Source organism: Podarcis melisellensis, assembly GCF_964234715.1.
Source record: "Podarcis melisellensis genome assembly, chromosome: 11".
NCBI classification, from domain to species: Eukaryota; Metazoa; Chordata; class Lepidosauria; order Squamata; family Lacertidae; genus Podarcis; species Podarcis melisellensis.
The window spans coordinates 42869372-43157729 of record NC_138543.1 but is presented as its reverse complement, the minus strand read 5'-3'; the positions used below and the strand labels follow the sequence as shown (position 1 = coordinate 43157729).

General features: G+C 43.3%; 2 protein-coding genes across 9 annotated transcripts; one reads left to right on the top strand and one right to left on the bottom strand.

Moving 5' to 3' along the window:
• Positions 1-21345: 21345 nt before the first annotated feature.
• On the bottom strand, positions 21346-51959 carry EMB (embigin). 3 transcript variants are annotated; one of them, XM_081929956.1, is made up of 10 exons: positions 51761-51959; positions 39730-39810; positions 35819-35881; positions 33744-33939; positions 32581-32672; positions 27318-27457; positions 25955-26237; positions 25096-25132; positions 23966-24038; positions 21346-23244 (listed from the first exon to the last, which is right to left on the bottom strand). In XM_081929956.1, the coding sequence occupies exons 1-9, from the start codon at positions 51858-51860 to the stop codon at positions 23984-23986; spliced, it is 1047 nt and encodes a 348-aa protein (XP_081786082.1). In that variant the 5' UTR covers positions 51861-51959; the 3' UTR covers positions 21346-23244; positions 23966-23983. The 3 variants fall into 3 exon arrangements, with proteins under 3 accessions (XP_081786082.1, XP_081786083.1, XP_081786084.1); XM_081929957.1 differs by having other exon boundaries at positions 25096-25129; XM_081929958.1 differs by lacking the exon at positions 39730-39810.
• A 48225-nt stretch (positions 51960-100184) lies between these two features.
• Positions 100185-273563, top strand: PARP8 (poly(ADP-ribose) polymerase family member 8). Of its 6 annotated transcripts, XM_081929646.1 has the most exons (27): positions 100185-100279; positions 101078-101179; positions 102154-102214; positions 186633-186670; positions 188766-188855; positions 192803-192873; positions 196963-197043; positions 212246-212340; positions 218017-218077; positions 220448-220538; positions 224330-224396; positions 225158-225283; positions 227792-228377; positions 231108-231161; positions 231264-231359; positions 247897-247989; positions 251906-252031; positions 253189-253254; positions 255297-255364; positions 256393-256441; positions 259742-259854; positions 260165-260237; positions 261038-261107; positions 264390-264466; positions 265599-265668; positions 267113-267197; positions 273112-273563. In XM_081929646.1, the coding sequence occupies exons 2-27, from the start codon at positions 101089-101091 to the stop codon at positions 273212-273214; spliced, it is 2601 nt and encodes an 866-aa protein (XP_081785772.1). In that variant the 5' UTR covers positions 100185-100279; positions 101078-101088; the 3' UTR covers positions 273215-273563. The 6 variants fall into 6 exon arrangements, with proteins under 6 accessions (XP_081785772.1, XP_081785774.1, XP_081785773.1 ...); XM_081929648.1 differs by lacking the exon at positions 100185-100279 and having other exon boundaries at positions 100354-101179; positions 102154-102208; XM_081929647.1 differs by lacking the exon at positions 100185-100279 and having other exon boundaries at positions 100354-101179; positions 196966-197043.
• Positions 273564-288358: the final 14795 nt, after the last annotated feature.

Genomic DNA, 288358 nt, shown 5'->3' with positions numbered 1-288358 from the left:
AGAATATTTACAGCAGCGCTTATCAATCTGACACCCATGGGTGTCATGGCGCATGCAAAAGCTTGGTTGTCAGTAACTCCGCCCCCGTCAATCAGCATGCTCAGCCTTCATGAGGCATTTTTGCGGGGGGTTTCGCCTTTAAGCTATTGTACTTCTGCAAACCTTGGCATTACAGAAGCTCTTATGCATGCCTGATGCCATTTGGCTACATTTTGACTGGCAATCACAGTCTGCACGCAGGAAACAGAGAGCATGATGCTTGCTCATTACTCACATTCCAGCCTAATTTTGTTTCTTACAATCTGAGTGTGATCTGAAAGAAACCATTTTCAGACTGGGATCCAGTGCTAAAAAAACTAACAGCAGTCAGCAAGATCGTACAATGAGTGCATTTCCATGTAAGTGGGGCTCATGAATAATTTCAGCTGGCTTCTGTGTGATTCATCAGTGATTCTTATCCAATACGTAGCGAGAGATAGCATCTTTAAGCAAGCAAAATGCTATCTATCCCCAAAGTCCAGATCCCAAAGCAAGGGCAGCTAAAAATAAACTCAGTAGAAGTCAGAACCATTCCCACTATTGTATTTGAATTACACAATCTGTCTGGGTGAGGAGCTGTTTCAGTGTGTATTGTGTACTTTATGATTGGAGTAAGTGTGTAGCAGTTGTGAGACTCCTGGGGAATTGGCTCAAAGCCACTACTAGTTTTGCTATTAAAGAAATGGATGCAGTAGCTAATCCAGACACTGGTAAAATCTTACAGCTCAGCCATTGTATACACAGGTGCACAGACTACACTTGTTGAGCACTATACAAGGATAAGTGTACAAGCATACAACTCAACTATTTGTCTACATGCGTGGACAGATTGCACACCTTGAATGTAACATGTGAACCCCCTCAGATAAATTATGCTTTTTGATGATCTGCTTTATGGATAGTTTTATGATTATCCCAATTATGGTTATTTTTTTCAGGTCCTACACATTTCTTCATTTCCACAACATCCTACATTTCTACACAATTGGAGACTGACTCTCTCTACTCCACAGTCCAGTTAACTTAGTTCTGATCAGAGCGCTTCAGTTCACTGTAGGTATGTCTTACCCTAATGAGATGGGAGACTTCGCTCCCTAGACTGCTGCAAAGACTGCTGATTAAGCCCAGCAGTCACTTTCCCCAGTTTGTACAAAAAGAAGTGCACTTTTCCCCTGGTATCAGCAACTTCTTTAACACAGCTGTGTGGATGTGGTCAGCTGAACTCCTTTTTATTTAACTACTTCCTGCCTGACAACAGGGATGATGTATGCCTTGTTAGATACAAAGAGAAGTGAATTGTCAACGTGTCCAACTCCCGCTTGCCAGTTTTGCTGCACTGCCTTTAAGAACACAAGTACCTGTTTATTAAACTGATTTAGGCTTCAGTCCTATACACCTTGATTGTAATATACAGTTACTGACTCACACTTGCGTGCATGAAAGGATTAACTGGAGCGCTGGGCTCAAGTTGCCAGTGGATGTGGCTTAGCCCCCCTTCTTTTCTCTTCAGGCTTTCTGAAACAAGCAAGAAGCCATGTAGCAATGGGTCACTGCAAGTGACCTGAATCTCTCTAAAAGGTAGTTTTTTAGTCTGCATCTTTGCTAACCCAAATATTGCATGGTCCTTTTTGTAAAGAAACCACATTATTTCTTTTAAGTCATTTGGAAACTTTTTTCATCTTTATTTTACTGCCAGCAAATGGAGATTTGTTTGGTGTAACTTCTGGAAACTTTGTGAGTAATATCTTCACTTTTTTGTAAAACTCAGTGTCTGTGATTTATTCTAGCCTACGTTTTTTTAAATGAAATGTTTGTTTAAAGGTGGATGTGGGCAGATGACAATCTATCCAAGTTTGAATGTGTTTGGAGCAATCACTGCTGTGCTTAATTCTGCTACGAAAGAGTAAGGATCTGTCTCTTAAACCTCTTTCTCCAAAATACTTTTCTGAGAGCAAACCCCCATTGGACTAAGTGGTGGTGCTTCCAGACTGCCATTATATTGTAGGTGGGATTCTATTGCACACTGGTGCAGTTTGCACAAATAACACTGTTTGCGAGGTCTTGCACACCAAACCTGGCTCCCCTCAAAAGATCAGGCCCTTTGAGATAAGGAAACTGGCATGGCAATGTACTGTATAGTGTAGGCTAGCATTTGCCTTGATACAACATCACCTAGCCTCCCCATGATCAAATCATAGTGAATACTGACATTATTATGTATCTGGCATCATCTGACCTCCTTGCAAACAAATCAGAATGAATGCTCAACAAACAGGCCATCTGGAAGCACCATGGGACTCCCCGCTCCCCTCTTGAGTAGGCATATATTGGATTGTGCTGTTAGTCATCCAGTTTCATCTTAGTGTCGTATGTGTTGGTTTGGCACACTTACACTGCAAATAATGTTGTTATGTAACTCCATTTCCTGCATCATTTTCTCTTCTTTCATTTTTCAAGAACGCAGACAGTGCAGTGAAGAGAAAGGAAGCTTTAGGACCGAGTTCTTCTGCATCAAGCAATTACGGTGGCAGGAATGTTCAATCTATCAAGAATAACGTGCCACTTTGTCACTATTAAGCTTGCTCATGTTTAGGTGTACACCAGGTGGTGCACCATAAGATAGGTGGTGATTTAAAGTGTTTCAATTGATGCTCAGACCCTTAATGGTAGGAGTGGCTAATCTGTGACCTTCTAGACACTGTTGGACCATGACTCCCCTCTTCCCTGTCCATTTGTCATGCTGCCTGGGGCTGGGGAGCTATAGGTTCCTCCTAGATTTACACCTTCACCTTCCCTCCTCTCCTCCTACCCCAGTGAAGGATCCCTCTCCTGCAGGTGTGCTATGTCTGCACATATGGGTGTCCAGATTATTTGGAGACCCTACTTATCCACAGGTGCTCTCAAGCAGTTCCAGACATTTGCGCTCAGTGTAGAGACCATGGGCATGGACATAGCCCCCTGACTCTTGCTCCCACTCATGATTGCCCTGCATGTGAGTAATGCATAAACAGGGTAATTGTTATGGCAGGGTAATTTGTGGGAATGGTGCAACGGTAACACAGCAGATTCAACAGTGCAAATATTTGGCATTCATTACTACTGCAACCTGTTGGCTGGCTCTGATGTTACCTGTTGATCCACCAGTTCCCTGCAGCAGATGGGCAGATGATTTAATTTATGTTGGTTTTTTAAAAGTTACTGTCACCTTGGTGGAAGCTCAGTAGTTTTAAAAGGAATTCTGAGCCTCACGCTGGTCTGAGCACCTGCTCAGAAGCAGACTGTGCTACGACACCAACTGGGAAATAGCGTCTGTGCAACAGCCTCGGTAAACATTGCTGCAACAGTGGGACCACAGATGTGTGACCCAGTCATTTTATGGAAGAATAATTCTATAAAATCACAGACATGTGCTGGTTGTTTTTTGTTTGTTTGTTTGTTTGTTTACTGAATTTGTCATCTGTTGCATTTTACCTTAGTTTATTTTCCTATGCAGTTTGGTAATTTGGCTTGTAAAGCAGTACAGTCGTACCTTGGTTCTCGAAAGACTTGTGACTTGAACATTTTGGCTCCTGAACTAAAGTGAGTGTTCCGGTTTGTGAACTTTTTTTGGAAGCCGCATGTCTGACACAGCTTCTGTGGCTTCTGATTGAGTGCAGGAAGCTCCTGCAGCCAATCAGAAGCCGTGCTTGGTTTTTGAAGGTTTTCGGAACTTAGGTGGACTTCCAGAATGGATTCTGTTTGATAACCAAGGTACGATTGTATGTTGTAATGGATAGAAGACTAAGACTAGGACCTGGAAGATCAGGGTTCAAATCCTCACTCAGTTGTGATATTCACTGGGTGGCCCTGGGCCAGTCAATGTCTCTCAGCCTAACCTACCTCACAGGGTTGTCGTGAGGATAAAATGGAGAGACAAGGGCCGTAGCTCAGAGGAAGGACATCTGCTTTGCATGCTGAAGGTCCTGATATCTCCAGTTAGGGCTGGATGAAACCCTGGAGATTAGCTGCTAGTCAGGATAGACAATACTGAGCAAGATGGATCAATGGTCTGAAGAAGAAGAAGAGTTTGGATTTGATTTCCCGCTTTATCACTACCCGAAGGAGTCTCAAAGCGGCTAACGTTCTCCTTTCCCTTCCTCACTCTGTGAGGTGAGTGAGGCTGAGAGACTTCAGAGAAGTGTGACTGGCTCAAGGTCACCCAGCAGCTGCATGTGGAGGAGCGGAGACGCGAACCCGGTTCCCCAGATTACGAGTCCACCGCTCTTAACCACTACACCACACTGGCTCTCTGACTCAGTATAAGGCAACTTCATATGCTCCAGGGAAAAGGTGGCATATAAATGTTTTAAATAAATAAATCTGCAAATAAGTAAGTAAATTATCCTCCCCCTCCCCCCTGAAAAGGCTGTTTCCTTCAGTGCTTTATAAATGCTGAAGTAGGTTCACGTAAATCAGTGTGCCAGCATTTTTTAAAACAACAACTGGCAACCTTACTTACCAGAGTTCAGTGCATAGATCAGTTTTATCGCACGGTTGATGTAGGCCAGAGCAGATTGCCAACTACAGTGTATATGGCTGAATCAGTGGGCAATATAAATCTCACTTGTAACGTAATACAAATAGGCAGCGGAGTGGAGACTGATCACCCTCCTGGGGCAGAAACAACGCTGTTTCTGAAGCAGATGCTGTGGGAGAATTTCTCTTTGGAAATCCATGCCCAAAGGCTACACCCTGCATGCCTCAAACTAAGATCCTCACTCTATCTAAACACATGTAAATGAGAGAGACCTGTTCTTTGGCAAGTTCCAAGTGTAGACACATTTGCTTGACTGCGGTGGGATTTGTGAGAGAAAGTCCGGCCACTTTGACATAATCCTTTAACGTGGAATTAAGAAAAATGTGCTGCCTTAAAGCTTTCGCAGCTCAGAGCTGTCACACAGTCCTAACACAGACCTAAGAATTTCCTCCCTCTGACCACATTTCAAGGTAGGAATAACAAATAGATAATGGTATTGAATGTAGGCTGTGTTACATGAAATGGTTAAGATGCCCAGGGTTTGGGGTGACTTCTTGTTTACCTTGTGACAATGGACATGCCAGGTTCTCAAATTTGTGGGCTTGTTACCGCTGAGCCAAAGCAGAGAGCAACACAACTAGGGCTGAGCAGAATTGGGGTGGGGGTGATTACTTTTTTCAAGCATGTTTGGTGGGATTGAAAAGCACCCTCTCCTTTGAGGGCTCACACACAATAATCATTGTCAAAATAATCATTGGATCTTAAATTAATATATATGTATATTAATTACATCACTCCCCAAGCAAAAGCATTTTCTTAAACTTGAAAAATCTGCTCACAAAGTCGTCTTTTTTATCATGTGACTGCCAGCTGGCTAGTATTGCATAGTATTGCATAGAAGATGCACATGTAGTAGCCTGGAGGAAGGGGGAAAATGCTGCCAAAGCAGGAACTGAGTGGGGAAACACTGATAGCATACAGAAACATCATTGCAATATAAGGGCTCCAAAAGAAGTATATCAACCCCCGCTCCCTGCACTTGGCTTAGATCAGAGAGACCCAGGTTCCAATCCCTTAATATAAGAAGAGCCTGTTGGATCAGGCCGATCTATAGTCCAGCATCTGGTTCTCACAGTGGCCAACCAGATAGGAAGCCTGAAAGCAGGACCTACTCCTGCTGTTTCAGGCAATTGGTACTCAGAAAGACACTGTCTCCGGCCAGGGAGGCAAGAGATAGTCATTGCTGCACAGTGACCAAGCTTACTGGGTGATCTTGACCCAGCCACTATCTCTCAGCATAACATACCTTGAAGGGTATGTGCACCAAATTGTGCATCCTGATTTAAAATAAATGTAAGATATATTAGTAGATTTCTTAAAATGAGTATTCAGGAGGTTTTTGTTGTGTGTGGACTTCTTTCTTTCTTTCTTTCTTTCTTTCTTTCTTTCTTTCTTTCTTTCTTTCTTTCTTTCTTTCTTTTTCTTTCTTTCTTAACACAACCTCCATGATGCGCATGGTATCTGATGCCAATTTTTACATTTGTGCCCAAGCATAGTGAAACAAGAATCAGCAGAGGTCCAAAAGGGCATGCCAGAATGTTTATTTAAAATGTTCACTGCAAAGCCAAAAAACACATAAATTGTACCACTTTCCGAGCTCATAAGGAAAACATTGCAAACGTCAAATATCAACAGCAAGGGGGGGACGGACTTCATCTAGCTTCAGATTCAGCTTTGCTGAAGAAGTTAGAATATATTTGCTTCAAAATATGTTTTCATTGAATTTCTGCATAGCATTATAAAAACACACGCAGAAGTATTTAAGGTACAAGTTTCAAAAGCGAGGAAAGAGAGAAAACAAACAACATTTGTTCTTCGGTTACTTTTAATAGATATGCTGTGTTGATGAAAATTCTGTTTACCAGAAGGCAAACACAATATGTTTTAGCCAGTGCTGGATTTACGTATAAGCTAAACAAGCTATATCTTAGGGCCCCATTCTCTTGGGAGCCCAAAATAATTTAAAGGGGGGAAAAACTGGATGTACATTTCCAAAATATAAGATAAAAAACAAATAAAATAAAACCTACATACAGCAACAGTGTTTTGTGTTGTGTAGGCTCCTATGATGTAAGTAATGAGCCGCCAATCATTTTAAGTTAGAGCTTAATAATTATTTCACTGTTAATAAACCAGTGTGGTGTAGTGGTTAAGAGCGGTAGTCTTGTAATCTGGTGAACCGGGTTCGCGTCTCCGCTCCTCCACATGCAGCTGCTGGGTGACCTTGGGCCAGTCACACTTCTCTGAAGTCTCTCAGCCCCACTCACCTCACAGAGTGTTTGTTGTGAGGGAGGAAGGGAAAGGAGAATGTTAGCCACTTTGAGACTCCTTAGGGTAGTGATAAAGCGGGATATGAAATCCAAACTCTTCTTCTTCTTCTTAATTGTATTTCAGCTCAACAATTACTTGGATAAAAGACATATTTTGTTATGTGCAAATGGCTTTTGATACCTGTTAGGTCCATAAATTACCATATACCATATTCACCACAAAAAAGCGACAGTTTGTTGTTGACAAAGGACAGCTGGACAAATAAAGGGCCCCATTATCTTCAGTAGCTTAGGGCCTCATCAAACCTAAATCCGGCCCTGCTTTTAGCCCATGTTAGAAGTGAAACATTAAAATGAGAGGGATAAATTTTCTGACCTTTAAGTGGTCTGCCAAGAACCTCCACAGTTTTGAATTCCTCGATGGCAGGTGGGAAACTAGGGAACCACTGTCCTACACCACACTGGTTCATCAAAGAAAGGGAGCCCTCCAGCTCTTGCTGGATTACTACTCCCTGATCTTTGGGCCATGGTGGCTGGGGCTGCTAGGAGTTGCAGTCCAACAAGATCTGATGGCCCACAGATTCCAGATCCCTCACTTAACAGATTAATTTCTGCCTCCCCACCCCCTCACCAATGGCAAAATGTGACATGGATTACACCTAAGGAGCCTTTCTGCACACCTAAATATGGTAAATGGCAGCAGAGACATGGTCTCTAATGTGATAACATGCCCTAAAACTACTCATCCTAAAGTTCCCTTCCATTTTATTAATATCGGCGCTGGTGCATTTCACAGAGCATAAAAGCTCCTTCATGCTATGTATGAGAAATGGGGGATAATAACAAAATGTCATCTTGCTTTTGAAGGGCCCATATATTTCTTTCAAACAGAATGAGAGACATAAGCTGCAACTGAAGATAATAAAAGTCTGCCGCCCTTGGGTGTTTGCAGAAGAATTTATTATCAGAGGGAAATTGGTACCTTGTCAGCTGATGGTGATGGCAGCCAAGCTGTTGTGGAATGTGAGTTTGTTTGGAAGCAATCAAATTCCATCAGGATTTTCCCTCTTAACTAATTAAAGACTTTGTTTTGGTTCCTGTTAACTGTAAGAAGACTGATTTGATGACCCAGTTGCTCTTAAGGGTAGAAGAGAGATAGTTGGAGAACAGCCTTTATCAAAGGTGTCGTGGCCTTGGAGAAACGTGCTAATAGGAAAGAACATTTGGCAAACCCTCACCATGATCAACTCCCACCTGGAAACCTATGTCCCCACTGTGGAAGAACATGTGGATCCAGAATTGGCCTCCACAGTCCCCTATAGACACATCGTTAAGACCGTGTTCATGGAAGACAATCTTACTCGACCATGAGTGATCACCAAAGAAGATAATGAAACATGTGGCCCACTTTTACATGTCTATTAACTGAAGAGGGCTATAAACAGGTAACGGACTCCTGACAGTTAAGTCCAGTCGCAAACGACTCTGGGGTTGCGGCTCTCATCTCGCTTTACTGGCCGAGGGAGCCGGCGTTTGTCCGCAGACAGTTTTTCTGAGTCATGTGGCCAGAATGACAAAGCCGCTTCTGGTGAAACCAGAGCAGCGCACAGAAATGCCGTTTACCTTCCCGCCGGAGTGGTACCTATGTATCTACTTGCACTTTGATGTGCTTTCGAACTGATAGGTTGGCAGTCTGGGACTGAGCAACGGGAGCTCACCCCATAGTGGGAATTCAAACTGCTGACCTTCTGATCAGCAAGCCTTAGGCTCCGTGGTTTAGGTCACAGCGCCAGCTGCGTCCCAGAAGAGGGCTATACAATATGTTAACCATGGGGTATGTGTGGAATAGATTCTACCACATATATCTAACCACAGAAATGGGTGACTGAGGTATCAGAGAGCAGGTAATCAAGAACAGGTTTTGTTTTGTTTTTAAATCAAACTTTCCTCCCCACAGTCCCCTCCTCTCCAGAGTTTTCTCCCAAGCAATTGGTGACTGTGTCAGCACATCACCAATCTTTCCTCCTCCCTTTTTATGCCTCTTCTGGTTCTGAGAGGCAATGGGGGAATTGGAGCATGTCACAGCAGGAGGGGGAGATACCTGTGACTCTTCACTAGCCTGGCTCATCTCTGCCTCTAGGCCTTTCTCCTCCCACCCTTCTGCTTCTGCCTCTGATTCTGGACTACTCTCTGCCACAGACTCTCCCTGCACACTAAGCCCTGCTACTTCCTCAGCTTCTGATACCTTCTCCTCACAGTCTTCTCCTTCTGACCAGTCATTGTTGTCCCACCACCACTGCCTGGGTTCTGAACCTTCTTCCATTGGTGGTTCCCTAGCTGGTTCCTCCCACTATTCCTTTGTGTCCAACCAGTCCATGACACATGCACATGATTCCACTTGACTGAGAATCTTGAGCCAATGGGGGTTCTCATTTGTAAGGAAGGGTTGAGCATCTGACCACCAGACTCCATGCCAAGGGGGGACATCAGATTTTTGGAGAGTGGCCTTTAGGAGTGATTCATATGGTATTCATATGCATTTGGTATCCATATAGAGAAGGGGAAAGCTGGGACAATTTCTGAGTCACGAAAGGTACCACGTTGTCCTGTGAGCCTTGTTCAATTGAATTCCATTTATTCAACTGATGCGGCACTTAACAGTCCCAAAGCAATTTACAAGGACAGCAGCATACAAAATATACCATCAAAATCCACTAAAAAGAAACAAATATACTAAAAGCATTCATCCACAAAAATCACCCAACAACAACATAGCTTCAAGTCTAAACAATGTGCAGGCCTGCCACAGAATGATGACTTTGCCCCACATCATTCTAATGTGCAGAATAACTTCAGTTCTTATGAAATTCCTGTTCTTTTAGCATTCTAAATACAGCCCAAACCCTCCAAACACTTTCTGTAAAAAAGAATTCCCACCTACTACATAAATGTGACGCATTTATGTAAATACCAAATACAAATGGCAAATAATGGGGCCATTGGGCCTAATTTAGCAATGTTTTGAAACCCTGCGGTGCTTTATCCTCAAGCAAAAATAATTTCTTATTATGTTCCTTGTACTGTTCCAATAACTGTCTCTGCTTGGAGAGTTGAAGCAGCAGGAATTAGACTTGCAGAATGTGAAGATTTACTGCCCCCAGGCGTCCATGCAGGGATTTATTAGATTAAAAGAGACAATTTCCTTTTTGGTTGCCCAAGGGGAAAACAAAACAAAACAAAATATCCCCTTAAAAAAGTGTTCCTTTGCCATCCTTTGCTTTTATTTGAGGCATCTAAATCTATTTAACTTTGTTTTTAAATGTGTGGCACAGATGGCATAATTAAGAATCACGTTGCTACTCTGTTCTTTGACATTTAGAAAAGGCACCTTCTCTATTGTTTTGGCACTGGCAAGTCTTCTGAATAGAGATCTTTATCCCAGCTGGTATAGACATATTACCAAGCCTTGTGGTCAGTGCACACATAAAGCTGTTGTCTTGCTGCTTCATCCTACCCGAGAGGAGATTCCTTCTTTGCCAAATGATTAAACAACTTCATTGGAAGCAGCATTAACCATGGTTTAAATCATGTGGCCACCCAGATGATGCTTGACTACTTGCCTATCATATTTGGCCATTGGCTATGCTTGCTGGGGCTGATGGGAGTTGGAGTTCAACAATGTTTGGAGTGCCAAGGGCCGAGGTTCTCCAACCCTGGTTTAAACAAACCAGGGTTTCCTTTTCACATAGTTGGAAATTCATTTCAAACCACGGCTTTCGTGGTTTCGTTCGTTTCAAATCAAGGCTTAATGTGGGGAACTCTCCAGCTGATGGGTGCTGAATTGAAACCTGCTTTCTATAAGGAAATCATCTGCACAGCCAATCCAGCTGTTTCTCTGCCAGCCCCACACTTGATGTGGCATATGATGTCAAGTGTGGGGCAGGTGGGCCTGGTTTGGTGAAAAATGACCTTGGATGAAACAGAAGGAAAACGCCGCCCTTGTTTCAACGCCACATGCTTTTCTTCTCCACCCCACTTTCGTTTTCCATTTCACACACACACCCCTTGCTTCACCACACCATTTCTTCTCCCGATTTCATGGCATCTTCCTTTCCTTGCCTCTATTAAACCACAAACACACAAGAGTCCTGTTCAGCTACCACACTGTGCGTGCATCTGCCTTCTGATAGGCAGGCTCCCAGCTTTGCAAGAGAGCAGCTTCAGTTTCCAGCCATGGTGCAAGGGTGATAGAGAGCTCTGTCAGAAATAGGAGTCTTGTTTGTGGGGTGGTGAAGAAGAGGAGTGAGATGAGCCCTCTCCCACCACCATAGTACCTCTTTTCCATTCAAAGGCACATTTCAGTCCTTCAAACATACTCAAAGAGGGTGCAAGGCAGAAGTGCAAAGCCTTGGCTGAGAGGCCTGGAGACTGCATTTGGTCCCTAAGAATGATATTCCCTATCCAAGCACAAACTACAATTCCCATGACTCCCAACAGAGGGACATCATTTTCTGGTTCACCTCAGGCAGCAAAATCCCTTGGGCTGGCCCTGCACTGAACCATCGTTCAGTGTTCAAGGGCATCCCAAGTACAGATGAATGTGATGTCTGGCCAGCTCAGATACTACTTTCTGTCAGTGTGTGGAAGGAGAGAACTTGCTTACTCCCTCACCCTTGTAATCCAGTCACCACTTTTGAACCAACATTATGATACGCAGCAGAGGCCTTTTGAGGTATAAGTCACCGGAGCTCATTATAATCAATGAAAGTGGTATGTACCATGATAAGGTCACCAGAAGGCCTTTAATCATCGTCCAAATTCTTTTTCCTTGGGAACCAAACAATGACCCAAAGTCAATGAAAATGATCTAAGCAGGCAAGTAACTCCAGATTCCTTTCAATAAATCCCCCTCCTGTAATTGCCAGTGAGAGTGACAAAATATTAATTGGCTTATCAGGGTGGGCAGACACAGAAGAGCCATCCAAAACATTTGCATGCAAGATTCTAGGCTGCTTTGCAAAGGGACATTGTTCAGAGCTTCTGGGCAAATGGGATAAGACAGCAGAAATTAAAGTGATTTCTTTAGTTAAGTCAGCTGAAAGAGGTGGCTTACAGGATGAGCATAAATTCCTATCCTGCCTTCAGGTCTGTCAGCTAAAATTAATGGCTCACTTGAAAATGACAAAGGCCTGTTGTGGGTCGCTTGCCATCAGACAGAAGAAAAGTCTTATAAGTTTACGGAGAATGTTTGTGTGTGCAGTGTATACTTCATAAATCTGTGGCTAGACTATTGAAAAGGACTGTGCAAAGGTTGATCATAGACACTCAGCAAAGACAAAGCAGGATTTGATCTTTTTAAAAAAGATAACAGAAAAGTTTTCATTTATGCAACCAAATTTTTGCCCTCTAAAACAGTCAGCATCTTTTAAACGCAAAAGAACTAGGTTCTCTTCAGTGCTGGTTGAAAACCCTTTAAAAGGTAAAGGGACCCCTGACCATTAGGGTTGCAGCGCTCATCTCGCTTTATTGGCCGAGGGACGGAGACAATTGGAAATTGCAGAGTATGGAGAAAATGAAGGATAAAGTGCGAGACTGGTTACACTACGCTCAGATTAAGGAAGTTTTTAAAAGTGACAAAAAGTTAGGATTCCAGGTGGAGAAATCGAAGTTGGAAACAGAGCTGCTAGAACCTAAGACTAAGGTACTTTCAAGAATGTATAACTTGCTGTTGAAATGGAATACACAAGATGAAATGGTTAAGTCGGCTATGATAAAATGGGCACAGGACATTGGGCATAACATTATGTTTGAGGACTGGGAAAGGTTGTGGACCACTGGGTTGAATTTTACTGCATGTAATGCTTTGAAAGAAAATGTAATGAAAATGATATACAGATGGTACATGACCCCAGTTAAACTTGCCAAAATATACCATTCGTCAGATAACAAATGCTGGAAATGTAAGGAAAATGAAGGAACATTTTACCACCTCTGGTGGACCTGCCCTAAGGTGAAGGCCTTCTGGGAAATGATATATAATGAGCTGAAAAAGGTATTTAAGTATACCTTCACTAAGAAACCAGAGGCCTTCCTCCTGGGCATTGTCGACCAGAAGGTGTTAAAGAAAGACAGAACATTTTTCATGTATGCGACAACAGCAGCAAGGATATTACTCGCCAAGAACTGGAAAACGCAAGATCTACCCACACTGGAAGAATGGCAGATGCAACTGATGGACTATATGCAGCTGGCGGAGATGACCGGCAGAATCCGAGACCTGGGAGAAGAAAGGATGGAAGAGGACTGGAAGGAATTTAAGACTTATTTACAAAAATATTGTGATTTAATGGAATGTTAAGAAAGATGCTTGGTTATAAACAATTGGCCATCACTAAAATAGATCAGGAAATGATGACAAGAGAGATTAAGAGAAACAAAGTTGAAGGACAATCATTTTAATGTATTTTATTGGTATACAAGTTGGAAATAAGATGATAATTTGCTTGACAAAAATTTATTAATGACGTAAATGGGAGCGGGAGGCGTGAGGAAGTTCAAAGATGACAGGAAACTTTGTTAAAGCAAAATAATACTGTTTATTATTAATGTACTTTTTTCTTTTTTCTTTAAAAATCTTAATAAATATTTATAAAAAAAATATTGGCCGAGGGAGCTGGCGTTTGTCTGCAGACAGCTTCCGGGTCATGTGGCCAGCATGACTAAGCCGCTTCTGGCGAACCAGAGCAGCACACAAAAACGCCGTTTACCTTCCCGCAGGAGTGGTACCTATTTATCTCCTTGCACTTTGTCGTGCTTTCAAACTGCTAGGTTGGCAGGAGCTGGGACAGAGCAACGGGAGCTCACCCCGTCGTGGGGATTCAAACCGCCGACCTTCTGATCGGCATTGCTAGGCTCTGTGGTTTAACCCACAGTGCCACCTGTGTCCCATTATATATATGCTAAATGCCTGGTGTGATGTCTACAGAAATCTGAATTAGTTTTCAGAGAGAAAATGCCCATCTATTTTTTTTGTAAAGGAAAATCCCCACCCCCGCCACCTCCATCAGCCTAAAACACTAATTAGCAGTAATATGTTAATAACAAGGCTGCAGTGCTCAGTAGATCAAGGCTATAGCTAGCACAATCACTTGGGAGCAGGGGTGACTTGGTGGAGCAACAAGAGATTTTGGGTGCTCCCTGAAAATGTTTGCTGCTATTTTTAACCAAGGCTGAAAGTTAAGTTGCAGTTGATCCCAACCTAATCTGCTGTGATCTTTTCCTAGGACAAGGGTGGGGAAGTTCAAGACTTCTGTGCCTGGCCATTGGGATTCTCCCCATACCACTCCTTTTCTCCCCAAACTATATCCCTCGCTGTCTTTGTGTCACATACTTCTTCACTGTTTTGGGGATATATTCATTATATTTCTGTGGAATAGTGGGTAAACATGGCAGACGACACAGCAATTTCTCCAAAGCAGTTCTTTATTTTGTAAGCTGGAACAGAAAACTGAACAGCAAACAGCTCAGCCGGCCTGCTTTTATAGGCAGCCGGCTATCAACATTGTAGCAACAACAACCCAGGGTTTCCGGCCTAAAATAACTGACGTGGACCTGAGTGAAAACTATCTACAATATCCCCCTGCTGGCCCAGGGTGAGAACTTCAGTACATAACAATTTCCTTTGGCAATTTATATGCTGCTTAATCGCAGTCACCTCTAAGCAGTGTACAAGTAAGTCAACACAAAAGTTAAAAACCAGGTAGAACTATAAAATCAGAATAAAGTCATGCTGGAATAATAAAACAAAATTCCCCCCATAGGCAGTGAGAGGGGACCATGCTAGTAGCTTATTTTCAATGCATCCTGATTCAATGATGTCCCTATTTCTGTGCCTTAAAAACAAATCAACAAAACCCAAAAGAGATGGGGTAGCTGCTGCCTAGCATGTAGAGTCCATTGTTTCCACTACATCCAGTATCCTTTTCCCATGATCACAAATCAACAACACTGGTAAGGCAGTAAGGCTTCACCCTTAGGAGAGCAAACACCCCAAAAAGTCAACTCGTTTGCGCTTTGAGACCCCAAGCCCTTCCCCTCTAAATAACTTCACACTGACACATAATTTTTGTTTAAGTTACTGGGCAAAATTTAGGCCACAACTTTATTAATTACAGCAAAGTGAGCGGTATTGGTTTAGGCATTGGCAACAGACTATAACTGACTCCTGCCTCTCTGGCTGGTAGTTTGAAAGGGTAAACACCAAATGAGGGAGCAACATCGATGAAGATCAACTGAAGCTTACCCTGGGGTTCCTGTGGTCCTGGCATGGTCCTCAAGATCCACGACCCCCAGACGAGGGGTCTGGACGAGATCCACGACCCCCAGATTCTATAGGCCCCGGGAATCATGCCACTTGCCCTGATTGGCCAAAACAGCCTTGCGTGATCCCAGGGCCTTGTGGTTAAGGCTTGGGCCACACCTAGTAATAACCCACCCCGCGGGGCCAAGCGCAACCAGGACCCTCATTAAGGAGGATCCCATTTGAGTAATCCTACACTTTGCCCATTCCACTTTTGGATGTGACACAGACATGAATGAGAACACACAGAGTCATTTATTTACAGACCAGCTCAATTGAAGTGACTTTAAAGCCTGATTTATTTATTTTTAAATTAAAAATCCAGCCAGCATGCATGTTCACCTCTGGTTATAATATTTATAGACATTCATTGCAGTTATCTATTTTTGATACTTCTTGATTTTTTATAGTGTGGCAGCATTCCCTGCCTGTTGATATCAGGCAGCTGCTTTCACTGTACTCTTTTCTCCAAATATTACAGTGGTACCTCAGGTTAAGAACTTAATTTGTTCTGGAAGTCTGTTCTTAACCTGAAACTGTTCTTAACCTGAGGCACCACTTTAGCTAATCGGGCCTCCTATGCCGCCGCTGTGCGATTTCTGTTCTCATCCTGAAGCAAAGTTCTTAACCTGAGGTACTATTTCTGGGTTAGCGGAGTCTGTAACCTGAAGCGTCTGTAACCCGAGGTACCACTGTATTGTTTAGACAAGTCTACCCAGATGTTTAGAATGCTGGTGTGAGTTTTAATCTGTTCTTAGTCTATTCTTACGTTAGCTTTTTGAAACTCTTAAATTATTTGTTGTTAATTTTTCTTAATAATTGATTATTTTCTTGAAAAATTTATCCTTTTATCTTTTTGTAAACTGCTTTGAGCTTTTCTTTTTCAAAAAACCAACCAACCAACCAACCAACCAACAAATCAAGCAGTGTATAAATGTTATGAAATATAGAAACATACTTACTTCCCTTTCTTTTAAAAGGAAACCATTCAAGCCTGAGAAAGAGGGAGCACTCCAAATCATGGTAGGAGACCGACATCTTCTGGTCAATGAGGAAATTGCACAGCATTTTGAAATCTCTATACCTGCGTCATAATATACAGTACCAGACATAAACAGTAGAGGCTGAATTCAACTACCTGATTCTGACAGGTTTACAATTGTTAGCTGCGATCAATGGAAATAAATGCACGCAATTCTCTTCCTATGAATGCTCTTTAAAATATTGAACATTCAAAAGCTCCAAAGGTGTCACAGCTCACAAACAAACAGCAATTCCCCAAACCTATGGGTTGGGAGGATTAGCAGACATCAGCTGAACCAGTAATAAACCATCAACACGCAGATGGTTCAATGCTAATTGTATTCTTTCTAGCTAGTAAATAAAGTGCCCAAACACATTTATTGCACAGCCTTTCCTACAAGGGAAATAGAATTAAGCACTTACAAGATTGCTAGCAAAGTAGAACAGATGACTCCTATGGCTGTTTCAGAAGTGGCTGGGAACCAGATCTCCATGTGCTTTTTTTTTTTTTTACCTTTTATACCCTCAGTATTGCACAAATTATTATTATTAATTTTATGCCAAAACCTGGCAAAACCATTGGCTAGTAACATTATTACCCTTGTCCCAAATGACAACAGATTGTTTCAGGAGGTTTTCAGCACTACATCCTGTTTTTGCTGTCTTGTCTTAACCACAAAGCCACCTGGAACTTGTTGACATCACCTTTGTAATTGCAGGATGCTCCCTCACTCTTTGAACCTGTCCTGTTTTCTGTTCCATTAACTTGACAGTTACTGTTAAAATGTTCCTGAAAGCCTCTCTTATGTCAAGCATCCTGAATTAGCATATACAGAGGTTTAATACTCTAGAATAGCCCCTATATTCGTGTAGCAAAAAGGGACACCCTGCCGCTGCTGCTTTGCCACCCCATTGCCACCACAGCCTCCCTTACCTGATTGCAGCAGCAGTGACAACACTGGCTTTGTCTCAGGGCCAGCACAACACATGGTGCCATGTGAGGAAGGCAGACCACCTCACCTCTTCTTACTCCAGCTGTTAATGGTAGCAGCCCTGGCAGGCTCAGCACCATGTTTTGAGGAAAGAGTCAGGATAGGATAGAGCGAGGGAAGCAGTGGCAGTATTGCAAGAAGGAGCAACCATAGCAGTGGGAGGGGTGGCAGCACTGGGGTCTGTAGAAAGGGAAATGCAACCCCCCCCCCTTTCTCAATTTGCCACCTGATCCACATGGCTCAAGGTGATTCATGGTTGGGACAACTCCCTACTCCACCCAATCCTGGATAGTTCCATTGGGAAGAAAAACAAATAAATTTCCTTTCTCCCAAATTTCCAGCTAATGTGTGTGTTACTTTAAACCACATGAGGGCACTATTTGTCTAGTAACCTAGTCAGCTCTTGCTTGGTAACCATTGTCTGCAGCCCTAAAACCTGGCCCATTTTGTTGTTCTCTCCCAACTTGTTGAGATAAGCTGTCTACTATTTTCTCTTTCATCTCCAGTCATCCTGTAAATGGCTCCTGCCAAGATAGTGAAACAGACTCCCATGACAGGTGATGGACTATCCTTCACTGAAGGTTTTTAAGCAGAGGTTGGATGGCCATCTGTCAAGTATGATATAGTTGAGATTGCTGCATTGAAGGGGGTTGGACTAAATGACCTTCAAGGTGCCTTCCAACCAGTCTGATTCTATGCTCTTGCATGAATAAAGCCTCTGAACTCTAGAAATTGTAATTGATCATTTCAATCTCACTCACCCAAGCTGCAAGCTCTCCTAACAGGTATTGCCCTTACTGTGAAGTAATTTTGGAAAGCCGTAACAGTTTGTAAGACAGTGCTTTATAAAGTACAACTGGGGCCTTAGATTGGTTTCATGTTGATGCCAGTGGCATGCCGATGGAGGCAGATGTATGAACAGCCCAAGTGAAAAACCATGGTGAATTGTAATGGCCAGTTTTTATTTTGAAAAATTCAGACACTATTTCACAGTGTTTCCTGCCTTTCACTTGGCACACTTGTTGTAGCCATTTCATTAGGCTCGTCCAGTTTCTTTGTCTTTTATCACACTCAAGGGAAAACAGAGGTTTATGTAACTCCAGACCTGCCAATCTGGAAAAATGCCCAGTGGTATTCCTTTCCTAGTAGCTAAAGTTTCCAACAAAGAAAAAAGAAAGGGAACTCAAGGTTGTAAAAAGGTAGGATTTCACTTCAGAATCCAGTTCCTAAATCTGCAGGAGAATAAGGTTTCTTTTGTAGTTTTATATTCCATCCTTTATTATAGATTATCTTTCACATTTTTGGATTAGATTTTATACAATGAGACCTGCAGCAAGATTTAACAACATGGGAGTCCTTCTGTTCACTTTGTCATCCATTAATGGCAAAGTGAACATATACAGGCAGAAAATTGGGGTATAGATGTTAAAATCCTTATATACATTTTGGTCAACATAACCAATAAGATGATTTTTTCTTCTATTATAACTGCCCCGCAGATAGTTAACCTAAGAGAAGAAGAGGAGGTTGTAGCAACAATAATTTTGACCAAAGACATTTGTATCAATCAATGTTTAGGGATCTATCCATCTGTTTGGTTCACCTTTTCAGTTGTAGAGTGTTTTACTTAAGTTTTAAACTGCTGTAGATTAACCCCAAAATCCTTAAACTCATTTCCTTGTTTGTTTGTTTTAAAAAACTTCATCCGATGAGGATATCAATTTTCTCCTGCTGACAACACAATCAGCTGTTTGCTTGTCCAGCATGACTTGTAAATGAAATATTATTCTTTTCCTGTTTGCTTTTTCTTTCACACTTCAGATTCCTCTCAAAGGTCAAAACAGCCATTTCTACTTCGTTGTTCTCTGTTCAGCTTCTACAAAAGTTTCTCTCAAGATCCATGGAATGGGGAATATAAATCAAATGATGTTTCTCCACTTATAGCTAGATTACATAATTTATTTGAAATGTCACCAACATTTGCCAATTGTTTTAACTATTATTTCACTTTACAGTGGTACCTCGGGTTACATACACTTCAGGCTACAGACTCCACTAACCGAAAAATAGTACCTTGGGTTAAGAACTTTGCTTCAGGATGAGAACAGAAATCATGCGGCAGCAGCGCGGCGGCGGCAGGAGGTCCCATTAGCTAAAGTGGTGCTTCAGGTTAAGACAGTTTCAGGTTAAGAATGGACCTTTGGAATGAAGTAAGTTCTTAACCCGAGGTACCACTCTATTTGGAATCTACATCAATTTGATAAAGAGAAGAAACTGGGGTGTGGGGTCTTTTGGAACCTATACATGTATTAAACCCAGAAAAGTTTGTTCTTGATGCCAATGGGCTCAAGTAGCCTTTTGTGGCAGCATTGATTGGGGAGGAAAGAGAGAGAGATATCAAAGTTTTCTTTAAGGATTTCCTACCAAGGCTTTGGGTGCACATCAACCCTGGCATATGGATGAAGCTCTGTAAGTCATTCTCCTTCATGTACATGGTCCCTTTGCAAGAAACGGGTATTACAAGTACCTACACAACAAGGGGCTTACAATCTAAAGCCAGCAGAAGACATGGCCAGGTGTAGTAGACAGGGGAAGTATAAGTGTTTACTATTTAAATTACACATACTTTAACTTAACTACAATGGGAGGAACTCAACACAGCTTTGCGCAGATCACTGCAACAGCACAAACATTGTTGCTTGCCTGATAGAACCAACTGCCCTCTCCTCCACCCCCATCCATTATTCCTCTTACCCCCCTACCCTGAACCAACTGGGTGGATGCAAGGGGGCACATGCGGTGGAGAGAGGGGAAAGATGATGGGAGAGAGACCCAATGCATTAGCAGGAGTCCCTCTGTGGGATTCCGCTGGCAGGACCTGAATAAGATACAATGGTCCCTCTGGTTACAAACTTAATTGGCTCTGGAGGACCGTTCGTAACCGGAAACTGCTCATGAGGTGCGTTTTCGCTAATGGTGCCTCCCGCTGCTGCCATGCCGCCAGAGCTCGACTTCCACTCGCATCCAAGGGCAAAGTTTGCAACAAGGGGCATCTACTTCCAGGTTAGCGGAGCGTGTAACCCGAAGCATTCATAAGGGGGACGGTACATTACACAAGGTGCCACTGTATAGGGTGCCTGGGGGCATCAGGGGACACACTCTGCATGTTGCCACCTTTCCTTGTACATTTCCTGCACATATTCTGCACATGCACTCATTGCACTTCTAATCCCTTGCTGGATTGTTTTTACAGAGTTTTGTGGGATTTCTGACAGTTTAAGAGTTAACGTCATTTTTACAAGTTTTACTTATTTTATTAAGAAATTATCAGAGCAACCTTGTACATGACTAGCCAAAAGTAAACCCATCAAGTTAAATGAGCCTACTCAGTAAGCCAGTATACAATTACAAAATTTAATCTTCTACACTAAAAGTGCCGTTCTTTGGCTTCCGGTTCCGGTTCTCCTTAATGGAGGCAGCTCCCATGACAGCAGGAGATCATTGCCGAAGGAAAAACAAGGATGACTGAGGGTAATTATCCTTGAAAATTCCTCATGGGGGGGCGGCCTTCACTCGCAGTTTGTCTAGGTACCTGGCTCTTGCTCCAGCATGGAATGCGGGAGGCAGGGAGGGCTGAGTGCAAAAGCGCTTTGCCTTATGAAAACCCTCCAACGTTGCCATTAAGCAGCAGAGGTTCTCCTGTTATTTAGAGCTTTATTTGGACTGAAGTACAGGCGTGTGCTAGAAGAGATGAGATCATAAACTGTGGAACTGAACCAGCTGCAAGGTTGTTAAGGTTTGAACTTGAGAGAAGACTTCATTCGGTGCAAAAGCCTGTGTGGGGGAGGGGAGCCTACCGTTTCTTAAAGTTTTCTTCTCTACATTTATGATTTGGCAACCCTCCTTTGAATGTTAGTTTAAATCATATATGTACAAGTGAGAAGGGATGAATCTGGATTATAGATATGGAATATAACAATAAACGGAACTGTGTGTAAAAATATCGTTCTGTTGTCAAAATATTTTTGTTTCTAGCATATCTGCATGAGATAATTTCTCTTTCACACACACATACCCACAGAGATGTACAGAAATCACAGGTCTTTAATAATCCTTGTATCATGAGTTTTAAGGCATCAAATAAATATCCTGGAACTCTCCAGAGACCATTACCCATTTTGCTCCTTAATGCTCATCAAAACCAGTGATTTTACATTTTGTAGTACAGGTAGACTTTAAAGACATTTATGAATCCTTTAGAATATTGTCTGCTTCCACTTTGGTCCTTAATGAAATAAAAGTTCCATTCACATTATACCTACAGAATACAGAAAGAGAAAACACTGTCCCGACTTAACTTCTGAAGGAGCTTGAAGAAATGAAGTTGCACACATATTGCAATTGTACAGGTTTAGATAATCAGCCTCTTATTTCCCTTCCCATAATGCTCAATATATACACAGATTTCTGACAAGCCTGGAACAATTATACTACACTGGACAACATGATGGAAGGTTCTGGATTGTTTGAATGTTCCATGATGACACAGCTACTGGGCTCAGGGCCATGTTGGTGGTCCCACCTGCAGGTGTCCATCATTGGCAAAGGGTCTACCTCAAGAATGCCTCTGCTCCTTATGCATAGCCTCCTTCAAGAAAGGCAGTCCATGCAAACTGGATGGTGGAGTCTGGCGTTGGAGTCAGAAGCATGCCTAATGCTGAAGGGGGCAGGCTCTACACAGTCCTAATTCTGGTACTCAGGTGAAGGATGCTGTTGTCACTTAAGAAATCTCAACTATGGCTTGATTGTGTCAGTGTCCATGTGAGTTTGAACACCCTGAAGATTTGATGGAGGCTGATAACCTTACTTGTTCAGGTTTAGTGATAATTTTCTTACTACAAAATCCTTGGGAACATCAAAAGACAGACAAAATGTAACCAGTATCAGCCCAATTTTCAGAGTGGGCATTTGTGCAACAGGTTAAAAGATTAATTTCAGGATTCAGAAATATGTAGCTACACATCCAAGAAATGGGAGATAATTGCCTTAAAAAAATTTTTTAGAAATGTCTCGGTTCTTTTGTTTTTCTTAATACAGAGATTTGTGGTAATTTTACAATTCTTTGGTGAGGTCATAAATCAGTAACATAACCATAATTACCAGAACTTATTGCCTTGGCTGTCTAGCACTTATGTAAAGCATACCTCTATTGCCAGACAGACGAACTCAGGACCCTGGAATTACTACATGAAAATATTTGAAAACAATACTATTGGTTAAAATATCACAACTAAAAAAATCTAAAGGCAGGGGCTGTCATTTGATGTCTAGTTTCCAAGCCCTTCAATTATTATCTGAACATATAAAATGATTTCTCCAAGCATTTTTTCTCTAAAAAGAAAAGGGCGATTCTTGAGATTCTAAGAGCAGCATTTGGGTCTACACAAAATTTTCTGAGCGGCTAAAATGTTGCCATCTTGACTCAATTTGTGCAAACCTGCTCTGGGTTAAAGGGGGTGAAGAGATAACATACTATCAGTAGAATTCTAAATACAAACAATATACCTGCTAAATCTTTTCTTCATGGCTGGTATGGATTAGGTCTGTTGCTGCACTGCTTTCCTAACACAACAATCAGTTGAAGCCTTGAGTAACTTCTACAGTGAGTACTGAGCCTCATATACAAAAAAGCATCTCATATATACTTAAGACTCACAGCTGAAAGTTAAGGTCAGGTTACTGTAGCCAAGAGGCCCAAACTGGTAAAACTGATTATAACTGCATACAGCAACATGGGTTCAGACTGTACTTGTATGACATCAACATCATTTCATACATTCATTACTAAAAAGGCATTTTAAAGCACTATTTTTACATATACAGTATCTAGAAAGACCATAATCAGAAGCCAAGTAGTTATGATTCCATTGTCTGCATCTTCCTGAAGTTTTCCAGTGTGTCAGATTTCCAATAGGTTTCTTTCATCTAAACAGAACAGAACACATATAACTATATACAGAAGTACTAAACGATCTAAGATGGGGTTATGTTATTAATTATAATATTATTCTGTATTTTGTGCTGTTATCTTGTATTTTTATCACTCTGAAATCTACAGGTGAAGGACAGCATACAAATTTAAATACTGGTTAATGCTCATCACTTTTTAAATCTGTAGTATCGCCAGCCAAGATTATGCAGTCATGGTATTCCTGCCCAGAATTTTGGTGTGATACACTAAGATGAGTGGTCTATCACCATCTACGCCCCTTGTTCCTGCAGTCTTAAGCAAGCGCCAGAGCCAGGAGCATTATAGAACTTTGGTTGGCCACAATGCATGGCTGGTGAACTGTGTCAGTTTGATAGGTCTGAAGCTGTGTAGGCCTCCAGTAAGGGGACAATTCACCAGCCCCACAGCAGCAGTGCTCTTGCACAGCCCCCATTCATTTCTTTGGTAGCTACCTGAGCCTCATGGTGACTTCTCTTTAAACTTCCCGTTTCTAGGACATACTGTAAACAATCTTTTGCAATAATATAGTATCAATCCTTTCCCTCCCCTTCTTTGAAAGCATTTTCTACTCATTTCAGTGAAGGTGGGCGAAGTTGTACATTTGGGAATTGCAAGGCTGCCCTGAAACAAGACAGCAGTACTTATTACTCAAATTCGTGATAGTGCCCAAAGCTTTGAAGTGGACTTTGAACTTACCGTCCTTCCACAAAGAACTTAAACCTTTCTTTGCCTGGTACTATTTTCCACACCATTGCTGTCTTCCGTTTTCCTGTACAAAAGAAGTGACATTAATGTAAGCCTGTAAACATCACAAATCATTGTTCTACCTATGTTTCGAGCTGCCCTTTTCTCGGGATAAACTTTTCTGTTGTCACCTTTCACGTGGGTAACCTTCACTACCAACCAGAGAAGAGCACGCTGTCCAGGAAGAATACCATAACAAGGGGAAGTCCAACCTGGTTCCACCCATTAGCCAGTGAATGTACAGCTCCCATATTTGTTTTCCTCTTCCCCTCTCTATTTGTTCATTAGTTTTTTGAAACACATCTATTAGGGAGCATGAGCTTGCAGTCAATTCTATATACCAATTGTGCTGTATGAAGAAGTTCTTGTCAGGAAAAAAAGACTAGCTTAGTAGCATGTAGGGAACCTCTGGCCTTCCAGAGGTTGCCAAGCTACAACTTCTAACCTCCTTGGCCATTGGCTATGCTTGCCAGTACTGATGGGAGTTATAGTACCATCTAGGAGGAAACACACCCAATGTAGGTATCTTCCCCTGGTATCTCCAACTAAAAATATCAGCTAGGAAATGATGGTATGCTGTACTGGAGACTCTGGGAAGCCACTAGATGAACAAATAATCTGAGCAGATATAAGTCACCTTCCTATGTTCTGTCTCCACTGTTGCAGGCACTCTGCCTTTGAATGTTGGTTGTTGAGAATTACAGGTGGGGAGAATTCTGCTGCACTTAAGTTCTGCTTTGTGGGCTTCCTATGGACATCTAGAGACAACTATGAGAGCAGAGTGCAACTATGAGAGCAGACCTTTGGCATGATCCAGGAGAGCCCTTCTTATGTACAGACTTTTTGCATGGAAATTTGAGAGTGACTGTCATGGTGGGGTGGGGTGGACTAAATAATTTGGAATTCCTACATTTAATTACAAACTGGCATCAATTAAGAACAGAACTTTTCTCTTCTTGAAAATGCCACTATTAATGGGTGCAATCCAACACCTACTGAGCTCAATAGCCAAGGCTGCTTAAATTTTCACCACACACTATTTAAGCATTCATATAAAAACGCAGAATAAAATTGCTACTTACAGGGTCTCTGTCTGTTCAAATTCTTTTTCAACTTCTTCTGTGAGACAAAGAAAATAAAGTGATTATTTCACATATCCATCATTGCATTAACAGGAGCATAAGAACAGGTGTGCTAGGTTAAATCAGCAGGCCAGCGCATTAAGGTCTAAGTGGTTCTCACTGGCACAATGTAAACATACTGGGAGTCACAGCCACAGCTGAGGCAGAGCAAAACTTACTGATCATTCAGCAATTACCGAATGCTAATTATTTTGTCCACTTTGGAAAATGCCCAGATATGCACAAGGCGAATCCTACAAATAGAGGAAGATAATATTTGCCTACATAATGCCGTGACTTATCTAAAGTGGGAAAACATGTCCTCTAATAGGGATCCCCACCTGAATAAAATATTGAGAGGGCATGTAAGCCCTGCTCCACATAATTGATCACATGACATGACACTCACACACCATTTGAATGGCAATGCCCAGCAAATGGGAGAGGGGACGAGCGAAAGGACCTTGGCTCCTATGTCCTCTAAGCACTAGAAAATACCATCCAATTTGATTTATGTCATTTCTTTCTTCTAGGGCAAGCTTGGCTAACCTGCAGCCCCTTTTCAGATAATCTTACATTGCAGATTACTGGTTAATCCAGCCTTTCCTAATGTGGTGTCTTCCAGAGGTTTTATACTACAAGTCCCATTATCTCCAGTCAGCACGGCCTATTATCAGCGATGATGGAAGCTGTAGTCCAGTAACATCTGGCACCATGTTGGGGTATATTGGGTTTTGCTGAAGAATTATAGCGAACCCTGGAAATCCAATTTGTGTAGTGTAGGCGTGTGTGGCAAAAGTGTGCTCCTCCTATATCTTACCAACTTGAAATTCTTTCTTTTTGGTGCACGCTTCATAGGCAAAAATAACAGCAACAAAAAGGACAACTTCAGCAGCTATTGCAAGAAATGGCTTGAGGGGTGTCATATAGGTGAGAACTTTGAGAGACACTTCGCCTTTTCTTGCGCCTAGAGAAAACACAGCTTCACACGAGTAAACCCCAGTATCTTCCTCAGAGAGACCCATGATCTTCAGTTTTGTCATGTTGGCATGCTCTTGGGTAATGGTGTACTTTTCTGGCATCAGAGTAGTATTAATAGCCACCTGGTACAAAAACAAGTTCACAAGCGTTAGCAGGGTGACACAAAATGGACTCATGTTAGCACTAGAAGTTCAGAATGCAGGAATTTAAATATGGTAATGGAATACTCTCCTAACAGGGAAACTAAATATGCAATGGAAAAGCAGAAATGGAAAAGGAAATGCCGCAATTCACAAGTACTTGATTGACAGCCTAGTTTGGGCCAGGGGTTTGAATGCAAGCTTATGTTTTCCTTGGGCAAATGTTCTTCTACCCAGGACACAGTCTACTACTTAGTCCATAAACTTAAACCTTGGGGACTAGATTCTAGTAAAGGTGTTAAGCAGTGCTTTTTTCTGGGTACTCAAGGGTTTGGAGAACCAACACCTTTTTTCCCCTAGAAGAAAAGCACTGGTGGCAGGAATCTGTTAAGGTACCTCAATAAACCTACAATGGCCAAAGTTCTTTAGGGCAGGGTTCTCAGAAATTTCCTATCCCCAGGACCCAGCACTGAAATATAGGGCAGCCCACCAGTCCCACAAAATGGCAGCATAAACAGTTTCCCATTACCAGCATCACATGATTTCTATTCACCAATCAAAGGATCACAGCAATCTTAATAGATGGAATCCAATGACATTATCCTGAACCAATCAAAATCTTTTCGCTCTTCAGATCATGCAATATCATGTGAGTACGTATAATCATTTTTCAGTGTCTTTCTTTACTAAGACTTTGACTCATTTCCCTATGCATTAAATGCCTCCCAATATCCTCTTTCATCTGTCTACAAAACAATTCAAGATTAATCACAATTGCCATGCCTAGTCGGCTCTCTTTTCATGCATACATTGGTCACGATAGATTTTATTCTTTTCAGTGCTCCGTACAGTAAAAGGTAAGCAGCCATAGGCATTTTCAGTTAAGCTAGGTCATAGGCTCAAAGGAAAATGAAATCCTCAAAATGATAGAGTTTTATGAAAGTACTTTCTGCATCATGAGTATCCCTGTGTCCAACGTTTATTTCTAGACTGCATTTGAAGAGAGCTTTCCATAAAAGTACTGAATGACATGTGTTTGTCCTTTATCAAGCAGAACTTCACCTGTTCACTTCCATTCTTTGTATACCAAACCCAGGAAGATGGGTTGTATTGGTGGGTTTCACTGCCAACCAAACACGCCAGGACCACAAAATCGCCTACGTAACTGATTATGCGCTCCGATTTTCCATGCGGTTCAGGCACTAAGGAAAAAACAAAACACACTTGTGATACTTCAGGCAGCTTTTTTTAAGACCACTTGTGAAAGGATCTACAACACATATGAATAACTCCATACCCTCCAACATTTCTCTGATGAAAATAGGGATGTCCTAAGATAAGGCGGGACATTCTGGGATCAAATCAGAAACTGGGATGTCTTCTGTAAATCCAGAACTGTCCCTGGAAAATAGGGGCACTTGGAGGGTCTGCTACTTCCTTATCTTTACTATTGTTACAGAAGGGGCCTCTGTCAATCCTAGACATTGCTAATTTCTCCCAGATGGATGTATGAACCAGAGCAAGGAAAAGATAACCGGCCTCAAAAGAGCCAAATACAAGCAATCCATTCAACGTCCTTCCTGCATTTCCTTTCTTCGTGTAAATAGGGGTTCAGCCAACTGAGAAGCAGAGAGCTGTTAAAACATATTGCTTTAATCTCTCCGATAAATTAGAGCTCAGCATATAAAGCAGGAAACCAAATGTATCTGATTAGCATCACTGCTTCTCAGTCTGATTAATGTTCGTCAGCAGAGCGTGATCTCTTTTGTCATGCTTCTCTGTTTTAATGAAAGTTTTCCTTCTTAGATAGCACGCACTGTTTCGCTGCTCAGAATAAGCGATGACGACTGGGTCTGCGGAGGCGTCAGACAAAAGGGGTGGGGTGGGGAGGAGAGTGAACATCACATGGGCACAGCCATCCCATTGTGTTTTAAAATGGTGCCTTACTGGGGCAGCACAAAGCTTTCAACAGCCGTATGCATTACTTCAACTATGAGGCTCAAAATTAACTTTTCTTCGGTCTCTGCCCCCTCTGCCCCCATTCCATGCTTTAAAACAGCATCTACATTCCCGATATGTTCAAGGTTGTTTTTTAAAGAAGTTTGCCTCCACTGATTTTAAAATAAGAAATGAAATACACAGAGCATGTATCCTCCACATTTTAAACTCACTAAAATCAAAGCACCATCTTGACTACAGAATACATACATTCCAAGAGTTTAAAGCCAAAATCTGGGATGCCATCTTCCCATTTTTTTATCATGACAGCATGGCAGCCATTTTGGTTGTCATAATTTCACTGCACAATTCCCCGCCCTATTTTTCAAGTACAGTGGCACCAAATGCATGTTTTTTGACCCCACACAAGATCACGCCCCCCCAAGCACTTTTGTGCTGCAAAATTGGACAAGATCCCAGCAACCAAAATGGCTGCCGGTCTCTCGCAATAAAAAATGGGATGTCCCAGTTTATCTGGAACACTTGTAGGCTATGCAGAATATGGTACCATTTGTATCTGCTGCCCAGATTCAACACACACTTGAGAACAAGTACAGTTTTGTTGCAAAAAAGGGCAATATATTTTTAAAGTAAAATTAATTAAGCTCAACATCTGCAACTGTGTACATGTCTGGCTGGCTGCCACATTACTATAAAATGGTTTTATCTTGGTTTTTTTTTTTTTTAAGGAAGCTTGTTTGCCATTCTCTGGACAATCATTTGGAAGGGAAATCAGGCTGTAGAGTTCTCAACTTGGGCCCTGAGCTCCAGGCCTAGCTGCACCATTGTATTTTGCAAATTAGTTGAAGCTAAATGGGAGACCACTGGAAACCATATAAAAAGCCAGTTTCAATTCACTTGATAATAAAAGACTCACCAGCAGAATCCTATACATATCTACTCAAAAGATACATTGAATACAATGGAACCTACCTCCCAAGGAGGCATGTCTAAAATTGCAGCCTAAGGCTGCAGTTGACTACAGTAGACCTCTGAGGAAGTATGCCTAGGATAGGGAAATACATTTCATACTCATGATACAAACAAAGCTTCCACAATAAGAATGATGAACAAAGATTGGGCTTTCTAATCTCTTCCCTGATGGGAAGAGTGTAGGTGGGTTCCCATGAAGCAAGACACAGTGATAACAGCAAGAACCTTTATTGAACTAACAGAACTGGACAATAGGGGCAAAGCAACTGCTTAAAGACATTTCTGGAGGCCTGGGCCACTCCCACTCTCACCGTGATTGGCTCTCTAAACTCCCAAGCTGCGAATCGTAACTCAGAGTTTAAGGGTCGATGGCCCAAATCCTGAAATGTTCTGTGATTGGATATCATGTATCAAATCAGAACACAGGGGCTCAGAATCCTTAGTCCAGACTCAAGCTCAGGCACACACAGACTAATGAATACACAACAGTCTCCATGACTCACAGGTAGTCAAAATGGTGCCCTCCAGAGTTTTTGGACTACAACTCCTTCAACCACAGCTAGCATGACCAGGAATTATGAAAACTGTAGCCCAGCAGATCTGAAGCACACCATGATAGGTACCCCAGTTCCACATGAAGTGGCCATATCTGCCAGCACCCTGTAAACTGGTTTCTTCTGGGAATGACCAGAGACTTGCTACATTCGTCACAATACATTTTGAATGCATTATAAACATCCACACCAATTGGTGCCAGAGAGCAAAAAGGAGTTTATATGGATTGTTACATAGGCTTTTTCTTCTTCTTTTGTTGTAACAATTTAACTTCCGACTTATTTATTGCTTTTGAACCAGTGTCTAGATCCACCCCAGCAAATGAAGGATAAAAAGGTAAAGGTAAAGGTACCCCTGCCCGTACGGGCCAGTCTTGACAGACTCTGGGGTTGTGCGCCCATCTCACTTAAGAGGCCAGGGGCCAGCGCTGTCCGGAGACTCTTCCGGGTCACGTGGCCAGCGTGACATCGCTGCTCTGGCGAGCCAGAGCTGCACACGGAAATGCCGTTTACCTTCCCGCTGGTAAGCGGTCCCTATTTATCTACTTGCACCCGGAGGTGCTTTCGAACTGCTAGGTTGGCAGGCGCTGGGACCGAGCAGCGGGAGCGCACCCCGCAGCAGGGATTCGAACCGCCGACCTTTAGATCGGCAAGTCCTAGGCGCTGAGGCTTTAACCCACAGCGCCACCTGTGTCCCTAAATGAAGGATACATTATTGGATATTATCTAGCTCAGAAATTTCAAAAAACAGTATTACTCAAACCCAATGAACGGGTGTCCTTTCGTCACAAGTTAAATGCAAAACTTGACTCTGCAATAATGAAATTCTAATCCTGTGAAACAGCTGCCTTTTAAGATGGTTTGGCTGCTGCTTTTCCACAAGTATCCACGCAACTAGCAAATTGAAGGTTAATTTATTAAGAGTCCAAGTGAAAGTTCTTCAAAACATACTTGCTCTCAACTCTGAAATAGTTACAGCATAGACAAAGGCAGCACATCATTAATATTTAAATGGCATCCATCACTGTGTCCCATCCATTCTATATTTAGCCCCATCTTAATAATTCAGCAACTTGTATCTTCAGTAAAATATCATCTTACATCAAGGCACCTTTCTTACAATCCCATTTCAGTAAAAAGGGAAAGCATCAGTAAAAACTGTTGCAAATCCTGGGCAGGTTTGAAGGAGAGGGCAGGGGAAACAAAGTGAAAAACAAAAGCAAAACAAAAACTCAGGACAATAGGTAGAACTTCAACTCCAGGAACAAATATATAAATTTAAAAACACAAAGCTATGTCCAACCCCCCCCCAAAAAAAAAACCCCACACAAACCACACAATAAAAAAGTTGAAAATATTACATTCAGTGCTGCACTCACTTATGCATCTTAAAGATAAAATGTTGCTTGCTCCAAGTGGTATGCTTACTTATAGAACTTGCTATTGTTATTGTTTGATTGCATATTTTAATTACGTGTGTTCATATTTTAGTGTTTTTGAGTCATTGGTTTTTATACAGTGGTACCTCGGGTTACAGACGCTTCAGGTTACAGACACTTCTGGTTACAGACTCCGCTAACCCAGAAATAGTACCTTGGGTTAAGAACTTTGCTTCAGGATGAGAACAGAAATCGTGCTCCGGCGGTGCGGCAGCAGCGGGAGGCCCCATTAGCTAAAGTGGTGCTTCAGGTTAAGAACAGTTTCAGGTTAAGAACGGACCTCCAGAACGAATTAAGTTCTAAACCTGAGGTACCACTGTACTTTCTATATGTCACTGGTGTGAAGAGCCAATGTCACATAATGGGTAATGCAGATGTGGCCAGTCACTGTCTCTCAGCCTAATCTATTTCATAGGTTTGCAAGGATAGAAAGTGTGGAAGGGCTTTATGCATCCTGAGACCCTTGGCAGAAAGATGGGGTACCTATTACAGAAAGAATAAATGCCCGCTGCAATGCACAATGAATGAAGCCCATTTCTGCTTTCCTTTACAGTAGTTCTGCATGCAGATAGTTTCTGGTGCAACTTTTTTTGCATGTAAGACTCATGCTCTTCCCATTTCAACTAGTTTACATCACTACAATCTGCTTTCACCTTGGGAGAGAGGGCCTAAGTATTGAATACATTTATTTCCTCCATGAAATCAAACCAATATTTTTGGTTTGGGGGCAAAAAAATGTGGCTAACCCTGAATATAAGTACAGTGGTACCTCAGGTTACAAACACCTCAGGTTACAAACTCCACTAACCTGGAAGTAGTATCTCGGGTTACAAACTTTGCCTCAGGATGAGAACGGAAATAGAGTGCCAGCAGAAGGTCCCATTAGTGAAAGCGCGCCTCAGGTTAAGAATGGACCTCCGGAACATATTAAGTTCGTAACCCGAGGTACCACTGTAAATCAACATACCATACCCTCAGATTGTTGAGGATTCTTCTCATGTTCTGCCTCCACCATCTTTTCCCTTCAATTATGGTCCTAGTGCTCTTCAATGCTCAGCCCACAATGTACCAAAGCCCACTTCCACAGACATTCACATTTGCTTTATAAGTCCAGTTACAAGAAAGGGTTGGACAGGAAGGCAATGGAACCTTTCCATGAGATCTCTCTATTGCTAACTCTATATCAGCAAAGCATCATAAACAGGGATGGGTGAAACCCAACAAGTATTTTGGAGGGAAGAAAACGATGAACTCCCTCCCCCAATTTGGCTCCATGGGATTTTATTGCTATTAGCACAAATGCTCATTGAAACAGATAGCTGGGCAATAAAACCCTGTGGTTAGGTTATGTCACTATGAATAAATAGGATCACAAAAGAAGCAACCATTTCATGATCTTACCTTGCAAATGAAATGTAGAATTAACTTCTTCAGGTTTGGTTTTATAAACACAAGTATAGCTTCCAAGTTGGTCTCTTGTTGTGACATTTACCCTTAACAGAAGAAGCATTATATAATTGATGTTATACGACTATTTTTTAAAATAAATAAATAAATAAAAAGGAGTGATAAGAAGCTGGAATTAACTTCACAAAGCAAAAACTAAAAGTAGAATTAGAGAGTGAAGGCAAAATTGCTAAAACAAGGATATTCCAGATTCATGGAAGACTGCAAACTGTAGCACATGAAACAGATCAATTGATGGGCAGTGCATCTTGTGTGAACAAACCACCACAGATAAAATACTACAGATGGAACTTCCAGTGAATATTTACCCATTAGGTGAAACTTAAGTTACCCATTATGTGGCCACCAACAAAAATGACATGTGTTGAGATCTCCACCTCTCAAATTAAAAATCAGGGATGGGTTCTGAAGATGTTAAAGGTAAAGGTTAAGGGACCCCTGACCATTAGGTCCAGTTGTGACCGACCGGGGTTGCGGCGCTCATCTCACTTTATTGGCCGAGGGAGCTGGCGTTTGTCTGCAGACAGCTTCCGGGTCATGTGGCCAACATGACTAAGCCGCTTCTGGTGAACCAGAGCAGCACACGGAAGCGCCGTTTACCTTCCCACTGGAGCAGTACCTATTTATCTATTTGCACTTTGACATGCTTTCGAACTGCTAGGTTGGCAGGAGCAGGGACCAAGCAACGCTCACCCCATCGCGGGGATTCGAACCGCTGACCTTCTGATCAGCAAGTCCTAGGCTCTGTGGTTTAACCCACAGCGCCACCCTTCTGAAGATGTTACTAGACCACAAATCTCTTCATCCCCAACGACTGGCCATGCCAAATCAGTGATAGGAGTTGAACTCCAACATCACCTGGTAGATCACATGCCTCCCACCTGGGGCACGTCTGTCTTTATGACACCATGTAAATGCCGCTACACATTGTGAATGGAAAGGAAAAAACTTGACACAAGGATGCCCTTTGCAGTAGCCATCCTGTGGCTCTCATAGTTAAGCTCTCCTCTTCATTGCAAATGCAATGCTTTATATCAGAATCATTTTTCATACCCTGCAGAAGATCATCAACTGGGCAAATCAGAAAGGCCACTCACTCATGTCGACTGCACCAGCTGTTCTTGCTTTCATTCTTGAAGATTCTGTCATTTTTTATTGTTTCGTTCTCCTTCTTCCAAACAACCTCAATTTCTTCCACATCCACAGAAGGCTTAAGAACCAAACTACACAACAGTTCAAGCTCAGCTGGACTCTGTAAAATGATGTTCTTAAGCACTGAATCTTTGGGGGAATCTATGGGAAATAAAAAGAAAGTTATGTGCTTAATAGAAAGCACTTTAATATGAAATTACATAACTTTTTTAAAAACAACAACAGACTATTGGTTGCACATACACTAGTTTAAATCCAGATTAATTTTGAAATGAGGACATTAGAAAAGCCCTACCACTCTGCAATTCTACCACACTTAAAACTGCCATTTCCATCAATTTCAGGGACTTTCTTAGAAATAAATACTCCCAGTGCATTGATAAGTCAGGCATTTGCATCATCAAGTGTCACAGGTGAGTGCTAGTCAGTAATCAAAAGTCCAAATTTGAAATTAACACTTTATTGGCAAAAACACGATCTTAACAGACTTGATTAATGAACAAAGCAGCTTATTCCTGGTGGTCTTACGCCATGAAAACCAGTTGCCGCAACTGAAAGTCCCCACCCTCTTCACTGCCATCTAAGTCCCCTCCTCCCCAGGAATTTTTTTCCAAGCAATCTAAGACTGTGCCTTTGTGCATCCAACCTCTCCTCTGTCCTGTTCATGCCTTTTCTGGTTCTGGGAGTCAAGAGGGGAGGGCAGCTTGTCACAGCAGGAGGGAGAGACAACCATGCCTCTTTGCCAGCCTGACTCATCTCTGCCTCTTGGTTTCCCTCCTTCCACTCTCCTGCTTCACCTTCTGCCTCCAATTATGGACTTCTCTGTGCTACAGACTCTCCCAACTCACTAAGCCCTGTTAAGTCTTCAGCTTCCAACACTTCCTCTTCCCAGTCTTCTCCCTCTAACCACTCATTGTTGTCCCACCACTACTCCTTGGGCTCTAAGCCTTCTTCCCTTGGTTCCCCCTGCTGGTTCCTTCCACCATTCCTCAGCATCCAACCAGTCCATGACAAGTAGACAGAGAAGCTTTTTGGTGTGAAGTCCACAAAGCAGTATGCCTCTAAATATCAGTTTCTGGGAATCACAGGTGGGCAAAGCACTGCGGCAATCATGACCAGCTTGCAGGCTTCCCACAGGTGTCTGGTTGGCCACTGTGAGAACAGGATTCTGGACTAGATGGGCTTTTGCACTCATCCAGCAGGCTCTTATTGTTCTTAATGAATCACAGTTCCACTGGGTTAAGTTCAACTAATTTTCCTCCATATAAATTCTGTGAAATACCTCCGTAATAACTCAGTATTTTTTTTATGTGAAGCAATTTATCCCTGACTGCTCAGCCTAAAAAAAAGGTTACTCAAGCAGCTTAAATATCATTGGTAAGTGGGTCCATGCCCAGCATGACCAAAAAGGAGCGCTAAAATAACTGTCTCTTTTTTGACAGAAAGGGAGACACTTGACAAACTGGTTTAAGAATGTATCCCTATGGAGCAACTCAGAAAAGGGTAGCAGCAAAACCATAGGGCTTGGTCCGATATAAAAATGAAATACTCTGTGGGTAACCTCAGACACATATGGTTCACTGTAGTTTCCTGCACAGCGACCTATAAGCTGTACTTTGTATTCTGGACTTAAATAGTCAGACATGTTTGGTTTCTATCCGCATACTTTTTGACATAAAATTATTTAATGGCAAAATTCAAATAATAATATTTATTAGCTGTGTAGCCCACACAGCCCAAAGGAGCCCATAAAGTCCATAAGGCATCATCATCGAGACTGTCCATCTCAGCCCAGCCTTAAATGCAAGCAGTTTCCTCCCATCCCCATCCCCCTCAATTTGTTCTCTAGTTTTTAGCTACTCTAGAAAATTTGATCTGATGTTTTGAAATTTATCTCCATGGCCATGATAGCTGGAATCTTACTTGTGGTTCCCTGCCCCCACTCCCACGCAAAAGAAACCAAATTAGCATGACTTCACTACTACCAATCAGTGTTCAAGATTAAGAGGAGAAAACATACCCTTCATGGTTAAATTATACTTCTTGAAAGGCAGGATCGGCGCTTGTGTAACGGAACGTGGAGCTGCCAAAAAGAAAAGTTGAGACTATGTTTATTTTCATATCGAGCAGAACAAGATACAGGAGAAGGTTAATTTGCTCTTTTAACATTCTTTAATTGAATAAAAAAAATAAGGACCACAGGAGCAGAAGTACATTTCATAAAGAACATTGGGCTGCCACTAAAAACAGCCTTGTGCTCAAAGCTTCTCCTTATCCTCCTAGTTCATTTTCTGATACCCTTATGCTCTATATATTTTCCTCCACACATTGGCTATTGACCATGACTGTGCTGGCTGCAGATATAATCCAAAACATCTGGAGGATGCCAGGTTGGGGCAAGCTGAGTTATGCAGAGTTGGAGTAAGACCAAGAAGACTCAGTGGACGGTAGATCTTTTATGCCACTCCGTGATGCTTAGATGAAGGGTAGGACAGACATGCACTTTGTAATGAACGTAGGAAGCTGCCTTATTCTGAGCAGACCACTGGTCCCAATTGGTCTACTCTGCCTGCAGCTCTCCAGGATCTCAGTTTGAGGCCTTTGCAATCAGCAACTCCTGTAAACTAGAGTTGCTGTGTCTTGGAATTGACTTTTAAGAAGTCTTCATCTGAAGTGAACAGTGCCCTAAAAGCACATTTTTAATCACAAAATCGTTTACAAGCTGTCACTGCAGATTTGACTTCTCTTCTACAGATCATGGGCCACACTAAACTACAGACTATGAGCCAAACTCAATGTAAGGTCACATGCATTACAGTAAGGTGAAATGCATTGCCACATTTAGCAGGCAATTAAAAAACACAACCAAAATGCACACCTAAGTAGTTGCCATGAGGAAGAGGAAAAGTAATATTGAAACTATGGCAAGACAAAGGGGGAGATCTTAATGCAGACATGCACACAGACATAAACACACAATGCTGGGGGGGGGGGGAATCCCTCTCTCCAGCACTTATTCCCAGTGTAGCCCAAGGATTGTTCCTCCCAATGCAAATAGCATGGGGGGGTGACTCTTGGATATCAGGAAAGGGTTAAGTGCCCCCTGCCTGCCTGCCATTGTCTTGACCCTTGCAGAAGAATGGGCACATTAAGCGCAGGAATACTTTTAAAGTAATGTTTTCCTTGGCCCTGTGTAGCTGTGATCGTGGTCTGAGATATTTAGGAAGAATACATTCCAGAGACCAAGCCTAGGTTGCTGAAAATCAGAACCACCCTAATATTCTTTCAAAACATTTTGGAGCATGAAAATGTCTTCCGACACTGCAGGGGTCTGGCTCCTTTTAATTTTTATATAATATGCAAGTTGCTGGGGGGAGGTGTGTGTGTGTGTGTGTGTGTGTGTGTTTTAAAGCTCCTCCCTTCCTGTGGATGAGAGAAAATGTTTTGGAGCAAGGGCTGTGTTTTATTTTAAGGAGTTGTTTCAAAGGCAGCTGTTTGTTGGGACGCCTTGGCTGATGGTTCTGGAGGGGAAGATTGCTGAATGGAGCTTCAGAGCATCAAAAGAAGAGACCTGCTGGGTCAGAGGCAAGGGACCACTTCAGCCCAGCATCCTGTTTCCGCCATTGGCCAATCAGATGCTTCCCAGAAGCCCACAAAACAGTGCAAGAGGGCAGCAGCCCACCAAACACCCACTACAGGAAACCTGTACAGGAAGTTGAGAAATAAACAGCGGAACTTCCCTAAATGTAACCGTGGGCTAGGTGACACAATGAGCACAAATCAGATCGTCTAGCATTTCCTGGGCTGGGCCCCTTTGGCCTGAAAAGCAACTGAAACAGCTTGATATCTGACATGCAACCAAATGGCAGCGGCTGGTGTCCATTGGGACTGGAAGGGTGAAAGACAGGGAGCCCAATGTCAGGTAGGACCAGCAACAGGTGGAGCAAACTAGTTCTAGTTGTGCTCCTATCCTCCTAACTCAGCTGCGTTCAAGAAACGGCAATGCTGATATTAAAATGAGAGACAGTTCCACCCTCTGAAATACTTGTAAGTAAGGCAGGCAGGCAGGCATGGGCTCAGGTAGGAGTAGCCTCCAGTTCAACCAGACCACTTTTGTTTTGTTTTTTTAAATATACTGTTTCCTGTAGCCCATACTGCCAAGACTTAGGCTGCACACACTGTATACTCAATGATTTTTTTCTTCTTCTTCTGGGGGTTCTCAACAGTACAGGCATACCTCGGGTTGAAGTTGCTTCAGGTTGAGCGCTTTCAGGTTGCGCTCCGCGGCGACCCGGAAGTAATGGAATGGGTTACTTCCGGGTTTTGCCTCTCGCGCATGCGCAGTCAAAATGACTTCATGTGCATGTGTGAAAGCAGCGAATCGTGACCCACGCACGTGCAGACGCGGGTTGCGTTTGCTTCAGGATGCGAACGGGGCTCCGGAACGGATCCCGTTCGTATCCAGAGGTACACTGTACACAGTGTTGTTGTTGTTGTTTAGTCATTTAGTCGTGTCCGACTTTTCGTGACCCCATGGACCAGAGCACGCCAGGCACTCCTGTCTTCCACTGCCTCCCACAGTTTGGGCAAACTCATGCTGGTAGCTTCGAGAACACTGTCCAACCATCTCGTCCTCTGTCATCCACTTCTCCTTGTGCCCTCCATCTTTCCCAACATCAGGGTCTTTTCCAGGGAGTCTTTTCTTCTCATGAGGTGGCCAAAGTATTGGAGTCTCAGCTTCACGATCTGTCCTTCCAGTGAGCACTCAGGGCTGATTTCCTTCAGAATGGATAGGTTTGATATTCTTGCAGCCCATGGGACTCTCAAGAGTCTCCTCCAGCACCATAATTCAAAAGCATCAATTCTTCAGCAATCAGCCTTCTTTATGGTCCAGCTCTCACTTCCATACATCACTACTGGGAAAACCATAGCTTTAACTATATGGACCTTTGTTGGCAAGGTGATGTCTCTGCTTTTTAAGATGCTGTCTAGGTACTGTACACAGTACCGACACCTTTTTTCCTAGAAAAAAAGCACTGCATGTATTTACAGCACATTACTTCCCCCAAAGAATCCTGGGAACTGTAGTTTACCCCTTGCAGAGCCATCATTCTCAGCACCCTTAAACTATGCTTCCTGAATTTTTTTTGGGGGGGGCATCATGTACTTTAACTGTATGGTGCATATCGCAGATCTGCACCATATTTCCAAGTACAACCAACACATGGATAAAGCACATGAGTCCCCTCAAAGAATTGTGGGAACTGTAGTTTGTTAAGGACACTGGGATTGGCAGACCTGTGTGGGTAAATTGCAATCTCCATGACTTTTGTGGGGAAGTCATGTGCTTTATATGTGTGGTGCATATATGCCCATAGGTGTCTGAGGCTGCTGAAACTGCCCCCTGGGTTCTCTAGTAGGGGGTAAGAGGTGCAAAAGCTTGCGTCTAATTTATGTCCATGCCGGCAAGAATCCAGGTAATAAATCTAGTTTTTCTGCATTTATTAAGAGAAGAGGAGGAGAGGGTGGGAATGTGCCTAGCCCCAGCTTAAAGGATGCGTGAATTGCAGCCTTGAGAATTTTGCTACGTGCCTCTTTTTAAGTTACAAGGGGCTGCAACACTTGTTTCTGTTTTGCCTACACAATCTTATCAGTGGAGCTCCCAAATAGACTTGCCCGGGCTGAAGAATGCAACTCAATCAATACATGACAAGGTACAGGCTTCTCCTGGAATGAGTGACAAGAAGACTCCTACAGGGCAAAAGTAAAACACAAGGTGTTCCTCAGCTTTATCTTCCTCCTCTCAATAACTGGAATATTTTAGAGTGCAAACTCCCTCAGCACAAGATTAATCTTGTGCTGTCATCACTATTGGTAGAAACAGCAGACATGAGAAAATAGCCCTACTGGAAAATAATAATAGGTTGTTACCTGAAGTGGAAGCTCCCTGAGAGAAAATTCCATTGCTGGAAGTTGTTTCCTGGTTGGGATTTTGTGCTGTCGAAGTATCAGCTACATATAATAAAAAAGAAGAGGAAAATAATATTTATTCTTTTTATGGTACGCTTTTGAGATTCTTGTTTTAATTGTATTTATTTTAAAAAATGTTTCTGGATCCTGAGAATGGAGCGGACCCTTCATCCAGACACAGTGAGGAAACGTCTGAATCCTTTGACAACAAGTTATGAACAGGGCACCTGCCTTTCATTCCGTGTACAGGGAAAAGCAAACCAGACTGGAAACAAAAGCTTACAGAGACAGGAGAGCATCTCATCTGTGGGCAGCAGGCTAGCTTAGGGACACAGACTAGGCCATGTGGACCACACAGGTCAGCCTTCCCCATACCCTTGACCTCCATCATCTCCTTCATGCAACAAAGCCTCATGGAAAATGCAACTCAAGTCATTCCAAAAGAAGATATTGAAGTACTCCAAATCATTTGCCCGGGAACGTGGACTTCCACTACACTACTGGCCACACACTGTCTAATGGTAGGGCAGGGGCTCTGGTAATGAATACTGGATATTATTTTTTACGCGGGTGGCGCTGTGGTCTAAACCACTGAGCCTTGGGCTTGACGATCAGGTGGTTGGCAGTTCAAATCCCTGTGGTGGGGTGAGCTCCCGTTGCTCAGTCCCAGCTCCTGCCAACATAGCAGTTCGAAAGCACGCCAAAAAAGTGCAAATAGATAAATAGGTACCGCTCCGACGGGAAGGTAAAAGGCATTTCTGTGCGCTGCTCTGGTTTTGATGTTCCGTTGCGCCAGAAGTGGCTTAATCATGCTGGCCACATGACCCAGAAAACTGTCTAAGGACAAACGCCGGCTCCCTTGGCTCATCTGTGAAGCGAGATGAGCGCTGCAACCAGAGTTGTCTGCGACTGGACTCAACTGTCAGGGATCCTTTACCTTTTTAAATACCTGTTTAGGGATGCATTTCCTGACCCACTTTGTTTGATAAACTTTTTTGTTTAATAAAACTTTTCTCATTTGTTGATCACTTCCTGCCTGGGACTCTAAATCATTACATTTTCCCCTCACACAAGTCCCCCACTAGATAATCTGTGGTAAATTGTAGAAATTCGTGTAATTGGTATACCGTGAGGTGGGTTCACTATATTTAATTGGGGACATTTAGTGGGAGTGGATCCACTGCATTATTAATTTCTAGTATTAAGTGGTGGGTCTGCTATATTTTAATGGCTTTTTTAGGGGGGGCTGGTGCTTTTCCTGGGAAACCTGTGTTTAACCATTGAATTGGAGCAAACAGCAATTGGGTTTTCCAGAGAAAAGTGCCACACTCTGACACAGAACTTTTAAAGTGCAAACCTGTGCCTGAAAGTGTGGTATAAAGATAATCTGGATGAGCCCCAAGTCCTTCAAGGAAGTGTAGAGGAAATAAACTCACTGTAGTTTTACAAAATTCTAACAAAGAACCTGGTGGTCCATATATATTATTGTAATTTTGCCGGGTAAATCTGAAAGAAGCTTAGGCTGAATGTACAATGCACAAAATTAAGGAAGTGGCTTCAAAAGCAGATATAAGTCATATCAAGTCCTGACTGATTCAGACCACATCCTGGGTTCTGGACAGGCCAGTCTCCTGCTATTCTCTCTAGCGGCTGGCTTTTTCTGACAACTTCATTCCAGAGAATTTGAAAGCCGCTTTGCAAGAGCTAAAGCACTTTAAGTGAATGATTAATGGTTATGACTAGCAATTATGGCTGAAAATGATAAAGGAGGACTTCCTCCCTGTTAAATCAAGTCTATAGCATAAAAAGATGTTACTTTCTTGGGCTCCATGATCACTGCAGATGGTGACAGCAGTCACAAAATTAAAAGACGCCTGCTTCTTGGGAGAAAAGCAATGACAAACCTAGACAGCATCTTAAAAAGCAGAGACATCACCTTGCCAAACAAAGATCCGTATAGTTAAAGCCATGGTTTTCCCAGTAGTGATGTATGGAAGTGAGAGCTGGACCATAAAGAAGGCTGATCGCTGAAGAATTGATGCTTTTGAATTATGGTGCTGGAGGAGACTCTTGAGGGTCCCATGGACTGCAAGAAGATCAAACTGATCCATTCTTAAGGAAATCAGCCCTGAGTACTCACTGGAATGACAGATCCTGAAGCTGAGGCTCCAATACTTTGGCCACCTCCTGAGAAGAGAAGACTCCCTGGAAAAGACTCCCTGATGTTGGGAAAGATTGAGGGCACAAGGAGAAGGGGACGACAAGGGATAGGATGGTTGGACAGTGTTCTCGAACATGAGTTTGACCAAACTGTGGGAGGCAGTGGAAGACAGGAGTGCCTGGCGTGCTCTGGTCCACGGAGTCACGAAGAGTCGGACACGACTAAACAACAACATGGCATAAAAACAAACAAACAGAAAACCCAGAACTGAAAGACTATTTCTGGGCAGTTCTACATTTCCTGAGGACTGTACAAAAAGGAGACAACTGTCACAATTGCCTTGCTTTAGAGAGATGAGAGTACGGGTAACTTCTTAGGCTTCTTTCTTTCTATGCAGCACATGCCCTGTTACCACTAACAACACTTTGTCCATGAAGAAATGAGTATCAACCCTTAAGTCAAAAATTGGTATCTCTGAATAGACAGCATCAAGTTCACAAGCTACTTCCTGGGACTACTACGCATGAGTGCCATCATTTTACACCCTTCATGAGCACCCACCCTTGACTAAGTTTTCTGTTTCTACAGGCAAGTAGAAGGCTCAATAGCTAAAGGACACCCTAATATGTTGTTGTTGTTTATTAAATTTATTGGTCTCTGGATCATGGTGCCCTCCAGATGTTGGAACTTCCATAATTCCTGACCACGGGCAGTGTGTGGCTGGGTCTGATGAGCACTGCAGTCCAACAGCTTCTCAAGAGCACCAGATTCACTACCCCAACATAGAGTATACAGGTCAGCCTAGGATTGGAAAGATGCAAATTCAAATCCCAGTTAATACCATAGATACCCTCTTGGATGCTTTTATATTCATGCACACCTGTCCACCCCAGAACTGTTTCAATACATTTTGCTGTCAGTAGAGAAGATGACCAACTAACAGCCGTACTTCAACACTGTCAGCAAAACCGTGTCTTCCTACAACATCCAAGGGTAACAGGCTAGCTCAGGGGTCAGCAAACTTTTTCAGCAGGGAGCCGGTCCACTGTCCCTAAGACCTTGTGGGGGGCTGGACTATATTTTGGAAAAAAAGAAGAATGAATTCCTATGCCCCACAAATAACCCAGAGATGCATTTTAAATAAAAGGGCACATTCTACTCATGTAAAAACCGCTGATTCCTGGACTGCCGGCGGGCCAGATTTAGAAGGCAATTGGGCTGGATTTGGCCCCCAGGCCTTAGTTTGCCTACCCATGGGCTAGTTGATGGAGAAGAAGGTAAGACAAGGTGCACAGGGCTTAGTCCTCCAAAACCTAACAGGTGTTCCACACTCCCATCCCTGTTCTACCTCTCTTCATACTCCTCTTCCATCTCATTTCAGGTCATTTTCTGACATGCTGTTAAAATATATTTCATACAAGACAGGTCTGGTTAAAATGTATGAGTATAATGTAAAGGGTAAATGTGTGTTGTTTCTAAATGACATTGGTTGCTAAATGACTAACAAACCATTGTACAGTGGTACCTCTGGTTAAGAACTTAATTCGTTCCGGAGGTCCGTTCTTAACCTGAAACTGTTCTTAACCTGAGGTACCACTTTAGCTAATGGGGCCTCCCACTGCTACTGCACAATTTCTGTTCTCATCCTGAAGCAAAGTTCTTAACCCGAGGTACTACTTCCAGGTTAGCAGAGTCTGTAACCTGAAGCATCTGTAACCCAAGGTACCACTGTACTGGTTTTTGGAAGGGGGAATCTGTGTACTAACAGGGTTTAGACATCAACCTTGCAAAGTCACACAGTAGATGAAACAATTCACCTCTTGCCATTTGGATGGAGGTTCTTCTCCCTCTAATGTCTCCTGCCTCTGTTGTTGTCCTAAGCAACCTGCAAAGAACAATTTGTGCCCGCGCCAGACCAATGAGATCATTTCAGTTATGTCCCCCAAGTGGAAGGAAGACAGTGTCTTATCTGAGATCATCATAGCCAATAATGCCTTTGTCAATAATGGACTGAGAAATTAATCAGCCTGGTGCTCTTTGCTGCAATGATTCATGCCTGCTTGCTTCTAAGGAAACAGGCTGCCTCTGCTAGCTGTAGATCAATTGGGGACTGGATTCTTTTTTCAGAGGAAGCTCCCTTAAAATGAGTCTATTCTTTTTTAAAAAAGTAATTTGCTTTTGTGACAAGAACAAGATAATGTATAACATCCAGAACATGAGGGTAACACATAGTTCAGACCATTGGATGCATCTGTTTTACTGTAAAGCATTTGTTGTTCTTATGACCAGAATTCTCCTTTTGGGTTGACAGTACAGTCATGCCACAGGAAGCCATGCGTTGCTGGTGGTTGCCAGTTCTGTTCCTTCCACATTATGTATTTTATTTAAAAATGCCATGTCACTTGAAACTTCCCTTTTGCCTTTTAAAAATCACCACTGTCTTTCACCTTGTGTCTCACTTTTTCCCCATCAAAGCTGGTGCCATTCGGATAGCAAGTTGACTCAAATCTTTCCACCTTCTAGGTACTGTCAAGCCTGCAAATAATATAAAACTATTGCTCTATCTGGTTCAGTATTGTCTATACACAGAATGGCAGCATCTCTCCAGGGGTTCAGGCAGTACTTTCTTTCTAAAAAAAATGTTTAGGGGTACTCTCATTTCCTACTCATATTGAAATACTGCCCCACAATGAGGCCAAACTTAGATTCACAAAATGTTTAGGGGTATGCGTACCCCTGTGCCCCCCCCCCCAAAATGCACTGTTTCAGGCAAGGATATTCCCAGGGATACCACAGATATGTACTACATATCTCTGTATATGTATGCTGTAGATCAGGGGTAGGCAACCTAAGGCCCAGGGGCCAGATGTGACCCAACTGCCTTCTAAATCTGGCCCGCAGACGGTCCGGGAATCAGCGTGTTTTTACATGAGCAGAATGTGTCCTTTTATTTAAAATGCATCTCTGGGTTATTTGTGGGGCATAGGAATTCATTCATTTTTTCCTTCAAAATATAGTCCGGCCCCCCATATGGTCTGAAGGATGGTGGACCGGTCCATGGCTGAAAAAGGTTGCTGACTCCTGCTATAGATCAAACCTATCTTAACTAGTCCTCATGTCCCCTTTTCTTCATAACCACATCCCCTTTCTTGATGATAGTACGTTATGAAGGGAAATGGCTGAGGGGTGTATGTGTGCCACAGTTGCACACATCTGCACACAGCCACCCACTGTGTTCCATTAAAAGTATACCTAAAATACTGAAGTTCTATAAGCTATGGAACTACTTCAGTTGAAAATATACAAGGCCTCAGGTCTGACTTTATTCTCTGCAACAGTACTGTAGTAATATTTGTGGGAACAGAGTACCTCACAGAACAGTGTCTGAAGTTGCAATTCTAGACCCTTGCCTGGGAGTAAGCCATATGTAGGATTGCACTGCGCAAGACAGTTAGGATTGGTGCAACATAAAGCAGAGATGAAGAGTGAAGAACCTGAGCATAGGAGCCACTCTTAGGGGTCGTGGGGGCCTCCCGCAAAGTTGATGAGCATTGCCATACAATGGTGTGCATGCACCACATTATGTGATCAATTACGCAGGCATGCCCTCCAACGTTTCTCGGGTGAAAATAGGGATGTCCCATTCCATAACGATCATTTCACTAATTATACCCCATGCATCTTACCTGGTTGGCCCAGCCACTCTGGGCAGCTTCCAACATATATAAAAACATAATAAAACATTAAACTTTTTATAAAAAAACAACAACTCCCCTATACAGGATTGCTTCAGATGCCTCGGGAGTTGGCTAACTCCATACCCTCCAGCATTTCTCCAATGTAAATAGGGACATCCTAAGGAAAAGTGGGTCATTCCAGGATCAAATCAGAAACCAGGACATCTTCTCTAAATCAGGGATGTCCCTGGAAAATAGGGACACTTGGAGGATGGGGCTTACCTGGGCCTTGAAATATTTTATTCAAGTTGGCAGCCCTATACCTGAGTTGTATATTCTCTCTTTTTAGTCCTCCTTTCCATATCACTGCTGCTTTGCAGTCATCCCAACAGCCATGTGAGAGAAATCCATTAATCATCCCAGAGCTATGTACAACATTTTAAATGCCTGAGCCTAAAATTTAACTGCTGCTGCTCTCCCCCATTCTTGATTCTGACCTCCTCCTTTGAGGATATGCTTCAAGTTCAAATAGTTCCAGGTTTAATTCCACAGTATTATCTCTAGGTAGGCCCAGGAGAGATCCATTGTCTACAACCCTGGTGACATGGGTTGCCATCCAATTTGCACAATACTGGGCCAGATGGAGGTCAATGGTCTGACTGAGTACTGTATACAGCAACTTCCTATATTGCCCATCTTCTGACTGACCTCATCAAGCAGAGAAGTTACTCCAAAAAGGAACTAAGCACATAAATTTCAGGCAATCTTTCTGTAGGGTGGCATCACTTTGCCCAAAACAGCTCTGTTCTAGAACTCCACCAGACAGTCTAGCCAAAGTTCACACTGTGGAAGAGATACTTGCTTGCTCCACCACTGCAGGGTATTGGACAGAAATGAAGTATTCACGGAGTCAATTTTATATCGGTGAAGCTATGATATACAGCTGATAAGCAGACTGACAAAATCCAGAAAAGGCCAAGTGAGGCCCACCATTTCCATGAGGGATGATGCTCCATCTAAGCAAATTCTGGTCAATCTTTGACCTTCCAGATGTTACTGAGCTACAACTTCCATCATCCCTGGACACTGGTTATGTTTGCTGGGTTTGGTGGGAGTTGCAGTTCATCAAAAACTAGAAGGCCAAAGGTTCACCACACCTGATTGCCTGGTGTGCTGCTGTTGCTCACTGAGAGGGAGAGGTGGTGTGGATGTCAGCATGGTGCAAACCCACTGGCAGAGCCAACCCAACATTTCTGCCAGTGCATGTGCACTGTGCCAATCGCCTTCCACCTCACCCCCTCTACTTTCAAGTAAGCAACTAACTCACTTGCCAGGAAGCCTAGTGGCTTCGCCCCACCTGGTGACCTACTTCTGCATCTGCAAAACTCCAAAACATCAAACCTGGAATTTCCACACAGCCATCGTGACTCATAACCAACGAGAGACCACTCATTCATTAGTCTCCTTTTTACAGCTACTCTGCATACTAACTGATAAATCTTTCTCCACACATGGACAATTTAGGTAGCCAAAACTGCAACATCCATGTACAAGAGGGTCAGCAGGCTTGGTTTGAAGGAGGCACAGGAGTGAGGAGAACTCTAAGGAGAGGAATCCAAACAGTCCACTAAGGATTGAGGATACAAAATGCTGACTGCCTTTCACAGGAGCAGAAAACAAAAGATGAAATGGAACTATCCTCAAGGATGTTGCTGGCTGGTTGGATAGCTGGAACCCTAAACAGGCACATTCCACACTACACCATTTTGTTACAGGACCCTGTCTAAGTTAGCGGCCACCCCCACTGTGTGGCAGTAAATTCCATACATTAAATTACCGTATTTTTCGTCCCATAGGACGCTCCGTCCCATAGGATGCACCTACTTTTTTGGGGGGGGGGAAATAAAGGAATTTTTTTTCCCTTTATTTCCCCCCCCCAAAACCAGGTCGGGGAACAGTGGGATGGCGGTGCTGCGCCTCCCCGCTGTCCCCCGAGCTTGTGGGGCTGGCCGATGTCTGCCTGGCGCGAGGGGCGCTCTGCTTCAGGGCGCCCCACGCGTTGGGCAGCAGGCTACTGTCCGCAGCATGGGGAGCCCTCTGTTTCAGGGTGCCCCACGCGCCCCCCGTGCGCAAGGCTTGCCGACACCAGCGCGGAGAACGGGGCGGCCTCCGAAGGGCGCCCTGTGCTCCGCGCTGCGGGCTGCCGCCCGCAAGCCATGCGCGCCCAGGGGAGATCCCCCGGGTGCGCAAGGCTTGCCAACACCAGCACGGAGCACGGGGCGGCCTCCAAAGGCCGCCCCGTGCTCCGCGCTGCCGGCTGCTGCCCGCAAGCCTTCAGCTCCCGGGGGGAGATCCCCCAGGTGCGCAAGGCTTGCCGACACCAGCGCGGAGCACGGGGCGGCCTCCGAAGGGCGCCCCGTGCACCGCGCTGCCGGCTGCCGCCCGCAAGCCATGCGCGCCCAGGGGGAGATCCCCCGGGTGCGCAAGGCTTGACGACACCAGCGCGGAGAACGGGGCGGCCTCCGAAGGGCGCCCCGTGCTCCGCGCTGCCAGCTGCCGCCCGCAAGCCTTCGGCTCCCGGGGGGAGATCCCCCGGGTGCGCAAGGCTTGCCGACACCAGCGCGGAGAACGGGGCGGCCTCCGAAGGGCGCCCCGTGCTCCGCGCTGCCAGCTGCCGCCCGCAAGCCTTGCAATCCCGGGGGGAGATCCCCCAGGTTTGCAAGGCTTGCCAACACCAGCGCTTCTGGGTGCCGGCAAGGTCTCCGCTAGCCGCCTCTCCCAAGGCTAGCGGAGCGCTGCGCTAATCCCGAAGCTTGGGGCGTGCGGAGCTTAGCGCGCCCCAAACTTCTGGGTGCCGGCAAGGTCTCCGCTAGCCGTGGGAGAGCCGCGCGGCTCTCCCAGGGCTAGCGGAGTGCTACGCTAATCCCAAAGCTTGGGGCGAGCGGAGCTCAGCGCGCCCCAAGCTTCTGGGTGCCGGCAAGGTCTCCGCTAGCCTTGGGAGAGCTGGGTCTCCCACGGCTAGTGGATAGCTTCCTGTAGCCTGGAGAGCGAGAGGGGTCGGTCCGCACCGACCCCCCTCGCTCTCCAGGCTTCAGGGAAAGCCTGCATTTGCCCCATAGGATGCACACACATTTCCCCTTCATTTTTGGAGGGGAAAAAGTGCGTCTTATAGGGCGAAAAATACGGTATACTCCATGGCATGAAGTAATTTGTCTCTCCTAAATTGGAAGCCAAGTGGTTTTACTTGATGACTCCAAGTTCACTATGCTTAAAAATCATTTTCTCATAGTGAAGAGCCATTTCTGCTCCCCATTTAAAATTGTCCCTTTGTTTCTCTGTTTAAGATAAAATGTAGATCGTGGATGAGCTTCTGAACAGCTTTGATACTACAAAGTACAAAGGTACTTGCTTAATTTTGGGCTAGACTTAACAGCAACCACTCAGTGCTGTTGGAGAGGAAGCAACTCTGTGGCGATCAAGAATTCTGAAGCTGAAACCAGGTCCATTTGGGGTGGCAACATTGTTACAACTTCAAAAAGTAACAAATGTCAGATAAAACTACTCAATATCTTTCTAACCCTTCTGATCCCAGCAGTACAGTGATACAACCTGTTGGCCTCTTCAGCAGTAAATAGATCAGAGGCACGTGTGATCCCACCCCATCTCAGAAATCCTGAATATGACTGGTTGGATCCAGACTAAGTGAGTGGCACTTAGCTGTCACTCAAATCAACTTAAGGCTGCATTCAAACATTCTCCCTCCCTCAAATAATTATGAGCACTGTAGTTTTTTTAAGGGTTGTTAACATATCTCTTAGGGGTGATCTATACTACCCAGAATTCTCTGAGCAAAAGAAACTGCTTTGAATGCTTTAATGTTCATGGATTGTATACAGCCAGAGTCTCAATGATTGTAACAGGACTTTGGTGTAATGTGTGTGAGTCTGGACTCTGGAGGATCCAGCCCTACACCTAACAATTCAAAATCTGGTTGTTTTCTAGTTGGAAACTGCTATCAGTTGGAGATTATACTACAATTTTTAAGAAAAGGAACAGGGGGTAAGGATATTTTTCAATAATGACTTTATAAACCCCATGAATTCGAATGGAATTCAGTCTATGAAAGAGGTCTGCTGGTTTATTTCATATCCTCACTGTGAGATTTGGTAAAACTGTCTCAAACTTTCAAACAGGAAGCACAGACACCATTTCCTCTGCATTTACTGTGGCGCAAACTGCGGGGAAGGGAGAATCGTCAGATATTGTGCCAAACAGGGTTTTAATGCAGCGTGCACAAAACAGGACTTCAAAGTGCTAAAATAGTTTGAAATGTGTAGTGAGGTTGGGGACCTGGAGCCGGAGACTAGAGTCCTACCTGCACATTTAAAACAGAGTTGTTAAGGAGAGCCTATTCCACTCACAGATCTTCAATTCTCAGTTCCCTGGGAAGACGGGCCTACTTTTAAACCACCCTGAGAACTGCAACTCTGCAAGGGGAATAAGGGTCTCCTAACAGCACTGTGGGTTAAACCACAGAGCCTAGGACTTGTCGATCAGAAGGTCGGTGGTTCAAATCCCCACGATGGGGTGAACTCCTGTTGCTCGGTCCCTGCTCCTGCCCACCTAGCAGTTTGAAAGCACGGCAAAGTGCAAGTAGATAAATAGGTTCCGCTCTGGCAGGAAGGTAAACGGCGTTTCCGTGCGCTGCTCTGATTTGCCAGAAGAGGCTTCGTCATGCTGGCCACATTACCCGGAAGCTGTACGCCGGCTCCCTCGGCCAATAAAGCGAGATGAGCGGCACAACCCCAGAGTCGGTCACGACTGGACCTAATGGTCAGGGGTCCCTTTACCTTTTAACAACAGCACCCCTAACCTCCCAGGATTCTTTGGGGGAAAGCCATGGCTGTTTATAGTAGTACGATACCACTTGAATTGTATGGTGCAGATGGGTAGGCAATGTCAGCAGGATATAGGAACCCACTTCTGTTGTGAGACTTGCACAAATCTGAATTTGTTGGGTCTTGGGTGAGAGCCAGCACTGATGACACTGAGAGACAGGATGCTGAGAGCTGTTTGCGGGGTGGGGGAGGAGGGGGCAGTTTGAGATGGAAGTTCCATCTCTGTGTATTCACATTCCTGGCTTAATTGTGCATTTTTGTAACCGTTGTTTCAGTTCACTGCAGACTGCTTAGGGACAGTTTAATATCTGGAATGGTATAGGAATGGTCTAAATAAATAAATATTTGAGGCAACAAGTGGGGGGGGAGTGCTGTTGCGCTCATGTCCTGCTGGGGGGGGGGCGCCTTCCTACAGGCATCTGGTTGGCCACTGGGAGAACAGGATGGGCCTGATCCAGCAAGGCTCTTCTTATGTCCTTGTGCCTTTACACCTGTGTGTGTGCGCATGGTGGTGGTTATAGTGGAGCAAAGAGCAACGACATGCAAGTAGCACATCATTCACAGAGCAGCAAACAGACACAAAACAAAGCACAGTGATCGTTCACAGCTGAAACAATGGGCCATCATCCTGGCATTATTAAGTTAATTCCACGGGTAATGTTGCTCCAACAACAGGGATCTCCAGTCCTAGGGACTATTGTCTGCCTCCACTTTACCACCTGCTGGAATCTTAACTTCTCTGTCCCCTGCTTATTTCCCCCCCCTCCTCCTTTTATTAAACTAGGAAGGCAATGGCTTTCACAAAAGAGGACACGAAGGATTCTACAACCAGGGGAATGCAGAGTTCGGAAACGCCTTAGACGCGTGTCTTTTTGATCTTAATAGTCATAAGGTAGGAATTAACCTTTCAGGGGGCGGGGGAGCCTGTTTAGTATGACGCAAAGTGAAGATTCGGGCAGAACATCACTTCACCAAAGCAACCCCCTCCTGCCAAATAAACTCGGGCTGCGGTAAATGAATAAAATGTTTAAAATTAAAATGCCTTGAACCATCTAACCCCTCCCCCTCGGTTCGGAGAAAATAACAGTCGTCGTTTTGTTTATTTTTTTGCCTTGAAGCAAACCTTCTCAAGGTGACTGCTCACCTTGGGATGAGAAACGCAGCAACGACCATCCTTTTTTCTGGACGTTTGCCTAGGTTGCCAGCCGACCGGAGAAAACACGGCGGAAATTCATAGCGATTATTAATATCCTTACCTGCGGGAGTGCTGCTGCTGCTGCTCCCGACGTCCAAGACACCCCAAACAACCAGCAGGAGAAGGAGGCGAACGGAGTGCAACGCCACGAAGGCGCTCATGCTTGCTTGCAGCCGGCAGAAGCTTCTGCAATAGCACTGCAGTGAGGTCTGGCCGCTTGCTCCGTTGCGCCCCGCCCGGCCGCTCCAGCAAGCAGCGCCTCGTTCTTTGAGAAGGGTGTTGCCCTGGAGCTGTACTAATAACGGGAGACTGACGTCAAGAGGAGCAACCAACCAGCGAATAGTCGGGCAGGTGCGAAAGGAAAAGTGTGGCCATCGCGCAGCTGTTTAAAACCGCCGAATCTTTCTGTGAATGAATGAATGACTAGGGAGTGGTTAGACTCCCTGTGTTCCAATCCTATGCATCCTTACTCAAAAGTAAGCACAACAGCACAACAACAATTCCAGGTGCATTTAATAAATAAATAAATAAATCTAGGTTCACTAAGACAGATCTGGCTGCCACTAGGATACCTGTCTTTTATTATAATTTTTAAGCTGCTCTTTTAGCACTTGGCTTTCTCAAAAGTCTTAATTTGTATGTGATGATAAAAGACTGGATCGGCAATGTTGCCACTGTATTGCGTTTTTTTTGCAGCCATTTTGAAAGGACCTTGGTTCAAAAAAAAATCAGGTTTTTTTTAATAAACCAAACCAAAATCACTTAAATCTGTTCAAAAAGGCTACCAGCAACTTCTTTCTGTTTTCTCTTTACAGTCATAAAGTTGGAAGGAACCTCTATGTCTAGTCTGACTTTTGTTTGTTTCTAGATTCAGGTATAATAATAATAATAATAATAATAATAATAATAATAATAATAATTTTTTATTTATACCCCGCCCATCTGGCTGGGTTTCCCCAGCCGCTCTGGGTGGCTTCCAACAAAAAATCTGCATGCACACAAAAGCTTATACCCAGAACAAACTTAGTTGGTCTATAAGGTGCTACTGGACATTTTTATTATTATTATTATTGTTGTTTGTTACTTTCTGAGTTTCATTTAGGCAGGAGAGGCAAAGTAACTAATAAATAGAAGAAGTAATAATAACCTGCATCTGCATTGCAGGGCACAATCAGTGTAGAATTACTGATCAATGGCCAACTACTTAAATAAATCCAGTGAAGGTTTTGTTATAGGACTGGGGGTTGGTTAAGCATCCCTTATCCATGACTTAAGAGTTGGCTGTATTGCCATAGACACAACTAACCAGTGATGCATTTAGAGGGAGATGGCAGGCATTGCCACCTTCTCACCTGGCTGGAGGCCACATCATCTGAGGTGTAGGAGAACAATAGACCAGGGACTATTTTTTGGCTAGTCCCATTGAAAGCTGGGAAGACACAATGGCTTGACTTCTCGCTCTTTGCTGAACTCGCCAAGAACTCCAATGGGAGAGGCAAGATCTGATGCTCTGGTGCTCAGCTTGAATATATGTGTAAATAAAACCATATTTAATAAAGACACCATAGCCATAGTGACTTTCATTCCAAGGAAATGAAAACAAAGGTATAAGCTGGTATCCCTGAAGTCTCTCACCACTCAGAGAAGTGCATGTATCAGTATTTTTCCATGTATGGTTGAGGCACCACAGAACTATCCTCATAAGGTTATGAAGAAGAGCCCCTCTGGATTAAACAAACAGAAATCTTTTTCCCAGAATGCTCAGCCATATAAGCAGGGGATGAAACAGGACAGCAATACAAACACACACACCCCTTCACTGGCACTGTTTGTTTCCCATCAACAGGTATTTAGTGGCTCAGCAGTCTCTGCAGATAGCGATCCTGGCCATTGATTGACCAAGTCCCTTTGTCTTTGAATTAGCCTAATCCCCTGCTGATGCCTATTACATCTCCTGAAAGTGGAATTCCAGGCATTTATGTGGCTTTTGTGAAGATGTACTTCCTTTTGTCCTAAACCGCCAATCTAGTGTAGTGGAAGAGGGAGATAAATATTTTTCTAAACGTCCATCACAGAACCTCTTACAGCACAATCCTATGCAGTGGTACCTCGGGTTACAGATGCTTCAGGTTACAGACACTTCAAGTTACAGACTCTGCTAACCCAGAAATAGTACCTCAGGTTAAGAACTTTGCTTCAGGATGAGAACAGAAATCATGCGGCGGCAGCGGGAGGCCCCATTAGCTGAAGTGGTACCTCAGGTTAAGAACAGTTTCAGGTTAAGAACGGACCTCCAGGATGAATTAAGTTCTTCACCCGAGGTACCACTGTATATGTTTACTCAGAAGTAAGGCCCACTGAATTCAATTCCCATGAAAATGGGCAATTGTACCCTGTGCCATTTCTACTCCAAAAACTGGTGTCCCAAAATGCTTTCGCCTTTCCCTGCTTTGTGATGGAGTCTCTTATCTTGATCCACACTTTGATAATTTTGCTTGCTCTTTCCTGCATCTTTTGCAGCTCTAAAATATTCTTTTTTTGGGGGGGGGATGCACAACTTATTCCCAAAGCCACTCCATTATATATTTCTATAAAGCCATTGCAGTATTATTCCCTGCTATAATTTCAGCCTTATATATTTTTTTATTTTTTCCTATCACTAAAGTTTTCATTGAGCTGTCCACCATGGTCTAAAAATTTTAAAGACTTGATTTGATTTAGTTAATTAGTTGGTTATGAATGACATTTTGTATGCTGCTCCAAAAATGAGGCAGCTGGTGTGTCATGACTGCTATTGGCCTGCAGCCTAATCTAAGGTGGGTCACAATAGCAGCACTCTGCCATATGATTATATGCTATTTTTAAAAGAAAAGAAATGGGCTCTGAAATGTGTGCTTCAGTTAAACATTGGTCTCAGGTCTGAAAAGACTGAAGAATACTGATGTAAAGTACTCTGCGCAGCTAATTCCAGGGACTCAGCAGGACTAACCTTTGATGCTTTCTTTAAATGTCAGAGCTCAGCTGCAAGCATTCTAATGTTAATAAAATAAGAATACCTCAGAGCATGTGCAGAATGATTTTACCCTTCCTAATGAGATACTCTTGTCTCACCCAGTTCATCTAGATCAGGCATCCCCAAACTAGGCCCTCCAGCTGTTTTGGGACTACAATTCCCATCACCCCTGACCACTGCTACTGTTAGCTAGGGATGATGGGAGTTGTAGTCCCAAAATACCTGGAGGGCCGAGTTTGGGGGTGCCTGATCTAGGTCAATGGTTTCCTAACTTTTCATTCCATTGCCCTCTTGCTTGCATAAACTCATGGAGGGGGGAAGGCAGCAGGTTTCAGCAAGAGTAAGAAGAAGCAGCAGAGCTAGCCCTTTGATGGGAAGGAGGCAGTTGAGGATTTCACTGGGTGATTTACAGAGTTTCTGTCTCCCAGTTGTTTCAAAGCAACAGCAACAAAATAGCCTTTCTCGCTAAAAGTAGGCTGCTGAACAGGCTTAGCAGGAGTGGACTTTACATGAAAGCTTTGTGAACTAGGTACAGAACTGATAGCCTCTTCCCAGGCTCAGGGACATTCTGTTTAATTTCCAGCTCTGGTTATAGAGTTGGAAGGGAACTTGAGGGTCATCTAGCCCAACCCCCTGCAATGCAGAATTCATAATAATAATAATAATAATAATAATAATAATAATAATAATAATAATAATTTTATTATTTATACCCCACCCACCTGACTGGGCTTCCCCAGCCACTCTGGGCGGCTTCCAACAAAATATTAAAATACAGTAATCAGCAACTAATCACAGGTTAGTAGACCTTGGAGGTCCTACTGCTAAATGTGCATTCTCTTCAGCTGTCTTGTCTTTCTTTAGCTGTGAAGCCAATCACACCAAATGATGCTGAGGTCTGCCCAGGCCTGCTCAACCTGGACCCGGCTGGAAGTAGGCAACTTGGTCTGACTCTGGAACTCAGCAAGGAATGAGCACAACCTGCCTCTCTCCTCCTCCTGCCATATGCACAGCCGGTGATGCACAGCTCGGTTTCATGTGGTGTAGAGGTTAGAGTGTTGGACTAGGACCTGGGAGAGCAGGGTTCAAATCCCACTCATCCATGAGGCCCACTGAGTGACCTTGGAGTAGTCACTATCTTTCAGTCTGAGCTACCTTGCAGGGTTCTCGTGTGGATAAAATGGAGAGGGGAGAAGCTTGTGCATCACCTTAAAAAAGGTGGTTGTAAGTGTAATAAGTATGCAAGCACACATTCACAATAAAGTCTGGCAAGTACAGTGGACGCTCGGGTTGAGAACGTGATCCATGCAGGATACATGTTCGTAACCCACAGTGTTCGCAACCCGTGTCTGTGCATGCATGGGTTGTGGTTCGGCGCATGCACAAAGTGCAATCCCCCCCCCCAAAAAAAACCCAGTAGCAATTAATGGCAGATTTATTCAAAATCCAATAAAAAGAACTTGGTCTAGTGATACCAGCTTTTCATAGTTATTGACATTTCCTTTTTTAAAAAAGTTTTTATTGTTAAAATAATTCAGCATTAATACACACATATTGCGAATATACAAGCATACAAACATACATTTCATACAATCCTTAAAAATATTCAAGCATACCTACACTCAGTCCCACAGATAATTCCTTTTCCCATCACCCTCCACCACAATTTAGCACTTCTGCGCATGCACGACCTCCAAAACCCGGAGGTAACCCGTTCCAGTACTTCCGGGTTTCGGCGGTCTGTAACCCAAAAAAATGCAACCTGAAGCGGCTGTAACCCGAGGTATGACTGTATTCCAAGCACTAAATACATTGTAACATAAAAGCAGAATAATGTTTCCACCCATTCTTTTTGACCCCTTACTATACCAGTGCATACCCTCCAAAGTGATGGACTTTAAAGTTTAAAGTGTTAAAGTTTTGCCTTTGCAATCAATGGGTCATGAGTTTGCACAAAAATACCTTCAAGCAAGCGCTTAAGGTTCTTTCAGACCATTTTTGTTTTGAAATTCCAAGGCAACGTGGAACCATTCAGACTTTTATTTATAAGCATAATCCATTAAACCCCACATTTTGGCATCCAGTGGTGTCAGCCTCTTGTGGCATCGAATATGCAAGGAGAGAAGCAGTGACTAAAGAACAAAGCAAACCTAAAAGGAAAGGATTATATAGAAAAGAGAAGCAATTAAAAACATCTAAACCAGGGATTAAAAATGGCTGAGGACCAAATTCAAAGGCCCATTAAAGGTCCTGGAAGCCTTCCCATGCAGTCCTAGGGGTATAAAACATCGACAAGCCTTTGAAAGGAAGTTGAATTGCAATCCCTATAAACAGTGATATTTTTCAGCTGGCGGATGTCAGAGTGCAGTTCCAGCACCTCTCAGGCGTGCACCATTGTAGGCCACCACTCTTCTTGCCCGCTTCCTGCCTTTATGTGCTTCTGAGAAGCCCAAAATGAACATTTCAAGTCAAAACAGAAGCTGGCCAGTATGTCGAAATATATATATAAATAATTGTCCAGTAGTACCTGGTCTCTAAGGTGCTAATGGACAATTTTTTTATTTTATATACAGTGGTACCTCGGGTTAAGTGCTTAATTCATTCCAGAGGTACGTTCTTAACCTGAAACTGTTCTTAACCTGAAGCACCACTGTAGCTAATTGGGCCTCCTGCTGCCGCCGCTCCGCCGGAGCATGATTTCTGTTCTCATCCTGAAGCAAAGTTCTTAACCCGAGGTACTATTTCTGGGTTAGCGGAGTCTGTAACCTAAAGTGTATGTAACCTGAAGTGTATGTAACAGGTACCACTGTATATATTTTGACTGCGTCAGACTGTGTCACCCTCCCTGAAATTAACAATTTCTTGCCTCCATAATTTCATCCTAGGTCAGCGATCTTCAAGTTATTAATTCTTTCCTTACAGGCTAATATTTTGCATTCCAGGTCAGCGGGCACTGCTGCGGTCGTAAGATGGTTGCTGTATTCAGAACCGGGAAGGAATTTCCCCTGTATTTGCAGGTTTTGCCTTCCCCGTAGCATTTCGTCACAAATTTGACAAAAGCAAATACATTATTGTCCTGAAGCTATCTTGTTTAAGCCACCTAGTGGTGAAAAGGCAGAACAATTATTTAGCCACTCACCTACGAGGAAAGGTTGCCGTGTTTGGGACTTGAGCCATGATAGACATTTATAAAATCCTGCATGAATAGAGAAAAGTCTCTAGAACTCACAGGAATACAATGAAGCTGAACGTTGGAAGATTCATGACAGATGAAAAAAAGAAAGTACAGTGTTACCTCGGGTTAAGTACTTAATTCGTTCTGGAGGTCCGTTCTTAACCTGAAACTGTTCTTAACCTGAAGCACCACTTTAGCTAATGTGGCCTCCTGCTGCCGCTGTGCCGCTGGAGCACAATTTGTGTTATCATCCTGAAGCAAAGTTCTTAACCTGAAGCACAATTTCTGGGTTAGCAGAGTCTGTAACCTGAAGCGTATGTAACCCGAGGTACCACTGTACTTCATACAACACTTTGTGAAACCACAGATCTCACTCCCACGCGAGGCAGTGATAGCTACCAACTTGGGTGGCATTAAAAGAGAATTAGACAAATTCATGGATGATAAGTATGGCTAGCCTCATGGTCAGCCACAGAGTGCTTCTGAATAGCAGAAGAAGAAGAGTTTGGATTTGATATCCCGCCTTTCACTCCCTTTCAGGAGTCTCAAAGCAGCTAACATTCTCCTTTCCCTTCCTCGCCCACAACAAACACTCTGTGAGGTGAGTGGGGCTGAGAGACTTCAAAGAAGTGTGACTGGCCCAAGGTCACCCAGCAGCTGCATGTGGAGGAGCGGAGACGGGAACCCGGTTCCCCAGATTACGAGACTACCGCTCTTAACCACTACACCACACTGGCAGCTGCTGGAAACTGCAGGAAAGGGGTTTGCTGAGCTTGCCTGCTAGGATGATATGAATATTCAATCCAGACCGACTGAAGCTGATTGGAATTTATCGGAAATCCCTCGGGTAGGAGTGGGCCACATCATCCACCCTTCCAAGGGCCAGCATGGTCAGTGTATATGCAAACAAACACACTGCATACACATCCCTCATCCACAGGTATGCAAACACAAACCATTTTCTCCCTCTCTGTCCCTTCTTCCTCTCACACTCAGGTTAGCCACTCCTGCCTCAGGGCACCATCAAAGTGAAGTCCCATTATCTCCATGGAAGAGTTAAGTACTGCTTACATTTATCTTGCTGAAATGAATGGGACTTAAGGGAAGGAGGAAAGATGCCTTGAGAGCCTTATCTTCCACTAAATGGTGGGATATAAATTAAGTAGGTAAATTAGTAACTAAGAGACCAGGTTGCTGGCCTAATGAGGCTTTGGCTTGATCCAGCAGGACTCATCTTAAATTAAAAGTTCAGAATTCACTTTGGGCAGATTGCACCCCTGGAGTATCAATTTATACCCACATTGGACAAAACTGATTAATTTGTGGAGATCAGCAGACCCAGGCTGTGCAAGATGAGTCTTACCCTGGGTAAACCCCTTTCATGATCACACATGGGCAGAATTGATTGCCTGAGTCCTCAGTCACGTCCACACGCTCCTCTTCACCAGGCTCCCCCCCAGGAGCTGCATTTTGTTAATGGTACTGAGAGTTCTTAGGATGATATGAAAGAAAGTACTGAAGACCAGTACTTTTTTTCTGGGGGTACACAGGGGTACGCATATCCCACGTTTTGTGAAGCTTAGTACTTTTGTCCATTTACTGTATTTATTTTTCCTGATTTGAACTATAAAATGGTGATTTTCTTGAGTCAATATGAGATTACGGTGGTACCTTCGTTGTCAAACTTAATCCATTCCAGGAGTCTGTTCGACTCCGGGAACCATTAAAAAACCAAGGCGTAGCTTCCAGTTGGCTGCAGGAGCTTCCTGCACTTGACTGGAAGCCGCGTTGGATGTTCAACTTCCAAAAAGCGTTCACAACTTATTTCTGGGTTTGCGGCGTTTGGGAGCCATTTTGTTCAGGAGGCAAGTGGTTCAAGAACCAAGGTACCACTGTACCCCTAAACACTCTCTCTCTCTCTCTCTCTCTCTCTCTCTCTCTCTCTCTCTCTCTCTCTCTCTCTCTCTATCTCTCTCTCTATCTCTCTCTCTATCTCTCTCTCTATCTCTCTCTCTATCTCTCTCTCTCTCTCAGCACTGCTGGAGACTCCCCATGCCTAAGTGAGTCCTCCTTGGGGTAACACTGGGACATGTTACTTAACTTCATTTATTTATTATTCATAACAATATTTGCGGGCGGCAATTTCATAAAAGACCAAAGCAGTTTACAGCAATTATATAAAGCCAACTGGGGAACCTTGTGCCAGTCAATGCCTAACCTACCTCACAAGGTTATTGTAGGAATAACAGAGGGAGGAAAACCCCAAGGATTGTGGTCCTTGGAGGAAAAGGTAAGATATAAATTTAATAATAAATAAATAGTACAATAAAAACTACACAATTTTTTTAAAAAAACAGTATACCAGCTGACTACTAGAGAAAATGGTGTGTGTGTTTTTAACCGTTTAAGCATCTAATAGTTTATTGCTAAACAAGTCAATAACATACGAAAGTCTCTACTAAGAATAGAAATGTTTCTTGATTGTTTGCATAACCCTGTTGGCAAAGAAGAGTTTTCAGCAAAAGTTTGAAAGTTAGGAGAGAGGGTTCATTCCACAGGACTGGGGTGATAAAAACTAAAGGCTTGGTTCCATGTCAATGTCAAATGAACCTCAGAAACTTTGAAACACCAGTAATATTGGTGTTGTGGGGATGAAGGACTCACACACACAAACACAAAGGTTCCACCCATCTTGGTGAGGCTGAACCCTCGAGTGAGGAACTAGGGCATGGGTGCCCAAACTTTTTTCAAAGAGGGCCAGATTTGCTGAAGTGAATGTGCGTGAGGGCCGACCAAAGTTGTTGAGCTATTCTTAGGATTGAAGTTGTGAGGTTGGGTTTTTTTTTTACAATTTTATCCCTGCCACGGGGGCTGGATTGAATTGACCAGCGGGCCAGATTAGGCCCCCGAAATGGACTTTGGACATGCCTGAACTAGGGTGAGGCCAGCAGGTTCAGAGGATCCTCTTTGTTTGGGCCCTGCCTGGGTGGAGTCCTGGGTGAGAACAAGGAGGCTTTCATACAGCAGCCCATAAACAACTGACTTTCATGGCAATGTTGACTCTTCCAGTAGCTCAGGAAAGGTTTAGATATCTGGGAGTACAAATTACCCATAATTTGAACAAGTTGTATCAGTCTAACTTAAAGATATTTTGTACATCAAGCAGTATAGAAAAGTTACTTGGCTAGAAACATATTTTTTCGAAGGAGAAGCTTGAACAATGGTTTTTCTCTTCCTCTCTAGCAGCTTTACATATTAGCTCCAGGAGGGCTTCCAACTCTTTAATTAGCTGCAAGAATCCTTTCAGGGGACTCCTCCCATCTTGCTGCTGCCATTCCCTAAATATTCCTTTGATCAATGCTTGACCTGAAGAAGTCTTGGCTCCTGCACAACAGTGGCACATCTTAAGAAAAAGGAGAAGAAACCAAAACAATCTTTCTTCAGCAGAGAGTACCCTCTGGCAAAGTAAATGCCGATTAGAGAGCAGACAACAGACCTTGTGTGGCTGGCAGCCTCCACACCCTATAATGAGCCATTTGGTGATAAGGCAGACTAGGGAAGTTTGGCTTTGGGTCAGACTGGAGTCAGGCAGCCAAATGCACTATTTCCTTGAACAATGTGGGGATGGCAATGATTAGACAGTCTCCTTAATTTTACTGTTTTCAATACCTGCTAAAAACTCTTCTGGTTTTTTGTTTTGTTTTAATTTATCCATGTATAATCATGTACTGTATATTCGTTTTTTAAAACTGTTTATTTTCATCTGCCTTTGGATCATTTTATTAGGCCTTATTAGTGTTTTTAGAGTCTGTAGATTTTATAGTACTTATGAATATTTTCTGTAATTTTATGTAAATGGCCCAGAGAGTTATTTTTATTGTTATTAAGCAATATCTAGAGCATAGGAAGGACAGATCCTGAAGCTGAGACTTTGGCCACCTCATGAGAAGAGAAGACTCCCTGGAAAAGACCCTGATGTTGGGAAAGATGGAGGGCACAAGGAGAAGGGGACGACAGAGGATGAGATGGTTGGATAGTGTTCTCAAAGCTACCAGCATGAGTTTGACCAAACTGCGGGAGGCAGTGGAAGACAGGAGTGCCTGGTGTGCTCTGGTCTATGGGGTCATGAAGAGTCGGACACGACTAAACGACTAAGCAACAACAACAAGAGCATAGGAAGATACTGAATCAGACCATGGGTCCATTTAGTTCGGTCCTTTTCAGGGTCTCCAGCCCAATCTGGAGAATGAACCTGGGAATTTCACTATGCAAGGCAAGGCTGGAAAAAGAAACTGGAAGGGAGAGGAGATGTGATGGACCCCCTGCAAGGCTGGCTCAAGACATTTTGGCACCTGAGGCAAATCACAAAATGGCGGCCTCCTCCCCACCAGGGAAGAAGGGATGAATGAAGATCTACATCAGTAACAAGGGGGAAAATACAAGATCTGCACTGTGAATTTGTTCCTTCTTTGCTTTGTTACCGTCATAGCTGTCAACTTTTCCCTTTTCTTGCAAGGAATCCTATTCGGAACAAGGGAATTTCCCTTAAAAAAGGGAAAGGTTGACATCTATAGTTACCGTTAGACCTACACCTTTCTTCCACCATGAAACCCCAAATGGCTTACATTTGGGCATTCACCCATCCAGACCCTAGACCCAAACCTGCTTCACTTCAGCAAGTATATTTTTAATATATAACAAAAGTAATAAACAAGTGAGCTCTTATGAGGAAGAAGGGTTAGTCAGAGTGTTGCCTCTGCCTCCCAAGCACTACGGAATTAACTAGGGTATTCAATAAATAATGATTTGCACTTTGCACTTGCCCTTCATCTTGAAACTCTTGTGTTAGTTTGACAGCCCAGGAACCTCTTTGCAAGAAGTGAGTATTGCTAAAAGCTCTCTTCTCCCTACTGCTGGTTGAATCTCTGCATATTTTCATTGGCAACTACATCACGAAAATCACCCACCCCCAGCCTTCTGCCATGCACCCACCTTCTCAATCAAGCTTTCCTCTTTGTGTGGTTTATAGGCTGCATGCCCCATTAGCCCAAGGATGCTGCAGGCCCTTATAAGCTGTGTTAATGGGGTAGGAGATGTCTATGGCGGCGTGTGTGTGTTATTCAAATAGCATTGTAAGTTTATGGTGAAATGAGGGGATGGCATAGTCTGAGTTTATTTGATTGGATGTTATCCATTTGATCAGGTGTTTTATTATTATTTAATAAATTATTTAATAAATTATTTAATAAATTATTTAATAAATTATTTAATAAATTATTTAATAAATTAGAGTTTTGACCAAACGTGATCCACCTGGAGCAGGAACCGGCAAGCCACTCCAGTATCCCTGCCAAGAAAACTCTATGGACAAAGACAACAGGCATATAAAAGTTATGATGCTGGAAGATGAGCCCTCAGGTCGGAAGGCGTCCAACATGCTACTGAGGAAGAGCGGAGGACAAGTATAAGTAGATTCAGAGCTGATGAAGCGGCTGGGCCAAAGCCGAAAGGACGCTCAGTTGCAGAAATGCCTGGAAGCGAAAGGAAAGTCCAATACTGTAAAGAAAAATATTGCATAGGAACCTGGAATGTAAGAACCATGAACCTGGGTAAGTTGGAGGTGGTCAAAAATGAGATGGCAAGAATAAATATTGGCATCCTGGGCATCAGTGAAATAAAATGGACGGGAATGGGAGAATGCAGTTCGGATGACCATCATATCTACTACTGTGGGCAAGAATCCCATAAAAGAAATGGAGTGGCCCTCATAGTCAACAAAAGAGTGGCAAAAGCTGTACTGAGATGCAATCTCAAAAATGATAGAATGATCTCGATACGTATCCAAGGCAGACCTTTAAACATCACAGTAATCCAAGTTTATGCACCAACCACTGGTGCTGAAGAAACTGAAATTGACCAATTCTATGAAGACTTACAACACCTTATAGAAATGACACCAAAGAAGGATGTTCTCATTATAGGGGATTGGAATGCTAAAGTAGGGAATCAAGAGATAAAAGGAACAACTGGCAAGTTTGGCCTTGGAGTTCAAAACGAAGCAGGGCAAAGGCTAATAGAGTTCTGCCAAGAGAACAACCTGGTCATCACAAACACTCTTTTCCAACAATACAAGAGACGACTCTACACATGGACATCACCAGATGGGCAGCATCGAAATCAGAGTGATTATATTCTCTGCAGCCAAAGATGGAGAAGCTCTATACAGTCAGCAAAAACAAGACCTGGAGCTGACTGTGGCTCAGATCATCAGCTTCTTATAGCAAAATTCAAGCTTAAACTGAAGAAAATAGGAAAAACCACTGGGCCGGTAAGATACAATCTAAATCAAATCCCTTATGAATACACAGTGGAAGTGAGGAACAGGTTTAAGGATTTAGATTTGCTGGACAGAGTGCCTGAAAAACTATGGATGGAGGCTCGCAACATTATACAGGAGGCAGCAATGAAAACCATCCCAATGAAAAGGAAATGCAAGAAAGCAAAGTGGCTGTCCAATGAGGCCTTACAAATAGCGGGGGAGAGAAGGCAAGCAAAATGTGAGGGAGATAGTGAAAGATACAGGAAATTGAATGCAGATTTCCAAAAAATAGCAAGGAGAGACAAGAAGGCCTTCTTAAACGAGCAATGCAAAGAAATAGAGGAAAACAATAGAATGGGAAAAACCAGAGATCTGTTCAAGAAAATTGGAGATGTGAAAGGAACATTTCGTACAAAGATTTCCATAATAAAAGACAAAAGTGGAAAGGACCTAACAGAAGCAGAAGACATCAAGAAGAGGTGGCAAGAATACACAGAGGAACTATACCAGAAAGAAATGGATGTCTCGTATACCCCAGGTAGTGTGGTTGCTGACCTTGAGCCAGACATCCTGGAAAGTGAAGTCAAATGGGCCTTAGAAAGCACTACTAATAACAAGGCCAGTGGAAGTGATGATATTCCAGCTGAAGTATTAAAAATTTTAAAAGATGATGCTGTTAAGGTGCTACACTCAATATGCCAGCAAATTTGGAAAACTCAGCAGTGGCCAGAGGATTGGAGAAGATCAGTCTACATCCCAATCCCAAAGAAGGGAAGTGCCAGAGAATGCTCCAACTACCACACAATTGCACTAATTTCACACAATAGCAAGGTTATGCTTAAAATTCTACAAGGCAGGCTTAAGCAGTATGTGGATCGAGAACTCCCAGAAGTGCAAGCTGGATTTCAAAGGGGCAGAGGAACCAGAGACCAAATTGCAAACATGCGCTGGATTATGGAGAAAGCTAGAGAGTTCCAGAAAGACATCTACTTCTGCTTCATTGACTATGCAAAAGCCGTTGACTGTGTCGACCACAGCAAACTATTGCAAGTTCTTAAAGAAATGGGAGTGCCTGATCACCTCATCTGTCTCCTTAGAAATCTATATGTGGGACAAGAAGCTACAGTTAGAACTGGATATGGAACAACTGATTGGTTCAAAATTGGGAAAGGAGTACGGCAAGGCTGTATGTTGTCTCCCTGCTTATTTAACTTATATGCAGAATTCATCATGCGAAAGGCTGGGCTGGATGAATCCGAAGCCGGAATTAAGATTGCTGGAAGAAATATCAACAACCTCAGATATGCAGATGACACAACCTTGATGGCAGAAAGTGAGGAGGAATTAAAGAACCTTTTAATGAGGGTGAAAGAGGAGAGCGCAAAATATGGTCTGAAGCTCAACATCAAAAAAAATGAAGATCATGGCCACTGGTCCCATCACCTCCTGGCAAATAGAAGGGGAAGAAATGGAGGCAGTGAGAGATTTTACTTTCTTGGGCTCCATGATCACTGCAGATGGTGACAGCAGTCACGAAATTAAAAGACGCCTGCTCCTTGGGAGAAAGGTGATGGCAAACCTAGACAGTATCTTAAAAAGCAGAGACATCACCTTACCAACAAAGGTCCGTATAGTTAAAGCCATGGTTTTCCCAGTAGTGATGTATGGAAGTGAGAGCTGGACCATCAAGAAGGCTGATCGCTGAAGAATTGATGCTTTTGAATTATGGTGCTGGAGGAGACTCTTGAGAGTCCCATGGACTGCAAGAAGATCAAACGTATCCATTCTTAAGGAGATCAGCCCTGAGTGCTCACTGGAAGGACAGATCGTGAAGCTGAGGCTCCAATACTTTGGCCACCTCATGAGAAGAGAAGACTCCCTGGAAAAGACCCTGATGTTGGGAAAGATGGAGGGCACAAGGAGAAGGGGATGACAGAGGACGAGATGGTTGGACGGTGTTCTCGAAGCTACCAGCATGAGTCTGACCAAACTGCGGGAGGCAGTGGAAGACAGGAGTGTCTGGCGTGCTGTGGTCCATTGGGTCACGAAGAGTCGGACACGACTAAACGACTAAACAACAACAATAAATTATTACTTTTGGTTTTTTGGGGGTACTAGTACAGATGGCTGATGAGTTCATGACGTACAAAACAATAGCATGTTTGGTACCATAAAAAGAAAACAACAACAACAACAAGCTATGTATATGTCCTGTTCAATCAGGCCGTGTGTTTTAAGACAACTTCTCCAAATAAATGACTTTATCCGCTTCCTGTAGCCAAACCAAAATTAAAGATGAGTCTCAGCTATGCACAGAATTCCCCCAATAAAGGCATAATGCGATATTTATTACTGCAATACTTAATGGAATTGGGTAATCCATCAGTAGGCAGATTAAAACAAAGATCAGTTGCTTGACTATACATTTGAACTGGGCTCCCTTGCTAACAAACGAGAGTTAAATATATTGCATAAGCTGAATTTAACCCATTAAGAGAGGGGATGGAAGGAAATAATGTAGTGCAGGAGGGATGTTGAAAGTGAGTTGAAGACATATTGCCACTACCCCAATCACTAATTATGTTTTATCGTTTATTGGAAGTATTTTTTTAAAAACCATGCCTTCCCATTTTTACAACAAATCCCATCAGCCCAAGCCACCACGGCTATATCGGATGTGTCTGATGGGAATTGCAGTCCAAAAGATCTGGAGGACACAGTGTTTGAGAAGGCTAGTATATGGAATATAAGCTGTGAATAAATATATATATATTCAAGCAACTATGGGCCCCTTCAGATGTGCAGCATGCGTGAATGACACAAGCACACCACACAACATGTGCACATGTCACTATGGAATATTGAAGGGGCTTGACCCCCTCCTTGAAAATTTCAGGGGGTCCTCTACCCCCCTAGATGGCACCCCCGATATAGGTCTAGGTTATGGGGAAAATATGTGGACATGGAATGAGGGGGGCTTCTGTTGTGCATGGCAGGCAGAAATCAACAGATCAGGTTGTTATTTTAATGATCCTATATTAGCATTGTAGATTTCCGACCAAAATATAGCTTGCTAGAGTCACCATGATTCTATGCATTCTTATTATTTAATATACTGCTTAGATCCCAAATAGAATTCTTATTAGTTTACATAGAGTATAAAAGCCACTTGCAGAAACATTAAAATACAAACATCCATATTTAAAATAGACAATAAAGCCATCGCATTATAACAACACAATGGCAGAAACAGGAAGCTCAGGTCAAAAAGATCAAGGGAATGCCTGTGTAAGCAAGCTCATCTTCAAAAGGTTCATTTAAAAGGTTGCATGACCTGGAAAGGCCTTTCCCCCTTCACCTAAAATGACTAGCACATGAGTGAATCACCACATGGTGGCAGTGAAGGGGTATCCTCTACTCAGGTTTGGGGGAAGTCCAGGTTACATGAAGCTGGCTGCAAGCCATGAAGCGCCTTCTCTGTTCCAGCAGAAAGATGTTGTGACCAGGCAGGGTGAATTGAGGGAACAGAATTGCCTTAAAGACAACCCAGATTCCAGGCTCCTTTTGCTTCCCCTTAGATTCGGACCTTTACTGCAGGAGTGCTGAAGACTGGAAACTGCCTGAATGGTCTGACTAGCTCAGAATTGCAGGCACACGCGCTAAACCCTGTCTGTGGTGCCTACCCTTTACCCCCAAAAAATGAAAAAAGAGACCAGAGTATGGGTTCAAATTGGCCACAACTTTATTGAGCTTCAGAAGTGGGAAACTTGGCACAGGCCTTGGCAGGTAACGCTCTCAGCCTGCCTGGGTGAGGATATGCAGGGAGATGAGATCCAGTGTGAGGGGACTGCAAAGCACAAACTTACACAGCATGCCCTTCCATTCAACCTCCTCCCAGGAGTTTGACCTACATGCCGCCGCTCTAGGGCCAGAGACTCCCAGTTTTTGCCCTTTAACGGGCCCTGCAAGCACCGCCGCATGGGAAGGGAGCATGAATGCACTGGCCTGACTTGATGTTAGACTAAAAGATACCTTTCCAAGGCCTAAAACTGCCACCCAAGGCCCTAAGGGCCTCGCCGCCAAGTCCCACAACTGAGGACCAATCACCCATCCTCTGCCATCAAACCCTGTTGTCCACCCAGTCCCTAAGGACTTGTCACAAGTCGTGCAGCCATAGGTCATTACCAAGTAGGGTCAGGTACACTCCATCCACCCAGAATAGGTCAGCCTTATCTGCCAATGCAGACAGGGCAGGAGATTGGACCAGCCGATGGTCATGTTGGGTACAAGCCATGCAGGCTTTCTATATCTGCCCTTGCAGCAAGGATCAGGGCAATGCCTTTCTGTCCCACTAGATCGTTCTCACCCAAATGTAAAATCAAGACCCTCGGAGGGCCATGCGCTGCTGCGGCACTATGCAACATGGGCTATTCTGTATGGCAAAAGGTCTCTGGGTGGAGATGCCAGGGATCAAAGTTGAGACCTTCTGCATGCAAGGCAGATGCTCTACCACTAAGCTGTGGTCTGTCTCTACAGAACTGTAGAGTTGGAAGGGACCACAAGAATAATCTTGTCCAACCTCCTGCAATGCAGGAATCTTTTGCCCGGTGTGGGGCTCTAACCTCTGACCCTGAGACTAAGAGTCTCATGATCTACCAGCTGAGCTGTGTTGGACCCCAACTCCTGTCTGACCCAGCCAACATGACCAATGGTGGGGATTGCAGTCAGACAATAGATGGAGGAACACAGGTCCCTCACTCATTCTCTATCCCATTTGTGCTATTCATGCAGTTAACAATTGTATGAAGGGCTTTTTTCAAAGTAAATTGCAAGCATAGGGGTCCTGATCTGTACTGGGGCTCTAGCATGCAGGCAGTTGGAGAGGGGCTTTCACCCTTTGCTCATAGCTGTCAACTTTCAGATTTGAAAATTAGGGATCAGCAGCCTCACCTGTCCCGGGGACAGTCTATGGGTTATCTAACAATCTGGGATAGCAGCAGGAAGCAGCGGGAAACTGTGCTGAAATAAGGGAATTTCCCACAAAAAAGGGAAAGTTGACAGCTATACCTTTGCTCCCCTCTGTGGTCCTGCTCCAGATCACCCCTGACATGCCTGCTACAGTATCTGCAGGGTGTATGTGTGTGCATGCGAGGGCGAATCTCTACTGCAGGGGTCAGCAAACTTTTTCAGCAGGGGGCCACTGTCCCTCAGACCTTGTGGGGGGCAGGACTATATTTGAGGGGGGGGATGAATGAATTCCTATGCCCACAAATAACCCAGAGATGCATTTTAAATAAAAGGACACATTCTACTCATGTAAAAACATGCCAATTCCCAGACCGTCCGTGGGCCGGATTGAGAAGGCGATTGGGCCAGATCCAGCCCCCGGGCCTTAATTTGCCTATCCATGTTCTACTTCCCTCCATACCAGAGTACTGATCTTGAGCAAGCCAGTGGCTAATTGCACAAACAGGTTTTTCATCTAGTTCAGCCTCTAGTCTACATATGAACAAGAATGAGATGGGGTGGAGGAAGAACCACATGTTTGAATGCTTTCCTTTCGCCTGAGGTAGAAAGCTAACTCATTAGGGAATGAACTCTTCTGGAAATTTTCTCCCTTGGGCCTTTGGTCAGCCACTGTGGGAAACTAGCCTTTGATCTGGTCCAGCAAGGATTTTCTTATACTCTCTCTCTCTCTCTCTCTCTCTCTCTCTCTCTCTCTCTCTCTCTCTCTCTCTCTCTCTCACACACACACACACACACACACACACACACACACTTAATTAGTATATGGTAATTTTAAGTAAATTTATATGCTTTTCTTGCCTTGGGGATTAATGCACTTCCTCTTTTTCAGTGAGTCATAAATGGCCTGGAGCTGGCCCTCAACCAAATCAACAGAATTATTCTCTGTTGTTTCAGCAGGCTTTGGGTCAGGCCGTGGCAGAAATCACAGTCCCTGCTGACATCCACAATGAATAGGTCATACAGAGACTGTAAACAAAATGATCAATAGTCATTAGCAAAAAATTTGTTTCACTTTCTTTCCCTCGGTTGCTCTTGCCTGGGTATGTGCCAACCAATGTCCCAGGTTACTATTCTTGACAGATAATTGCTTGGTCTAGAGAGCCCTGCCAATCTTTCTCTTTCCCAGCCCATCTCTCCATGGGCAGTTGCTTCCAAACTGCATATCAAAGTGCCTTTTGGAGAACTTTCACTACGCATAGTGAAAGGCAGGTGTGGGAAACCTTTGGCCTGCTAGATCTTGCCAGCATCCCCGGGCATTGGCCATGCTTTTTGGACATGGTGCAAGTCATGGTTCAGCTACAATTGGAAGCCCAAAGTTTCCCCACACCTGACTCAAGGGATTTAATCATTTGTAGGGAGGTGGTGCAGGATTGTGCCCCTGGTCCCAAAGACTACTTCCACACGTCCATCAGAAATTCAGAACAGAGCCGCCTGCACCTGTACAAATGTATGTGCACATTTATACCTTTTTAATTTGTCCATATTTACACCCCATCTTTTGAGTCCTAAGCTTGAATGGCTCAATTAACAGAACAAATTTTAAAGCCTGGGATTCCTGAAAAATAATAATTAAGGAAACAAAACAAGTTCCACATAGCACAGTGCAGCAAGGGGTAGAAGTGTGTACAAATTGTAGGCTTAATAGGCCCCTTAAAATGAACACAATGAAGGCAGGACCAATAGGTGTGATCACATTTCCCCACCAGCATTGCATATACCCAGTTCACACCCATAGCATACATTTAAAGCACCATGAAACAACTTTAAACAGTCATGGCTTCCCCCCAGTAATCATGGGAATGTTAGTTTATTAAGAGTGCTGAGAATGGGTAGGAAACTCTTATTACCCTCACAGAGCTAAAATTCTCAGAGTTCTTGGGAGGAGGGATGGATTGTGAAATCACTCTGAGAATTAGAAGCCTAGTTTCAGGGTGCATGGAATGATCACACACTCTCAATTTTTGAAACTTCTCATACATTTTACTTAGAGTAATTTAGAATTAATAAGCTTTAATAGGCTTTGTTGAGGGCTTTCACTTTCTTAGGTAATATACCCTAGAGCATGATCGGATACAGCTATTAACAACATAGTAATACCTAGGGAGGTACAAGCATTAATTATATCATTAGTAAGTAATTGTAGAATGTTTTATACTTAACATAGAGATCTTGGGAGTTTCATGCTCTAAAAGTCAAACAGTGCCAAGGCAAATGAATTGCATTAAACATCTTGGGGGTAGCTAATATTTCTGCCCTCTTGGTTTCAGGGGGACCTAAATTCTACTCACTTACACTGCAAGGCTATGCATGCCTCCTCAGAAGTCCCACTGATTTGAATGGCACTTACTCCCAATCCTGCTACAGGATTGCATTCTGAGTCTGGATTCAACCATTTGCTTATGAGGTTGCTGTCTGATTACTCTCCCTATTCCCACACCAGGGTTGCTATCCTGTGCACGGTTAAGATGCTGTTGGAATCCTGTTCAATATGTAACTTAGCATACTGTATGATACACTTGGGTTGGAGAGTTTTTCACCTTGAGGGATACATTCCCTTCTGGGCAACTTTCCTGGACCACATGCCTAGATGTGGCAGGATGCACAATGCAGGCAGCAGCAGCAGTGGCAGAGCGGGAAGTAATGGTAACGGCTGCAGCCTTAGGTATGGCGGCACTGGTGGTGGCAGAACCAGTGGTGGCAGCGAAACAGGATGCACTGGCCCTGGGAACCATGAATATGCACAACAGGCTATTTTGCACAACAGGCAAAGAAGCCCAAAAGGCCACATTTGGCCCCTGGGTCTGAGGTTCCCCTTTAGATTTGTTGTGTACATCAGTTTATTTTATTTTTTGGCTTTCTGCAAATTTCAGATCCTGCTGGAAACTTGCATACAGTTTTCAGTACCGTTAAGTGGGTGTGAGGCCAAATGGAAACTGTCTTTCTTTCCCTATGCAACAGAAGCTATAAAAATGAACAACAGAGCCTTACATATTTGCCTAGAAAGGTCAGGCTCTTAAAGTGGCAACATGCGTCAACGAACGCTGGAAAGTATGTGGTTTGGAAAGCCTTGTCATCCTGCCAGCAGCATTGCTTTTCTGATTCAGTCTGAGTGAAAAGAGGAGTTGCACTTTCTCTTTTTCTTTTACAATTCAGACTTTCGTACCTTTCAAAAGAGCCATGGTTATACAAGGAAAAGTGTGTGTGTGTTCACCTATAATGAGCTGTACTACAACTGCTGAGCAATATTTGGCTATGACTCATATGAAGCTGCCACAGATGAAAGTCATTAGTTTAATCTTTTCTATTCTCCCAGCCCTATTGTGGAGTTAAAAACAAAATGGGTGACAACCAGGAATTGAATCTGGGACTGTATGTGTGTGTTACCACTAGCCAAGGAGTGGGCAATCTTTTTCAGTTGAGGGGGGAAGCCTGCATTCCTTCGGGGTGGGGGTGTCAAGTATAATTGTTTAATTCACACTGAAATGGAGTATTTTTGAAAGGATTTAACTGGAAGATTCAAGTGATGCTAAAGAAGAGCAACAAGGGTTCTCTAAGCTCCTAGATGGGTTGATAATGAACTGTTATTGTCCTATATTTTAACACATGAGTGTTTAACCTTAAATCACATGGGAGGCTATTGAATTGCAAATCGCCATCTTGGGGAGTTGGTTTTTGGTCTTATGTTCCCAGCCAGCATGGAAGTAAGATGTGATTAATGAAGCTCTTCAAGAGCTGCATAGCCTTAGGTGGGATGCAGGCTAATGCAGGCTGGAATGGGAGCATGGGCATAGCCGGGGGGGGGCAGGGAGGGGCAGCTTCCCCTTAAATAAAAAAAAATCAATAAACATACATACCAAACTGAGGTTCTGCCCCTCCCAACGAAAGGCCTGCCCCCCCATCAAAAATCCTGGCTATGCTCATGAAAGTTGGGGGAAAATCAGGGTCCAGCTTATTGTCTGGATCCAGTTCCCCACTTCTGCCTCAGCGATAATCTATCAGAGGCTGCAGACCTGCTTTAGGTAGGCCTGAAGTCCCAGGGTGGGTGAAGTCCAGGGCCAGTTCAAGACATTTTGGCACCTCAGAGTGACCTCAAATTATGCTCCCTCCCCACCAGGGAAGAAAGGGTGATGGAAGATTTACACCAGAAACAAGGGGCAAAGGAAAATCACTGATGGGATCTGTTGCCCCAGTGAATCCTGCTGCCTGAGGCAGTCACCTCAACTTGTTTCATGGGTGGGCCGGCCCTGGTGAGGTCAGAGCCTAAAATGGATGGGACTAGCCTCTTCTCTCTTGCTCGCTTTCTCCCACTGTTATTTTCTGTTTCTTCCTCTCCTTGCTATCTACAGGGCATTAGGCTTGGGGTCACAGGAAATTAGACGAAGGGCCACATGTTTTTCTTACATGTGGACAAACAACTACATATTACTCTTTACTATTAGGTTACTACTAGCTGCTACAAGAAAAGTGCACTTAAGGCATTTTTTAAATCTTTCTGCTTAATAGTCTTACATGTCTAATATGTAGTCTAATATGTCATTTGCTTCAAAATGTGGTGACCCAGTGCTGATGCATTTTGGGGCATTTCTGCTCATTCTGCTGAGCGGAGCCCTGCACTTCTGCCCCAAAGTCCCGCTCTGATGGCACCACTGAAACAGCAGAAGATGTGAAGAGACAATATCTGTCTTACATCATTTCCCAAGTGGTTTTGCTGCCACTCGAGGGAACCGGAGAGGGATAATGGTTACGCACAATGCATTTCCATCCCTTTCTCATATTTCACAAGCAAAAGACTGAGTCAAAATTAATGTTTTGTCATGGCTCATCTTTTGTTATCGTTCTAATCTGTGTGTTTATCTGTCATTTCTCATTTGCACTCGCTATTGTTTCAAAGTAAAGACGCTAGCCGTTTCGTGTTGAGATCACTTTGTGCCTATTTGGATGCTTACCTTTTTCTGCCTGTTTCTTTGGGGAGGGTTGTGTCAAAATCTTCACAAGAGGAATTCCAAAGGGGAAGAAATCGGATGCAGGTAGTGTGAATGAAAACAGAACATAATCAAGCAGTCCAGGGGGAAATGTCACACTATGGTCCCTCCAGACTGATAGGCTTTTCGCAGGTGAATTCTGAACTCCCCTCTCACCAAACACAGCCACCAATTTTTAAAATTCTCAGTTGTCAGCTGGCAATGGATTTTCAGTTGTCATTTTGCCCATTATTGCTGCAGCAGCATGCCATTGATGCAGTAATAATAATACATTAGTTCTGGATTGATACTGAGATGTGCACAAATCATTCCACTTTATTAGTTGTTCTGCAATGCTTCCCCAGTGCTATTGCATTCTTGTTGTACACGGGAGCACTTTTGCACTTCAGTGCAACAAAAATGGGACTCTCTGGCTGCCTGCCTCTCTCTCTATACTTGTTTGTGGTCTAAGAAGTTAAAGGATTTCAGCAGGGGGTTACAGGGACTGGTTGGAAATGCATTTTTACGTTGTCAATCACCCTGTGATCTTTGAATTAAGGGTGGTATACAAATTTAATTAATAAATAAAACAAATGCAGCGGTATGCCTACCCCAAAACTCTTTCAGGCAAGTATTGAAAGCAGGGTTTTGTATAACAACCTTGGATACAATCGTGATCACAAATCATCATGACCAAATGAGAAGGAGTCGGGCAGGCCCAGGAGGGAATTCACTGTGTTGCAGTTGCCCTTCATTAATTGTTGTCATCTTTTTCTCATCACACTGAGGTTTGGGCCCCAAAATATTTCCTTTCTGATGCTTGTGAATGAGGCAGTCGTTTCTATTTTAGAAAGCAGCACTTTGCTAAATTTGGACAGCAAACCAACTCACCACCAGTTTCATTTCTATGCACCAGCCTACTCCTGTGGCCCAGCAAAAGGTTGCTCTGTCATTTACAGGCAATGTTTAATTTTGAAAATGAGAAAGGCTCGATCCTCAAATCTGCATCGAAAAGCTTGCCCTTTGTGTTAATCCCACATTGCGAGAGTGTACTGGCAGTGGTGTAGCGTGGGGGGTGCAGGGGGGCCGGCCGCACTGGGCGCAACAACTGGGGGTTAGGGTTAGGGGGCGCAAATCCACGGGTTAGGGGGCACAAATCCAGGGGTTAGGGGGCGCAAATCCTCGGGTTAGGGGGTGCAAATCCACGGGTTAGGGGGCACAAATTACTTGCCTTGCCCCGGGTGCTGACAACCCACGCTACACCACTGTGTACTGGGGAAATGGGAAAGCACAATGAGTATATAATCAACAGTGCTTCCTGTTTAATATTATTTTCCTGGAGCAAGTGGTTATCACTGCTGGATCAGACCCAAAGCCCATATGATACAGGGATGGAAAAATTTGGCCTTCCAAAAGTTCTGGGACTCTCAGTTCCCATTAGCCCTAGTCTGTACAGCCTGAAGCCTGGAATGACGTTTCTAGTTCAACAATATCTGAAGGGCCACAAGTTCCTTCTCCCTGATCTAATCCAACACCTTTTCTCCAGCTGTGGCTGTCCGGCTGCCCCAGAGGCATCTGGGAAGCTTACAACATGGTGCAGAATGGAAAGAAGCTTTCATTCCATGTCTGCCCCCAGCATTTGGCAATCAGAGGTGTTCTGGGAATGGATTGGAACACTAGAGCAGTTAGAGGATAGATGGGTCCCAGGGCCACATTCCCCAGAAGAGCAATCTTCTGGGGGCTCACACACTGCTCTCTCCTAGTTATTGTTCCCCCACCCTGTTTTTGTTTGTTTGTTTTTGAAATGTACAGCCTCATCCCCTCAAACATTTCTTTAATGAAAATTGGGACATCTCATTCCATAAGGATAATTTTACTATTTATACCCCACACATCTTACTGGGTTGCCCTAGCCACACTAGGCAGTTTCCAGCATATATAAAAACATAATAGGGAAACTTTTAATTTCTGATGTTTTATTGCTATTATTATCATCATTATTATTATCATTAATTGTTTTGGGAGCCTCCCAGAGTGGCTGGGGGAACCCAGTCAGATGGATGGGGTATAAATATGGGGTATAAATAACAAATTATTATTATTACTATTAACATTAAAAACTTCCTGTAATGGTTATGTGGGGTTGCTCGTGCGTAAGTTGCCACCACTCCTGGCTAGGTAGCCTAGTTAAACCTTTCCTGGCTGGACAGCCCTTCACTTTGTGGCTGTTCAGTCGCTAGCAGAATCCGTCAGTGGGCGTTTCTTGAATTTCTTCCAGCAAAGAAATTCTGTGACGCCAAGTCTACGCCTACTTTCCCTGCGCGGAAGACTTCTGCGCAGGGTGGGTGTGGGTAGCGGAGGACCTGTGCTCTCCCCGCTGGTTTCCAGTGAAGAGTCCTGGAGCCCTCTCTCCGATTCCCCCATCCACCCCCCTTTATCCCTGGTGTTACGCTGAATTCCTTCCCCAGCTGCTGAGTCCCCTCTCTCCCTGCTTGGCCCTTCTCCGGCATCGCTTGGGAGCCCTGCCTCCACTCCTGGCTCCGATGTCAGTTCCCTGACACTTCCCTATACAGGATTGCCTTCAGATGGCTCTGGGGTCGCATATCTCCATACCCACCAACATTTATCCAATGAAAACAGGGACATCCTAAGGGAAAGCAGGACATTTCAGAATCAAATCAGAAACTGGGACAGCTTCTCTAAATCAGGGACATCCCTGGAAAATAGGAACACTTGGAGGGTCTGCAGCCTTCTTTCCCCCTCTACAACAAAGTTCCTCAAAGTGGCTTGCACATATGAAAAGCAACAGCCAACCATTAAAACACCAATGATCAACCTTAAAAAGCCACAATCAATACATTAAGCAGCAACGGACTCAACAGCTGGTTTAAAAAGGAATGTTTTCAGTTGCCAGTGGAACTTCATTATCTTCAAGAAGAAGATAATGGTAACCTCTTTCGACAGGGTGTTGGGCAGTCAGGAGGCCACCACAGAGTAAGCCATTTTGTGGTGCATAGCCACCAACCTTGCCTCAGAAGGCAACACCACATACAAAAGAAGCACAACAGCTGATCTGAAAGGCTGGGCAGATTCGCATAAGAGGATACAGTCCTTCAAGTAGATTTGTAAGTTTTCTACTGATTTTCCCTCTACCTCTGTTCAGGAAATATAGAGCCAGTTGGCTGGAGGCACTATGCAATACTTTGGAGCCTTGGCATTCTTCTCTTTCATGATCTGTTCCATAAAATATAAACCTGTGGTCCTATATTTCTGCTCCACATCAAAGGATTGCTGGTAGAGGAAATGGGGCTACCGAAATGGCTCCCTGACCTGTACAGGCCATTCTACCCCTCTCAGAATTCTATGATTTGTACTATATATGTTGATCCAGATTTATTTGAACCTGTACAGCTGCCTGGCCTGGCCTGGTCAATGGCATTATATCACCTTAGCCTTCCTAACTGCTGAGCCTTCATGAGACACGGCACCTTGTTATATCAGTCTTTCCTATTATTTGTTTTTCATCTTTCCAATGCACACAACTCTTTCTAAAAACGCCATTCTGTGTCCTGATGAAAGCCGCCGCTTCAATAAAATAGAACATTGTCACACTCCACAGCGGTACGATAAACACAGACCCTGTCCTCTTTTATTCTCATCTTTCAAAAAGGCAACTCTATATGTGTTATCAGGCCACAGTTTAATATTTCAAGGGATGACAGACTAATTCTTTAATCTCCTTTGACAATTTTAGTTTTGTTCCACCGAGTGTCAAGAGCAGCGGAAAACAACAGCCATGTATTGAACGGAGATGTAAAACAATCACGCCATGGGTAATGGGAACATTGGAGTGGTTCTTGGAGCCAAGTAACACCTGCATCTAAAATTCTGCTCACCAACCATTTTTAAGCTTCACTAAAAATTGCTGAAGTGGTTCCATTGTCAGCAGTTTGCCTGAAATTTTTATGCATGCAATTTGTCATCAGTTTGTTTCTCTCTTAGATTTGGCAATGATTGTTAAAATATTCTTTTCCAGCAGTAAATGATCATTTGAAATGCACTCAGTTTTGTTTTGTTTTTTAAAAAGCTCTCTGGCAACTTGCAGAATGAATATGGAGTGGTGTTGGAGCTGTTATAAACTAGGACAGGTGGCATTCCAGACGCCGTTTATAAAACAAATGTTGCATTCAGTGTCGCAAAGTTAAGCTGCCCTTGTTATCCATTTCACTCCTCGCTTGACACAGAAGAGCTGTCAAGCTTTTCAAGGAGAGGAGGATGGCTCCTTGCATCTGGGAATGGGCAAACAATATGCTAAACTTCATCATTTTATTGTTTGTTAAACTTTTAAACTGCCATTCACCTCAAAGGATTCCAGGGCAGTATACCAGGGGTCAGCAAAGTTTTTGTGGCTTGGGCTAGTTCAATGTCCCGCAGATGCCGTGGTGGGCCACAAATGCTATTTCCGGCACTCCTTCCAGCCTGGAAGAGGCGTGTGCAGCTTCCCATTGGCTGCAGGAAGCTCCTGCAGCCATTGGGAGGCCGGCCAGCATGGCAGAATGCAGTCTCCAGAGCTGACCGAGCAGGCGGCGGGTGTCCATGGGCCAGTTAAATGACCCCCCATGGGCTGCTTGTTGCCCATGGGCTTTAGGTTGCCGACCCCTGCAGTATACAAACAAACACACTATTAAAACGATATAAGTACATTAAAGGGATGCGGGTGGTGCTGTGGGTTAAACCACAGAGTTTAGGACTTGCCGATCAGAAGGTTGGCGGTTCGATTCCCCACAATGGGGTGAGCTCCCGTTGCTTGGTCCCTGCTCCTGTCAACCTAGCAGTTCGAAAGCATGTCAAAGTGCAAGTAGATAAATAGGTACCACTCCGGCAGGAAGGTAAATGGCATTTCCGTGCGCTGCTCTGGTTCGCCAGAAGCGGCTTAGTCATGCTGGACACATGACTCGGAAGCTGTACGCCGGCTCCCTCGGCCAATAAAGTGAGATGAGCGCCGCAACCCCAGAGTTGGTCATGACTGGACCTAATGGTCAGAGGTCCCTTTACCTTTACCTAAGTACATTACAATGCAATGCTGCTACGAAACATAAGCAAGATCAACAAGACAGCGGCAATAAGACATTAAAAACTCGGCTCCCCCACAAACACCTGGATAAAATGATGCATTTGGAAAAGGGAGACCAGCAGCAGCAGCAGCTGCCAGCAAGGAGTAGTAGGGTTATATTGGATCTGTCCTGGAGTGTCAACACAAGGGGGCTTGTGAAGAAGGCACAGCAGAGACTGTACTTTTTAAGAATCCTAAGGAAAAACCATCTTCCACAGAAACTACTGCTTGCCTTCTATCACTGTGCCATTGAGAGCGTGCTCACTTATGGCTTATGTGTGTGGTACGGAAGCTGTACTACCCAGGACAGGATGGCGTTGTGCAGAGTTGTTAAGGCAGCAGAGAGCATTGTTGGCTGCCCACTCTCCACCTTAGAGCAGATTTATGCCACAAGGTGCCATAGGAAGGCACTGGACATAGTAAAAGATCCATCGCATCCTGGTCACTGTCTCTTTGAGCTCCTGCCGTCGGGACGGAGATACAGGACGATGATGACAAGAACGAGCTGTCTCAAGAACAGCTTCTTCTCCAGAGCGATCTTGGCCCTGAATGGGAAACCTGGACTTTGAAAGTCATCTAATCTTCCTTGCTGTATTATATTATATTGTTTTAATTAGTGTTTTTATAGTTGTTCTGATTTTGAGTGGAGTGCCCCATCTGGGTGGATGGAGCAGCCAAGTAATTTCGTTGTCCCTGAGAGGGGGCAATGACAATAAAGATATTATTATTATTATTATTATTATTATTATTATTATTATTATTATTATATTGCTTACCTGGTTTCCCAATGCAGAGGTCACTGCTGGCAACAAAAGAGGTGGAGGTCAGTATGGTGCAGGCACAGCACCAGAGTCACAGCCTCATTGAGAATACTGAAGCTCCCACAAACGTTTGGGAATTTCCAGCAGGCCGCCCTTGGGCCTCATACCAGGCACAATTCCTCAACTCTGAAAACCCCTTCACATTATTTATCAGACATGTTCTCTTTTAGCATCTATTGAAGAACTTCATTTCCCAAGAAGTAGATTTTTTTATTTATTTCTAGCTGTATCCATATAGGACTTAAAATGGGTTTTATATATGTTGTATTGTAGATGTGTTTATTGTTAAATTGTTTAGGGATGTTTCCTGAGAAGTGTTGACTAAATTAAATTCTGGCTCCTAGGTGGATTGTTTTCCTGGAGAGCAAGATGGAACTTAAACAGCACACACGCAGTCCTTCAATTTGTGTTGGTGTTCCACTGAATCTAGACTACCCAAGTTGTTCACACAGGTGTTGGTATTGCACAGGTTAGCACCCTCATTCACAATTAAGTTGTGAATTATGTTGTGATCCGACATCAACAGCAGCTACACCAGGTGGGAGGGCAGGTTGACTGAGAAAAGACCCAGAACAGGTAACAACCTGAAGACATCTGACACCTCTTCTCACCCAGCTCAGCTGTCTCCCTCTAGACAGCATCTGACCATTGTACTGTTGTTTCTCACTAGAATTTTAGAAGCAAATGAGCACCCAAATTTATCCCCTAATCTTCATCACTTTTCAGGTACCTTCATTCTAGACTGTAGTAAGTAGCCAACTTTGGTACAGGTAAAAATAAGGCAAGTTGAGGATATTCTTTATTACCTCTGAGCCATAAACCAATCATTCCCACCCCAGCTCTGTTTAAGCTCCTGTCCTTTCTTGTTTCACAAATATAGAATGGTCTGTTCTTGTTCTGCCTCTCCTTTGTACAGTATTTTACAAGCAAGTTGATTTGTGGAAGGCAAAAAGTGGATGAAAACTGCTCCACAAAGTACATAACTAAAAATTACTGTTCCAGAAGGACTCGTACAGTTTGAGCACAATCTGGAGTACTCATAATTAACTCTTACTCTTTTTTGGTGGGGAAACAAACCAAGAGTGTTGTCATAAATGCCAACAAACTCATCTAAATTCATGAACAGTCTATCCTAAGGCTTATTTATGAGTGTCCTGGTTGTCTTTAGGTTGGCTTAATTTGTGGTAGGAATGTTACAAGCCATGCAGCAGGGGATTAGATCAGCATAGCAAGTGAGGAAATCTTATGATCAAAACATGCAGGTGACTTGAAGCCCTTGATTCAGTGGAAGGAATGATGGAATTGCTCATGGAAGAAATGAGAAAGAAGGGGATTCTCAGAAGTGCCTGACTTTTATGGAAGCTCAGTGCATTTTCAGAAATACAATTTCCATGTCAGGCTTCAGTAAACTTAGTCACTTTTGAGGATCCATTTGCTCATTTCTTTCCTGCATGCAGCAGTGGTGCCCGGTGCTAATCAGGACTGGTAGGGCTGGTGCCAGAGCCAATGATGGACAGAACCATGTAAATGTAAATGCACACGAAAGGTCTTTATTATGAGAAATTCATGCTTAGATAATAATAATAATAATAATAATAATAATAATAAGAAGAAGAAGAAGAAGAAGAAGAAGAAGAAGAAGAAGAGGAGGAGGAGGAGGAGTTTGGATTTGATATCCCGCCCTTCACTCCCTTTAAGGAGTCTCAAAGCGGCTAACATTCTCCTTTCCCTTCATCCCCCACAACAAACACTCTGTGGGGTGAGTGGGGCTGAGAGACTTCAGAGAAGTGTGACTGGCCCAAGGTCACCCAGCAGCTGCATGTAGAGGAGCGGAGACGCGAACCCGGTTCCCCAGATTACGAGACTACCACTCTTAACCACTACACCACACTGGCTCTCAATACTGATGAATTCTCCTCAGATTGCTGCAGAAGGTGGAATACTGGATTTAAGATTGGACAAAAGAGAAAATAAAAGAACAAGAATGGACATTTTTGCCCATCCCAAGTTAGGACTGAGGATAAGGAGTTTGAACAAAGCATAACAACTGTTAGTGATATTCAATGAATGCCAATGAGTTCAATAGCTTCACAGAATCTTTTTTATTGTCTAAAAACTCTCGCAACAAAGCCACCCTTTAAAATTTCCCCTGCCTTCCTTCCAGTCCTTCTGTGTTTCACTTTCCATGTCCTACGCATTCTCTCGGCCTTCTCAGTAATCTCTCCTCAGGATCACATTTCACTACAGCTTTGATAGCTTGTGAAAAGGACTAGATGTGTTCAGGCTGAGTTGGCCATGATAGCAATATGAAACCCACATGGACAGGGGCAGTATACCCCTGGATATCAGATTTGGGAGATAAAGGGGACAGCATAGAGAAAGGCTATATATAACCCGTTTTATGAACTCCCTCAAAGACAAATGTTCCACCTGTTGCAGGAAACACTTAAAAATATTTTTTATTAATATTTTGTTGTTGCAGGAAAGATATGGATCATTGGTCCGAACCAATGGGACAATCCTTATATTGTTATGATGTTTCATATGCCCAAACGATTATTTTGATGGGATTTTCTTTTTTTCAAAATAAACCCAAAGGCTAACAATGTGAAAACAATACAGCGACAAACGCTAAATACAAATTTACAAAATATAATGATGCGCTGGCAAATGATGTTGTGCTACTGGTAATATTAACCAGATAGGGCTGCAGCCTGTTTGCACACACTTCCCATGGAACAAACCCAATAGGACTAACTTCTAAGTACGAATGGCAGCATGTGAACGTTTGGATCCAGATATCTGATGGTATTCAACTTAGTATTATTCAGATCAGGCCTATTGAAATTAATGGACCTAACTTAGCCATTTTCATTCATTTCAATGGTTCTACTATGTTGTTTAGTCATTTAGTCGTGTCTGACTCTTGATGACCCCATGGACCAGAGCATGCCAGGCACACCTGTCTTCAAGTAAAACTTAACCAAACACTACTAACGGTGTTGGGACGTGGGTGGCACTGTGGGTTAAAACACAGAGCCTAGGGCTTGCTGATCAGAAGGTCGGCAGTTCGAATCCCTGCAACGGGGTGAGCTCCCGTTGCTCTGTCCCTGCTCCTGCCAACCTACCAGTTCAAAAGCACAAAGTGCAAGTAGATAAATAGGTACCGTTCCGGTGGGAAGGTAAACAGCGTTTCCGTGCACTGCTCTGGTTCGCCAGAATTGGCTTAGTCATGCTGGCCACATGATCCAGAAGCTGTATGCTGGCTCCCTCGACCAATAAAGTGAGATGAGCACCGCAACCCCAAAGTCATCTGCGACTGGACCTAACAGTCAGGGGTCCCTTTACCTTTACTAAGGGCGTCAGTGCATGCTGCTGGAGAGAATTAGGATCCAGCATCCTCTGCCAGTGGAGGAGCGACCACCGGCGGAAGGCTCCAAAATGGGGTGTTTTTTGCAGGGTGGGGCAGGAGCAGAGCTGAATCAGCCAAGGAGCTGCTGGATCTTGGTCTCTCTGTGGGAAAAATTCTGTCCTGGCCAGCAGAATGAACGGGACTCTCATATTGCCACTGATGTTCCATTCCTTGCTTGCTGTGTAATGAGCTGTGGGCAGACAACGATTCTTTTCAAGAAATGTAATCCAGGTACCTCTCCTCTTTCTTTCCCCCCATGTCCCCTCCCCGCTCCCATTAGGTTTTTAAATGATGCTTATATTGTTCAAAGAAGAGAAAAGAAAATACCAGTGAATGAATGAAGGAATAACAGCATGGCACTGATATCCCATTGATTTCAATGGAAACTAAATGCAGCTAAGGCTGGAATTGTAAACCCTTTATTTGTGAGGAAACCCCACTGAACTTAACTGGGACTTGTTTCTGAATGTATAGGATTGCATTGCTAGTCTGAATGCAACTCTAGGCGTTTTGGCACATTATAAAGTTTAGTTTTCTGAAATTTTGCTTCAATTTTGTTTGGGGTGTGTGTGTGTTTTCAGACCATTTCAGGCCCTCCCATCAGATGTCAAAGAGATAAACAACTACCTGACATTTAGAAGATGTCTGAAGGCAGCCCTGTTTAGGGAAGTTCTTAATGTGTGACATTTTAATGTATTTTTAATCTTTGTTGGAAGCCGCCCAGAGTGGTTGGGGAGACCCAGCCAGATGGGTGGGGTACAAATAAATTATTATTATTATTATTATTATTATTATTATTATTATTATTATTATTATTGAATAAATGCAGTCAGAAGCATATGAATTTGCTCCGTATGTTGTGAATTTGTAGACAAAAGGAATACAGAGTCATTTGTGATTGCTTATAGGTGTTCTCCACAGGTATCAACCCTTCCGCAGTCTTTGCACAGCGTTGCCTTTGCAAACAGAAGGTGCCAAGTTCAATTCCTGGTGTCTCCAGGTAGTGATGGGAATATGTCCTGTCTAAAATCCCAGAAAGTCTCTGCCAGTTAGCGTAGATAATAGTGAGCCAGATGGGCCACAGATCTGACTGAGTACAAGGTAACTTTCTGTGTTCCTATATGCAATCAAAAAAATTATAAACATAGATATCTTGCCTGAAATTAACAAAGTGCTTGTTAATAGCTTTATCTCCTAGCTACTGTCAGGGCAGCATTTCTCAATTTACTAAATTCATAAATCACAAGTATTTTATTTTTCCCTGTTTAAAGATTCATGTCAGTATTCAACACTGTGCCAAATCAAAGAGGTTTTGAAAATTGAGATAATTACTTAGGAGGATGGAAAATTAATTTCAGATCAAAATAGAGTTTATAAGACTCGACTGTATTTGTTGATGCATAGCAAAATTCACCAAGGCCTAATGACTGAGATAAATCTTGTTATGTAACATTTTATCATTGCTGTGCACACCACAACCTACCCTGTTACCAACTGCTATAACGAAAATGGCCTAACAATGACAATTGACGTATTAATCATTGATTGAAAGGAGCTGCAGATTTAGAAAGAGAAGCTTGATGAGGCAATAAAGTTTCCAATAGCACATTTCTTTCGCCTAGTCATTTAGCTGTCTATGAACAGTATGGCAGTGAAAGGTATTTATGGCATGGAATTGCACTGATGCAGTTTCAGGAAACAAGGGCAGAGGTCAATCTAGAAGAGGGCATGGTAGGGGAAGGCTAAATCTGTGTTCTTCATCCTTAGGTCACCAGACATTCTTGGACTACAACTTTCATAATTCCTGGTCATTGTCTATACAGTCGTACGTTGGCTCCCGAACGCTTTGGTACTCAGACATTTTGGCTCCCAAACACCGCAAACACGGAAGTGAGTGTGAACGTTCTTTGGAACCCAAACATCTAACAGGGTTTCCACGGCTTCTAATTGGCTGCAGGAGCTTCCTGCAGCCAATCAGAAGCCATGCTTTGGTTTCTGAACATTTTGGAAGTCTAACGGACTTCTGGAACGTATTCCTTTCGACTTCCAAGGTATGACTGTACTGGATATGGATGATGGGAGTTGTAGTCCAACAACACCTGGTGACTCAAGCTAAGGTCCTGCTTGGAAGCTTCCCATAGGCATGTGGTTGGCCACTGTGAGAACAGGACACTGGATCCAGTAGGCTCTTCTAATGTTGATTATTGAGTATTTAATTTCTAAACTGCTTAATATATCAAAAGTATCTCATATGTTCTTAAAACTGACTCTGATGATCATAGTCTTGATCATCTTATGACAAAATGGAGCTACTGGTGGTTGGTTCTTTATCTGACTTTGGAAGTAGCATTCAACCTTTTCTGGGTTGGATTGTGCTTTCACTCAAAAGCTCACGTTCACAGTTGGGGGGGGCGCTGTTAGGTTCCCCCCTCCAGTTTGGGATGTTCAAGTGGCATTGGTCCCAAAGTGCCTTCTACCTATAACTTTGGCCACTGTTATCCATGTGATCTCATGTTCTCGAAAACTGGGCTACTGCCATACGTTATATGTACATGGGACTAATTCTGAAGACTACTCAGAAACTTTTGTTGGTCCAGAATATTCCAGGGGTAAGCCTACCATTAGATAGAGGCTAGCAGTTACCCTAGGCAACTGAACTTAGGGTCATGAAAGAGCAGTTGACTATAATTATTTCTGAATTATGACTACCAGACAAGAGGAGAGGTGCTTGAGGGATTTTCTGCCTCAGGTGCTAAAATAATTTGGCTAGCCTTGGGTACTATATGTACCTTAGCTTAGTGGCAAGGACAGAAGAGCATCATTTGCTGCTTTACCTCAGGTGGCACAAATTATTGGGCCAGCTCTTTGCTAGACTCTTGACCAGGACCATCTGGATGGAGTACATTATGCCAGTACTTTATTTTAATTTTTAGCAATCAGTTTGTTGTTTGTTTTATTGGGTTCTTCTGACAAAGTTATCCTGTTCACACAAGGATTTCTACATATACAATGGAGCTTCATCTCCCAATGACTCCCCCTGAATCTGATTTGAAGTGTTGGAGAACCCCAAAACAGTGCACAGTGGGTGAAGAGTAAGTTATGTTGTTCAGTTGGAATTCTTTGCACAAACAGGATGACTCTGTCAGATATAATAATAATAATAATAATAATAATAATAATAATAATAATTTTTTATTTATACCCCGCCCTCCCCAGCCAAGGCCGGGCTCAGAGCAGCTTACAAGCAATAATAAAACAAGATGAATGATTACAACTTAAAAACAAAAATAAAATACAACATTAAAATAATGGAACATTAAAATATTAAAATGTAGCCTCATCGCAGGAGGAGAAGGAAAAGAAAGGGGGAAAAAAGAGAGGGAGGGAATCAAATTGGCTCCAAGCCAAAGGCCAGGCGGAACAACTCTGTCTTACAGGCCCTGCGGAAAGAAATCAGATCCTGCAGGGCCCTGGTCTCATGAGGCAGAGCGTTCCACCAGGCCGGAGCCAGAGTTGAAAAGGCCCTGGCTCTGGTTGAAGCCAATCTAACTTCCTTAGGGCCTGGGACCACTAGGGTGTTGTTATTTATGGACCCTGAGGCTCTCCGTGGGGCATACCAGGAGAGGCGGTCCCGTAGGTACGAGGGTCCTAGGCCGTGAAGGGCTTTAAAGGTCAAAATCAGCACCTTAAATCTGACCCTGTACTCTACTGGGACCAGTGCAGTTTGAAAAGCACTGGGTGAATATGCTCCCATGGCAGAGACCCCGTGAGGAGCCTTGCTGCAGCATTCTGTACCCGCTGGAGTTTCTGGGACAGCTTCAAGGGCAGCCCCGCATAGAGCGAATTACAGTAGTCAAGCCTGGAGATGGCCGTCGCATGGATCACTGTGGCCAGGTCGGGGCGGGAAAGGTAAGGGACCAACTGCTTGATGCGGCGAAGGTGGAAAAATGTCGCCTTGGCTGTTGCTGTAACTTGCGCCTCCATGGAAAGGGAGGCATCAAGGATTACACCCAAACTCTTAACGGAAGGCAATGGCACTAATTTGGCCCCCGCAAGAGAAGGGAGTTGGTCCCTCATCCCCATGCCATCCCGACCTAGCCATAGGACCTCTGTCTTCGAAGGATTTAGTTTCAATCGGCTTCCACGAAACCATCCAGCCACAGCTTCCAAACATCTGGTCAGTGTGTTCGGGGCCGAGTCAGTGTGACCATCCATCAGCAGATAGAGCTGAGTGTCATCAGCATATTGGTGACAGCCCAGCCCAAAGCTCCGGATAATCTGGGCAAGGGGGCGCATAAAGATGTTAAAAAGCATTGGGGAGAGAATTGCGCCCTGCGGCACTCCACACACCAAGGAGTGGTGCGACGACATTTCCCTCCCTAGTGCCACCCTCTGTCCCCGACCAGAGATAAAAGAGCACAACCAGTTACGGGCTATGCCCTGTATCCCCACGTCTGCGAGGCGGTGGTCCAGAAGATCATGATCGACCATGTCAAAGGCTGCTGACAAATCTAAAAGGATCAGCAGTCCTGACCCGCCTCGATCCAGTTGTCTACGGAGATCATCTGTTAGGGCAACCAGAGCCGTTTCCGTCCCAAAACCAGGACGGAAACTGGACTGAAATGGATCTAATGCCGATGTTTCCTCCAGAAACCTACCAAGCTGTTCAGCAACCGCTCTCTCAATTACCTTACCCAGGTATGGAAGATTTGAAACTGGGTGGTAATTGGATAGGTCTAAGGGATCTAATGAAGTTTTTTTTAAGGTTTTTTTTTAAATAATCCTTTGTTTTAGCCATTAGCCACAATAACAGAAAGTGCAGGTCACCATAGCTGCCAATCATTCACTTAAATGAGAAAACATTAAAACTCTAAAGCAGAAGTTATATCTTGCTGGTTAAAAAATTTAGCACAAAAATTGCTAAAATCTTTTTTTTTAGAAAAAGCCATTTTATGGGTTCCATTGATGCTAGCTTAAAAGAATCTGGTTCTGGAAACAATGATCCATAGTCTTCAATATATCTCAGTGGTATTATTCTCTCTCTTGCAGTCTGCAAGTGCAGGAAACTACAGAAATATTGAGGAAGATTCTGAACTTGATTATTACCACAGTTACAGAAGCAAGACTTATGCCCACAGAGAGAAGCGGGGGTGGGGATGGGCACTGAGAACAAAGAAAAATGAGAATTACTTTGGATTTTCTAAAGGCCATTAATTTTACTAGCTACTGTTGCACAGGGACAAGGAAGCAGAGAGATTTGACCACCTGCAGGCTGGCTAAAGAGTGCAGCTGATATCGTCTTTGGTTTCATTTCGAAAGAGCCAACTTGGTTCCCTGCAGAGGCTGTGGATTAGAATTCCCACCATCCCTGACTGTTGGCCAAAATATCAAAATGAAATATTGTAAATGAAGGTGAAATACAAAATACAGTGGTAACTCGGGTTACATACGCTTCAGGTTACACACTCCACTAACCCAGAAATAGTGTTTTAGGTTAAGAACTTTTCTTCAGGATAAGAAGAGAAATTGGGCTCCAGCAGCTCAGGAGGCCCCATTAGCTAAAGTGGTGCTTCAGGTTAAGAACAGTTTCAGGTTAAGAACGGACCTCCGGAATGAATTAAGTACTTAACCCGAGGTACCACTGTACACATTTAAAGCAGCATGATTGACAGCAAAACAAAGCATTCCTTAAACGCAAAAGACTTTATAGATTAGAATGTCAAATGCAAAAATGCAAAAAAACCAACAACCCTCCAAAAACAACATAATTAGCAGCTAAATAAAATAACTGAAATCAAAGAAGAGTTTGGATTTGATATCCTGCTTTTTCACTACCCAAAGGAGTCTCAAAGCAGCTAACATTCTCCTTCCCTTCCTCCCCCACAACAAACACTGTGAGGTGAGTGGGGCTGAGTGACTTCAAAGAAGTGTGACTGGCCCAAGGTCACCCAGCAGCTGCAAGTGGAGGAGCGGAGACGCGAACCCGGTTCACCAGATTACAAGTCTACTGCTCTTAACCACTACACCACACTGGCTGTATCCATCCCGCCTCCCCACCAGTAACATCTAAAATAATAATAATACATTCTTAGCAATATTCCACTTGCAACCACACTCTCAAACATCCCCACTAATGGAACAAAACCCAGCTAATCCTCAGTCAAAATAATAAAATAAATCTCCAGCAGGGTTAAGCATAATTTACAACATATTGCCAGGTGACTGAATGGAAGTTGGCAAAGAGCTTTTTGGGGGAAATGGCCAGGTTTTGAGTATGAGCACATTTTACAAGCATATTCCAAACCAGGCTATTACAGCACATTTGGTGACATCACTCATCTAACTTCTGACTGTGGGAGATGGAAGAGAGGAGCTAAAGAGTTGACAAGGCAATGGTAACAAGGGGCTCAGAAGACAGAAGGGAAGAGCAGATATATTTGGAAAGGGTCAAGAGAGTTCTCTTGATTCATGTTGACTTGCTATGACAATGTTTGAAAATCTCTGGCTTAGACCAAATGCTACAACAAGCATCTTGACGCACTCAGCAGCCACCAGTCCATTAATCAGACTCAGAACCAAGGCTAAGTGAATATATCTTTTAAAAACAAACACACACACACACACACACACAAACAAACAAACACACACACCCTTTCTTGGATATCACAAAAGTAAAGTCATCATCTGAAGAAAATGGAACCTGGTGGTAAAGCTGACTGATGAAAATTCTGAAAAGCTTTGGCTTATGAAACTATTGTGTTTGATTGTGTCCTGATTGCCTTGAAGACGGAGAGCAGAAATAAATCATTTGTTGTGTTCATGTATTATGACTGCGAAAGATTACTGGAACCTCTCACAAGCAAAAAACAAAATAAAACACACAAAAATCCAGTGATAATAAGAGTGTTGCAGTTTTTCCAAGTTTGGAAATGCTTGGTTTAATTTTCTCCTTTAGAAAACAAGAAGAAGTAGTACATAAAGAGTCCTTTCTGGGCAACCTTCTGATGGCCAGATTCCTTTTAGTGGATGGGAACAGAGGCAAAGCAGACCAAACAACATGTTTTTGGTTTTTTTTAACCTTTGCACAATAAACTGGTTTCAACAATCCAGGCATTCTCAGGGTTCAAGGACTCATTCTAGTCAGGCAAAAATACTTAAAGAAGCAGGGAGAAAGAGGGGCAAGGCATAGGGAGAGGGTGGTTATGATCAACTGGTGGAAAAAAAAATACAGAATTCAGCAACACTTGACGAGTTATTTGCTGTCTAATGGTTTGTTGTCAAAGCCTGCAGGTCACTAGGCCTGTGATCGAATTCTGTAAAGCCCACCTAAACAAATGTCAAGCAGTGGTCTTAATTCTTTTCTTAAATTTGCAGTTCCAAGTGCTTATTAAAAACAATGCTTTTTCTCCCCCATGCTTGACTTTAACAATACATGATTAATACAGACTAGCCTAATGGAAAAGCACTAAAGCAATTGTGCTCAATGATGAATAAACCATAGGCGCTGATTAGAAGAGAGAGTATGGTGTAAAAATCTACGTATATTCTTTTGAATTCTTAAACAAATCTCCTTCCACTAGATTCATGCCCATTTATTTGCTATGAATTATTCACCGGCCTCTTGGGCAGATGGGTATTAATTGGTTTTCCAGGTGCAGGGCTGGGTTTAAGGAACCTATTTGAATTTTACTGTGTAATATGTGACTATTTAAACACTAGATTGCTGAAAGCCACTAATATGGATCTCTGGCACAAGCCACCAAAAGTTAGTCCCATGCCACCTCCATTCATTCCAGTGGGAAATAAGGCTGGTTTGGTACATCTCTGAAGTTACAGTTCTGTATTCAACTTTGCTTGGAGAAATTTCTTCTGAATTCAGCAATGACTCACTTCTGTGTAGACATGTGTAGGAGCGTGCTGTAATTTTCAATTATGGTCAGTGAACATCTCCCATACAACCAGTGCAGAAGGGTGTTGTGGGTGAAGAAAAAACCCCTGGAATCCAGCTCCCAACAACTGCATTAGAAAGTGTTCCTGCACCACCTCACTTTCTACAGTATACAATCAGTGCTTTCAGCTGTAACAACAGCTTGGGAAACATATTTTAATTTATTTGTTTAACTTTTCTTACAGATACAGGTAGGTAGCCATGTTGGTCTGCCATAGTCGAAACAAAATTAAAAAATTCCTTCCAGTAGCACCTTAGAGACCAACTAAGTTTGTTACTGGTTTGAGCTTTCAGGTGCATGTGTTATCTCATGAAAGCTCATACCAAAAACAAACTTAGTTGGTCTCTAAGGTGCTACTGGAAGGATTTATTATTATTATTATTATTATTATTATTATTATTATTATTATTATTATTATTATTTTCTTACAGGGTGTGCATGCCACCTGTCATCTTGATTTGTCCCAGGCGCAAATTTATTTTACGATGGGCCTGTGTCCCAAGTACCTAGTAACAACCCTGTTGGAGGGTGTTTAGTTTTGGCCTAGATTGCATCCAGTTTTATTGAGAAAATGAAGGGAGAGATAATACAATCACAGAATTGAAATGGACCAAAATGGTCCAACCCTAGGAATGTGGGAAAACCACAGTGAGATGAAATTTACAATCTGATAAGTCTATGAAGGATGATGAATACATTACTTAATCCTTGCTGTGACAGCATCTTAAAAAGCAGAAACATCACCTTGCTAACAAAAGTCCGTATAGTTAAAGCTATGGTTTTCCCAGTAGTGATGTATGGAAGTGAGAGCTGGACCATAAAGAAGGCTGATCACCGAAGAATTGATGCTTTTGAATTATGGTGTTGGAGGAGACTCTTGAGAGTCCCATGGACTGCAAGAAGATCAAACCTCTCCATTCTTAAGGAAATCAGCCCTGAGTGCTCACTGGAAGGACAGATTGTGAAGCTGAGGCTCCAATACCTTGGCCACCTCGTGAGAAGGGAAGACTCCCTGGAAAAGTCCCTGATGTTGGGAAAGATGGAGGGCACAAGGAGAAGAGGACGAGATGGTTGGATAGTGTTCTTGAAGCTACCAGCATGAATCTGACCAAACTGTGGGAGGCAGTGGAAGACAGGAGGGCCTGGCGTGCTCTGGTTCATGGGGTCACGAAGAGTCGGACACGACTAAATGACTAAACAACAACCTTTGTCCAGGTGACATCTTTAATTATTGGTAATGAGATGGGACTTCAAAGTAGTTTGTTTCTGAAGTACCAATGGTTGGCTGCAAATGTCAAGTGAGTTTACTCAGAAAAACAAACCTCCATGGCATTTTCTTCTAGACAAATATGTTTTGGATCAAGCTGCCAGCTTTTCCTGTTGCTTTGATCTAACCTGGACACTTTTCAGGCAAATCTTTGATTAATTGTTTTCTCTCATTGTAAGAAGAGCCCTGCTGGATCAGGCCAGAGGCCTATCTAGTCCAGCATCCTGTTATCAAGTGTGGTGGCTCTCAGAAGGGGCAGCATTCTTCTTTGGCTAGAAATGAGAAGACTGATGCTTAGCTTTACATACAAACAAGTTATAACAGACAATGGAAGGGTTGTTAGTTACATGAAAACAAGATTGTTAGTAACAAAGTACTTCGCAAACATCAAATAGCCCTCAGACAATAGAAGGCTCATAGTGAAGGAGACACAGTAATGTATTGCATTATTGTGAAGTTTAAGAAATCCCTTTAATCCATTGTTTTCAGAATTAAGGAGTGCCATAAACGTAAATTCCCAGCAACATTCTTTAACCTTGCTTGCCATTGGGAATTTTTCAAACCTCTGAATTGCATGACCTGATCTTATCCTGTATCAGGAAAAGTAGAAAAGTGGATGGGAGCAGGAGAAGACTGGGGGCACGACTCTGGGTCAGTCCAACATTGCAAATCAATTTGTCCAAGACAAGTTTCATTGTGGAAAGAAAGCATCGAAACGAATGTGGGGGATATGCAAAGGGCTGTAGCTCTGTGACAGAGCACCTGACTTTCACGCAAAAGCTCCTTGGTTCAGTTTCTTGCATCTCCACGTAGGACTGGGAGAGACCCCTGTCTGAAACCCCAGAAAGCTATTGCCAGTGAGTGTAGAGTTGGAAGGACTAGGGTCATGTAGTCCAACCCATTGCAGTACAGTTGCCTGATACTGAGACAGATCATTGGCCCATGTAGCTCATGAAAACAAGCTAACACCTTTCTAGAGTTTCAGACAAAGGCCTCTTCCCAGTCCTACCTGGCAGGGATTGAACCTGGGACCTTCTGCCTACAAGCAGAAGCTCTACCCCTGAGCTACATTCCTTTCAATTGACTAATGTTCTGAGTCAGCATCCTATGTTCCTGTGTTCTGGTGCGAATGATTATATACTACCCATAGGAACAGGACTCAGCTCTTAACACATTGATATGAGGATAGATCCTACAACTTCAATAGCAGATAAACATCTCTACAGACCAAAAAGAGAAGAGCAGGCTTGCTAGCCTTCTTCACTAGGTGGGGCTGCTATGTGATATTTCTAGAACCCTCTTGCCAAAGTCAAGCGTTTAGGCCAGGCTTCCTCAACCTTGACCCTCCAGATGTTTTGAGACTACAATTCCCATCATCCCTGACCACTGGTCCTGCTAGCTAGGGATCATGGGACTTGTAGGCCAAAAACATCTGGACGACCGAGGTTGAGGAAGCCTGGTTTAGGCGCATATTGGTGCTTATGAAATTTTTAGCATTGAAAGCATGTAAGTTAAACAAGAACTTTTATTTTCTTGGTTCAGAAGCATTTCCCTTCTTACCATGACAATCTTCCTTAAACAATCATTTCCTTAAGTTGTCCTTTAAAGGTAAAGGTAAAGGTACCCCTGCCCGTACGGGCCAGTCTTGACAGACTCTGGGGTTGTGCGCCCATCTCACTTAAGAGGCCAGGGGCCAGCGCTGTCCGGAGACACTTCCGGGTCACATGGCCAGCGTGACAAAGCTGCATCTGGCGAGCCAGAGCCGCACACGGAAACGCCGTTTACCTTCCCGCTAGTAAGCGGTCCCTATTTATCTACTTGCACCCGGAGGTGCTTTCGAACTGCTAGGTTGGCAGGCGCTGGGACCGAGCAACGGGAGCGCACCCCGCCGCAGGGATTCGAACCGCCGACCTTTCGATCGGCAAGTCCTAGGCGCTGAGGCTTTAACCCACAGCGCCACCTGCGTCAAGTTGTCCTTTACCCTATATTAAAATTCACAGACGAGTCATTATAGTTAAAGGAGGTGTAGTTGGGTTTTTTTTGCAGGATCCCTTAAGCATGATAAAGGTCATTGTGATATTGAAACATTCACCCTGAACCATGCGGAATCCTGGATGTGATGATATCTCTGTATAATCTGAGTGAGGTTTAGAGTCCTGTTCTGGAGATGAACTATTGTGAGATGTTTGGGAACCACCTGCTACACTATATACTGTATGTTAAAAATTGCAAATGTATCTATCTTTTTTTTTAAAAAAAGAGAAAAGTATAAATTGTTACTTCAATGGAAACAAGATTTATACTTTTACTTAAATGGAAACAAGGTGTATGTGTTACTTATATGGAAACAGGAAGGTTTAATAACAAAACAAAATGCAGAGCTAGTGTTGCCTGCCAACCCAAATCTCCCTGCCCTTTCTTTATGTCATTCTCCCTTGCTCAATGTTACTTTCCTCCTGCCCCAGCACTTTCAGGCGTTGGACGACTAGGAAATTAACTAACAATACTTTCACTGAACCCTCAGCTGGGGTCAAAGTAATCTGGTCTGCAGCCAAGGATGGAGAACGCCAAGGGAGCTGTTCACATATGCAGTTCTGCAGTCATAAAAATGTGTCTGTGAACATAAGAACTTCTTTGCTGAGGTCCAGTGCCGAGGGCCTTCTGGCGGTTCCCTCATTGTGAGAAGCAAAGCTACAGGGTACCAGGCAGAGGGCCTTCTCGGTAGTGGCGCCTGCCCTGTGGAACGCCCTCCCATCAGATGTCAAAGCGATAAATAACTACCTGACATTCAGAAGACATCTTAAGGCAGCCCTGTTCAGGGAAGTTTTTAATCTGTGATATTTTAGTGTATTTTTGGTTTCTATGGAAGCCGCCCAGAGTGGCTGGGGAAACCCAGCCAGATGGGCAGGGTACAAATAATAAATTACCAGTATTATTATTATTATTATTATTATTATTATTTGCTGTACCAGACCAAGATCCATCTAGTTCAGTATTTTACTCTGAGCGGTGGCTAGCACATGCCTATGGAAGCATGACTGTGGTGGCTTTCCTCCATTGTCTGTTCCTTGTATTCAAGAGTGTTCATGTGGGACCTGCAACAAAATGTTGCAGTATGGACTGCTCCAGTTCAGGGTTGCAGCCAGCCAGCCATGCCTTCTTCCAGGAAGCTCTATTATATTTCTCCTTCCATCTGAGTTTTCTGCAGAATTTCAAGAGACATGTACAGACATAACTTTTGCAGACAGGGCAGGGAACCTACAAGGAACTGGATGCTATTAGAGATCTGAAAATTTTAGGCAATATATCTAGCCCAGCTGACAAATGTGCATGGAAACTTTTTGCCTAGGGCAATGCAAGACCTAGAGCAGTGAGCTGACTTACAGGATCTATTTTGTTTTCATTTTATTGCTGTCATTGTTAAACAATCGGGAGTAAGAAATTCTTGATGACCTACTGGAAATCATAACAGCAGATCTGCATGCACACCATAAACTGAAAGCACACAGCTTTCCCCAAAGAATCCTGGGTGTTTATCCCTCACAGAGCTACAGTTCCCAGAACCTTCACACACTTACAGTTCTTGGAGGGAAGCCATGTGTTTTAAATGTCCTTGACATGAGTGGTATGGTTCCAACACCTTCTGCCCACCTTTGGTTCCAACACCTTCTGGCTTAGAGGAAACCTCCTGAACTGGCCAAAGACAATGATTCTATGTTTCATCACCAACAATTTGCTACCCTTTCATGACCCCCAAAATCAGCTGCCTGAGGCAGCCCGCTGACTTGCCTAATGGTAGAACCAGGCACACCCCTTGTTCCTGAGAAACATAGGAAGCTGTCTTATATTGAGCCAGAGACACTGGCCCATCTAGGTCTGTATTGTCTACATGGCTGACTCCAGAGTTGGCTCTCCAGAGTTTCATACAGAAACCTCTCCCAGTCCCACCTGGAAATGCCAGGGATTGAACCAAGAACTTTCTGCATGCAAAATAGATGCTCTACCACTGATCTACCTGTCTTCAACTAAACTACGGTGCCCTAGTTCTGTTCTAGCCACTGGCTCACCCTTTGTTAGCCTACAGTTTAATTTTCTCTCCTAGCCAGCGATGCATTTGCTGCTTAATCTGCCTCTTTCCCCCACAGAGGCTGAAGGCATTTTGACACATAGCATTGAAAATTGCTATGTGCATTTCCTGTGTTTGCAAATCAGCTATACACCCTTCATTTAAAAATGACCTCTTCCTGTTTCTTGTTGAGCTTTAATAACACACACACAGAGAGACACTAATAGCTTGCCTCTTCACACATTGCATTTCTTTTTTTTTAAGGGGTAGGCCAAATACATTTCAGGTATACATCTAACCAGAGCCGTATTGAGGCATTTGGCCCGACCATGCAAGGGCAAAAAAAGTAGTCAAAGTGGTTTTGCCTGGCAAGCGACAGTGAGAATACAAGGCAACCATTTGAATTTCCCACAATGCCCTGGAGTGCTAGGGACATTGCGGGGAATTAAACTGGTAGCTCACAAACCCAAAGACATCAGTGCTGGTGGGCCACGGCAGTTGTCTAAGGGTGCTGGGTGCTGATGTTCAGCCTTTGCAAATGGGATGTAACGGGTAACAGCAGTACAGACAGATCTTCTGCCATGGCTTAAAGCTTGAACAAGTAGACACATTCAGCTGCTGTTAAGAGGCCACAGAAATCAAGTGTAAAGAAATCAAGTGGCCTACATGCAGTCAGCAAAAGAAGGAGTCTCAAAGCCAAGTTAAAGCAAACAGCGGTCAATAGACCTGATCTTTATTTGTTGCAATAAGGTTCCAACACACAAAGAGTAGGAATCCCAAGCATGGGATTGCGTGAACTTTTAAGACCTCTCCCCATTTCCCATAATACATTTTTCAACAGCATCATGAATACATCACAAATATGTCACCAAGTAGGAATGTTTGGCATGTAGAAACATGAGCCCATCACCCACCCCTGTCAATAACCCCAGTTCCCAACACCTTTTAACTACCCTCTTCCCCTAAGAACAATAAAACTATTTACACATCCACCTAGCTGCAAGGTTTTCGTGTGCATATCCTTTGAAAGTATCAGGATTCAATCTACCATCTGATGGATTTCTGTCTGGGGTACGTGCTGCCCTTGATTGCCTCCTGCCTCCTATTGTGTGGCTAAGTTCACAACTTGTAAAAGGGCAAGGAGTATGTAACCTTATGCTTAAGGGATTATGGAGGCAGGGGGGAGCCCTGGAGGAGTCAGTCTTCCAGAGGAGTCATTAGGCGTTGGAACCAAGGAAATCAGTTAAAATGTTGAATTTTTGCAATTATTAGATTCTATATTGGATAGTCAGAGGAAACAGTACGATACATGGCTTATTGCTACCATTTTATAGACTACTTTTCTGAGCCTCTTTTCTGTTGCGTATGTATGGCACTTGTGTCAATGGTCATTGTCCTGGCCTTAGTTAGAGGCTGTGGTGGGGACCTGGGATTTTTTGGGGGGAGTTGTTTAACTGCCCCCCCATTCCTGGTTTTAACACAGGTGTGAACCAAATCCAGGTGAGCTATAAAGGTCTCTTTAGTGTCATATGCAAAATTCTTGCAAGGCCCTGGATGCTGCGGGGTTCCTGGGTCTATGAATTTTGTAAGGCTGACATAAGGAAAGTCATGCTGGATCAGGCAAATTGCCCATCTAGTTCAGCATCCTGTTCTCAGAGTGGCCAACCAGATGCCTGTGGGAAACTCTCTTCTCCTGGGATTTCCAGCATCCAATATTCAGAAAACTGTGGAGGTAGATCATAGACATCATGGCTAGAAGCCACGGATAGCCTTATTCTCCATGAATGGGTCCTGTCCTTTAAAGCCATCCGCGTTGGAATGCATGTGACTTCCACTGCTGGTAAAAGTCCTACCACATAGACTCTGCTATGTATAAACACATTTGCTATGTGGGGTGACCCATTCACATGCCTGAACTTGATGGAGCACACACCAAAGAGTTAGGCAGACACCCATCATGGCAGTCGCATCTGGCTTGGCCCCAAGGCTGTGCTTAAGTTACGAGAACTAAAGGCCAGGAGAACTGATTTCAAGGCCCACTTTATATAGGATTCAGGGCAGGCATAAAAGCCCTTCCTTGCTTAAACTTCCCAAGTGTGACCAGTAACATGTCTGTCTTTGTTATATCTCACCTATTTCTCTTTTCTCTCCCTCCAACTTTTTCTGCTCACAACAATTATGTGAGGTAGTCTGGGATGAGAAGGGGTGCTTAACTCATGGCAACCCAGGAAGCTTCAGGGCCAAGTGAGAATTTATTTATCACAGTGATCACCTTTAGAATTTTAGAGTCCTAAGAGACCATGGGGGATGCAGGTGGCGCTGTGGGTTAAACCACAGAGCCTAGGGCTTGCCGATCAGAAGGTCGGCGGTTCAAATCCCCATGATGGGGTGAGCTCCCATTGCTCGGTCCCTGCTCCTGCCAACCTAGCAGTTCGAAAGCATGTCAAAGTGCAAGTAGATAAATAGGTACCGCTCCGGTGGGAAGGTAAACGACGATTCCGTGTGCTGCTCTGGTTCGCCAGAAGCAGTTTAGTCATGGTGGCCACATGACCTGGAAGCTGTATGCCAGCTCCCTCAGCCAATAAAGCCAGGTGAGCACTGCAACCCCAGAGTCAGCCACGACTGGACCTAGTGGTCAGGGGTCCCTTTACCCTGACCATGGGGGTCAGCTAGTCCAATCCCCTGAAATGCAGGTAACTTTTGCTCAAGGTGGGTCTTGAATGCATGGCCTGGAGATTAAGAGCCTCATGCTTTACCAACTGAGCTATCCTCACAACAACCTGTGAGGCAGGTAAAGCTGAACAAACTGAACAATGAGACCACCCAGGAAGCGTCATGGCTGAGTGGGGATTCAAACCCTGATCTCACAGGTCAGACATCAAGCCAGGACAAGGATACCTTAGACAGGTATATGCAGGGATGATAACTCGAAAAAAATATTGGGGGGCTCAGCTAAGCCCCGCCCCGTATTATCGATCACATGATGGTGCACACCATCTGAATTTCAATGTCCATCAACTGGGGGAGGCAGCCCCCTCAAATCTTTTATTGGGGGACCTCAGCCCCTGGGAGTTGGACTTCCAGACGATGCCACACTCCAACTCTCAAGAGCCCAATGATCAGGGACGACGGGCGTTGCAGACCAGCAGCCCCTAAAGGGCCACAGGTCCGTCCCCTCCCGCCCCAACCCCCCTCGCTTGGCCGAGCCGAGGCCTAACCTAACCCAGTATCCTAAAAGGGCAGCGCAGGAGCTGGCGGGACTCGCGCGCAACGGAGCCTTTTTTGCCCCGCGCCCACCACGAGCCTCCTCCTCCTCCTCTGGCCGCTCCCCGAGGGAGCCACCTCTCCCGGGAAGAGCCGCCTGGCAGGGGAGCGCGGCGGCCGCTCGCCTGGAGACCTCTCCGCCTCCTCCTGCTGCTCCTCCGCCTCCACCGGCTCCGGCGTCGGCGAGCAACAGTACGTGTGGCGGGCGGAGTGTCTGGGCTGGGAGCGGCGGCGGCGAGGGGAGGGGTTTGCGGCTTGGCGTCGCTGCAGAAGTGTCGGCCTCTCGGGGAGCCGCCACTGTGCGCGCGCGGGTGGATGCCCACGGGGGAAGAGCCTCGCTCGCCCGCCTGCCGCTTCCAGCTGCCGCCGCCGCCGCCGAGGCTTCTTGGGGGCTGCTCTCCTTTCGCCTCCTCCTCCTCCTCCTCCTCCTCCTGCTCTCCTCCTTGTCAACATCTCTCCCGCCCCGCGGTGGCGGAGGGGAGCCGGGATGTGAAGCCTCCGGTTCCGATTCGGTGGGCTCTGCCTCGATCTCCCGGGTGCTGCTGCTGCTGCTGCCGCCGCCTGGCTGCCTTCCCCCCGCGGTTCCCCGAGCGCCAGGATCCCTCTGGACCCCCTGACTCTCGGATCTATTGTCGAAGCCGGGAGGAGGAGAAGGAAGAAGAGGAGGAGGAGGACATCGCTCTGCACATCTGGGCGAGCGCATCTGGGCATGCAACATCGACCTTTCCTCCGGGGTGGGGAGCAAACAAGGAGGAGGAAGACCTTTCCCCCCTCGCCTTCTGGCTGTTTTTCTTTCCCCGCTAACCCCCCATCCTTCCTCGGAGGTTTCCATCTTTTAACTGCCTCTTAACACTGGCAGAGAAGGAAGGAAGGAAGCCAACGAGCGAGCGAGGGAGGTGGTGGTGGCGGTGGAGGAGGTGGCGGCGGCGGGGTTGGAAAAACCGAAGGCTGCTCTTTTTTCCCCCCTTTTTAATTTTTTTCCTCCCCCAGGGATTTAGTTCATGGGGATGTGTTCAAGGCAAGAGAGGATTCAGAAGGATATTGACATTGTGATCCAAAAGTGCAAGGCGGAAAAGGACTGCCTGTTTGCAGGTGAGTTTGCCAGCCGCTGCTCTTGGTTCTTCCTCGATGCCCCCCACTCCCGCGTCCATGAAATGCTTTCGGGCGTGTGTGGTTTTTTTTTGGGGGGGGGGTAATCTTTTGGTGTCGCCTCCCCCCCTCCAAATGGCATCACGATTCTCTGTTGACAGTTCTCTGTGAGAACAACGCTGATCCCCCCCCCCGAACGCTTGCAAGGATCTCTCCCTCCTTACCCCCACCCCGGCACATACAGACACGCACACACAACACTAATGCTCTGTGGGGCACCTAAGTGATGTGGGAGTTGAACCTCAAGCGCTGGATGCTTTCCTCAGTTAGGTTGCCTTTTGATCTATTTGGTCAGATCTGCCATCTGATTGATTTCGCAAGAGTCTCCCCCTGTTTTGTTTTTTGGTGTGTGTGATCAGCAGAGCTAAACAAAAACAAATATATATATATATATATATTTTAAAAACCCAACAGAAAACTGTGCCCATATTTTATGTGCATGGAGAGCAGGCTGATGGCATAGAAGAAGGCTTCTTCCAGGGTGGAACTTGAGAGATTATTATCTACAGATGTCCAGAGCTGGGCTGTCTTCCTTTTTGTGATCTCTCTCTCTCTCTCCACCCCATCTCTCCCTCCTCAATATTTGGCTTGTTGCTTTCCTCTATGATCATTACTTGCAATGTTTAATATGCGTTTAGCAGTCTGGCTTGTTGCTGCCTGTTGCCTTTACTGACAATGGAAATTCTTTCCGTTGCCATAGTACCGAGGCAGCACTTGTTGCAGGGAGGGGAGGGGGGTTCCTGCTGTAACATTATTTCTGTCTCCAACCCCCCCCCCCCACTTCAGACTAATCCCTGTGCCCATATTGGTGGCTGGCTGGGGGTGGGCTGAACACGAGAGGCAAGTTCACACGCCAGGCGTCATGCACAAAACGAACAATAAGCGTTCAGCAACAACACAGCTCTTTTGTGTTTCAGATTTCAGATACGCAGATTCCACTTTTACCTTCACCTACGTCGGAGGATCCAAAAGGTATGAGTAAGTTGAAGCAGCTTATTTTCCTTTGACTCTCTATTGATTCCAAACCAGCCTGTATTCAGTAAGTTAAGAATTCTCCCCCCTCCTTTTTTCCCCTTTGAAGATAGTGTTGATGCCTTGAGGCTTCTTTTGGAAGAAATATTGGTCTGGAAACAGGTGTTCTGTGGGGCGATGATTCGTCATCAGAGGCTCATTGATCAAGGGCTCTGCTCTTGCTTGTTTTGCCTTTCCTTGCTCTTGCTCTGAATATATGCAGGGTTATTTTCGACAGGTGTAGAGGGAGGTGGATCACCAGAACAGAAAGTAAGTGTTTTGAGAGGCGTGGGTGTAGAAGAGTCAGGAATGAGTAATGTTTGTAGTGCAATGCCCATGGAAATTCAGATCCCGTGTCAACCATCAGCAAAAGTAAAAGGAAGTAATGACAGCAGCGAAGGCAAGGCTGCAATACCTTAACATTGTTTGCAATTTTCTGTGTTAATGCTGCAGATAATTGAAATAAGGGGGGGGAATATTCAATAAAGTTTATGGTGCATATAACTATCACTTCTTTAACAGCTGAGCAATGAACCAATTAACTGTGACACACTTTGAAGTTATTCACAGTTGGTGGACATTGTTTTGGCTACAGTAATCTTCACTTCATTGAATAAATTTCACCCTGTGTTTCATTTTTTTATATAAAAAACTCCTGCAACAACTATGTAATTTTTTTATTGCATAATGTGCTGTATTAATGGGCAAAGAGGCTTGCCTGCAAGGCAGAAGGACTTTCAAAGGAAATGCTGTTGCGCATTGTCTAGATTAAGTTGCTTTTTGTAGTGTTATGTTGAGAGACTGACTAGGTTAACATTATCCCTCAAATATCAGGAGCAAGTGATTGGTTTTGAAATGGAAGCCAATCTTGGTGATAGTTTCAGCAGTTCATATCTGCTTTTTGTGTATACATGAAAGCAGATTTTGGTGATAGTTCCAGCAGTTCCTTCCTGGTTTGTGTGTGTGTGTGTTTGTAAAATATTTTCGAGTGATCTCTGTAGAAGGAGAATACATTGAAGTTTTATGAGAACAAGATGCCAAAAGACTTTTTTCCAATTAGAATTGTCCCCCATACACCTGCTTTTCTACCCATGGTAGAGGGAGTGCAAGTGGAGTGGGAGTGGAAGACAGAAGTGCCTGGCATGCTCTGCTCCATGGGGTCACGAAGAGTCGGACACGACTAAATGACTATACAACAACAACAACAACATCTTTCTGTCTGCAGGTGGAAAAACAGTTGGGTCAATTTTGACTGGAAAAAAGTAGCCCAAGGGGTAAAAATGGTTAAGGGTAACCAAGGGTCTGGAAAACAAGCCTTATGAGGAACAGTTGTGGGAGTTGGTTATGTTTAATCTAGATAAGAGAAGACTAAGAGGAGATAGGATAGCCATCTTCAACTGTCTAAAGGGCTGTCACATGCAAGATGGAGCAAGCTTGTTTTCTCCTGCTCCGGAAGGTAGGACTCAATGGCTTCAAGTTACAAGAAAGGAGATCCAGACTAAACATCAGGAAGAACTTTAAGTGGTAAAAGCTGATATCTCCTTCCTTGGAGGTTTTCAAGCAGAGGTTGGATGGCCATCAATTATGGATGCTTTAGCTGAAATTCCCACATTGCATGAGGTTGGACTAGATGACCCTTAGAATCATTTCCAACTCTTCAATTCTATGATTTTATGATTCTAAGCAGCACCTCCAACACACACACACATCCTATTTAAAGTCCCTGCCAGGTTGGATTTCAGTTTTTTAATCAAAATGTTGATTGCATATTTCCCAGCATCTTATCTACTTCAGCACTCTGGCCTGCATTCTTCAGATTAAACTGTATTTATCCATCGCTATATCACTCCAGCCCAATCCCTAGCCCTATCATATGGCTGATCGATCCAACTGTTCATAAGATGAGGTTGCTGGTGAGAACTTCCGGCACAAGGTTCCTATGAGTTACTCTTTAGGGTTGCACTTTGGTCATTTCTGTCTTCCTCGTGGGGCAGGAGTTTAGCTTGTTGTCAAATACTAAGGGCACCTTCCCTTCTGAATCTGCAGCCTAGATGTGCTTAAAAAGCAGTTCGGTGGAATTGTTTCAGATTTAAAATGATTGGCAGCTTGATCCTAAGTACATGAGCACTGTAATCAGACTTTGTAGCCATTCCTGTAGGTGTTGTTGCAACAGCCAAACTTGTGTTGTGACAGCTATTGTGGCACCTTGTGTGACACAAGCTGGTCAGAGTTGGATTGCTTCAGTATGTTTGTTTCCTCAACATCATTGGTGCACATATGTGCTAGTGAGAGGAGCTGGTGGTCCAGTTCACAGGTCTGAGGATGACACATCTGAGGTCAAAAACAAAACCTTTCTGAATTGTTTCTATGCAATGCAAACACTGCCTCATCTAACTAAGGCTTGATGTTGATTGCATTCCCGATAAGAAAGCAGCATCTGCAATCAGCTTCCAGCAGTGGATAAGGGGACATGTGGACTTCTTTTTCCGACTCTGGTTCTCCACTTTGTACTTTGACTGGCAGTGGGCTCTCCAGGGTCTCTGTCCAAGGTCTTCCTGATCACCTGCTACCTGATTCTTTTAACCCAGGGCTGGACAACGTGATGGATGTATGGCATGTGTTGCCTTTTTGATGGTGCTTTCCTGGTGTTCTGGGACTCTAGTTCTCAATAGCCCAGGCCAGCATGGTCAAAAGTCAGGCATAAATGGGAGCTGCTGTTGGACTACATCTGTGAGGCTCCAAATTGTTTTAACAAGAAATGCCAAGACTTGAACCTGAGGTTTTCTGATTGCAAAATGTGTGCTGTATCCCTGAGTTGTGATCCCTTTTCTAGTGGCTAATAGCCATTGCTAGGCTTGCCTTCCATCTGTGTGTCAGATTCCTTTCAAAGCTGCCTAAGCCAACGGCTATCACCACGTCTTTGGGTGGTGAGTTATGTAGTGTGTGAAGATTTCCCATTGTTTGTCCCAAATCTCCCATTGTGCAACTTCATTGGATCCCCCTGGATTTTAGCACTGTGAACAGGGATGCTTGAGGAATTCCTTCTTTGTGAATTCCAGTATCAGTTGACCTGATCTACAACTCAAGAATGTGCAGATCAGAATGCACTTTTCCGGTGACTTTTGCAATTCTCCAATTTTTTTGTGATGCCAAAATGCATATAATATGTTACTTTTGAGATAAGATATGTTCAGAAAAGCAAACTCAGAATGTGCATTCAGAAGTACATATTTTGTGAGAAAACGTGTTCACACAATTTTTAATACTTTTTTTAAAAAAGGCATCAGTTAAATAAGCTATCAGAGTGAGAAAAACCTTTTCCACTTTTTAGACACATAATTTTATAATACTCTGTGACGTTCACTCATAGTGCTCTTTTTCAACTAAAAGCCCCAGAATGCCATAGATTTTCTTTATAGGAGTAGGGCATTTATTTGGAAATAGCCCCATAAATTCCAATAGAGTAAGCAATACAGTGGTACCTCGGGTTACAGACGCTTCAGGTTACAGACGCTTCAAGTTACAGACTCCGCTAACCCAGAAATAGTACCTCAGGTTAAGAACTTTTCTTCAGGATGAGAACAGAAATCGCGCAGCAGCGGTGTGGTGGCAGTGGGAGGCCCCATTAGCTAAAGTGGTGCTTCAGGTTAAGAACAGTTTTAGGTTAAGAATGGACCCCCAGAATGAATTAAGCTTTTAACCCGAGGTACCGCTGTACTTTCCTTCCTAGTAAATATGTTCAGTATCGGGAGTAATATGTTGAAGATGCTATGAGTACATTAATAAGAATAACTTTCTATTACCCCAATTTAGCTATGGCAATAAGTTTAAATGCCAGTTACTTTTGCTATATGTTAGTGACAAACACGGTTTTATATTCCCAGCACAGGACAAATAGATGTGATTTCAGTCACAGGTGAGGTTTTTGAATGGGTGAAGTCTGCTATGAGAGGGGTTTGGAAATTGTGGTCTGTGGAGCTACATGGTGGTCTAACGGGAGCTACATTCAGATGGTCTGTGGTGTGTCAGTGAATTTGCAGTTGACGACAAGAGGCAGCAGATCCATCACATTAAATGTTGCTATTGATTTTTAATTGGGTTCCTTTTTTGCGCTTCTTCGTTTCTTCTATTACATTTTATTGTATTACCATTCAAATCCTATGGAATTGAAAATGTAGTAAAATAAAATGCAGTCTATCTGGAGTAAAGGAAGCAATAAAAGTACAATTTAAAATCATACAGCATCTAGCACTGTGCATTACAATTGCTACAAAAGCTAGACAAATTATTAAGTGGCCTCCAGTGATTTTCAAGCGGTCCATGGTTGGTGGGGAGTATGGCAACCGCTGTCCTATGAAATGCAAACTGTTGTCTTAGGTTACAATTCAAAACAAGAGTTACAGTATAATCCTAAACATATTTACTCAGTAGTAGGACTTCCTTCCATGCAAACGTGCATATGATTTCAGACTGAAGTGCGTGTAAGAGTGAAATCTTTTAAGCATGTTTACTCAGAAGTAAGGCCAACTGTGTCCAATATGACACGCCCGCTAGCATGTTAGGATTGCAGCCTTAGGCTGTGGAAACTTATTTGGAAGTACTGTAAACCCCTATGTAATCAACGGGACTTACTTTTGAGTGCAAAGGATCAATTCACACATCTGTTGAAATCCCTGAACTTAAGGTGTTTGTCCTGGACTGTGTACTGATGGGTCTGTGTGTATCTACAATAAAGTTTAAAATGTCTATCTAGTGGAAAAAGCACTAGATTTGAGAGTGTTTTCAGATTTCACAAGATACTGGAATTCACATTAGGGTGTTTAACCTCACAGCTTTAGGTCCTTTAGCTTCAAGCAAGAAACAAATGCAAACAGCATTTACAATTACAATTAAATTTCATAACCAAGGAAGTTAATGCATTTGCTTTCTCATCAGCAGTTTTAGAGATGCTTTGTACGGATGATCAATAGCTCAAGGCTGGGACTCAATGACCTTTTCGGTGCTGTGTGATTTATCGTGAAAACTCTTGCAACATTTTTAGTACTCAGATGGGTGCTGGTGATTTGGTTTGCTGATTATTATTATTTTTAGATATATGAAATTGGCTCCTAATGATTGTCCTCATCAGCCAAAATCTCATTCCTTGAACCTGCACTGGGTAATGAGCCTTGTGCATCAAATCACAGTGGAATGATGATATTGCTAAACACTCTATTGACTGGTCAAATAACTTCACATTATTATCTCTGTTATCTTTACAGCACTGTTATGAGATAGGTCAGTTTCAGCTGTCCTGGGACCCTCATTCTCATGTGGGTTAGCTGCTATGCATGCCATCCATGTATTGGCATTCATAGACCTGTCTTGCATTATTGCATGTTCTTCACATACTTGGACATCACTGTGGGACTGGATAGACACATTCTAGGAAATGGGTACTGAACACCCATTATACCAAACTCCTGAACCAGGAAATTGTTTTCCCAATTATTTGTGATCGGATTCTGAGTCTGGGAACGATCGGCTTGTGTAACACCACATAATGGATTCTTGACTGAGTTGAGACTTGAACAGGGAGTTTTCTCACTTAGTTCTTAGCCACCATACTATAGCAGCTTCCCAGAATTATTATTGTTTTTCTGCATGGGCAGTCCTCAAGCGTGGAAGATCATAATGTGTGAACTGGGCTACAGCAGTTAAATGCTAGGAGCAATTTCCATGATTGTAACAGCTGGATATGGTGTCATTAGAATCACAGCTATGCTGTTGGCTGCCTCTGCTGTTGCTTAGCTTATTCCTTCTGTTTCTCTCCAGAAGATCAGGGCTGTTTGGATGAAAAGAGAAAAGGTGTGTGTGTGTGTGAGAGAGAGAGAGAGAGAGAGAGAGAGAGAGAATCTGAGGTCAGTTAACAAATTCGGAGACACATTAACACCCTTCCTCTTCACACTTCTGGCTTTTTCTAACCCTCTCCGCACCAGGGCAAATCCTCATTTCACAGAGGACAGGGAAGGGATTACCTTTAAATGGCAACACCTCCTTTTAGTGGGCAGAGAGAAAAGGGAAATGAAAGAATAGGGAACAGAGATTAAAATAAAGACTGCAGCCAGTTTGAGCCAGTTTTGCCGTACCGAGAGATGATTGTATAGCTTTGCTTCTGCTGCCAATGGCATGTGATCTCCAGGGACTCAGTTACATTGGCAAAGAGAAAGCGCTTTATAGGCATTGTATATGCATTATAACACTGTGACACCAGAAGGTGCTGTAGAGTTCTGTTTTTGCCAACCCAATTTCTCATAAAAAGTTTACAATGCCTTTAACTGAAATGCTTCTTTGATGTGTCGAGAGCCAACCCAGGAGATGGACAGGGCTTGCATTATCAGTGTAATAGTAAAAGCTTTACTAGTTCGTGAGATAAATGGGTAAAGCAATCCTAACCCACAGAAGTCCACCTGAGGAGAGTTAGGATGGGGTGGAACTGCTGTTCCATTGAATGTTCTATCCACTGCAGCTAGGCTCCCAGCACCCCCAAATAAATCTCCAGAAATACAGATGCCCCACTAAGAGTACAGCTCATTTCAGGGGCATGGCAGGGTATGGATCAAGAAGCAGCAGCTACTTATCCCCTGACTCCTGTGTTGAAAATTGAATCCTTCTGCACTGGTCTTTGCATCTGTCTTGTCTATAGCTCAGGATAGCTCAGTCAGTATGGCATGAGACTCTTAATATCAGGCTTGTGGGTTTGAGCCCCATGTTGAGCAAAAAAAATTCTGCATTGCAGAGGGTTGGATTAGATGACCCTTGTGGTCCCTTGATTCTATGACATGTGGGACTAGCGGGGAGGAGTCACTCTGCCGTAAGCTGGGGTAAGCAAAGAGCAGCTTCCATTTGTAAATTGGAGTGCAATTTAAGGATAAAAAATTTGAAGCCTCCAGAAATCTGCTCACTTTTAAAGCTCTTGAAAAGATGTGTCCGCCTATAATATGCGTTCAGCTGGTCCTCCAGCAGCAGAGGCATGGGAGTGGTAGAGGTAAGGGGGCTTCTTGTGTCCTGCTCTGTGCAGCTGCCCTAGGATTTATGGCGCTATTACCACTGCCAACAGTATGCCAGTTGGGCAGGAAACCAGGTGAGCAGGTGAGGGGATTGGAGAGGAAGGGTTTGTGTGTTCAGAACACTGAAATGACTTTGTTCCTGCATCTACTTGTAAGAAAGAGTTCATCCAAATTTTATTTATTTTTTGGTTTCCATAGGATCGTAGAATTTGTGGGCTTCTGCAAGACAGTTTATTGTGGAGTTGGAACTAATTGTGCATGCAAGCTTCTCACAGTGTCCACACAATGCCCCATATTAGTTTTGCATTTAAACTGGATCTGTTGTTTCCCAAGGAAGTCCAGCGTTAGCTCAGAATTCAGTAATGGTCACCTTGGAAACATCGTTATATTTTATCAAGCAACTTGCAAAGGCCGAAGCTGAAACATTTTGCTGTCAGAATTTAGCAATTCTGTTTTGTCAGTCAGTGTAAAAAAAAAAATTGTTTTAGTGATTAACTGCACCCTACCAGGATCCAAAAGATACTTGTCTGATGCTTTCACATGTGCCCCTCTGTCTGGTAAATCTTGATTAAAAGAGTACTGGAAATTGTAGCTCTGTAAGGCATAAACTAGAGTTCCCAGGATTTTTTGGGTAAAGTAATGTGCTTTAAATGTGCTTTGTGGAAGCACCCTTTTAGAGTCAGAAGGGATGTTGGTGGTCAGTGCAGGATCGACAATGATGGGTGCAACTAAGCACTTCTGACAGATGGTTGTGCAGCCGTTGCTTAGAGACCTGCAGCAAAGGGGCAGCTTGCGTCTCCACAGGCAGTATGTTCCACTGTCAAACAGATCTTGCCCTAAAAAAAAGTTTATCCCAACCTGCCTCCCTGCAATTTCCACCCATTGACTTAGTCCTCCCCTGTGGAGCGACAGAGAGAACAAGACCGTCCCATCTTTTGTGTGAAGGTCTTTTCACTGCTAAGTTTAGATGTGATTGAAGGCCCTCGAATGCTAAACTGCCAGGAGTTCACATTGTTATGTTTTCCTTTCACCTGCCTGAGTTAAGCATTTGAAAGTCGATTATAATTCTTGATGCCTGATGCTGAAGAGAGGGGAATTCAAACTGGCTGACTTATGACATTTTTATTAGGATGGATAATGTTGACTCTGTAAAGACCTGCATCCCTTGTGGCCGAGGCAAAGAGAGGTTAGCATTTCTTCCGTGACTGTGTGGCATGTTTCTGCCTGTGAAGGGAATGAAGAGCACTTCCGTCTCAACTGGCTTCGCTCAAGTGCATGCAGGATGGGATTCTCAGACTGGCTTCCTTCATGATAGGGGGAAAAATACTTTCTCGTTTACTCTACTGTGCCCAGAAGAGAGATTCACAGCTGAAGCTGTATGACCAAAAGGTAAAATTGGCCAAGGCTGATGGGCACAGGTTGACTTTGCATTTTCAGGGATGTTAAATTGAAACAAGCTGTGATAAGTGGTGAATTTGCCTTTTCCACAAAAGTGAGAACCAGTCTTCATATTTTCAAAGTACTGGTTTGTTGGGGTTCCCCTCTCCTTATTTTTATGGTAAGAATTGCCCACTTTATCTTTCTGTTTCATTCCTTGCTTTTAAGATTGCTTTGCCCATTATTAACGATGCATGTCAGATTCTGTGCTTAAAATTGCAGCCTCATGACTACGATCACATTCCAGCCTGCACATCGGTGGTAGGTGTGCATGTTCTGAATGCTGAAGGTCTCAGGTTCAATGTGTGGATCCTCTAGCTTGTCATGGATCAGGGAAGAGATCACAGGAAAGATCCTTTGCCTGAGACCCTGGAGAGCCACTGCTAGTCAAAATAGACAATATTAGCCTAGATGTACAAATCAGCCTCACTGGATATAAGGCAGCTTCTTTTGATTCTAGGAAAGTTTTCCATTCCCCACAGGAAACCTCCCTGCACATTTGGAGAATGGCTTTGCTGTATTAGACCTTCAAGCTTATCTAATACAGCCTGTTGTTTCCAACACTGACCACCTAGATGCCTAGGGAATCTCATAAGTAGGACATGAAAGGGAGAACAGTTCCCTGGTAACTAGAGATTGGCAAATCTGTCAAGTTTGGTTTCTCTCCATTTCTCATTTTTCCAATCTTAAGTTCAGTTCTCTACATTTTCAAATCGGTTTGCATTTTTTAAAAATGTCCTCATTAAAATTATTTTGCATTTTAGTGCAAATTTCTCCTAATGCTCACATTTTCATATGCATTTTCCTCTAATACACACTTTTTCAAATATAGTGCATCTGTGTCAGTTATTTATGTGCATGTATGCACACACCTTTCTAATAGATGCATTTTTTGCACATATTACTTGGCTGGAGAACTGCACTGCGGAATTCGGAGAAGTGCAAATTTCAAAGGATGGCTGTGTTTTGATTCTCATATTGTTTCCAAAAGTGTGAATTAAGTAAGTTCGCCTTTAAATGTGAACTGAGTTGAATTTCTCCCAAATCCATCCTAGAAACTAATACTTGCTGGCATATTGCCTCTCAGTAGGGAGTGGCTAACTGATGTTGTTCAGTTGGTGCCAAAGGGCAGGTTCCTGGAAGTTAGGTTTGCTATATGCTGGTAGGATGAAAGACCTAGGAAAACGGGAAATGGAATGTAGGAAGTTGCCTTTATATTGGAGGCAGACCCATGGTCAGTATTGTCTACACAAGGGGCAGCCAAAGTGGTTTCCTCCAGATGGTGTTGGAGTAAGACTCCTGCTATCTCTTGCCATTGGCCATGCTGGCTGGTGTCAATGGTAGCTGGAGTTCAGCAGCACCACATTGACTCTGTCTGGTCTACACTGACTGGCAATGGTTCTTCAAGATTCAGATGGAGTCTTCTCTCCTGGTCCTACCTGAAGATGCTCGGGATCAAACCTGGAACCTTGTGCATGAAAACCACATGCTCTTATCACCAAGTTATAGTCCTTCCCCAAAGGATAGTGTTTGGCACAAGGTCACCTGGTGAACTTCATAGCTGAATGGGTATTAGAAGGTCTCATCCATCTTAATTTGGTGCAGTAACCATTGCACCACATGCATTCCCTTTGGCATCATCACTGTGGCCATGCAGAGTCATGGATTCCTTGGCAATTAATTGCTCAGGGTCTGATCTCAAAAATAGCAATGCAATGAAATTAATCGGGCAGGTAAGGAAAAGGCTTTATTCACCCTAGTTTCTGCACAGGATCTAAGACTGTAGTTTTGCTGTCATTTCAGTTCTGGCTTCCCGTAGAGCCCAGCATGCGATTTTGGTAGTTGGATCAATAAGAACATCTTTACTCATAAACGGTATTGAGCTGCAATATTGTGGAAATTACGTGACAATCAGATTTAGACTGGACATAAATATGGGCAAAGCAGGGCTGGCATTTGAAGGAGTTTGTCATCCCCCCCAGGTCCCACTTCAAATAAAGTTAAAGGAAGAAAAAAGAAAATCTCCTGTGGAGCTCAAGTCTGTGAATTGCATGGATTATCATAAATAATCCTTTCCCTGTGAGGCTTGAGTAATCATTTTTTGGCTGTCTGACTGGCCAGGCACTGCTTCATTTTTCGAAAAACGATCTGCGTTCACATTTCTGAATTATTGGAGCTGTTTGACAGGCCTGAAGTGTTTGCTGGTTTAGGAAGACTGTAATTAGGAATTTATTAGTCGAGAACATCTTTGTGGGATAATCTGGGCACTAAATATGGAACAGGACTGTATAGCAATTTTGATAATTTTTAAACTGCCATTTTTGGAAAGCTCTCAGACAAGTTGAGAGATCTCTCCCCCCCCCCCCCATATTGCAGGATGCTAGGGCAAGATTTACCTTCCATTTAAACAGCGGCAGCTTGGCTATTTATTTATTTATTTCCGCAGGAATGAAAAAAATGACATTTAGAATTGCAACGCGTATTTCTGTTGTTCTACTTTGCTGCCCTGCTTTCTGTGGGATGCTGGCCATTCCAGAATCCAGAGGACTTTAAGGAGTGCTGATCTGGCACCTTTGCAAAGGATGGCATATTGTGCCCTGGAGTCTGCAGATATTTGTACTCAGTTTATGTAAAATGAAGGCTTAGTACTTCTTTCTTTCTTTCTTTCTTTCTTTCTTTCTTTCTTTCTTTCTTTCTTTCTTTCTTTCTTTCTCACCCTCTCTCTGTCTGTTTTAAACAGGGCTTTCCTCTTAGTTAACAAATTGATTTCTAATGGCCTCTCTGGAGCTGATTCCTGCATGATCAGGTTTTCTAAATCACATGGGGAGACGTCACATGACTCCCTTCACCCTTAAACCTGGTGTAGGGCTCTGCATGGAATAACACTGGTGTGCCGGGGCAAGGCTTGGCTGCAAACTCCCCAAACCCTTCCTCAGCTGTGAAAGCTGGGGCTGATGGGAGCTGTGGTCTGCCCCATCTGGAGAACACCAGGTTGGTGAAGGCTGCTTTAAAGGTAAAATAAGTACAGTGCTACCTCAGTTTACAAACACTTCTGGTCACAAACACTTCGGGTTACAGACTCTGCTAACCCAGAAGTAGTACCTTGGGTTAAGAACTTTACCTCAGGATGAGAACAGAAATCACGCACCGGCGGCACACATAGTTGTCAATGTTTCCCTATTTTAAAGGGAAATTCACTTATTCCGAATAGGATTCCTCGCAAGAAAAGGAAAAAGTTGACAGCTATGACGGCACGGCAGCAGCAGAAGGCCCCATTAGCTAAAGTGGTACCTCAGGTTAAGAACAGTTTCAGGTTAAGAACGGACCTTCAGAACAAATTAAGTTCGTAACCAGACGTACCACTGTAGTTTCTTAGAAACGGACCACCAGTTTAAGGAGTGGTGCAATGTGTTTCCCTTAGGCAGTCCCACTTAGTAACCAGTTGTTATTAGGAGGGGAAGGCTGTAACTTACTGGTAGAGCATTTGTTTGTATGCAGGAGGTCCCAGCTTAGTTTCTGGCATCTCCTGGTAGGGTTTGGAAAAAAATCCTGCCTCAAATCCCAGAGAGCATTACACCACTGGACTAGATGTACCAGTGGTCTGACTCAGTACAATACAACTTCCCAAAGTTCTTATCTTCCTGTATTCCTTTTGCACTTGCTTGCATATCCATATCATGATGTCCAAATGAGGCACATAATACCTTTCTCCTCAAGTCATTTTAAAAATCCTGGCTTTTATATCTATATACTAAAAAGCATATCAAATGATACAAATATATATATCTGCATATACATCTATGCAGCCTTCTAAAGAAATAGGCATTCAAGTGTGAAGTTCCCCAGAACAACAAACTTGTTTGAACCGGAAGTTACTGGTCTAGTCAATTTCACTTTTCTATTTACCTGCATAGAGCCAAGAGAAGTGATGGTCATAAAAGAATTATGATGATGGAGAGCATTACCATTTCCTCCTGCTAGGAGACTTCATCTCTCAAACGTTGTTCTTAGCGTATTTTTTTTTTTTTGCTGAAGTTGGGCTCCTGTTGCACTAGAAGAAAACTACTCCTATTGCTTTGTGTAAATATTAATTCTGTACCCAGCCAAAATGTGAGGCAGAAAGCTTATAAAGTGGCATAGACCATGAAATTCCACCTTATTCTTCCATCCCCAGTTTTATGTTTCTTGAATGTTCCTGGACTATCATTCACAATTCTCTTCCACCCAGTCAGTAAAAATGGCAAGATTAATGTGGTTAAGCTTGGATGTTTCCACTCCAAAGTTTAGGTTGGATTAGATTACAGGGGTCGGCAAGATTTACCAGGCATGGACCGGATCACTCCCGCAGAGATCCTCCGTGGGCCGGACCGGTGCAGCACGATGCTGGAAATTGCATCTGCACATGTTCATGACTCCGGAAATCGCTTCTGCGCATGCCCAGATGCCGGAAATCACGCCTGTGCAGAAGTGATTTCCAGAGCCGCAGAAGAGAGTCCCTGTGCCATGCTGCGCCGGTTTAGCACAGCGCACAGGGACTCACTGAGCAGGCGGCTCAGTTTGGGGGCGGCTTATGGGCCGGTTAAGTGACCCTCATGGGCCGCTTCTGGCCCATGGGCCTTAGGTTGCTGACCTCTGGATTAGAACCTGTGACCTGCCAGAGGATTTGGGACTTCTGCTGCCATCAGCCCCAGCCAGCATGGCTAATGGTCAGAGATTATGGGCCCCATGATCCACCTTCTGGTTTAGGTGGTGGTGTGTTTGCAAGGCCTACTGCTTCATTCAGCTCTTCACAGGTTTGCTTTCCCTTTAAAGAAAATGGTGTCAGGGTTCTGTTACATGCATTAGCATCTAACGTGTAGCTAGCTGCTCATTTACATTGTCAAGGAACTGGCTTTTGCCAGAAAATATATTTTTCTTAGTTATTGGTAAAGGCCCACTATTCCCCACCCCCTTAAATAAAGCTGAAAATAAACAGATACTGTTTGTTCTCTGTTACTACTGCTAGGAAACTAATGCTATTGTTACTGTTACCCTTCTGAAAAATAAAACCATCCTTCAGAAACAGATAACAGAGACTGAAAAACAGCTAAGGTCAGTCAATTGCAGTGGGTTGACATAGAAGGCAGATAAGAGACAGGGACAGTGCTCATGGTACAGGCGCCTTGATATATCTACTGGTTAAAAATAAATAAATCTGTGTCTGTATAGCTGCACTGGTAAAAATAACAAAGGAAAAAAGAGGAAACGCTGGTAATTTCAGTTTGTATGTCATAAAACTAATAGTTTTAGCCTGATGAAGACCAACATCCTGGGTCAGGTGTCACCAGTACTCCACACATCAGAACTGGTGACCGCACACTTGAGATGGCAAACAATCTTGTCTACCTGGGTTCAACAATAACCAACAACTTCTGCATCAATGCTGATCTGGGCAAACATATTGGCAAGGCAGCTACAACGATGGCTCACTTCTCCAAATGGGTATGAGAGAATGAGATTCTAACAACCAATATGAATTTGAAGGCCTACAAGGCTTGTGTGTTGGGCCTCCTGCTTTATGGTAGTGAGTCATGGGCAACTTACACCTACCAAGAGCAATGCCTCAACACCTTCCACAAAGATGGGCCCTCCCAGGCCTAATTCCCAGCATGTTCACACTCCTGTCTCAGTGACAATTACACTGCCTTGGCCATGTCCACAGAATGGAAGATGGCAGGCTCCCCAAGGATATGCTCTATGGGGAGCTGGCTTCAGGCATTAGGCCTGGTGGCAGACCAACTCTGCATTATAAAGATGTCTGCAAACGTTCCATGAAGGTTGGCAACATTAACTTCACTGTGTGGGACTCCCTTGCAGACGACTGCAGTGCCTGGAGCTTGTCTATCCACAGCAGTGACCAAAGGAGGAATGATTTCTGGGAGGAGCTCAGAAAGGAAGAAATGCTATGGTACGCTTGCATCAGCACAAGTGGACACTTTCATTTGCCCCATCTGCAGCAAAATATGTCTCTCCCGTATTAGTCTCTATAGCCATAGCAGGTGATGTGGCTCTCCAACAGTTTGACTTAGCCCCTGAGGGTATACTCTTCCATTGTCTCTCAATGCCAGACAGATGCCAAGCAACCAACCAACCAACCAGCTGGAATTCTATATATGGTAAATTGAGGAGAATCATCTTATGCTGTCCCTCAGATGGTATCTAGAACATGGGTAGACAAACTTAAGGCCCGGGGGCTGGATCCAGCCCAATCGCCTTCTAAATCCAGCCCATGGACAGTCCGGGAATCAGCGTGTTTTTACATGAGTAGAATGTGTCCTTTTATTTAAAATGCATGTCTGGGTTATTTGTGGGGTATAGGAATTCATTCATTTTTATTTTTCCCCCCAAAATATAGTCTGGCCCCCCACAAGGTCTGAGGGACTGTGGACCAGTCCCCTGCTGAAAAAGTTTGCTGACCCCTGATCTAAAAGAAAAGTGGCATGAGGTTGTACTGAGTAGTGACAAATGGGCTGTTGCCAGTGCTGCTCATGCCTTGCTGGGGTAGGACCTTTGTGCAACACACCTGGGATGCAAAGGGGAAAGGGGCAAAAGTGCTAGCACATGAACACCAAAGATGGACTTGGTTATGGGATGGTCCAAGCAACAGGGAAGGTACCTGCTTGCTTTATGCTGTGCACCTCAGTCTCGCCACAGTGGCTCCTAGAATCAGGCTTTGAGCCAGAACTTTTCAGACTCCTAAACTCCTAGACTTAATTTTTTTTGTCAGCAAAATTCTCTCTTAGCTCTGCACAGCGGCTTTTGACCATGATGTGCTCTTCTCTCTACATGAGAGGAATGATAATAGCAATGGGAGTTCCAGGCGTGCAGGGAAAGCTGACTGTCAGGATGGAATTGAACTTAGCAGTTCTTGCATCTGCGTGGAGCGTTTTGGCTTAAGTGTCATGCCCTGAGGAGATGGCAAATAGTATAAATTTGCAGGCAAATATATCACGATAAGCTTTTATTAATTTTTAAATTAAAAAAACAAGGCAAGACATGCTTTAGGATATAGAGCACAACTGAAAAAGATTTGTAGAATATGTTGGAATGCTGAAGCCCTAAAAGGCTAATCACTCTCCCTTCTCAAATTTTGGAGCCACCCACGGTTAGGCACCTTTAAATGCACGAAACATTTAACGCATCATCATACCACTTTAAACAGTCATGGCTTCCCCCAAAGAATTCTAGGAAGTGCAGTTTGTTAAGGGTTGTTAGAAGGCCTCTATTCCTCTCACAGACTGGTTTCACAACCAGTCCTTCTTCCCAGGGAACTCCTGAGAATTGCAGCCCATCCCAACAATAATTAACACATAATAATTAATAGTTAAAAAGCGAGAATGAGAGGGTCAGAGAGATGTCAGAAAAATATTTTGGGAGAGTAGCCCAATCTGCATTATACATTTAAATCAGAGTTCCTTGGGAAGAGGGATTGATTGTTAGATCACTCTGGGAATTGTAGTTCCAGGAGGGGAATAGGGGTGTCCTAACAACTCTTTAACCCCCCCCCCATCTAACTACAGTTCCCAGGATTCTTTGAGGCAAGCCATGGTGGCTTAAAGTGGTATGATACAGATTTACAGTGGTACCTCGGGTTACAGACGCTTCAGGTTACAGACTCCACTAATCCAGAAATAGTACCTCGGGTTAAGAACTTTGCTTCAGGTTGAGAACAGAAATCGTGTTCCGGCGGCATGGTGACAGCGGGAGGTTAAGAACGGACCTCCAGAACGAATTAAGTTCTTAACCCGAGGTACCACTGTAAATGAATAGTGCCGATGGGGCCTTTTTACTACATTTGCTGTGGCTCTTTTGCTGTACTATGTTTAGTGCCTAGCCAGTTTGTGAACCTATGTCTGTCTGTAGCTGCCCTCTGCAATTTGGCACTAGCTACGATTAGTGGAAATGCTGGTGTGGATGTGAATGCTAAAAACAGTTTGATCTGAAAATGGAAGGCAGTGCAGAAGATGGGTGTGAAAGGCTAGGTGGTTATGATAATGTGGGGGCAGTCTAGACCAGGGATGAGGAACCTGTGGCTTTCCAGGTGCTTTTGTACTGCAACTCCCATCAGCCTCAGTGTGCATTGACAATACTCAGGGATGATGGGATTTGGAGTCCAGCCATATCTGGATGACCACAGGTTCTCCCAGCCTTGCTGTGTGCCTTCCATCTATAGTTAGGAGATTGAACAATGTTATGTATACACTCAGTCTATATCAGAACCTTGGACAGATCCTTGACATCGGTAGCTCTGTTCATGTTTTATAGTTGGAGATCTCCCTTCCCAACCACCTAAGGATAAGTGGATTCTCGTTTGCTAATTTCCTCTCCTCTAATGGGATACTGACAGGATTTCTGAGGACCATCCATTACAACAGCTTAATTGAATTTACCATGTGATCGTACATGCAGCAGATCAAGTACACTGGAACAGAGAAACCTGTCATCTGCGCCATGGTTACCATGGTAAATCAAATCTTTTCAGGGGCCTCATTAGTCAGGAGAGCTGATATACCGTATTATAGAGAGAACCAAAAGGCTTTTTGTCCTATTCCACAGGAGTGTATAACAAATTTATATGTAGCGCAGTCTCCCTCACCCCCTCCAGCTTGTGCTATAGCAGGAAGAAACAAAGCCTTGTTTTCCAACGTTGTCCTTGGCTTTTTAGGCTGCAGTTGTTTAAAGTGATTGACTCCCTCTAAAATCCCCCCAGAGCTAATGCAGCCATCCTCCCAGGATCAGTGAGCTATGTTCCTAGGAGGAAGAAAATTGGGAATAGCTGGAGGTAGTATCTGCACTTGATGCAGACACATTGAAAAAAAATGTGACTGGGAAATGCTGCTTCCATCATTGGCTGAGTGAGTTCCTGCTGCTCAGCCCCACTCCCTTGCCTCAGATGTCCTCAGTGGGAACTGACAGCAAGAGGAGATTTACTCCACCATGCCTGGGTGAGTTCCAACTGTTCTGCCCCACAGCAATTGTCTTCACGGCCCTTGGGGGGCTTGCAGCTTTCTGCATGATGTCTGAAGGGAAATCCCAAAGGGCTACCATTCAGGGATGAGGACAGAAAATACTGCCTGAGCAATCCTGGCACCAGAGGGACACCCTGGTATTTCTGTTCCTGATACTGCACTTGAATATAATTGCATTTTCCAAATCTAAGCCACTTTGAGAGCCTCTTGGGGCCATAAAGTGGGATATAGTGCCGATAAAACTATGTTCCAGAGTGTTGTACAAAGAATGACCTTAGTATCTCCCTCTCTGAGACATGTTTGTATTGCCCATAAATGAGCCAGCTCATGTATCCCCTTTGCACTAGGTTCTTGAGACATGGAATGGTGTGACTCAGTTAAATGCCCTCTGTTTTCAGTTCCATGTCTTGTGCTAAATATTTTTCAGATTGATCCCTTTCCCTGTCAGTTATTACATCATTACAGGTTCTAGAGCATGCTTATTCTATATGATTTACATATTCATAGCTGGAGCTCCATACACATAGGGTTAATTGGATCTTCACAACCAACAATATATTTGGTTCGGACCCAGTTCTCACGCTTGGTGTTATGGGCACAAGACACAAGAAACCTCAAGTGCAGCCCCATAGAGAACAGAAGTGTCCATTTTAGGTCATCCACAATTTAGCGATATGTCCAAATCCTTAAATGTGATTAATTTTATCTATTGCTTCTGAAAGAAGCCAGCTTTTAAACCTATGGTGCGAAGTTGATTTGTTTCAATAAGCAGTCATCAAAATTAACCACAGTTTGTTATGACTGTGGTTAAAATGGAAGCAAAAGCTTCCCAACTTTGGTTAGGCCAGAGGAGGAAGAAGGAACATGGTAGCTCAAGGATTACCTAGGCTTCTCCTTGTACAGTACTTCTAAACTCTGGTTTAGCAGTACAACTGAACCAACCCACTGTATGTTATATTGTCATTGATGGTTTGTAAGCCTCTTCAAAAATCTGTTGTTGGAGTTGCAGTCTGTTTTTAATGGTGTTACAGTATTCTTAAGAAGATGCAGGTTCACAGATTGGAAGTTCCCCTTGATCCAGCATAGTTTGATGCTGGTTCAATCCCTGGCAACACTGGGAGAGAATCCTGTCTTAAATTCTGGAGAGCCTCTGCTAGTCAGTGTAGGTGGCACTGAGATAGATGAACCAATGGTAGGGCTCATTAAAAGCAAACTTCCTATGACAACTTGCTCTAGCTTAGGGTGGAAGGAGCATCCTCTTGGCTGATTATCCTCGTCTGGCTCCTGCTGCTGCTGCAGTTACTTTTCTCATTCCAAATCCTGGTCAAGTACTTAGAGCACTGATGTATTAGAAATGTAATAGAGAGAGAGACGAATGCTAATTACAAAAAACCAAGTTAGTCAACTGTCACTGTGATAAACTATTGTAATCAACTGTTATTTATAGCTCACAGTGTAATGCAAATATAAACGTATGTGAATGATATTCAAGAGATTGAACATCTCCGCTTGGCTCTCATCCTGGAAACTTAAAGAAACATCCAAAACAGTTGCAAGACTTGTGTTTTTTTTAAAAAAATGAGATTAAACAAATAAAACACACAGGCAACTATAAACGAGAAAAGTTCGTGTTGCTTATGGTTTTGTATGTTGTTATAAAAGTGATTTAAGCAAACAAGGAGGTAGGGGAGCAAACCAGAGGGAAAACTCAACTTTTTTTTTAAAAAAAGGATAGAGTAAAGGGCAGGAGTGGTAGATTATCTGTTTTGCACACAGAGGTTCCCTGGTTCAATCCCAGCACCTCCAGGTATGGCTGGGAGACAGCCCTGTCTAAAATCTTGGAGTGCCACAGCCATTCAGCAGGAAAACACTGAGCTATATGGACCAAGGAGTTATCATTCTTACCATTGCTATCATATGGCACCATGATGCAGTTGAAAAGATAACACTGCATAAAAGAGCATTGTGGGCATTCTGGAACAACTTGGCTATAGTCAATTAACCAGCACTGAAGCACTATATATTTGGAACTAACCACAGCTTCAAATAAGTGTTTACTCAGTGGAAAACAGGGTAATAGTTTGGTCCCAGGCCATGGTCTAAAAGTACACAATGCAGCAATATAGCTGAAGCTAAGCAGGATTGGGTCTATTCAGTGACTGGTGGGGAACGCCTTCCAAACTTCCTTGCATGTCTGGAGGAAACACAGGATATCAATGTAATAACTGGGGGTGCCATTCAGTTCAGGAAGCCTTACTTGAACCAAATTAATTGTAATTGATTAAATCTGTATGCATTGGCCCAATAATTCTGAACAACTGGGTTTAAAAAAAAAATCATACTGAGGCGGTGCATGTATATGTCACATCAGGTGGCATCTTGGAAGAGGAATCTCATCATTCCATCTTTTAAGGAGGTGCTTTTCATCTATGGTTTTTAAGATTTTAAAAATCACTTTTTTGGGGGGGGGGCTTTAAATATGTCTGTCTGACAACAAAGGACATTTTTGCTGCCGGAAAAAAAGGATAAAATGAAGCCTTCCCCTGAACCTCTATTCCATGCACAAAAGCTGACCGGACTGGAAGTTTTATCTTGCTTGAACACCCTACATGGCAGTTGACGACAGCAGGACAGGACACACACATAGAGCTCTGTTCATTCACTGCCTTTCAGTATCTGCTGCCCGAGGCTACTGCCTCATTCTGCCTAATGACAGGGCCAGCCTTGACTTTTGAACTTGTAATTAATTAATCTAACAGTTTAGCCCTAGTAATAATGTAATTGAGAAATAGCTTGGTGGTAGAACATGTGTGTGTCCTGCTTTCTTAAGGTAAGGTTCCAGTTACTTCTGGTTAAAGGATATGAATAAACAGAGCTGCAGAAACACCCCCCCCCCCCCGCCTGAGGCCCCAAAACATCACTTCCAGTCAGAGCAGAAACTATTGGGCTGAATGGACAGAATAATCTGACTCAGTTTAAGGGCAGCTTCATATGTTTGCTTATAATGTGTAAAGTGGCTCTTGAGGAATAGTTCTGAAGGCATTTTTAGCATAGCTGTGGGGGGGCATATCAAGATGAGTGGATATCTTTTTTCAAGGACTTTCAAAGAATTTGTGGCCTGGAAACAAAAGAGCTTAACGGTCTTCTTCCAAGTTGCATGAATGGGAGGTAAACGTTGAGGGTGAAGCTTGCACAATCCATATTTAACTGATTCGAAAATAGGAAAGAAAAAGGAGAGGGGTGCTGAAATCCACAGTCATTTTGTTGAACCACTGTATTCCCTTCAGCAATGAGAATTAAGAGAGAGCAAGAGCTCTAGAGTATTTTTGGATAAGATATTTTAGTGGTGTTAATGTATGATATTCCTCAGAGTGCTGTGCAAATGTTGACCAGAAGGTACATAATGCAAAAATAAAAAATAAATACATCTCAGCAGTGCTGGCTGCAAGCCATTGTATTTAAATACTTTGAGGTGAAGGGTGAGGCCACTTCTGTCCACCTAAAATCTTTGTGGAAGGCATGGGGCCTGTTGCTGGGGCAGGTGAAAATTACCCCAAATCAAGTGGCAGCACCTTCTGATTTTGGATGACGCACCACACCTTGTCCAGTGTTGCTCAGAAGCTCCCTGCAGCCCACCAGAGAAGCTTTTTGGGCAGGGGGAAAGCACAGTTCTGCACAGTGTTGAAGGGGATAGGACCCTTCTGTGAACTTACTTCTGTTTGTAAGATACAAGGCAATGCTTTGCAGCTCTGCACTTACCTCCAAGTAAACGTCTCTAGAACTGAAGGGTTGGTTGCAAGGAAGAAGCAAAAGGGAAAGGAAAACATTTGAGGATGGATTGGGCAGCTTGATGGGAATGATAGCATGTAGAAATGGACACCTGTGATGGCTTGGGAATGGCTTTTTTTTTTGAGGGGGGAGTAGATTTTGAGGAGAACTTTAAAGGAGATGGAGGGTGGACAGGCCCAGACCTCCCATTAGGTGCTTTGAGGTGGTCACCACTTGCAGGTAATTTGGGCTGTCACAAAAAGACTGAAAATTGATAGTTATTTATTATTGCTATCAGAGCTTTTGTTTAGCCGAAGCTCAGTTCTGGCACCTCTCAGGTGGGAGCCATTGCCATTCTAAGAGAACAAGGGAGAAGTTAACAGTGAGCTCCAGTACCTATTTTTGTAGAAAATTTGCACTGATTATAATTTATATTTTGTTGTTGGTAGTGGGGAAGGCAGTTCTGGGATTTTCTGCATCAAGTGCCAAAATAACTTGGCAGACCTTGGGCATTAAACACCTTGAGGGTTTTTGGTTTTGAGGGGAGGGGCACACATTGGTTACTCGGACTAAAGTGACAACATTTCTTTGTCCAGCCCTGAGAATGGAGATTTCCATTCACACCCTGCACTGACAGCCTTCACCCGGAGGAAATACTTGTTTTATGTCACCAGCAGTTTGTTATTATGATGTAGACTTTGAAATGAGAATTAATCTGGCAAAAGCAAAAACGAAAAGGAAAAAAACCCAACAAATGTTTCTGGCCTTGCTTATACTAAATGAATCCCTGCAAAGAGCCTAACGATTGTGTTATTTCAGCAAGACTGACCTAATTATTTGCCTCTGAATGATGATGATGTTTTCTCTGCAATTTTCTTTGGACTGCATTAAAAGCACAAAGGAACTTATAGTGCTTCATTCAAGGAATTACGTGTGCTGAAGTCTGATGACACATGGCAAGAAGCTATACTTGATAAAATTAACACAGGGCATCCAAGGATGGAGCCTACCATATAAGTGGCCTCATCTGGTAGTACTAGTTAGTGGATTGGAGTCATTCCAAAATAAAATGAAGACCATAAAATTATATGCCAGAGATATTAGCTGCAGTGCATAGCTCTGAAACGCCATATATGTGTTGGCACATCCCCTTATGCTGAAGTGTGCAGACGTATTTGATTGCATTGCTAGATGAGAACTTATTCTTATTCTTGTTCTTATTAGTAGCAGCAGTAGTAGTGCAACTGTGATTTCACTAATTTCCCACTGAATTCCATGAAAGCAGTACATGCTTTATATTCTCTGTATCATGTGTAGCTTGTAATTAAGGTAAAGGGACCCCTGACCATTAGCTCCAGTCACGGACAACTCTGGGGTTGCACGCTCATCTTGCTCTATAGGCCGAGAGAGCCGGCATTTGACCGCAGACAGCTTCTGGGTCATGTGGCCAGCATGACTAAGCCTCTTCTGGTGAACCAGAGCAGTGCAATGGAAACGCCGTTTATCTTCCCGCCAGAGCGGTACCTATTTATCTACTTGCACTTTGATGTGCTTTCGAACTGCTAGGTGGGCAGGAGCTGGGACTGAACAATGGGAGCTCACCCCATCGCGGGGATTCAAACCTAGGCCTAGGCTCTGTGGTTTACACCACATCGCCACCCACATCCCATAGCTTGCAATTGACTTGCCATTAAAGTAAACATCAGAATTTCTTTTGATTTTAATAGGGTTGGCCTGAACTGATTGGTTCCAGTCGTCTGGGGCAGGGATAGGGAACCTGTGGCCCTCCCAGATATTGTTGGACCACAACACTTGACCATGCCAAATGCTTTTTAATAGGGTTTGCAGGCACCGCTGATTAGCAGTGCTTGCAAATGCCCTTTAGGCCGAGCCAGGTTTTATCTACCCCCACACCTGATGTCATATATGATATTTAGTGCAGGACAGATGGGCATGGCTTGGCCAAAATGGCCTCACAGGCCAAATGGGAACCTGGTGAGCTTAATGAGGCCCATGGACTAGACACTTGCGCCTCCAGCTTTTGGCCTGCAAGTCCCATCATCCCTGACCACTGGTTCTGCTAGCTGGGAATGATGGGAGTGGAGACCCAAGTTTGGGAAACCGTGGACTAGAGGTTCCCCACCCCTGGCCTAAATAATAGAGAGAAAAGTTATTCTGAATCTAAAGGACAGAGAGAGAAGTTATTCTGGGTCATTGACTTTTCTGCTCATGGTAGAATATCTGATTTCCTGCTCTGTTTCTCTTCTCTGCTCCTTCTTTCTGTCTACTCTCTTTAATGACAAGGGTTCCTCTCAGCCATCCATGTTAAGTAAAGCTACACTGCTAATTGACATTGCTTTTGTGTCACATTAGAAGAATGAGTTGCAAACCAGACAATAAGCCTAATTGAGGAAAAAAGCATTTATTTGGTCCAAATTCTAATTTCTGCAAAATGGATGCAAATCCAGAGAATCATCATTGGTATGTGGAGTGGAGCAGTAGATTTATTTCACTACAATTGAATAGTATGCTTGACCCTGAGTGTTCTAGTGTTTTGAAATGCAGGTAATTTTTCATGCTGGGGCAGTTATGATGTGCCCTGTTCTCTTTTATAACTGCTGCCTTTTGAGACATGTTCTCATTTTTGAGTACTTTCTTAGATGGTGGGAGACCTGCAATTTAAGGGAGAAAAGGCTTCCTTTCATGTCTTCTTATCAAGTTCTTGCAATTTCAGAGGACAGAGATAGCTAGAAGGCTGCTTGTTGAAAGTCACATTTTTCTTTCGATACTTTTTCAACCTTCGCGTCGAAGAAACAGGATGTCACAGAATTAATTTCTAAGGAGGGTAATTTGTTAAATCTTTAAGCAAAGCCAAATCTGTCAGTTCCATAGAATGCATACTTAATATTGAACTAAGTACCTAAAAATAGCTTCAAAATAATTTCTAGGTGAAACAGTAGCTGGAAGTTAAGTTAGTGGGGTGGAACAGTACATGCAAAATATGTCAGTTTAATTTTAAAAGAGAATAATATAAAATAACATAAGATGATTTTCATAGTATTTGATATTATTGGATAGTCTTTCATAAAGATATAAAGATCCATATTTATACTGAACGACAGAATTCTTTATGCAATGGAGTGCAGTGTCTAGGAGAAGTAATCACTGAAATGATGATGCCTGTTAATCTTGGGTAAAGTGGGTGGATTGTGAGGGTCTGCTCTAAAATAAAGAGTGTCCATATAAGGTGTTGTATCCAAGAACATGAAACACCCAATTCTTCAGAAATTGCTGCACTCAAAAACTCTGTTACTGTATATATAGCCCAAGTGAGAATGCTTCTTTTATTAAACCAGCCTTCCCAAATCTGGTACCAATGTTTTGGATCACAACTTCCATCAGCCCAAGCCAGTATGGCTGTGCTGTTAGGGGCTGATGGGAGTTGTAGTCAGAAACATTTTGAGTGCACCAAGTGGGAGGAAGCTGAAGGGATATAATGTGCCAGGGAATGTAGCCTAGTTTATGATGCTCAGTTCTACTGGGAGAGCTGGAAGAAAGGGTTAAGTGACTAGTATTATAATGAAGCCTGCAGGCTTCTCCGGTATGTTCATCCTTGTTTGTTTGTTTGAACATTTATAAGCCACCTACTCAAATACAATGATATATGAAGGTACAATAAAACATAAGATACTGGGAAATCTCTTTCCTTTGTTCTACCTTTTTTGGTTCTTAAAATCCAAGATTTGTATTTCTATTTAGTTCTTAATTCCTGTGTGAATTAGCCATGAATCTCGCAGGCTGATGGTAAATTACTGCTGCGATTATCGGCAGTACAAAAGGTTATATCCCCATTGCTGTGGGGATTGTTGATTTATACATGAGCATGCCAGGCATGAGGCCTTGCAGGGAAGGTGGATTTTTTCCTATTCCCTTCCCTTCTGGCTGTGATTTCATCACAGTAATTTCAAAACAGGCAGGGAGCAAACAGTAAACAGCAATGAATTACAATACGATGGAATACTAATTTTTAGCATTCATATGGTGTCTGCAAGCGCTCAAAGTGTTTCACATACACTACCAAACTGTAACCAGTGGAAGCTGGTTCATTAGGACAACCAGGAGATACCCTTACCAAGTGAAATGCCATGCATTTTTAAAAGTTTCCCCCCCAAATCTCAAAATTCTTTCACAGTCTCAGCCCCCAAGTACTGCTATGGTCAGAGGGTCCCACTCTTCTGTCTCTAAGCAGAAAAACAAAATACCAATAAATTTGTATCTTACTGGAGCTTCTCCTCCATCCTCCAGTTTGTGAGGTTTTCCCTCACCTCATGTTGCCATGATATCCATAGGATATAATATTAGCAGGTTTGATGCTGCGGTAGACCCACTATCCAGTACCTCTGTTCTGAGCATGCTCAGAGCTCTTTCCTTGAAGGCCTTGCAACAATCTTGTGAGGTATTATTATTATTATTATTATTATTATTATTATTATCACTTCCATTTTGCAGGGAACTGAGGCTGAGAGATAGTTGCTTGACTAAGACTGTCTAGAGTGAGTTCACAGCAGAGAAGAAATTCAAGCTACTCTTCTCCTGATTTGCAGTAGTGCATTTTAGTTACTATGCTACATAGCATACAGTGGTACCTCAGGTTAAGAACTTAATTCATTCTGGAGGTCCGTTCTTAACCTGAAACTGTTCTTAACCTGAGGTGCCACTTTAGCTCATGGGGACTCCCGCTGCCCCGCGCCACCAGAGCATGATTTCTGTTCTCATCCTGAAGCAAAGTTCTTAACCCGGGGTACTATTTCTGGGTTAGCGGAGTCTGTAACCTGAAGCGTCTGAGACCCGAGGTACCACTGTACATCTTTACAAATATGCATTATCTGTGTAGAGTGGTACCTCGGGTTAAGTACTTAATCCGTTCCGGAGGTCCATTCTTAACCTGAAACTGTTCTTTTTAAAAATATATATATATATATTCAAAGTTATAACAAAACATATTTTCTAAAAACATATCCTTATCCCCCCCATTTTTCCTCTCCCACCCCCCACAAAACCCATCCCCCCACCCCACCCCCTGACTTCCCTCAGTTCCAGTCTTTGGCTTCTCCAATAATGCTATTTTCTGCATGTTACAGAGTTGTATAGATCCTCCAACTGTTTAGCTAATTATTATCAGTAAAAAATTGTGGATGTTTATTCAAAACCTGCCAAGGAGTCCAGTTCACTTTGTTGCGTCTTCAAATACTTTGTGAAAGGTTCCCATTCATCCTTAAAGTCACAGTTATCCTTGTCCCGTAGCTTATGTGTCAATTTTGCCAGTTCTGCATAGTCCATCAATTTTTCTTGCCATGATTCTTTACTTGGGATTTCTTCAGTCTTCCATCCTTGTGCTACTAGAACTCTCGCGGCCGTTGTCGCATACATGAAGATGTTTTTCAACTTTTTTGGCAGGTCTTTCCCTATAATCCCCAACAAAAATGCCTCAGGTTTTTTAACAAATGTTAAATGGAACATTTTCTTCAGTTCATTGTATATCATTTCCCCAAAATTTTTAATTACTTTACTTTACAATCCCACCACATATGATAAAATGTTCCCTCCTCTTCCTTACACTTCCAACGTATGTTTGAGCTAGTTTTGTACATTTTCCCTAGCTGCACTGGTGTTGTGTACCATCTGTAGATCATCTTCATGTAGTTCTCCTTCAATAGTGAACAATCTGTAAATTTTAAGTCAATTTTCCATAATTTAACCCAATCCTCCATCATAATATTGTGACCTACATCTGACCTGAACCTCTAACCTGAAACTGTTCTTAACCTGAAGCACCACTTTAGCTAATGGGGCCTCCTGCTGCCGCGGCGGCACTGAAGCATGATTTCTGTTCTCATCCTGAACCAAAGTTCTTAACCCAAGGTAATATTTCTGGGTTAGCGGAGTCTGTAACCTGAAGTGTATGTAACCTGAAGCGTATGTAACCTGAGGTACCACTGTAATTTGTAATTCTGTATATTTTAAAATATCTGCTGGTATACGACTGAAATTGCACCGTCTGTATCTGGAAGCATTTGACAACAGTGAAATAAGCTTAACCCTCACCTTATGACATTTTTAAAAAGAAGTTCTAAAGCACCCAACTAATGAAGAAAATATAAGCCCGTGTAATGAGGGAAGAAAACTTCAAGAAACTGTTGGATAAGGTTCAGCATAGCAGTAGCCTGGGGAAACGTAAGGACTTGGTGGCATAAAACCCATTGCATTGTTGGTTACTAAAGCAGTCCTGCGAATGAGGGCTTTCAGCCACAAAGGTTAACTGCAACTGTTGTAATCCTTGCAAGGTCAATCAGCATTACCATGTCCATGTTGGTGATCTGGTGCGGAAGTTGTAAGAAGATGGTGAGAATTTCAACCAAGGACGTGCAAGGACATTTTCAAGCTCTTAGCTGCAGCTCTAACCTGCCTGATGTTGATAGCTGCAAGGGAGCAGGAGCGGGATGCAGTGCAAACTTTTGCCTTCCAACTTCCCCCAGTGGAGAGGAATGCTGCTGATGGGGTGGTAGGTAGGTTCCCCCCCCCCCCGAAGCAGAGGTCTGACTTCCATCTGACTGGGTGGAAAGTTATTGCCGGTGGTTCTCCTAACACCTGAATGGAGGCATTTGGGGGGTGGGGTACCAGTAGCAGGAATCAAAAAGCCCTGTGGTCTGGTTATCAGTCCCTCTCAGCGGTATCAGCCCTAGAGCTAGTGTGGCAAAACTGCAGAGAGAAGGTGGGGAAAGTGTCCTAAAAGTGATCAGTGGACTGTTGTTGGAGCAGAAGGACTTGGTAATGGCATTTGCAAGGCTTCAGTCTTGTCAAATGCATTGGATCTGGCCATTTGATCTCAATTGCTGAGGGTTTTCCCAAAGGAGGCTGGGGGTGTCCTTCCTTGTGACTCATCTGCCCCTCTCAATTTCTGCCTTCCAGTTCCATAAGCTGCAGGTCCCAGGAGCGCAGTGTGTGATATATACTCCTGACAATGGCCAAATGCATTTAATCGAGCCCAAGATGGCTGAGGACAGAGAATGGATGCTTCTTACTGCTGATCCTCAAGGGTTTTTTGAGCATTCCTATCAAACACTTGAAAATCCACAGAGGGATTTTGGAGTGTTCTCAAAAAGCAAGTTAGCTGTTCCGTCCCCTTCCCAGCCAGTCACACTTTCCCCAGTCCAACACCTGCCCTTACCTTGAATTGCTATGAAGTCATCTGACCCAGAAGGGACGCGGGTGGCGCTGTGGGTTAAACCACAGAGCCTAGGACTTGATGATCAGAAGGTCGGCGGTTCAAATCCCCACAACGGGGTGAGCTCCCGTTGCTCAGTCCCTGCTCCTGCCAACCTAGCAGTTCGAAAGCATGTCGAAGTGCAAGTAGATAAATAGGTACCACTCCGGCGGGAAGGTAAATGGAGTTTCCGTGTGCTGCTCTGGTTCACCAAAAGTGGCTTAGTCATGCTGGCCACATGACCCGGAAGCTGTACGCCGGCTCCCTTGGCCAATAAAGTGAGATGAGCGTCGCAACCCCAGAGCCGGCCACAACTGGATCTAATGGTCAGGGGTCCTTTTACCTTTACGTTACATCTGACCCAAGAAATCCTGCACCTCAAATCCTGGAGCTAAGACTGTGAGAGAACAAGCCCGGCTCTTTCTTGTGCTTGCATATGGCAGGAAACAGTTGGTAGTGGTCGGACGTCTTTCTGGGAAGATTGTACACCGCTCCCAGTTTTCCCATTGGGGAAACATCTGAGAAACTTTCACAAAACTCATGCTGGAATATAATAGTAACATCACTGCTACATACTAAACTCTTCCAAATGTAAACAAGTATGCAATTTCCCTTCAGAAACTTGATTTGATTAATTGGATTACATCACTATAAATCACAGAAGAGGTTCGCCTTATCCTCTGTGAACATTTGGAAGTGGAACAATCAATTGCTATGCACCAAAATGGCTATGCTCTGCGTCCACAACCAGAGGCACTAATGGTGCCGAATGGCAGTTGCTGGAAGCCATAGGAGGGGAGAGGGTTCTTGTGCTCAGGTCCTGCTTGTGGGTTTCTCACCGGCATCTGGTTGGCCATTGTGAGAACAGGATGCTGGTCTAGATCCAGCAGACTCTTCTTATGTTCTTAACTTCCTCATTTTGACTGCAGTAGGAACAAGTGCCCTGTTCTTTTACTCTCTAAAGGCATTTTCATTTAGGCCAAAACAATTACTGCATGGGCATTCTCTTGATGTAGATGATGTAGATATAGATATAGATGATATAGATATAGATATAGATATAGATGATATAGATATAGATAGATATATACATACACATTTTTATTAGTTTTTTTAACATATCATTTCCAACAATCATATAACATAACTTCTTATCTTATACAATATTTTAGACTTCCGTCAACACCTCTGATGATTTTCTGTTCTTTATCACTTATTCTGCATTTCATAATTTCTCTATTACTCTTAATTATCATTAACTAATAATTCTCCTCATAGTCTTTCTTGCAATATTTCAAATACTCCTCCTTAAAGAACTTCTTCCAGTCCTACTAGCGTAATCTGTTCATTAAAATTGCTTTTCAAATAGTTCATATATTTACTCCATTCTTCTAAGATTCTCTGGTCCCGCAGGTTTCGAATCCACTGCATGGGCATTCTCAACTATTGTGTTTTTTTACCTCTGTAAACTTGTTTCTTGTGGTTTAAGGAGGATCCAGCCATCTTTTCACAATTTAGGTTATCGTTTGCTGGGTTGTCCAGCATTCAAAGCACTAGTTGCTGTTTCTGGGGTAACATGCCCCTGTATACTGGGCAGGGTGATCCTAAATGGAACCTGGGGAGGACTGGAGCAAGGGAGAGGCTTCCACATCTAAAGCTATTCCTTCTCTTGCAGCTCAGGATTGGGGGGGGGGCATTTGCATCTCTTCAACCTGCTGAGAACTAAGAAATTTTCCTCTTTAATAGAGAGGATTCCATTTGCAAGGCATATTTAATTTTCCATTGCAGCATTTGGTTCAGATGTGTGAGAGAATCTGAAGAGGAGGAAAATACTAACTGATCTGTTTGCAGCATTTCTAATTTCCTTATTAGATTAATTGATTTCACAGAGTTCTAGAGTTACAATGCAATTGACAGTGATCAGGCATTGCTGTAGCAACGGAGCATTCCAAATAGCAAACACTGAGCTTATTACAGCAGGTAGCGATTACAATGCGCTTGTGATTAATTACTCAGGGCACAATTCAGCCAAAGGTAAGCACTTTTAAGTCCTGGTGGTATCAATGGGAGATTTAAGTACATGCTTAACAGTGCAATCCTATGTCTGTTTGCTAAGAAGGAAATCCCACTGTTTTCAGCGAGGCTTAAGCCTGTACACACTCACCTGGAAGGAAATTCCACTGAATGCCATGGGACTTATAATTAGGGTTGTTGTGGTCTGAACCACAGAGCCTAGGGCTTGCCAATCAGAAGGTTGGCAGTTCGAATCCCCGCAACAGGGTGAGCTCCCATTGCTCTGTCCCAGCTCCTGCCCACCTAGCAGTTTGAAAGCACATCAAGTGCAAGTAGATAAATAGGTACCACTCCGGCAGGAAGGTAAACAGCGTTTCTGTGCGCAGCTTTGGTTCACCAGAAGCGGCTTAGTCATACTGGCCACATGACCTGGAAGCTGTACGCCAGCTACCTCGGCCAATAAAGTGAGATGAGCGCCGCAACCTCAGAGTCATCCATGACTGGACCTAACGGTCAGGTGTCCCTTTACCTTTATAAATGTTTTGAAATCAGTGAGACTCAAAAGGGCTGAAAGTGGTTTGACTCTTGCACACGGAGGTCTAGAAAAGTACACAACATTTTGAAATGCTCATGTTAATGCAAGGACTTTTTGCCCTTCTGTTTTTATGGCACATAACTTTCTGTTAACATAACACAGTGGGGTGGGAGCTCATGATGACCTGCTTATTGAGCAGTCATCCTAATTTGTTTGCACAAAGCTTACATGGTGTTTAGACTATGTTTGGGGTGGGGGTGGGGTATTAACCAAAAATTTGTTAATGGAATGGTTTTATGACAGTGAGCATTCATACCGCATTCATCCTGATTTGCTTGTGATATGTTTACACATCTTCCTGCTAGATTCGTTCCAGAGCAACAGAGTGCTTTAGTCCATAGAATTGTAGAGTTTGAAGGTACCATGAGGGTAATCTAATCCAGCCGCCTGCAATGCAGGAATCTTTCCCCCCAACGTGGGGTTCAAACCCACAACCCTGGAATTAAGAACCTTAAGCTCTACGGACTGAGCTATGCACTATCCACTGTAAATGAACAAACTTAATGTTCTGCAGTAGAGTGACAGACTGGGAGTGACTTAAGTGGCTATCACCACATTTGATGGAAGTGCATTCCACAGGTTAATTAAGGTATGTCTTCTTCTGGTCTGTTTGTCTTCAGTGATGGGAACCCTGTCCAGAATGTTTGGTACCTTAGGGGATCTCCTTTTCCCCCCACCCCTCACACAAATGTGTCATATGTTGCTGCTTTTGACAATGGGAACTAAGGGCACCAAGGTACCAGCTCTAGACAGCAGTAGAGGCAAAGGGACCCCTGACCGTTAGGTCTAGTCGCAGACGACTCTGGGGTTGCAGGGCTCATCTTGCTTTATTGGCCGAGGGAGCCGGCGTACAGCTTCCAGGTCATGTGGCCAGCATGACTAAGCTGCTTCTGGCTAACCAGAGCAGTGCACGGAAATGCCGTTTACCTTCCCACTGGAGTGATACCTATTTATCTTACTTGCACTTCGTGCTTTCAAACTGCTAGGTTGGCAGGAGCAGGGACTGAGCAATGGGAGCTCACCCTGTCGTGGGGATTCAAACCACCAGCCTTCTGATCGGCAAGCCCTAGGCTCTGTGGTTTAACCCACAGCACCACCCGCGTGGAGTACAATGCAGGAGTACCCCTTCTTTTTACCACAGTCATAATTATGTTTTCACCAGCACTGATCAGTTCAGTTCATAGATTGTTAAATAACACTGGTGGGACAATCTGTACTCAGCTGAGCCTGCATTAATTAAAGAGATTCAAACATGATTATTTTTTGCATGACCTTTTGCTCACACAACTTTGGGATTCTCCTTCAAGCAGCATCATTTAGGATTAGCTTTGGGGGCACCGAGTTTTGTGTTTCTCAATATAATAAGTTCTAGCCGGCGTGAAGCTATTTCTGCTGGAGTGGCTAATGATAGCACAGATTATGATTTGAGAGACAGTATTTGATGGATAGAAATAATCACTGGTGTCTCTTGGGAGAGAGCTCAGAGTTGCCTTTATTTTGCCCTTTTGAAGTTAATAAAGTAGGAAGAAACAGCAAATCAGAAATAGCTTCTGTCATTTCCATGCATCTTAATCTGATCAGAACCATCAAAAATTTCCTGCCTTGTCTGAAAATATTTATACAAATATGCCACGCTATTATTACGGTAAGTGTGAATTTCCCCACAATTGGTTTCAATCTGTCATTGCCCAAGAGCAGGATGGGGAAACTCCTCTCCCTGAGACTGAGGACCACATTCATTTCTGGGAAAGCTTCTGAGGGCCACATGGCAGTGGTGGATAGGAACAGATGCAAAAGTGAGAGGAGCAACAGAACTAAATTCTACCTTTAAACAGTAGGTTAGTTTCTGTGCACACTCAGATACCCCTCTTTATCCTCTGCTCAGGCAAGCAGAAGGCATGATCAGAGCTCAAGGATATGTTTCAGCCAGGCAGAAACACTTTGGGGGGTGCAGCAGGGCCAGTGAGGGGTGGTGGTGGCCTGGGGAGAGTTCTTTGGATCAGTTTCATGAGTCCTGTGGAGATGTCTTGGCAGGAGTGGGACAAGATTGGGGAGGAGGAGTGGATGTCATTGATGGTGAGTCCTGTCAAGGCCTCAGGAGCTGGGCATTTTCCTGACTGAACCTGAGCCTGCAAGGAAACCAAGAGAGGTAGCAATTTGTTTACTGCTGCCCACAAACTTTCACCTTTGTAGAATGTTATCCCAGTGTTCAAAGTCTCTAGAACCTGAGACCCAGCTGCTGATTGTGGCCCTTCAGATCTTTCCCTCATGACTTCTCAGGTTGGTCCCCAGGCCATATTACCAAGCCACACATTTCACCGGCTCCACTTGACTGTTTCAAACTGGTTGAGATGTTGTTTGTTTAATTGTTATCATGCCTCTTGCTTGCCTAGATGAACGACAGAGAGGTGTGTGCACACAGAAACCTTTTGTGTGGCTGGAATGTGCCCCAAAGCCAAGTGTTGCACGTGTTTCTCTGCCCACTTTTGCCTCTGCACCCATCTTCAGCATGCAGCCACTGGACGTTTCCCCATCAGGGAATATGGCCCATAGGCCAAAAATGTTTCTTAACCCTGCTCTAGAGACAACAGACCTTTCCTTTCCATTGGCAGTGTACCACTTGGCAGTGGGTCACTTTACAGTAGAAATAACATGGAATTCTGATAGGTATCGTTCATGGGATGGGGAGGGGGGATGCATGGCTTTGGCAGTCAGCCTGTCGCCTGTGACTTTTAATTTGCAGCAGTTGCAAACAGGAGATGTTCATTTTATTGGAGCTGCATCATAGAGCATCTTCGGAACATCTGGCATCATGCATCACAGTTTGGTGGCAGCTGGGTAAATCAAATGGCATGCATTGCTGCAGAACTGTAATGCAGGAACATTGTTCATATTTAATTTTAACTTTGCTATGTGGCATCCTCAAGGGACTCTGTTCTCACAAGCTACCATCTAGGGCAGCACTTCTCAGCTTTCATTTCAGCTTTGGGGGAAAAAATTAAAAGTTACTAGTCCATAGCTAATGTTTTTGATAACCTGTGTTGGGGTCCAATCCAATCCTCACCCAGCTGCCAGCAGGACTTAGCAGCTGTGGTATAAAGTTGGGGGCAGGTTTGGATTTGTTCCCTTCAGTTTGTGATCCTATGGATCCTCAGCTGACTCAGCCCTTCCCTTCCTCTCAAACTCCCATTTCAGGACCTTCCATTGAACACTGCCAGTGGGGATCCTGGCAACAGCACTCTTGACCACTGTGGGCACCGGCCAGCAGAAGGCAGTGGCGTAGCTAACTGCTCGGGTCAAGCAGTACGGGGCACTCATGTTATCTGATATCCTGCAGCCAGGGGCAAGGCGATCTGCCCATGGGGTGGGGCGAGCCTCTCCAATGCTTGGAGCATCTTCGCTTCCTCCCCCTCAGTTGTAGGGGTGGCTGAGGGAGAGGCAGTAGGCAGATGCAAGTCCCACGCTGCCGTTTCAGGCAGCGCGGAACCTGCAGGCACCTAAGCCACCACATCACTCCTAAAAAGTTTCATGAGTCCATTTTTTTAAAAAAACAACCCTCACTTTGTCTCACACACCCCAGTGATGACACCTGGGGTGCACCGCACCCCTGCACCCCCTTCCTCTGCCACTGGCAAGAGGCCAGCACACCTGGCAGGCCTATGCATTAGGGACACCTCCGTTGAATCCAACGTGCCCACTCAGCGCAGAACAAGGAGGGCTTGGATTGCACTGCCAAACATTTATGGCCCCAGAGTGACAAAACACACAGCTACTGTAAAGCTTTCCTGTTTGCCATACGCAGATAATTGGCCTCACCCTTTCATTCTTTTATAAGATTCTTCCCTTATAATCATCTTATAAAGCCAAATTAGGCAACAATAAATTGCACCCAGTCACAATAAGTACATCCAAACTGCACATCAGATAAAATGAGTGGCTACAAAAGTTTTGAAAAAGCATAGTTCCTAATGGGTTCATGCCGTTTAAATTTGGCTTAAAAGCCAGTCATATTATGAGTTGTCACCGGCCCCTCACTCCCCTCGCCAAGTCTTCTGCACCTGACAAATTGCTGCAGAGCTTCTTGGTGGTATTGTACCCCCAGAGAGGTTTCATCTTCTGAGAAGCCTTGACTCTTCCTCCTCCCCATCTCCCTCAGCACTGGGAAGGGAAGAGCTATGAGATAGATCCAAACCACATCTAGCCTTCTCATAAAGCTCTACAGGAAATGAAACAAGAACCACCAACCCATGTCTTCTGCATACACTTGAGAATGGTTGGCAAAATAAGCCTGTGCCTTGTTTCACTTCCAGTTTTGGCAGCAGTCTGGTGGCATCCATCTGTCTCAGGAGACAGTGGAGGAATGTGCCTTTGTGGATGATGTCAAACCATTGAAGAATTAAAGAGCCTGCTGTGGCTGTAGAGACCCAATACAGGAGAAACATGCTTTGTTGTAGCTGGGGCTAATGCAGGCCTCTGGTTGTGTTGCTGCAGATGCACCATGACATTTCTTCTCACTGCGCTCCTCCCAATAGCCATTCTTCCTCTGGTCACTGCTATGGCTTCATGACATGACTGCCTGTCTTCAGACATTGCGGTCATCTGCAAGGGAGTCCCATACAGCTGGGTGGATGTTGCCAGACTTCATGTTACATTTGCAGACATCTTGGTAATGCAGAGTTAGTCTGCCCATGAGCCTGGTGCATGCAGCCAACATCCTGTGTAGAGCATCTTCCTGCCATCTTGTGTTCTGTGAACATGACCAAGCCAGCATAGATGTTGCTGAGACGGGAGTGTGAACATGCTGGGGATGTGGGCTTGGGAGAGCACATCTTTGTTTGAGATTCTGTCCTGCCATTAGATGCCCAAAATTCTACTGATGCAGCGCATGTAGAAGGCATTGAGGATTTTCCAGCTACTTGGAAGACCCCGAAAAACACAAATAAACTGTAAAAGCATACAAAAGTGTTGGCATCTCCCATGCATCCTGTGGGAGGCAGTGGAAGACAGGGGTGCCTGGCGTGCTCTGGTCCATGGGGTCATGAAGAGTCAGACATGACTAATCGACTAAACAACAACAACAACACTTGCTTATGCCTTCAGTCCTGGGTTCTATTTCCAGTCTGGTCAAGCATATTGAAATATTTTGTGTTTCTATTCCTAAAGGTAAAGGGACCCCTGACCATTAGGTCCAGTCGTGGCTGACTCTGGGGTTGCGGTGGTCATCTCACTTTATTAGCCGAGGGAGTCAGTGTACAGCTTCCGGGTCATGTGGCCAGCATGACTAAGCCGCTTCTGGCGAACCAGAGCAGCGCACGGAAACACCGTTTACCTTCCCGCCGGAGTGGTATCTATTTATCTACTTGCCCTTTGATGGGCTTTCAAACTGCTGGGTTGGCAGGAGCAGGGACTGAACAACGGGAGCTCACCCTGTCGCGGGGATTCAAACCACCAACCTTCTGATCGGCAAGTCCTAGCCTCTGTGGTTTAAGCCACAGCACCATCCGTGTCCGCTGTTTCTATTCCTAGTTTCACCCTATAAACAAATTATCCTTTTCCCTAGCCTTGTGTATTTGGAGACTGGAATATATATAACAATCCCATAAAATTCACCTGAATCAGCTGCAGCACAACATCCTTTCTAAGCAATTCCCATTCTGAGGTGCTTTCCCCGGCAATCGTTCATAAATTGTTACAGAGAAGTAAGCATATGAGATGGAGATTATCTTTCACAGATGGACAGCTGCATTAACTGAGTGGTGTAATTCAATCAGGAATTTATGAATCCCACAAACCGTATGATAGGAATGCAGTCGTTTACATTTAAGATCTCTGAATCATTTTGAGGATGTTTATTTCTGGCGTACCATAAAATGACATTGTGTTGTATCGGCGTGGACATCTGGGGCTCTCTACAGTGAACAGCACCATTGGGTCAATTCTGCTGCAGATCCTTAAAGTCAATTTGATTATGCAAATGTTACCATAATTTCCCTTACTCTCTGGTGTATGTCTCAACCAAGGGTACTTTGTTGTCACATTTCATTATGTGGCATAAAACACTCAAGGGTTTGCAAAACCATTGCAGGAAATGCTGGATATCACTGTCGTCGTTGCCATTCTCGAGAATTTTTTTTTGGGGGGGATGGAAATGATGCTCCACACTATGTATTACTTTGGATGCCCTTCAGGGGCTAAAAATAGACCAAAAATCAGATTGGGGCCACCAGTGTTACGTGCAGCAGCCAGCCGTTCCCAGCTGGAGCTGCTTGAACAGGGCCGGCGCTAAATCATGATTCCAGGTGTCCCTTCAGAATGAAATGCCACCTCTCCAACACCTCAGGCTGAAAGACTGTCTCCTCCTCAAGAATTAGAAGGCATTGTTTAGCAGGAAAGGCACACTGTGTAGAGTTTTGTTCTGCAGTGCCTACAGAAATTAGCTGCTGACCATAGAATGAAATAAAAGGCACAGCTTACAATTTGAGAGACTAGGATAGGGATGGAAAACACTTTGCAGCCTGAGGGCCATGTTCCCTTCTGGACAGCCTTCCAGGGGCCACATGCCATTGGGGAACAGAGGCAAAAGTAGGTAGAACAACAAATACAAATATTACTTTTCTATGAGCCCAGTATACCTGAAGGAGCGTCTCCACCCCCATCGTTCAGCCCAGACACTGAAGTCCAGCTCCAAGGAGCTTCTGGAGGTTCCCTCACTGGGTGTTTGATATGAATCAATGTCAGTGTTAGAAACAGTTATGAAAACTAGGAGCTAAATGGTACCTTAAACCTAGGTTATGGCTGCAACAACGGAATGTCTAGGCGCACATTTTTATAACAAGAATACAAAGCTGAAAATGAATGAACTGAAACTAAAATATTATGTTCATTTTTCACACGGTCTAGTCCTTCCCCTGCCCACCCCCCTAATATTCTGAAGAGGGTCTCTTCTCCAGTCTTCAGAGAATACCTGGAGGTGAGGAGGCAGAAAAAGGTCCTCTTTTCCTTCCACTCTGCAGTTTTAATCTGAAATCTTAGGCACGGTACTGTGCCCGGAGCTCAGGAACGGCTCGCACTACTGCCATTCCCTATTGCAAAACGCGCCTAGAACAATGGGAGTTTTGAACACTGATCAATGTGCCTTTTCCTAAAGGACCATTGGAGTGTCCTTCCTCATGACTGACCCTATGTCATCTGATTCCTACCTTCCATAAGGTGCAGGTCCCAGCAGTGCTGTGAAATGTATTCCTGACACATTTTATTGAGCCAAAGATGCCTAAGGACATAGGATGTGTACTCATCCTCAAATTAAATTGTTTTTGGAGTGTTTGTATCGAACACTTGAAAATCCTCAATGGGATTGTTGAGTGTTTAATATGAAGACTTGGAAAGTAATTTAGTTGTTGCTCCTCTTTCCCAGGCAGTCTCCCTTTCTCTAGTCCAACTCCTGACCTTATATTGAATTGCTACAAAGTCATCTGTACCCAGAAATCTTCCACCCCAAACTCGGGAGCCCAGGCTGCCAGAGAACAAAGCCAATGCTTTCCTGTGGTTGCATATGGCAGGAGATGCTTGGTAGTGACTGGACAGCTTCCTTCCACACCATTCCTGATTTTTCATTGGGAAGCACTTAATACGCCTCTCAGGAACCCATGCTTCCCTGGATTTTAGTTTGAATATCACTGCCCTAGAGGTAGCCTACATACTAGCCTCTTCCCAATGTCAAAAAATGTACATTAATTTCCCTTTGACAAACCTGATTTGATTAATTGGATTACATTGGTATAAATCACAGAAGAAGTTGGCTCCAACTTCCTCATTTTGTTCTGCTGCAACTCCTGTAGTCAGTTGCAAATTCTAAGCAGAACAGCCGATTAAATCTTGGCAGAACCTCAAGGCACTTCCATTTCAGGTAAACAAATTAAATCAGAATTAATTGAGAGCTCGACTTGCTCATTCTAGCTTGGTCCCACTGTTGGCTTATTAAGCACTAAGTCTATTGTCACTTCCGTTGTTGGCAGCTAGTGACAAACGTCTATATGTGTGCGTAAAGATAAAGGGGAAAATTTAGTAAATGTGACTTTTAAACGTAACTATTCTTCAATCAATGGAAACTAGTAGAATCCAAGGAAGAGGTAAGATATGGATCAGCTTCTCTTGCACTGCCTGCTGATTAGTTGAATTTCTTGGCTAAGGAGGTCTAGAGATCCAGTGGATGAGATGTCAGTGGTTATGGCTACTTCTAAGTCTTTGAAAATGACCCTGGCTTATACCAAATTGAATGTTATTGGTGGAGTTAATCTTTAGCCATGAGTTAGGCCAGGTTGGGGAACCATTAGCCCTCCAGAGGTTGCTGAATGACAACTCCCATTCCCCCTGCCCATTGGCCATGCTTCCTAAGGCTGATGGAAATAGTCATTCAGCAATATCTGGAGGACCCAAAGTTCCTGCACCTGTGTTAGGCCATTCATATATATGGCTGTGTCTAAACAACACAGTGTATGGGAGTTTACATGGGAATTAAGGAAGCAGGGAGATAAAAGGTGGACAGGTGGCGATTTTACTCTGTTGGACTCTGGACTCACTTTATATGAGTGATGCAAGAGTGAGAAAGTGACTTGTATGGCAGTGGGTTGTACTAAATCTCTTTTTTTAAAAAAAAAATATTTTTATTGGTTTTTACACATATTAAAGACAATACAATACAATACAAAACAAAACACAAACATCAAAGACGTACAACAAAAATTTGACTTCCCCATGCCTTCCCTTCACCACATCCTTATTTTGTCATTTTTCGAGCAACTCATCTGTCAGTATTTAATCTAGTCCCTTTTACATTTTCTTAAAGTTTAGGGTTTACAGCTGTAATTCTTTGTTTCTTACCGCTTGTCATCTTATCAGTCCGCAATGTTACAATAATTTTTTAAATATATTTTAAATTTCCCCCAGTCCTCTTCCACTGTCTCTTTCCTCTGGTCACGAATTCTGCCGGTCATCTCTGCCAGTCCCATATATTCCATCACCTTCGATTGCCATTCTTCCAGAGTAGGTAATTCTTGCATCTTCCAATACTTTGCCAACAAGATTCTTGCTGCTGTAGTTGCATACATAAAAAATATCCTGTCCTTCTTTGGTACCAATTGGCCGACCATGCCCAAGAGAAAAGCCTCCGGTTTCTTTACAAATGTCCACTTAAGGACTTTCTTAATTTCATTATAGATCATTTCCCAGTAGGCTTTAATCTTTGGGCAAGTCCACCAAAGGTGATAGAAGGTACCTTCAGCCTCATTACATTTCCAACATTTATTATTGGGCAAATGGTAGATCTTTGCAAGTTTGGCTGGGGTCATGTACCACCTATAGATCATTTTCATTATATTCTCTTTCAAGGCATTACATGCCGTAAATTTAACACCGGTGGTCCATAACTGTTCCCAGTCATCAAACATAATGTCATGACCAATATCCTGTGCCCATTTAATCATAGCTGATTTCACTGTTTCATCCTGTGTGTTCCATTTCAGCAGCAAATTATACATTTTAGATAGATTTTTAGTATTGGATTCTAACAATTCTGTTTCTAACTTTGACCTCTCCTTCTGAAAACCAAGTTTCCTGTCCTGCTTAAACATCTCATTTATCTGACGGTAGTGTAACCAGTCTCGAACTCTATGCTTTAGCTTCTCAAAACTTTGTAGCTTCAGTTTCTCACCATCATTTTCTAAAATTTCACAATACTTAGGCCAATTAGAGTCCATGTTGATTTTTTTCACTGCTTTCGCTTCCATTGGTGACAACCACCTAGGGGTTTTACTTTCCAATAAATCCTTATATCTATTCCAAACATTGTACAATGCTTTCCTGACAATATGGTTTTTAAAACTTTTATAAACCTTTACCTTGTCATACCACAGATATGCATGCCAACCAAAACTATTGTCATATCCTTCCAGATCAAGAATGTCTGTGTCTTCAAGAAGTAGCCATTGCTTCAACCAGCAAAAAGCTGCTGATTCATAATAAAGTCTTAAGTCTGGCAGGGCGAAGCCCCCTCTATCTTTTGCATCGGTTAAAATCTTAAATTTAATTCTGGGCTTTTTGCCCTGCCAGACAAATTTAGATATGTCTTTCTGCCACTTCTTGAAACAGTCCATTTTGTCTAGAATCTGCAACGTCTGAAATAAAAACAACATTCTTGGCAATACATTCATCCTGATAACAGCAATTCGGCCTAACAAGGAAAGTTTCAGCCTGGACCATATGTCTAGGTCTTTCTTAACTTCTGTCCAACATTTTTCATAGTTATCTTTAAATAGATTCACATTTTTTGATGTCAGATTCACCCCCAGGTATTTGACCTTTTTTTCTATTTCCAACCCAGTTTCACTTTGAAACCTATCTTTTTCCTCTTTTGTTAGATTTTTTTCCAGCACCTTTGTTTTCTGTTTGTTCAATTTAAATCCTGCGACCTGGCCGAATATCTCCATTAATTCTAAAACTCTTTTAGTACTAGCTTCTGGCTCTTGCAAAGTTAGCACTAAATCATCTGCAAATGCCCTTAACTTATATTGTTTAGATCCGACCTGTATTCCTTTTACCAGCTGGTCCCTCCTGATCATATTTAACAAAACCTCCAGGACCGATATAAACAGTAAAGGGGATATAGGGCATCCCTGTCGTGTACCTTTCTCTATTGGTATTTCATCCATTACCACATTATTCACAATTAGTTTCGCTCTTTGTTCAAAATATATTGCACCTATACCGTTTTCAAACCCTTGACCTACCCCCATCCCGTGGAGATTCTTCTTCATAAATTTCCAAGAAATATTATCAAAGGCTTTCTCCGCATCCACAAAGATCAGCACTGCCTTCCTATTAATGTCCACCTCTAGCATCTCCAAAATGTCTATAATGTTCCTCACATTCTCTGCCATGTGTCTCCCTGGGAGAAAGCCTGTTTGGTTCTTATGAATCTCCTCCACCAAAACTCTCTTAAATCTTTTTGCTAAAACGTCTGCAAAAATTTTGTAATCCACATTCAAGAGTGATATAGGGCGGTAGTTTTTAACTTGATGTTTCTCAGTTTCTGTCTTCGGTATAAGTGAGATGAATGCGTCTTTCCACGATTCGGGAGCCTTTTTCCCCTCTAATATCTGGTTGCATACTTCCTTCAATGGCTGTGTTAGCCATTCTTTAAGATCTTTGTAGTATTTTGCAGTCAAACCATCTGGTCCTGGTGATTTCCCTAGTTTTGTGTTCTGAATGGCACCCTCTATTTCTTGTTCTGTAATTTTTTCATTCAAGATCCTTTTATTTTGTTCTGAAATCTTTGGTAGTCCATATTTTTTAACAAATTCTTCAATTTCTTGTTCATTTGTAGGCCCTTGTGTATAAAGTTTTTTGAAGAAACTTTGAAAACAATTACTTATTTCATTTGGTTTGTTGATGATTTTCCCATCTATTTCCAGGGATGTCACCGTGTTTAATTTTTGCCTCTTTTTCAGTTGCCATGACAGCAGTTTCCCACATTTATCTGCCGATTCAAATGTCCTTTGTCTCATTTGCTTTATCTTCCATTCTATTTCCTGATTCATCAACTCCATGTATTGCATTTGATGGTACTTTATTTCTCTTAAGATCTCTTGAGACTTCGGCTTAGATCTCAGTTTCTTTTCTCCTTCCTTTATCTGGTTCAAAATCTTTTCCTTCCTCTCATTTTGTTTCTTCCTTTTTATAGAATTTTGCTGAATTAGGAATCCGCGCATCACGGCCTTGCTTGCGTCCCATACTATTCTTTTTTCCACCTCCGTTCTCAAATTTATCTCAAAGTAATCCTTCAATATTTTTTGGGCCTTCTGATAAATTTCTTCGTCTCTCAATAGGGTGTCATTCATTCTCCATCTGAAGGTTCCAGCCGTTGTTAATTTCATTTCCATCTTTACTGCGTTATGGTCGGAGCAGGTTTTTATGCAGATTTCTGTTTTTTTCACTCTTGGTGCCAGACTGCTAGAAATCCAAATTTGATCGATTCTAGTCCAGGTCATTTTTGCTTCGGAGAAAAAGGTTCCCTCTCTTTCCAGAGGGTTCCTAGTTCTCCAAATGTCGATCAAGTCCATGGTGTCAGTGAGTTCAAAAAAGGTCTTTGGTAGTCTCCCATCCTTAGATATTACTTGCCTTTGTGCCTTGTCCATGTTTGTGGAGACAACTCCGTTGAAATCTCCCATCATTATAATTTTAAGATCCATAAAGTCCATTAAAGTCTCATGCAACTTCTTGAAAAACTCTGCCTTCCCCTCGTTAGGTGCATAAACTCCAACAATTAAAATCTTTTCTCCTTGAATTTGAATTTCTACTGCCAGGTATCTTCCTTCATCATCTTTAAAGATCATTTTTGGTTCCCATTTTTCCTTGGCATAAATCACCACCCCTCTTTTCTTAACTTTGTCCGAGGAAACAAATTCCAATCCTAATCTCTTATTTATCAGAAGTTTCCTGTGTATCCTGGCAATATGGGTTTCTTGCAAGCAAATTATATCTAACTGTTCTTTCTTTAATATATGAAAAACTTGATCTCTTTTTCGGGGATGGTTTAGACCATTACAGTTCCAACTCAGAAGTTGCAGAGACATTTTTGTTATTGGGTACTTTTCCCACCCACTGCTCCAAGTTCTTGTTCCTCGTCCGTCGGTGCTTGGTTCAATCCAAACGATAGGTTGGTAATGTCCAGTGTTCCCCCCTCTACAGTTCCTTTCTGAAAGTCCTCAAAGTTTCTCTCCAAAAAGTGTTCTTTATCTTGAATTGTTTTTATTTTAATTTTCTTCCCTTTGAAGTTAAAGGACAGTCCTTGTGGGAATTCCCACCTGAATTGAATGTTGTTTTGTTTTAATATGTCGACTAGGTCTTTAAATTGTGTTCTCACCTCCAAAAAGTATCTGGGAATATCTTTGAAGATCTGTATTTGGGAATTTTTGATAACCAATGCCCTCTGGAAATGTAGGTTCAATATTTTATCTCTCTCTTCCTTGGATCTAAAAGTTATTAAACAATCCCTTGGCTTCTTGCCTTGCTTTCTTCCAATCCGGAAGGCTGTAGTTATTGTAAATTCCTCTTCCTCTTCTCCCAACTCTTCACTCCAAAATTCTTGGAACTTGTCTGTAAGAAATTCCCCAAGCTTGTCCTCCTCCTCCTCAGGTACCAGTCTCAATTTCAAGTTCTTGCCTTTCCTCTCGAGTTCCATAAGGGCCAGGGCTTCATCATGCTCATGTACCTTCTTTGCAATAGGAACAAATTTCCCTTTGGTTTCCTCGGCCGTGGTCCTCGCGTTTTCGGCTATTTTCCTCGTCTCTGCACTTTCCTGAATTAAACGATTTATAGAATCTGTATTAGTCGATATAATTGACGTGTTCAAATCCAATCTTGTTGTCAATTCAGTCAGTTTCTTGGAGTTCTCTGTAGATTGCCTAGTAAGCGATTCTAAAGATTCATTTATCCTGAGTAGAGCCTGTGTCATGGAATCCATTGATACCGTTGTTGTTCTTTCCTGTGTTGCTGTTGCTCCTGTCAAGGAGCCTCTTTTCTTTTGAGCCTGAGCCTGTTTTGCCTTGGATCTTGTTGATATTTCATCCAGTGGGCCGCTCATATCTCAAGGTCGTTCCCACAGGAACAGTTGCAGTTGGAAAATCCCACTGTTTATATCTCAATGCAACAGTCTCTCTTTTAAGCCTCTAGAGGGAGTACATTGTATCCAATGCGGAAACAAAGAAACAGGGAGAGAAATAGCCATGCAAAGTTCCAAAAGCGAAAGTCCAAATAAAAACCCTACTTTTTTGCAGTTTAAAAAGTTACAGTTTTTGTCCGCTAAAGTCCCGTTATTTTGTATCAGACAAATCTTACTTTGTATCCTCAATCAAGTTTGACAGCTCACTTCAGGCGCTCACTGCCCCGGCAGCCTGGCCAGAGGTATCGGCAGTGGAAGGTTTCCCATTCAAGTCTCCTTTCTTGAGCAGATAAAATTAAGTCAAATTTCTTCCCCCCCTCTCCTGCTCGTTGGGGGGGGGAGGTCCTCTTCCGATGTCAAGTTTAACCAATTTAAAAAGCATAAAAACGTCCCCTTTAAACACAGCTTGCTCTTTTCGTTGCTCAGTCAATCATGTAGCTCCGGGGGGCAGACTTCCTTATTTTTTGCCTCTCCCGTTTTCAGCCAAATCTTCTTAAATTTTAAAGTCCCGTTCCCTTTATTTATTGTTCTTACTCACGGGTGTTGTTTCCAATCGGTAGTTTCAGGAAGGAATCGGCGCTCTCCGTCAATGGCGACGCGGCTTTGCTCCGTGAGCTGGGTTGCGATCCTCAGCACCGCGCTCACACCCGATGCCGCTCCGGAGCCTTTAAAAAGGCTCTTTCGCGATACCGGGGGGGGGCGCAAAGGTGCCCACCGAATCTCCTTGTTCACAGGCTTCAGCGCCTGTGATTTTAGGGGTCCCCCGCTCGCCGTAGCGGGTCAGACCCGAACTCACGGAGCAGTCCTGCTTCGGAGCTCGAAGCAAGGACCGCCATTAACGCTGGCGCCGACCGGAAGTCGGGTTGCACTAAATCTCTGCCTACCCTCAGCAAAATCATTGCACTGTCCTTTTCATAAAAAAAACTCTTAAAAAGAAATCTGTGCTACCCAATCTGGAGAAGTGAACTAATACCACTCCTTCATTTTTCAGTTTATTAAAGACTTTTGAGTAAGAACTAGTGTCTTTCCCACCTATCCTTTAGTCAGCCCCTGAAATTTTGCCTCTTCCTTGTGACTTTGAGGTGCGATTTTGTGTTGTTTGTTTTATTTTCACGGATTTAAATCCACCAGTAAAGATGCCCCAAGCACATAGTTTTGTCATGGAGATCATTGTAGTCATGCTTGAATTAAACCACTTCATTTTGCTTGCCCATCTTTAACAGCCACCTGTTCCGAAATTTCATGTGGCTGTAACTCTGAAGCTGAACTGTAAAATGAAGCAGGTTTTCATTTGAAAATAGTAGCACAAGCGATGCTGCTGGAACATTGGGAAATTAGTTCAGTACAGAGTGCTTGACATTTTGTTTGACAGAGGATTTAGCTTATCTATGACTATGATCTCTACATACTATGAATATTAAAACAATCCTTTGCGGTTCGTTGTGGCACAGATAGAAAGGCCTATGTGTTTGTGGGGATCTTGCATTAAGTATTACTCTAATCGAATTTCCTCCCTGCTGAAAAGTGGTTGCAATTGTGCAGAATATATGGTACCTACTGTACGTATGTGTGCAGTATGTATAGCCTTATATATATGTATAGCCTTAAAGGAAAGAGAAACAAGTGTTGCTCACTGCTCAGTATGTTGACTAGCATGTGTAATTTAAGGGCCAATTGTACTTAAAAATTAGCCAACCGCAGCTAACCAAGGTGGTGGAAGTGGTGGAAGTGTTGCTTAGCAACCTGTCAGAGTGGCATGATCTTTGCTGAGGTAGAACAAGCTCTGATTGGCTGTGTAGTTCTGTGAGAGTATTCCCCTGTATGTTTAGTTGTATACCTAACCCTGCTGTGTACAAAAGTCTGCTCTAAAAGCCAAAATCTTGGATTCTTCTCAAATTCTCCTTTTCAGTAGCGTAGCATGGGGGGGGGGAGTGAAGAGGGTACAGGGGTGGCTGCCTTGGGCACAAAATTGTTAGCGGTGCAAAATTTCAACATCCAGTGCTGCCTCAATACAGCTGTATACTTCTGTTGCTGAGCTCCGTTGAAAATGGCTTCTCCATGCCAGCCAGGAAGTGACCTCTCCAGACCTCTCTGTGGCTGCAATCTTCAAGGTGACCCTAATGCCATTTTGCAGTTGAATGTGCATGGATACTCTGTCCTATTCCCTCGCTCCCACCCCCCTCCGCATGGTCCTGGGCACTGGCAACCCACGCTATGCCACTGCCTTTCTTTATTTTGTTCAGTTTCGTCAGTAAAGTGGTAATCCTTGCACTGATGGAAAGAATTACTTGGATACCACCCCAACTCTAGATATTCCAATTTATAAATGAGAAACAGCAATAACATGCACCACAGGATTAAGCAAACAGCATTGTTTAACTGTGAGCCATTGAATTTCCTGGATTATTGTTTTCTTTTTAAAGTGTTCAGTGTAAAGTGATTTCCCAATTCTTAAAGGGAGTCTGGGTGGCCTACTTTAAGGAAGCACAACTCTTGTGAACGAAATAATGTTTTCCCCAATATTCATGCATTATTATTTTTTAAAAAGCATTTAAATCATTTACATACCACTCTTCACGCAGTTTGGATTCCAGAGTGGTGTGCAATAAGGAACACATGCACACATCCACACACATTAAAATAACAAAAATAAGGAAATGACCAACATCAAAACCATTACACAGGCTACGGTAAATAAAAATGTTTAGTTTAGTGCTGAAAGAATTTCAGTGTGGGTGAGTCTCTTTACGGTGGGCATTCCAAAACTGAAGCTCCACCACTGAAATAAGTCCTATCCCTTTTAACTGAATGATGCACTTCTGACGGAGGAGGCAATTAGAGAAGGACTTTGGTAGAAGATCTCAAGACACAAGCAACAATAGACTGTTGCTAGGGAGATGCGAGCCCATCTCCCAGCTCTGGAAGTCTATACATTGTCCCTAATGAATGTGGTGTGGTTCATCAGTGCGCAAGTGACATGGATACTTACTGTATGACAACTGTGAGATCACTGGTGAGGGGAAGGTGAAGTTTACCACTGCCATGCTTGCACCTTTTGAGTCTCAAAACAGTTGATGCCACAGTAATGGAAGCTCTGCACAAGTGATCTGTGAACAAGAATTGGGAGACAATGTTCATTCAGGGTTCAAAATGAGCAAAAGCATACTGTTCCACCCTGCTTTAAGTCATGTTTCTAAAAAAAGAGAGAAAAGAATCAGTACCATAAAATCCCACTGCGATTTAAAATAAGTTAAGTATCCCAAGTAGCTCTACATGAACGTTCCATCCAGACAAGGATTTCTGCTTGCAAAATGGAATTTTATCCCCCTCTCCTCGCCCCGCACACCCCCTAAATCTGTTCTATGTGTTCTCTCAATCCTCTGGAGCAGCTTTGGAGAGGGCATGGGGGTGCGCATGGGGAGAAAAGAGGGAAGAAATTTCCATTGCTCAAGTGAAAATAAATCCTTGCACTGATGGGACACATTAGTTGAACTCTCTCCTTAATCGCTCAGTTCTTCACAAAATATAAACACATCATATTTCTCTTTCTCTCCCCTTCTCTCTTTCTCCTATCTCCCCAACCCAGTTCTGTCTGCTGTAATTTGAGTTTGGCAATATGTCTTGTTTAACCTGAGATAAATCTTGACATCCCATCCACAAATATATTAGAAGTGATCTAGATTTAAGAGCTAGAAAATGCCTTAAGTGGGAGACTGGCTAACTATAAGAATTCATTAAAAACAACAGCAGGCCAACTCGTATAGAATAAATGCTTGAATTTTCCAGACAGCAGCTAGAAAGAACCTCAGCCTTTTCCAGCTTGGTCAGTTCATCTGTAGATGAATTTAAGGATGTGCAAATGAATACCCCTGGTTGGGGAACTAGGAAGCCTCTTGCTGGCTGCACCCCCTGGACACTGATGCAGTTTTCCATTTTGTAGAAGAACCCTATATATGCACATCTGTATAGCTTCTTCACACTGCTGCTGGATGCCCAGCCACCAAGCATGTGAGGGCCATGGTCAGCAGGCATGATTTGTCTCTGCACTGCCATGAACCTGTGAACCTGTAGAGAAGTGTGTGTCTTTGTCTGCCTTTGTCATTAGATACCAGTTTGAATATAGAAACGTTTCATTTCCTCTGATTGATTGTTCTGCTTTTATTCTGAAAGATTCTTAACTGCCTCTCCAACTCAGAGGTTTTGTTTCACTAATAGAAGGAAGTTTTCAGCAGATCAGCTTCCTTCAGTAGTGGGAGGTTGGCTATTTGGAACTTGCCTTTTACAAGCAGTCCAGAGACAGCTCAGCCATAGTGTGTTGTCACCATGAAGGTCTGCCTAGTTGGTCCCTATAGCCATGTGGCCTTTTCCAGTCTGTGCTGTGATTTTCCCCTTGGTGTTGAACCCTTCCATACATTGTGCTGGCTTGGAGTACAGCCTTATCTCAATGGTATTGCATGCAGTGCTTTGCATGCAGAAGGTCCTAGGTTCATTCTCCAGCATCTCCAAGTAGGACTGGGACTGTCCCCTCTTCTCTTAACTACAGTCTGTTTTAACTGTGTCAATATAATATCTTAAAAATGATTGTAACCTACCCTGGGACTACATTATGGAGAGTGTGCAAGGGCAGGTTATATTATTATAATACTAGATTGCAAGTTATGCAAAACAAAAGCTGATGTTGAGTTAATTTTGCTGATAGAATCCATGTGTATATACTCTGTATATGCCAAAATGTCTGGTTAGTATGAAATGGTCATGCGTGTAATTTTGAGGGCTGTGTGTTCAACAGCATACCAGCAGGGAAGGACTTATAACAGATTCCATAGGGAAGAACTATTATTCTCCAGGGAAGCTAAGGTTCTCAATCAGTGCTCTCCCATTTTCTGACCGGAGCGGTTCCAATTGTGACTACATGGAGATCTCTGGATGCGGCTGATATCTCCATCTGGCTGGTCCCTCCAACTTTCTTAAGCAGGTAAGCAGAAGGGCAGATATATCTCATCCTTTTCTTCACTCCCCTCTTCAGTTAATTCTTACATTGACCCTGTGAGGTAGGATAAGAGGCTGTGACTGGCCCAAGGTTCATGACTGAGTAGGGCTCTCCAGTGTCCTAATCTGATACTCTAACTGCTACACCACACTGACACCCTACAGTACTTCTGCTATGGGGCAGCAATATAAATTAAGTAGGTAAATAAATATAAGGAAAGCAAAATGTCACTTAGAGAAGGATCTGAAATTTTTTTCTTGAAGCGTGGCTTGTCTTATACCAGATTGTTTTCTTTGATGTTTTAATGTGTTGTAAACCATTTTGAGAGTTTTCCCCATTAAAATATAAAGCAGTATAGAAATGAAATTAATAAAAATGATAATTATTGCAAAGAAAAGGCACCTAGACATTCTGTTGTGGCAACCGTAACCTAGGTTTAAGGTGCCATTTGGCGATTAGCTTATATATATGAGTTTCCAACACTGCTCTCAATGGCTACTATGCTGTGCCTTCGCAATTGGAGGAGGTTGCTGGAAACCGCAGGAGGGGAGAGAGCTCTTCTGCTCAGGTCCTGCTTGTGGGTTTCCTACAGGCACCTGGTTAGCCACTGTGAAAAAAAGATGCTGTAGTTGATAGGCCATTGGCCTTATCCAGCAGGGACTCACTATGTTCTTAAGGACTGTTGCTCAGTGGTTGAGTAATTGCTTTGTATGCAGAATGTCCTAGGTTCCTGCTGGCATCTCCAGGTGGGACCACCCAATGTAGACAATACTGAACTAAAGACAAATGGTTTGGCTTGGCCGTGTGCATTCCAGGCGTGCCAAATTGCATCCTCAATCTTTTTCTTTCTGTGTCTCTTCTGCCAGTTCCATCTTCTGGTATTTGAGTGCCAGGGAGTCACATTCCAGAAAGTCACATTCCAAACTTGGCAGCTTCATCTGAATATCCTGTGGTTTATCAGGATTCCCCACCCACCGCTATGAAATGCTCCAGAACGGTTGTCGCAGCTGACTCAAATACATGTTTTCTCCCCAAAGCTTCCCAAATAGCTCCAAAGCAGCTGGTGTCTTTTAGAATAAAAAGGGAGCGCAACATTGCAAGTGAGGATATGTGGCTGCACACTTTATTCAATAGGTTTTTCTGTATTTTGAAGCTTTCGCAGGCTGAAGTGCTTTCCCAAGAGTGAAAGTATTAGTCTTATTAGTTAAGATGGGGTACCGATGGCTGGATTCAGGTTGCCAAGTGGTTTGGGGCGAGTTGCAAGAATTGTCCTGTCTGTTTCCTGTGATTTTCTGGTTTCTCTAGTGGCTCCAAGAACTTTAAGAACTTCCTTTTGTGCCTTTGATTCAGTTTTGGCCTGGTGTCCCGGCCAAAGGAAGTAATAGTCCTACTCTATTCTGCCTTGGCCAGACCACATCTGGGACTTGGCTACATTCATAAGCACTTTATGCGCGTTATAACACTGTGACACCAGATGGTGTTGTGGAGCCCCAGGTCTTTCACCAATGGGATTTCTCTGTATGAAGTTTACAATGCGTCTAACTGAATCACTCCTTTGATCTGTCTAGATCCAGCTCTAGAGTACTGTGTCCAGTTTGGGGCACCTCAATTTAAGAAGCATATAGCAGTGTTTCCCAACCGGTGTTCCGCAGCACACTAGTGTGCCGCGAGACGTTGCCTGGTGTGCCGTGGGAGGGAGGCGGGCGAGGCGGGCGGCGAGCACACGCGGGGCGGCGAGCGAGCTCCCTCCCACATCCCATCGCCGCTCGCTTCGGCCGGCCTACTGGGCTGTCGCAGGCGGAAGGCCTGCGCATGTGCGAGGTTTTCGCGCCTTCGGGATTCCCTTCACGCCTTCCTCCTCCCGGGTCCTTGAGAGCATGGGAAGCGGCAGCATGAGACCGGCGTTGAGACAAAAACGCAAAGTTCCATTCAGGGCTCCCCTTTTGCCTCGTCGTCTCACAGTTTGGAAGATAGCAGCTCTCCAAATTAATAGTCCTCTTAGAATAGGCGGGGCCTGAGCGTTCCACCAATTTAGGCCTCCTGCCGGGATGTGATATGGCTCCACCTTCCTCAAGGTGGTTCTGCTTTTAAATATTTTCCACCCTGTCACCATGAGGACTAGCGACTTCTTTTCGTAAAATATAAAATCGCTGCTCCTTGCTCTCGTGAGACTGTGTGTTTTAATTCGAAAAGGGTGTTCCGTGTACATTTGTGCGAGCTGTGCTGTTTATTTACTATTTCATAATAAAGTAATTATAAAATACTTTCTTTGTGTTTATTTGATTCCTATTAAAGAGAGTTACTTTATATATAGTCAATATAGGCACAGAGTTAATTTTTTAAACATTTTCTAATGGTGGTGTGCCTCGAGATTTTTTTCATGAAACAAGTGTGCCTTTGCCCAAAAAAGGTTGGGAAACACTGGCATATAGACAACTTGAAATGTGTGCAGAGGAGGGGAACCAAAATGATTGAGGGCCTGGAAAGCAGGCCTTATGAGGGAGTGTGCAAACAGCTGGAAATGTTTAGCCTGGAAAAGAGGAGAGTGAGAGGAGATATGATAGCCACCTTCAAATATCTAAAGGGCTGCCACATGGAGGATGGAGCAAGCTTGTGTTCTTTTGCTCTGGATGGTAGAACCAAAACCAATGGATTCAAGTTACAAGAATGGAGATTCCGACTAAACATCAGGATGAACTTTCTGACAGTTAAGAGCTGTTTGACAGTGGAACAGATTCTCACAAGGTGGTGGACTCTCCTTCCTTGGAGGTTTTTAAGCAGAGGTTGGATGGCCATCTGTCATGGATGCTTTAGCTGAGATTCCTTCATAGCAGACGATTGGACTAGATTACCCTCAAGGTCCCTTCCACCTCTACAATTCTACGATTCTATGATTGATCTCCAGTGGCCTGACATCATGTGTGGGTGTTTTTCTGGGTGGCAGGGGACTTCTGAGCACATATAATCACACATTCTGGTGCTCTCCAGAAGTTGTTGGACTACAACTCCCATCAGCCCCTAGTCAGCATGATCCTTGGGTAAGGATGATGGGAGCTGTAGTCCAATAAGATCTGAAAGGCATTACATTGGCTACTCCTGTGTTAAAACAACTGAAGACAACAGAAAAACAACACACACATATGCCTCACACAAGCAAAGGCACAACAACCATGAAAATTAATCAAACTAGATTAAATATTATCAACAGCACTAAAGGACGAGTCTGGTCAGTGCCTGGATGGGTGACTGCCTGGGAACTGACAAGTATTCTGCCTTGCATTCTGTGATGGAAGAAACGTCGTCTGTAAATGTAATAAAATAAATGTTTAGTATTATGGAGTAGGGCTGAGGGGAATTCTCCATATCCACCATTGCTACGTTGTGCTTAATTGTATGATCTCTCCCCCCCCCCTTCCATCCTTGATTTACCTATTTGCTGTGAGCTCACATCAGATATCAGCTCTAGAGCTGTGAATGATTAATAGCAATACTTATTAGGGACTACTGGGAAGAGCTCTTTAAAAGTGCCATATTTATTTACTGCAGCAATCGAAAGTTATGTGTTCTCCGCATAAGCTTTGGAAAGGCACATCTGAGCGCTGCCTCTTCCTCACCATCTCTCTGCCTTCAAGTTGCCTTCAAGTTGTTTGCTGCAGCCCAGGAGTTGGGTGGAAAACTAAAGCAGCACTGACTCTGGCTGTGAGGCTAACCATGTCTGCTCAGAAGTAAGCCCCACTGAATTAAATGAGGCTTACTTGCTGGTAAAGGGGATTAGGTTTGCAGCCCTAGTCAGGACAAACAGAGAGTTGGGAAAGTTCTGGAGATGGATGTGTGAGGTGTTTTTCTTCCCATGCGTGCTCTTTGCCGTTTTCTGAATTCTGAAACTACTTATGCAGAGATATTTTCTTTTTCTGTTTTGGCAGACTTTTTTCAAGAAATTATTTTGCTGTCAGATATCAGGGCGGTTGCAGCTAAAGCATGAACAGGGTTGTGGCGGGAGCCTGTTTCCCTGGCTTTCTGCATTTTATTTCTCTTTGCATGGTCAGTGCCAAATATACTTGCATCCTTCTTTTCTTCCCAGAAGCTAAAGGCTCCTGGGTACATTTTTTGAAGTGGAAACTTGCAGATGAAATACATGCCCCTATAGCCCAATTTGTGCAGCTCACGCTCCCTCATCTTGAGCAAGCTGGCATACAAGGCTAGGCAGGTTCTGGTGCCAGGATATACTCCAGAGAAAGTCAGGCACATCTGAACAATGACAGGCAGCTGCAAAGTGATATTATGGAATACTTGTTATTGCATAAAAATGTTTTTACAAGCACTGGGGAATGGGGGAATTCAGACCCACTGACCCCAACCATGACACTGGAGGGGGTAATTTGGATCTCCACGAATGGATCAAGGGGGAAATCAAAGGTGTCTTTGAAAACACAACTAAGGATTAAATAAAATTTACCATGCCTGTTATGGCCCTATTGGAGTCAGTGGGGCTTTTGAGTAGCAGGATTCTGTCATGGTAAGCTATTTCTCCTTCCCTGTTCCCCTTCATTAAGCACTCCATTGAAATGAAATTATCATATCGTAACAACTTTCTTAAGTTTTAACAATCTTAAATTATCAAACTGCCACATGTTAAAATTATGAGGCATTCAGTTGTAGTTTCCAAAGATGAAAGTACTTATAAGTGTAATGGACCTACTGGGAAAATGCATATACAGTGGTACCTCGGGTTACATATGCTTCAGGTTACATACGCTTCAGGTTACAGACTCAGCTAACCCAGAAATAGTAACTCGGGTTAGGAACTTTGCTTCAGGATGAGAACAGAAATTGCACGGCAGCATCAGGAGGTCCCATTAGCTAAAGTGGTGCTTCAGGTTAAGAACAGTTTCAGGTTAAGAATGGATTTCCGGAACGAATTAATTACATAACCAGAGGTACCACTGTACAGTATGAATGTACAGAGTGAAGTGGTTTCACTTGCATATATTCTGTAATGTCAAAAGGCTTTATGAAAAAACAAATTGATCTTATTTTTGGGTTTCAAACCGAATTACTGTTCTTACTGTTCTCATTCAACAAACCTGTGCAGAATTTATTATTGAAGCAAGGGCAGCAAATCAGTCCTGGGCAGCAGACCCCATAAGTACAACTGTGATGGTGTCCAATGTTGGGCGTGCACACTTGTCCAGCAGATCTTCCTTTCCTCCTTCCAGTTTCCCTCTTCTGAAGCCTAGGTTAGGTAGGGGAGACCTTCCGAACATGGAAGGCTCTGCCTTATGGGGCTGCAGCATGAGGAGGGAGTCACCCCAAATTGGAAAGCTTGCATCAGCGGTGCAAGAATCCTCCACCTCATTTGGGATGATTTCCCCCTCTTACTCCAGACCCATAAATGCAATATTCAATAGATTCCCCTGTTTTCCCATACCCTCTGAAGTGGCTTAAAGAAGTAAAGAGTGTAGGAGACTGCAGGAAGAGGAATAGAAGGGGAAGATCAATTGGATGAGCTCCCTCCCACTCCTGCAATGTTGGCTTCAACCCAGTATAAATAAGGAAATACAGTGGTACCTCGGGTTATGTACTTAATTCGTTCTGGAGGTCCGTTTTTAAGCTGAAACTTTTCTTAACCAGAAGCACCACTTTAGCTAATGGGGCCTCCTGCTGCCACCGTGCTGCCGGAGCATGATTTCTGTTCTCATCCTGAAGCAAAGTTCTTAATCCGAGGTACTACTTCTGGGTTATTGGAGTCTGTAACCTGAAGCATATGTAACCCGAGGTACCACTGTAGATAGAATTTCTCCTTTTAGAGAACAGGGACAGAGCAAAAGTGATTTATACAATGTTACCTTAGCAGCTCATTGTCTTCATAGGAATGTCAACCCTCTTATTTCAGCTCCTAATAAGTTTGACTAGAAAGGTTCATGATCGTACTCATTCACTTGGATACATTTTTTTTGGGGGGGGGGGACCAACAACTTTTGTTTACATTTGTTGAATATTGGTTTGGTTTCCCTGCAGTGTTAAAGATCAGAAACTGAAATCTATGCTGTAGATTGCTGCAGGTTTTCTAGGTTAGAACACACATGCTCTGGGATCCAATAAACTGCAGCTAGATCCATTTGTTTGTAAGCTCTTTGGAATAAAGGTCACAAATTTCTATAAAACGACCAAGGATGTGCCACTGAGCCTGAGTGACAACCAGGATATGAGAAGGAAAATTTTAAAAGTAATATGAGACAGGAAAAGAAATCTGAGTTAAACTGACCAGAGCGCTATGCACACAGTGCATTGAGAAGAGAGACTGCGTAGAAATCTCTAGGAACCGGAGAGCCCAGCCTGCTGCGAACCTGATTTGACCTTGAACTCTACAGTGTGAGATTGTACAGCAGCTGTGACTTCTGCCCCTCACGACTCCTTCCACTCCTTTGCCACTTGTTGCAGCAAACAGAGTTTTTAATATCGACCTGCACCACTTGGGAAGAGAGCAGAAAGAAGTTGATCTGCTGGGAGCAGGAAATCTCTGAAAGCTTTGCTGGGGCTCCAGACGCTCTGCTGATACATTACACTGTTTGAGGTGTGGTGAACTACCAACTTCCACCAAAAGGTCACCTGCTGTGGATCTGTGACTGTACCTCTTGCTTGAATGGTTGGAGGACAGACAAATGTGTCCATTGGTTACGTGCAGAAACCTCTAGCTGTTGTGTGCCTCAAATACACCCTACTCTACAAAGGGGGGGGGGAATCACTTCCCTTGCTCTGCTCATTCCCCACCTCCTCTGGTTCCATCCTCCTGAAGGTTGTCCATGAGGGAACATGTTCCTCAGGCTGGGGGAAAAAAAGGTTCCCTACCCTTGTGTTAAGGGACACGGGTGACGCTGTGGTCTCTAAACCACTGAACCTCTTGGGCTTGCCGATCAGAAGGTCGGCAGTTCGAATCCCTGTGATGGGGTGAGGTGCTGTTGCTCAGTCCCAGCTCCTGTCAACCTAGCAGTTTGAAAGTACGCCAAAAAAAGGGCAAGTAGATAAATAGGTACCACTCCGGCGGGAAGGTAAATGGCATTTCTGTGTGCTGCTCTGTTTTCAGTATTCTGTTGCACCAGAAGCAGCTTAGTCATGCTGTCCACATGACCCGGTAAAACTGTCTGAAGAAAAACGCCAGCTCCCTCGGCCTGTAAAGTGAGATGAGCGCCGCAACCCCAGAGTCATCTATGACTGGACTTAACTGTCAGGGGTCCTTTACCTTTTTTTTTTTTTACCCTTGTGTTAGAGCAAATAGCATTGCTTATACCAGTGTGGGTGCATTTGCTTTTTGACAGATGGCCCCCACATTATTTTAGGTGCCTTGAAATTTCATGCTTCATTTTCTCAAACAGATTTAGATTCTGAAATATGAGAGGCAGACTTTGCTGCACACCGGGGCCTGCATTTGAAAGCAGCTTATCGCTCTGACTTTTCCAGATGAGGGGGAAAGAATCACGAAAATGTATTTTGGTGCTAAAGACTCTTCCAAGGCCTCATTGCCAGGCCCAGTAAACTCTAGGTATCAGCACAATATATTTTCCACACTGAAGTAAGTGTAGGCGAGTGTGTGTCAGTGCATGCACATTACAGTTGTGCCAAGATCAAAGATAATCTGAAGCCTTTTATTTGTATACTTCGGCACTTGAGAATACGTTTGTTTCTGCTTCTCACATGACAGAAAGAATGGTAGCTTGCTGAAATCCCCCCCCCCCCGATGCCACAGGAAAATGTGGGCTGCCATCAGGAGTGGGTGAATAAAAAATTCTAAGAGTGCATAACTCCTCCCTCTGAAGTGCTTGAGCTGCTAAAGTCAGAAATAGTATGACATGTCACCCAGTCTTTGAGTGGTGAGAGACTGCAGGGTTTCTAGGCAGGGATTTGCACTTTCTATCTGTTCTGTTGTCCTTTATTAAGGGAAACGTGATATAACAGGGTAGCTTCCCATTCAGTCTGATACATGACTATCTGGTCTTCTCTGATGCTGGTTGATTCCATAACAGAAGAACAGCAGGCACTCTGACTAATGCAGCTTCTCTTCAGATGAGATGGTGGGAGGAACTGAAGTGGGGGTTTATTCCTCCCCAGCCTTGAAAAGTAAAGTACCAAATTGAGTGGGTGATGGCAGCTCTAATTGTCCTTTACTGCAGCTTATGGCACCTAGCCCATAGGATAATATGTGTGCCTCGCATCACAACAGTTTCTAACATGCTAACATACCTTCTGGTATAGATTTAGGCAGTGCGTGTTCCCTTTTCCCTGTCTATATTGGAGCTGGGTCAATGATAACACACTCCTTTGTTTGGAAAGAGAAATGGGAAGGAAAATGTAGCATTGAATGGGGAGAAATAAACTCTCTGCTAATGAGCCTAGCTTAATATAACCCAAGCAATAATTTTAAGTAAAATCCATTAGGATGTAGATATCATTGGATGAGATGATCAACTTTCAATGCAGCTTACAGATATGGAGCTTCCTGATAGCTTCTGCCATATTATGTTCTGTAAGCCTGAGCATCTTGCACTTCAGTGGCAGAACTGCTTCAGGGTTTGAACTCCAAGTTGCTTCATTCTTTTTTTGTAGTTAGTGATGCAAACTTACTATTTGTTGTTTAGTCATTTAGTCATGGCTTTAACTATATGGACCTTTGTTGGTAAGGTGATGTCTCTGCTTTTTAAGATGCTGTCTAGGTTTGCCATCACCTTTCTCCCAAGGAGCAGGTGTCTTTTAATTTCATGACTGCTGTCACCATCTGCAGTGATCATGAAGCCCAAGAAAGTAAAATCTCTCACTGCCTCCATTTCTTCCCCTTCTGTTTGCCAGGAGGTGATGGGACAAGTGGCCATGATCTTCGTTTTTTTGATGTTGAGCTTCAGACCATATTTTGTGCTCTCCTCTTTCACCCTCATTAAGAGGTTCTTTAATTCCTCCTCACTGTACCACCAGTTATTGCTCACGAGAAACAACCCCTAGTGTTTACTTTATCTAGAACAGAGAGTGGTGATGTTGATTGTTGCATTTCTGCAAGTTTATGTGCTAGTTTTGCACGTAGGAAGAGTATTCAGACAGACAAACCAGGCATGCATTTTTGGTACGGACCCAGGAGGACTGATCCATGTGATAAAGCCTGGAGCTCAGGTTACCTATTGTGCAAACTGAGTGGAAAGTGATTTCAAGCAGCCCCATCTTGTTTTCCAAATAAATATCCTGTTTGTGCTTGGCTGTGATCCCTCAGGGCACTGAGCCAGACCTGGAGTCGTCCAGTAACGTGTAGCTGGTCAAGAGTACAAGTTCCTGCTAATGGAAGCAGTTTTAGTCTCAGGCTCTGCAGGATCTAGGAAATCTCTCCCAGGGGAGGCAGCTGTCGATCTGATAAGAGCCCAAAGCCTAATTGAGCCCTTGTATTCCCCAGCAGAGAGCGATGAGTGCCAAAGCTCCATCACTCCCATAGAATTTTAAAATGGCAGAGTTCTGGTTTCAAGGCTTATACGGTGGCACTATTGATTAGCTTTGGACTGTGTGGACTTCTCTATTGGGTGCACTGCCTCTGATGCCGAATGGCACTGTGCAGACTCCAAAAGGTCCAATCTATCCCAAACTCGAGAGGATATAGGACCACCTAGGCAGATAGTCCAAACCAGTCTAAGGTCAGACTTGCACTAGAAGAGGTGGAAATGAGGGATGTTTTGTACAAGAAGAGGAGAAGAGTTTGGATTTGATATCCCGCTTTATCACTACCCAAAGGAGTCTCAAAGCGGCTAACATTCTCCCTTCCCTTCCTCCCCCACAACAAACACTCTGTGAGGTGAGTGGGGCTGAGAGACTTCAGAGAAGTGTGACTAGCCCAAGGTCACCCGGCAGCTGCATGTGGAGGAGCGGGGAATCGAACCCGATTCACCAGATTACGAGACTACTGCTCTTAACCACTACACCACAGTGGCTCTCATAAGAAGAAGAGGGGGTGGGGGGCATTCCACCCCAGGTGTCACCACTGGTTGTATTTTTTTACAAAATGCCGGGCAGCACTCACCACAGGGCCTGCAGCACGCCCAAGCCACGTGTCTCTCCTGGGAGTGATGCGGTGCTTGGGCGTCCACAGGCTCCAAACTGCCCCAGACGGTCTGCTCACCACCTCCCCCTCAGCTATAGGGCAGCTGAGTGGGAGGAGGCAGGCAGCTCCTTGGAGGCCCAGCGGAGTGTCCTGCCCCGGCTGGTCCCACCCCTGGGTGTAGGGCACACACGCTGCCCCAGGTGCCCGATTGGCTTGCTCCACTGCTGGGTGAGGGATACCACTTTTGAATGTTTATCCCATGCAAAAACTAAGTCTCTGCAAAAACATCTACTAGTATTTCAGGGAGAAAGAGGCATTTTTTACCTAACACTCTATCTGCAGGGCAGTCACTTGCAGTTTGAAATGATGTCATCTCTCATACTGTTGCATGTTTAGACATGCAAGGTTTCAGCCAAGGTTTCAGGGAATCAGGGTGTGTGGGGGGGGGTATAATGCTAGTGAAGAATGTGGAAATGGAAGTAGAAATAAAGAGATATGGAAGAGACCTGAATCAACATCTTTTAATACCACTCCTGTAGGCTTGCAATGGCTTCTGTGACCCTGCAGAGAGAAACAGTGGCATTGTGAGGTATCTGAAGAAGTGTGCATGTACATGACAGCTTATACCCAGAACAAACTTAGTTGGTTTCTAAGGTGCTACTGGAATTATTATTTTTTTAATTTATTTTGGCATTGTGAAGGTTACACTTTCCCAAACTGCAGGTATTCCTCACCTGCAGGGAACATTTGGCAGCAGAAGAATCCAAAGTCCACATCACGTGAGAATAAAGGCTGACTGCACAATTTGCTTCAGTCAACAAAAGCACTTCAGCCTCTCTTCCTCATCCTCAGATGGGCTGCTGGTTGGGCATGTGAGTCATCTGTGAAATATTTTTTTTGAAGGCAGCAGATAGGCAGGAAGTTTTGAGTGACCTCTCCTGAACTGCGTTTGAGATTGTGAAACCCGTCCTTATTCAAACAGCTTGATGCTGCAGCTCAGTTGTTGTGTGGAGGCAAGGCAGGGCTATAAAAACCAGTGGGAGATTTTGCTCTGGAGGAACTGCTGCAGTCTCGAAAGACACAAAAATGTAAAGAAATAATAATATATAAAAAAGCAGTGGTTTGATGTATGTGTGAACGGAAAAATAATAATTTTGAGCTGGAATATTGTAGCCAGAGGATGAAACAGAAGAGCTTAAGATTGGAACAGAACAGCTTCTTGTGATTTAGGCAACATCTCCCCAAGTGATTAATGACTCGGAGGGGAAAGGTTGTAGCTCAGTGGAGGAGCGTCTGCAATGCATGCAGAAGTTCTCTGGTTCACCCTGTGGCATTTCCAAGTAGGGGTGGGAAGGGCTTATTGCCTGAAACCCCAAAGAGTTGCTGCCAGCCAATGTAGACAGTACTGAGCTAGATGGACAAATGGCCTGACTGAGTATAAGGTAGTTTCTTATATTCCCAAATCATTTCCACAACTGAACCACCATCTTCACTACCACTGTGATCATGGCAGCCATTTCAAAGTGAACATGTGTTCTGATGGTGAGTGAAGTTCATTTTTATTTTAACTAATGGTCAGGCTCACACAGCCAAAAGGTGTTACTGTTGGGATGTTTTGATTTACCCTGCAGTGGTCAGGGATGATGGGAGTTGGAGTCTGGCAACACCTGGAGGTACACGGATTTCCTATCCCTGCTCTACAATACATTTTGATCGGCAATCAATAAATGCCAGGGATAGTCAACATGGTCTCTCCAGAACTTGTTAGACAACAACTCCCATCACCCCCTAGTCAGTACGATCCTTAGGTAAGGATAATGGGAGCTGTAGTCCCATAAGATCTGGAAGGAACTACATTGGCTACTCCTGTAATAAACCAGCAACTTGAAAGATTGTAGACAATACTGGACTAAATTGACTAAGTGACCTGGTGGGAAGCCGCTTCCTAAGTTCTTAGGTGGGATGTGTGTATCAAATGTGTCAGGGTTTGCTACTGGGAAGAAGGTCCCTGCCCACATGTCCAGAATGTTCAGGATGAGCATGTCCATGAAAAGGCTCGAGATTAGTTTTGCGGATGGGCCAGCGTTCAGAATTCATCAGTTGCATTTTGCACTTGCTATTGGCCATTTGCAGCCAAGTGAAGGTGCCTGGATGGTGCCTGACATTTCCACCATCTGGAGGTGCAGGCCTAGGGATCCTTGAATCTTGCCTGTTTTCACACACTAACAACACATCCTGTAGAAGTCTATCCGTTATATTTTATTGGCACAAGCAGAACAAATTTCAGGAATCAAAAAGTTGTATTGAAAAATTCAACATTCAAGCCATCTGGCAACTAGACATTCCATTTTGGCAACTGTAACCTTGGTTTAAGGAGCTGTTTGGCCACCTTGCTTATATATTTGAGTTTCTAACACTGAGTTGGGTGGAATGGGATGTTTTCCACCTGTGGTCTGAAGTCGTACAGTGAGCAACAGAAATATCTGACAAAGCTGCTTACTGTGATAATCTAAGGACTCTGTAGTGGCTCACAGTTAGGCACAAGTGCTGGTGCATTAATGAAAACTATTCCTAATATAGCACTTGTAACAATTCATATATTCTGTGATTACCTGAACACAGTTGCGAATGTTTCCTATCCCCCTCTCCGCCCTGCAGCAGTGCAAATAACAAAATTGTACAGGATGACAACCAGGGTTTGTAACTTACTTACTACTATGCCAGATTATTTTATTTGCAGAGGTCAAGGGCATTTCTTACAGGAAGCTAACTCACCTTTCTCCAGCAACTTAGAAGCTTTGTACGGTGATTAATATGCTCAGGATCACTTTCAGGTGTAACTGAGCTCTTGGAGCTCTCTAGTGTATTTTGCTTTATATGCTGCATGATTTAAGGGCGAAGCAATTTAGGCAAATCGTCATCCTGGCACCCTGACTCCCAATGTCATCTCTGTGAAAAGGTTGCTCATAAATCCCCAAATATGATTGGTTCTCACTTTTAAGTTCTCGGCAGCTGGCTATAAAGATGGCTGCTCACCTGATCCTTGTTAATGTCATTGCTTGAATATTCAGGCATCTCCATGCATTATTCATAAGCAGGGCTGTGTGTACATCGTGATACTACAGGAGCACAGGGAACTGGCAGAATGGAGTATCTTGCACACTGTTCAGCTTCCCAAGAATCTATGGGTATCTTTTCTTAAAAATAAATAAAAACAAAACAAAATGGAGCAGTAAGGTTTCTAGTCCCTATTTTAATTTCAGGTCATCTTCTTTTGGGTCCTGTTTGTTGTTCGGGATCATGGTGGTCTTTGTGGTTCCGGTATTCCCCTCGGTTGTGCCATTTTGGCTTTCTCGTCTATCCTGTTTCGGGTTGGTTTCTAGTCCTGAAAGGGATGCTTTGAGATTTTAGAAGTGAGAGGGCTGGCTGGATAAGATTTCTAGTTGTTGAGGGTGCTACTTCAGCACCCTTCATTGCTCCAGTACTAGTAGAATGATTGTGCAACATAGTAAAAGTTAGCAGAACAGGCATAATAAAATATATCAGTATTGAATGATAAGAGTTGGAAGGGAGATCAAAGATCATCTGGTCCGATGCCTTGCCAATGCAGGGAATCCATTGCTACAGCATTACTGATAAATAATCATCTGACCTCTGCTTAGAAAACCTCTGGTGAAGAAGAGCCCCAGTACCTTCCACAGTAGGGTGTTCCGTTGTCAAACAACTTCTACCATGAAGATGTTGCAAATGTTTAATAGACATCCCTTTTTCTATAAGTTGAATCTGTTGGTTTGGGCTTTGCCCTCTGGAACAAGAGAAAATGAATGTGTTCCATCATCATCTACAGAACAGACCCTCAGATATTTGAAGATGGTTCCTATATTGCTTCTTGACCATCTTTTCTCCAGGCTAAACATACCACTCTCCCTAAACTGTTCTTCATAGGACAAAAGCTGCAAGCCTAACCATGTCTACTCAGAAGAAAGTTCCACTGAATTCAGTGGTGCTTAATCCAAGATACCTGGTGTTAGGATTGTAGCTTTAGACCACATCCACACCATATACTTGAAGCACTATGATGCTACTTTAAACAGGCTCACCGTGATCAACTTCCACCCAGAAACCTATGTCCCCACTGTTGAAGGATGTGTGGATCCAGAATTGGCCTCCACAGTCACTTATGAACTCACTGTTAAGACCGTGTTCGTGGAAGACAATCTTACTTGGCTATGAGTTATCGCCAAAGAAGGAGGCCCCTATTCCCCTCACAGAGCTACAATCTCCAGAGTTTAATAATCAATCCTGCTTCCCAGGGAACTCTGGGAATTGTAGTTTTGTGAGGAGAATAGGAACCCTTACAGACCCCTTTTGCAGCCATTTGCCTCATACAATCTATAGTCTTATTTAAGTCTCCTAAATCATATTTGCCAGAGCGTAGAACTATCACAGTTTATGTTGACCTTATGAGGCAGTGAGACTATTTAACATATTCCAGGAAATGTGGACTGGTGTATATGATTTGGTAAGACTATTGTCCACACATCCTCCCATAAACATCTTTTTAAATGCCTGTTTAACCAGGTCACTCTCTCTCTCTGTGTGTGTGTGTGTGTGTCCATATATCTAAAAATGTCATCTAAAGCCTTTGCAGAAGCTAGAATGATTTTGAGGCTTTTGCAAAAGAAGAAGAAGAAAAAGATGTGTGTTTTTCATGTTAATTTTCCTGGTGCAAATAAAGGACACTGTTTAAGTGTTCCCTTCTGCCCTGGGCACTAATTCTGGACACTTCAGTCCCATTTCTCCCAAGCTTAATGATACTATTGGATGATGAGAGGTGAGTGACCTTTCCAAATGAAAGAGCTATAATCACAGTCCCTGTTCTGGTCTTCATTTGCAGCCCTGCCATGCAGGATGAGTAATAGAGCCCTGTGGCATCCCAGTTGCCGGCTGTACAGGAAAATATACTTATCCATTGATCCAGACTCCCTGAAGGTGTCTGAGTGCAGATAAATGCAAAGGCAAGTGGGGAGTTTAACTTCAATATGCACAGATTTATACGTACACATCTTAAAATGAAAAGTTGCTTTCAGCTGAGTGTTCTGCTTTCCAGCAAGCTTTCAGGCCTCTGCTGTAACTGTAAGCCAGCTGTGAACCTCAGACTGCATTTCTTACTCCTTCAGATTGCCCCTACCCAAACCTTTTTGTGCCACCAATAAGGCAGGTGGCATGACAAAAAGGTGCACACCTTGCACTTCTGTCAGCTCGGGAAGTTCATTACGGAGGAAGCTTGAGCTTTCAGGGCAGTGTGTGTGGACAGGTCCAAATAGGGGTGACCGTGACATAGTGAGGAAAGATCCACACTATTGACTCCACCTCCGTTAAGCATGCATGTTGCCCTGTAATGTGGGATTCCATAGTAGGGTTCCAACATAGGAACATAGAAAGCTGCCTTATCATGAAGTGCACCCCACTCCTTGCCTTCATGTGCCCGTGAATTCATGAAAAGCAACTTGTGAAGGGGTCTATTATATTTCCCTGAATCTAGAGATCCGTGCTACACTGAGGATCCTTTCTCTGTTAGAATTGAGGTGGACTCTACCAGCAATGGAGACTCAACATATGGCCGCACAGGCTAGTTTTCAGTTGGGGATTCCCATGCAATTGGGGATGCCAAGTGGTAAATGTGGTGTAGTGGTTAGAGTGTTGGACTGGGACCTTGGAGACCAGGGTTCAAATTGCCTCTCAGCCATGAAGCTCACTGAGTATCCTTGGGCCAGTCACTCACTCTCAGCCTAACCTACCTCACAGGATTGTTGTGAGGATAAAATGGGGAGAAGGACAACGATGTGGATGCTACCTTGATCTCCTTCGAGGAAGAAGAGAATAGAAATGTAATAAACAAATCCATCTCCATTGTAACCCTGCCCTTTCACGACCTCATGTTCCCTGGCTCATGAACATCTGAATATATCATCCTGAATCCACAGTGTCAAGCTCCATGCTATACAGAATCCTATGGAATCTTTCCTCTGCACTGAAACGGACCACAAATCTCTTTTTTTATAAATATTTTTTTATTAATTTTCCAACACAAATATACAATTTTATCAAAATTTCCACAAATTTGGTTCTTTCTGAACTTCCTTTGGCTTCTCTGGTAATCATCCATATTTACCTCTCTATTATGCATTCCTCTGTTTATATTGCCATTAGACTTCCCTCCCACTCCTGTTTCTTTTTAACAATATATCTCAACTTTCACAGTGCTTCTTGAAATCCCGCCAGTGTTGTTTGCACATCACATAGAAACGGACCACAAATCTCAGTGGAGAAAAGTTTCATTTGTGGAGTGTCATATAATGAGCTCCCAATTTACACATGAATAGGGGTTTTAAATGGGTGTGTGCTTATGAACCAAAGTAGAAGATGTGATCTCAAAGGCGTTGGCATAGAAGAGGCAGGAACCAGTGCTGTTCAATGGGCCTAGTTGCATAAAAGATAGGAGTAGAGTGACCACTTATGAATTGCCACTGAGAGGAAATTCTTCACTGGGCTGTAGCTCTGTGGCAGAGCAGCTGCTTGGCATGAAGAAGGTTCCAAGTTCAATCCCCAGCATCTCCAGATAGGGCTGTGAGAGACTCCTGCCTGAAACATGGGAGAGCATCTACCAGGCAATATTGCAATCCTGAGCTGAGTTGGACCAATCTTCTGACTCTCAGTTTAAGGCAGCTTTCTATGTTCCTACAAAAGAGGACTGAGATATGTATGAAAATTGTGTGTGATAGTTTTGAAATAATTATGATAATTTAAGTAGTAATACAGTGCACCTCACCTCAGTGGGGAAGATTTTGACAAGGTTACCCATGTGGCTGCACAATCTGCTGTCCAGCTGCTGACTACAGATTAACATCTTCAGGGCCCCTGCTGCTCTCCGTCTGGCTCTTCATCTTTAAACAGGACTTGGACAGGATAGCCCTTCAAACAGAGATCTGTCCTCTGCAAAGTAGGACACGTGGCCTCCCTTGATGGGTCAGAGAGTGCAAGAACAGTAATTCCTATTCATTTCATCCTTTTTTCTTTCGTTTTGAACTTGCAAGGAGTCACAGTATTTTCCACGGAAAGTGTGCAAAATGGCTGTGGGTTTCTCTCCCCCATTTCTCTTTCTCGCCTCGCATTGCTTATTGGAGCAAAGGCGTCGAGTTCACAAAACATTTCCTAAGGCAGCATGTACCTGAGGAAGTGGAGGGATTCCTTGTGGTTTTGTCTTCTTGTTTGCTTACTTCCTTCAACTTTTGTTTTCTAACCAAAACTGTTCAGCACAGCTAAAGTAGAGCAGCTGTAGAAGAATTAAAGCTTGCTTTTAGGTGAAAAAACACACACCGCACAAACCCCAAACAATTGCTTGACAAGAGAGAATCGGGTTGTTGAATTGAGTGCTCTTCCTCAAGAGTTTCAGTTTGTTACCCTACCCACTCACTTCTCTGTGTCTTCTCAGAAATTATCTCCACATTTGTTTGTTGGTTGTTATTTACAATATTCAGATACAACTTCTATTTTTAAAATACACATATCTGACACCAGGAGGGACAGGCCTCCATAGAAACATATAATTAGATAAATAATAAACATAAAACTAGATAAATAAATAACTAATACAAATAATACTATCCTTACAGACTATCCCTGCACAAGTTTGACAAGTTCTGTTCACAGTACAGGAGTTCAAGTTCTCCTCACAGTATCGGAGAAGTATTACAATCAATCATATCTTGCCTAAAGGCCTTGAATAATTCCCATTCTTGCTCAAATTGATTAATTATCTGCTTCCTTCCTCCGACCCATAAAACCCAAGTTATGTTACTGAACCTTGCAAAGTCCCAAAGTTTAATCAACCAGTCTCTTAGACAAGGAATTTCTTTAATTCCCCCACTGTTTTGCATATATCATTATAGCTGCTAGGAGAGCTACCAATTTTCTACTATAACAGTTGACTGGAATTCGACATAAAATAACCTAACAGAAGGCCTGGGAGACCAGGATATAGGTCCCCATTCAGCTACAGAGCTCTCTGGGTGACCTTAGGCCAGTCAGTGACTCTCAGCCTAACTTACCTTAGAGCATGGGTAGGCAAACTAAGGCCTGGGGGCCAGATCTGGCCCAATCACCTTCTAAATCCGGCCCGCGGACTGTCCGGGAATCAGCCTGCTTTTACATGAGTAGAATGTGTGCTTTTATTTAAAATGCATCTCTGAGTTATTTGTGGGGCATAGAAATTCGTCCATTTTTATATTTTTTTTCAAAATATAGTCCGGCCCCCCCACAAGGTCTGAGGGACAGTGGACCGGCCCCCTGTTGAAAAAATTTGCTGACCCCTGCCTTAGAGGGCTGTTGTGAAAATGGGAAGAGGGAAGAACCATGCATACCACATTGAGCTCCTTGGAATACAGAATATGGAAAGATAGAATATAGATATAGATAGATATACAATTTTTAAAATAATTTAAAATAAAATTTAAAATCCCACAAACCTACAATGCTAGAAGCAGCCAAAAAGAATATAAAAACAGAGCAGACAATAAGGACAACGCTCACCGAAAAGCAAAAAGGGGTTATACCACTTCCCCCATTTTCTTCCTTTAAAGGATTCCTGATTCTTTAATAGGTGCATGATGAGCAGAAGCTTAGCTAATGAAGCTTTCCCCGGTATGCAAATGCAGCAATTAGAAGAACGAGGAGACCATTTGCAGTAGCGCTGTGCCAAAATCTGGTCCTCCAGTTTCTTGAAAGTTTCCGTTTTCTGTGACTTCCATTCCCCCACCCCTTGCTTCATTCTCAGGACACATTTCATTGTGGTGTCACCATGGTGTGTGCTTGCATGTGTTTTTCTGTGCAGTAAACATTTCTCCAGTTCTCCGCTGCCTCCACAGTTGCTCAGGCTTCCTGATCTGAAAAAGTCCCCTTGAAGGAGTTATCTCAACTTGTTTCACAATGCACTTTAGTTTGTGCTAGAAGCCGGTGCAACGAATCCCACTAGCACATTGGGACTCTGCCCCCTTCTCCCCTGGTGTGTCCCCAGTGTTCTCACCCAAATGTACTTGGGAGGGTCAGGAGAACACCCAGAACAGGACACAAGGGGAGGAGAGGAGAGGACAGGAGAGGAGAGAGAGTTCTTGTTTGGCAAGCAAAAAAATGCTTGTGCTGCAGCAGGGGGTGGGGCATTGCTGTAAACCTTCCTCTTTTTTTGGCGGGAAATTCCCTTATTCCAGCGCTGCTTCCCGCTGCTATCCTGGATTCTTAGATATCCTGTAGACTGTCTCCGGGGCAGGTGAGGCTGCTGATCCCTTATTTTCAAATCTGAAAGTTGACAGCTATGGGGTGGGGGATAGAGGAAATAGACCTCAATTGCTAAATGGGATGCAGCAAGTCTGGCATTAATATAAGCAACAAAGATATACAGTGGTACCTCGGGTTAAGAACTTAATTTGTTCCGGAGGTCCGTTCTTAACCTGAAACTGTTCTTAACCTGAAGCGCCACCTTAGCTAATGGGGCCTCCCGCTGCCACTGCACGATTTCTGTTCTCATCCTGAAGCAAAGTTCTTAACCCAAGGTACTATTTCTGGGTTAGTGGAGTCTGTAACCTGAAGCGTCTGAGGTACCACTGTATATGCAAGTTGCTAAAATAAATGAGAAGTTTGTAAAGGACTGTTTCAGCCTTAGGGTGCATAATCTACCAAGAATGGCCCTTTCACAACCTCATCTATTTGACCAAGGCCTGTATGGAAAAGAGTGCCTGGTGGATTACACCCTTCAGCTGCTTCTGCCAGTTCAGATACTTACGATGCTCTTGAACTCTTGCGCCCTGTCAGTATTCTGCATACCAGTGTATATAGAAAGGGTATACTTTGAATTTTCATTTCCCTACATGTATTTCTAAAACCTGACACCTTGAGGATAGCCAATGTCTACGCCGTTCCTCAGCCTCTATCAGTTCTTCCCATCATAGAATCGTAAGAATTAGTGATGGGAATCATATGGGTTCATGACCTCGCCAGTGCGGAACTGTTCCATTAATTATACTTTACAACATTTTCCATTCCACATTTTAATGTTATTGAATGATGCGGCTTCCTTCTCTTCTCTTGGGAAGACTATTTTATGTTTTTGCAATCACTCTAATCAGCCCCATTACACTTGTCTTTTAATTTCTCCTTTGGGGAATCCAGTAAATATGCTAAACCTCTCCTGGTTTCCATACCAGGTTTGGCAGACTTGTTCAGTACTGAGGGCCATGTCAGAAATGGATCATAAACCAGAGGGCTGCAGCTAAATTAGCATGTTTTACACTGGAAGATGCCAAATGTATGTGACACACACACTCAACATTATTATTATTATTATTATTATTATTATTATTATTATTATTATACCATCCAATACCCCCAGGTCTCAGGGCGGTTCACAGAATAAAATCTGAATACAAAACCACAAAATACATAATCAAAATGGAAACAACAAGAACCCAATAATGCCCCCCCATTTCAAAAGGCCATAGGGTGTCAATCAAATCAACCAAAGGCCTGCTTAAAAAGGATCGTTTTTGCCTTGGGGAGAGCATTTCGCAGATGGGGAGCCACTGCAGAAAACGCCTCTTCTCATGTGGCCACCCTCCAGACCTCTCGAGGAGGAAGCACACAAATCATGATGATCTCCCTTCAGAAGATGATCTCCCTCTTTTCCCTCTATTTCTGTCTATTTTGGTCTGTTAGGGCCTTTGCATATGAAAGAGCATAAGGGCCCTGCTGGATCAGGCCAGTGGCCCATCTCCTCTAGTATCCTGTTCTCACAGTGGCTAAACAAATGCCTGTGGGAAACTCAGGAGCAGGACCAGAGGACAATAGCACTCTCTTCCCTGCAATTCCCAGAAACTGGTACAGTGGTACCTCGGTTACATACGCTTCAGGTTACATACGCTTCAGGTTACACACTCCGCTAACCCAGAAATAGTGCTTCAGGTTAAGAACTTTGCTTCAGGATTAGAACAGAAATCGTGCTCTGGCGGTGCAGCGGCAGCAGGAGGCCCCATTAGCTAAAGTGGTGCTTCAGGTTAAGAACAGTTTCAGGTTAAGAACGGACCTCCGGAACGAATTAAGTACTTAACCCGAGGTACCACTGTATTCAGTCATACTTCTGGGCCCAAGTGCTGGTTTTCACCTATAAAGCCTTAAATGGCTCAGGACTGCAGTACCTCAAGGATGGCCTGGGTTTAATCCTGAGGAGGTCCAAGTAGAGCTGTGCATGTAAACAGCCTGAAACCTTGAAGAGCTGCTGCCGGTTGGTGTAGGCATTACAGAGTCAATGTAAAATAGCTTCCTATTTCCCTACTAGTCATGTATCATCATGAATGATAAAGCAAGCTTCATGTCAGAAACAGCTGACAGACAACAATTGCCAACAGGGTTTTATGCAGAATTCAATTTATTCTATTTATTTATTTATTTATTTCTCATGTTTAGTTTAAATTTGATCTACGGACCTTAAACAGCAGCTGCAGTGTGAAGTTATCAAGGCAACCACAGCAGAGGAGAAAAATATTCACAATATACGTGCACACAAAATGTGTCTTTTAAATCAAGGGTGTAATAAAACCTGCAAACAATCAGTGATAGTTAAAAATACAGACAATGATTGTGTGTCCTGGCATTGATGGTTATAGCAAGGAGCTTGGCTATGTTTTCCATTATAAAAACCCAACAGATATTTATGTTGTATCAGATATTATGGTTTATTTATTTGAAAGAAAGCAGCTCTATATAAATACATTTAAAAAGCGGATTGAATTTTCAATAGTTACACATAAGCTAATATTCGAGACCTTATGGTCTTATGTTTGTATTTTTGTGTTAATCATTATTGTAGAGACCTTGTTTTTAGGCAGCATATGAATATGTTAAAAGATAAGTAAATAACTTAACATTAAACTGCAAGGCAAAATGCCATATTCTGGATAGGACATAGATGCAGATCCATAAGATCTTCTTTATTTGTTTAATACATAATTTCTATTTTTAAACTACAGAAAATTAGACACACACACAAGAAAAACTCCAGCAAAAGCCTTCAGCATGAAACAGAAGGTTTGAAAATCATGTGGACATTAAACAACTTTTGTTGACTGCTGCAAATATGTGAATGCAGGGGGTCAGGTGACTATTTCAAAGAAAGGGCACCATAACAGAGAAGTCCCTTTCCCCAGTCACCACCTGTTTCACCTCAGATGGTCATCTATAGGAGGGTCTCCATTACCTAAATGTATGGGCAGGTTGGTGTGGTATTTCAGTTGCTACCTCTTCTTCCATTTAAGAGATTTCTCATAGAACCATAGAATTGTAATTGGAGTGTTGGAAGGACCTCAACTCATCTAGTCCAACTCTTTACAATACAGGAATCTTGCCCACTGCCATCCCAGGGTGGGCTTGAACCACCAACCTTCTGGTTAACAGCCAGATGCAGTGACCCATTGTGCCACATAGCTGTTCCTTCAGGTACCCAGTGCCCAAATCATATAGGGCCATACTTCAGTAGTATGCTTTGCTTGAAGAAGATCCAGTTTTCACACTCCAGCATCTCTAGGTTAGGAAACACTCTTTTCTGAAACACTAGCTAGCCAGTGCAAGTCACTGTTGACCCAGAATGTATTACCCCAACTCCACCTCAGATATTGTTGGATTCCAACTTCCATCAGCCCCAACCAGAATGGCCGATGGTCAGAGATGTTGGGTAAGAAGCAGAGACCACCAGTATCAAAACAATGATTCTTCAACAGCAATTCGTTGAACTGGTCATGACGTTGTTTGGATGTCTGATTATCATGTTCCATAGCAGCTACTCTATTTCGAACTTAAAAATTGAAAGTGTGATGCTGGTGGTCAACAAAAGAGGTTTAAAGACTCTCTCACCAACAATTGGGAATCACTGGCTTGTAAGCACTTCAATTGGAGAACAACCTTTACCAAAGGTGTCATGAACTATGAAGATGTTTGAACTCAGGTCGAAAGCGAGAAACACACTAAGAGGAAGGCGTGTTTGGCAAACTCACCATGATCAACTCCCACCGGGAAACCTATATCCCCACTGTGGAAGGATGTATGGATCCACCACAGTTACTGATGGACACACCGTTAAGGCTATGTTCATGGAAGACAATCTTACTCGGCTACGAATGATCGCCAAAGAAGAATACTATATAGACCTAACAGATTTGATTTCTGTGTATGTCTTGCATGCCCTCGTTACAAATATTTTGTCTTCTACATGTATTCATTAGCTCTACCACCACCATCACTGCTGTTATCCATTTCATACTCCTTGGGATACACTGAGGTTATTGCTTCCTGAATTCTCTCCAATTGGTTTGACGTATTTATGGCACTGGGACTCCTGGCATCTATTGCAGACGTTTTAAGCTGTATTTTGCCTTCATCCTACAGACTTGGACTGTCTCTGAAATTTATACTTGTGGCCAACAATATAATGCAGACTTTCAGTTTAACTACTGCTGTTGGGTGCTTTATTGTGGCATAAAAAGTAACAGGGTCCTGCTTCATTAAAATAGGAAAACCAATGCAAAATAGGGTTTTGTGCTCAACCCAAATATCTCACTTTCTCTCTGGAGCTAAAAGGAAGGCAAAACTTAAAATGATGCCATTGGGTGCTCATTTTAAAAACCAGGAGCTCAAATAGGAACATATTATTTGATACTTTCTCATTATATATGCATATGCATATACACACAATCAATTTCAATAGATTTTTTACAAACACGCATTTTGATTGCTTCTATTCGATCTTTCAGATTCTCTAAGCTGACTACAGATTAAGATAATTGATGTTTGTCAGCCTTCTCATGGTCCTGATTTAACTGCTCTCCTGTTTCTAGTGTTACTAACTATCAGCAACTGCCGGGAACTGGTGTAGTGTTCACCACAGGCTGGTCTTTATATAGTTTCAGATATAAGTTTTTTTTGTAGGGAGATACTGACTTCCTCAGATATTTATGGCTTCTTTTATTTCCAAGTGGGACTATCAGGGACACAGATGGCGCTGTGGGTTAAACCACAGAGCCTAAGACTTGCCGATCAGAAGGTCAGCAGTTCGAATCCCTGTGATGGAGTGAGCTCCTGTTGCTCGGTCCCTGCTCCTGCCAACCTAGCAGTTCGAAAGCATGTCAAAGGGCAAGTAGATCAATAGGTACCGTTCCAGTGGGAAGGTAAATGGTGTTTCCGTGCGCTGCTCTGGTTCGCCAGAAGCAGCTTAGTCATGGTAGCCACATGACCCGGAAACTGTACACCAGCTCCCTTGGCCAATAAAACGAGGTGAGCGCCACAACCCCAGAGTCGGTCACGACTGGACCTAATGGTCAGGTGTCCCTTTACCTTTACCTTTACTGACTTCCTCAAATATTTATGGCTTCTTTTATTTCCAAGCGGGATTATCAGTGGTCTGTTCTTAAAGAAAAATAAAATAAAGAACAATGAATTCATGTATGTACTCCAAAAGCTGGATTCTGTAAGCTTATGTATGCAAAGGTGCTTAATTTGCTTATTTTGCATAATTTATTTGGCTTCTGTCATCGTGAGAAAGGAGTGTGGTATTATGCAGAGCAGTGAAGCCTGACCCTGTGACCACAGGACTTTCTACTTCCCATCTGGTTTCTGTTCTGCTTTCCCCATTCACATTAACCCTGTGCATTAGGACTTTTGTGCATTTATCCCTCTGAAGCTGTGATACTGGACAGGTCACTTCACTAACTTCTCTTCTCTTCTCTTCTCTTCTCTTCTCTTCTCTTCTCTTCTCTTCTTCCCTTCCCTCCCTAGGGTTTTAGTCCTTAAATAGTGATTATGCAATGAATAGGATGACATTGCAATACTGTGTAGTCCAATGAGTTTTGACTGAAGTGGGGATGGGGAAATCCTCTCCTCATCCAACCCTGCTCCTTGTGCAGTAAACATGCTTGGGGGCGGGGGGAGTCTCCCACTGGCTTCAGTGGATGGGCAGTGGATGTGAGAGTGGGACAAAGAGACAGTGAATGAATTGGTGCATGCATGAATGAACAGCTGTGTGTTATGTATGGGAATGAATGAAAATAGAGACATCCTGCTATACCCTCCTCCCCGTATTTCTCTGATGAAAATAGGGATGTCCTAAGGAAAAGCGGGACTGTCCCTGGAAAATAGGGGTGCTTGGAGGGTCTGTGGGTGTTATGTGTGGACATGATTGAATAGGTATGTTTGGATATGAGGAAGGGAGAGTTTTGTGCAGTTCCACTGGTCCGATTCCTTGATAAAGTGGTACCTCTGGTTCCAAACAGGATCCATTCCGGAGGCCCGTTCGCAACATGAAAAGAACGCAACCTGTAGCGGCGCGTCTGCGAATGTGCAGGTTGCAATTCGCCACTTCTGCGCATGTGCATGATGTCATTTTGTGCTTCTGCGCATGCATGAGTGGTGAAACCCAGAAGTAACCCTTTCCGGTACTTCCGGGTCACTGCGGGACGTAACCTGAAAGAACGTAACATGAAGTGGACGTAACATGAGGTATAACTGTATATATATTGATCATCCACACATTCGTATGTGAATGATAAAAACCTATATTTGTAGGTTAACTGCTACCAGGTTTCTTTTGTTTTTTACTTTTAAGGTGACATTCTTAATATGCCAAACAGCATACATAGTGTCAACATTCTGTGCTTACGCGGTGCAGCTGCAGAATGTACATATTATCCTGCCACAGACTGACCTTCTTCTGCATTGCTGGCTGGCTGTTGTCATTTATCTTTTCAATAGTGCCTGTAACATACACCAGGTACTTGCAAATCCTCTTCTTACTGCTGCCACTCTTGCTGTGGGCTTTTGTGGCTGCAATCCTGCACCCTTCATGAGTGGATTGCAGGGAGCTCAGCCATTCCCAGGGAGAGCAAGCACAACACTCATCTCTAAGCTGCTGCTGCTCTGGTCATAACACAGCACTTGGTAGTCAACACTATTCTTGAGCCGGCCGAGTGGGGGAGGATCACAGACTTTGTTGTTGTGTGAGTAACGGTGAGTCTCCCTAAGGTCTCCCTAAGTGAAAATAAACATGAAAGAGAGTGAAATTATATAGACGGTAGTGCTTATCAGGATGATGATAAAGGAACCAAGCGACTCATAACAGTAAATGTTCACTGGCAATTGGCAATGTGTTAGGAACTTTGGAGACTAGGACTAGAAAAAGAAAAGGTACTATGCATTGAGAGACATCCAAAATTGGGTTGGGGCAAAAAAAGGTCTCGCTAGATGGCCTGAGCTGATTGACAGTGTTGAGCAGATTACCTGGGAAAGGTGGTGGTTTTTAAGCAGAGGCTAGATAGCCACTTATATGGCAAAGCGTGTTCTCCTTCATGGAGAGCATGTGTTGCGGTGGGGGCCACCAGGACACTCCAAAGTTGGGGGCGGGCTAATTTATTGTTGGCCACTGATGTGATTGGGCTTCCCTTGCTGTTGGGAAGAAGGTAATGTTGCCATTTGTTGACTGACAGCCAGAAATGCTAAAACTCCCTGCATGAGGCTAGGGCTTCCTCTTTTCGCCCGTGCATCGGATTGCCTGTCCCCACCCCCTATATTTAGGGTTGTTTGCTTTGACCTTGCTATGCCTGTCATGGGGTTGTCTGCTCTTGGGGCAGGGGCCCAGTAGGAATTTTGTCCATCTGGCTGATTGGCTGGGGCCATTTGGTTTTTGCCTACTGCGTAGCAAATGGTCACAACTTGTAAGGTTGCGGTTAATCATTGGTTTATGGTTTGGTTGGTTGAGGGGCATGGATTGGCTGTGCCTGCCCCTCTAATGCTGCTGCTGCAAGGGATTCTGTTAAAGGAATCAGGGGCTAACTATTGCTTGTCCACCCTGTCAAGGGGGCTCAGGCCATTGCAAGAGCTCCTGGTTGCATTTGGGGAGGGCTGAGGGCAGGTTCCCTGCTCCATCGCCACCCCCAAGTGTATTCCCCTATTCTGTCTTTTGCAGGCGTGCGGAATGTCACTCTGTCCCCCATGGAGGGGCAGATAGTTGCAACCAATGCCTAAGCAACCACTCACATTTTTGTATTTTAATAAAGTTGTAGCTAAAATTATGCCAAAAACCTTAAACAAAAATTTCTGTGTGATGTGTGAGTTATTGGAGTGGCCCTGGGGACCTCAACATGCAAGGGGTTTGTCTAGCTGAATTTTCAGGTTGCTTCCAACTTTATGTTTCTAGATCTTGATTGACCCCTAGCAATTGCTCATCCTTTGAGAGAGACCAGAATTTTAGAGAAACCTTTTGAAAAGTAAGGAAAACTTTTTACCAGATTGGTTTGACTAGCGAATATGACCTTCTAAGGTGCTCTCATCCTAATGCCCTAAACAAGTGACTGTTAGCAGTGAGGCTATAAACAGCATCTTAGAAGTGGAATTGCTGTGAGCTTCTTTTGTAGTGGAAACTTTGCAAAGCAGAGGTGGCTGTGCAGCAGAAGTCCATTTGCATGGCAGGTTAATTCAAGCATCAATTTACAAGTGATACTTGCCATTTAGTTCACTTGTGGTTGAGTCACATGGACAAGCTAACTGTGAGAATTATTCTTAGTGAAAAATGCAAATGTTCAGTACCTTTGACTCAGCATCTGTGTTCCACCAAGAGGCACTGTAGCAAAGGAGGGGGACGAAAAATTTTCAACGCACGACTGGCTTCTTGCTCATGTATCATGTATCTGTGGTTTAGCTTGCCAACACAAAGAATGACAAATTTGCTTATGGGCAGTCTAGGTATTACAGAGCATATATTGCTGCACCCCTTGTCCAGGTTCTCATAAGGCAGCTTCTCAGCTCCTTGTAGGCAGTAGCTGTGACATCACACTTGAGAGACCTTGAGCCACTGGAAAGTTTTTGTCTATGCAGTGACTATGGGATAAGCTAGAGGCTATATATAAATCACACTGTTCATCATGCAAGATTCCACTTCAGGATATCTGCAACACATCATTAATTTACTGATTTCCAGTAACAATAAGTGAAAAAATGATCTGGGCCAGAAAAGCACCCCCCCACACACCTTTCTATTTCACTGAATTATTGCATCTTTCTCCAGAAACAATAGTAGAGTCATCCAGTTCAATATTTTCTATTTTATTTTTCTATTTTCTATTTTAGCTGCTCTGCACTGAGTTGGAATTCTCTTTAAACTCTGAGTAATAATAATAATAATAATAATAATAATAATAATAATAATAATACCCTGCTCATCTGGCTGGGTTTCCCCAGCCACTCTGGGCAGCTCCCAATTGAATATTAAAAACACAATACAGCATTAAACATTAAAAACTTCCCTAAACAGGGCTGCCTTCAGATGTCTTCTAAAAGTCAGATAGTTGTTTATTTCCTTGACATCTGATAGGAGGGCATTCCACAGGGTGGGCACCACTACTGAGAAGGCTGTCTGCCTGGCTCCCTGTAACCTCACTTCTTGCAGTGAGGGAACCACCAGAAGGCCCTTGGAGCTGGATCTCAGTGAACGATGGGGGTGGAGACGCTCCTTCAGGTATACTGGGCTAAGGCCATTTAGGGCTTTAAAGGTCAGCACCAACACTGATCTTTAAACCCATCCAACTCCATGAATTCAAGTTGCTTACAGCAATTGATTTCAGCTGGCATACTCTTTAAGTTTGAATAATACTGGATTGTACCCAGTATCTCTATCCACCTATTCTGTATCACTCATACAAAAGTATGTTCAAAGGTGAAGGAAAAATTATTTGTCCTAGATCTGTGGCTCTCAAATTTTGTTTCTTTGATGATCATTATTTTGATCAGAGTTATGGACTCTCTTTCTTTGGAGGTTTTTAAGCAGAGGGTGGATGGCTATCTGTCATGGATGCTTTAGCTGAGATTCTTGCATTGCAGGGGGTTGGACTAGGTATCCCTTGGTGTCCCTTTCAACTCTACTATTCTATGACTTGCTTTTTCCTGGTGGACCACCACCTTTTCTTATCTCATCACTATCAAATGGAGTGGTGCTTGACATGTCCCTTCTTCACTTCTCCCTCTGCTGGAACCAAATTCCCACTGGTTCCATTCCTTCTATTCTTTGGTGTTTCTGTTGTTGACACTTGACTTGCTATGAATTGGCAGATTACTTGGATGGCTTTGAAAGAGGATTAGAGAAATTTATGGAGAACAAGGCTACCAGCAGTGATAGAAGTGTCCTACCTCCAGTGATGGAGACAGCTTCTGAATACACATGTGTCTAGGTAGAGCTTTCGGCTGAAATTATGGAGAGCTTGATGGACCTGCTGTCTGACTTGATATAAGTCAGTGTTTCCCAACCTTTTTTGGGCAAAGGCACACTTGTTTCATGAAAAAAATATCGAGGCACACCACCATTACAGCCCCGTGACGTCAGCGCGCAGCGTCACGCCGGGAGGGACGCACGAAAGTGTAAGTTTCAATTTTTTCCCCTCCCCCTTGCCTTCCTTCTGTGCCAACCGCCAAAAAGCCAAGAAAAAAGCCAAGACTTTAGGGCAGCAGGTCGACACGGAAGAAGCTCCTACCTAAGGACAGGTGCGACGGCCGTGTCCTCTTCTGCCACACTTGGCAGCCCTGCCTCACGGTCGTGACTCCCACCCTGATTTCTCCCCGCAGTCTGTCCCCCGACCTCTTCTGAAGGCTGGGGGGGGGGACAAGGGCTTTTCTTCCGACCCCCAGCATTTTAAAAAACCCCGGGACAGCGGAGGACTTCTCCGCTGTCCGGGGCAATCTTAAAATGCTGGCGGGCGGCATTTTAAAATCGCCCGGGACAGCGGAGGACTTCTCCGCTGTCCGGGGCGATTTAAAAGCCCCTGGGAAGGCAGGCAGGGGGGACAAAGATTTTCGCCCCCCACCCGCCTTCAGAAGAGGTCCTGGACCTCTTCTGAAGGCGGGAGGGGGCGAAAGCCTTTGCTCCCCCCTGCCTGCCTTCCCGGGAGAGCGGAGAAAGGCAGCGCGTTTCTCCGCTGTCCCGGACGGCTTTTGAAGGCAGGCTTTTGAAATGCAGCGCGTCCTTGCCGCTGCCCCCCGACTTGGCTGGAAGGCTGGCGGGGGGAGAAGCCTGCTCCTCCCCATCGCCAGCCCCGCAAACTCGGGGGACAGCGGGAGAGGCGCAGCGCGCCATCCCGCTGTCCCCCGACTTGGCTGGAAGGCTGGCGGGGGGAGAAGCCTGCTCCTCCCCATCGCCAGCCCCGCAAACTCGGGGGACAGCGGGAGAGGCGCAGCGCGCCATCCCGCTGTCCCCCGACTTGGCTGGAAGGCTGGCGGGGGGAGAAGCCTGCTCCTTCCCGTCGCCAGCCCCGCAAACTCGGGGGACAGCGGGAGAGGCGCAGCGCGCCATCCCGCTGTCCCCCGACTTGGCTGGAAGGCTGGCGGGGGGAGAAGCCTGCTCCTTCCCGTCGCCAGCCCCGCAAACTCGGGGGACAGCGGGAGAGGCGCAGCGCGCCATCCCGCTGTCCCCCGACTTGGCTGGAAGGCTGGCGGGGGGAGAAGCCTGCTCCTCCCCATCGCCAGCCCCGCAAACTCGGGGGACAGCGGGAGAGGCGCAGCGCGCCATCCCGCTGTCCCCCGACTTGGCTGGAAGGCTGGCGGGGGGAGAAGCCTGCTCCTCCCCATCGCCAGCCCCGCAAACTCGGGGGACAGCGGGAGAGGCGCAGCGCGCCATCCCGCTGTCCCCCGACTTGGCTGGAAGGCTGGCGGGGGGAGAAGCCTGCTCCTCCCCATTGCCAGTCCCGCAAACTCGGGGGACAGCGGGAGAGGCGCAGCGCGCCATCCCGCTGTCCCCCGACTTGGCTGGAAGGCTGGCGGGGGGAGAAGCCTGCTCCTCCCCATCGCCAGCCCCGCAAACTCGGGGGACAGCGTGAGGCGCAGCGCGCCATCCCGCTGTCCCCCGACTTGGCTGGAAGGCTGGCGGGGGGAGAAGCCTGCTCCTCCCCATCGCCAGCCCCGCAAACTCGGGGGACAGCGGGAGAGGCGCAGCGCGCCATCCCGCTGTCTCCCGACATGGTTTGGAGGCTGGCGGAGGGCTTCCTCCTCCCCCAGCCCCGCAAGCTCCCAGAGCGATGCCAAAGCTGCGCTCTGGGTCCCGTTCTGGGGGAGGGGGAAGCTCGGGCTTCCCCCGCCCCAGCCCCACGCCTGGCGGTGGGGGAATAAATTTTTTCCCCTTTATCCCCCCCCCCGCCAATTTTTCCCGCGGCACACCAGGCAAAGTCTCGCGGCACAGTAGTGTGCCGCGGAACACCGGTTGGGAAACACTGATATAAGTCATCTTTCTATGTTCATATTATAAGACTCTAAAAATATTGGATCCATTGTTGATTTAGAATAATAAGTGGGGCAAGGGAAGCTTTTTCCCCTAAGAACTCTTCTTCTTTGAGCAAAACAGATCAAAGCAAGCACCTATCATTTTCACAAGGTGCTGAAACCGCAGAGTCTACTTGGGGGACATTATGACATTTGTTTAATATTTAATGTAAAGACTTATTTAAGCTTTCCATAGGCAACAAAACAAGCGGTGCACACAGTCTTCCTACTAAGCAGTAAGAAGACTGAACTAGTGCAAAAATAAGAAATGGTGGCACCCAACAGCTGTACAAGTGCCCATGCAGAAAGAGTCAGCAGTTTTAGGCGAGTCTGAGCTCATGCCATCAATTTCACAGACTCTACTGTTTGCATTACCTGAAATAGTTGCTGCAAATTTTAGCAAAGAGGTCATCCATTGATTTAATGTTACCCTGTACATTTTTATAAATCTTCTCCAATGAGAGTGGGCATTCTTCCTGGCCCCAGGAACATTTTTTTAATTAGTATTACTAAAATTACTGAATATTCTTAAAGCGCCAGTAATGAATCGTTTATCTTATTTAAAGTTCTCTCTCAAGCACCTCTGGGTTCATGTGCTCATCCCCTCCCACTTTTGGCTTGGCTATGTGGAGGAAGATGGGGGATTAGTTTCCACCTTAGATTAGTTTGTTGTGTCAACTGAACCTGGCAATTTGTTTGTTGGAAAGTATGGTTTGTTGGAAACAAGTCAATTTCAAAGCATTGGTTATGGAGCTGGCATGTCAAAGCAGTCCATAGTTGACATGAACCACAGTTTAAGGTTTAGATGTAATGCTAAATAATGGTTAATTGAAATTAAAAGTGAAGCTTCCTATCTGTTCTTTGCAGCTGCACCAGAGGAAGAGGGGAAGGGGGTGGGGGGTTGTAAGCCCACAACTCATTGTGGCTTCTTATCACACTTCACTTGATTTATTGTGATGCCTGAATTACAATAATTATAATATTTTTTTCCACAATTTGCGCCTTTGATTACATTCCATTGGTTTATGCATAGCTTTGTAGAAATGTAATTCATGTTGTGTTTTATGCAATTCTGGATTCTGAAGTATGATGAACACAGTTGTGAACATATTCCTTTACATGGTACCCACAGCCTAGTACATCCTTTGTGTCCCATGGTAAAAGCCAGACATACTCTTAATGTATGGGAGGGTAGACAGCGATGCTCAGTCTCCCCCTTTAAAAGTCTGAGGCTAGAGTAATTTTGCCAGGATTCAGATCCAACTTCAGCTACTGTGGCACCAGTTGGTGAGAAAATTCACAACACATGGTCATTGGTTGTAGTATCAGATGCTGCAATGAATGTGGCATTGCAGGTTAATCACCACTTCTAATATTGCCCAGTGCCATTTAAACACAATACTGTCCAGTGGCGAGACTTCAAATAATGGACTGAAAGTGGAGTCCATCATTGTTTTATGGGATGCACCTCTTTTGCTGAATCTATACTGTTCTGTTCTGGCTGGAATGGTTTCACTTGCTTTACTTATCTTTTTTTAAATAACTGTATTTTCTTTTCTTTTTATAAATGTGTATTATACTGTTGTGACTGGCCATAGGACTTTATGGTGAGGAGTGGGAGATATTGCTAGTGAGGATGGATAATACTGAGTTCAGTAGACCAATAGTTTGACTTAAGGAGATAAGCTCTTGCTCAATGGATCTTCTTTTGCATGCAGAAGGTCTTAGGGTCATTCCCCAACATCTCCAGATAGGGCAGTGTTTCCCAAACGTTTTTGGGCAACGGCACACCTGTTTACTGAAAAAAAATCTCGCGGCACACCACCATTAAAGCCCCGCCCCGTGACGTCAGCGCGCAGCGTCACGCCGGGAGGGACGCACAAAAGTGAAAGTTTTTTCCCTCCCCCTTGCTGGGGAACCTCCAAGCTTTGGGGGTGGGAGGAGGCAGCAGAGCGAGGGACTGAGGGACGGCGGCAACTGAGGCGGCGGCGGCTGAGGCAGAGCTGGGAAGGGGGTTTCCAGGGGACACGGCAGCTCCTTGAAAGGCTTCTCTCAGCTGCGCTCAATCCGCCTCGGAGAATTTCCTTGGAGAGGATTTCGTTTGGGGCATCGCTCCGGCTGCTCCCTCTCCCGCCGCGCAGGAGCGATGCCTCTCTCTGGCTCTCCCTCCGCGCAGGCTGAGGGAGGGAGGGAGGGGCGCGTGTGACCCGTCTCTGCTGGGAGACCAAACCCAGCGAGGCAGAGTCGCGCGGAGGCGCCCAGGCAGCGCTGCCGGCTGCGAGGAGGAGCGCCAGGCAGCAGCAGGAGGCGCGGCCTCTCCTCGCCGCCGCCGCCCCGCCTCTCGCCGCCCGACTCGCCCGCCTCCCTCCAGGCATCTCGCGGCACACGAGGCAACGTCTCACGGCACACTCGTGTGCCGCGGAACACCGGTTGGGAAACACTGAGATAGGGCTAGGAATACTCATCTGAAATCCTAGAGACCTGCTGGCAGTCATTGTAGACCTTTGGTTTTCAGCCGGTGGGTTAGTACTCATCATGGCCTTATCTATGATGAGTCATAGTAGCGAGACTGCCACCATACAAAGGCAAGTTATGAAAACACAGAAAGATGGGTCCAAAAATGCATGTTTGGATTAAAGGTGGGTCTGAAAAGACTGAAGATTTTGGTGTAGCTAGATAGACTGATAATCTGACTCCGTATAGGGTTGCTTTCTGGAGACTAATGCATAAAGAACAAGCCATGGCATGTTCCTTCAGGAAGAAGAGCATGTCACACAGTTTACAGGATGATTAATTTCCCCGACTTCCCAAAAAATCTCCATTCTTTCTCTTTTCCCGCCTCCCTAAATGTGGTTTTGGATTAGAGCGGCACACTTTTAGTGAGGGAGGGGGAAGCAGTGCTAGCACTGTGTTTGGTTATTTATTTATTTGTTTGCATGCTCTGAAAGCTGTCACACTAGTAGTCTTACAGAGCTGTCAGAAATCTATAAATAAACATTGACAGTTCAGTGCAATTACCGTATCTCCCCCCCCCCCGTGCTTCTTACAGTCTTCCTTATCTATCTTTTCTTTTTCTTTTAAACAGCATATCCTATTCGGTGCACGTCTCTGAGGATTATCCAGGTAAAGTGCTACTTTCCGTGCTGCTGCTGTTTTTTTTTTATATTAAAAAAAGATTCCGCTGAAGGCATTTGAAACACCATTGTTGTGCCCCTGCATCACCTTTGTGCTAATCACATTTCATTAGCCACTTCATTTGCACTGTTATTTCTGTTTTTCTGCCTTCGTTTGTAGGCAGGGTGAGAAGGAAGGAATCCAATTTGTGAAAGGCTATGTGAGAACGAATGTGTTTAAATGTGTGTGTGTGTGTGTGTGTGTGTGTGTGTGAGAGAGAGAGAGAGAGAGAGAGAGAGAGAGAGATATTTTCTCTGCCTACAGCCATCAGTGATGGGGTAATCTACTGCCAATGTAACTAAAGGGCCCATTCTCTGATCTCATTCAGAAGCTAAAGGGAGTTTCTAATCTTCATGTCTCACTTGATAACACACGGACAATGTTTCATAAAGGCTTGAGGGGCTCAGATCTTTTGCACAAATCTTTGCCTCTCTCATGTCGCTATGATTCGTATGCCACTGGTGAAGTGGTTTGCTAAGTGAAACCATCAAAGGCCACTGTGTGGTGCTAGAGTGGAAGGCAGTTTTCCTAGTGGGAGGGGGCAGTGGGTACGTGGGACAGGGGTGCATGATGGCTGAGGAGATAGTCTCCAGCAGCCCCCACTCTGGACATTGTCCCTTCCACCCAGTTCCCTCAACCGCCCCCTGGCTACCCAGACCCCCCATTCCCCTAGCGCACACACTCAGGCAGCTCTGGCAGTCGCAGCTCCTCGATCCACGTTCGCATCTGCCAACGTTCATGAAGTAAATACGGTACATACCGTAAATATTGAGACAAAAGTGCAACACACAGGCAGGAGAGCTGGAGCTGCAGCTACAGTGGAGTCACACTGAGCTGACAGGAGCAGCCACCATTACACAGCTTGCCTCACTGCTTGATGTTCAAATATACAGTACTAAATATACTGGTGTTTTGAATATTTAATAAAATATCAAAGTTGTTCTGTTTGGTGTTTAAAATATTTATTTCTTAATTTTGGGCTAAAAAAAAGAGGGGCCGTCTTATACATGGAAAAATATGGTGTATATATATATATATAGAGAGAGAGAGAGAGAGAGAGAGAGAGCCTTAACTTTATAATGTTTTTCAGAGTGCATGGGGAAAATCTTTACAGCACACATGCAAGCTAACAATACACATAGCGGAAACTAAAAGTTCCATTACTGGGAATCAATACAATATAGCACACTGACTCTTTTAGGAGCCCTTTAGGAGTCATTATAGTTTAAAGAGTAGGTTCCAATGAATAACTGCTCAAGCTAATGCCTGGTGATAGACATAGGCACTGTCTCTTATAGAAAGAATCTGTCTGGGCTCTGCAAACTAGCAAGAGGTATTCCGAGACCTAAGCCTTCTTTCTCCTCGTTGCCAGCAGATAGAGAGCCCCCATCCTTCACTTACTGAACTCAGGAAGGGTGGAATTTTCTCCCCTGAACAGTGTGTTCATGTGCCTTTGCAAAGGCTGTGTGCCAGCACCAAGGTGTGCCCTGGTAGAGACAAGATAAAGTAAATCAAAAATAATGGGTATCTTTGTTTCAAGTTTTATTATATCCTGAAGGGGGCTTAAACCAAATAAATCAAAGAGAAATGGGTTCAGGTGGTGGTGGGGAACCATTTTCTAGTTTCCAGATGAGACTGAAAATCAATGAACAGCTAGAAAAAAAAAGTAGTTTAAGGCCTCAACTAAGTGGGTTATGGATTGCAGCCTAAATCTATACAACTGATTATTGAGTATGCTTTTTCTCATGTATTTCTCAGAGGCAAGGAAAGGCTGTTTCCCACAGTTTGGCTTTCTGACTTTGGTATGTCAAAGCTAGTGCTGGGCTGCAATTTCTCCTACAGGGTTTCTAGGGCTCAGGATTTGAATTGCAGGTATCTACTGCTGGGCTGGGGGGCAGGAACCAGAAAGCTTAATGATGAGCTTGTTTTTATCCTAAAATGATGGCTGCATGGCATGGAGTGCTTGAGGAGTATATGTGATCTTTGCACATTAAATCCTTATACACAATAAATTCATTTGTTGTTTTTCTTTTTCCTTTTACAGACAATACCTACGTGTCCAGTTCAGATAATGATGAAGATGTATTAGTTACAACAGAGCCAATTCCAATAATTTTCCACCGAATTTCTACAGGTAATTCTGAGATGACCAAAGTATCTTGTGATGCATTGAATAAGGCAGACAGAACACAACCTTTGCACCGAAGAGGTGGGAATGCATGGCTTTGGCAGTGGAAAGCTCCTTCAACCATGGAAGAAGATCTGTTCAACAATCCACAAGGCTTATCAAAAGGCAAAAGAGAGAGAAAAAAGCAGGGTCTTATACCAATGATAATTCAGTTGTTAGTCAGGGCAATCCATTCCTGACTCCCGTCCAGGTGACTGATGCAACGTCTATCAAGGATGGCTGATGATACCTAGAACTTGGCCAGGTGTAATTTAACAGAGGTTAAAGATATGCATTCATAGAAGAGTAGTAGCCAGTTGGCAGTGCCACCCTGCCACTCTGCCCACCGCATTGTTGCTGCCGCTTACCAGGACAGTGCAGTGGCTGGGTGGCAAGGAGGTTGGGACTGTGTGGGTACACCAGAGGAAAGTCTACTGTTGCACCAACACATGTCTGACCTTGTGCCTTCTTTGCCCTGCTTTTGGGAGGCTGGCTGCATAGCACCATCACACTGCTCTGACTGCTCTTGCATACATAGTAAGAAACAGGAAGGTTGCAGCCAGGACATAGATATCAGTAAGTAAGGGGACAGGTGTGATTTCAGAATCAACTGGGAACTCAGAAAAGGCAAGGCCTGAGGACTGATTTTTGGGGAACTAAACTTATTCTATTTTCTTTGACGTGGCTATATTCTGTGCTCCATCGTGGTTATTATAAAGGTGGGAGGTTTCTTTTATCGCATATGTTGTTTAACCTCTGAGAAGTAAAGTCTGAAGTGGCAGTTCTCACGCTTGTTGGCTGTGTGGGACTTGTAGCGAGTCTTTTGGAACTAGTAAAAGACCGGTGGGTTTCCTTTGGCCCTCAACATTGTAAAGCAATTAATGGCAATTGGGAGCGATGATAAAATGACTGCAAGGAAAAACAGATAAAAGAGTCCTAAGATCAAGCATGATCTTAGGGCTTTTGGTCAAATGTGAGCTTTGGGGGTCTTGTAGTGCTCATTTCAGAGAAGAGTTGAGCATCGGGAACTCCAGAAACTCTTTCATCTTTGATTAAAATTCAAGATGAACGCCAGGCTTATTCTCTATCATCCAAGTCCTCATCCTGCCCAAACACCCTCTTCTTTGAAAGCCCCACTTGCTCCTGAGCACTGGAGAGGGAGGAAGAGAAAAGACCCATCTCTCCACAACCATTTGCAGTGCTATCACTGACCCAGTCTGTAAGTGGGGCTTTTAAGGGAAAGAAGGAAGGAATTTGGAGTTCAGTGGCCTTGGTGGGAGAGAGTTTCAGCCTCTGTGGGCTTTCTTTGCAAAGTTAGTCTGGATTGCAAGATAAGCTATTCCCCACCTTTTGGAGGAAAGTTCTTGGTTTGTTTTCTGATCTGACCTGATGCAAGCCTAGGATAAATCTCATATTTCTAAAGATACACAAATCAATACCAGCAGATGAAGAAGACTGGGATGCCATGTTTTAGATCATCTGGAATTGACTGTATTCCTGTGAGACACACCAGGAACCAAATTTCCCCAGTATACTTGAGGGTATAAATAAGGAAGAAGAAAAAAGCCTTGAAGATGCCAATAGATGTCAAAATGCTTTCTATAAGCAGACGGGTGATTATTTGGGGAGCGAAAGGATAAAAGAAGTATAAGATATGATAAAACATTGGGAAGGATTGTTGAGGAGTAGCTGGTTAGTATTTAACATATAATTATTTCCTGGCTATTATTTAGCAGGTTGCTTTAAGATTGAGGGCTTAGAGTGTTGCATAACAACTGTAATAATACATATAGGCAGGAATCTACATTCACTCACCCAAGAGTAAGCCACATTGAACTCCAATCAGACATGTATAGGATTGTGCTATTAGATGGATGGGAAACCAATGACTCTTCAGAGCTTATAGGACCACAAATCCTATTTCCTTTACTCTTGGCCAGGCTGGTTGGAGCTGATGTGAGTTGGAGTTGGTTCTCTACCGTGTGCTATTTCAATGCCAAAATGTCCTAGGCTAATAATAATAATAATAATAATAAATTTTATTTATATCCCGCCCTCCCCAGCCGAAGCTGGGCTCAGGGCGGCTAACAATCAAAATAATCCGACATTCTAAAAACATTCATTATAAAAATTAAGTAAATCAAATTAAAATCAAATTAATGGCAACCATCAAGCAAATTCTGTGTAGATTGCCGATTGCCAGAGGAGGGGGGTCAGGCTGCGCCCTGACCGAAGGCCTGGTGGAACAGCTCTGTCTTGCAGGCCCTGCGGAAAGATGTCAGGTCCCGCAGGGCCCTAGTCTCTTGTGACAGAGTGTTCCACCAGATTGGAGCCGCGACCGAGAAGGCCCTGGCTCTGGTTGAGGCCAGCCTAACCTCTCTGTGGCCTGGGATCTTTAGGATGTTTTTATTTGCAGACCGTAAATTTCTCTGTGGGACATACCAGGAGAGGCGGTCCCGTAGGTACGAGGGTCCTAGGCCGTATAGGCTAGCTCTGATTGGCCACAGTAAACATAGACCATTTTCTTTACACATAACTCGTTAATTTTGTATTTTCCATCAAGACTTAATGGCCATTTTTACCTCCATGGTTAAAAGTATATTTGGAATACATTCACATTAGCTTTTACAGGGATTGTAATTAAAATCAACAACTCAGCTGTGATTAGAACATTCATTCTACATTAGTTTTAAAATAGCATGGTAACACTAGATGGCGGGAAAATAAAATGTGAGATTTACAAGAGTATGAAATATTTACTTGGGGCTGATGCCTCACACTTACCGTGGGGATGGCACTGGGAACATCCTCCCTGGGGTTTGTTAATCACACCCTCTTTGTAACATTTTGAGTGCCTTGTCACACAGATCATCACCACCACATTAAGAGGCTCCACGCCCCTGCCAGATGTTTCTGGCAGCCTCAGGCTGGATTCTCAGTGGAAGACGGCAGTACGCAGGGAAGGTGCTCTCTAAACACAGATGGGCACTGAAAATTCAGTGTCTGGAATCTGATTTTTAGCAAAATCCTTGATGATTGTGCCAGTTCTTGTACTAGCCTTGCCATATGCACCAGAACCCTATGTCTGTGTATGCAACTACTGCCGCAAGAATGGCATTTGCCCAGAAATGGAAAGAAGAAGTCCCAACAAAAGAAGAATGGCTAAAGAAATGAATTGACTATGCAGAAATGGCAAAACTTACTGGAAGAATTAAGAAATCAAGACAACAAACTTTTTATTAAGGAAAGGAAATCATTTATTGACTATTTACAAACAAACTGTAAACAAATTAGGACATTAGCAGGGTTACTGGAAAAAACTTGCAGTTTCTCAAACATATATGAAATAGATGAGGAAAAGAATAAATAGAGTTAATTGGGATATGCAGAAAAAGAAGAAGAAAAGGGTAAATTCACGGAACCGCTGAAAGGGGGAAGGAAGTCGACGTTTGATATGTGAGAACTGTTTAATTTTTGTTGTTGTTGAAATGTAAATATAAAAAACTTATAAAAAAGAAAGAAAGAAAAGAAAACAGAACCCCATGTCTGTTTCCCTGCCCCACTGCTTTCTGCACATCAAAGTGAAAAAGGGTCAGTAACTCAGTGGTAGAGGACATGATACGTACACAGAATGTCCCATGTTCATTACATTCATCTCCAGTTGGTGGAGGTGGGAAAGACCTCTGATAGACGCTTTGGAGATCTGCTAAGCCAGCGTGGATAATACAGTCATAGACAGATAGACATACAGGGACAGACAGACAGACTGACCCAGTCTCAGGCAGATTCTTATGGTTTAGTTCTATCTTGCAGGTATTTGTATCAAAGTCCGGGGTCACTGAAAGAAAGTTTCCCTTCACACCCTTACCTGCTAACTTTGTCCTCTTTCCCCCTTTTTCTTTTCTTTTTTTTAGAATTGCGAAAAACCAGTGATGTCAACTGTTGTTTATCCATAAAATCAAGGTTGCAAAGGGAAAATGGAGAGGTACAGTATTGCTTTGTTAGTGCAATGCTTGCAAACAGATTGCAGAGTAAATTAAGAAAAGTCAGAGAAACCACTTCTGCCAAGTTAGCATGCTCAGAGGAGCCCCAGCTTTTGTCCAAAGGTCTATTCACTCTTTCGTGGAATGTGCACATGGAACTGTCCCTGCCAGTGAAATGAATAGGATGATATTATGTCCATGGAACCTGTGTGTACAGGTTATCTGGTGTGAATAAAAAGTCTGAAGACTGGCTGATAGTCCAGTCGTAAATAAAAGTTGATCAATCAAGCAATAAATAAAAGTGGTGTGATCTTCCATCAGTAGTGATGTTGCAGTACTTGTTATGATCTGGTCTAGAATACAAATTTGTTGACCTAGTAACGCTCAGAAACAGTAATTGCCAAATATTATATCTCTCCCAAGTTCTTTCCAGCTCCAAATGGGAAAACAAGATTTTGAACATGTTCAGAGAGCTGTTTTTTGTTTTGTTTTGTTTTACTTGTATTGATTTTAATGCTGGCAACCAACTGATTTGCACACACTACATCAAGTAGGTGGCAGGGGGAAGAGGGATTTTAAGGCTGTGGAAACAGGTTGAAATAAGAAAGCACTACTGGGCCTATGGGACACGGGTGGCGCTGTGGGTAAAACCTCAGTGCCTAGGGCTTACCGATCGCATGCTCGGCAGTTCGAATCCCTGTGGCAGGGTGAGCTCCCGTCCTTCGGTCCCAGCTCCTGCCCACCTAGCAGTTCGAAAGCACCCTTAAGTGCAAGTAGATAAATAGGTATCGCTTTATAGCGGGAAGGTAAATGGTGTTTCTGTGTGCTGCGCTGGTGCTGGCTCGCCAGAGCAGCTTCATCACGCTGGCCACATGACCCAGAAGTGTCTCCGGACAGCGCTGGCCCCTGGCCTCTTAAGTGAGATGGGCGCACAACCCTAGAGTCGGACACGACTGGCCCATACAGGCAGGGGTACCTTTACCTTTACTGGGCCTATGGGAAGAAAGAACAAAAGGTTCTCTCACCAAGCTTTGGGAACCTTCATCTTCCAAATATCTAACTGCATAAAGAGACTCTCTGCTGTTTCCCTTGCTTGGTCAGTGGTCTTACTCAATATAAAGCAGTTCCTTATGTTCCTAGAAGTGTCTCAACTTGTTGCATGGCAGAGACTACCTTGAAGCCAAACAGCCTGGAAAAGGATTTTTTTAAAACCTAGTTTAGCCGAGGGGGTGCAATCTATTAGGTCTCTCTCTGTAATAAAATTCAGTGCTGCTGTGAAATTCACATTTCAGTGGGAACTGGGGAAGAGTTGTGCCCACTAACATTCACAGCATGCTATTCCATTTTATGATTTGATCATCTGTGATGAAGATGCATTTGAGAAGGCTTACTTGTTACAGCGAACTGTAGATGTTGCAGCATGTTTCCCCCATTCGTTAAGGTTACTTATAGGGAGAAAAAAAATTAAATCAGCATATTTTTTCCAGAAAATTGGGTGATCCTTAAAAAAAAAGAGTCTTGTTGTTTAATACTTCTTGGCAGTACAGTTTTCCTGTCTATGTACATGAAGCACATACTGTAAAGCAAGAATTTGAAGATAACTGTAAAAAGATTAGAATCACAAGCTGTGGAAATTGCTGGCAAATGGAATGTGATTTTGAGCAGATCTCTCTTGCTTTCACTCTCTGGTAGTTACACAGCTGATTTCCATTCAGTTACAGACCTGTGTACAAGACATGAATGAAGAAAGTACAATAGCCTAGATCAAAAATGGTTTTGATCAAAGAGGGAAATGTGGGTAATGGGATTCTAATATATACAGTAATATAGCCATTATGTAAACTGCAGGGATATGACATTGCTAGTTACCTGCTATGTGTCCTCTGTGTAGCTCAGTGTTTATAGATCTTTGTTTAAATAGCTGTCCTCCTGGTTCTGCAACCTTCTGATTATTCAAATGCTGAAATTTCCTCCAAATAGAGAAATGAACGAAGCATGCTATTATGTGAAGGGTTCCTCCAGGACAGTCTATTGCATGAAGAGTTGGGAAACTATTTTAAGTTTCTCAGTGTCTGAATTGTACATTTAGACAACAGTTTTGCAAGAATGGAAAAATGCTAAAATGCTTAGGGGCCAGCACCAAGTACCGGTATTTAGATGCCCAGGATTTATTTATTTTGTGAACCTTGGCTGCATATGTTACAAGTCACTGTTAGTACGTAGTAATGACTTAAGGCTAATTCACTGGATCAAAAAATAAATTAAAATAGTACACACAGTTGTGCATGGAAAGAGGAGAGGAGAGGGAGAGAGAGAGAGAGAGAAGGAAAGGAGAGAGAGAGAAACTAGTATGAATGAGTATACTGAATGTGATTTGGACTTGCCTTAGATTGGTCAAACAATTCTTCATTAAACAGGAGCTGACACAGTTACTACAGATAGAAAAGGAGCCCAAAGAGTTGCTTTATACATTTATTTTCATGTAGATTCTCTGATATTTAGAATGTAATGGACACTGCAGTCACTGCACTGAAGTTAATGAGCATTTTACATTGCTTAGGTAGGTTCTCTAATATCTGGTATGTTCCATTTTACACACAGGAAGCCAGCACCCATTTCCATATACTTTCTAGGCTGTTGTGATCATATAGAGATCTTGTGCATTCAACCTGGGCCATGCACCATTTACAGTCACACTTGTGTACACAGTCACACTTGTGAACTATATAAATTGGGATATCTCTTTACTGCTTCAGAGAATCTCCAAGAATGTATTCACAGCTAATAATGGCCTAGTGCCTGGGTCAGTGTGCCACCCTGTGTGATGACATTGTCAGGTAGTTTGGTGTTTCCTTTGGCTAAGCTCCTGCTGACCTCCTTGAGGCCGACCATTTTACATGGGATACTCTGAGGCCTAAGGTGAGTGCGGCAATGACCCAGCTTTGGTAGAGACTTGTTTCTTTTTAGTAACAACACTTCACTTTTGCGTAGCTCTTTCAAGTGTTCAGAGCACGTCACATTCATAGCTGTGATTCTTCAACCACCCTGCAAATTGGCAATATTATTATTCCTCTCTCTCACACACACAGCCCATATTGTAGATTAGGAGTGTGCAACCTTTTCTCAGCCCAAGGTCCACATTAATTCCCAGGCAACCTTCCAGGGACCATATAGCAAGCAGAGTCAGATGCAAAAGTGGGTGGAACAATAAATGCAGTGTTACCTTTGTACCACAGGTCAGCTTCCTCTTCCCCCAACTTCCATCCCATAGCATTATTAAAGGATGTATTCATCATCATCAAACCTTTATTGGCATCACTTACAAACATTCAGAATAAATAAGCTAGTGCGATCTTGTCGCCATTTCAACAGTACAGTCATTTACCAAAGGGAAGAAGAGGAGGGCAACCTATTTCATCTCTGTGGGTCTCTAGCAAGGGCAGGATCCTGTAGCGTACTTAGGTGACAAAAAAATCAAATAGAGGAACTTAGCTACGGTCTTGGTGAGCTCCTGGTCTCTCCCCTTAATAAGAAGTGTATAACCTCCATCTCTGGTTTCCATGTTGGAATACATAGATGGTCTAAAAATTGTGGGCGGACTTCATCATACATTTTACATTTAAGGGCCATGTGAGCTAGAGTTTCCACCATGTGGGCGTCACATGGGCAGATCCTATCTCCTTCTGCCATACCCGCAAACCTACCGCAAAGGAGGTTAGAAGGATTAGAATTGAACCTAGCTAGTGAAAAAGCCCTTCTTTCTTGTGGGTTAAACAAAAATTGTAAATAATTAAGGTTAAATTCCTGCGCAAGGATGTATTCTAGCCAGGCTAAGAAACCACTCAATAAGGATGTGAAGCAAGGTTAGAGGGAGTCCTGAGGGCCATAGGGGAAGTCTTAGAGGGCTGTGATAGAAGGGCTTACCTAAAGCTTCCTAATGAATTCATGGCAGAGGTATCATTCAAACCAGGGACTTTCTGGCTCATTGCTCAGAATTAGCTAGTGCTGCACAAGCTTCCAATAGTTGAAGAAGAGGAAGGTAAAAAAAGCTGTATTTCAAGTTTACTCAGTTCATCTGCTTTTCTTTTAAGCAGGAATCAAGGCACAGTAGTGCGGTTGAAGAAGATTCAGAAGGAGATAATGACTCAGAAGAGTTTTACTATGGTGGGCAGGTAAGAGAGAATAATTATCCATCTTGTTAAAAATTAAAAGCAGAAGTTATCTGAAGAGTGTGCAGGTGGAAAATCACCTCTGCAGCTCTTTTTTCATCTTCCCTTTGGAAAATACATTTAATTTGGTAAACTTTTATTATTTAAAAGAAAAACCCACACCCCTAGTTTTTGATGGTAACTTGCTTTGAAATAAGTGAGCCATCACTTCTTAAGAGAGATTATAGTGGCATGCCACCAATAATAACACAGTGCTGGATTTCATTTATTTGAAGCCTCGTTGCAGCATCACGGTGCTCATGTGCTGACTCTATATGAGTGATGAATCCTGTGTAGCTTGCCTATGAAGCTGTAGGACAGGTCCCTTAGCTACATTTGTGAACAAGCCCAGTCTCCCCCTGAGCTTGTGTACCCCATGCCTCTTCCTGTGTGACCATGAGGGAAGGACTGGAAGCTTTGACTTTTAGATTAACCACAGTTTAGCGCGTCATTCAAACACTCAACTATGGTTAATTTTAACTATGTTTAGTGAAGCAAGCCAACTTCATTAACTATGGTTTGAAGATAGCTTGTTTCCACTAAGCATAGTTGTGTTTAAGCACAGTTTGCATAGGTTTGTACAGTATGGCAAGCTGCTATATGAACATAGAAGCTTCTGCTTGGCAGTATTATTTTTGCAGCTGTGCCAGAGGAGGAGGTGGGAACAGGTGAGCCTGGCAGTTCTTACGATTTTTTTAAAAAAAGACATATGCAAGCGCACACATGTAATGGATTGACAGCAGATAGATAATGGAGGGTTTAGCAAAGTCTATTTACAGAAAATACATTCATGCTTTTGGACTGCTTATTTTTGAAGACATATGCATGCTTCCACATGTAATGGATTGAGCACACATAGCTAGGAAGGGTTTCACAAAGTCTGTCTTCTGGAAAAGACCAAGTAATTTAGCAAATTGTACAAAACACGTTCAGTTGATGTCAATCTTAAAATGTGATCTGAAGAGTTGAGTTTCATATATTTATCCTTAATGCATTTACCCATCTGCAACCCTAGACTCACTTATCTATGAGCAAGCCCCACTGAATTCACTGTGATATACTTCTGAATAGATATGCATAGGCTTATACTGCATCTTGGAAATAAAACCCCACTGACGCTGTGGGTTAAACCACAGAGCCTAGGGCTTGTTTATCAGAAGGTCAGCAGTTCGAATCCCCGCGACAGGGTGAGCTCCCACTGCTCGGTCCCTGCTCCTGCCAACCTAGCAGTTCGAAAGCACATCAAAGTACAAGTAGATAAATAGGTACTGCTCCAGCAGGAAGGTAAACGCTGTTTCCGTGCGCTGCTCTGGTTCACAAGAAACTGCTTAGTCATGCTGGCCACATAACCCTGAAGCTGTATGCCGGCTCCCTCGGCCACTAAAGCAAGATGAGCGCCACAACCCCAGAGTCGGCCACGACTGGACCTAATGGTCAGGGGTCCCTTTACCTTTAATCCCAGTGGAATATAGCATTCAAGTAAATGTGTTTAGGAACTTCAGCCTTAACAAAATGGCACTAAAAACCCCCAAGGTGTTATATGGTTCCCACTGAGCTAAAAATGTACCCCAGTATTTTTCAATATTAAAAAGTCAGTTACATAACTTTTTATTCCAATCCGGAATAGCAGTGTCCATTTTTGGAGCTTTTAAATCTGATTCACCTTGAGATTTGCTGATTATTATTATTTTTCCTTTTTAAAGCAGGACTGCATTCCCCCCCCCCCCCGCCTTGTTTCTTGCTTTCTCAGTGGAATTGAAAATACTTAGCACAGCCTCTTTCCAAAAGAGGAATGAAAGTGCTGTCCCCATTCTGGTGTCTTTTGTGAGAACAATGAAAGGTTTGATTAGGGCACTTTCTTCAACTCATCTTTTTGGTGCTCAGAAGTTGCTTCTCATGCTTTAGGTCCTTTGTAAGACACATTTGAAACAAAATGTCAGTGAATCTGTACAATCGTTAATGAAATATTGTTGGAAAGACTGTCCTCTATGAAATCCTCTAAACGCCGGCTTTTTGTGTAACCTTCCTCCTCTGTATTCTGCCTTTGATCCTTTGCCATTTTATTCCCTTACATAAGAAGGTAAAACTTGCATTGCTGGATCAGAACAAAGTCCCATCTGATGCAGCGTACTCCCTTCAACAATGACCTACCAGATGCTTGTAGAACAGGAGAAAGAAACCTCAGACCCCCCAAAGCATGTTAGGAGACCTCTATTCTCTTCACAGAGCTACCATTTCCAGAGTGCCCTGTGAAGAGGGATTAACTGTGAAACCACTATGGGAATTGCAGCCCTTGGAGGGGAATAGGGATCAACTCGCTCAGCATTTTAAACCAAACGGCTGTTCCCAGGATACTTTTCAGGAAACCATGACTGTTCAAATTGTCCTGACATGGCTTTAAATGCCTAGTGCAGATCATAGAATCATAAAGTTTGAAGAGACCCCCCCAAAGCATCTGTGGCAATCCATCTGTCCAATTTAAACAATTCAAACTGTATATCCAGTTGTTGTTGTTGTTTAGTCATTTAGTCATGTCCGACTCTTGTGACCCCATGGACCAGGCACTCCTGTGTTGTCTTTGTACATGGATTTTTCTTGGTAGGGATACTGGAGTGGCTTGCCGGTTCCTGCTCCAGGTGGATCACGTTTGGTCAAAACTCTCCACTATGACCTGTTCATCTTGGGTGACCCTGCACGGCATAGTTCATGGCTTCTCTGAGTTATTCAAGCCCCTTCGCCACGGCAAGGCAGTGATCCATTAAGGGGTATCCAGTTACAACTGCAGTATATAATGGAAGGCTTAAGTCAGGCACCCCCAAACTCAGCCCTCCAGATGTTTTCGGACTACAACTCCCATCATCCCTAGCTAGCAGGACCAGTGGTCAGGGATGATGGGAATTGTAGTCCCAAAACATCTGGAGAGCTGCCTGGCTTAAGAGAACAGTATTGTCAGTAGGCAAGACAACTCTATTGCCTCTCTTAAACAGGTCATGGCTGTAACAGGAAATTCCTAGCTCCATCCATATACAACTTAGTTCAGTGATGCTTACTGACTGCACCCTATAACGACACAGTATGAAATTAGCAAATGTTTGGTAGTGAAATTTTGGGCAATAGCTATGCAGATTCTTTTTTTTGAGAAAGTGAATTTGTGTTATGAATCATTTTCTCTCAGTGTGTTTATAATATCCTGGAGGAATTCAACCAAGAGAAGTAGCAATAAAGTGGATGCTGGTGTGGACAAACTAGCAATTACATTTGTCCTAAAGGAAAACAAAATTAGTACAAGAGGCATAGTTTGTTGGCACTCGGCACGCAAGACACCTAAATTGTATATTCGAAGGCAAATAGAGTATGAGGCAAGATGAGGGATTAGTACAAATGAGCGTTCAAGAGGGAAAACAGGCAGACAGGTAGGTTTCAAAATGGAATTTTAAAAGGCAGAGCCAGGAAGATGAAACAGAGTTGAAAGAAGATGGTAGAGGAAGGAAGGAAGGAAGGAAGGAAGGAAGGAAGGAAGGAAGGAAGGAAGGAAGGAAGGAAGGAAGGAAGGAAGGAAGGAGGATGTCAAGCAATGGAAGCCTAAGATAACAAGTAATGAACATCATTAGGAAAAAGGATGGTATGAAATTGCACAGGTCCTCAGTTTTTACTTCAGAACGAACTGGTGGGATTCCTGAATCTCTCATCTCCTTCTTGTAACGGGGAATTCTGGGAGCATTTACTTGCCCAGATCTTGCCGGGGGGAGGGGAAGGACAGGTGGAGATCTGAGAGAAACAACTGCTCAGTGGCAGAATCAGGTTCCTTGGTCTCAACCCTTAATGCAGAAAGTAGGCAGTGCATATATTCAACTCCAGACCCATGCTTCTGGGCAATGTGAGGCATGGATCAGACCATGTTGTAGCCATGTTACCATCATAAAGAAGCTACAGATGTAGATGCTGAGAGTATTGAAACTATGGATTTCTTGGAGGATAGTATCCCTGTTGCTGTGTGACAGTATTTTTCTCACGCACAAAGAAAAAGGTCCCTCTGCAGTATTTTCTCTAAACATTCTCTGTTATTTTTTGTCTGGTGGCTCCCTCCTGCTCAGTGTCCCACAACAAAGCTAGGTCTTGTGGAGGGTCCAAGATGGCGGCCAGTCTGCCCTGAGAAAACTACTGGAGAAATTCACTGAAATGGTCTTCCAAATTTCTCTGTGCACAAACTGGGTGAAGTATTTCAACAGGCCTTTTACGCACAGCTCCAGTTTTTAGTAGTCTGAACCAAACAGAAGTGACACAAAGAGCTGTGAGTGATGGAGAGATTATAAGACAGTGGCGGCGAAGAAGAAAACTCTGCTTTGATCTTTGATAAAAGGGTTTCTTTACTCCTGCCAGTCACCTGTGCAGAATTCTTCAGGAGAGAAAAAAATGCTTTCCTTCTCTAGAACAACAGTCAAAAATCTATATCATGTCTCGGCTTAACGGCTCATCTCTTCTAAACACAATCCATTCAGACACAGGAAAGTGATACCTTTTATCTTCGCAGGTATTTTACTTTTCACTGTGAAAGTTTTTGTTTGCTCTTTTCTCTAAATAGTAAACAGAAATGTGCTTGTCCAAGTAAAAGCATGTATGGTTAGTTTTTGGCTGTGTTGCTCCTAGAATCTGTTCATTGACAGACAAAACAATAATCCTATATTTAAATATGACACTCGCCAGCTATTTGTATGTTTATCTCCTTAGAATGAGTGACACTATACGTATTTTACTTATAACATGCTACTGTTGAATTGGATTCTGTTTCTTTTTAAAAAAAAAAAATATTTTTATTAGTTTTTACACATATTAATAACAATACAAAACAAACACAAACATCAAAAACAAACAACAAAAATCGACTTCCCCATGCCTTCCCTTCGCCACATCCTTGTTTTACCATTTTTCGAGCAACTCATCAATCAGTCTTTAGTTAAACCCCTTTTGAATTTCCTTAAAGTTTAAAATTTACAGCTGTAGTTCTTTATTTCCTACCCCTTAACATCTTATCAATCCACAATTTTACAGTAATTTTTTAGATATGTTTTAAATTTCCTCCAGTCCTCCTCCACTGTCTCTTTCCTCTGGTCACGGATTCTGCCGGTCATCTCTGCCAGTCCCATATATTCCATCACCTTCGATTGCCATTCTTCCAGAGTAGGTAATTCTTTCATCTTCCAATACTTTGCCAACAGGATTCTTGCTGCCGTGGTTGCATACATGAAGAATGTCTTATCCTTCTTTGATACCAATTGGCCGACCATGCCCAAGAGAAAAGCCTCCGGTTTCTTTACAAATGTCCACTTAAGGACTTTCTTAATTTCATTATAGATCATTTCCCAGTAGGCCTTAATCTTTGGGCAGGTCCACCAAAGATGGTAGAAGGTACCTTCAGCTTCATTACATTTCCAGCATTTATTATTGGGCAGATGGTAAATCTTTGCAAGTTTGACTGGGGTCATGTACCACCTATAGATCATTTTCATTATATTCTCTTTCAGGGCATTACATGCCGTAAATTTAACACCGGTGGTCCATAACTGTTCCCAGTCGTCAAACATAATGTCATGACCAATGTCCTGTGCCCATTTAATCATAGCTGATTTCACTGTTTCATCCTGTGTATTCCATTTCAGCAGCAAATTATACATTTTAGATAAGTTTTTAGTATTGGATTCTAGCAATTCTGTTTCTAACTTTGACCTCTCCTTCTGAAAACCAAGTTTCCTGTCCTGCTTAAACATCTCATTTATCTGACGGTAGTGTAACCAGTCTCGAACTTTATGCTTTAGCTTCTCAAAACTTTGTAGCTTCAGTCTTTCACCATCATATTCTAAAATTTCACAGTACTTAGGCCAATTAGAGTCCATATTAATTTTTTTCACTGCTTTCGCTTCCATTGGTGACAACCACCTAGGAGTTTTACTTTCCAATAAATCCTTATATCTATTCCAAACATTATACAATGCTTTCCTGACAATATGGTTCTTAAAACTTTTATACACCTTTACCTTGTCATACCACAAATATGCATGCCAACCAAAACTATTGTCATATCCTTCCAGATCAAGAATGTCTGTATCTTCAAGAAGTAGCCATTGCTTCAACCAGCAAAAGGCTGCTGATTCATAATAAAATCTTAAGTCTGGCAGTGCAAAGCCCCCTCTTTCTTTTGCATCGGTTAAAATCTTAAATTTTATTCTGGGCTTTTTGCCCTGCCAGACAAATTTAGATATATCTTTCTGCCACCTCTTGAAACAGTCCATTTTGTCTAGAATCTGTAGCGTCTGAAATAAAAACAACATTCTTGGCAATACATTCATCTTGATAACAGCAATTCGGCCTAACAAGGAAAGTTTCAACCTAGACCATATGTCTAAATCTTTCTTAACTTCTGTCCAACATTTTTCATAGTTGTCTTTAAATAGGTTCACATTTTTTGATGTCAGATTTACCCCCAGGTACTTAACCTTTTTTTCTATTTCCAACCCAGTTTCACTTTGAAACCTATCTTTCTCCTCTTTTGTTAGATTTTTTTCCAGCACCTTTGTTTTCTGTTTGTTCAATTTAAATCCTGCGACCTGGCCGAATATCTCCATTAATTCTAAAACTCTTTTTGTACTAGCTTCTGGCTGTTGCAAAGTTAGCACTAAGTCATCTGCAAATGCCCTTAACTTGTATTGTTTGGATCCGACCTGTATTCCTTTTACCAGCTGGTCCTTCCTAATCATGTTTAATAAAACCTCCAGGACCGATATAAACAGTAAAGGGGATATAGGGCATCCCTGTCGTGTACCTTTCTCTATTGGTATCTCATCCATTACCACATTGTTCACAATTAATTTCGCTCTTTGTTCAGAATATATTGCACCTATACCGTTTTCAAACCCTTGGCCTACCCCCATCCCATGGAGATTCTTTTTCATAAATTTCCAAGAAATATTGTCAAAGGCCTTCTCCGCGTCCACAAAGATCAGAACTGCCTTCCTATTAATGTCCACCTCTAGCATCTCTAAAATATCTATAATGTTCCTCACATTTTCTGACATATGTCTCCCTGGGAGAAAGCCTGTTTGGTTCTTATGAATCTCCTCCATCAAAACTCTCTTAAATCTTTTTGCTAAAACATCTGCAAAAATTTTATAATCCACATTCAAGAGTGATATAGGGCGGTAGTTCTTAACTTGATGTTTCTCAGTTTCTGTCTTCGGTATAAGTGAGATAAATGCGTCTTTCCACGATTCAGGAGCCTTTGCCCCCTCTAATATCTGGTTACATACTTCCTTCAATGGCTGTATTAGCCATTCTTTAAGATCTTTGTAGTATTTTGCAGTCAAACCATCTGGTCCTGGCGATTTCCCCAATTTCGTATTCTGGATGGCACCCTCTATTTCTTGTTCTGTGATTTTTTTCATTCAAAATCCTTTTATTTTGTTCTGAAATCTTTGATAGTCCATATTTTTTGACGAATTCTTCTATTTCTTGTTCATTTGTAGGCCCTTGTGCGTAAAGTTTTTTGAAGAAACTTTGAAAACAGTTGCTTATTTCATTTGGTTTGTTGATAATTTTCCCATCTATTTCCAGGGATGTCACCGTATTTAACTTTTGCCTCTTTTTCAGTTGCCCTGACAGCAGTTTCCCACATTTATCTGCCGATTCAAATGTCCTTTGTCTCATTTGCTTTATCTTCCATTCTATTTCCTGATTCATCAATTCCATATATTGGGTCTGATGGTACTTTATTTCTCTTAAAATCTCATGAGACTTCGGCTTAGATCTCAGTTTCTTTTCTCCTTCCTTTATCTGGTTCAAAATTTTTTCCTTCTTTTCATTTTGTTTCTTCCTTTTTATAGAATTTTGCTGAATTAGGAATCCACGCATCACGGCCTTACTTGCGTCCCATACTATTCTTTTTTCAACCTCAGTTCTCAAATTTATCTCAAAGTAATCCTTCAATATTTTTTGGGCCTTATGATAGATTTCTTCATCTCTAAATAGGGTGTCATTCATTCTCCATCTGAAGGTTCCAGCCGTTGTTAATTTCATTTCCATCTTGACTGCATTATGGTCGGAGCAGGTTTTTGTGCAGATTTCTGTTTTTTTCACTCTTGGTGCCAGACTGCTAGAAATCCAAATTTGATCAATTCTGGTCCAGGTCATTTTTGCTTCCGAGAAGAAGGTTCCCTCTCTTTCCAGAGGGTTCCTAGTTCTCCAGATGTCGATCAAGTCCATGGTGTCAGTGAGTTCGAAAAAGGTCTTTGGTAGTCTCCCATCCTTAGATATTACTTCTCTTTGTGCCTTGTCCATGTTTGTGGAGACAACTCCGTTAAAATCTCCCATCATTATAATTTTAAGATCCATAAAGTCCATTAAGGTCTCATGCAACTTCTTGAAGAACTCTGCCTTCCCCTCATTGGGTGCATAAACTCCAACAATTAAGATCTTTTCTCCTTGTATTTGAATTTCTACTGCCAGGTATCTTCCTTCATCATCTTTAAAGATCATTTTTGGTTCCCATTTTTCCTTGGCATAAATCACCACCCCTCTTTTCTTAACTTTGTCCGAGGAAACAAATTCCAGTCCTAATCTCTTATTTATCAAAAGTTTCCTGTGTATCCTGGCAATATGGGTTTCTTGCAAGCAAATTATATCTAATTGTTCTTTCTTTAATATATGAAAAACTTGATCTCTTTTTCGGGGATGGTTTAGACCATTACAGTTCCAACTCAGAAGTTGCAGAGACATTTTTATTATTGGGTACTTTTCCCACCCACTGCTCCAAGTTCTTGTTCCTCGTCCGTCGGTGCTTGGTTCAATCCAAACGATAGGTTGGTAATGTCCAGTGTTCCCCCCTCTACAGTTCCTTTCTGAAAATCCTCAAGGTTTCTCTCCAAAAAGTGTTCTTTATCTTGAATTGTTTTTATTTTAATTTTCTTCCCTTTGAAGTTAAAGGACAGTCCTTGTGGGAATTCCCACCTGAATTGAATGTTGTTTTGTTTTAATATTTCGACTAGGTCTTTAAATTGTGTTCTCACCTCCAAAAAGTATCTGGGAATATCTTTGAAGATCTGTATTTGGGAATTTTTGATAACCAATGCCCTCTGGAAATGTAGGTTCAATATTTTATCTCTCTCTTCCTTGGATCTAAAAGTTATTAAACAATCCCTTGGCTTCTTGCCTTGCTTTCTTCCAATCCGGAAGGCTGTAGTTATTGTAAATTCCTCTTCCTCTTCTCCCAACTCTTCACTCCAAAATTCTTGAAACTTATCTGTAAGAAATTCCCCAAGCTTGTCCTCCTCCTCCTCAGGTACCAGTCTCAATTTCAAGTTCTTGCCTTTCCTCTCAAGTTCCATAAGGGCCAGGGCTTCATCATGCTCATGTACCTTCCTTGCAATAGGGACAAATTTCCCTTTGGTTTCCTCGGCCGTGGTCCTCGCGTTTTCGGCTATTTTCCTCGTCTCTGCACTTTCCTGAATTAATCGATTTATAGAATCTGTATTTGTCGATATAATTGTCGTGTTCAAATCCAATCTTGTTGTCAATTCCGTCAGTTTCTTGGAATTCTCTGTAGATTGCCTAGTAAGCGATTCTAGAGATTCATTTATCTTGAGTAGAGCCTGTGTCATGGAATCCATTGATACCGTTGTTGTTCTTTCCTGTGTTGCTGTTGCTCCTGTCAAGGAGCCTCTTTTCTTTTGAGCCTGAGCCTGTTTTGCCTTGGATCTTGTTGATATTTCATCCAGTGGGCCGCTCATATCTCAAGGTCGTTCCCACAGGAACAGTTGCAGCTGGAAAATCCCACTGTTTATGTCTCAATGCAACAGTCTCTCTTTTAAGCCTCTAGAGGGAGTACATTGTATCCAATGCGGTAACAAAGAAACAGGGAGAGAAATAGCCATGCAAAGTTCCAAAAGCGAAAGTCCAAATACAAACCCTCCTTTTTGCAGTTTAAAAAGTTACAGTTTTTGTCCGCTAAAGTCCCGTTATTTTATGTCAGACAAATCTTACTACAAATTAAGTTTGACAGCTCACTTCAGGCGCTCACTTCCCCGGCAGCCTGGCCAGAGTATCGGCAGTGGAAGGTTTCCCATTCAAATCTCCTTGAGCAGATAAAATTGAGTCAAATTTCTTCCCCCCCTCTCCTGCTCGTTGGGGGGGGAGGTCCTCTTCCGATGTCAAGTTTAACCAATTTAAAAAGCATAAAAACGTCCCCTTTAAACACAGCTTGCTCTTTTCGTTGCTCAGTCAATCATGTAGCTCCGGGGGGCAGACTTCCTTATTTTTTGCCTCTCCCGTTTTCAGCCAAATCTTCTCAAATTTTAAAGTCCCGTTCCCTTTATTTATTGTTCTTACTCACGGGTGTTGTTTCCAATCGGTAGTTTCAGGAAGGAATCGGCGCTCTCCGTCAATGGCGACGCGGCTTCGCTCCGTGAGCTGGGTTGCGATCCTCAGCACCGCGCTCACACCCGATGCCACTCCGGAGCCTTTAAAAAGGCTCTTTCGCGATACCGGGGGGCGCAAAGGTGCCCACCGAATCTCCTTGTTCACAGGCTTCAGCGCCTGTGATTTTAGGGGTCCCCCGCTCGCCGTAGCGGGTCAGACCCGAACTCACGGAGCAGTCCTGCTTCGGAGCTCGAAGCAAGGACCGCCATTAATGCTGGCGCCGACCGGAAGTCTCCAATTGGATTCTGTTTCTACTCACTAGAAGTGTTATGTCAGAAATAGGTTTGTTTTATTTAAGACATTTATATATCACTTAATTATTCACGTTTCTAAGCAATGTAGAGAAAAACAATCCACAGAACATGAGATAATAAAACAATAAAAAATTATCACAAAACCCAAATGCTACCTTAAAATGCTGCCTTAGTTTTAAGAGTCTTAGTCCTACAACTGAAGCAAAGAGGGTACCTGGGAGGAAATTATGCAGGCCTGACGCCACTACATTGAACACATAGCTCCTCATAGTTAAAAGCCATGTATCTCATTCATGGGGGACCACCAACAGAGACTCCCCCAAAGATCTCGGTGATCAGATTGGGATATAAGGGATCAGGTGATCCTTGAGATAACCTGGACTCATGTTGTTATGGGCCTTGTAAACTGATTCAAGAACCGTGAACCTTTTGAAATGTGATACACAGGCATCCAGACCGTACGTCATCCGATTCTCCTACCCCATCCCACCAGACGTTTGAATGTATCTATATGCAGATAAGTGTGTCTTTAAATGAAGATACCAAACCTCTTCCTCTTCTCCCAGAAAAAAAGGCTTATTCAAACTTACCTAGAGAAAGAAAAGATTTGCCTTTAAAAGTTCCCAGACAGATGGATAACACAAGCAGAGACTGGTGCACAGGCCGTCTTGACAGACAAATCCCTGTGCACACACATACACAAAGACAGATGTGAAACACATACCAACGTAGGCTGATAGAATGATACACACAGAGACATCTGCTGCTTGGGCAAATGCATCCTGCTCAGGTCCATACCCATGAACAAAACTCTTTCATTTCTCAAGATACTTAGCTGTACTCTTCAGAGTGTAGGTAAGGGGTCACATTTTTAAAGGCTTTCCCCAAGAAAAGAATTTCCTGGTGCCCTCCGGATATCCCATCAGTCCTAGCTATTTCCTGATTTCAGCAGTATCCCAGACAGAATCTCGGATTCCTTTCTTATATAAGTGTTGCTAGTATGCATCTCTAATAATCCTGTTTAACAGGTGTGTTCCTGGCCAGCATCCCAACAATCATTGGTTGAGTTTAACTAGTCTGGCTTTTTGACTTGTTAGCTGCTTCAGAAGTATGTTTTTAAACAAACAAACAAATAATATCTTAGCATTAAGCTTCAGGCCCGGTCATGTTAAGCATCTGCTGAATGTGACTTCTCTGAATATCAAGTCATTAGCCCCTTAGCAGGAGAACTGAATGTCATATTCACTATTCTGATTAAGGTCTGAGACTCCCTGACATCATCACAGGCAAAATTGCACATTAGCGTTTGACTTTCTACGAGATACAAGACCACCCTGTTCCCTCCTATTTACACTATATTAATGTAAATCTATTTTGTATTGACTTCATTGGAGTCTTAGCTTTATGGGCTGTTAGAGTCATTGAAAATTCCCATGGGTCTGGTTGATGAGTTAGGGATAATGGAAATTTTCAAGTCATTACTTGGATGACTAATATTTTCTACTATCTGCCGCACCAGGTTCATAGCAACCGTAGTTTTTTACATTCCTATTTAGAAGACGGCAGATTGTCTATAATTCTGTTGTAAGTTTATTGTGAACCCATTTCTTCTCTTTGTCTCTCTCCCACTCTCTTCTTACCATCCCACCACCAGTTCTGTGGCTGCCATTTCTCAAGGCTTTCAATGGCAGTGTAGTTATTAAAAAGAATTCAACAAGATGTGTGGCTGCTTCCCATGCTGAGATTTCCCTTTCTCGGGTGATGCTGTTATAACCACATAATTTGCCACTGTCCTGTGTCTTCTAAAAGTGTTGAGTGGAGCGATGGAGGATGCTACTCTCCTAATGCAAACAGCTACTCCAGGCATCCCCAGACTCTGCCCTCCAGATGTTTTGGGACTACAACTCCCATCATCCCTAGCTAACAGGACTAGTGGTCAGGGATGATGGGAACTGTAGTCCCAAAACATTGGGAGGGCTGAGTTTGGGGATGCCTGATCTACTTCCATTGTGGGGGAAAATAATCTTTAGATTCTTGCTGTGGCATTTTGAAATAGAGCATGGTGTCATTGGAAGACTGGGGAATAACTCTGCATGACATATATGAAGTTTTATTAGGGTAAGCCCTAAGTGCACCAAAAAAACCCCGAATAAATGTACATATACCTGCCCAGTACAAAGTTCAGTGCACCTAGGTTAGGAATAGGTGGATTTCTTTTTGGTCAATGTCACTTTCATACATCACTTTCATACTCAGGTGTCAGTTCCATCCCATTTTTGCATTAATTTGTGACACTCTCCAAGGATTTTCTCTAAAATAATGTTTCGTTCAAAACAGGCATTTTAAAGCACATTTTGATACTTTTTTTTAGTTGTGTCACAACACTGGAGAAGTGCAAGATTCAATAGATAGTTCTGTTGCAATCCGCACATACTTCCAGGAGGTGCATATCAGGTCAGTTCATATTAGAATTCACAAAGATTTAATTCTGACAAAGAAAATCTCTCCTGAAGCAGGATAGTTTGAAGGAATGCAGCCTCTTCCTTGCCATTTTAGCTCCACAGTAATGTACCTTAACATTTTATATGAGCCCTATTTCAATTTAAACAGGCCAAATAATGTTTGCATCACTTTCCTTCCTTTTCATTTTTACCCCAAAGACTTTTTGCAAAACCCTTTCATTTACATTTCCAAGAAAAAATAGACTATTTAATGAAGGATAATTAATTTTTAAGGGCTCCAGATGAGGTGAAAATACTGCTGAGGGGGACTGAATTTTTGCTGGTACTGTGTGGGATTGTGGTACAGAGGGAATGCAAAATAATCCAATAAATGAAATTCCCTCTGCAGAACCTCTTTTTTCTCTGTGTGTGTTTGACTTTGGAGATCACACAGCAAAGAGATCCCTTTAATCAGAGTTTTCGGTCATTGGGTGATCATTGACAGAAGGTATTGCATTTATTTAACCTCCCAAAGACCAGGAATCTCTTATGACCCTATTTTTTTGGGTGGTGGTGTTACCAGTCTGGGGTCTGAGTATGCTTTGCGTGCAAAAAGTTCATTCTTTGGTGTCACCCGGTCAGGCTGAGAAAAGATCCTGCCTGAAGCCCCAAAGAGCTGTTGCTAGTCGGTAGCGACAGTACTGAGGAAGACAGGCCAGCGGTCCATTTGGTATAAGGCAATTGCCTACTGCCACAGAGGAAGCCGGTCAGTAAGTCACACAATTCAGGCAGGAGTTAACTCCTCATTAGTGAAACATGATCTTCACAAACTTGGCTGAGTTTCAGGCCTAATGAGCACAGCAGCTCTTGCTCTGTAGGTCTTGCTCCATTAAATAGTTGCTGAGACTAAAAGCCCCACTACCTCACAGATGTCTCCTCCCTAGGGCTTCTTGCAATCAATCGGAGACTGCGCTTGTGTGCAGTCAATCTCTCCTCAACTCTTTTCATGCCTCTTCTGGTTCTGGGAGACAAGGGGAGAGGAAAGCTTGTTTGCAGCAGGAGAAGGAAAACACCCATGACTCTCAACCAGCCTGACTCATCTCTGCCTCCTGACCTCCCTCCTTCCACTCGTCTGCTTCAGCTTCTTCCTCTGATTTTTGACTTCTCTGTCAAAGACTTTCCCAACTCACTGAGCCCTTTTACCCCTTCAGCTTCTGACACCTCCTCTTCCCAGCCTTCTCCTCCTTCTCCCTGTGACCACCCATCACTGTCCCACCACCAGTTCCCAGACTCTGAGCCTTCTTCCCTTGGTGGTTCCCCAGCTGGTTCCTCCCGCTATTCCTCTGTATTTGTATAAGGCCACCCATCATTACTGTTCTCTGTATAATGTAACTGCAGGATAGCTATAAATGCCAGTTGCTTGGGGAAATTAACAGGCAAGGACTGTTGAATTTATTTCAGAATTTACAAGCTACTGTACATTCAGTGAATACCCGAACAGTGTATACAGTGGTACCTTGGGTTAAGTACTTAATTCGTTCCGGAGGTCTGTTCTTAACCTGAAACTGTTCTTTACCTGAAGCACCACTTTAGCTAATGGGGCCTCCTGCTGCTGCCGCGCCGGCGGAGCACGATTTCTGTTCTCATCCTGAAGCAAAGTTCTTAACTCGTGGTAATATTTCTAGGTTCTCGGAGTCTGTAACCTGAAGTGTCTGTAACCTGAAGCGTATGTAACCCGAGGTACCACTGTACAATCAACCCTTTTGCCATGTTCTTGTTGTGGGCATCCTAAACGCACTTGCCTAGTTTTGCAGAAAGCAAAGTGGACATTTGGTTTCATCCACTGAGAATTCTTTTTTTTAAATTCTCTTATACGTTTTTGCACTTCCCTGTGTTTCTGCCACAAGGTGACCTCAACTTAGGGCCAGTCGTTGAAGATGGGTTGTGGGGGGAGTTACTAAGAAAGAAAAACTCCCAGCAAAACATATTTTTCCCTTTTCTCTGCAGGTTAGTTATGATGGAGAACTTCACAAGCACCCACAGTTGGAAGCGGACTTGGCAGCAGTGAGAGAGATCTATGGGCCAAATGCAGTTTCTCTCAGGTATCTATATATCTCTTTGTGAAGGTGAATTAAGGATGGCTTTGTAGCTATGAAGAAGATGGCAAATTAATATAGCTTAGCACCGAGGGCAAGCTGTATATCTGGTATCTAAAACTGAGTAAATAAAGGCTTCTACAGGGAATCTCTGTTTCAGAACAAGAAGTTGCATGCCCTCTCATTTCCTGCATATACAAAGGAAAAATAAATTGAATAGTGTTTTGTTTTTTCCAGGTATCTGGATTTCTCCCCCTTTGGCTGTATTGGATTTACTGAAATTTAAGATACTGTTCTTGGCTTCACTGCTAAATGTCTTTGGAAATTTGAAGACTTCTGAACATACAGTGAAGCCTTTGGGTGATTAAATAAACAGTTTTTGGCAGTTCAGGGCTGCATCCTAAGCACACTTGCTAAACTTCTTTGAATATACTGGGACTTCACTTCCAAGCAAACATTCGTTGGATTGTGCTGCATCATAGTTAGCCAAGTTCACCCATAACACTCAGCCAAACCATGGATTAGCACAAACAAACAAAACAGAAAAGATGGTGTCTGCTTTGCTCCTTCTCTGGTCCTGTTGCTACAATGCCTCTGTGAACTAAGCCACAGTTTGGCTCAAGCATTAATGTCTGAACATAAGTTTGTGGCTTATCTCCCCAAGACAAACTACAAGTGGTAAGCCATAGTACAAACCTGGGCTACAGCTCAAGGTTTGTTTGGAGCAAGATAAACCACAAGCCTGGGTTTGGATGGCAAACTCTGACTTAGTCTATAGCACCCACACATTTGGTTATTCATGCTAAACCATAGTTTGGCTGAGCATTATGTCTGAACTTGGTCAGGCTGCTAATTCATAAACTCTATGGTACCTGTATATCCAACATAATTTTAGTGAAAGAGATTAGTCAAATGTCTAGTTAACTCGAAGAACACCTAAAAGAACAGTCTGCTTCTGTCATTGTGCTTAATTTGCCATTTCATCTTCATGGATTCAGTTCCTAGAGTACTTTACAAGTGACCATTCCTCATCACCGTTTCAGCCTGTCTCTATTTTAGTATAGAATGAAATATAAAATGTTGTCAGAATTTGAACGTGAGCTGTGCATATGTTGCTCTCTCCATTTAGTGAAGCCAAATTAATATTCCTTAGAATTCATTTGTTTCATTCTGCTGAGTGGCATATGAATTGAATTTGTGAATGTATGTTGCAGTTCCTTAGACAATACGACTAAAGGAAAATCTTACTTTCATTACGTGCCGTTTTGAATTAAGTGGAAATTCATTAAGTACAGAGCGTATTGGAAATTAAAGGCCAGACATGGAATGAAGAAGATAATCATTTAATTGCAAGGCTGATAACAGCTATAGTTGGGGAAGTTATGCATACCTTCATAATAAGCTCCCTCAGGCTCCACAGGCTATGAAAGTAAATGTTAACTTCTTATAAAAACGTCAGCGTGCTCAATTTCTTCAGTACCTGCTTCATTATAATTTGTGTGATCTTCTGAGGCCCAATTCATTTGATAACTGGCTGCTTCTGGCTTGCAAAAGGAAAGAAGAAAACCAAACAACCCCAAAACATTTTACATTTCTTCTGTGCCACTGTTGAAAGTGCTTACAAGTTCCTTGGTGGTCAAAACAGGCTCCTCTGAATTTTCATTCTTTGTATTGTTGGTTATTCTTTAGCCTGCAAGTCCATCTGGCACCTAGGGAATATCTGCAGTTTCCACCAGAATCACCTTGTGATCTTCCCTGCCCCGCAACCAACCAGCAACTTCACACATTTTCCAACCTGCCACATTTTCTATACATGTTTGACCATTACATGACTTGTCATACAGGGTCATGTAAGGTACATCAATCAGGAAGCTATACAAGAACTTTATTGCCTCTCTTCAACAGTACCAACTGTAACAGGAATCTTCTCAGTTCCGTCAACATGCAACTCAATCCAGTGCCACCTAGTGGCTAAACCATATAATGACATTATCCACACAGTTGGCCTAAGACATCTTGTGCCTAGAATAGAAAATCCAAATAGCAAATGTTCAGTGTAGCCTCCCCATACTTGACAGGACAGATGCCATGATATCATTACTGCACTGAATGCTCCATAATGTATATCAGTGTTTCCCAACCTTGGGTCTCCAGCTGCTGTTGGACTACAATTCCCATCATCCCTGACCACTGGTCTTGCTAGCAAGGGATGATGGGAGTTGTAGTCCAAAAACAGCTGGAGACCCAAGGTTGGGAAACACTGATCTAGCCCAGTGTTCCCCAACCTTGGGCCTCCAGCTGTTTTTGGACTACAATTCCCATCATCCTTGACCACTGGTCTTGCTAGCGAGGGATGATGGGAGTTGTAGTCCAAAAACAGCTGGAGGCCCAAGGTTGGGGAACACTGATGTATATGACTGGTACCTTGATATACTAACACTTGATAGTTTTTTAGAGATAGCCAGTATCTCTCACCATCCAACAGGCTGTTATTGGGGCTTAATTACCTTATCTGGGATTTTAACTTCTTATTGCTACTGTTGATTCTGTTGTGATTTTACATTATCATTGTACTCCCACCCTGGGATCATGTTGTGATGGAGGTGGCTTAAAAATACTGGGTAGAGATCAGTGTCAGACTGTTACAACTGTTCCATCTGGGCATGCAATGCAGCTTGCCAGATCCTCACTCTCTTCCCAATTGCGTGCTGTTCTGAGTGTTTTCCTCACCTCCACAGAGCCAGTTTTGGGGGGTATACATGAGAGGAGAGGAGGATAAGCCCCATTGTGCAAGTGGAAGTCCTTGTACAGGGCTTCTGTTGATTGGGTGCATTGGGTGAATCCCACCCCATTGTAAACAAACAAAAGAAATTGAACATGCCCCAGCCATGTACTTAATGAGAAACTGAATAAACAAACTGTGCCTTGTACCAGTATATTTATTGAGAACCTAAGCAAACACGGAAGACCCATAAAAATGTATTCATAATCTCTTGATAGGTTGAAGGTGTTGCTAAACCAATTCTTAACTCTGTGGTTTTGTCTTAAGGCCCTATCTCTCAACACTCAATGTGTAAAGTGTACCATGGAAGCATAACTGGCACATGCAATCTTGTTGAAGTGCTAGACGTTCGTGCATATATTATGTATTGGCGAATTCTGCGCTTACTGCTTGTAGCAGGAAGGCCAGGCAGTCAATGACCTTGATAGCTTTAAGAGGAGGACTTTAAAGTTCAGGTTTTCTTCCCTCCATAGGCATATTGAACAAAATATTTAATATAGATGGGTTGCTCTAGTTCTAAAATACTATTCCAATTTTCTTTTTGAATTTGTTTGTGTGTGTTGGTTTATTTATATGTCACAACAACTACCAGACTTTTAGAAGACATCTGAAGGCAGCCCTGTTTAGGGAAGCTTTTAATGTTTGATGTTTTACAGTATTTTAATATTTTTTGGAGGCCATCCAGAGTGGCTGGGGAGGCCCGGCCAGATGGGTGGGGTATAAATAATAAATTATTATTATTATTACTATTATTATTATTTGACCAGATGCACCCAAAGTGATGAATAACATATTAATACAGGAGAAAAAGACAAGGAAAGCACAGCCAATGCAATCAGTCAATCAGAACAAAATAAAACAGCAAAATCGTCATTATTGAATTTCATTCACGCTCATTTTACAGTCACTGTTGGAATAACATCTTCTCTGTATAGCTTACTCAACAAGAGAACAGTCAATTGATTTTGCCCTAATATTTCAAGTTACTGCTTTTATTGTATGTTTGTTTTATCATAAATATTTAAGATGTAGTCCAGCTAAATTTAAAACAAACCACTTTATTTCAGTGGGAGAGTTCAGTACATTGTTAACTGGCTCAGGACTGAAATACCTCAAGGACTGCCATTCCCCATACAAACCAACCCAGACACTGCATTAATCAACTTTGGCCCATCTTTGTGTACCTCCTCCATATGAGGTCTAGAGGATGGCAACACAAGAATGGGCCTTTTCTACAGTGGCTCGCCATTTGTGAAATGCTCTCCCTAGGGAGGTTTTTCTGGTGCCTTCATTGTATAGTTTTAAGTGCTGGGCAAAAATGGTTCCTCTTCAACCATGCCTTAATATTCTGTATCCATTTGACTATTTATTTGTGCTTTTATCTTGTATTTTAATCTACTGAACTACCCTGAGATCTTTTGATGAAGGATAGTATATAAATCAATCAGTCAATCAATCAATCAATCAATCAATCAAATCTTATCCACTGAAATCAGTGGATTTGTCCTGAAATGTACCTTGGTGTGTGTGCAGTTCTCCCCACCCCCTTTTCTTAATCTTTTTTTGCATGATTCAATTGCTTTACATATACTATTTTAGTCATCCTTACAACAGCCTTCTGATGTATTCTAGTACAGTGGTACCTCGGGTTACATACGCTTCAGGTTACATACACTTCAGGTTACAGACTCCACTAACCCAGAAATAGTGCTTCAGGTTAAGAACTTTGCTTCAGGATGAGAACAGAAATCGTGCTCCGGCGGCGCAGCGGGAGGCCCCATTAGCTAAAGTAGTAGTAATAATAATAATAATAATAATAATAATAATAATAATAATAATAACTTATTTGTACCCCGCCCATCTGTCTGGGTTTCCCCAGCCACTCTGGGCAGCTTCCACAGAAGTAGTGCTTCAGGTTAAGAACAGTTTCAGGTTAAGTACGGACGTCCGGAATAAATTAAGTACTTAACCCGAGATACTACTGTATTATGAAGTGGTTGCACTGTGCCTGACCAGGCTTTCCCTTATCGTGTAGAACAATGGTTTTGTTTCCACGAACAGACAAAACAAGTTGAGGTGTACAAAGAACAGAATGACACATTGTGTATCATCCTGAACCATCCTTTCACAGAGGTGTCCATTTTGTGTGGCTTTTTCCAAATGTTAATGATTTCAAAATAATGACTTGGTGGATCGAAAGTCAATAACATGTGGCAATGCTGCTTCATAACTCCATCTTTGGGGCTGCTGCATTGCACTAGCTGTGTCTTAGAATGGAAATTATTTTGGCTGTTTTGGACTGCACATTCTTTTCTTCCATTTCATTTTTGTGGCTTAGCACGAAACTACGTTTTCACCGTTAAAACCACATCTCCAAATGTGAGCTAAAATGCCACTCATTTCCCAAAGGCTTCCTGTTGGAGGTTATCCTGCCACAATCTCCTCCAACTTCTTTATGCTGAAGACGCAAGAAGCTGTTGTCTACCAGATCAGACTATACATATGTCCATCCAGCTCACTACTGTAATGTCTGCTGTGGCTGTTAGTATCTCTCTGGGGTCTGAGGCAAGATATGTATCTCTTCACTTGCTACATGAGCTTTTTATCCAGAGATACTGGAGACTGTACATAATATCTGCTGTGTGCAAATTATCAGCTCTGCTACTGAGGTATGGTCTCAGCAAAAGCCACCCAGAGGTGACATTTGAACCATTTTGGCGCGGGTGCAACAGAACCTATTCAATACTGCAAGAAATTCCATTTTTATGCTGGAGGAAACTGGGTTATATACACGGTTGACTGTCTTCTAGTTTTATATTCTTCAGTCTGCTGATAGGATATCTCTTTTGGATGATCACAAGTATCAAAGTTAGTTGTAACATGTTGTTCTTTCCTTTCAGGGAATATGGAGCCATTGATGATGTAGACATTGATCTGCATATTGATGTTAGCTTTCTTGATGTAAGTAATTAAACCATATGGTAATATAGCAACCATTAATACATAACTGCCTTTGTTTTTCATCAAGAGGTGTAGTCAGCCACACACTGGCACATCGCTTTTTTTTACCACCAGAAGCTTCTGTTGCATGAGTCTGTTTTCAGTGGAAACATTGTTGTGATAGGTTCCATGCAACTCTTAAATATTTGGTGTAGTTGTATACATTTATGTCATGGTGACTTAAAATGATACAGCTTTCTCCATTAATATCAAAAGTTTATAGCAGGAGACAAGGGACCTGGTGTCACAGTCCTCTGCAATAGTTCTTCATGTTAGGTTTTGGTTTTCCGTGCTTGCAAGAAAGTGTGTAAAGTTTAGGAAAGACAGGAAAGACATCGCATGGGCCCTATTGCGTATCCTCCAGCAATTTACTCCATGGAGGGATGGTTTTGGTCCAAAAGTGCCTTTTTGAATGGCATATGTCATCGACAGAAGTGGCCTCCTGCACACTAGGGTAGAGCATGCCAATTTAGGAGGTAAAGCTTAATTTTTGCAAATTCCTTCAGTGAGTGTTCTTAAAAATATGTTTTTGGATGTGAGGAATTCAAATCTGCTATTATTTTTGTGATCGGACAACATTGAGCTTGGTAGGTTTGCATTTGATTAAGCACATAAACTGCTTTTGGAAAACCAAAGAATTTTAATTTTACATTCTGAACATGTCAGGTAATTAATAATAATAATAATAATAATAATAATAATAATAATAATAATAATATACAACTGCAAGTACTTGGCAATCATTTTAGTGATTTCTATGCAATTTTACACACATTTTCTTTACCAAGCAAAACTAAATTATATTAATCTAACCAAAATATCTTTTGAATTCCCAAATCATGTTACAACTTTTCAGCACCCCTCATTTTGGGAATTTCAAAGTTGAAAAATTCAACATGCCTTAGCACTAGTGTTGCATGAGAAAATTGTGTGTTTTCTATTTTGCACAAGACCTTGTACACAAAGGAGCACAAGAACTGTGACAGGACCTATCTTTTGTAGCACTGTGTGAACTCTTACCAAACAGTGCTAGTGTCTGTTTTCCTTCCACACCCAGAGGGAAGGGATTCTCAATGACAGGGAGGAGTTGTGTTCATCTCCATCTTGGATTAGTATCTGAACTGAAGAAGAATTTGGTGGCATGTGTATGGCAATGCTTGGCTCTTATAGGAAGATGATGAGTTGCCAAGATTTGTTATCCAAGCCAAGAAATGCAAAGTTCAGGCCAAAATCTCTATGAAAGAAAGCACTATTTTGTTTTAAATGTAGTGGAATAAATTTTATCATTTCTTCATTTAAAACCATTTTCAACCTTTTCCATGACTGCAAAACCCCAAAGGTTTGCTCAGTCGGCTTTTAATATCTGGGATGCTTAGTTCATTCCAAAATTTATCGGTATAGAGATCATAACTGTGACCAATAAATCAGGAATTGGATTCTAATCATCTTTTTATGTAACTTTTACTATGTTCAGAATTAACATTTTTGATGTGGCTTGTAGATAGCAATCTCTCATGATTCAAATGGTTTGTAAGATCTTTGTCCATTATCATATTTAACAGCTGTACCATATAGGAATGTATGTTCCTTCAACAGTTCTCACGCTTGAAGAAGAACTTTTATTTTAAATGTAGATATTTCATGGAGGAAATTCAGGGCAATTTATGGGAACAAAACAGCCCACTTTGTTGTAACTCACACCTCGCTAAGTAAAAGTTGTTAACCATAGACTATAGTTTAATGAATCCATCCTAGTTCTGACTCTGAAACTGAAATATATTTGATATATATATATCCAGAAGTAATGGGATGAATTTATTTGGACAAAGGCAACCATCCTATACTCGCAAGGAGTAAGCCACTGTGGGGGTAAGTGGGACTGACTTCAGTTAAATCTGTATAGAATCAGGTTGCATGTGACTGAAGATGGAAACCATAGTGCGTAGATGCCTGCATAGCCCATCCCTTGCTCCCCATTCTGGGGGAATAAAACAAGAAGACTAACTTTTGTACAGCTTCATTTCTGCAAACCTATGGGATAAAATGATGCCTATGGCAGAGATTTGTATAGGTACCACGGGAAGGGGAAAGTTCCATATTCTTTTCATTTGTGAATCCCATTTCTGTCAAAATCCAGTTCATGCTTTATTACTAACCTCTTTCCAGTTACTGATATCAAGTAGAAGCTGATAGAACTCATGCCTTGGCAAATCAATCTAGACAGCAACTTAGGCCAGCACATTCATTTCCTTTGCCAGCCCTGGAAGCGAGAATGGCGGAATTTGAACCTGATGATAATGGCTAATGGATTCTGTTGTGCTCTTGATTCAGGAAGAGATTGCAGTGGCATGGGACGTGATCCGCACAGAGCCTATAATTGTGCGGTTGCACTGTTCACTCACGCAATATCTAAATGGCCCCGGTAAGTCGCTTTTGTTGCTCCTTTTTCCTATGCGATGCCTTTGTAGGGAGTCCTGCACATGGCGCCCATGATGATTTTTCTCCACCAAGCAATTACAAGACTCGATTGTAGTGCATAATTATATTCTAAAGAAGAGAGTATTGGCTTCTGAAGGGCTGTTTAATTTTAGCAGACCGAGACATAGCAATAATCAATGGGTGGCTGTTAATACTACAGAAATTCAATTATTAAATCTGTGTGGGCGATTATCAGTCAGAATGGATTGCTAATGAAGTAGAGTGATGGACTCTCAATCAGGTTAGGATTCCTGATCCTTCTTAAGATTTAACTTTGCAACTTCCTACACTCAGCAAACCCGCAACCCTTTTGCATTTGTTTACCTCCTGAAGAACCCTGGTGCCTTGCAGAGAATTCTGGGACACAAATCTGTGGCAGCTTTCCATTCACACAGGGCTGCAGTGAGGGCAAACCCAGCCACCCTTTCCATGGCTACATATTGCACTGGAAGATCAGTATAGGCTGGCAATCTGTCTTCCCCCCCACTGTGGTGATCTCATTGAGGAAGCTCTGATAACCTTGCAGGAAACTTGAGGGTTTTGAGGGAAATGGTTTGAAAGTCAGAAGATATTATGGAGAATGCATGCCTACTGCTGAAAACCTCAGCCAGTTTCTTCCTTTCCTTTTCTGTGTATTACGTAATGCTCCAAAGGCTGTGATGCTACATCACTGGGCTTCAAGTTCCCCCTTTTCTAGAAAAAGAGGTCCCAGAATGCACCTCAAACAACTCTTTTATTCTCTTATGATGGTAATGGTGCTCACCTGAGAAGTGCCAGAACTGAGTTCTGGTTAGTTCTGGCTGAAAAGAAAAGTCCTGAGACACACAGGAGACCCATTGAGAGAGAAAAATTCAGTTCCCTACAAGCAATAACATGTATCACTAAGATTTCACTGTGAGCCTTAAACCAAGCTGTGTTATGATTTTTCTATGCATAGAAAATTCATTATAGCAACAGTCATAGGGGACCAGCCTTTACTCAGTTTTTAAAAACTTTGAAATGAACTTCTGATAAGCTCTTATGTCACCAACACAATTATTTGATAAGCTGTTCATTCACTCGCACAATTAATTTCATCACTTGACAAAACTATTCTTTCTTTATGAGTACTTCTTTTTGCACTGTCTTGTCTAAGCATCACCATTAACACTAATTCAAAGCAATTGTTGAGGTAGCATCCTTTTGAAAATTAAGCAAGAAGTGTTTGGGTTTTTTTAATCAAGTGGTAGATGAACACTTATTATCTTTGTACTAACGACCGTCTTTCAATAGTTGTTTTCTTTTTCACATTCGTGAAAGAACTCAGCCGTCTCCTTGTTATAGCAATCTGTGCCCTGTTTATAATTTGAGTTGACCGGTGAGGTCATTTCCCCCAAGCCGTATCTGTGACATCATCTGGGGTTGGGGTTGAATCCTGCATTGGCTGTGCACTCCTGTCTCCAGTCCAAAACAGCCAAAGGAAAAGGATTTCAACACCTACCCACTTGTCACTTGTATCAATGGGTGCATTCAGACATGAGGAATATTGTGTTCGTTTTCCTGCTAATAATGCTGGCACTTCTGTCCTGTTCTCTGATGTTCCTGTCACATTGCAGTATCAGTTGTCTTATGGAACTTTTAGACCAATATACCACCATGCCACACTAAATTTCATTTGCACCAGGGAACCATTGGACAATGTCACTACTCCCCACCTTTTCTGCATCGTCTGCTGATATATTGCCCCAAATTTTGTCATTTTACTCCTGCAGTTTTCTAGGTTAATGCACTATATTCTGGAAGTGGCTTTCACACTCTATGAAAGGTCAAATACAATCCTGGAATTAACAGGGAAATGTTGGGGAAATGGAATAAACTGCTGTGTGAATGCAGCCAATTTTTATCCACATCAAGTGCCTTGCTTTGTAAATTATACATTACCTTTCCATACTTTTGTCTCCCTTTCTGTTCTCTCTGTTCCCATCCCTCTTGTGTCTCACCAGTACTTACATTAAAAGCGTTCAGGTGATGTTTCTCCTGGAAGCAGGAGAGGTTCTCTCTCCACAGCCGAGTAGTGACTCAAATAATATTGCACGTGTCCAAAGACAGACCTGTCCAATAGTCTCATGAAAAACATATGCAGCCCAGCACTCCAGTTGATGGGTGTTGTAACTTGCAGGCTACACCGCTCTTGGCTTTATATCCTTGTTTAACTTCTTGCCTGAACTAGTTTTCTGTTCTGCAGACTGCAAACGCTTGCTCTTTATTTCGTTGATCCTAACAAAGGTACTGCCCTTCTGTGGATTTTGGATGGCATCCAGCAGTGAAGCAGGCACAGTCAGTGGCAGGGCAGCCAGATCAACACCTGCCTTTCTTGCCCTTGCAAGAAATTAATGTGGCAATAATCACAAGCTGAAAGCCATGGTCGCGAGCCTTGATGGTGCAGCTGAGTGCAAAAAGCACTTGAACCCTATGGAATAAAAATGCCAGGCTAATGCATGTGTAGAGGTTTGGAATCTGATTTCACATACAAGTATAATAAAGCTGCTCCTGTTGTAGCTAATGCCAGTTTCCTAAAAGCGTATGAGTCCTGCTCCACATTACATAAGGTGCAAATATTCGCCCTCTTTCCTCAGCTGGTTTCTTAAGAAGTAATAACCTATTTAAGATTTTTCCCCTGCTCCTCTTTGAGCCCTCTTGAAAATCCAGGGATTCTGACAACACTATTGCTGGACTGCCATGGCCTCCTCTTTTCTGCAATTCATCTGGTAATTTTCCAGATTTTGTTTTGTTTTGCTTTGCTTTTCAGAAAGCCTGATCATCCACCATCCCTGCCCTTTCTCTAAGGGTACTTTTCACCCATCTTGGATTTTTTTTTTTTTGAAGTTGTTGACCCATTGGGAGAGTTTAGAGTATGAGCATCCCTATTTCAGAACTGACAGGCAAATTATAAACTAGGCCCATGCCTCTCTGAAGTTTTGTGTACTGATCACAATTTGGTGGGCTTAAGAGCCCTTCCCAATACCACAGAAATCCCTTTCCATCTTCAAATAGCCTGGTGAAGAGAGTGGCCCTGGGAAGGGCAGCTGATGCTTTGTGGGCATGAAGACCTGTGGAAATTGTCATTTCCCAGGGCTCCTAAGGAAAATATCTTGTTATGTCCAGGTTGGTGTTTCTGCAGCATCCAAATGTCTGGCCAAAACCACCACAGCAGTCTTTCTGATTGACTCCAGTACTGCTGGGTAGGTTTTACAGAAAGGGAATCTGAGTGGGGGAATGTGCTGGGGGTTGGAGGCGAGAAGCCTCCAGCTGTGTTGTGTTTTTGAGAATGTGACATAACCTGAAGCGTTACATGGGCCCAAGATTGAAACAAGCTAATTCAGAACCTATCTCAACAGAGTCCAAATCCCCTTGCTTTTAGCAATGCCATTCCAAATTGAACCCAGTTAAGCTTACTCGTGGCTATCCCTGATGCTGTCTGGCATGGCCTCTGCTAGGCATCATAGCCTCTACCAACACAGAACCTGTGGGGAAGGTCCTTTCCATTGATATGCAGGAAACTCACAATCTTCCACGAGTCTCAGTGTCCCAAAACCTTTTCTCTGTTCAGCTCTTCTACAGTCTTGTGATCTTTGCTTGTACACAATTTTGATCAAACGTAATGGGGATTGGGCTCTAATACTCCACTATAGTAATGGTAGGCTTTGGAATATGTGAGCTTCTCTCAGTTTTTCAATGATATCTTCTGTCCTACAGTGCCCACCGTTGATGTATTTCAGATCTCTACTAAGGAAAGATTTGGACTGGGGCATCAGCTGAAGAAGTGAGTTCTGCTAAAACTAAATCCCATATTGTGTGTGTTTTTGTTGCAACGTATTGTGTCTGGCTGTTTTTGGACTGATGTAGTCTGAATTAATAACAGCATTGCCATGGGCACCTGTTTTTTAAGGATCCAAAGAAAGACAGATCAAGGTCTATCATGTCATACCTTTATTGATATAGTCCAGGCTTCCTCAATCTGGCTCATTCTAGATGTTGTTGCCCCCAGCTAGCATGATCAATGGTCAGGGATGATGGAAATTGTAGTCCAACAGTATCTGGAACACAACCAGTTGAGGAAAGCAGAGTGTAGATATTCCTTCACACATTGCAGCAGGGGTGACTGACAAGTAACCCTTCCAGATGTTGTTGGATTCCACCTCCCATCAGCATATTCAGTAGTCAGGGAGGATGGGAGTTGTGGTCCAACCACAGCTGGAGTGCCACAGGTTCCCCATCCCTGCTTTACAGGGTTGTCATTGGTTGTACAACAGTAGCCAATCCCAGCTGGAGAAGCTGGCTGGAAGCCACACCCTGCCTCAAGGCTGATACAACTAAAAAACTTTTCGTAGCTTCATCACTTCTCTCAATGGCGTGTTTAAGGATGGCTATCTCTATATATGTCTTGTATGTAAGAAACATCCAGTGAGTTAAATTAGAAAGAGTAAATCTTCAGGGTTAGATTGGGGGAAAGGGACCCTTTTGAGTCTTATGTATGTGTGCAGATGCACATCAAAGATTTGTCTCTGTGTTTTCAACTTTCAGAATCATGCAAACGTTTGTCACGCAACAATGGAAAAATGGCAAAGAGAAATCAAACAGTACGCACAACAAAAAAATGTCAGAGAAGAAGGTGAAATCTCCTCTGCACATCTTTTCTACGCTGCGCAGGTAGGCACAAGTGATCATGGAACAGCACGGTGCTATCCTACTAGAAGATTGAATAAAGTCTTTCAGGTTCCTTAAGAGAGAGGTTCATTCAGATCATTGCAAACATACTTTCCATGTATGAGGGGACCACAATGTCATACCAGTGAGATCCCCTCCCCTAATTCTTGATGTGTGCATCTGACCAAGCCCCTACTAGATGTGCGTTTGGCAGCAATGCAATTTGGGCAAGGCCATTTTCACATTTTGATGTTCCTGTGAAGGGGTCCCCCATGCAAGGGAGAATCCTGGGCTAATCAGGATTCCTGCTAGATTTTGTGTATACAATACTTCAGTGCCCTACTGAGCAGGAGGTGGGGCAAATCACATAAACTGAGTTCAGAAGGTTGTGGTTTTCTCAGACTTTTCACACAATAAGTTCTTTAGGTCCCCATTGCACAATCTCTTTCATCCCACTTCCTGTAAGGGCTTCAGCTGTGCCTTGTTGAGTTCTATTAACAGCAACTATTGAGGGGGTGAACACTGCAGAGTGCAAAAATGCTAAATATGATTTTCAGCTCCTGCTGCTAAGTGCCTACCATAAGGAGTGCTGCAGATCTGCTTGACCAGCTCTGGGGGGAAATTCACACAGGTGTGATATAATAATTAAGGCTTTACACTCCAATGTGTGTGTGTGTGTGTGTGTAAAACAGAGAACCATTATAACAACAAAAATCGAAATACGAAAAACAAAACCTTAAAATAGGCATGTAGAATGAGTAGTTTCACATGAGTTAAAATAACAAAAGTACAAGTAAAGACTTTCAACGATATCAGATCATCAAGTATAGTTCCAGATTTGCCAGGCTTGTGACACGGGTTGTCTTGAATATGATGATTCCACAGTATATGTCATAAAGAAGTGCTAAATCATATAAGAAAATGTCTGGAGGTCCTTATTGCAATTTCAAATTATATGTCATCTTCTCCATTAGATTATTTGCATTATTGTGTTAAGTGCCTTGTTCACTGTCTTGTGGGTGATTTGAACGACTCAGATCTTAACATGTTTTCTGCTGGTGGAATCATCCCTTGAGCAGAGTTGGATTGCTCCTACTAGCGGGAGAGATAACATACATCAATTCCCTCTATCTCCACAGCACTTTCTATACCCCCTGCAAATCTCTTTCTGGTGGCTTCCAAAGATTCTCCAGAGCAGGAACAGTTCAGCTGCCTTAAGGGACTAAGGGGGATTCCAAAAAAATTGTCATCCCAAATTTTGCAGGTGGAATCCACTGTTAGGTCTCAATTCCATCACCCATGCATGGGAAGAACCCTTCTGTACATAGGTACCTAGTTGAAATCGATGCCATTATTTCTTTAGCATACCTTAGAAAGGATGGGAGGGAGATTGGCTTACATCAGTTCACCAACCTGTTGCTCTCCAGATGTTTTCAACTACAACTCCCATCAGCCCCTGCCAGGTTGGCAAAGGCTGAGCTAAATTATTTAATAAATTAACTAGTTAGATTCAAAGGTTGGCATTAATTGATTAAATATTTTTGGTGGACTAAAAAGCTGTCTGTGATTAATTAAGCAATGTAGCTTCTTTCAAAGATACTGTTTTTAATTTTGGTAGATATACCAAAAGCTGCAGAAGACAATTGTCTCTGAACGCTCTCAAGTACATGATGATGGCCAACCATTCTGTATAGTTTATTTGTCCTTAATACAGTATCTAATTATGAGAAACATTGGCTAGTTTACTCAGCGTAGATTCATTGAAATTAATGAGTCTAACTTATTCAAGCTCATTAATTTCAGCGGTTTTACTCTGAGTAAATACCACGCGTGAATACCACGCGTACTATCTCCCTCTAATTTCAGCAATTTCAGTGGTACTCTGAGTGAATACCATGCGTACTATCTCCCTCTAATTTCAGCAATTTCATTTGGTTAACCTGTAAACCAGTGGTGGCCAAACTCGGCCCTCCAGTTGTTTTGGGACTACAATTCCCACCATCCCTGACCACTGGTTCTGTTAGCTAGGGATGATGGGAGTTGTAGTCTCAAAACATCTGGAGGGCCGATTTGGACACCACTGCTGTAAACCAACCTTCTATGAATTTGTCAGTATTTTCTTAAAGCTATGTAAGCTACTAGTCCTTAGCACATTCTGTGAAACTGAATTTCACAAGTTAGTCAGTCATTGTGTGAAGAAGTGTTGGGGTTGTGCCTCTCCTGAAGCTTCATTTAAGAGCAGATGTTATCCAGTAATAGTCTTAATTGCTCATGCTGTGAAGTAAACTTGGATGTATACACTCTACTACTCAATTGTGGCCCTCCCCTGTTTGGAGCTTGGCTTGACGGTTTGTTGACAGGCATTCACAAGAAGAAGGAGCTGGGGAAAGAATAAGAGGGTTCACTTCCAGGTCAAGACAAGAACTGAGACCTGAACAAAAGCAAGATGTTGTTGGTATTTCTCATAGCAAGCTGTGCTCCAGTTAATTTTTCTCTCTGCCTGTTTTCAAGGTCGCCGAGTTATCCTCCACCAGGCTGTGGGAAAAACAAATCAAAACTGAAACCCGAACAAGATGGCATCTCAAAAACCCACAAGTTGTTGAGAAGGACTTGTTCTAGCACAGTTAAGGCTGAGGATGCGTGTGTCACCAAGTCCCACCGAACCTTTGGCCGCTCCTTGTCTAGCGATCCCAGGGCTGAACACACAATGACCATTAAATCGCACAAACTCTTGAACCACTCGTGCTCAGCAGCCATCAAGCAGGACGAGTGTGGCACTTTGAAGCCCCACAAGTTGCTCAGTAGACCATGCTCTGGGGATACTCGATGTGAGCACAACAGTACTTTGAAGCCCCACAAACTTTTGAGCAGGTCTTACTCCAGTAACCTTAGGATGGATGAATTAGACGGGCTGAAGAACCACAAGTTGCTCAGCAAGACTTATTCTGGTGTCCCCAAGTCTTCTAAAATGGATCTTTTCAAAGAACCCACCATAGCAGAGGGCAGGAGGCTCTCTCTTACCTCAGGGCTTATTGGTATCTTAACACCATCTTCATCATCCCCATCACAATCTGCTGTGCGTAACCAGTTTTGTTCTGTGGGTTTTCTTTTTTTCTTCTCCACATATTTCTGGGTGTGGGGGGTAGGGAGTTAAACATACAATACATGCAGAAGTGGAAACAGAGTTTTGGTAAACTGCATGAATTTGTACCTTTGTTCATATACGTGTTGTCACACAGTCCATTTTTGACCATTTTCTACTTAAGTCAGTGGAACTTGTCCAGCTTGAATATATGTTATTGCCTTAGAAAACATTTCAGCTTCCACTCACACTGGTGAACCTTTCTGATTTGATCTGTCCCCTTGGGACTTACTATCAACAAATGTATTGCATGATATTTTGCCATGTTAACATTTCTGTGACTAAAAGAATGGGCCTTGTGATCTTGCAACAGAAGGCAACCATTAACCATGATACTTTGTGCCAATCCTGCTGGAAAATCATGTCTGAACGGTATATATTTAATCCATATCAAGAAGATAAGAAGATATATAGAGATATTTATTTAGTTTCCAGCACATTTTGATACTATATCAATATTTAGTAGTGATAATATAGCCAGGCTTCATACTGTAAATTCTGTGAATATCTCCCAAGGAAGTATTGAATCATGTCTAAAAAAATACCACAAAATATTATGAGGCATCTCTAGGTATAATGACGGCACGGTCTGTTTTTCAACAAGGATTAGGAAAATGATCATGGAAGTAATTCTGCCATGACTTTATTATTTTGAGTGCTGGTACAGATATTTAAAATATTATTCATGCAGACAGCAGTTATTTGTTCTGGGAAAATCATGTGAAGAGAATGAAACGTATGAGATTCTCTCCGCCTCACCATATTGGTATTCCTGCTGTTGCAAATTCATGGATAAAGTACAGTAATTAATTTTTAGAATACTACTTTTGATGATAGTTTAGCCTTTGGAGAAAGGACTTGTTGCACAATATAGCAGTCACAACCCAATAAAGTAGGTGTCACCAGAGAGGTAAATTTGTGCTCCAGGTTCCACAATGGCTGTGTTAAGAGATCATGAGGGAAAAATGGTTTATATGTGATGGGAATGAGCTTACGTAAGCTTCCATTTCCCCCCTCCATCTTTAGCATGGATGGAAGGAGGAGACTGGAAATTGTCACCTCTGGCTTTGATTAACAGCACTAGCATAGCATCTGAAACTGAAACTATGCTTAATATAAGTATAGCTGCACATCCCATGATTAAAAGTTAGATTGTTTCAAAGATTAACCGTAGTTTCTTGGATTCAGGTGACATGCCAATCTGTGGTTAATCAAAACTGAAAGAGCTTCTGAGCTCTTCCTGGTGTTTTTGCCAGAGATGGAAATTGGGGGGCGGGGGTAGCCCCAGAGGAAGCTAGGCTCAGTCATGTCATGATAAGCAATATGGGCACAGTGCCATGAAGCTTCCATGGGTTGACCTTGGGCCGCTCATGATCTCTTTCTGCCTAACCTCCCTGATATGGTGATTGTAATCATAAAATTGGTGGGTGTCAGGAAGCAGGCACATACGTTATCCTGAGATCTTCAGAGGAATATTGGGATATAAGTCAAAGCTTTTATATTCCCCATTGTGAAGGGAGGGAAGAAGGGAAGGGAGACTCATTTTCATCACATTGTACTGTGGTTTAGCGGATGTCCGATCAAGGCTACTGGTTCATCTCACCCAGTATGGTTTCACTCTGGAGGTAGCATCACTCCCAAGATCTCAGGCAAAACTCTTACCCAGTCCTACCCTCTTAGCCAGAGTTGATGATGATTAAATCGGTAACCTTTTGCTTTCACAACATGTGCAGTTCAGCAGCAGATGTTCATACAACACCCTTTCTGATCTCTGTAGTCAATATGGAAAGTGGTATGGGAAGCCCAGCTCCGATCAGCATTGGCCTCGCTCAGGATCTGGTTATGGATGCGTAGAAGTGCAGTGTTAAAAGGACACATGTTTGCCTTTTTTTTTAAAGAATGGTGTCCAGTTTCCTTTGGTAGAACATAGAACGATATTTAGGTACAGGTGCAGGTCTTTCAAAAAGGAGGGCCAAACAAGATGCAGTGCCATGCACACAGCTGGCAAATTGCATGAATGGCTTATTTGAATGGCTTTCAATTCAGGCTATGACTCAGGCATGTGGTTAAGGTGGGGAGTCCTTCAGGCCACCTACCCTGCTTTGTCCCCTCCTTGAATACGGTATTTTTGCCCAGCTAGAATATGTCTTGGAGTTCCAATAATGCTTCTTGTTTGCCTCAATGGAGGATACAGATGGGTGTGTGTACAGATACTAGCCTATTCCATGAAAATACAATTCACATTTGTTGCACCACCCACTTTTGCCACTGACTCCACCCATCACTGGCATATGGTCCCCAAAGGGTTCTGCAGGAGGGAATGTGGCCCTTGGAATGAAAAGTGTTCCCCATCCCTACTTTAAACCTTTGCCTTCCCTCCCAGTCCTGACCTCACCTATTTACTTTTGAAAAGACATTCATGCAGTTTGCTAATTGTGCAAATGGTTTGGCCCCTGTTTTCTTTGTTTGGCCCCAATTTTTGTTGCTGCTGCTGCTGCTAAACATGCTCAAGTGAAAACCATTGGAATAAGACATGGATTTCCCTTAAGTGTGTTCCAGGTGCAAATGTCAACAATTTCATGCTTTATATAATAAAGACCAATGCATCTCCTGTTTCTGAAACTAATGCTTCAGTATACCAGACTTGCTCTAATGCTGCTGCTACTTTTCTCTCTTTTAAAACAGCCAAATTACGGTGCAAAATCCATTCCAATAAGAGACCATGGCTTCCTCGTACAGGTAGGACAAAATGCCTCCTCTGTTTCGGAAAGCTGGAGGACGTGGAGCTGCTTGTTAATTATTTTAAGCAGATTGTATTGTTCTCTTTTTCGTTGTCCTCAGACGATTGAGTTTGCGGAACAGCGGATTCCAGTGCTCAACGAATACTGCGTGGTCTGCGACGAGCCACATGTGTTTCAAAATGGGCCCATGCTGAGGGTATGTTGTTGCTCTTTGAACTGAAACAGCCTCCCCAACTTGCTACCTTCCAGATGTTGTGGACCACAACTCCCACCAGCCACAGCCATTTTCTGTAGCCCAAAACATCTGAAGGTCACCAGGTTGGGGAAAGCTGAATGTAACCATGTGGTGTGTTTTTGTGTGTGTCTGCATGTTCCTTAGTACTTTGGAATAAATAGCTGGTAAAGCACATAGGGGCATTTGTACCTTACGTTCAGTGAGTGTACAATCTGTGCATCTACTTGCTCAATTAGTTGCACTGTATGCTCATGCAGTTCATTTATTTATATTTATTTATTTAAAATGGACCCCCCCCATAGAATACCAAGGCAGTGTACAACAAATTGTGTGTTGGCTCCCTGTGCCAACTGGAAAAGCCTCTAAACCTCTGTAAACCCTTGAAAAACCCTTTAAAAAACCAGCAGCACTTTCCAAATTCCATCAGACTCCACCGCAACTGATTCTTCCAAACCTCCTTGCTCAACTCAAGCTCTCCTCGGGCCTCAACAGTCAGTGCTAGGGCTTCTGGGATTGCACTTTCAAAGGCTCGCAGGATTGCTAGGCACTGGTTTTGTGCCTTTTGTGCCATTTCTGGGCTCTCTTAGGGACATCTTTGCCATTTTTAAAGTCGCTTCTAAGTTCGGCGCAATGCGCTCATGTGTGATCGTGTGTCAGTTGGATGCACATGTATGTAAGCAAATAAACCATTCACTTCTTTCACTTCAGATTTCAGAGATGAAATGAAAGAAATGTGCGAATGGGCCTGTGTGATGTCCTTCGTCCAGCAGTGCAGCCAGAACTCTTCAGGGGCCTTTGGTCTTGGCACTCGGCTGGTTCTTTCTGAAATGTGACTGGGAGCCAGGATTGTGGCCTAGGGCAGTTGTAGTCCATCTATAAAATGCTCTTGTCATAAAAAATTGGTTTGCTGATACCTTCCGGTGTTGTCCTCTGTCATTGTGCAGATAGATGCTCTTAAAGCAAAACAGCTAGAAGGTCAAATGTTACCCATTTGCCTTTGGAACTAACATATACTATTTTATTTCTATTAGAGCATTTATATGTACACCCATCTTCTGGTGTAAATACATCACTCAAGGGGCTTACAGCATATAGGCCATGGTGCTGTTGTGGTTAAGAGTCAGACTAGGCTCAATTCCTCACCCATCCATGAAGCTAACTGGGCCAGTGAGTGTCCTTCAGACTAACCTACCTCACAGGGTTGTTGCTATGAGGATGAAACGTGGAGGGGAAGACCCATGGAGGCCACCGTGAGCTTCTTACAAGAAAGGAGGGGATAGAAATGTAATAAATAAACAAAAGCGTAAAATCACACAAAAAGCTCACCAAAGGGCAGGGTCAGCAGTTTAAACATATGCCTAATTCATTTTTAAAAAGCTTGGATTTTTTTTTTTAAGGTTTTCAACAAGCAGTGAAAAACAGTGAGGAAGCTGAGCCTACGGTGTTTCACAAGGCAAAGTGTTTCACAAGGCAAAAAGGCACCCTCTCTTTTCCTACCCAGCCAGACACAGAAAAACAGCAACAGCTGAGATTGTTAGGCAAAGTTAACTCAAAGACAGAAGTGAGGGGGGAGAGAGAAAGATATTTGAGTGGAAAGGAGGCAGACATAAGCAGCCAAGTGGACTTGCATATACTGACCATCACTGCCCAGAGAAAATGGTGGCTACATCCAGGTTTGGGCATTGGGAGAAGGCCTCTGTGCCAGTGCAATGTGGCACAAGAACTGAGCCATCGGAGCCATTTGACTGCAAATCAGCAGTGGTGGAAAGGAACATTACTGTACACAGTCTGTTTTGGCTCTTGGGACACCCCTTTCCTTTCCAGCTTGTGTCTGGCTAAAAAGCATCCTCTGGAAGGCAGGATGTGTGTTTGTTCTTTTCAGGCTTCCACAGGCACCTGGTTGGCCACTGTGAGAACAGGATGCTGTACTACATGGGCCGTTGGCCTGATCCAACAGGCTCTTCTTATGTGTATTCGTTTTGTGACTGTTGCGTGACTGGAATGTAACCTTAAGCACCGCCGCATCCATGGCTCTGCCTACTCTGGCATTTGGCTCTGGTATGTGGCCCCCAGAAGGTTTTCCATAATGGAATGTGGCCCTCGGACTGAAAAAGGTTTTCCCCACCCTTCAGCTAGCTACCCTAGAGAGCCAGAGTGGTATAGTGGTTAAGAGCGATGGACTTGTAATCTGGTGAACCAGGTTCGATTCCCCGCTCCTCCACATGCAGCTGCTGGGTGACCTTGGGCCAGTCACACTTCTCTGAAGTCTCTCAGCCTCATTCACCTCACAGAGTGTTTGTTGTGGGGGAGGAAGGGAAAGGAGAATGCTAGCTGCTTTGAGACTCCTTCAGATGATAAAGCGGGATATCAAATCCAAACTCCTCGTCTTCTTCTATACACTAACCCCGCACGGACTCTGCTGGTCTTCACAGCTAGATGACTGGCAACCTCTCCTTGGTCCTTGACCACCAAAATCTGCTGGGGGCGGGTTGCTGACAACATTGACCTGGGTTTCCATTCCCCTTTGCACTCAGGACAGCCAGAGTAACTTGAGGCTGTTTGCTAAAGAACTTGCATGGGTAGCAAGTCGAAGGGAGGCAGAACCTTCCACTGAAAAAGAGCAGACTGACACTGAGCATTATATCCAGGGTGGATTTCTTACTGTGCCCCCACCCACTCAGCACTGCACCCCACACCACCACAAAAACCCTCCATCTCTATTCAGGCAGAGCTGCCGGGATATTTTCATTTCATTTTCTGCCCGTTAGGCATGGCTCTTTGAGGGGGAACCTCAGGGAGTCAGTATTTCTCATTCAGCTGCTTAGCACATAGCAAAGAGAGCGCTGGCCTCGGCTGCCTTCTCCCTTTAGATAAACAGCTTCAAAGGAATCCCAGAATAACAATGAAGGAGATTAAGAATTGACGAGGTGACAATCCACAGCTGGACCTAAGCAAGCATGCAAGCGAGCTAGCAAACAAATGCTATTGGGGAGGAAATTGGCTCCTTGCTTTTCTTTAAACAACAACAACAATGCAGACTTGTGGCAGATTTGAGCTTGGCCAAGCCATTTATTTATTGTTATTTTTTTCTTTCTAAAAAAGGCAAAGGACAAAGGCATCTGATTTGACCTTTAAAAGAGACAAAATGCTAATTGTGGCAATAGAAGTTGATAGGGTTTCCTCTGGACTTGGGAATGCACCAAACCTTGGACTATTCTTTTCATAGAGGGCCCAACTAGGGAAGCCCATCCAGCCACACAGATGTCAACGTGTTTTAGTACTTTTTACTGTTAATTATAAGTAAATGATCCCAGGATTCTTTGAGGGCGTTATGCTTTAAAAGTTCTTAAATATATAGTTTGTATGCAGCCATAGTTAGCCTTCCATCCTCCCATCAAGTGTTAACTTCATAGCTGATAAGAGTATTGGCTCAGGGAGAGCTTACTCTCTTGGGGCAAGATTAGAGGCAGGAAGGGGTGCAGCCAGGATGGGATCCGATTCTCCAGCATTATCCTGATTACATTAGCCCATCTTTGTGTATGCTGCAACAAGGTAGCTCACAACCTGCAGCAAGCTAAATTCTTCAATTGGTTTAAAATAGGGATTCCTCCCCCACCTTCCACTTTGACTTTTGAGAGTTATTCTCCGTTTTCAAGACATTAGATGCTGGCATTCAGGAAATGAAATCTATGATCTGATGCTTGCAGAATGCACACTGCCCTAAATTTATCCTTGGAGGCAGGACATGCAATATCTTATTGTACCAACTTGATTTTCTCTTCAAAAGCAGATCGCATATTTCCCCCATATCTCTTGGGTTTTCAGTAGAGTTAAGCACGCGGCACTCTCTGTTAGATTGCAGCTTTGGATTGTAAGATCCTGAGGGCAGACACCTTGTTTTGCTTCTGCTACACTGTGAAACGATGTGCATACTGATGACACTAGATAAAAGTCTGAATCATCCACATATTAACATCCCGTGGCTTTTAAAATGTGTTTGTGGGTTACAATGCCTTTGTTTTGGTTTGGTTTTATTACGCATTTTGTGTTTTCGTTTTCCATTTTTATGTTGTGAACCGCCCTGTGATCTTTGGATGAAGGGCATAATACAAATTTAATTAATAATAATAGTAATATATAAATAACAAAGAAGAGGCATGCATGGAATGCAACCTTAATATTCTAGGCCAGGCTAGGCAAACTCAGCCCTCCAGATGTTTTGGGACTACAACTCCCATCATCCCTGACCACTGGTCCTGTTAGCTAAGGATGATGGGAGTTGTAGTCCCAAAACATCTGGAGGGCCGAGTTTGCCTATGCCTGTTCTAGGCAGGTCTGAAGTGAACCCCAAAATGCTGTGCATTTCCCCTCTTCCCCCACCCACCGCCCCACCGCCAGGGAACAAGGGGAGGGAAGATCTCAATTAGGAACAAGGGAGAAATAAAGTTCTACACAGAGAACAAGGGTGGGAGCAGACTAGCAGTGCCTCCTATTCTCCAAGAGAAAAGAGGAGGCATGGGGGGAGTGCTGAAGAGGTGCCAGATCCAGCTTCTATGCAGCATGCCACAGCTTTTGCTGCCACTGTGGCAGCGGTGGCTGCAGTGAGTAATGCATTCCTTGGAAGCTGGATCTGCTGCCCCTGTAGATCCTGCTGCCTGAGGCAGACACCCTACCTTGCCTCATGGGTGGGCCGGCCCTGGTTCTAGGGAACAGTTCTCTTAACATTGCAACCATTTGAAGCTTCCACATATTGTTCAGATCCTCAGACACTTTAGCCCAGAATAAGCTGTACTGACAGAACCCATAGGAGTATTGTTGTTGTTGTTGTTGTTTAGCCATTTAGTCATGTCTGACTCTTTGTGACCCCATGGACCAGAGCACGCCAGGCACTCCTGTCTTCCACTGCCTCCCACAGTTTGGTCAAACTCATGCTGGTAGCTTCAAGAACACTGTCCAACCATGTCGTCCCCTTCTCCTTGTGCCCTCCATCTTTCCCAACATCAGGGTCTTTTCCAGGGAGTCTTCTCTTCTCATGAGGTGGCCAAAGTATTGGAGTATAGGAGTATAGGAAGCTGCTTTCTTCCAAGCCATACCATCCATCTAGCCTACACTTAATAGCAGCAGTTCTCTGGGATTTGGGGTGTGGAATATTCTCAGCAGCCCTATGCCAGAGATTGAACCTGGGACCTTTTGTATGCAAAGCAGAGGTTGTTCCACTGAGCGAAGGCCCTTCTCCGGTATGTTATCACCTGTTCCTTGAGATACTCTAAAGAAAAATGCTGCTAACTAAAGATGCTGAACTATTTAAGAAAAGGAGGTCATCGTGACGGTTAGTGTCGTGACACAGTGAATCTGCCCTCTCAGTCTCCTTAAATTATGTATGTTCTGTTTGCTAAAGTTCTTCTGCATGATTTCTGAATAATTTACCTAGCAAAAAAGGCATATTTGGAATAGTTCAAAACAGCACCAGCAACAACCTATGTCTCAGGCATTAGCATGAATGGTATACCAGATAGGCTGATGGAACTTTTCAGTAAGCGGGGGGGGGGGGGCGCAGGAATATGCCTCAATGCTTTCTCCATCAACTTGCAAACTCTCCTCTAGAGTGCCACCTTCTGTTGAAATCTCTGACTATTTCCCCCCCCCCCCACCTTCCCATTAATGTCAAAGAAGCAGGAAGGTTGGCAATGAAGCTCATAGGAACTTAGTTCAAAAGAAGATCTCTATCACGTCGCCTCTTAATCCTTGCTTTTCCAAGCTAAACATCCCCAACTCCTTCAACCATTGTGCATAGGAATCTCGATCACCTCGATCACCTTCCTCTGATCACAATCCAGTTTCTTGAAATATGGTGCTACTTACCCACAAGTAAGCTGCCTTGAACTCATTGAGGCTTACTTCCAAGGAAACATTTAGAGGAGAAATGTGTAAAATTGGAGGGGGAGGAGTTTTGAAGAATAAGCATACTATATTATTAAATGATGCACTCTCATAATTGACATCCCCCTCTCACAGAGTGTGGTTGTCATTTTTAAAGTATTTTAAAATAGTTTTATTTAAAATAATTGGATTTTTTTAAAAGAAATCTTCAGAGCAATCAGCAACTCCTTTTGAGTTGATCTTTTTTAAAAAATGGAATCATCTGACCTTTTAATTAAATAATATTAGAAATGAACGAAATGTGTCAAGATATGCATTGTAGAGGAGAGTCAATGTAGTTTGACAGCCATGTATTTGAACTATAAACTTGCATAGAAATCAGCTCAGTTGCCTCCTCAGCAAGTCACTCTCTTTTAGTTTCTGCCTTTAGCTTTAGGAGCATGACACAGATGTTACAAGTTCAATCCCTGACATCTCCAGGTAAGACAGTGAGAGATCCCTGTCAGAAACCCAGGAAACCCACAGCCAGTCTGCCTAGACTGACAATACTGAGGTAAAAAGATGGACCTGTGGTCTGACTTGGTATAGGGTAACTTCCTATGTTCCCTTTCGAATCTGTAATATGGACAGATGAAAACTAACCTACATTACAGGGTTGTTTTGTGTCTTATTAAATCACTGATTTGAAGCCCTTCAAATGCTCTATCTATCGCCTATCATCTATCTATCTATCTATCTATCTATCATCTATCTATCATCTATCTATCTATCTATCATCTATCTATCTATCATCTATCTATCTATATCTATCTATCATCTCTATATCTATCTAATCTATCTATCATCTATCTATCATCTATCTGTCTATCTATCTATCTATTCTTAACAAGCCCTTGAGAATCTCAAGGGGTTATAGCTGGCAGAACTACACATCAGCTTAATTGCAAAATGCTAACCTTTCTGCGACGACATTTCATTGTTGCCCATTGTGAATGATAGACTGTTTAGCAGCTGGTGATCACTGTTTTCCGTTGTTGGCACAATCTAGATGTTCCACTGCTTTACCGCTACCACAGAAGCTCCTGTCTGAATTTCCCTTAAATAAAAAATAAATGGGTCTGGGTCTAGATCAGCACAACTCTCCTGCAATCCCAAATTGCTCTGTGGCCACTAATGCAAGAAAAGTTGAAGGAAGGTCACAGTGGAGTTTTAAACTTGCTTTTATCTGTGATAAAAGCACCATGCTACATGTTACAGTAGACACACTTTTTATTATGAAGGAATAGCAGCCCTGAAGCCCCTATCCAGAATATGTTTTAAATCTGGATCAGGACTCCACACTTGTTTCCTACCAATCCTCCCATCTCACATTTGCCCTTAAAAGTTTTTTTTTTTTTTTATTTCCAGGGCAAATAGCACCAAATGGAGGGAGATGTGGGTTAGTTTGTTGTTGTTTTTTGCCAGGAAACGGGTCTGGGTCCCCAATCCAGATCAGGCAGATGAACTTGTCTTGAGATTCCAACTACTTCAAAATTGCTGTTTGCCAGCAAAATGCCATCCTTTGCAATTCAGTCTAATTATTGAAATGGTCAACCTCTAGTGCAGCGGTTCTCAACATGTGGGTCCCCAGGTGGGTTGAGAACCTCTGCTCTAGTGAGACATTTTCCTTCTCATCTGGACCTCTGCTCCCCCCCCCCCGACTTATTTCCCAAATTGTTTCTGTTTCTATTGTCGGAAAACATACTATTCAGCATATTTGAAATCCAGTGTCTGGAAAGTGTAGTCATTTCAGTCTTTGTCTTCTTCCTCGGACTCCCTCAGAAGGTGTTGGACTCTCTTGCATTTGAGGATTTTAAGTGGAGGTTGGATGGCTACCTGCCATGGATGCTTTTGTTGAGATTCTAGCATTGTAGTGGACTGGGCTAGATGACCCTCACGGCCTGTTCCAACTTCTATCATTCTTCACTGCTGGCTGGCTTGTGCAAACTTTGCACAGCCTGTCTTGGGATGAGATGCAGGATGTCACCGCAAAGCACAGGAAGGCGAGGGTGCGGGGCAGAGAAGAGCACTGAGGGCTGAGAGACAAGGCTTCTCTTCTGCCCTGCTTTTAGTCCTCGCATTTCAGAGAAAGAATCTCACTTTTGCAAAGTTGCATCTAGGCAGCATTTTTCTCTTCTGCTGGGAGAGTTTTCCCCCTCCTCCCCCCATCCGATGCTTTGAAGGCAAAAGGGAAAGGCAAATCCAATGTCAAAACATTTTATCTGAATTTGTAGCCTCCAGCTCTTATGCACTTGGGCTGTTTTATGGCGCTTCTGGCATAATGATGGGGATGCACTTTCAGAATCTGGAAGATTCAAATGTAATTTTCATGCTGTAGTGCAGTGGTGGTAAACATCAGGGTCGAGGGCCAAATGCAGCTCTCTGGGGCTCCCTGTATGGCCCCCAGAAACCTCCCCAGACCACAACCCTCAGTGGCTGCCCTGCTTTGCACTCCAAATATTTTGGCCTGGCTGGAATGTGTCCTTGAAACCTGATAATAACTTGCTTGCTTGGATGGGGGATAGAGAATGGTGTTTTGAGTGTGTGTAGAAACTAGATTCTCAAGCACGTTTTCGAAACTGTGGTGTCATGTTGAGACAGGGTTGGACTAGGACCTGGGAGACCAGGGTTCAGATTGCCTTGGGCCAGTCCCTCCCTGCCCCTCAACCTTGTCTACCTCTCAGGGTTGCTGCAACATGGAGAGAGGGTATGCCACCTCCTAGCTTATTGCAGGAAGAGTGGGATAAAAATGTAATAAATAAATGCAACAAACTACTTCCCCCTCACCCAAAGACAATGAAGCTGAATTTTCATCATTAAGAAAATGAGTAGTACCATATATATAAAACATTTCTACACAAAAAAGAAAAATAAATGCAGGGAAATTTGAAGAAACCTCTTAGTTCTATAGCACAGAGGGCAAACTAAGCTGGGGGGACAATCCTACTCTTCTTAACTTTGGGCGGTAACTTGAATATAGTTTCCTCTATTCGTCTCATGAAGAAAATGTCCTCATAGCTAAGGAACAGAAAGGGGATTGCCTTCAAGGCTGATACCCACTGCAAAAACTTTCTTAAGCAGAACTCGGAAAACTGTTAATGCTTCCTTTTTCTTTCTTAATGACAGTCGCTATGAGATTACCGTTCCTTTCGCTACACTATTTTTAGATCAATAGTATACTTTGGAGTGCCAGTTATGTCCTAGCCTTATTAGTGTCCTTGTAATCATTCCTCGTCTGAGCTTCATAAAAGCTTTGAGAAATTAACAGGATAAATTGGATCACTTCCTCCGATAGGATTGGAACTTTGTGTGTCTGTGTTTAATGGAAAGAGAATCAGAAGGCTATAAATTAGCACATGCCTTTGTGGCCGGGATATCTTGCCCTCCTGCTGTCCAGCATATCATTGAACGAATGTCACATCACTGCCAATGTTTCACATGCGAAAACAGAGACACGCTTGGAGCACATTGCCTTGTTATGAAACTCACCCCCTTTCAGAAATACAGATTGTTGAAGGCTTAGCGTCCTGTATGCTGCATTTGTTTGCTGTGCAATCGCCTGCCCTGCAGGGATTGAAAAAGCAAAGCCAGTGTGTGCTATTTTGATTCAAGGTAAATTAGAAAAACCAGCAATTCAAAACAGAACTCAGAAACTTCAGTGTGTGCAATGTAAGAGCCATAATTTGCATACTGTGAGCAGATATTTAACCATTCATCCAGACTAACTCAGCTACCCATCTCAATGGAATTCCGTATAGGCGAGTGGTCACTCTGTATGGTTTCCATGAGACCAGTGGAGGACAGGAATTCTGTCATAGTTCTGCCCTTTTCTGCCAATCCACTTGGTAGGAAACTCCTGCCCCATTAGCCTGTTACCATTCTAGTTTTTTAAAAATGGCAGACTAGTAATTTTTGTGGGCTTATTTATGAGGCTTCTTTAGTGTTCATGTGGATCAGGGGAGCCAATGTGGTGCTCCCCAGATGTTGGGGTGCTCCCATCATGCCTGCCTATGGACTGTGATGGCTGAGAATGATGGGAATTGTAGACCACCAACAGCAGGAGACTGCCATATTGGCTACTTTGGATGTACATGTATTAACGTTGATGGACACTAGGGATAAGACTAGCTGTGGCCTACCAAGAGGCTGATGTTCTAGAGATGTTGGAGAGGGAGCTGAAGTCTGAAGAATGGGACAGCTCTAATGAAAAAATTGAGAAGGCGATTTCCTCAGGTCCCACAAAGAATGGACACTTGAACAGTTCGAATATGACTCAGGGGTGTCCAAACTTTTTTCAAAGAGGGCCAGATTTGATGAAGTGAACGTGTGTGAGGGCCAACCAAAGTTGTTGACCTTTTTTTAGGATTGAAGATGAGCTTTCTTTAAGATTGAGCTTTTTTAAAGGATTTTACCCCAGTAAATAAACAAATAAACTGCCACAGGGGCCAGATTAAACCAACCAGTGGGCTGGATTAGGGCCCCGAAATGGACTTTGGACATGCCTGGATTATGTATATTCAATACTTTCTTGCACAATCTAAGTACTTTCCTCTCTCCATCCCACCTTACAGTATTATGTGGCCAGTGGGATAATTAACAAAAGAAACTGATGATTGAGTTGTTTACTGGGCTCCATTGTACTGAATGTGCCTCTCTTTCAAACCCACTGTGTTTCTGGCCACAATTCAAAGTACCGGTTTTGACTTGTGGCCTCCCATATATGGTTGAACTCCAACTTCTATCAGCCCCAGCCCCCAAATGCCTGAGACCAAAATACTGGAAGATTTCCTCCTTCCCAAACAAACCTTCCCAATTTCTGAGGTCATCACTGAGCTAAAGTGGATAAGTATCAGGGAGAAGACCTTCTTTGCAGTGGCACCCCAGTCATGGGACACTATTGAAAGACAGTTGTTTTGTGTCTGCTCTTCTATCTTTTAGGCACCAAGTTAAAACAAAGTTATCCTTTTGAGCTTTTGGGAAGCAATAGCTAGACTTTTCCCCTCGCTGCCTGATTATTGCTGCTGGTTTTGTTACTGTCATGTGGCGCGTGCGTGTTTAGATTGATTGCCCAACACAATGTAGCTTTTATCTAGCATTGTATTTTGGATTGCATTGCATGTTCGTGATGAATGGCTGAGACTGTGAGAAAACCACCTAGAAGCATTCGCGGTGCAATGTATGTAGTATAGAAAAAACAAAGTAGCTGGCCTCATTTACTGTGGTTGCGGGAACAGAAAAGTTTCACATTGACCTGTTTGGGTTCAGATCATCCATTGCATTCCTGAAATGGAGCTGATTGTACTTGTGAGCTGCCCATGTGTTCATAAAATGGTATACACAAAAAATGATTTATACCTAACATTAAAAATATATATCAAATTTGTACATATTACTTGGGAGAGAGCACTTTAGCCTCATAGATCTAAACCAGCCATCCCCAACCTGGTGTTTTGGGCAGCAATCTCTTCATCCCTGACCACTAGGCATGGTGGCTGGGGCTTATGGGTGTTGTAGTCTAGCGGGTGGCACTGTGGTCTAAGCCACAGAGCATAGGGCTTGCCAATCAGAAGGTCAGCGGTTTGAATCCCTGCTACGGGGTGAGCTCCCGTTGCTTGGTCCCTGCTCCTGCCAACCTAACAGTTCAAAAGCATGTCAAAGTGCAAGTAGATAAATAGGTACCGCTCCGGCAAGGAGGTAAACGGCGTTTCCATGCGCTGCTCTGGTTCGCCAGAAGCAGCTTAGTCATGCTGGCCACATGACCTGGAAGCTGTATGCCAGCTCCCTCGGCCAATAAAGCGAGATGAGCGCCGCAACCCCAGAGTCAGTCACGACTGGACCTAATGGTCAGGGGTCCCTTTACTTTAGTCTAGAAATACCTGGAGTGTACATCCAAGCAATACTAGAAGAATATCAATAAATAAACAGCTCAGGGTCACGTAAAACAAGATTTACAGGAATATTTTCAGACAAAAGCAGCCTGAAATAAATAAGTTTTGAGGGCCTCATTTTAAAAGCTGACCTTCAGCGGCCTAGCAGAATTGTTGCAGGAAAAGCTTTCCATAACAATGAGGCCATTATCAAGAAGGCCCTGGCCGATCTTACTGCTGGCATTGGGGGAATTCAGGGTGATTGCAAAGAATAACTCCCCCTTGCAATCTCCCTGCATTGCATGGTTTGCCTCTTTTAGCTCCTACATATTGACTGTTGAGATCAGGGACAGAGAACCCAAATGGATCCCAGAGTGTGTTTAAAATAATAAATTATCTACTGCCTCCATCAGTGCAACACCAGTGGGCCATTTCCAACCTGCCAAATGCCACTCTTTAACCTGCCTATATATGAAACTGCTGTGTACCAAATCAGCCCATCTAGCCCAGGTCTATTTACATTGAATGTCTAGGGTCTAATGCAGTATGTTAGCTGTCACCAGCTGCTGCTACCTGACCTTTTAACTGGAAATGCCTGGGATCAACTCTGGTATCTTGTGTTCAAAGCAGATGCAAATTTGGGCTCCTGCATCTTGAATCCAGTATGCAAACTTACACATCACCCAAAAACGAATTACCAAAAAACAGAGCAAAAGTTGACAATTTTTAAAACATAAAATATGCGTATGCTTTCTATGGATTTATGTTATTTGTTCGTACAAATTTAACTTACGACAATAGTAACAGGTTGCGTTCTGGATGATTGTAACACTCCCATTTGTCAAGAACGTGATCTGTCATTACTGTCATTATCAGTTGTATTTGAATCAACAAATAGAAAAAAAAAATCCCATGCAGATGCTTAGTTTATAGATGCAATTAATTTGAAAATAAATACTAGAATTTAAAGAATGTGATCTGTTGCTATTGTTAATAGCTGCATTTGAATCAGCTAATAAAAGAAATAAAACATCCAGATGCTAATTTATATTTATAGATGCAAATCTGGAATTAATTGCTAGAATTTAAAGAGATGCAATCTTACGCTACAACCAGGTAACCTGTCTGCCTGCTCAGCCTGCTGTTAACTGTGGATGGACAGCCCTTCAAGAAGGGGCTTCTCCCCAAATGAGGATCATCCTCTTTAAAGCCAGACACATGTCCACTTTGTGAGTTGTGTAAAAGAGATTTTTAGCAGGTGAAGCTTTCCTTAGCTGCATCTCCCTTAGCTACGGCCTTTCCCTTAAATGTTGGGCTAGTCCTACCACCATTCTGTCTCCCAGGGTTGTTAGCCATCCATGTTTAGGGGACAATCCCTCAAGGCCGGGGCAGGCCCACCCATGAGGCAAGGCAGGGAGACCACCTCGGGCAGCAGGATTCACAGGGTCGGCAGATCTGTCCATCAAGGAGCACATTGCCTGCTGCTGCTACTGCAATGGCACTCATTGGAAGCCAGGTCCGCTGCCTCCTTAGCATCCCCTGTCATAGTTTTGCTCCATAATGATCTAGAGCAGTGACGGAGGAAGGGGGTGTGGGGCTGTGGGTCGCCCTGGGTGTCATCACTGAGGGGATGACAAAATGACAAAACTATGAGTTTTTATGAATACTCATAATAGTAATTTGGGCTCACAGAATTTTTAGTTCAGTCAACAAACGTAACGAAACATGGCTGGTACTGGGTGCCACACTGTGGGGCCTGGCACATACCATGGAGCCTGCAGCGTGCCCGAGCCATGCGTCTCTGTTGGGAGTGATGTGGTGGCTTGGGTGCCTGCAGGCTCTGCGCTGCATAAAATGGCAGCATGGACTTGCGTCTGCCCTCCGCCTCTCCCTCTGCCACCCTACAGCTGAATGGGAGGCAGCAGAGAGGCTCCACGCAGCGCACCCAGCACCCATGGGTGGTTCACCCCACTCCTGGCCGCTGGCCGCGCAGCACCCGGCACTCGAGTAGCTAGCTACGCCGCTGACACTTAGCACTTAAACATACTTAGTTCCCACACAGGAACTAAGTAGAGAGAACCAACAAGGAAAGAGAGACAGTAAGTAGAAACCCAGGCTCCTTCTGCCCTGTTCTTATAGTCCAGAGCATGACCTTGAGAGAGAAAGATAACAGGACCAGTTTGAACAAGCTTAACTCAGCTTTTCTGAAGGAATAACCCAAACATCAGGAACCTTCAGTTTGTTTCCAGGCAGAATGGAAACTAACTTGTCAGCTAGAAACTTCCAGCTTGCACCAGCTTGTATCACACAGAGAAGTTTCCATAAACTTCTTAAACTGAATAGGAAAGATTTCTACACATTAAACCAATATTTTCTGTACCACCTCCATGCCGCCTCTACAGCGGTATCTTGGGGATCAAGAGGCACTGCTTGTCTCTCCCCCCCCCCCCCCGTTCCCAATGTAGATCTTCACTCACCCTTTCTTCCCTGGTGGAAGCACCGTTTTGTCGGTGGGTTATCGCTCCCATCATCCCTTCACACAGAGCATGACATTGCAGCTTGCCTCAGGTGCCAAAATATCTTGTCCAGGGTGATAATTTCAGAACTGGACCCACTGAAGCACATGGGCCAAATGCAGAGTAACTGATTGTATGCCTGAGGCACCTAAATAAAGTGTGCGCACGGAGCACCGCTGGAGGTAATAAACACACTTCTTCTTCTGTTACTAGAGTGCCATGCTACAGTGAATTGGATGGTGTTCAGCTTCATCTGCTGCCTAATTCAATGTAGCACGGCAGATGAGATAAATCAAATGACTGATGCCGTATAGGTCTTGAAAGATGATGGCTTTTCTAAAGCAATCTCTGTGAAAATATTTCAGTGTTGTAGTCATCGTGCAGTCATTGAGGTAAAGAGAGACAGAGAGGAGGGGAAAAGTTCCTGCAAACAAAATGGCTTAGATGCTCTCAAAATGCAAGGGGAATCTGCTGGTACGGACATCTGTGCAGCCAGGGATGCAGTTTTTAAAATTTATTTTTCTTAGAGCAAATCCCTTATTTCTTCCAACACTTGGCACACTTTCTTGTTTGGTTTTCATTTCTGCCGAGAGTGACCCCCAGATCAGAGTTAGACGGATTTGTCAGTTATCCTGACGGCAGCCAAAGGCATAAATGCATTGGCAGGATAAGTCATGGAGTGTTTTCCGTCTCCAGAGCATAGTTTTACAAGTAGCTGAGAAGTTGAACAGGAAACTTGGAAGTGCCTCTGCTTTAATCAAGGTTCTGCCAATGAAGGAAACCAGCAGAAATAATTATCTATATTGCCAGGAAGGCTCAGTAAATGCAGCCTGTGGTGAAATGGGATTCCGAATGGGCAGGCATTACTTTTTATGGAATGGCACGGAAAGTGAAACTAGAATGGAGGACTGAAGCACGGCAGATCCACACCACACATAAGCACATTCAACACACATTTAAAGCACATGCCTTCTCACAAAGCATACTGGGAACTGTAGTTTGTCAAGCATGCTGGGAATAGTAGCTCTGATGTGGCTCTGCTCTTAGTGATTTTCTTAGGGTTGGTTCATAGATGCTTTTGGACAAAAAAGTCTCAGTTACAGTTAGCCTACTGCAGTCTCTGGCATTCATTAAACACTGTGTCCTTACTATGGGTCATCTAGGAGCTACAGTACATTTCCCAAGGCTCAGAGGCCTAGGACACTGCTGCAATGACGTTTATTCCATGGTTCTGTGCTGATTGGTGGGAGAATGTGGAAGGAAAGTTGTTGGCCTCTGTGTGGAGTGAGAGCCCATGATAATACAGTGGTACCTCACAAGACGAATGCCTCGTAAGATGAAAAGCTCGCAAGACGAAAGTTTTTCATTTTTTGAGTTGCTTCGCAAGACGAATTTCCCTATGGGCTTGCTTTGCAAGATGAAAACGTCTTGCGAGTTTGTTTCCTTTTTCTTAAAACCGTTAATACCCAGGGAATCCGTGCTTCGCAAGACAAAAAAACTCGCAGAATGAAAAAACTCGCAGAACGAATTAATTTTGTCTTGCGAGGTACCACTGTAGTGGTCATAAGGCCCCTCCAGGTGAGAGCCAGGCTGACAGTGTCTGCAGCATCCCAGGTGAGAGAGGCAGAGTTTGAACCTTGGATCTGAATTATTGGAAATAGCATCATCTGGAGCCTTATGGATGTTTCGTATAACTACTTTTTATTTTTGTGTTAAGCATTAGTCTCTCTCCTGTTTAGTTTTGAGCTGTTAAATTAGATTGAGTTATTTGCATTGCTTCATACAAACCTGTATGGATCGACGGGGTTGTATTTCTGTATTTGATATTACTATTCTTTATAACTGTTAATTGTTTGTTGTATATATTTCATGAATTGTTACACGTAATGGTTCACCTGACATGTTGTGAGCTTCTTGGGGCAGAATTCTGTAGGAAAGTGCCATACAAATGAACATGATGATTGTGGTAATGATGATCATTCTTTTTTCCAAAAACTACAGAGACAGACTGTTGTTGTTGTTGTTGTTGTTGTTGTTGTTTTATAGCCTGCCTTTTAACCCAACAAGGACATATACCTGTATGTACCCCATGAAGCCCTTGCAGTATACAAGCCTTCATATGGCTGGGCATTTTCCTAAATTTTCATGAATGCAACTCATGCAGATTCTCTCTCTCTTTTTCCACCCCGATCTTAGCCTACCGTGTGTGAACGGGAGCTGTGTGTATTTGCTTTCCAAACTCTCGGTGTGATGAATGAAGCAGCAGATGAAATCGCAACAGGGGCTCAGGTAAAGTGAAACAAATACACTCTCATGAATAATGTTTGCACTGCCGGCTCAATTATTATTAAGCATCTTCCCATCATCCCATGTCATTTTGCTACATTTTATTTTCCCCCTGTTGCATCCAAAGCACTGAGGACTAATGGTGCTATGATTTTACTGAGCAGCTGGTATTTTCAGAAGTGCTCAAATTTCACCCTACAGCAAATGAAAAGTTGAGTTAAAAGTTCAAGCTTTCATTTTATTCTTTTGAAACTCTGCCTGCACTTGAAGTATAAGAAATCTCACATTAAACGCAGTGTTATTTAGAGCGGAGCCAAAATATCACAGATGACGTTTTCCTGAGAAAACGACTGAGACTTTTTTTTCCCTCAACCCTTCTAGGAAAATATCACTTTATCCAAAACCCTCCAGGGAATGAAGAGTATCTTCCAAGCTGGTTCTCCTAACCCCCAACGCCCACCCCAATTTATCTTCACAACAGCCCTAAGAGAGAGGTTAGACAGAGAAGTTACCCAATAAACTTCATGGCTGAGTAGAGAGATGAAGGAATTTCGATTTCAAAGTCTTCACAGTGACATGCACAGATTTTTGTGGAATGGGAACCATTGCCTATAGGCTCCCCTTGGAGCTCTCTGGGTACAACAGGGGTTGCCAGCCTTTTGGGAACTGGGGGACCACACATACAGCCCAACCTGTGCCCACAGACCCTGTGTTAGAGTGAAAGAAGCCCAGACTGGATAGTTCAGTCAGTAGAGCATGAGACTCTGAATATCAGGGTTGTGGGTTCAAGCCCCATGTTGGGCAAAAGATTCCTGCATTACAGGGGGTTGGACTAGATGAGCCTTGTGGTCCCTTCCAACTCTGTAGTTCTGTGATTCTATGGTGGCGTAGTGTCAAAGACCAAAAATTCCTGCCTGAGTGATAGCCCTTTCCTAGAAGATGGGAAGTCTACAGTATTACTCTTTTCCAAATTTCCAGATCTAATCAAAGCCATCACCTCTGATTCTATAAAGAAAGCACATTGTCAAGACAATTAAGAGCAGGGGCCGTTTTCCTTATTTTAGCCTTTTATTATATATTTTTTAAAATATTGTATGTTAATAAAACAGGATAGAACTTTGGATATGCAGAATATATTAAAAATAAATTTAAGGAACCACAGAAAGAGGGGGAAGGAAGTCAAGTTTTGAAATGTTAAAATTATTGAAAAAAATTAGAGAAATGTATAAACCTGAAAAGCATAAATAATTTAAAAAAATAAATAAAACAAAACAGGACAGCACAATAGATCAAAAGTAAGAATGGATCAAAAATTTCATTCATTGATTGATTATTTCCCTGCTCCCAGCATCTTAATACTAAAGCTGATACACAAGCGGATAAACAGAGCCCTGGCACAGATGAGTCTTGCTTCCCCAATCTCAAATCTTAAACCATTCTCTCTCTCTTCCTGTGCTAAGACCTTGGTTACTTGGTTACTATCTCAGTTTTGAATTCAAGCACGCTAGCAAGGACAGCTGAGCGGCTAGTTTCTACAGCAGACACCCAGATAAACACAGAGACTTAGTAGTCTCCAAAATGTCTCCATGAGATTCGCTCTGTTCACTTACTGTATTCATAAATGTGCACCAAGATGGTTCTTTTCTCTGGCTCTCTTTGGAGACTTTGATTCTCTGTTAAATGGCTAAAAAAGAGGTGAGCAGTCAACTGGGCCATTGGGTCTGTCACAATAGTGGTCACCACATTAGATAACAACATAAGAAGACCCACACATCAGACCAAAGATCCATCCAGTCTAGCATTGTTCTTGCGGTGGCCAACCAGATGCTCACGAGAAGACAAGCAGGACCTGAGTACAACAGTGCTCTCCCCACCTGTGATTCCCAACAGCTTGTAAACTAGTTTTAGAATTTCAGTGGGTCAAGTCACCTTAAAGTACCATCTGTCTACATTTGCCTGGAGCAGGCGTGGAAAACATCTGGTCCCCCAGATGTTGCTGAACTGCAACTCACATCAGCCCAGGTAAGCATGGCCAATGGCCAGGGATGATGGGAACTGGAATTCATCACCATCTGGAGGGCCAAAGGACAATAGGTACCCAGTGGTTCTTTGACTAAGCTGGTATTTGAATCCATATTTATTGGCAATTCATGCATTTAGTCTTCCTGCTGGGCAGCACTGGTGTGCTGGTTCACTGGCAACTAGAAGGTGGCAATCATTCCAAGTGTGCAAAGGAGGATGATGAATGTAGCCTTGATCTGCCTCCTCTTCCTGGTGTTTTTCCTTTTTTATTTCACTTATTGGAAGGATCATTATTTTTTTATTTCCCTCCAGAGATCTGAACATAAAGGTTTTAGAACTGGCATGAGTCAGAGTCTGTCTGGGGTTGTGGGTGGAACCAGAGGGAAGTGTTAATCAAAATCCATCTTCTTTTTTAAATGGGTTCGGTGAGTGAACTATTTTAAATCTAAGATAGAAAGACAGAGGGAGGGACTCTGAACAAAATCATGCATTTCTTTCCGTGCCATGTCAGAATAATAATATATGTGCAACTTAGACTTTCAGGATATTTGGCAGGTGATTTTTCTATCTTACAATTAGTTGAAATCAATCTTAATATCACATGGTCAAATCATTTATTTATTTTAAAGTCCTCCTTTCTTCAGAAATGGTCTCCTTTTAGAGTGCCATTATTTTACAGTAAGTTTACAGCTACATTTTGAGGAATCATTCTTTCCATGTGTTATGAAAGATAAGATTCTCAGCTCAGGACTTTATCACTAGCTGAGAGTGATGTTTTGGAAGCAAGCAAGTGAATGCCTTGCACGAACAGCTGTACAAATGCAGAGGGCTTTGTTCAAGTGATCAGGATCTGCCACCAACTATGTTTCTGGTCCTGTTGAATAAGACCTCCGTGATGGCACCATCCAGTCACTTAAGTGAATGAGTGTATCAGGAAGTGTGAACTTGCTGCCCTATGCTTATTGGTTGAGTGAGTGATTGGAATCCCTGAGGAATGTGGTGAGGAGCCAGCCCAGAACTAGCAGCTTTATAAAAAATGGGTGAAACCCAATTGGCCCCTTATGTCACTGGCCTACTGAGTTGATAGCTGCAGTATTACTTCCTAGCCATCTGCAGTGGTGGCTGTGCATCATGACATAGCCACCCCTCAGTCGCATCAACTACCGTATTTTTTACTCTATAGGACACACATTTTCCCTTCTAGAAAGTAAGGGAAAATGTGTGCGCGTCTTATGGAGCCAATGCAGGCTGCGTGGCTAAGCCCAAAGCCAGAACAGGGAGATGAAGCGCTGCGCAGCGCTCCTTCTCGCTATTCTAGCTTGGGGATGACTGCGCAAAGCCTCCGCAGGGCAGCGGGGTGAAGGCACCCCGCTGCCCTGAGGAGGCTTCAAAGGCTGTCCCCGAAGCCAGAACAGCAAGAGGCTATCCCTGAAGCCAGATCCCTCTTGCTGTTCTGGCTTCTGGGGTTCAGAATTTTTTCTTCTTGTTTCCTCCCCCCCACCCCAAACTAGGTGTATCTTATCCTCCGGTGCATCCTATAGAGCAAAAAATACGGTATTTCCCATGCCACAGCCCTACTATCCTAAAGTGTTTTTGCCTGTCTGGAATGTATCCTTGAACTCTGACAAGGCTGCTTGCTTACTTCATTGGAAGAAAGAGAGGGGTGTGTGAGACTGTGCAAAGCTAGTCTATTGTATATATTTACATTCTTTGCTCTGCTCCCGTTCCCCTCTGGTCATGCTCACCACTGGAGTATGGCCTCCTGAAGTTGCCCAATAGAGAATGTATCCCTCAGGCTGAAAAAGGATGAATCAGCCATGGGGGAAAGTGCCAAAGATATTATTTCTCGCAAAAAGAGAGAAAGAGAGACTGTGCATGTTTCCATTTTTATCTCCAGGTTGTAGACTTGTTGGTCTCCATGTGCCGCTCTGCATTGGAATCACCCAGGAAAGTTGTCATTTTTGAGCCATATCCTTCTGTAGTTGATCCTAATGACTCTCAGATGCTGGCCTTTAATCCCAGGGTAAGTACATTCTACATTTTATGGTTTTTGAGTCCAATGTGTTTTGAATGTGAATCCTTCTTCAGAGGCATGATGCAATATTAAGAAAAGGTATAAGGTAAAGGTAAAGGGACCCCTGACCATTAGGTCCAGTCGTGACCGACTCTGGAGTTGCGGCGCTCATCTCGCTTTATTGGCCAAGGGAGCCGGCGTACGGCTTCCGGGTCATGTGGCCAGCATATCTTAGCCTCTTCTGGCGAACCAGAGCAGCACATGGAAACGCTGTTTACCTTCCCTCCGGAGCGGTACCTATTTATCTACTTGCACTTTGACGTGCTTTCGAACGGATCACAGTGCTTAAAACAGTGCTGTAGAGCAGTTAGAGAGGGCTGGGGAACCTGTGGTCATTCAGATAATGACAGTTTCTGCCATCTCTTTTCCCTCCATAATATTTTATTAAAGCTTTTACATAATACAATAAGAAACTAAGCTAAATAAAAACAGAGAAAGAAAAAGAACGCACAGAGTCCTCTCTCAAAAAAAGGTCTTAAACCTTGCTACCTGCAGAAAGTGGTGGACCCTCCTTTCTTCTCCTGGCTTCTCACCCTGGGAGATATTCACTTCCCAGCCAATCACTCGGGATTCCTCCACCAACCAACCACCGCCCTCATGTGTGTGTAATCTCTGGACCCCAACATTGGCCCAGGGCAGAGGACACCAAAGAAGACAAAACAAAAGATTTATTTAAACAGATATTCTACCGGTCTGATGCACAGCTACTCAACAAGGCAGTTTACAAGCAGTGAAAATCACAACAGAAAATTATAACATCATCAGTGCTATAAAAACCACAAACTAAAAATGGAATAGAAGGAGCAGCTAATTCAATCAGGCAAATCAGTTATCACACAGTTTTCAACTTCAGTTTTCAATTCTGACAATTTAAAAGCCTCCCAAAATAAAGAAGTCTTCTCAAGCAAAGATCGGCCCATCCAAACCTCATTTGCAAATAGGCAGATGTTTATTATAGAACAATATCTGTAATGCATGGTATCTACGTACTATTGTACAAAGATTCCTGCTCTTTGTGAGCACACTGTTAGCTTTTTTTTTTAATGCTTTGCATTTAATCCATTCATAATCTATTGTGTTTAATCTATTCATTTGTTTCACCGTAGAAGAAGAATTATGACCGAGTCATGAAAGCACTGGATAGTATTACTTCAATAAGAGAAATGACGCAGGTAAGCTTAAAACTCATTTTGTTCCTTAACTGTTGGTAAGGTACATCTGTTTATGAGTTTGCAACATTGTTTGCGCTGTTGTTTTACTAGAGCCATACAAGAAAAGCCTATCAAAGTAATAGACTTTGAAAGTCCAGCAAGCTACAACATAAAATCAATGAACCAGAAGGCAGGCGCATAAAGCTCGAATGGAAATGAGCAAGAGTTACACAAAAGTATTTATTTTCAGCGGAGGCTGCTTAGGAGCAGTAGATTGTTCCCACCATCAATGGAATGGAGCAGTGATCAGTGGCTGCTCACTAAATTTTTATGTGTTTATTTGAATGCAATATGACAGCCAAGCCAAAGCCTTCTAAAGGGCCAGAGGTGAGGGGAGACATTGGACTGGTTCATAGCTATCTTAATTCTCATTGATGCCAATGGCTGTGCTCTGAGCATGGCTCCTCTCCGGATCCAACTCGATTTTGTGATGATCTGCTGTGATGATGGCTTTACAACTAAAAGTGTGCTTGCTTAAGTAAAAGGGGAGTGGGTTGGGGGTTGTAGTGTGAATCTTCTCAATACTCAGTGGACGCTAGTTTCTGTTATGTCCTTTTAAGTTGTGCCATAAACTTGACAAAGTGAATGTCTTGCCGTACACTTCATGAGTCCATAAGAATTGTACGTTAGGAGGGTACACAAGATTGCGCTGAACAGTTCGGTTCAGGTGTGATACATGATTTGTCATTATTTGCATGAGCAGCAGTGAATCTCAAGGTCACGTGCTCTCTCCTCCCGTCTCCTCCATCCACATAGCTGTGAAGGGAAGACTAAAGGTATCCTCTTCCAGTTTTAAACTAAGGACTTCTTGTGAACATCCAAACTCCACTGCAGGGGAAGCTTGGAAAGACTCTTGTTATCTCTGAACTGGTGGGAACTCTTATTTGTTAAGAAGCTGGGATCATAAACCAGGGTTGGATCCTGACTTCTCCGAGCAAACAAAACTAACCAGAGTTCTCACTAATTTATCTGTAAGACAAACACAGGGCCAACCTAAACAGGATGTAAAGGCATCTGATCTCCTCACAGTCACACTGGAAGGGAGTGAAGAGCAGCAGTTGAATTTGAGACTAAGTGCTGCTAGTATTGTGGTTTATCATTACAACCAAAAAGAGTAAGTGTAGACATAATCTAGTTGCATAGACAACATTTCAGTTAGAATTCTCCTGTAATAATTCTAGCATTTGATTCTTCCCGTGGTTCTCTTTAAACAATTGTGCATTCTTCCCTGAGCATGCTATCTTTACCTCTGTTTTCCAAGGATCCACTCATGTATTTTTGTGAAGGGTTATGAGTCAGTATGAAGCATAAACAAGTGAGCTGACCTTTACAAAATGGGGGTAAAGATAGTTTGTCATATGAGGATATCATTGTGAATGGATCTCTAGGGAGACTGGCTTGATGTCTGAGTCTTAGAAGCATCTTTAATGCTTTGAAAGTGAAGCCACTATTAAATGGTCCTTTTGGTGCGCATGAATTCTGGTTTCGAGAAGAATGGTTTCCACACCAAAAAAAGATAGCTCTGTCTACACTTGGCACTGAATTGCTTCCTCTGTTAGCAAGCTCAGGTGTTGAGTGCCAACAGAAATGCAGCCAAGGCAAGTCCATGGGGGGAAGAGAAGCTAACAATGCTTTAATCAGAGAAATGTCAAGACTTGCAGAAGTACAAAACAAAACAAAATCCCTTAAGGTGCATGCAGCCCCCTCTGAAAAATACCCAGCCCAATGAGAACTGAGCATGCTCAGCTGCAGCAGACTATTGAGTGAAAGTTGGAAAAGGAAACTGGGAAACTAGGGCTGGCTAACTGGAACCCTGAACAGATTCCCATTAGGAGGTAAGGATAATGGCAAGATTTTGTTGGGCGATTCCATTTGTTGTGCATATTGGTGAAACCTCCTGCACCTTTTCCGGTGGGGAGAGTTGCCAGAATCCACCCTAGCTTCTGTCGTCTAGCTTTCAGAATGTTCCCTTGGCTATCTGTAACACTGTTATTATTTCCTAGGCACCTTATTTAGAAATAAAGAAGCAGATGGACAAACAAGATCCGCTTGCTCATCCTCTCCTGCAGTGGTAAAGATCTCACTTAGATGGCATGCTAGGTGTTTGATGACATGATTCGTTCTTAGCAATCCCATTTGTCATGAATGTAGGGCACAATCCATCACCTCCTGTGAGAGAAGATCTTGCCATGTTGTTGCATGCAACATCTTGCAGCCCTTGTTGCAGCGCAGTTTGCCTGACTATTTGGTGTAATGGGAAGTCCATGCATACTTATTTATCCTGCACATTCAGCAGCTCCACTTCATTCATTGAATTTTAAGGTTGTTTTTTAAAGATGGATCTGGGCCATAGAATGGGCATATGGCAAGTAGGCGCAGGCTTCCCATTACTCGAAAGGAGTGCAGTTGTTGGGAAAGTTAAAAGCAACCCCATGGGGATGAATCATGTCATTCATTTGTGAATGTCAATTGAAAACGAGCCCCAGAAAAATGGGTCGACTATCCAAAATCATTTCACACCTGTAAATTCTCACTTGTTGTATACACAAGGAGCCTATGAAGTTAAGTGCATTCTGAGACATTAAGACGCTGATTTAATGAATGCGTGGTAAAATCCCCATTTCTGCTTGGCAGAACGATACAAATGGCCAAGCTATCTTGGGGTGAGGGAGCCAGACTTTGGGGGCTTTCCATCGTCTGTGTGGGCTTAAAATGGAATGAAGGTACCTGCCAGTACTTTTATAGGAAAACCAACCTGATAGTTACCTGTATTGTTTCATATACAGGGACCTTAAGGGCCACCTCTTCCAATACCTGCCTCCCTGTGCCCTAAGCGTTGAGATAGAGGCCCTTCACTATGCCCTGACTAATGCGAAGGCTCAGCTAATGGAAAGAAGAGAAATGGCCTTCTTTGTGTTAGCGCAGAGGAACACTCTGCGCCTCACTTGTCAATACCCTCATCTATCAGTGTTTTGCTGTTTAGGCAAGCTTTTCCAAAAACAAACATTTCTTTATATATGACTTTAGTTGTTGCTAGTGATACTTTAGTACTACAACAGTGGGATATCTTTTATATATATAATCTATTATTATTTTCAGGGTTATTTCAAGTAACAGATCACATATTGTGAAGCTACCTGTTAACAGGGTAAGTGTTGTGTTGGATCTTCTATAATTTAAAATTAAAACACTTTGCAGGTGGGCATATTTGTGAATCGATTGCATAGAGATGTAATGACAGAAATGGCCTTACCCTTACAGGAAAACGGCTGTCCTGAACAGGAAGCAATTTGTTATTTTTATTATATATTTTATTACATTTTACTGCCGGGCAGGAGAAGAGGTGCTTGTGGGATTGTCTTCTTCAGGGGCCAAATAAAGTGACCAGTCTTAGATACTAGGCTGGGGGTTGGAGGAGGGAAAGATAATCATAGAATTGTAGAATTGGAAGGGACCACAAGGGTCATCTAGTCCAACTCCCTGCAATGCAGAAATCTTTTGGCCCAATGTGGGACTCAAACTCATGAACCTGAGATTAAGAGTCTCGGGCTTGACTGACTGAGTTGCTGCTCCACCTCAGGCAACAAAATGTCTTGGGAAGCAATGAATTCTGGCTTTGAGGCTGCTTATTAACATTCAGCAGCCCATCACCCAGTACAATATACATTGAATGCTTCTGAATCCATTGCATCTGGCTATTGGTTTGGTCTTGTTGCATATTCAACAAGTCCTGCTGATTTCAAAGGAATGTCCATGTATGTGCAGTCACAGCTGTTCAGACTAACCTCCAGCCTGTTTGCTAGATGTTCATCCTACTGCTGCTATCAGGGAGCTGACCAGGAGAACAGGGCATTTACTTCCTGCAAACTTGCAAACGATTGTGCTGGAATTGGACTGAGGAACTTCATATGAAAATAACTAACTAAATAAGCAATTAAAAGACAGTCATTAAAATATCTAAAAGTCATAATCCAAAGACCATTTAGCACCTGTTCAGTTCCAGCCACTGCAAGTCAATTCTTGAAAGATTGGCAAAATTGGAACATCAGGAAATGTCCAAGTGAGTGAGTTCAAGAATTATAGTTTCCTCCCTGCCTGCTCTCATTATAGGCATGAGTTATATTGCAAAATAATGTTAGACCCTTCCAAGAGCCATTAAAATGAATGCATTTGACTGTGTGTACAACTGCAATCCTATACACCCTTACCTAGAAATAAGTCTCAGTGGACTTAACAGAACTCATTTTTTAGGAGATGTGTGTAGAACTGTTCTGATAAGTCCCATTTATTTCAGCAAGACTTAGCCATGCTTCACTTTTTCTGGGCTGCACTCCTGATAAATAAATCTCAAATAGGCAGTCAGTTGACTTCAGAGGATAGAACAAAATGTAATAGATGAAATGTTCACTTAGGCATGTAGCCTCCAATTTATTTTGATGGGTAATAACTGCATTGAAGCCATCTCTGTGCAGCCCACTGTTAATTAAATGTCTCGGAACAAGCCGTGTTAACTTAGATCATCTTATGGATTATTGGCTCTGTCTTTCAATATAAAGTATTCCATCCACCATCTGATAGCACTGGGTGATGATATGATAGGTTGGATGTAGAAATGACAATGGATTTCGGAAACGTTTGAAGTACAAACTTCCCCCACCAAAGTTTGAAAATCTGAGCTCTGTTGTGAACAGAGCCGAAACTCCCACCAAGCCAGCCAGCCACTGCTGCTACTTTCCACTGTCTCCCTGTGTCAACTTATTCTTCTAGGTGATGGGGAAACCAGATTTCTCAAGATACCATACATACATTGTAGGACTCATCTTTAAAGCCTAAGTTCTAGTAGGTTCATGAGCATCATTTTCTAGTGGAATTTGTTGGGCAGAGATCTGGAAGACCCACTCCTTCCCTACAGACCCTGGTATTAAGATCAGGAGAAAGGAATGCTCTTGGTAGTATCACTGCTCTCAGAATTTGGGGTGTGTTGTGTTTTTGAATTGCTCTTACCTGCCCTTGGACTTCAGGGCAAAGAGTAGCTAAGAAATCATCATCACTATCTTTTTTTAAAATTAATTAATATTTAAATTAATATTTTATTGATTTTTACAAATAATTTCCAAAAATCATATAACATACTTTCTTATCTTATACAATGTTTGGGACTTCCATCAACTGCATCTGAAGATTTTCCAGTCTTTATTTTTGGTATTACATTTAATACTCCTTCACTAATAATTCTTATCATAGTTTTCTCTGCAATATTTCGCATAGTCCTCCTTACAAAACTTCTTGCAATCCTACTAGCACGATCTGTTGATTACAATTGCTTTTCAAATAGTTCATATATTTACTCCAGTCCTCTGAGAATCTCTGATCCCACAGGTTTCGAATCCTTCCTGTCATCTTATCCAATTCTGCATAGTCCATTCATTACGTCTGCCATTCTTCTTTCATTGGTAGTTCTTCTTGTTTCCATTTCTGTGCCAAAGAAATCATCATCACTATCACTTCCCTATATCTCCATGCCAAATCCATTAAGTTAAGGGTCATGGGAAATGGCAGGTCTTGTGCAATTCAACAGGCAACAATGAACTCTCCGTGGTGACATTTCTGAGCATGCTCAGGACGATCTAGGAAGAGGTCTGCAAGGTGTCTGCTATAATGAGTGAACCTTCCTTCTCCCTGGTTCCCCCACTATGTGGCAGTGTAAGGTTGCTTTGAAAGGACTGGGAGAAGTCATTGGCATATGCCCCCCAAAATCCGGTTTTGAAAAAAGCTTTCTCAGAAGAAACCAGAACAACTTAGAAAGACCTAGGCTTTTTCTGAGATGTTTTGAAGAAAACTCAGAAAAGCATAGGGTGAGTCAGAGAAAGTTCACCCATTTTTAGCTGCATGCCTTGTCACAGTATAAATGATGTCATGGAGAATAGGAAAACACAAGAGGTATTTTCCTTTTTTCCTTGCTAGATTTTTTAAAATCTCCAAACTCAAGTTTTTTTGATAAGCTGAAAATAAAATGTTAGACGTAGGAGCTATGTGATTGTTATATCTAATGGGGTATTTTTTGGAGATTAGACTGTGGGTTATGGGAGTCAGGCAGGGTGAACCCTGAACAGTTTTCCATCTCTAACTCCCATCGAATCAACTGCTGTTGGCTTTTCTTCAACAAAAAATACAGATATATGGTATTCCAAGCATATTTTTCCTCGGGAATAAATAGCAATCAAGGGCAGGGTGGGCAAGAAAACAGTGCAAAGGAGAAGGAGTTAAGGGCCACAGAGCTAATTGCATATCAGGGATGAGGGGTTGCTTTGATCTTTTAAATCTTGTTTGCAGATCCCTCATTTTAAGCCTAGTTTGACCCTTAAAAATATGTTTACACTAGAGAATTCATGAGAATTAGAATACGTCCCTAACCTCTCTTTGCTGGTTTGCTCCTATTCTTTTTCAGCAATTGAAGTTTATGCACACCCCACATCAGTTTCTTCTGCTCAGCAGTCCACCAGCCAAAGAATCCAATTTCAGAGCTGCTAAAAATCTCTATGGAAGTACCTTTGCATTTCAGTGAGTATCCAAAGCTGCAAATTTTTAAAAAATCACCAGTATGAAATATTCTGAAAGGCATAATTTTCTTCTTCCAGCACATGGTTTTAGAGCAAATGGCTAGTTTTAGTATTTATTGTTATTATTTTTTTAAAAAAATTGTATACTGCCCTTCATCTGAAGATCAAAGGGCTGTTTGCATCATAAAAAATACAAATTGAGAACACAAAATGCATAATAATAATAAAAAAACTAAACACATTGTTTTTCATTTTGGTTTCTCTATGACAGTACTAATTTCCTCTCTGTGTGTTTTTCCCCCCTCTGAAAGTGGGTCACACATTGAAAACTGGCACTCTATCCTGAGGAATGGCTTAGTAGTTGCTTCCAATACAAGACTGCAGGTAAAAGTAAAACTGAAAAGGAAAATATATGGGTTGTTTCTTAAAGGCAGCTTTGGGTGCAAGACATTGAAGTTACAAGCTTATAAACAGCATTGTTTATCTGGAAGAAAGTCTCAGTAAACTCAGGGGTCTTTGTTTCTGAGTAGACTTGTATAGGATTGAATTGCAACACAAAGTAGATTCCAGGGGGGAAGCTGCAACCTCCCAGTTGTTTTGGGGCTACAACTCCTACATTTGGCTCTTCTGGCTGAAGTTGGTGGGTTCTGGCATCCAAAAACTTCAAAGGGGCCACAGGTTTCCCACCCATAATGCATTGCTTGATGTGTAGAATCTGCTGTGGCAGGTGTAGCAATGGCCACCAACTTTGATGGCTTTGAACAATGGCTTTTAAGCAATAAGGATAAGGGTCTCAAAGGAACATGGGAAGATGCCATGCATCAAGTCAAACGATTATTCCAGCTAGCTTAGCAAGGCCTGCACTGAGTAAAAGAGACTGTGCAAGATTTCAGACAGGGTTCCCTCCCAGCCCTACCTGGAAATGGCAGGGTTTGAACATGGGACCTTTTGCATTCAAAGCAGATGCTTAACCACTGAGCTACAGGTCCTTTGGGTACAGCTCTCTATAATGTTAGCCATTACAGCTAACAGCAGTTCAAATACTGTATACCACTGAATACTAAGTAAATTGAGAGTTTGAGATGAGACTAAAACAATTCAAATGTTGTATGCTCTTAATCTGCAGCAGGTCTAAGAACTGTACCAACTTAAGAATGAGCTAAAAGGTCCTTGTTTTGTTGCAGCTCCATGGTGCAATGTTTGGAAGTGGAATCTACCTTAGTCCATTGTCAAGCATATCTTTTGGTTACTCAGGTGATGTTTTTAAATCTCTCTATGTGCAGAGGGGAGTGGGATATGGCAGAGTGAATGTATTTTTAAAACAGAGAACCAAATGCCTGCTGAATTAGCCTGTGGCAACTTTCCTTCTCGTTCTATATATGGCTCAAGGCTGTGTTTGTTGGAGAGATTAAAAGATGGAAGAGGAAGGAGAAGCAGGAATGGAATTCAGATAGTCATATCTCACAGGAAGACTTTGTGGAGGCTGGAAGTTGTTGCAGTTTTCTGGCCCAACAGAGGGAGTTGAATCCAACTAAATTATTGCATGTGTGGAACAACTTTCACAAGCCCAGTGGTATTAACCCTGCTTTCCTTTACCGGCAAACACCCCGCACTGCCGCCATATCTGCTCAAGCAGATTTGAGGGACCTGCAGGGGGAGGAGATGGCTGCAAAGTTACATTGCACTCATTAAAGTTGTTCTGCATGCACAACAGTTTAGTTGGATACAGCACAGAGCATATTGTGGGAATGTTCAGGGATGCAGGAGAGGATATATTGTCTGATTATATCCTTATCCAACTTGTGTTAACAAGTTTCCAATATCAGCAGAGTAAAACATTCCCTTTATTTTAAGTTTGCAACGGCAGCGTTTGCTCGGGTTCGCTAGAACCTCTATAATAACTATTCTGGTAATTTCCCCTTATTCCCTCATAAAATAGAAGACATGACACAGTCCTTTACAAAAGTATAAAAAGAGTTTACTTACATTCTGTTCACAATCAGATCCCAGAAGGCAGACTTAGGCTTAATGAAGTAACATACATTTAGAATCTATCTTATAAGAAGATAGTCCCTTTGTCCTCTCTTGGCTGGGAGCCAAGAGGGCATCTTTCACTCAGTAGATGGAAGAGTGATGGAAGAGAGGCAAGAGAGGTAAGAGAGAGATGGCTGCCCTTGCCCTATGATTTTATCATTACCTGCACAGGTGAGGCCACACCCACCTCTAGTCACATGCGGAGGAAGTCTGTCCCAGCCCAGAGGGAAACAGGAAGTTTACCTGCTGGCTGGACAAACATCCCTCCCCATGTCTAAAAATGTACACTCTAGGAATGTTGTAATTGACTGCTCTTGTGTTTCACATCCCACACATATATGATCTGTATTTCACAATGCACACTGGGTTGCAGACATATAGATTCACAGAGGGCCATCCTTGCTAGGATACACACCTGGTACCTTTACAAGGATATGCAACATACTGGCAGCAGCCTACAGTGTGGTCTCCCCGGGGTGAGAGGCAGGAGACAACTAACACTCCCAGCTTACATAGGCAACACTTTCATCATGGCTCCAAGCACCAAATCAGTCCATTAACTGGTCCATGCTTAGAGGTGTGTCAAGCTCCATCTCATGTCACAAGAACAGGCATAGATGTGACGAAGCCACCAGTTCCCCCAGTTGGCTCTCCTCCCATGTACCCTCCAGCCAGTTGGCTGCGAAAAATTGGTTGAATAATGAGCCCTTCGCCTGGTGGAATGCTCTGCCGCATGAGAACAGGACCCCGCAGGATTTAACTTCCTTTCACAGGGCCTGTCAGACAGAGCTATTCCGCATGGCTTTCAATTTGAACTTAGCCTGTTCTTTTATTCCTCTTCCTTTCCTCCCCTTTTTATGAAGATTACCCACTCTGGGATCTCTCAGCTAATTCTCCCCTGGTCTCCTCGCTGGCCCAAGTAGGACTAATTTAGCCAGCTAGCCCTGGTGATCATCTAATGTTTATTGGATGGATTTCCCCTCTAAATTGATTTTTGAATTCTGAATTTGTTGTTATTCACGTTTTATACTGCATGCTGTTTTTTTGTTGCATCAATTAAGTGTTTTAAATTTGTTCTTAGCCGCCCTGAGCCCAGTTTTCTGAACTGGAAAGGGCGGGGTATAAATAAAAAAAATATTATTATTTATTATTATTATTATTAAAAATGTTTCACTTGTCTTCTGCAGTTTGGTTTAATGCCTTCCCCACTCATACTGAACATGCCAGCTGTGACCAAAAAAAGTCATCTGCCAGATTGTCATGTAAACCACAGGAGCATTTGCAGCAATAGTTTGGTGGAGAGAGGGAATGTATTCCTAGGTATAGGAGATATCGCTGCGCCCTCCCAGAAAATTACTGCTTACTTGCAAGCAGGTGACTGATCAGGTGATTGGCTAATCCCAAACTGCAAAGTCCAGGGGAGTTGGGTAGGATTTTTTGCTACAGTGGGAGGGGAGACGGCACCTGCCTCCCACATTCCCAATTTTGTCTTTGTTGCTAATTGATTTGGTCTCCACCACAAGAAAAAGCATACAAATCAAAAGAGAACATCTCTTTATCCATATGGTAGTGTATTTGCTTTACAAATATTTATAGTAAAACAATAATGCTTTAAAAAATCCAAGGCGAGCTGAAATGAAATGAAGTATTAGTTATCTACTAGCCATAAACCACTGAAAATCCAAGCAAAAAATAAAAATAAAAATCATAGGCTACAGAGGGATTCCAGTTTGTTCCATCACTGTTTCCCCCTTGTTTTAATATAATGTGGTTAATTTAGCTACCCGAGCAAATTTGCAGGATTCCTCCCCCCCCACACACACTATTTACTCCTTTATTGTAATCTCCTTTATTGTAATTTTATTCTGTTGTTGGCCAACAAAACTGTTCCCCCCCCCCCAAGGCCATATTCATAGCTGTCAACTTTTCCCTTTTCTTGTGAGGAATCCTATTCGGAATAAGGGAATTTCCCTTTAAAAAAGGGGAAAGTTGACAGCTACGGCCATATCTCTGTGCATGAAATGTAACTCTCTTAGACTCCTTTCTGATAAAATATAGTTTTGAAATGCCTGAAATAAATACCATGCGGAGCAATCCAAACCCCCAATCTGTCATCTGAGGGGGGATGTGGGTTTGGCTGTCCCTCCACCCAGCCCTGGCTGGCCCTGCTGGTGGGGGGAGCTGCACTGCTGAAGAGCACTTCAATGCACCTGCACCAAAGGTGGGCAGGCAGGCGCTACTACTTATGACAACACTGCCGCTGATGGTCAGTGGAAAGCCCTGAAGCAGGAATGAGACAAGGACTGAGCCAGCACAGGATGCAGAGGAGATTGTACCATCTCGGCTGGCAGCGTAGAAAGCGCTCAATTTACCAGGATTGTCAGCTGCTGGAAAGAAGAATCAGCTGTAACATCCGTGTCTGCATGCACTCTCCATTTATATGAAGTGGAACATCTGACATTTTACGCACCAGTATGTCTGATGTAAATCTAATGTCTTTAGGGATGAACAAGAAGCAGCAGAAGGTGTCAGCGAAGGATGAGCCTGCTTCAGGCAGTAAAAACAGCAATGTGTTACAGGTAAAGAAATATATGAAGCATTTCTAAAAGACATTTTAGTTTTATGTCCTTGCTAGCTCAGGGCAGGTACTGGATAGGAGGCTTATTTAGCCCCAGAGCATTCATGTGCACATGAGATAGTGGTGATGGAGGAATCCATAAGGGCATTGCATTGACAACTGAGAACTCTACAAGAACTGATTTTTGTGTCAAATAGTAAGTTTTGGACTGCCATTCCTCTGTTGCTGGGATGGGGAACCTGCGACCCTTCAGAAGTTGCTGGACTCCAACTCCCAGCATCCCCAGTCACCATGGCCAAATGTCAGGCATGATGGGAGTTGTATTCCATCCAGTCAGATGAGTGGTATATTATTATTATTATTATTATTATTATTATTATTATTATTATTAGGACAACAGGTTCCCCATCCCAGTATTGTTGCCCTGTGCTCTATATTGGCACTAACAGGCATAACTGAGATATATATATATATATATATATCTCCACAGGATGGGCGAATGAAAGCTCAAATATCTCATGCTTGATTGGTAATCAAAAAAGATTTACACTGTCACATGTATTATCCTAATTTGGACTCTTTCGTTCATCTGTCAGCAAATATATGTCTCTTGTGAGGAAATTTTTCTGCTCTCCTACTGCTAGGAGAAATTTGATCTGTTATTAAACCAAGGATTGAACTGATAGCTGTGAGCAATATTACAGAGAATGTTTATAGATTTGCCAGAACGGTAATGCTATCAGTACTTCTAGCAAGAATATGTCAACCGGACCTATTAATAACACCTTTATTGGCCAACATTGGGTTTTTTTAAAAACAAAACACTGTACCACTGGAACAGAGGAAGCATTCTTAAAACTAAATCAGACCATTAGTTTAGTTTAATACAGTCTACATTGACTGACAGCGACTGTGTAGGGATCCAGGCATCAGCCATTCCCTGAGGTACCTGGAGATGCCAATAGGAATTGTACCTGGGGCATTCTGCATGAAAAGCAGTAGTTTTACTACTGAGCTGCAGCCCTTCCTCAAATTGCTTTCTTTTTAGAGCACAACTTCATATTTAGTAACGATTTAGTCAGTGATCTGTATTTAGTATAATTTTGTCTTCCAACGCTTGCCTTCCCTTACAGTCGCAGAAAAAAGGACAGCAGTCTCAGTTTTTGCAAAGCCGGAACTTAAAATGTATAGCCTTATGTGAAGGTAAGCAAGAAGAACAATAAAGACAAGATGGCGTCTTCTTCCCACAGTCAGAATGAAGCAACTACATCTCAAACCTAACTTGGTTGCATAGTGACATCATTTCCTCTTCACAGGAAGCCTGGGAATTGTGAAGGGGTGGTAGGGGTCTCTTAACAGAGAATTCTCTACAGCTGGTTTGAATTCTGCAGGTGCTTAGAATGGATTTATTCCATCTTTTTTGGTTCCATTGTTGTCTTGTGCCTACCCCAAGTTCCTTGGTCTCCAAGGCAACAATAGTTTCTTCTGAATCACCTTGATTGAAGGCTGTGGTGCAAAAAGTTACCTCAATTGGTCCATCACCCTCATACCTGGCTACCCATGGATTTAAAGGAAGCCAAATCAATGATTAAGCAGAGGCATAAGGATATAGGTTTCCAAGGGATCTTGTTATCCCAAGTCACTGGAGATACCATGCCATACTTAGGGTGGTTATCTATCCCTAAATATAGGAAGACTTTTTCTCAGGAAAAGTTTAATGATCTCCCCTCTAATTTCTTAGATGGCAGATATAATAAAATCTCAGAGAATAGATGTTGCCCGCTGTAATAATGCTGAGGTGGATTATTTTCTTGCATGTCCTTTTCTATTATAATTTTTATCAAGGGGCTAGGAAAGATCTGATATATCCACACAGTCCATCCCCGATCACTCCTCTGATTCTCTTCTGATCACTTTGCTTCAAGGCTCTATCTAATCAGTCAATCACAGAGCAAATGGTAAAGTTTTTGAATACTATTAGACCTTCTCATGACTGCCTGACATATGAAGAGACACGGGTGGCGCTGTGGTCTATTACTTAGGAGAGAGGACTTTAGCCTCATAGATCTAAACCAGCCACCCCCAACCTGGTGTTTTGGGCAGCAACTCCTTCATCCCTGACCACTGGGCATGTTGGCTGGGGCTTATGGGAGTTGTAGTCTAGCAGGTGGCACTGTGGTCTAAACCACAGAGCCTAGGGCTTGCCGGTCAGAAGGTCAGCGGTTTGAATCCCCACGACGGGATGAGCTCCTGTTACTTGGTCCCACCTCCTGCCAACCTAGCAGTTTGAAAGCACGTCAAAGTGCAAGTAGATAAATAGGTACCACTCCAGTGGGAAGGTCATTGGCGTTTCCGTGCGCTGCTCTGGTTCCATTGCACCAGTAGTGGCTTAGTCATGCTGGCCACATGACCTGGAAAAACTGCGGACAAACGCTGGCTCCCTCGGCCTGAAAGCAAGATGAGCATCGCAACCCCAGAGTCGTTCGCAATTCGACTTAACTTCCAGGGGTCCTTTACCTTCACCTTTACTTTTACATTTTTATTAATGTCATCCTTTGTGCTTCTCAGATGTTTTAAAAGTGGTCTGTTGACCGCTAATAAAGAAACTCAGCAGGCATTTTGTCAATATTTTTTCTATTCTTTATAGTGATAACTTCACCTGATCTGCACAAACATGGGGAGATATGGGTAGTTCCCAACACTGATCATGTGTGCACGAGATTCTTCTTTGTGTAAGTACAGAGGACTTTCAATTGTATATTTTTAAAAAAAGTTTACTGCTTTGTAACTTTCATAACTTGCTATTCTTTTTCTTTTTAAATAAGCAGCTTGCTAAAATAAGAGAGGATGCAACCTGCCTGTTTTCCCAATCAAACAAACTGCTTTGGGCTTCACTTAAACCCTTCGAGCAGGCCTAAGCCTTTAGTGCTTTTATTTTCTCTTTTCTTCTGTTCTTTTTAAAAACATGAATATATTTTTATTCACCTCCAACTTTCCTCCCTCCAGGACAGATCAATCTAATCAGGTTGCCACAGTCCAATCTGTGATTTTGGTAGCTGCCATTCTCCAGGGTTATCAGTACAGTCTTTTATAAAAGGAAGCCATACTTCCAACAAAATCATCTTCACCATTTGTATAATTGAATGTGTGTAGTTTTTCTCATATATCAACAGACCATAAATTCTGTTTCCAACAAGAGATACACAGATGTTCCCATCCTTTCCAATTCTGTACCACTAGTAGGCATGCCACTACTAAGAGAAAAGTAATCATTTCTTTATTGCAAAGGTTAGATTGCCCTTCTTTAAAAATAGTTAACACATTCTAAACTTGGGGTACATTACACATGTTGACCCATAATATAGCTCATTTCTGCAAATACCCTCTGCCCAAAGGGCTTTACACATCCACCACATGTGAAATGTCTGGGAGATCGATCGATCTGCCGTGACACCTGATTACTTTATGATCGTCAATCAGCAGTTTATAACGGGTCCGGCACACTTCTTCACAGCTGCGCCACTGTTGCTCCCTTCAGGTCACGGCTTAGCAGAGTTGAACAGCGGTGTAAAGCAGTCTTGCTTCTTGTAAGCATACATAGACAGGTTGGTCTATTTACAGCTCTTTATTAAAACATTTTACCAACAAAGACCGGGGCTTCTTTCAGCCATATCCAAAGGCACGTCTTTCTCTCACAGATACACAGAGAGAAGAAGTGAAAGTACAGGGAAAAACTCCTCCTCCTTAGCTTCTAAAGCTTCTGTCTCCGCCCAGCTATAAGCTGACGTCAGCAGGTGACACACACCAGGGAATTTAACCAGATAAATTCTGAACCATCACACCCCCCCTTGTGTCCCTGCGTGATACCTGTGCAACATCTTCAGTAACACCTTGTGAGATCGATCCCTTCCCCAATGCCTTGTGCCCTCCCTTGGCAAACCTGTTTGGCATTTGTGGAACCACCTCACAACTCTCAGAATCGCACTGTGCGAAACTTACCCACGCACCTGTGGCCTGATACCTCTCTGGTGGGATACCTTTAGTTGTGCGACTGGACCTCCTAGGCACAAACTCAGGTATTTCCTCTGACTCACTTTGATCAGCAGGTGTGTCCTCTGCATCATGGAATTCACCCTCTGACTTAAAGCGTCTTCGAATCCTCTCCATTACACTCACAGGAGAACTAGGCTCACTTTTGGGCTGTCTCTTAACAACTTGTGGAGATGCCCTATCCTGCTCCTGACCCTGGTCAGTGACCTGGTCGTCATCAGCAGCCTCAGCCTCTTCTTCCGTCTCATCAGAACTGTCTTCTGGGTCAGAGAGACATTCTGAGAGAACATCACGCCTGACAGGAGTCTTTGACTTTACATCCTCTTCTAAGAACTCAGCGTGTTTACTGATCAGCACCTTACTCTGATCACCTGACGGGTAAGCAAACCGCCATGCACGGGCTTCTGGCTCATACCCACAGAAGATCATTTTCTGGACTTTGGCTCCATCTGGCCCTTGCAAAGCCTTAGGCAAAGCGACAAGCGCAGGAGTTCCAAAAGTGCGCAGAAAGTGAACCTGGGGTTTGCGGCCATTTAACAAAGAGAACGGTGTGTCACCTACCAGTGAGTTGTAGACACGATTCCAGGTAAATGACACAGCCCTCGTAGCCTCCAGCCAAAACTTAGGAGGTAACCTGGCTTCTTCCAGCATCACCTGTGCAGCCTTAACCAGAGCTCCACTCCTCAGCTCTGCCACCCCCCCTTGCTGGGGTGAATTAACTGTGTGACGTATCCCTCTCTTCAGAAAGAACTTCTGCAACGCAGAACCAGTGTACTTAGCATTTCTGTCACTGATGATCGCTTGAACCCTGGTGGAGAACCTCTGTTCCACCCCCTCAATCCAGCTCTTGATCAGCTGTGCTGCATCCTCCCTGGATTTGAGACCGTGAGTCCAGGAATTCTGCGAGAAATCATCCAGAAAAGTTAGCAGAAATCTGGCCCCCCCTAGACTCTGTGCCTTGACAGGACTGGACAAATCTATGTGTACCAGCTCAAAAGGTTTAGTGGCCACACGTTCCACCTTTGGGTAACTGCACCCTCTCACCTTTGCTTGCTTGCAAGTGTCACAATTAATGGCACTTCCACAATTTTGAATCCTACACCCCGTGGCAACCTCGGGCAGAGTCTGCAAGTCCTCTACCGACCCATGAATTGTTCTCTGATGCCATACGCATGCACATGTAACATTATGAGCGGGAACTGTAGTACGCTGGTTGGGAACTGTAGCACGTAACGCTTGTGCTTTCTCAACCTTCCCCTCACCCCCAAGAGACGTTTTAAGAATGAAAAGATCATTCTGTCCCTTCCGCACTTTGGCCAGTAACCTCCCCCCTTTGGAGATTGTGCAGACATCATTTTCAAAACAAACTTTGAACCCCTTATTTAACAAATAAGGCACAGATAACAAACAGTGATGAACCTCCGGAACAATACAAAAATCCACCGTCTCCTGTAAAACAGAAAGAAAGGCATTAGTACATTTGAGAACTCTAGTTTTCTGTCCATTCGCGAACTTAATAGTCTGTCCCTTCGGAACTGCCGTGCAATTCCACCTCTCGACTGCAGGGGTCTCTGGAACCATGTTGCGGTTAGCTGCAGAGTCTATTACAAAGGCCATTTCGGAATTTTTCACTCGGCCGTCTTCAAACACTGCCATACTCGCAGAAACCTGATAAGACTCTTCCTGTTGTTTACCACGACCACCTGGCTCAGCTCCACGCCTGCCTGTCTTCCCAGGCCTGTTGCCATGGAAACCTGCCTGATTCCCATGGGAAAAGTCTTTGCAAACATCCTGCCTTGGCTCTCTGCTCCGGTGGGGGCAACTGCCACGCCGACGTTGAACTCCAGTGGAATAACACTGCCCGGGGCTCCTCCCAGCTGGCCTGGCCTTCCTCCTTCTGGAACGGCGCCTTCCACCAGCCTGGCCCCCCCTGAAGCTCCTCTCTGCTTCAGCACAAAGCGAAAGCTCTTTAAACTTGCCTTTGGAACTCTTCGCCCCCCCGATCTGCTCACTAGCGCTCCTAGAGGCCAAGACATCGGGAACAGGGCCTGCCAGTCCAGCTTCTCCAGGACTCAGTCCATCACACAGATGTGTAGAAGCATTACAACAGCTCCCCAACACTGTCTCAGCCCCCATTGGGCTTTCTGGGCATCCTTCCGCCTCTCCAGGGCTTTGGCCTTTCGCTGACGCCTCACACAAGCCCTTCAGCAAATTCCAGGCAGCCCACGCTGTCGTTACGCCCTCCAAATGAGGCCTCAGTGATGCATCAACGCATGCTTTGAGCATCTCTAGCTCTTGATGCAGCCTCTGGCTATCTTCAGCCAACACAGCCCCACAGCTTGCTTCACCTGCTCCAGCTGCTGGCCGGCTAAGGGGTGATTTTGGCTCCCATTGGCTTGCTTCCCAGAGCCCTTCGACCAAGAACCATCCCCTTATTTGTCTGGACCACGTTGCCCAACTCTTTAGAGTGAGCTTTTCCAGCGGTATATTCTGGCTTTCAGCCATCTTCTCCCGTTCTCCCAAGGTGCCCCAAGCTGTACTTACTCCGTACCAGCTGCTTGGCTCTCCCTTCCGTGGAGAAACGTTATCGGCTGCGTCCCAGCCTCCAGCTCTTAGCTGCTTTTTAGCTCCAGTTCTCTGCATCAGAAGCTCTCACTGTCTCTCGGAAGCAGGCAATTAATCATCCTCGCTCTCCGGCACCCAGTCAGCTCCCGTTCCGCTCCTCAGCCGCAGACCGCTGACTTCAAAAACATTCCTGGAGCTCACACCGACTGCTTTACGAGCGTTGGCTGACCTCCATAACCTCTGGGAGATCGATTGATCTGCCGTGACACCTGATTACTTTATGATCGTCAATCAGCAGTTTATAACGGGTCCGGCACACTTCTTCACAGCTGCGCCACTGTTGCTCCCTTCAGGTCACGGCTTAGCAGAGTTGAACAGCGGTGTAAAGCAGTCTTGCTTCTTGTAAGCACACATAGACAGGTTCGTCTATTTACAGCTCTTTATTAAAACATTTTACCAACAAAGACCGGGGCTTCTTTCAGCCATATCCAAAGGCACGTCTTTCTCTCACAGATACACAGAGAGAAGAAGTGAAAGTACAGGGAAAAACTCCTCCTCCTTAGCTTCTAAAGCTTCTGTCTCCGCCCAGCTATAAGCTGACGTCAGCAGGTGACACACACCAGGGAATTTAACCAGATAAATTCTGAACCATCACAAAATGTACCTATACTATTGCAGAATCTCCAGTAGTTTTACTAATCTAGCTACACCGCAGTGGTGTCAAATGCCATCAGTGTAGTAATTTAAAGGTATTTTCTCAGATCCGATACTGGTTTTAGTGGTCTTTTTACCCCGCAAATTATTCCAAGCTACCTCCGCAATCTCTATCCCTAGATCAGATTCGCATTGCTGTTTCACAGAGCTACAGTCTCCTAGGATAGTGGTTTACAAACTGTTCTAGGGACAAGAGGCTGCTGATATATCTCCTTGCCAAGGGTGCAAGGGACTGGCAGGGGTGGGGGGAGCCTAGGTACAACTCTGCTTCCACCACCACCCAGTTGACACAAGACGTTCGTCACAAATTCTTTATTGAGTTGGTCATGGCAGACATGGCCAAATGATAGCTTGCCAACCATTTACATAACATCCCCAAATGCATATTAAACATTTGGATAAAATCCTTTTTTTCTTAATGTGCATTCTGTTAGCCTGTGCTGTAGTTCCTCCTTGCTTCCCAGCCTCACTACAGTGGTACCTTGGTTCTCGAATGTACATCTGTTCCAGACGTCCGTTCGACTTCCGAAAACATTCAGAAACCAAGGTGCGGCTTCTGATTGGCTGCAGGAGCTTCCTGCACTCAATCGAAAGCTGTGGAAGCAGAGTCAGACGTTCAGGTTCCAAAGAACGTTTGCAAGCCAGAACACTCACTTCCGGGTTTGCAGCATTCAGGAGCCAAAATGTTCAAGTCATAAGGCGTTCAGGATCCAAGGTATGACTGTACTGGAAACTGCCAGAAGCCAGAAACGTGCCAGAAACTGTCAGAAACTGGAAACTGCTAGAAGCCAGAAATTCAAACCATATACAGCAGGGGTAGCCAATGTGGTTCCCTCCAAATACTTCTGTACTTGAACTCGCCTCATTCCTGGCCATACTGGTTGGGGCTGATGTGAGCAGAAGTCCAACAGCATCTAGAGCATGGGTAGGCAAACTAAGGCCAGGGGCCAGATCCGGCCCAATTGCCTTCCAAATCTGGCCTGCGGGTGGTCCGGGAGTCAGCGTGTTTTTACATGAGTAGAATGTGTCCTTTTATTTAAAATGCATCTCTGGGTCATTTGTGGGACATAGGTAGGAATCCGTTCATTCCCCTCCCCCCCCCCAAAAAAATATAGTCTGGTCCCCCACAAGGTCTGAGGGACAATGGACCAGCCCCCTGCTGAAAAAATTTGCTGACCCCTGATCTAGAAGGCCTCACTCTGGCAACTCCCCTTATTCAGGTGGAGGATCACACTGTTTCTTGTACTGTGGAAGGTTTCGAAATATTTTTTTAAAAAATTAATTTTGTGCACTTTTCTTTCTTTCTTTCTTTTTTAGCTATGAAGATGGCCAAGTAGGGGATACAAGTATAAACACCCAAGAGCCAAGCATTCATAAAGAAATACTCCGGGTCATTGGTAATCAAACTGCTACTGGTTAAAAGGACCACTCTTAACTCCTTGATAAGATTTGGAAGCCTTCCTCAGTCTCAAAGCTGGATTTTGAACTGAAGAAGAAATTTTGGGGTGGGCGGGGAAACAACCCTAATTTATTGTTATTCTGAACAAGTTAACCCTTTGAATACTTTTTCTTACTTAGCATTTCTTATCACACCGGGGAGAGGGGGAAATTAACAAACCTGAAAGGGATCTAAGCAAACAACTGTAGGGACACAGAGTCCGTTGGTACAAGACAGCTGATAGTCAAACAGACGCTTCGGTTGTTCACAATAAACAGAATTTGAAAAGGAGTTTTGTGCTGATATTTTTATATTAAAGACTTGAATTGGATCATTTTAGTACTGTATTACCTGTATTTTAAATTTACAATGACTGGAACAGAAAGTCTTTTTATAAAACAAATAAACAAAAGTGGAAGCCTACGTAGTACAGGATATTTTGCAATAAGTAGAATATTCACATTTTAATACACCATAGAAACTGGTTACCTGGAATGTAAATGGGGAAAAGTTAGCTGTAATATATTCATTCTGCTATATACAAATCATGTACACGACCCACAATGTTACAGGAAAGGGACTTTTCTGTCGTGCTGACATATGCCAACATGAAAATGATTATTTTGCTGATGATCAGCGTAAGGGTATGTGCTTGGTTCTGCGTGCTTTTCATTCATTTAGGTGCAGCTTTTGGAGAAAAAGTTCCCAGTGGATTCAGCCCGAGCATCCTTCTTTCATTCATGTGAAGATGGTCGACTAAGTCCTTCATGGATTTTAAAGGGTGGAAGAATCATGCAGTCATCACAGTGGATCAATATGTAAGGGGCTGCCGAGTACCTGAACTGTCAATGCTGCCCCTGTGAAATCTTCATGTTCCGACAGGTGAAGCCCTGAGTCGTTATTGCTTGGAAAATCCAGCTGCCTTCTTAGGTTTCTTATTGAATTGTGTGGCAGTAGCCCTGTTCTTCAAAGCAGGAATATTCATAAGTGTTTTACAGAAGCCTATGTGTGTTTCCATTTGTCTGGTACTGGTACTTCTTTCATTTATTTTGTGAAATGGAAATGTACTTTTGAATCTACCATGTTCTTTTAATCCATGCATCCACAGAGAGAGAGAGAGTCACATATATCGGACTTGTGGAGCTGCTTCATGTGCAGTGTGTAGTTTGGGTGCAGAAGTGAGTTTCATGCTCACAGGTCTTCCTAGAGTGTGCACAGCTTTTTAATGGGAGCTGGGGACCACACAAGTACACTGCTTTCATCCACTCCCTTTTTGTGTGTGCAGGCAGATGATTCAAATGGCTGCTAGTTACATAGGCATTGATTCACGATGAAAAACCTATTTGCAATGTAGGAGGATGCGTGGGTCCAAGGCTTGCACTTGTCTTCAGTGCATACGTTACCAAAACCAATGGGCAATGCAAGAACTGGCACGTTTTGATTTTAATTTTTTTGCCAAATTAAAAGTGGAGGTTCTTTCCTCCACTAACGTGGAAACAAGACCACAGCCAGGCGTAGGGACCAATCCCACATTACGCTGAACATCTACTGTCCATCAGTTTCAGGACTATTATTATGTCTTTTATTGCTGACAGGAAGGCAGTCGCCAGTGCAAATAATAATAATTTTCTTACTTATACAAAATTTCAGCAATTTCAGCCTGCTGGAAACAAAGCACTGAAACACAAGATTTCCAAAACCGGAATTCAGCAGAAACAGCTAATAGTAAAACTGATGTTCCCTAATAGTTTGAGTACCTAATAAGGGAGACAGTGCATACCTAATTGAATGCATTTCATCTGATCAACCCAATGATAATTGGCTAGAAGGCTTAGCCTGGGGCATTCCCACATGAGAAATCTTTCAAATTATCATTTTCTATTTTAGGCATAATTTAACGTACCACATTTGTCATGCAAATGTCCTGGATGCCAAACTAAGCTTTTAGTAAAATGAATGGGTAAGATGGCCTTTGCAAAAGGTAAAATCCTAGGTATTCTGTATGTTATTGTAAACAGGGGTGGGGGAACGGGACCTCTAGGTGACATCTAATTGTATTTGTCCACTTGTGAAATAGACATCCACCTGCGCAATGAGATTTGCCCTTCCTGCGTGCTGCAGGATCTGCTGTGGAGGGTTGGGGTAGCCTCCACAGATTTGTGTGTTAGTGGGGTGGCCTTCAGGGAGGAGAAGAGGAACTGGAAGTCTACATGCATTGTGATGGGTTATCACTCTCGGTGAATGTTGATATGTGCCAGTAATTCCAAAGATTTTATGAGACCCATCAAAAATTGCTGTCATTTTTAATATATTTGAATTCCAGAAGAACACATTTCCTGCAGGCCTCTAACTAGGAATTGTCAATATGCAACAACATTCACTTATTTTTTAACACTTGCTGTAGCATATACACAAGCAGACATAGTCTGGAACAATGACATTTTTAGAGTAAATCTAAGACACCATTATTTCCCAGGTTTATGAGCTCAACTGTATTACCCAAATCCTTGCTTCTTGCTCCCAACAAATCCTGCTCTTTCTCATCTGCTTTCTCAATTTCATCATTCAGGGCTGGGGAATCTGTGAACCTCTTGATGTTGTTGGACTCCAATTCCCATCAGCCCCAGCCAGCATGACCAGTGGCCAGGGATGATGGGCGTTATAGTCTAACATCCATCTGGTAGGCCATAGATTCCCCATTCCTGGCATAATTCATCTGACAGAATGCCACCAGCTCTATAACAGAGATGGTGCCACAAATTTTCTGGAGAACTTCAAACTCCTCTTTGTTGAACAGCAGCTAGGCTAGGGGGAATAAATTTATATATATTGCTGAATTCCCCAGTTTTTGTTCACTCATTGGTTTGTTACTATGGCTGCAAGAAGGTCACACATGGATCTCATACTTAAATTGGCCTTCGTCAGCTTCAACACCACCTGCAAATCAGTCTCGCTTGAGTCAGAAATAGATTGTGGTGCCACACTTTGTATCTTGATGCCACTGCAGTGGAATCTTGAAATTAAGAATCGGCTGGATGTGTTTATGGCTGGGGGAAGGAGTAAACAGTGGTATTCTGCAAGTTCAGCCATTCTTTCCTGAGCCACCCTTTGCTGCTTTTGTACTCCTTGTATCCAGCTCTGTGAAGTTTCACCATCTCACCAGCAGTCCCTAAAACAAAATTCCATGGCTCACTCATTCTCTCATGCATATATATACACAGTATACGAGGATCAAACATTGGTGGGGTGCCCCCTTTGCATTCATCTCTGCAGTGCGGTGTTCTCTCATGTGGCTGTAGCATTTGTAAATGGTGCAACCACATCCCCAAGGCTGATCTTGTAGGTGTTCTTGATGTAATGGGAAGGACTGACTGAGTGAAATGGCTAGATCAGTGCAAATTGGCCCTGACCATGTGACGGCATCATGCACATCATGGCCCTGTGGGATTTTTTTGCAAGGAATCTCCTTTCCCCCACTATGGTACATGAGGCTGATCTATCAGCAGTGTCATAAGTGTGATTTTTATACTGCTTGGTTAATTTCTTTGGAATTCAGTTCTCTGGAGTGCTGTTGTATTTCATTGTTAAAATAAGACCTCGGCATACAACTTGTCCATTAGGATCTCATCAAGTCCTTTCTCCTGCACACATTTCATACCATCAGATGGCTCTGAATACCAGCTGCTGGGGAACAGCAGCTGGAGAGGGCCATTGGCCTCATGCCCTATTTGTCGGTTATTTCTGAGAGGCATCTAATTGGCCACTTCGGGAAGCAGGATCTGGGACAAAATGGACAATTAGTCTGAACCAGCAGAGCCATTCTTCTGTTCTTACAACAAGGAGTGCTGACATGCTATTGTATCCCTCAGCACTGGTGCCCCAGTTTCCAGTTTTGTGCAACATGCCCAATTATACCAGCAAAAAAAAAAAAATGGTGCAGTTACACACAGCACTAAGCAAAAGCAAAAGCAGGGTTTTTTTAAAAAGAAAAGTAATGCTGAGAATTGCAGCATGAGCTAAGCAGGACTGCTACCATTCCTCAGGCTGCAGTGCCTTTTGTAGTTGAATGTCAGGCAGAATTCCAAGATGCACAATATCTTTGTGGTAGGGGACCCAATATCTGTTGAATTTCTGCCTGCCATTCAGCTGCCAAGGCAGCTGAGTCCTTTAGGAAATGGAGAACCTGTTCACATGCCCAAAATGCTTGGAATATGTCCTTGTTAACTGTCCATTTTGGAATTTGCCATGCTTGTGTAAAATTCAGTGATGGGGTAAAACACAAGCCAAAAATAGAGCAGTCAACTTTTCTGTGTGGACAGGGCCCTGTGCATTGAACATCTGGTTGCCAAGTGGAATGTTTCTCCTGTGGGATTTACGCTTGCTAGACTGTTTTTAAAATGTGTCTGGGAGCAATTTCAATGTCCATTACATCAGAGAAATCCCTTCTAGATTCTGCCACTGCCTTCTGATTCTCTCATTGGGAACCCACCCATCAACAGTGAGCCATTTCAAATGCATTCACTGACATGGTACAGTCCTCTCATGAGACTCTACCACTCCAGAATGTGCGAGGGAAAATGCTTTCCTTGTCTGTGGCGAAAGTAAACGTCAAAGAGATGTCCAGGCCAGCTCCCCCCATCCCAAGCCACTTTCAAGTGATACAATCCCATCAGATGACTTGGACTTTGATTCAAAGTAGTCACCTGTCTCATTGAAAGTCTCTATTACAAACACTACCTCGAGATAAAAGGAGAACAGCCTGATACTTGGGCTGAAATCCTGCACCTAGTTATTGCAACTGACAGGACACAGGGGGTGTCAGGATTGCACCCCAAATCTAACATAAGGTGTTCTGTTTGGATGTGGAATTAGAACTTGGATACTTTTGTTTAGTCATGTTTAGTCCAGTTTTTTGGAACTGGTCTAGAAATGGTTGGGTGGTGATCTTCATTTATACCCGGAACCTAAAAGAGCAGGAGGTGGGACCATTTATATATGTTAGCTAATGCAGAGCTAACAAGTACTGATTCTTTTCTCATTCTGTTCTACTGCTATGTCTTTAGCAATGGCTTGATGTGCAGTAAATGGTGATGAGCATACATCTCCATGCCCTGAAAGCATCCTCTTCTCATTCCTATGTATCAAACTGCTGTTGAAAGCACAGTGATGGGGTGATTCTGCACTTAATCATAATAGCTTATGTGGTGTTTAGTTCTTGTTCCTCATTGACAAGCTGTATCCTAATTTTCTGTTCCCCATCCTTTTACAAATCTGCTCCTTTTACAATGCTAAGAAAGTGTGTTGTCACTCCTAGGAAAGTAGGGAAGATCAAGAGGTGCTATGGAGGTGAAATACATCTTATAAGGAGCCAGGGACACCCCAAGATATGTTGTTGACACATCGTCTTTTTCATGAGTAGAGTCATCATAGCAATCCATAGTTAAAAGTAGAAGTCGGCAAAAGTGTCCTCTTTTTTGCTTTTCAAAATATGGCAACCCTATAGCTCTTTGCACAGAGCAATCCATCATGATTTCTGAATTGTATCCACCTACTTTGGGAGATTTATTCTATCCTAGGAATAGAATAGAATCTCTGTGCATCATCCTAAACACATCGGTCCTAATCTCAGGACCATTTACAAATTGACATTTTTGGTGGGTTTCACATGGATATTGCAGATGTTCAAACTAAGATTGCACATCTGGGCTGTACCAAATGGCTCTGGGACCTAAAACGGTCAGATACAACTCTTCTTGTGTATTGGACCACCCTATTGGGAGGCCAGGTTGCCAATGAATAGCTACAAAGCAGTGGTGAGATGGCATGATTTGTGGAATGGAAAAGTGGAGATTGGTTGAACTTTCTGCTGGAAACTGCATCCTCTCCCTAAGTGCTTCCTGGATGCTTATTTGCAGCTTTATGGGGGAGGGGGGTGACAAATTTTAGGGAGAAAGTTGTGGATGATAGAGAGCTGAATACTTCACTGCCACTTCACCACTTCTCCAAAGCAAATCTGACCCTTGCCACTGTTGCTTTGCAACTGTTTGGTGACAACCTATCTACTAAAACCCATGTTTGTGGCTGATTGTCTAGTTTGGCTCAATCTTAACAGATTTCCAGTGATGTATTGGCACCAGATCACAAAACCCATTAAACTGAAAATCAAGAAAAACTCCATGTACACAAATCCACTAAAAGTCACTGCTTGTAAAAACTCATAAATGTTCTGCTCAAGTCAGTGTAGGGAGTTTCTTCAGTGACCTGATCCTGATCTCAGGATCAAGGGGAAGAGGACACTTCATGCCTACGGATTGTTACTGCCATACCCATGGCAACTCAGATGGAGAAGATTAGCTCTAGTTATGCATTCCTTTGGCCTTCACAGTTGACCTTCTCATTAAAGTGAATGGGGGGGAGGGGTTGTGCATGCAATAATTCCACTTGCACATCACACTGGACACACAGAGTTATGGACTGAGGCAAGTTCAATGCTCAGAGTGCCAGACCTTGCCAGAGTTCCTGAGTTCCTGGGAACACAGCAGCTGCCTTATCCTAAATCAGCTCAACATTGTCTACACCAGTGTTTCCCAAACTACAGTTCCCATCATTCCTGACTACTGGTCTTGCTAGCTCAGGGTGATGGGAGTTGTAGTCCAAAACCAGCTGGAGACCCAAGTTTGGGAAACCCTGGTCTTCAGTGACTGGCAGTGGTTCTCCAAGATTTCACAGAGGGGACATTCCCAGCCCTACCTAGGGATGCCAGGGATTGAATTTGAGACCTTCTGCATGCAAAGAAGATACTCTACCCCTGAGTTATAACACTTCCCCTCTATTGTTCCTTTTATTGTTTGTGCCAAAGACAGGGAAGAGCTTTTCCAGTCAACATGGTGAAAGAAGACCTAGCTGGCAGAATATGTCGGGTCTGATCCACTACAGATGCAACTGTCTTCGTTAATTTTACCTCCTTGACCTCCTTGACTAGGGACTACTTGACTAATTTTACCTACTTGACTAGGGAGACTGACTACAAAGGAGGACTTTGATAGCTGTGCAGAAGGGGACGTTTTTGGCAGGTGCAATTTTGTCATCCAGGTGTGGCAACAGCTACTTGAACTTCTCCCATCCAGTCATTAAAGGTGTAGGAACCAGTGGCTTCCATTGCTGCTGTACAAGGAGGAAGGAAAGCTTTTATATTTTTAAGAATTAAGGGCAAGGGCTTCTGGTTTACTCTTAGGAGTTCAATATGTGAAGCACTTTCTATATAGCTATACATAACCTAGTTTCATAGGTTCTTCTCTGAATCTGGGGGAATGGTAGTTGGAGCTGGCAAGAGGGAGCGATCCCTAATATCAAGCTATAATTTCCAGAATTCTTTGGAAGAGTATTCCATTGCAGTTCAAGTGGTCTGAGACTGAGCTAAGTCTGCAGTCTGTTTGGCTTCTGTTTATCATTTGTGCTGTGGGATGTGCGTAATGATGGCTGGTTTGCTGATGGGACCCAAGCAATTTTTATATTTAAGCCTAGTTAACGAGTACTGAATGGGTCGCTTGCCAGTTGCTTCCTGCTCCATTTGAAGCCTGCTCAAAGGCAGCCCAGATGTACATTACAATTTGTCCAATTCTGCACTGGGGTTTTGTAGTTCAGTGGGGTAGATGCTAGCCTTTTGTAGACAAATACATTTCAAGTAGCTGTCGGAAGAAACAACAACAACAACACAAACCCTAGAATGTGAAACTTTGTTAAATACCCAAGTGACATCAAACATCTACTGCCAGCAGTTCTGATAAAATGGAGTCTTTACACACCATCATTGCAGCATGTTGTGCTCTTTAAAATAACGTTTAAAAATAAAATTTAAAAGATAAAATTACCCAATTCATAACAGTATACAGTATTTGCATTTTAAAGAAAATGCAGCCACTCCCATGATTTATGCATTCATAGGCCTGTTTCTCAACAACCTGTTTTCCAACAAACGTCCTGAATTTTGTGCACAAAACCTTCTCGCAGTCTGCTAATTTTTAGCCTATGGTGCCTTCAGATTATTACAGATATTGAACAATTTGTACATACTGTAAATAACTGCCAAAAGATCACTAAGGCCAAATATTTTCTCCAGTCACTTTTTACTGCACTTGCTTTCTTATTGCTATTTAAGCTCTTTTATTCAGCTTTGTAACAGTTATAACGTTGTAGCCAATGCAAATGTTTACTTTCAATAAATCCTGAATTTGTTCAATGTGTGCCGAGTATCTGAGTCTTGCTTGGGAAACACTGCAAAATGCTTCAAGAACCATGAGGCCTGGCCTTATGTGCTTTTTGGTGAGTAAGGCAGGAAATCAAACAGACCTTCAGCCAGGATCCCAGGAATCTTCCCTATGTCTGTGAGTCCACATTCAGATGACTAAACTTTCCCAGGTTTCCTTGGTCATCTGGAATTTTACAACCCCTCATGAGATGATTTGTGGTAAAAAAAACCATGTGGAATATGTGCTAAAATGGTTTCTTTTATTTATTACATATAATGTATGTAGTGTTTGATTTTTAAAAAACCCAAGACAAAACCCAAAACCATTTAGTAAAATAATAAAATTATCAATAAAAACAGACTTTCCAAGTGCCCCTATTTTCCAGGGATGACCTTGATTTAGAAGCTGTCCTGGTTTCTGATTTGATCCCAGAATGTCCCACTTTCCCTTAGGATATTTTTATTTTCATTGGAGAAATGTCGGAGGGTATTATCCGACCCTCAAGGAAACTAAACCAAAGAGAGTGAGCCTGGCCCAAGGCTATTCAGAAGGAGAGGGATGATTTGAATTCACAGCTTTCTAAATAGATTTCATCCAGTGGTTTCCTATAGCACATGATGGTCCAATGTGATACAGCATCGCAAATGTGAAGAGATTGCCACGCAATGGGTGTTGGCTTGCACTCAAGGATGGAAAGCGACCTCTCTGAAAGACCCAGGCAACTCTTGGAATGCATCTGCGTTTTGTCAGCACAAATGCACAGCTTCACAGTGGCACATCTGTCCACACATTTAATCGCAGGAGATTTCATCCTTGTTCAGCAAACTGCAGTTCATCAAAAGGCAATAGGAAACCTGAATGGCTATTTGGAAAGCGGTGTTTTACATCATAGTTTGACTTGACCACCTACAAGAATTAGTGGAAGTGGGACCACTAGCAGAGTCTGAAGCAACAACAGCCTGAGCCTCAAGGGATCACATCTGGAAAAATCCACTAACTCTTGACTTAAGCCCCATTTTAATGAAAGTCAAGAGTTATCATCAGCGGAACATGTTTAATATCCACTAGAATGCTGTTTTCCAGGCTTCCAGTAGTGGTTTCAGACTTTCCTTTTCTAAATTAGGCTTGCAGGCAAGGGTATACATCCATCCATCACCACTAAGTAACCATGACCAGCTCCAGGAGATGTGGATCAGTGGATGATGTGCTTTGTGATGACCTGGAGACTCAGTCGCTTCCTCCTCTCTAAAAGCCAACCTTCTAAAGGTTCTCCCATGCAATCTTTCATGTCCTTGCTTTCAGGGAAGAACAAATTCCAAAATTAGGCTATGATCCCAGATCTCCTACATGGTGTTAAGATGCCTTCCTTTTCACTACTGGGCCAGCTCTGAATCTCAGCTGGAGGAATGATGTCCGTGAGTCTCACTGCACCTCTGGTAATTATCTAAGAGATATTGGCAGAGTTTTATAGCACAAAATATTGACAAAGGTTTTGGAGAGCTTGGTTTGGATGCTACAGGAAGCCTTCCTCATCTTGTTGTAGATTTGTGGGGACTTAGCTCTAACCTAACTAGTTTGGTCAAGAAAATAAGCAAGCAATTGTATAATAGTTTTGTTTTGTGTCCTGGCCTGCTGTCACAATTTTTGTTCATAAAGCCTACATTTTAAAGGCAAGGATTGGGCTTTGTTGCTATTTCTTCTTTGCCCTCGGTGCGTATGTGCAGAACGCATAGTGAGTTGCATCCATTCAATAGGTTTTCTTTGAGTAGAACTTACTTGGGTACAACCCACCCTCAGTAAAGTGCCACAGACAGTCAAAAGATCTCTATATATGCAACACTAAATGTTATTATTGTTGCTTAAACGAAGTGCTGCTTAAAAAGAAGAGTTTGGATTTGATATCCCGCCTTTCACTCCCTTTAAGGAGTCTCAAAGCGGCTAACAATCTCCTTTCCCTTCCTCCCCCACAACAAACACTCTGTGAGGTGAGTGGGGCTGAGAGACTTCACAGAAGTGAGACTGGCCCAAGGTCACCCAGCAGCTGCATGTGGAGGAGCGGAGACGCGAACCCGGTTCCCCAGATTAGAGACTACCGCTCTTAACCACTACATCACACTGAAATAATGTATTAGAAGGAATGAATCAATGGTCTCTCTCCTCTATACATCCCCAGCTGCATTCCTCTGGCACTTTCCCCCATTTCCCCTATAGGTAGTTGTTTTGTATTTCTATTCTGTGATCAATTTTTAAGTATAAAAGCATCTTGTTATGATGGGCGTCCAGTTCTCCAGTCGAAAGGCCTTGACTGATATTGCCGTAAGACAAAAGAAAATCTTATCAAAAATGGACTAAAACTTTATTCCCATGCAGGTACATTAATTTCAATGGCTTTACTCTAAGTAGAACTTAAAGGTAGAGGTAAAGATACCCCTGACCATTAGGTCCAGTCGTGGATGACTCTGGGGCTGCGGCACTCATCTCACTCTATAGGCCGAGGGAGCCGGCGTTTGTCCGCAGACAGCTTCCAGATCATGTGGCCAGCATGACTAAGCCGCTTCTGGTGAACCAGAGCAGTGCACAGAAACAGCATTTACCTTCCTGCTGGAGTGGTACCTATTTGTCTACTTGCACTTAATGTGATTTCGAACTGCTAGGTGAGCAGGAGCAGGGACTGAGCAACGGGAGCTCACCCCGTCTCAGGAATTTGAACCACCGAACTTCTGATTGGCAAGCCCTAGGGTGATCAGCGCCACCTGCGTCCCTAAGTAGAACTTAGCTGGAGACAATCCATTGATTCTTTCTTTTTTTTCAACGAATGTGACTGGAGTTCCCCAGCCTACTGCTTTCTCCCCTTCTTTCTTTCCTCTCAGCTGTTGCTCATTAGGTGTAAGAGGAACCTTCCTTCCTTCCTTCCTTCCTTCCTTCCTTCCTTCCTTCCTTCCTTCCTTCCTTCCTTCCTTCCTTCCTTCCGTGTTTTATCAGTGCATGCATGGGGAACCACTCAGCAATGTAGATTTGGGTGGGGAGCAGGGGAGTTGCAGATGAACCCAAGCCTGGTGCTGCATATTGTATATTGTGAAATTAATTTTATAATCATTTTCTAGCGAAGCTGGCCTTCCCAAGGAGTAGAACCCAAGGCACGGGAAATCCACAGAGCAATAGAGAAATTGAAGAACACAACCCTGTTAAATGCTGGTTTCTCCCTAGTTGGCAGGGGGTAGGCTTTGTTAGAAATGCAGGTTGTTTCCTGGGTTTTGATGGACTGTGCTCTGACAGACAAAAAACAGGTGCAATTCACAGCGAAAAGCATCGCTTTAACACCCGCTGGCATACCAGTGACATTTATAAGAGTATTGGTCTACATTTTCAGGGAATTTAAGCACTGGGGAGTGCTGGGTGGATGAGGGAATAGAAGGAAAGAACTGCTTTCCACATTGCGGGAGGTCATAATGAGGAGCACACATGCGACATATTCAGACAAATCCTGCTTGTCACCATGTCCTCTTGGCCTCTCAGTGTAGCCCCCAAATCTCTATACACAAGCCAGCCACACATAAAACTGCCTTGCGTATAACCATGTCGGGTCTTGCCCATCACATCTGTGTTTCCTCTAATTCCTTTTCCCCCCAGGTTTCATTAAGTGGGAAAAACACACGCACATCAGCGTGCTAATAAAAGTGCTCTGCATTTAAACTGATCATTAATCTTCCAGAATGTGCAACCAGGGTAATAAAATATAGGATTTGGTTTAGATGGCCTTAGAGGCTGCACATGTCGGCCAGCGGGTGGGGGGAGGTTGGGAGGGGGAGAGAGGGACTCTGTCCTCTGCCCAGCCTACCAAGCAGCATACCCAAAACATCTTGCCAGATGTCTAAATGTGAGGCAGACATTTGCACAGGGCTCCGTGTACATATAAATACACCAATTATGTTTTGAAACAACATCAATGCCGAATTGCATTAAAACCGAATGGTGTGTTTGTTTGACATCTCTTCCTGGAGATGCAGGGTCTAAACTCTACCATTGAGCTACAGCCTGCTCATTGCTCTTTACTGACCTCACAGTGTCTGCCTGTTCTTTAAGCATTTAATAAACGATGCCTGTTGCTGATGATAGAGATTGATAGTTAATCACCCTGCCATACACCTAAGCAGAATCTCATTTAATTTACTTAAAATGTTGCATTCAGAATGAGCATCAGTGTCAATGGTATGGTTATTATTTCTCCTATTTCTATCCTACCCAGCCCCCTTCACTTCCTCCCACGAGCTCAAGGTGGCTATCTATGAAGGCTATCTAATTTTAGCCGTTCTACAACCCTGTTTCATAGGAATGGTAACCTGACCCAAAGCCTCTCACTAAGCACAGAAAACAGCACTAAACCTCCACTAGATTCTGCCATGTTTCCAGATGCGGTTTTGCGTTGTGTCAAAGGTCACATCAAACGCAAAAATTTATCAGGTGAACAGGCATTGGGAAAATGGAGTGAAGTGAATCAGTGAATTGAAGAGGGAATTTTGGTAGGTACAGCTTGTCAGGTAGAGATGACAAAATCTGCACCTGCCAAAATTCCTTCATCTATGCAAGTATCATAGGTACAAATGCACTGTCCTCCTTTCACATTAGCAATGATCAGTGCTCCCCCTCCCCCGGAAAAGTAAGGGGGAAATTGCCTGGGGCAGTTTTTATAGTTCATATTTTACACTTGGGTGATAAACAGTGTTAGTATTTTTTATTTTGTTTAAAAAGGAGAGAGAAAGGAAAGAGAGACACTTTTATCATAAGGGTGATATAAATTGGATTTTTTCAATGGATTTAAGAAAGAAAGAAATACAATCTGGAATGTTCCAGGACAGACCCAGATGATTGCAGAAGTTCTGGAATTATTATAGCAATTCCAAAAGAACTGCTATAACAAGTTACAGCATGAGTCAGGTAACACCTTTATTCAGTGCTTGTATAAAGGGCACTCTCATTTTGACTCAAGAAAAGCACCATTTTATAGTTCAAATCGGGAAAAATAAATACTGCCCCTCAATGAGGCCAACTGTGATGGCCTGGGATTCCGATTCAGAGGCTGAACCAGAGGAATCCCATCCTGCACAGGAGTCCCTGCCTCCAGGGCCGGCTGAACTGGGGCAAGGCCTAGATTCTGAGGAGCCTGCACCTGTGTCAGATCCTCAGGAGCAGGCACCAGGTGAAACCATTCTGGCCCCAGAGGTGCTTGAGGACTCAGTGTCTACAGGCGAGCCTCCTCCGGGGCCCAGTAACCCTTCGGCCTCTCCTGAACTGCAGAGGCTTAGGGCAGAGAGACGAAGGGAACTCCCAGGAGGAGTGCTCGCCTTAAGGCCAGGGGAGGCGGGGCTCCTGGGGGCCGGGGCCGCCCCTGGCCTTAGAAGAAGATAAAGATCAGTCAGCCCGGTCCCAGGTTGCGGGAGCAACGTCGTTGTTGGCTTCAGACCTTCCAGTGTTCCTGTTCCCTGCCCGGCCACCTGCTCCTGACCTTCCAGTGTTCCTGTTCCCTGCCCGGCCTCCTGCTCCTGACCTTCCAGCGTTCCTGTTCCCTGCCCGGCCTCCTGCTCCTGACCTTCCAGCGTTCCTGTTCCCTGCCCGGCCTCCTGCTTCTGACCTTCCAGCGTTCCTGTTCCCTGCCCGGCCTCCTGCTTCTGACCTTCTAGCGTTCCTGTTCCCCGCCCGGCTCCCTGTTTCGGACCTCGCCTCTCATCTTGTGAACTCGGACTACGGTAACGGTACCTTCCCCCCGGGACCAGCACACCAACCTTTCTTGAGTAAAACACCATACATCCACATTCCACACTACTTCACACATTAAACGCTCGCTTCCATCTGAGAACACTGTGACAGGAAATGAGGCCGCCATCGGGGTCGCAACGAAACTGACAATTCACCGTGCTAGAGAAGAAACTTAAAAATAAATAAATTAGTTTTTTCTCCCTAGATGTTTAGGGGTATGAGTACCCCTGTGTCCCCCTAGGAAAAAAGCACTGGCAATGATCCTGGCATCAGTGTCTCACATCTCAATATTCCATGATAAACTCCCCATCCAGAAAGTATTTATTTATACAGCAACTAGCTCCCTGTCGGTGCTATGGCAACCAAGCCCCACTCCTGGTATGATTTGGCAAGTACACTTGGGGAAATTACTATAAGGCGGAGGCCTTAGCTCCTTGTCTGTAAAATAATTTGTAAAATGGGGATATTAGTCAACTGCTTCATCCCTGGGCTGTTACAGGTGAACACTATGAAAATGAAGACCACCAAGCACTTCAAAATGTAAAAGTGCCATAAAAACAGCAAGTAGTTGGAACAAACACAAAGTTAGAGGGTTTGAATACTAGTAGAGTAAAAGGTAAAGGTAAAGGGACCCCTGACCATTAGGTCCAGTCGTGACCGACTCTGGGGTTATGGTGCTCATCTCGCTTTATTGGCTGAGAGAGCTGGTGTACAGCTTCTGGGTCATGTGGTCAGCATGACTAAGCCACTTCTGGCGAAACAGAGCAGCACACGGAAATGCCGTTTACCTTCCCACCGGAGTGGTACCTATTTATCTACTTGCACTTTGACATGCTTTCGAACGGCTAGGTTGGCAGGAGCAGGGACCGAGCAATGGGAGCTCACCTCTTCGTGGGGATTCGAACCACTGACCTTCTGATCGGCAAGTCCTAGGCTCTGTGGTTTAACCCACAGCACCACCCGCATCCCAGCACTAGTAGAGTAGTGCGTTTATTTAAATCCCTGTCTGGGAGATACTAGCTTTGATTCAATGCTTATCTCGAATATCACTTGGTATAGCTAGTATTTCCTCCATGCTGTCTTTTTGTATCTCCTTTCTCATATATTGAGGCATTGCAAACCT

Bases quoted from the DNA above. Each gene is read 5' to 3' on its own strand.
- EMB (XM_081929956.1), bottom strand. From the start codon at position 51,860: ATGAGCGCCTTCGTGGCGTTGCACTCCGTTCGCCTCCTTCTCCTGCTG. The intron at 35,882-39,729 runs GTAACAACCTAT...TCTTTTTGGCAG, and splicing joins TCAGGGAGCTTCCACTTCAG to CTCCACGTTCCGTTACACAA. The intron at 32,673-33,743 runs GTGAGTGGCCTT...TCTTCTGTTAAG, and splicing joins AGCTGGTGCAGTCGACATGA to GGTAAATGTCACAACAAGAG.
- PARP8 (XM_081929646.1), top strand. From the start codon at position 101,089: ATGGGGATGTGTTCAAGGCAAGAGAGGATTCAGAAGGATATTGACATT. The intron at 220,539-224,329 runs GTAAGTCGCTTT...TCTGTCCTACAG, and splicing joins GCAATATCTAAATGGCCCCG to TGCCCACCGTTGATGTATTT. The intron at 253,255-255,296 runs GTAAGCTTAAAA...ATTATTTCCTAG, and splicing joins CAATAAGAGAAATGACGCAG to GCACCTTATTTAGAAATAAA.